Source organism: Heptranchias perlo, chromosome 4, assembly GCF_035084215.1.
Source record: "Heptranchias perlo isolate sHepPer1 chromosome 4, sHepPer1.hap1, whole genome shotgun sequence".
Classification (NCBI taxonomy): Eukaryota; Metazoa; Chordata; class Chondrichthyes; order Hexanchiformes; family Hexanchidae; genus Heptranchias; species Heptranchias perlo.
This window is the reverse complement of record NC_090328.1, coordinates 93,461,884-93,750,241: the sequence shown is the minus strand read 5'-3', so window position 1 is coordinate 93,750,241 and position 288,358 is coordinate 93,461,884. Positions and strand designations below refer to the sequence as shown.

Genomic DNA, 288,358 nt, shown 5'->3' with positions numbered 1-288,358 from the left:
ATATATGATGGAGTCTCTTGTCGAATGGACGGACGAGTCTCAGTTGTTGTGGGATCGTTGATGGGAGCAGAGCCCAATCCTGGACGCACATCTACGGCCACGTCTACAATCAAAGCCAGTTGAGGCGGATAGTTGAGCAGTCTTGTGTGCCAGATGCTCATCAGCCAGATCTCGCAACCTCGCATCCTCAAATTCATTAAACTGACCCGGCAGACACGCTGCCATCGTGGTCTGTCGACACTGTGTTTTCCGAGGTGGTCGGGTTAATATTGCAAGACTTCAAGGTGAACTTTAGCCCATCTCTGTTGCAATATTCAGACTGCAGCTTGAGGTAGAAGACGGTTTTGGGAATTTTATAATCAGGCATGTAAATGACATGTCCAGACCAACTGGATCTTATCAATTCCAGTTATGTTGCCGCACTTGATGACATCAGTGTTAGGCACCCTGTCCTGTCACTTGATGACAGTGCAAGTGGAAATGGTCAAGTCGCTTGAGGTGATGGCAGTAGCAGACCCTTCAAAAAGATTGGAGAGGCGTACATGGGGGGTGAGTGTAAAAGACACAAATATCCATTTCAGATCATATTGTTACATGCCTGGGGTGTGCTATCATATATTGGATATTGGACAGTATGAAACACCCCTAAACGCAAGACACTCAGATCATTTACAGGAGTGACCAATAGCACAGTACCCCAAAAGGCAGACCTGAAACTTGTAACTGCAGGCTTCAGTTTGCATCAGCAGGTATCAGAAGGATATAGAATGAGGTGAACATTCAGATGTCATGACACAGGACCAGTTTTCTAACTTAGTCTTCGTCATGTTGTGGCGCTCTGGTTGCTGCTCGCATCACATCGCACTACTGAGTGAAGCAAGCTGTTTGCTGGCAAGGCAACATTGACTTGATTGCAAGCCAGAGTCAATGCACATCAGCAGCCTATACAATGTATTAAAAACCTTAAAACTACATGAACTACCTGTCAACTTTTTCCATTATAAATTCCTACGTCCACAATTGTAATGGAAACTGCCTATGTAAAACATGTCAGGCTACAATCAAAGCCTCCTCCAGTGGCTACTGTAGCTACCTTCTTGGACCCAATTGTGTCAGTCACTTCCATAAGTGGTCTCAGTGCCTTACCTTTGTGGGAATTGGCTTATATTGTCCTAGATCTTCTTGTATGATAGCACAACTCGGGAGTGTAACAATGGTACCCGTTGTGAACTGAATCATGTATTTGTGTCTTTCGCACCTGGTGAGACACGGCCTGATATGAATCGATAAACTTTATTTCACAAAAAGGTGAACGTACAATACAGCCAATGTGACCAGACTAAGTTAATTCAACCCATACTATTTAACTTTGTGTAATAATACAAAATAAAGAACATGCCACACTTCCCCATATAAATTAGTTTCTTACTTGACTTAAACAAGATGGCTTCTCACTATCTTTCTGAATTTCTAACCTCATTGCTTCAGCAGAAGTGCTCAGATTTCCCTTTAACAAAATCTGACTGGCCTTGCAGTTTTCCAGTTTCAAAAAATCATTTCCCCCAGTGTACCTGTCCCTCTTTTTATCTTCCATCCGTTCACAGAAACAGGGAACAAAGGACTTTCCAACACAATGGGTGTGAGGTGTACTTTTGATTACCTAAACAAGCTAACAAAGTGCTTATTGTTTAGTCTATGGGGAAAATTATTTCCATTTAGCATATTAGCAGGTTTCATCTAAATGTATTTTTTTAAACATGTGAGAATATACTTTTCTTAAAAACCCAACATTAACAGTATTTATTTTCCAAATACTTTCTGTGGGAAAAATCCTGAAACATGACATCCATATTTACAGAGAAATGTCCTTTTTTAAAAAATGGCAATGTACCTTTAAGAGCTTCCTGACATGCAATAATATTGCTCACCTTCAATGCCCGCTTTCAATGGGCAAACTTAGTGCAGGACATTTGCCTAATTCTCAGAAGATGGAGGCCTGTATAGCAAAGTTTGCATTTACATAGATTATGTATAAGTGATGAAGCTTTCAAACATTTTGTATGAGAACTATTTACCACCAGCAGAATAAATGGGGTGAGAACTGGTGCAGTGTGCATTATGTCATAATTTTCCAGTCTCCCATTTGTTACCATTGGCAGAACCATTTCTGCAGAGTGGGATTTCTATCCTGTGATCACAGTATTCTCTTTTAAGCTCGATCGAGGTCAGTCAGGTCCAATGTCGGTTACTGGCCAACTACAAGACTGAGTAATATTGAGTCAGGATAGCAAATTGTGCAACTTTCTTCTGTCTGTACAATTCCTGTTGTGGGGATTGACGATTATGGATACAAATTCATTCGTAACAGTCTTGCAGTTTCAGATTCCTTTTACTAAAATGTTAACGGGACCTGCATATCCATGTTTTCTACAAGAGAAATTTCACACATAGTAATAGCCATTAATGCATGGGGGGACATGGAAATCTTTCAAAACTGGCAACAGAAAAGTTACACCTGAATAACCACAAATCCTTTTTTAGAAAATGGAGCATACATAGCACTGCCCTCTTATGTTGACCAGTTTTGGGGGGGTAAGGGTAGTTAAGTCTTTTCATTTTGACTAATTACAAAAATTATTACTAACATGCATTTAAGGGGAAGCTAGATAAACACATGAGGGAGAAAGGAAAAGAGGGTTATGGTGGTAGGGTTAGATAAAGAGAGGAGGGAGGAGGCTCGTGCGGAGCATAAACACCGACATGGACCAGTTGGGCCTAATGGCCTGTTTCTGTGCTGTATATTCTTTGTAATTCTATGTAAGCCAGCAGCCCACGTACCATCACAATCAACCAGTCTCTAATTACATTCCGTCGCTCCAAAACACGAATGTAGAAATAATAATATATTCCAAGAGAACCGATTGGTTTTGCCTTATTGTATCCCGTCCTAACAACTAAAAGTGATATCCAAGTACTGTCAATTTATGCCCTGTACTGGAGGCAGAATGTGTTAGATATGCATTGTAGTATTAGACATAGATTTATGACTGAGGGCATTCTACTTGAGTGTTTTGCTTGTTCATTCTCTCAGCTTCCCCCCCAGTGCACTTGACCTCAATCATAAACTCCAACATGGTGCTATAAACTATATTGGTCTATAGTACCTGTTGACCATTTGACATTTATCTTGTAGATTGAAACCAGTCTTAAAGACCCACCTCTATGTAGTAAGAATCTAACATCAGTCATAGAAACATAGTAAAGCATTTCAGGCAGGACAAGACCTTCGGTCCTTCTAGGACTTCTTAATAACCATGAACCCTTTCAGATGCTTGGAACTTATTTATTTCCTTTCTGAAATTGTGAGATAAAAAGGAGAACTATAAGTGCTTGAAATCTGAAATCAAAACAGAATGTATTGAAAATGCAAGTCAAAGGAAAGAAAGGCTAATGTTTCAGTTGTAACTTTTTTGTTGCCAGTTCTCATGAAATTTCAAGGCCAATACGGCCTTTTTCTTTCTGGTTAGCTTGCTGTTCATTTTCATTGTTTTCTATTTTTATTTATTCATTAATAATCCTGGGTTGAACCCACATTTTGGGAATATATGCACAAACATCAGGATTATTTTTGAGCTACTGAAATTATTGTTATGCTTCCACAAGATCCAGTCCTTGATATGCGCTAGACCATCACATAAACCTCATCCTAGTTTTAAGTTATTAAGCACATTTATTAAACAGTGAATAAGCAAATATGTAATAATATAACATACACATGTATATATGTATTTATAGTTGGAAATCTATCTATCTCCTCAAATTGGAACAATAAAAAAAGGTTTTGAATTTAAATGTTAACCTGTATCTCTATAATGACTGGTAGATGCAGAGATACCCACCCTGTTTCCTTATTAGCTGTGGGAGCTAGCTAAAATCTACCTGCCTCTTTATGAAGATCACAGTTTCATTCAACGATACTCAAAGGACTCTCTACAGTTCATTCCTTTTATAGCTCTTGACTTGTTGCCAAAGCTCATTGGAAATTCATAACTGCCAGTCTCATTTAAAAAAATAATAGGCTGGCCATGTTCATAACTGAACAAATCACAAAGTCTGAATCATTTTGAAAATTATGTGTTACAGTTCCACTCAAGCCTGTTACTAAGGAAACTATTACAACAACCTTCAAAAGATGGAGGTTGCACAGGTGGCTTTTTAAAATTTCATGTATTGTGCCTGATTTAAAGGGACGGCTACCAGATCAAAACAAAACAGAACTGCTTCATATTTGTCACAGATGGAACCTAACCAATCTTGAAATAGATCAAATACATAAGCTTCAGTACTGGCGAGGGGCATGCTCTATTTGGATCTTACAACAAATGGACTCCAAGGCTCTATGGAGGATCCATTAAAATATGAATTTACAACTGACCATATTATGATAAAATTAAAACTGCAAATCCTGGAAATCTAAAATAAAGACAGGAACTAAACAGCAGATTAGCCAGCATCTGTTAAGAGAAAAGACAGATTATGGCATTCAGGTGTGTAACCCTTCATCAGAACTGAATTCTGAAAGGAGAACAAAAAATGTTAGTACAGTTGGAAAAAAAATGATTATTAACATTGAAAAGTAATAATGAAACGGCTGCATTGGAACATAGTTGGAGTTAAGTATTTCATATTGAATGTATTTACCATCAGTTTCTTTCCCTTTTAACTGCACTCAGTATTTGTATATGGTCAGATATTTTGGTAGAGTTTACATTTCAGGCTTAGCTTAGCTGCTGTATTAAGAGAATCCAATTTTCAAATTAGCATACCAGCAGAAATAAACTTTACATAACTCCACGTGTCCAACAGGCATTGCATTAAGCTAGCTGTCCCATCTGGGCTGACCCTTTTTATGGGGAAGGTCGTTGTTAATTTTTACATTCATTTTTACATATTAATTAACAGTAGAAGCTGCAAAGAATCAGAATGTCAAATTAAAAACCCTACAGTTGTCTACGGTATCGCTCAATGACAGATGGCTGTGTTTCTGTTGTCATCAATTTGTTCACTCAAACTGCTTCTCAAGTGACCCTGAACATTTCCCCGTGACATGACAGGGCAGTTCACTGAATATCTAGCAGCTTGTCTTACAACATTAAACTCGAACTCTTGCTATTAATAGGTCAAAGGAGAAGAACAGCCAAGGATGAGTAAATTCTTCAGGTTTCATTTGAGGACTGGGCTACTTAATATCATCCTTTGGATTTTTAAAATTAATTTGTTCATTCAATTGTGAGACTGGATCTCATTGGACTAAAATAAGGAAGTTATCTTTGATGCTCTTTTTTGAAAAACAACAAATAATTTTCACGGAGGTATTTTTTCATTTGGTAATAAATGTGACATAGACCAGAGGTATCCAAACTAGGTTCCCCAAGTCCTGGTTATCCAACCCTCAAGCCTAGGCAATGCAGCCCTATTTGTTCTTACTGTTCTTTTCTGCTGATTTGCCCAGTTTGAATTTTATATGCCTTGTGGATTGAAAAGGACTGTTTTAGCATTGTTGCTCATTGGTGGATAAACCCTAAATCAGAACGGCAAAGTCTATTAGTATTGGCAACTTGAGATAAATGCAAATCAATTAGAACCTGGATTTAAACTTCACATGGGCCCTGGAGCAGATGCAAGCATTGGATAGCCATGGCAATAAAGTGGGGGGGGGGGGGGTGGGGGGAGCTTAATGGAGCCTTCTGCCTGATTTTCCTCCAGGTTTGCCAACCGACCACCTATTTGGAGGGGTGTGCAAAGAAATGGTTGGTATCCCTTGTTCCTGGCCCCCCCTCAGAACAGAGGATCTGAGCAGGCTAAGTAGCAATGGCAGGGAGACTTTAAAGGGCAAGTCAAACTTTTACATACAAGTATCCAATGTATCCTCAGAGCTTGAGACCATCTGACTACTGCCTTTGGGCAGCAGCCAGAAGGCCCCACAGCCGGCATTGGTTACCACGAGAGGCCTGCAGCACAAGCTGGATTTCTGCCTCAAATTTAGGGTACTGGTCCCTGCAAAGGGGTAGGGCCTTTGCCCAGACCATAATCTGAATCAGGAAATTCAGGCACAATGCGGGGGAGGGAGCAAATGTGCTCCTAGGTTACTCTCATATAAATTCAGGCAAATAAAAACCACAAAGTAACATGTTTAAACAAAACAGGAGAAGACAAATCTAATGGTTTACAAATCTATGCTAGTCACTTTTTCTTAATGAAAGGATGATCTCTGCTGATATCAGACAGATGAATTCTTATGGACTGTGCCCAGCAGTGAAATTTCTTTTTACAGACTGATCAAGATGTGTCCTTTTTTTGAGACAAGTCCCTGTTGAGCTATCGGACATACTGGTCTAATGATTCATACCTCTCTATAGTCTAACATCTACAGAATGTGTTCACTTCACTTCTGCTTGAATACAATGGCAGTTGTCCGGATGATAGAAGATAAGGGAAGAACCTTTCAACTAAGCATTACCCTTTGAAGAAACACTTTTAAAAGTTAACAGTGTGGAATACATAAGAGGCAAATCCTTTCCTCCTATCATTACCTTTCACTTTAATGGTACCAAGAGATGATCATTACACCACAAGCAATCCAAAATTACTGTGTTTGTGAATGTAGATTATCACTAGCCGATGTGATTGACTATGATAAGTGATTTATTATCACTTAAATCTGCTCAGAGACTGGTATTCACTATTTCTGGGACTTTTGATACAAATTACAGCAAGTTGTGCTATACATGGCAAGTATAGAGACTCGTGGGATTTGTTGCAGGGTGTCATACTGCACCGGATCATTTGACAGCATTATGACAGACACTGGCTCTCGCAGGGATTTTTATTTTCACATGCCAGAAGGCAAAAAAACTCTATGGAAAATTGATCACATTAAGCATGGGTTTTGTACAAAACAAAAAAAGATTCCTTTAAAAATTATTGATCAAACCAAGCAGTGATTGCACTAACAGCATTCTTAGCAATCATGTTACCTATGGGTCATTTACATTAAAAAGAAGCAGCTCATTTGAAAATGACCCACCAACCAGCAACTGCTTTAACCAGTGATCACAAAGGTTCAGCAGCAGTTGTTTATTTTCATGAATTTATTACTGATTGTTGCTCTACTATACAATGTGGTGAGACAGCATTCACAAGGCACCGTTAAATGTTGAATGGCACCATGCCTTTAACAGACTGTGTCTTCTGTGCATATATACAGTAATTTTTTTTATGGCCTCTGACCAGTGGAGAATATAAGGCTGTGTCCTGCATGCTGTGCAGTTAGTGCTTATTTGTGCTAATCTCATTATCCGTAACAGCTATGGAATAAATGTTCTTATGTGAATTGTACCATTTACTGTCATTTCCTGCCCAACAACAGCTGTGTTAATGAATACATATGGAGTGCCTTGGGGTCATTAGTTGATTAATAAAAAACAGACATACATTTCTCTTTGCTGGTATGAAATCTTTACTGGATCTTTGCATTATCTCTCTCTCCTATTCACACTAGGAGATGACATTAGGGTTCTCTTTATGGTTATTGTCCTGTGGACGCTAGCAGCTAACAGCACTTTTGGACAGAAGGTTAATAATATGCTAATAGCTTTACTATTTCCCCCAGTATAATATAGAGTGGTATAAAATGTGGCATTGTAAAACAGTACCACTTTCTTCAGAGAGAATGGTAGGAATTTTGCCTAAAATCGTACCATAAATCGATAGTTTGTCCTCGAAAACAAAATCAACGAGTATATCAAGGATCAAAATTAATTGATCTTGATTTGTAGCAACTAATTTGCTTAGAGTTAACAAAAGACATGTTAGCGGGGAATGTTACTGTGAAACTATTAGCTGGTGTCACCGCTAGAGGGCTCCATTAGTGTGTGTTAGCTTTCTAATCACAAGGTCTACTATGTATTTTTGTCTGACCAGACTCGACACTGTAAAAAAAATCTCCTGCAATCAGAAGAAGAGTGATTTTATTGGAAAAATGCTCCATGATGATTTTTAAAAGATTTTAGTACATGATTGAATAAAATTTTGTATTCTTATTGTTAATGAAATGGACAAACAATTTCAAAGCTCTTAAAGAGCCACGGGAAAAGAATAAAACAAATACCTACATGCCTTCTTTAAAAGATAATTCATTATGGTGAATATGGTTTTGTTACTCCAGTTAAGGTGAGTGATGCTGCTTCTGGGGAATGAATAATTTGCTTTTTTAGGCATCTAGTGCCAGTATCAAACATTGCTAAATCATGATGTGGAGGTGCCGGTGATGGACTGGGGTAGACAAATGTAAGGAGTCGCACAACACCAGGATAGTCCAACAGCTTTATTTGAAATCACAAGCTTTCGGAGCTTTGCTCCTGGCGATTTCAAATAAAGCTGTTGGACTATAACCTGGTGTTGTGCGACTCCTGACAATTGCTAAATCAGGCTTAGCCTGAGGTAGACATGGACTAAAGCTCTTTCTACTCTTCCTCAACAATGTGCCTCAACCACAACCTTGGAAGAATAACCCTCTTCCCATTGTTCCAGTGTGATATTTTTCCACACCAGATTGACATTTTTCCCATTTCATACACCAGACATTGATATGTTTCCTCTGAATGAGATTGCCAATTGATTATTATGGATTAAAAAGAGAATGAGAAAAATAACACTCATTCAATCAAGTACATTCCTTCCACAGGCGATCACTTGTACAATCTACCCCATCATGGGCTCTATTCAACTGACCTGGTCACATAGTCACAATCTCCTGAGAGAAAATTCTACAAAAGTTCTTCTTGGCTCACCAAGCAAAACTCCAAGGAAAAATATTCGGCCTTCACTGCTCAGCCCGATGTGGTCGCTTTCCATGTTCTGCAAATAATCTTGTGCATTGACTCTTTTCACTCTTCATCCCAGCAGCACAGGAACAATTGTGTTCTATAGAGTATTAGTGACAAATTATGGGTATTTTGTGCTGTACTTCTGTGCCCATTAGGAACTACATTGAGAATGCTAAGCATAATTTTGAGTAGGAACCCAGCAGCAAACAGAAAGTGGAGATCTTCATTCTATCAGTTTAGGCTTAACTTGAGCGAGGAAGTCAGGTGTGTAAGTACAGTGTGCTAACCTACTGCTCTGCCCAATTCTCTTTCAGGTATATTCTCAAAATTTTTACAAATAGATTTGTTCCTGCTTACAAGGAATATGTTGAAGTAAAGAAGAACCTGCAATAAGTACTGTGATAATAATCAGGTAATTTGAGAGCCCAGAACTAAGTGTGTTTGACGTTTTATTTACATTGGACTTAAGCTTGCTCTCTTTGCAGCAGGCCCCACTTTAACAGGCAAATCGACACATGTGTGCAGTTCTTTGAAAAAATGTGTAACAAACACTGGGTGTAACGTCTAACTGGCTTGCAGGGTTATTTCACACGCCAAACAAAAATTCATAATTAAAGGAAATATGACCACGGGGAAAATGTTTTCAGTATAAGGTACCTACTACCATGTGTGTTCCACATCGTTAACTTTAATAACCTCCTTTCTTTGAACCCAAAGAGCCCACGAGACTGCCATTTCATTCAAGCGGAAGTGAAACAGACCCACTCTGTTGATGTGAGGCTGGTGGATTCTTTGAGAACATTGCCCACCAGCCAGGGCTCCCAGATACCATAGAGATGCATCTAAAGCAAAACCCTCCTCACAGTTGTCTCTGCAGATGGACAACTCCTCCCTTCCATTGCCAGTCTGGCAGATGTGAGCTACTCATGGTCTAGAAGGGTGGTGTTTTTCAGTATAAATTATTGTGAATAATAATAGCTATGAAACAGAGCATTTATTTTAGCATCACATTTGAAATATTTCCTTACATATTTAGGCTGTGTTTAGTTTTTGGTAGTACACAAGTATGGTACATGGTAAAATATTTAAAGCTTAGTTGGAATATATGGGCATATCTTAGGAAAAGGCTGACCAGAGACTGGGGCTTTGAACTGAGCGCAGTTAGTCTTTTTACACATTGATTAGGTGTTGTGTTTGTCTCTTTCTGCGAGCTTTTTGGTGTGTTCAAAATAATAGTCTGTGTTGATCTATGGTATAGGTGCACTGAAGGCAAGCGGATGATATTATTTCCAAGAGATTCCTGCTGCCAAACCAAGTGATACATATAAAATATACAAGATCCATATAGAAACAGCCCATCGGCTGATTGTTTAAAAAAGCAGAAGACTCAATGTGCCAGAGCCATGCATCGATCCAGTGCATTGATGTACGTGTGCATTGTGCCAGGGAGTGGCAGGATATTGATTTGTGCTTCCGATTTCTCCACACAGTGAAGCCTAATCATGGCCTAGCTATCAGCACAGGCCAGGCACTTCAGCACAGTAATAGAATGAGGAAAAATCTGGAAAAAGCAAGAGGCTAAAGAGGAAACCAAAAGAGATTGAGGTAAAGGTGGGGAGCAAGAGGTAAAGGAGGAGAGTGAAAGAAAGCAAAAAGAAAAGGAGAGTAAAGAAAGGGTGAAATAAAAAAGAGGAGAGCGAAAAAACAAAAGCAAAGGTAATGCTAAACCTAGACAAATAATCGGTTAAGACATTGAGGGTATTGTGTTCAGATTTTAGCGCCTTGATTAAGGAAAGATGTCAAGGCCATGGAGAGGCTTTAGTTATAAAGACAGACTAGAGAACCTGGAGCTCTTTTCATTAGAACTAAGAAGGTTAAGAGGAGCTCTGATGGAGGACTTCAAAATTATGAGGGGTTTTGAAAAGGTAAATTTATTTCCACTGGTTGATGGGTAGCCTTGAAATCAATAGAATAAAAATCAGGCATTTCTATAACAGGCAGGTAATCCATTTTGGCAGCCTCCCATCCAGGCAGTTAAGTTAAAAATATACTCCAATGAGTTGGTGAATAGTGACATAAATTTAAGATTATTACCAAAAGTAGAGGTTGGAAGGTTTATGCTGAGTCAGGATATGCAATGCCCCATCAGAAATAGTGGTGGAAGCAGAATCAATAATAAATTTGAAAAGGGAAGTGGATAAATGTTTGAAATAGAAACATTGTAAAGGATTTGGGGAAAGGGCAAGGGAACAAAACTAAGTGGACAGCTCATTTAGAGAGCTAGAAAAGGCACAAAACTAAGTGGACAGCTCTTTTAGAGAGCTAGAATGGCCTCCTCATGCTGTAAGATTCTATGTAAGGGTATGGTATTCATCTTTTTATATTTTTTTATATAAGTGTTTAGGTATAAAGCACACAATTAGTGTGTGGTTTTAAGATGCATGCGCCATTGGTTATTTGTTAATGATATGTGACTAATACTGTTATAGACTTTGGGGTCTAAATTCCACATCATTGTGCCCATTTTTCAAGCACGATATGGGCGCAACGCGGACGAATTTAGCAGCGCCACAGCTCTGCGCTCGATTTGTGTGTGCGCCCAAGCCATTATCAATTGGTCCTGAAATATTTTTAGACGGGTCCTGGAGGCCGCCTATGAAGAGCACAGCATTGATTTAAATATTAAAATGAGGGTCCTGCACTGGAATAAGGACCCGTTTCCTAAATTCGTAATTTCTCCTCCAGCCTCTCCAGAAGAAAGACTTACATTTATATAGCGCCTTTCATGACCTCAGGACGTCCCAGAGCACTTTACAACCAATGAAGTACTTTTGAAGTGTCGTCACTGTTGTAATGTAGGAAACGCGGCAGCCAATTTGCGCACAGCAAGGTCCCACAAACAAACAATGTGATAATGACCAGATAATCTATTTTTTTAGTGATGTTGGTTGAGGGATAAATATTGACCAGGACACCGGGATAATTCCCCTGCTCTTCTTTGAAAGCCATGCTCCTGACACGCCTGCTACCCGCAATGTCCATGACAGTCTCTTCCAGAGAGGACAGGATGTGTATGGATGCTGGGTCTCCTCCTATGGCTGCCTGAACCTTGCTATTGATCCAGCCACTTCTGCAAGAAAGAAGGGAGTGCGTTAGCGTTGATAGCCTAGTGAGATGTTCCGAGGATGTGCTTGTCAGGGTAGAATAGTGTTGCTGGCGTGTGAAAGATGGCACAGGTGTGAGGAGGTGAGGGAAGTGATAATGAGGATAGTAACAGGTGTGAGGAGGCGAGGGAAGTGATAATGAGGACAGTAACAGGTGTGAGGAGGTGAGGGAAGTGATAATGAGGATAGTAACAGGTGTGAGGAGGCGAGGGAAGTGATAATGAGGACAGTAACAGGTGTGAGGAGGTGAGGGAAGTGATAATGAGGACAGTAACAGGTGTGAGGAGGTGAGGGAAGTGATAATGAGGACAGTAACAGGTGTGAGGAGGCGAGGGAAGTGATAATGAGGATAGTAACAGGTGTGAGGAGGTGAGGGAAGTGATAATGAGGACAGTAACAGGTGTGAGGAGGTGAGGGAAGTGATAATGAGGACAGTAACAGGTGTGAGGAGGTGAGGGAAGTGATAATGAGGACAGTAACAGGTGTGAGGAGGCGAGGGAAGTGATAATGAGGATAGTAACAGGTGTGAGGAGGTGAGGGAAGTGATAATGAGGACAGTAACAGGTGTGAGGAGGTGAGGGAAGTGATAATGAGGACAGTAACAGGTGCAGAATACTGCACTAGCAGCAGAAGGAGGTGGAGGTATGCTTCAGTGATTGGAGAAGAGTGGTAGGAAGCAGGGGTAGGAAGAGTTGGAAGTGCTGAGGCTACAGGTAGTGCAGGCTTAAGCGGACAGTAATGAGAGATATGAGTTAGGAGTCTTACCTTAGTAGCTCTTTATAAGTCATTGAACTTTTCTCTGCATTGCAGCCGGGTCTTGGAGCAATGCTTCTGGCACTGACCTCCTCTGCCACTTCTGCCCTCGCTGTTGTCGCAAAGCTAGCCGGGATACCTTCTTGTCGCTGGGTGGTAAGGGGAGATCTCTCCTCTTGCCGACCTCCTCCACCAGTACCTTCAAAGTTGCATCAGAAAAACGGCGAGCCCTTCCAGCATCTCTTCTGCTTGCTACTTCAGTGCTGTTCAGGATGAAGCCAATTGCAGCCACAGTGCACTTCCCCTTTAAAAGGCGCTGGCTGCCTTTAAATGATGCCAGTGATGTTGATTTCCTGCCTCCCAGTTAAGCGAGCTGCCAATGAAGAGCACAAGTAGCGCAGGCTGCTGGTTTATTTCATGGTAAGCAGGCACATGGTCCCCGCGGTCTCCAAGGCCATGTGGAGAGGCGCACAATCGGAGCACGCCGACCATTCTCATCCACATTCTTTGGTGACAACGAACTTAGGCCCTTTCACACATTATTCATTCTTTTTTGTTTAAAAAAAAGAATAAAAGTTATTCATTGCATACCTATCCTATCCATTTCACCACAACATAATTAACATTCAGTCTCAGCGATTACTAGCAGTGGTCTCAGCTGTGTTGCTTCATATTCTGAACTATTAACTTGAAAGAAAAATACAAGGAATGCGCCAGTGGAGTTCAAAAAGATTCATAAAAAATGTAGAATGCTTTGTTGGGTTCCATAATTCAGTGTTTTGTGTGATAACTGGTTTCAGTTCTTAACAGCAGTGACAGTCTTTCTGTGCACTGTGATTGGAGCATTTGCTATATACTAGTTCAAAGTAAAGCTAACTGCGGTTGTTTAAAGGGGCGTAAACCCCTCAGTGTGCGTTCTTTTAACCCAGTTCCTGGAAAACCAGCTTCAAAAACTCCTGAACTCCCATGTTGGTTGCCATGGCAAATTTGCTTTGCGGGAGAAACTTTAAAAGCTGCAGCGTAAAACTTCAACTGTGTTTTTGTTTTACAACTTTTTTTAAAAATCAGAAAATCAGATATGGTTGATGATCAAAGAAATCATTGTGCTCTTCTATTTGCCGAGCAAATTCTCTCATAATATAATTTGTCAGAAGTATAATCACTTAAATTAGTGGGATACTTGTTAAGATAGAGAAAATAGAATCCATCCACTTGGGTGATCAAGATGATGACTGATAAATATGTACTTTCATATGTTTTGAATAGATATCTTTTGAGCTGTTTTAGAATGGGGGAGGGAGAGGGAGGCTTACACGTCTCTCCCTTCTCAAATACAAGCTCTAGCCCTAGTGCCAAAAATGGCCATAGCCTGTAACCTATATTTATAAACAAAGTTCCTTTTAATGGCTCTTACACAAAAGTGTAACTAGTCAAATTAATGTTTAATTTGCTTTGACATAAAGTCCTGCAGCTCTGTGTGAACACATAGCTGCCTCACTGCTCTAGCTTCTCTTTCTAAACTCTTTGATCTTTCTACTCCAGCTTTATCATGTTAAATACAAAACACATTCCAGAATGTACAGTTGAAAAAATAAATATTCATAAAATTGAAGCCTGTATTCATAGAACCATACAGCACAGAAGGAGGCCATTCGGCCCATCGTGCCTGGCCATATTCTTCCCCATGATGTGGTGTTCACTCCAGGATAAATTGACTAAGTTAACAGAGTGTCAGTTTGGCTCAGTTTTGAGAAGCTTTACAGGAAACCTGGGTCGTAGTTTTTGACTAATCCACTTAATATTGCACCTGAATGTTTCTTCAAAAGTGCATTTATAGCTAAACGCCGCCCCGTCTATTCATTCCTGCCTATGGTAGACTGTTCTTTTAACTCCTGTAGAATTGAGTATTTTTCACAGTAAACTTGAACATTATCCATACAAGGGACGTGTGGCCAAATGTTCATTTACCATGAAAAGTTGATTTTGACATATATAAACATTTCATAATATTAGTTTGAACAGTACTTCACCCCAAAAAATTCAATTTGAGATGCTAAGAAAAACCTAAGGACACAAAAATTTCCGATTGTGCGGTATTTAACATTTTATGTTCTTTGTATACAGATTTGCAGTTTACACCCACATTGTATGTTCAGACATTTTACTGTCCATCAGTTTTATTACTTCACCAATATATCTAATATGGCATTGCTCATGGGGTGTCATGGGCTATTCAACAATAAGGTTGTTTATGCCATCGACAGGATAACATCCAGACCACTGATTTACAGTGACTCAAGAAGTCAAATTCCATTTTTTATTAAATAGCATTCTCGGATTTTTACTCTGTCCATTATTTTGAGAAAACTGTAAATGAGTGTCCTTTATATTATATATGTTCCTTTATCCACATGTATTTAATTTTTATCCTTTACCATTTTTCTAGTTGAGAATACACAGCAAGATGATCTAGAAGATGCACCAACTGGAGGTTGATATCTGGTATTTAGCAATATTGATATGTGTTAATGTGTTTTACATGCACTTTAGAGCAGTCATGGGCTTTGGTAGCATGGGGGAATGATTCTGGGCTGGGGTTCCTAGAGTTTGATAATACTGCTAGAGTTTGACAACACTGGGGAGGGGAGGCTTTGATCCCGCATCACTGTAACCAGGGTTAATCTGAGGTTTGTCAGAACTCTGGAAGGCAAACCTGAAGTTTGGCACAACTGGGTTTGAAATGTAAGATTTAGCTCTCTGGTGGATTCCAGGTATCTGGCAGCAGTGTAGGAGCAGAGGGTGGGGCATGAACCTGACAGCATGATTGAGGGAGGAAATTCCATGTCTGGCAATACTAATATGTGATTTTCTAAGGGGTCTCTAAACATTGAATTTGGTGTTTTGTGAATGGTTCTTGGATATGTGTCTCTGGCTGGAGTTTTCTGTTTCTACACTAAGCAGCCTGCAATTTTCTACCTTTTCACTTTAATGGTGGGGGAGATCACAGAAGCACAGAAGTGGAAAACCCTGCCCTCTGTGTCTCTGTCTGTGTCTCTCTGTCTGTGTCTCTGTCTCTGTCTCTCTGTTTCATAGCTGTAAGAAAATGTAAACATTCTAATGACAAATATTACCAAAACACAATTTTTTTTTAAATTGAAGAATAACTCCATTTAAGATAAGGTTTCTGACAGCTGTTGGTAATTAGAATATTTACAACAAAAAACAGGTGATTTTAAGAATAATTAGAGGTTGTTCGCTTCGACTAATTTTTATTTTTTTGAAAAATGAACTCAACATAAGGAAGAAAGAGACGAGAGTAAATTTTCATCTTCACAACCTGGGTGGTAATCTGACATAATGATAATACAGCAGCTCTCAGAGGCTAGGTCGTACATTTAAAGGCTGACAAGTTTACATAGGAAGTTTCCATTATAAATTAGGACGTAAGAATTTTTAATGGAAAAATTTACCACAAAAGTCTGATGAAAAGAGTGAAGTTAGATTTTGTAGACAAGCCATGCACACAGATGTAAGTCTTTCAATAATATATAGATACAAATGGATTGTTCAGATCGATAAAGATGAAGAAGACCATCTGAGCTATCACAGATTATCCATACAATCCCATCTGCAGCAACTATTTAGAGGGCAGCATTCTTGGATGCAACAGATGCATGTGATTGCAGCTAGATGTTATATTACAACATAGTGTTCCAAAGCCCTCACTCCTACATTCCCTGATTCAGACCTTGAGGTGTTGTTTCATGAAGTACAGTAAAGGAGGCCTGCCCTGGTTGGTGCTCCAAGGCAGCCTCCCCAGAGAAGTCGGCCTAGATATTGGACTGTGTCCAAATCAGGTCATGATCCAGGGACACCTCTACAGCAGTCGAACCAATATGGTGTCAATTTTGCTTCCGACGCTGTTCGGGCGCGGGAGGTTGGCCCCCCCCCCTAAATTTCATCCCCAACTTGTCCAAATTGATGATAGAAAATAGCCAACAAGATGAATGAAGTTGTGTTAGCTGCTTGAAAATATGTACAAATCTTGAACATTGCACAGAAACATGTATCTAGTACTCTGGAACCTGTGTAGAACTCAGGTTAAGTGTGCCCTTCCTAAGCTGCCAATTCATTATAAATATAAAATAACATTTTCCCAAACAAATCTTATATTACTGCAAACTCTATAAACATTGCTCTCAATTCTAATAACATTAGAGAAGATCAGCTATTCACTTAAGGAACTTGGCTCCCTACGGAGTATCAACTATTTTTTTCTTTCGTTCCACATTAGTTTAATCCAGATGAACGATTTAACATGACACATCTGATTAATTGAATGGAAAAGTTGGCAGATAAAACAGCAGACCAGCAGTGGGAAATATTTAAGTACAACACTTGGGTGAATAAGATTAGTTCAAAATTAAGTCTAAAAAACAAGGCATACAATAAAATTAATGCTAATAATACAGAACAAACCCAGGAGAAATACCAAAAGCATAAAAGAGAAGCAGAAAGGGAGATTGTGAAAAAAAGGACTGATGGTCAACATAAAGGGTAAAATCAAAGGATTTTATAAGCACATCAAAGGCAAGAGGATAGTCAGAGAGGGATGAGGCCACTAAGAGACAAAGAAGGCAGGCTTTATAGTCGAGAATGGAAGACTGCTGGAGATGCTTAGCAAATATTCCACCTTTGCATTTCCTAAGGAGGATGAAGGAGGGACTGCAGGGCTACCAGAAAAGAACTAACAAATATAAATATTAAAAAGGAAGCTTCACTAAAACGGTTAATAAGATTATACTGGAAATTTCCTAGGCGGTTCTCCTGATCAGTCGCTGCAAATAGGGTTTCCACCAAAGCTATGATGGCCAGTCAGGGAAACACCCATCCTTAAAATTCATAAGTTGCCACACCTAGATAGTCCACACTGCAGAATACCGAGCAAGGTTAGTGATAGGAAGCAGTGGTACAAACCTCAACTTTCCAAAATCCTTTGGAATCGAGATTTGTACCAAATACTGGAGGGTGAAAAATGTCACAGCCCCATACCAAAAAGGAGGAAGGGACAAATCAGGTAACTACAGACCAGTTAGCCTCCCATCAGTAGTAGGAAAACACTTCTAATCCATCTGACTCCACAAAAACAAACTTTTCACAGTTTTGGGGCCATTTTCAGCGGCCTCCAGTAAGTACCACTGGCAAGGCCATTTAAGACCCAGTACTAATGGGCAGGGCTTGCATGGTGCAACCTCCGTTCATTTGTACTCCAATTTTGCAATGAGGGTCTACAGTCCTTGTTACCTGTTAGCGTTGCAAGTTCATTACGTGATGAGTCTGGCACAGGGGCAGACCAATTGCACAAAAGGATATACTTGGGTAGAATCCTTATTTGAGTATTTTAATGAGCATTCTAAATACTTCCGGCGTGTGCCCTAGATGCCTACGGAGGATTCCGATCCAATGAAGGGGCGGTGCACCTCCGGCGCAAATGAGCACATGTGTGCTGCACGCCATATTGAACGCTTGGGCACCCATCTTATGTCTGTAAAACAACACAACTCCGAAGGATTTCAAAGCCTATTTTTGGAAGAAGAGAGGAAGGAAATGTATCCCATAACGATTCTCAGTGGAGTGGAGGAAGAAAGAGATCTAAAAGTGCAAGATCTTTAAAAGGAAGATTGCAGGTCGAAAAAGCCAAAAGAGGGTAAATAAGATTTGGGTTTATATACAGGTACATTGAGCACAAGAAAGATGGTGATTATGAATCTGTCCAACACATTGGTTAGGCCATGGGTGAATTTTGTGCCATTTTGGGCACCCATTATAGAAAATATATTACAGCCATTGGAAGGTGCAATTAAATGTATGCATGGTACCAAGAATCAAAGATAGAGGCTTGTTCAGAGACTTGGAAAACTAGGATGGTATTCATTCAGAAGATATATGAATGTATTACCACCAGCGTTACTCTCAACATCCCGTCAATCATTCTGGTTGCTCTCTCTGTATCCTTTCAATAGCTGCAATATCCTTTCTTTACTGTGGCGACCAGAACTGTACATGGTATTCTAAGTGTGTTTAGTATTGGTGTGAGGCCGAAATCACTTCCTACCAATGCTAACTTGTATGGGTAAACTTTGCAAAGCCCACGCCACTGGCAAGGCCTCACCTGCAGCCATTCCATATCCGAAAATTGCAAGTGTGTTGCCGGTGGCATGAGGCCTTTCAGAATTCACCCTGTAGTGTGAATGTACCACGTATCAACATGCAATCGTTTAATTAATCTCTGGCGGCAAGGCATCATAAGAAATCATACACGATGACATATCAAATACATGAAATGCAATTGTCTCCAATATCACACCATTGTTAGTAAAGTTCACTGCTGTTTAATCTGGATTCAGGCATGCTTCTCATTCAAGAGGAAAAGTGGCAACATGAATGGAAAGTTGGATGATGGACATGAAACAAAGAGTTAGAAGTTAGGATAAATAGACGTCGCTCTGACTGGAGAAAGGTTGGAAATATTGTACCCCAGTGGTCGGTGCTGGTTCCACTTTTGTTTTTAGTATATATAGATGATTTGGACTTGAGCATAGGGAACACAAAAGTAAGAGGTTTGGCAAACAATGAGGAAGACTGTAAAAGACTTCAGGAAGACATAGATAGGTTAGTGGATTGGGTAGACAGGTGGCAGGTGCAATTTAATGTAGATAAGTGTGAGGTAATGCATTTTGGGAGGAAAAACAAATAGAAATACACACTCAACTGTGAGATACTGATGAGTGCGGATGAATAGAAACACGGAGGGGTTCAAATGCCTAATTCCCTGGAAGTGCGAGTACAAGTAGATAAAGCCATCAGCATTTACCCAAAAGAGACATAGGATAGTGCATAGTGCAAGAGTAAAATAGTAGCAATAAATTTGTGAAAAACATTGGTTGGGCCACAATTAGAATACTGTGTGCAGTTTTGGGCACCATATTATGGGAAGAACATTAAAGCCATAGAGAACCTATGGCGTAGATTCACCAGAATTATGTCAGGGATGGGAAGTGTTGGCCAGGGGCTGTACTAACCTGAGATTCCCAGCTGCTGACACACAGGCAAGAGCAACTTTTGAACTGAAGTAACCTGAGTTCAGTCGCTGGCCTGAGCTGGCTGGAACTGGTTTGAATTAGCTAAGTTTTGTGAAAGACAAAGAAGATGTAATAAGACACAAGTCCTTATTTAGAAAAGGAGTAATGAGGTAATGCTACCTAAGTCCTTGGGACAGAGCCAATTAGGAGAAGACACAGACTAGGCGAGCAAGCCTAAACCAAAGGGAGAGAGACAGCACAGCTTGAAGAGATAAGATTCGGAATAAGAATGAAGAATCTGGGGCGTGGAGCCAGAGCGAAGACTCTGGAGACCAACCATCGCGGAAGTGGAAGAACCTACATCAGGGAAGTAGAGACGACGTCGAGAGAGAGAGAATGGAATGCCTGGCCAGCGTCAGCTCTCCTTTTCGGGTATTATCCTTTATATTCTGTGACTACTCAGGGAGTGTCAGAGAAACCTAGTGGGTGTGCGTTTAGATCCTAGTTTGGGTATAAAACTGTATAACCTGATGCAAACTGCATGTCTATATCTAACCAGACGTATAAGCTATATGTATATGATCTAACGGCGTGAATAAAGCGAATTGAGAGTTAAGAGAGAATTGACTCTTCTCCTCTTTATACTAAGCCAATAACCGTAACCGGTGACCTCTAGTCAACAGAAGCTATAGTTACGAGGAGAGACATGAGATACTGGGACCACTTTCAATGGAGCAGAGAAGGTTAAGAGGAGATATATTGGAGGTTTTTAAAATTATGAAGGATTTTGATAGTGAATAAAGAAAGACCATTTCCTCTGATGGGGAGTCAATGACTAAAGGTCATCAATGTAAAATTATTACTTAGAGAATGAGGAGAAATTTCTTTATGCAGAGGATTGTTGGAGCATGGAATGCATGTGCACAGGGAGGGACCATTGCATCTTAAGGAAAATTGGATAAATATTTGAAGCAGAGGGATTTGTTTTGGATTGCTCGAACAAAGAGCAGACATGAAGCCAATAAGCCAAATGGCCTCCATCTGTCATGTAAATTTCTATAGTTCTCTGCAATGACTGTACAAAATGTTGGTGGTCAGACAGCAACCTTTTTCTCAAACTCAGGCCCATATGGTCGAAGTCCCAGGACTCTGCGGGTGAAGTTAGACATGAGCTGGCCCTCTGGCTGGCAAGTTTCTGCTCCTCTTCTGCCTCCACCACCTGCCCTTCCTCACACAATAAACCTAACACACTCTGGCCACCTAAATCTACCAAGGTGGATGTACCTGTAATGCTGCTGGTACAGGTATAGCGGGTGACACAGACTCCTGTGAGATGTTGGCTTCAGGGCTGCCAACCGGGCCTGCAGCTTCTTTTTCAGGGATACCTATAGAAACAGGAAAGCCTTGTGTGACAATGGTGGCTGGGAAGCGGCCCATGAAATAGAATTTACATTGTCAATATTGTATGTTTGGTAGTTTGTCGCAATACATGTGCGAGATGGTTTGTAGAGGTACGAAAAGCAACAAGGAAAGAATGATATCAGCCCTGGTCTTAGAATCATACATCATAGAAAGAGGCCATTTGGCCCATTGCGCCCGTGCAGTTCTCTGAAAGAGCTAGCAATTGGTCCCACTCCCCAGCTCTTTCCCCATAGCCCTGCAAATTTTTCCTTTTTAAGGAGAGATCCAATTCCATTATGAAAGTCACTATTGAATCTGCTTCCACCACCCTTTCAGGCAGTGCATTCCAGATCATAACAACTCGCTCAGTAAAAAAAAGTCTCCTCATCTCTCCCTGGCTTTTTTGCCAATTATGTTAAATCTGTGTCCTCTGGTTACCGACCCTCCTGCCAGCGGAAACAATTTCTTCCTATCTACTCTATCAAAACCCCTCATAATTTTGAACTCCTCTATTAAATCGGCCCTTAATCTTCTCTGCTCTAAGGAGAACAATCCCAGCTCCTAGGAACTCTCTGGTCACCCCAAGCACCACACCCTCAATTTTCCCTGGCACAAGCAAGTCTGGGGGTGGGGGTGGGGGGGGGGGCTGGCGCCTGCTCGTATTGTGTGCGAGATCCAAACTGTGTGTAGGCTCTTCTCAGGTTTGGCTCTGCTGTCTCCTGCTATGGCCTGTTTTGTCCCACAGAAAAATAGCAAGATGCTGGAATCTGCTAGTGAGAGCAGGTGGACATCCTGGATCATATGTTATACAGGTTAATGGTGTGTTAAGTTTTCTTTGTAGAGTCACTTTTCCAAATGATCAGGCGACGATTGCAGTTTTAAGTTGCAGTAATAAAGTGTGCCCATGCAACAGGCGGGCATGCATGTAAAGCTTAGGAAGAGCTGCTTTCTGAGGACTCAGCATGTAGCCTCAGTCAGGGTACAACAGAGCGAAAAGAAACAGTTAATGAGTTGGATGATTCATCCATCTCCTTGATTTTGTGGAATTCTGGTTGTCATTGCCTTGGCAGACTTCCTGGGGGGTCATTTAAAAAAAAACACATTTGCTTCTAGGTCTCGATGGTGGCTCTATCTGCTACCTCCTGCCTCGCTGCTTGGACATTTTTAATAGAAGGGTGTTCTGGCATTCAAAAGAGGACAACCCTCCTTTGCTGCACTTTCTGCAAGAAGGCTCTACAAAGAAGCATCAGGAAATGGAGCAGACCTGGGTTTTTTTCTCCAGCCTGCTCTTCCGCGGTGCACAGCAACAAGTCACGTGGACCCTTTCAATAGAGCTACAGCTGCACATTATTTCCCACCTTACACCATCAGCAGGATCCTAGCACCAGGCCAGCAGTTCACGGTGCACAATGGGCCATAACATCCTGTGAGGTAGGCTAGCGCACTTCCAACATACAATCCATTCGCTTCTCGGAGGTCCTGCTGCTTCAGCACTAAGACTGAAAAAATTCCTACCTACAAGTGTTGGATTACTCTGAAATACCACAGCTGTAAGGAAGTTTTACAACAAATTTTGTGTTGTATAACTGTGGTGTAATTCAAATCTGGAGCCATCTGAATTGAACTTGAGCAAGTGGTGAGACCATCTGAAGGAGGTAATCAGACACCACTGTGACTTGCTATCTCCCTCCTCTGCTTCAAAGCTTCTTCAAAACCTACATCCTTGATCTTCCTTTCAGTCACCACCCCGAATCCTTCTCCTTCCTATTCTTGGTTCCAGTTATTTTCACCTCTGTGAAGCTGTGGGACATTGTATTACATTAAAAGAAGTTATATAAGTGCAAGTTATTATTTTTATTGGCGATGCAAAACTAAAGTATAAGAAGTTCCCAGGATGTCTATTAGACCAACTGAAAAGTTTTTAATCTCATTTATTTAACCTTCTTTAATGTTAGCAAAGAGCTGGTTGTCTCATCAGATCTTTGTTAACATTAAAATTCAAATGGCATTTATTTCCATGATCATAGAGCAATGCAAAGACAACAGTATAACTTGGGTCTGTCAGTCCCAAGTCAAGCTAAAGATGCACTGAATTCAACCTAGTATCTTTATCTTTAGAGGTAAATTGTAGTGATAATACCTCAGTAGTGGTGTAAGTAAAACCCTTCACGACAAAGTTTACTGAACTTAATAGTGGCAGTTTGCAGCCCAAACAGAAAATTGATGCCAGCAACAGAATATATGAATTCTGATTGAGAACTCAATAAAAAAAAGCACACAAATATTTATCAAAACCAAATAATAAAGCTAGCTGGAAGTGTGTTCAAGGTTGCAACACGCTCCCAGCCATTTGTCATTCTCTACATAAATATCTTTAAATACTTTGCTTCTTTGTTATTGATATAATATCTGTGTGGGAACTAATTGGATCTCAAGCTACTTAAGAGGAGTGCACTACTCCTAGAGTGTGGGTGAGTCCATGTATTGTTATACATTAGCCAGCTGGCTATGCTTTGAGGTTTTAACTGTTTGAGACCGGACTCTTTTTTTTGCAACTTTCGAAATATGCACACAGGGTCCTATTTTGCAAACAGGAGATCCTAAGCATGCTGCAAATATTTTGGGCAGGGCTGCCATTTTTATTTTTAAGAAGTTAGGAATAAATCCATGTATGCAGTTTCAGCACTGTGCAAAATGAAGTAGTATGACATAATTTGATAATGATGTATATTCCATATTAGGTTGCTGTTCCTATTGAGGATTGTGGAAAGGCCCCAGAAAAGAGAACATAGTATTGCTCCCATCCTTGTGGAGTCTGACAAAAAATAGGTTATACAGGAAAGGAACAAAATAATAACAAATTTGAGCCTGGTGTTCTCCCCTGCCCCCCTACCGCCCAATATGGCTCCCAATTGCCCCTTCAACACAATTTGCCTAAATCCCGTCCCTTCCAGCCCTACCCCCAATCTTCCTTCATCTTCTTCTCTTGCCAGATCCATCTGTAAGTCCTGCTACTTCTCAGTCTGTATCACACAGTGGAGGTAATTCTAACTTTTGGTTGTAATGTAAAATAGGCGATATCGGATCGGCCGCCTGTTATACAATTCTCCCGATTTTCCTTTCCAATGACTTCAATGGATGTATAATGAGCAGACGATTCAACGTTGCCCGTTTTACAATATTGCTAAAAGTTAAAATTACCACCATGGAAAGTCAAAAAACACTTGTGGGAGGCAAAACTATCCCAGCCTACCCTACAATGATAAATTAGCATTGGTATTCTCAGTGAACAGTGCAGAGAATAATGGGATAGTCTCACCTTATAGTAATGCTCTTTGGCTCTTAATGTAAGAGCAACATTCATGGAGGCAGATCCAATGAGAGCAAGAAGATCATGCAGTAGAGAAGAAAGTGTCAAGTGACACAGGGAAGGGAAGTATAAGGAGCCAAGAAGAGAGGTATGTGGGGCATCATTAAAAAGTAAGAGGATTGACCATCAGAGAGGCATGGTAGGAAAGTTAGAAAGTTGGGGAATAAACTTCAGCTAAGTTTTAACTAGCTCTGGCTGATGAAGTAGGGACTGAGGAATGGGAGAAAGTAAAGAACAGAAGGGAGAAAGGATTGAAAGAAGCAATGCAGGGAGTGGCAGAACAACAAAGAAGCAGAGAGAGAGATAGAAGAGAACAATAGACAAAGAGCATATGAGAAAGAAAAGAAACACAAACAGCTGAGCAACAATCCTAGAGAACACATAGTTCTAAATATTATCAGTTCTATACTGTATAATTCTGGATATCTACAGTATAAGAATTGTACACTGTTCTATTGTAAAAAGATCCAATGTGCAAATGAGTAAAAACACAAATGTAATATCTTGATGAAGAAAATAATTAGAAAGACGACACAAATTTCAGAAAAGATGATTCTGCTTGACAAACTGAGGTGGGTGACAGATATAATGCATGGGGGAAATGCAGTGGGTGTGATGTACCTCAACTTTCAGAAAGCATTTGACAAGGTACCACACGGTAGACTATTGGAGAAGATTAAGAAGTATGGAATTAGGAAAAGGGTAGCAAATTGTATTGAAAACCTGGTTAGAAGGGAGAGAGTGGATGGAAGTTAGTATGGGTGGCCCACAGCGTTCTATTCTGGAACCACTTCAGTTTGTGCACCTCAGTGATTTGACATAGAGCTAAAGGAAGTGGTTTCCACATTTGCAGAAAATATTAAAATAGGAGAGATAATAAATAATTCTGAGTACCAAAAGAAGCTGCAAGGGGATACTGGTAAGATGGTGAAAATGGGCAAAATACTGGCAGGTGGAATTCAACGTCAGTAAGTATGAGGTGGTACAGTTTGGCTAAAAAAAAATTATTATAATTATACTTTGAAGGGGGAAGGCTGGGAGATGTGAAGGAGAAGAGGGATTTAGCTGAGATGTAATGGTGAATCTATATAAACCTTAGTAAGATTACAGTTGGAGTACAGTGTGCAGTTTTGGGATCCACATTAATGGAAGGATGTTGAGACAATCGAGGTGCTACACAACAGATTTATTAGGATGCTTCCTGGTATGAGGAAATACAAACACCAAGAAACACTCGAAAATTTGTGGCTGTTGTGTGAACAGAGAAATTAAGAGGTGATTTGACAGGTACATAAATTATGAAAGGATGGGACAGATTGTTTCCAGTGGTTGAAGGGTCCAGAACGAGGGTACATTGATATAAGATTAAATGTAAAAGATTTAGGACAGAGAGCAGGAGAAACATTTTTTAGACAGAGTTAGTGATTGAAGCAGTGACCTCGTCTACTCATCTAGCATTAGAGTAAGAAATAGTACGGTATTAGATGGGATCAGACTAAGAGACAATACAAGAAGGTCCAAGATAGGTTTACAGTGCATGTATGTAAATGCACGAATCGTAGTGAACAAGGTTGGTGAGCTGTATGGGAATATGATGTTGTGGCGATAATGGAGACCTGGTTCAAAAAAGGGCAGGATTGGGTATTAAATATTCCTGGATACAAAGTGTTCAGGAAAGATAGGGAAGGAAAGAAAGGAGGGGAGGAGGCAGTATTGATTAAGGAGAATATTGCAGTGCTGGAGACAGAGGATGTCCTGGAAGGGTCAAGGACAGAATCTATTTGGTTAGAGTTAAGAAACATTAGAGGTGCCATTACACTACTGGGGGCAGTCTATAGGCCACTAATTAGTGGGAAGGATACAGAATCATAGAAAGGTTACAGCACAGAAGGAGGCCATTCGGCCCATCGAGTCCACGCCAGCTCTATGCAAGAGCAATCCAGCGAGTCCCACTCCCCCGCCCGATCCCTGTAGCCCTGCAAATTTTTTCCTTTCAAGTACTTATGCAGTTCCCTTTTGAAGGCCATGATAGAATTTGCCTCGGCCAGAACATTCCAGATCCTAACCACTTGCTGTGTAAAAAAAATTTCCTCATGTCACCTTTGGTTCTTTTGCCAATCACCTTAAATCTATGTCCTCTGGTTCTTGACCCTTCCGCAAATGGGAACAGTTTCTCTCTATCTGCGCTGTCTAGACCCTTCATGATTTTGAATACCTTTATCAAATCTCCTCACAACCATCTCTGTTCCAAGGAGAACAACCCCAGCTTCTCCAGTCTATCCATGTAACTAAAGCCCCTCATCCCTGGAATCATTCTAGGAAATCTCTTCTGCACCCTCTCTAAGGCCTTCACATCTTTCCTAAAGTGCGGTGCCCAGAACTGGACACAATACTCCAGCTGTGGCCGAACCAGTGTTTTATAAAGGTTCATCATGACTTCCATACTTTTGTACTCTATGCCTCTATTTATAAAGCCCAGGATCCCACATGCCTTTTTAACTGCTTTCTCAACCTGCCCTGCCAACTTCAAGGATTTGTGCACATGTACCCCAGAACTCTCTGTTCCTGTACAGCTAGCCTTTCAAAAACCTCTTCTTTATCAATTTTTAGCCCATCCAGTATCTCAACCATATTTCCTTTACTGAGATTTTGGCAGCATCTTCTTCCTTGGTAAAGATAGATGCAAAGTATTCATTTAGTACCTCGGCCATCCCCTCTGCCTCCATGAGTGGATCTCCTTTATGGTCTCTAATTGGCCCCACCCCTCCTCTTACTACCCGTTTACTGTTTACATGCCTGTAGAAGACTTTTGGATTCCCTTTTGTGTTGGCCGCCAATCTATTCTCATACTCTCTCTTTGCCCCTCTTATTTCTATTTTCACTTCCCCTCTGAACTTACTATATTCTGCCTGGATCTCACTTGTGTCATCAATCTGACATCTGTCATACACCCCTTTTTTCCATTTCATCTTACTCACTATATCTTTTGTTATCCAGGGAGCTCTGACTTTAGTTGCCCTACCTTTCTGCCTTGTGGGAAGGTGCCTAGACTGTATCTGAACCATCTCCTCCTTAAAGGCCGCCCATTATTCGATTACAGTTTTGCCTGCCAATCTTTGATTCCAATTTACCCGGGCCAGATCTGTTCCCATCCTATTGAAATTGGCCCTCCTCCAATTGCGTATTTTTACTTTAGAGTGGTCCGTGTCCTTTTCTATAGCTATTCTAAACCTTATGATACTATGATCGCTGCTCCCTAAATGCTCCCCCACTGACACTTGCTCCACTTGGCCCGCCTTATTCCCTAGAACCAAGTCCAACAATGCCTCCTTTCTCGTTGGGTCGGAAACGTACTGGTTAAGAAAGTTATCCTGAACACATTTCAAAAAGTCCTCCCCCTCTTTGCCCCTTATATTATTGTTATCCCAGTCTATATTAGGATAGTTGAAGTCCCCCATTATCACTACTCTATGGTTCTTGCACATCTCTGTAATTTCCCTGCAAATTTGCTCCTCTATATCCTTCCTACTAGCTGGTGGCCTATAGAATACACCCAGTACTGTAATGGCACCTCTTTTATTTCTTAATTCCAACCAAATAGATTCTGTCCTTGACCCCTCCAGGACATCCTCTCTCTCCAGTACTGCAATATTCTCCCTATTCAATACTGCCAATCCCCCCTCCTTTCTTTCCTCCCCTATTTTTCCTGAACACCTTGTATCCAAGAATATTTAGTACCCAATCCTGCCCTTTTTAGAGCCAGGTCTCCGTTAGCGCCACGACATCGTATTCCCATGTGGCTATTTGGGCCTGCAGCTCACCAACCTTGTTTACCACGCTTTGTGAGTTTACACACATGCACTTCAAACCAGTCTTAGACTTTCTTGGTCTGATCCCATCTAATCCTGCCCTATTACTTGCTCTAGTGCTATCTTTCTCTCCCAATCCTTTGTGCACCTTGTGAACCTCCCCATGAGGACATTGGTCCCAGCTTCGTTGAGGTGCAACCCGTCCAGTCTGTACCGGTCCCACCTTCCCCAGAACTGGTCCCAATGCCCCAGGAATCTAAAACCCTCCCTCCTGCACCATTTCTCCAGCCACGCATTCACCTGGTCTTTCCTCCTATTTCTAAAGCCAGAGATTACTACCTTTGAGGTCTGCTTCTTAATCTCTTTCCTAACTCCTTAAAATCTGCCTGCAGGGTCTCATCCCTCTTTCAACCTATATAGTTGGTACCGATATGGACCACAACCTCTGGCTATTCACCCTCCCACCACCACCCCCCCACCCCCCCCCCCAGAATGTTCAGCAGCCGCTCATTGGCATCCTTGACCCTGGCACCAGGGAGGCAACATACCATCCTGGAATCACGTCTACGGCTGCAGAAACTCCTGTCTGCTCCTCTGACTATAGAATCCTCTATCGCGATTGCTCTCCTGACCTTTCTCTTCCCCCCCCCACAGAGGAGCAAATTTGCAGGGTAATTACAGAGATGTGCAAGAACCATAGCGTAGTGATAATGGGGGACTTCAACTATCCTAATATAGACTGGGATAGTAATAGTGTAAGGAGCAAAGAGGGGGAGGAATTTTTGAAGTGTGTTCAGGCGAACTTTCTTGACCTGTACGTTTCTGGCCCAACGAGGAAGGAGGCATTGCTTCATTTGGTCCTGGGGAATGAGATGGGCTAAGTGGAGCAAGTGTCAGTGGGGGAACATTTAGGTGACAGCGATCATAGTATCATAAGGTTTAGATTAGTTATGGAAAAAGCAAGGACCACTCTAAAGTAAAAATACTCAATTGGAGGAGGGCCAATTTCAAAGGGATGAGAACAGATCTGGCCCGGGTAAATTGAAATCAAAGATTGGCAGGCAAAACTGTAATTGAACAATGGGCGGCCTTTAAAGAGGAGTTGGTTCAGGTACAGTCTAGGTACATTCCCATGAGGGGGAAAGGTAGGGCAACTAAAGCCAGAGCTCCCTGGATGATAAAAGAGATAGAGAGTAAGATGAAGCAGAAAAAAGGGGCATATGACAGATGTCAGGTTGATAATACAATTGAGAACCAGGCTAAATATAGAAAGTTCTGAGAGGAGGCAATAAAGTAAATAAGAGGGGCAAAGAGAGAATATGAGAATAGACTGGTAGCCTACATAAAAGGGAATGCAAAAGTCTTCTATTGGCATGTAAACAGTAAACAGGTAGAAGAGGAGGGGTGGAATTGCAGTTGCAATTCAGTGGAAAAGGAAATAAAAGTGTTGGCTCTGCTGAACAATACATCAATTACTTGTTTGACACATTTGTGAGCATTGGCTGACACTGCAGATGCTCCCTACGCTAGCTTAAAAGGAAGCAGAAGCAGAATAGTTGACTGTCACTGGCAATGCCAATCTTATGGTAGAAGTTGGCAGCAAGTCTTCGTTCAGCAGATCACACAGAGGTGCAACTGTCTGCACGCTAACCTGGAACCTGTAGAAACAGTTGCACGTGGTCATTTCTAGGTAGGTGTCCCAGGGCCTGCAGATACAGATAGTGGTATAATGGCATGTGGGAACAATCTGGCACCTGCTGATCTTCTGGGCATGTCTACTTTCATCTTGCACCATCGCAACCATTGTACAGTGATTGGGAAACTTTAAGAGCAAAACACATTCATTTTAAGATGACAAATGGCACCAAACTCTGTGGCCTGCAGTTAGATGCCTTGTCATTCACTGAACTGGAATGAAATTCAGTGTACCAGGAGCTACTTTACAGATCCCCTCTTCTTTAAGGATCTTCCTGTACTGCTGAACATTTAGTGAATGCTTTATTGACAGTTAGCTTTCCAACAGCCCCGATTTTAACTTAACCCGCCTGGCGGGAATGAGATCGGTTTGGGTTAGACACCTGATTTACATCCCGATTTACAAACGATTTGAGCTGAAAATCGAGCGGGGTGTAAATCAGTCATCCAACCTGAACCCGTCCTGTTCTCACTGGGAGGTGGGAAGGTTGGGGTAAAATCGGAGCTAATAATCAGCTGCTTTTCCATTTACATTAACGTGTTGTACATGTTCTGCTTTTAAAAATACTCCACTCCTACAAGCCAGCAAATAATCCAAGAAAAACTGTCACCTTTAAGAACTCTCTTCCACATACCTTTAATGCCCATTGAAATTGTCAGAACCCCCCAATCCTGGGCAGGACATCTGTCCACAGATTGGGAACTGCTCCCATTCTGCCCCATGTCCTCATTTGCATGTATGTTTAATGATGAAACTTTGACACTTTGACACATGTAAGCCCGATAGGAAAATTGCACATAACAGGGAGCTTTCAGCGATAAGCAGGTGGGATTGGCAGGCATCCATTTTCTCAGTTTCCACACACCCGTATCATACTGGCAGGAATGTTCCTGAAGGTTAGCAATTTGATCTACTTATATTCAACAACCTGCATTTTTATAGTGCCTTTAAAATGAGGAGGTATTTTTAAAACCTTCAAAAATATAAATGGTTTCATGCAGTTATCTCTTATTTTTATGGACCCTGTTAGATAATCAGAACAATAGAAGTCATGAGATATGACAGAAGGCTGTAATTTGGACTGTAAATGTGAAAATATAGATTCACAATTGTTAGCAACTAAATGACTTGGTTAACAGAATTAAATGCAGCAAGTGTGGATTAAATTTCTCTTCTCTTACCACAAACATTCCCTTATCTGGTACTCACTTGCCTGAAGCTGACTACTTGACATAAAGAAGATGGGTCAGTCAGGCACATTTTTCATCTCAGCTTAAGCCTTAAGAAGCAATTGTGAAGTCCACCTGTGGAACCGCCTGTCCAATCAATCACACAGTTGACAATTCCACAGAAAATTATCCCCTTCAATAGCATGGCTCTTATAGGATGGTTCTGTGCGAACTAAGCTAGATCCCTTTTGATGACTGCTTTTGTTAAAGTCAGTGTACATTTTCCTCAATTTTATTCTCCTCAAGGCACTGATTCAGGCTGAAATATGGTTCCTTAAGTGCCAGTATCTAAGTGACTGTTCTCCATGTGTGCGCCTAGTATCACCTGTATCAGTGAGTAATGTCAGCAGGCTATTTTTTCCATTGAAGGTATCACAACCAAGTCAAGCTTGATCCTGTTGTCCCTTGATGTCCACAGATCACACTCTGTAAACTGACCAGACTGCCATCGGATGCTCATAGACAGCTCCATCTTTATTTTCATTTTCGGGATGTGGGTATCACTGGCAAGGCCGGCATTTATTGCCCATCCCTTGTTGCCCTGACTGAATGGCTTGTTAGGCCACTTCAGAGGGCAGTTAAGAGTCGACCACATTGGTGTGTCACATATAGGCCAGACCGGGTAATGATGACAGATTTCTTTCCCGAAAGAACATTTGTGAACCAGTTGGGGTTTTACAACAATCCAACAGCTTCATGGTCACTTTTACTGACACCAGCTTTTTTTTAATTTCCAAATTTTTAAAACTGAATTCAAATTCTCAAACTGCCATGGTGGGATTTGAGCTTATGTTATCTGGATTATTGGTCCAGGCTTGCTGGATTACTAGTCCAGTAACATAACCACTACACTACCATGTCTGGACCAAAGAGAGATACAGTATTACAAACAAGGCATAAACCAGGGAAACCCCCGGAGAACACATTACAACCACAAGTGCAGAACAAAATTGTGGCGTTAATTAATAACGAAGAGGATCAGCTAACCTCAGACCTAAGTGAGATCAAGATGGAGTTTGCAGACTTCTATGCATCATTGCACACTTCGGAGTTGCAGGCATTTCCTGAGGCAACATCCCACTACTCTGCCAAATCTGCCTTCTCCTGATTCTTCCAAAAGGCTTTCTTAGGAGGAAGCACAATCACTGGACTGCCCAATATCAGACAAGGAGATTCATGCAGCAATACTAGTGGGACAGATGCCAGTCAGAATGGGCAATGTATGATGGTATCTGGAGCCCTCATAGCACCAGGCAGTCGGAGCCCTTTTTAGGAAACCTACTCATTGGCACTTTGGAGTATCTTGAGGATGTAAAAGGTCCAATATAAAATGCAAGTTCTTTTTTTCCTTTCTTTACACTACCCAAATATACCCATCACAGACCCAAACTGCCCAACAGGACAGTGACAATAGGTTAACTGGGAACATGGTGACAAGCTAGGAAAGATTCTTTTCTGTTCAACTAGACTGTGAAAACCCCACACAGAGCCTGTGAGATCCCTGTGCAGACATGACCCTGGAAATCTCTCCAGCTAGGCTGAATCTGAAGGATGCCACCAAATCAACCTGACCCCCAAAGCATGCAGTTCCCAGCTTACTCTTAACTGTACCAACAATCTCAATGTGTCATTGTCCTTTCCTGAAAGTACAGTGTAACTAAACTGTACAGCAACTTCACAAAACATAAGGACATATTTTTTGAATTAGAAAGAAAATCAGCTAATGCAGCACAGGCTATCGGTTTAACCTGGTACCTTCTGGTCTGTATATCTTAGTATTGTACTGGGCAGGATCTTGATATAATAAACCATTAGGGGAGCCAGTAAATATCTGCATGTACAGCTGATAAATGAAGATAAAAGCATGTGTTTCCATATCGGTGCTGTGTACTTTGCCTCTCACTGTTACAACTCTTCAGATGTGCCACCTCACCATTATAACCAGCAAAAGCACCACAAATAAAAAAAACATTTTATTTCCACCTTCTTTCCCCATTTGTGCCAAATCAAAAAAAAGTACTGAACGGCTTAGTTATGTTAAAGAAGTAGTTCAATATTTGCCCTTCGTTGGGAGGTGGTGACGGGGGGCGAGGGGGAGTTACATCCCAAATACCATTGTCCAAAACAAAGGGGAAACTTCAGCTTAAAAAGCATTCTTCAATGTCTTTCACTGTTTATTCTCAAACTTCAGGACCCAGTCTGTTTGCTGTCCATGTGAAGTGAGAATGGAATGTCCAGTGTGCAGATTCGCTACCTTTCTGAGTCCAGCAGGCCAGTTCTGCATGAGTAAAATGATGAAGTGAAAGATTTACACCTCATGCACCATGTCCTTTGAACTCCTTAGCTTTGAACATGATTTATCCTTGGCATGTCAGTTTATCAAATGAGTGGGCAGACAACTGCTAGTCTTCTGTCTCTCACTTGTTTAGCATGAAAGACTTGACAGTAAATGATCCAACACAAAAAAGGTACTGAAAAACTGGACTGTTCTAGTCTTATGATAAAACTCAATTGGAATAAGCAGACTGCAAACAAAGAAAACAAAAGATTTAATCATTTGTTTATCAGTGTGGTACAGACTGATTTTTTCACCTTAAAATACTGACCAGGAATTTCCTCGGATCTAGGGGGAGATTTTGAGGCTTCCCGCCTGGCAGAAATGGGGTGGTAGCGCCCTGAAAATGGTGGGGTATGACTTACTACCCCATTCCTGCTGACATTATCTTCCCAAGGGTTGACAGCTGATTGGCAGGAATGTCCACCTGAGTCAGGTGGTAGGCTTTTCAAGATGAAAATCAGGGTCCGATGACGTATATTGCCATTTTAGGACTCAGCTGGCTAGAGTGTGCGCGATGCACATTCCGCACAGGTTCAGCTGGTGGTCCAGCCAAAGAGAAGCCCAGAAGGTAAGTTTTTATTTATTTTTATGGAGCCAGGAGGACCAGGAGTGCTCCTCCAGGAGCCACAAAAACAACCGGGGCCACTGATGCACCAGCCCCCCCACTGGACCTACCTTTTCCTGGTCCCAGAGGTTGGTCACCCTGCCAAATATTAAAGTGGCCCAGAGCCAGCAGGCTGCCCCAAGGCGCTCCTTTTCCATCCTAGCTTGCAGACTATATTTTAATGAGGCCCAACCCTCAAAATGGACCAGGCCTTCCGGGCGGCCAGTTGGTGCGCTCTGCCAGCCACCTGAACACCACTGGGGGAGAAATATATCCATCATCATCCCCCTCCAATGTCTTCCTGTTGTCCAGATCCTTGAGATTGCCCTAGCTTCATTCCACTATCCGATTGCTCTCTGAGCATCTCCAGCAATGGCTTCTCTTCCCATTCTTGCATCATCACCTCCAGAGTCCGCCATGCATCATCCTTGGTGTCCTCCTCTCCCCTTGGCAACAACATCTGCAGACATAGGGTCACCTCCCACATGTACACCCAGCTTTACCTCTCCACCATTTCTCTCGCTCCTTCCATTACCTTTGTGCTATCAGATTGCTTGTCTGACATCCAGTCTTGGATGAGTCTTAACTTCCTTTAGCTCAGCATTGGGAAAACCAGTTATAATCTTCAGCCACCATAGAATCATATCATAGAAGTTACAACATGGAAACAGGCCCTTCGGCCCAACATGTCCATGTAGCCCAGTTTATACCACTAAGCTAGTCCCAAATTGCCTGCACTTGGCCTCCACTACGAACTCTGCTCCCTTGCCACTTGTCCTATCTTGAAAATCACCCTGCCTGAGATCATCTAACTCAGAACAAATCAGGAATTAAACCCAAAACCTTCCCGGTTTATACAGATCACGAATTGTGTAAACTCACTGGGCCATCAGGAAATTACTATCTAATGCTAAATAAGTGGTATGAAACCACAAAACCATCCAGTTGTTGATATTCTGAAGTATGTGAAAATCTCCAATTTTGCTCTCACTCTTTAAAATGTCATCCGAACTGTGAAATCAGATCTCAGTCATGTAGTCACTCTTAGGTATCTGTTATTCTTTAAATAAACTTCCTCCTGAACAGCAGGCGTAGTGAGAACAACATTTACATGAGGGATCAGAGGGCATGCACCATGGCAAGAGACATGGGGCACGATTTTAACTTTGAAGTTCTGGTGCTTTGGGGGCGGGGAGGAGGGGCAAACAAAATCAGGCATTTCCGGAGCGGAAATTCATTCTGCGGGAATCCAAAATCCCGGCCCTCTTCCACGCATCAAACAGCCTGGGCAATTGAAGCTGGCGGGACGATATTTAAACCAGGAATTAAAGTACTTAAAGCTGTTGGAATCTTCATTAATGTCATTAATCATGCTGGGAAGCGATTTCAACGCTGCCTCAACGTGCTTCCCGTGCTGTGTGAAGCACGCCATGGGAAACTAGACGGGTTGCAGCCGGCAGCCACTTGGCCGTTTAAATCCCTGTTTGACAGATGGGGATAAAAGGTGAGTTATTGCAGCAGGGCACTCAGTTCTCTCAGACAAACTTTTGACTGGGAGATCTTTGTGTTTAGAGTGAAAATTCTTGGTTCACACTCAGAATTGTTCTGTTTACACATATTTACCCACTTTTTGGACCCCCTCAAACTGACACCATCAGGATGGAGGGGGCGCGATGGCTACATTCACCACTACATACAAGGACGAGGAACATCACCATCCTCACCAGGCATGGTGTGCACTTCCGCCTCTTGCAGCTCCACCACACAGAGGTGCGCCACAGGGACCTGCACAAGAGCAGAGAGTGGACCAACAGATGTCGCAGAAGGCACTACACCCTCGCAGAGGGTCTACAAACCGAGGCTGAGCTTCTTGGACCTCTCTGAGGAGCAGTGCCTACAAAGGGTGAGAGTGAGTCGCCAGGTGGTCGTAGACATCTGCAGCCTCCTTCATGCCGAGCTGCTCCCAGCTGGGCCTGGTGGCATCGCATTGCCCGTGGCAATTAAAGTGACCACTGCCCTCAACTTCTTGGCCTCCAGATCATTCCAGGGTGCCACCAGTGACATCGCTGGGGTCTCTCAGTCGCCTGCCCACAAGTGCATAAGGCAGGTCATCAACAGTTTGTTTTGCAGGGCGCCGCAATACGTCAACTTCCCCATGGACGACCTCAGCCAGACAGAGAGGGCAGTGGGATTCCACTCTCTGGCTGGCTTCCCACGGGTGCAGGGTGCAATTGATTGCTTATAGCATTCCGAGCACCTCCACACGAACCAGGACTGTTCATCAACAGAAAGGGATATCACTCCATCAACACTCAGCTCATTTGTGATCACTGCAAAAGATTTCTTCACGTGTGTGCAAGATTCCCTGACAGCTGCCATGATTCATTCATTCTGCGGGAATCCAACATCCCGCCCTCTTCCACGCATTGAACAGTCTTAAGAGCTGGCTCCTCGGGGACAAGGAATACTTCCTGACACCTGTGAGTAACTCCATCAGCGAAGCACGGCGTTGATACAATGACAGACACATTGCTACCAGGTCTGTCATTGAACATGCGATAGGACTGCTGAAGTGCGATTTCGGTGCTTGGATCGGTCTGGGGGAGGGTTTCAATACGCACCAGCGACAGTGGGTAGAATTATAGTCCTCTATTGTGTCCTGCATAACATGGCACAACAAAGACGGTTACTGGTTGATGAGGCCCCATGCCCTCATCCAGTATCCACATCTGCCTTCAACATTAAGGAGGAGGACGAGGATGAGGAGGAGGAGGAGGAGGACACGGAGGAGGAGGAACCTATCGGCAGAACAGTGGCTCATCTGGCTGCTCGTGAGGCCAGGGAGTCACTAATATTTGAACAATTCTCAAAAGGACATCTGCAAAGTGAGGATAGTCCAGTCCTCAGACCACCTGGAAAGAGCAGCACCAACACCAGCATCTCCACCCCCCTTCACAAAACAGTCCTACAACTGCACATACTCCCACTGAAAAGTCACCCACTGGGTGGCATCAAGTCTCGCCATTCAAGATGAAGCACATGAAAGGGCGCCATCACAAAAAGCAGTCAAGAATGGGCAAGACATGGCGGTAGTGGTGAGAATGATAACATTTGATGTGAATTTAACAAAAAACAAATATAAATGAAAAACAGGACAGTATGTCAAAAACCCTTGTGCATACCCTTTGTGATCACCAAACCTTAGCTTTTCCCTTCCTACTATTTCCACATGGTGCATCCCCTGTGGCTGTAGCACAGGTAGTGACAGGTTGCTCATGTTCATGCCCTGACTGTTGTGATGCTTTGGCCTACGTCCTCTGGGTTTTGGAGCCCATGAGGGCCCCGCCAAAGTCTGCTTGGCGGGGGCAGACACAGCCACCTGGAGAGGAAGCAGCATCGTGGGTACTAGTTGGGGGAGGGGGGGCAACGGGTGAGACGTGGGAGCGCTTTGAGTGGCGACCCCACTTCCATGTCCCCTTTCGCCATCATCTCTCTCTTGGGCCAGGGCCACATCACTCCTGCCACCCTGCTGGACAACAGTTTGGAGGACATGTCTCATGCCTTGTAAGCTCAGTTGTAAAGTTTCTGTCTGCCTGTTTAAGGCAACAGAATGTTGTTCACCCTGAATCCACACAGCCGTTGTCAGGACATGAATGAACTAATTTGTAAGCCATTCTGGGGTTCTGCAACTGTGTCCAGCTGAGCAGAGCCTGGAGAGGAGTGCGGCCACCGATGCGGACTCTTCACAGCTGCCCCTGGCACCAGTGTCTGCTCGTGCTCACTTTTATGCGGTGACTCACCAGGTGCCAACCCAACCAACTGACTACTAGGACCCACCGAGGTGTGAGTATCTACGCTGGTGGATGGTTCACTAAGATGTGACAGTGCACTCTCAGAGGACGGGAGCTCCTCTGAGGAATCGCCCTCTCCCAACACTGAAGGGCTTGGAAGAGAACAGAAGGCATTAGTAAGCATCATCACATATGAGTAATGTTGCGATGAGCACACTGAGGTGTTCAACATGTCAATCATTCTTAATATCAATTCATTTTGTGTGTGATGAATATTAAAGTTATGTCACCAGGCGTTTATGGGATGCCAGTCTCGGCATCCCCGACGGACAGGCGCTCGAGAATGCGGCTGACCTGCAGGGCCTCCTCCTCCGTCGCTGTGAGGACCACTCTTTGTTGTGGCCCCCCTCCAGTCCTCGCCCTTTGCCTTGCATTTTGCGCTCTTTTCTCCGACAAGGGGAGAAAGTACGGACATGTGAGTGAGTGATGGTGAAGTGGTCAGCCGATGAATGCATTGCTTTGGGTGAGGCTGACCATGAAAGAGATGCTTCAGAGGATGAGTATCAGACACAGACATCACATTGGATGAGGATTGGGGTGTGTGGTAGTGGTGGGGTCACAAATGGGGAGGTGAGTAAGTGCTCAGGATGTGAAGGCAAGGTGACGATGAGCCTTAACTGGGTGTGAGGTGCAACGTGATGGAGTAGTCTTGGCAGTGCAGAATGATTTTGGGTGTCAGTGAACTAATTAGGTCGTTGAAGCGCTTTCTACACTGCACCCAAGTGCGGGAGATGTTGCTCCTGCTGGTGACCTCCTCTGCCACCTCAAGGCAGGCCTTCTTGGTGGCAGAGGCAGGGCGCTTCCACCTGTCCATCGGGTAAAATATTTCCCTCCTCTTCCTCATCCTAGCCAGCAGCACCTCAAGTGAGGCATCACTGAATCTTGAAGCTGGCTTGCCCCTCTGCTGTTCTATTCTGCGTGGTTGGTCCTTGGTGCAGCAAAAGCCATTGATGCAATGGCCCTTTAAATCCAGACACTGCAGCTGACACCAGGTCATGCGGGTGCGCAGTCCACCCGCTGCACAGTTTTCAGACGCCAAACCCAGAAACAACATTAAGGGCCATCAATTAAATCACGATTGCGTGGGGAACGGTAAGGTTTTATTTTTCGAGTTACCCACGCGCCCATTGACCACCCTGCTGCCAGCCTGCTGGTATTTTAAAATCGTGCCCATGATGTGACCTTTTCTTTTCCTTGTGCCAAGTCATCACATTCCTGTATAGAATGAAAGGAAGGGTGAAAAAAACACCCAGGAGTAGGTTGACGTGTTATTGTTCTATGTCAAAGACGTGTACTGAACATGCCTAGATTGGCATACGTTTGTTTTTCCTTTGAGTTACAAATTGTACAATCTCTACACTAGCACAGTTGCTATATATATATAAAATATCTTCTATTATAAATTTACAGATCAGATGGATGTGTACAATACCTTCTCAAGGATTGCCTGCAATGCAGGATTGCAATGTAATAAATTATTTTTCTCTTCTTTTTCACAAAAGTGAATGAATATCCCAGGTTTGATACATGGCCCTTGCTGAGTTGGTATTGCTGGACGTGTATGCTTATATGCGTATATAAGTGAATGTGTATATGTGTGTGTATGTGCATGTATGCGTGCGTGGCAGGGGAGCAAAGCAGACAAGAACAGGATTAGGCCTTACTGTGGTCACATATCCTATTGATGCTCAGTTTCTATGCTCAATGGGGGATGGTGCCATAGGTACTGGGCTGGCATTCATGGAACCATACCCCAACAAGGATACAACAACTTCAGGATAAGAAGGAAGAAAATTGGCAGAAAAAAAAGAGGGAAAATTACAAAAAGAAAACAAAAGAGGATGAATGTCTAATTTTGTTTTTATCTGTGTAAAATAACTTTTAAATTTATTAAAGTGAACTGTTGCAAAACATGTTGTCCCTTTCGAGCAAATAACAGTGTAGTCCCATTGTATCCATTATAAAATAGTGCAAGATTCTTCTTATGCAAAGCCATGGATGGTGTTCATTTGTCAGGAGTGGTGTGATATTTTAGAACAAAATGGGGGAGGATTGGGTGGAATAGTGAATTAGATTAATGTTCTTTCACCTCTGTGACCTGGATTCAAATCCAGTCAAGACTGATGAGGAAAATTTTCCTCACTGCCAGCTGTGAAACTCTTACACAAAATTAATTTGGGCAGTCTCAGCCAAATATCTGATGGGTCTGAGTCTACACTGGAAAAGTTGCCCATAACTGAGCACTAAATTCACCATAAGCTTGGCTGGTGTGGGAAATGGAAAATGGTCACATTAGTAATAACTCTTCTGAATTAGGAGTTGAATAATATGATTGAGGCAAATTAGTGGGAGCTTTACTCTGCTTCTAACAATGCTGCACTTGGGAGTGCTTGATGCTGACAGTGAAAAAAAAGTTCAGTTCTCCATCGCTGCTAACTCGTAGAATCACATACAGCACAGGAGGCCATTCGGCCCATCGTGCCTGTGCCGGCTCTTTTGAAAAATCTATTCAATTAGTCCCACACCTCTGCTCTTTCTCCATAGTCCTGCAATTTTTTTCCTTTTCAAGTATATATCCAATTCCCTTTTGAAAGTTACTATTGAATCTGATTCCACCACCCTTTCAGGCAGCGCATTCCAGGTCACAATAACTCACTGCATAGAAAGATTTCTCCTCATCTCCCCTCTGATTCTTTTGCCAATTATGCCAACAACTCTCGCCTTTTTATTCTCCCATTAGTCTCCTAATAACATGCATCACTCCTAGCTGGGAGAAGGCTCGCCCCAAGCATGGACTTGACGAGAATGGCCCAGATATGACTTTCCCTCCAATTTTCCAACTCTTCTCAGTCACGGTCGCATTATTGAAAATGGGAGTGCAGAGTGTAGGGAAATCAACTCATCAAAAAAGTTTACATTTTTAAAAAAACACAACCATTTCCTTTGATATCACATCCATTTAGGCTTTTAACCCCCACACCATGGTTGCATTGTTTCAGGAGATGGACATCATCTTGTTGAATGTATATGCCATTTGAAGCAGTCTAAGTGCAGATAGTGATGTGGGCTTGAAAAAGAAAGCCTTACTCTTTTTTTCATTTTTCTCTCCTATTTTTCTGAAGGTGTAGGTTCTTGCTGGGGTATGGTTCCACAGCAGCCCACTGACTCTTCACTTAAAGTGCCCATCTATTTTACTGTAGGAGACATCGCAGCTAAGCCCAATCCTATCCTCACCCAACTTTCCCACATGCTCACCTTTCAGCGAGAGTCATTGGATGGTAAAATCGGGAGAGGAACTCCCGACTAATTCATCATCCCCCCCAAGCCAAGGGGCGCTGGTGCCAATTGTAGAGCTCCTACCACTGTCCCAGCTGAGATCAGCTAACTCAGTGCAGACACTAGACCCAGGCCTAGTTTGAAACTGGACAGTGAATTTGACAACTGAGCCGAACATAATTATTTTTAATATATACACACCAATCAATTCAACATTTTAACCTCTTTTGTATCACACTCACCGTCATCTATTATCTTCAATGACATTCTGCTTGTGACATCTCTATTTGTCACTATTCCACCAGTGTTTTAGTTCTATCACAGTCTCAGAGATGAAAGGCAGCCATTCTGTCACTGGATGATATAGTGTGCATATTACGCAACTGCAGAACTTTTAAGATAAATCAGTGTGCATCAGCAACTGATTGATGATTCTTTACTTGCATCATGAATTTTTATTATCTACCCACAGTTATTAAATCTTTCCTCACCTACTGTTGGATGCCTCTGCCTTTCTTGTTACCAGACACCCTGACAGATTTCTGGGATTAGGTTTCTCTTTCTGCAGATGCTCTGGGATGGTGGTGCGAGGGTGAAAAAGAGAAGGCAATCCCTCACTCACAAGGAATTAAGTAATAAGGAGTGCATTATCCTCTCCTAGCTCATTTCAGCAAAAAAAGGTAGCAGTGTGTATAAAATAGAGGCTTCCATTTCACATGTAGATCTCCTTTTTTGCTAAAGTTATCAGAGGAAAATATATTAAGGCAGCAAAAGATGTATCAAACAAACATACAATGGCACAGTATGGTAGAAGTTCTCCATGTGGCGAGTTACCAATCACCGCTATACCATGGAGATTTGGTACTTCTGCACAGAGCGAGAACAGAGGGTGAGCCACATTGGGATACCTTCACACATTTCCCAGTTTCCACCTAAACAATAGCTTCGGTGAAGACCTAGGAGCAGATCATATTCTCTTTTTTCTTACCTTCATGTAGCTATTAGACTCCTTACGTTTCACATCATCCTCAGCTATGAAGGAAGATGCAATTCAGTTGTGCAACTTTAACATACATTAGTGATTTTATATATATGCATAACCTTTAAAAGATGCTCGAACAAGTGTACTTGCATTATTAAAGAACTAGAAACAAGCACAAAATAGGCAAGGTTCAAGCACAAAAGCACCTCACTAATGTCTTTTAAAAATTGCACAACTGCAGAACTTCATTTTGAAACAGGTGCATTCTTATTTGTTATAAGCACAGAAGTGAGGCTTTAGGAAAAGAATAACTTGAGTGCAAGTGATTAAATTTATGTGGTCAAATGGAACCTTTGAACCTAGAAGGAGACAGCGTTAATAACATATCATTCTAAATTGGTTGTAATTGACTTGTGCCTCTGGGTCTCCAGTGTGCCATTTTTCCTTTGGTGCAAAGAATTTGACACAGAAATTACTTCATTTGTTCTTTGATTGTAGAAAATACATCATAATAATGACCTTGCCTGATGTTCAGGCACAAACTTGTGATCGTCTTAAATTCGTGCAGGGCTGCTGAAAATAGCTGGTTTACACAATAGTGCTAAATTAAGTATTACAAAATGGATTGACTGTCTACAACACATTGATGTATCAGTTTGAAATAAGAGCTTATAGGGCTGTGAAGTGCACCAGATGTTGCTGGTAATCCATAAAATGTAAAGTCTGCATTAATCCTTACCTAAAGAGCTTCAAATGAGGTACAACAGAGAAATGTAGCTAAAGGCCACAGTCCATTTTCATTATGTTAAAGGGGCACTTCCTTCATGTTTGACACATTTTTTTTTGTTTGAGAAAGGAAAAGCCTCATAACCCTCTGTATAAAAAAGCTTTCTCCTGTTCTCTGACCCAAATCTCTAACATTCAATCTCATATCTATGTCCCCTAGTTGTCGACCTCACAACACTGGAAACAGGCGTTTTTTTTACTCTGTCCCATCCCTATATTATTTTAAGCACCTCTATCAAATCATCCAGTAATCTCCTCTAGTCTAATGAAAACCGCCCCATTGTTCCAATTTTTAAAAACATTTAAAAAACATACCAGGAGGCACCCTAGTGAATCTGTGATATGTCCTCTCTAATGCTTCAACATCCTTCCTACAGTGTGGAGCCCACAACTGCCCACAGTGTGATCTTTCAGGTTTTATGTAGATTCACCATTACATCTCAACTAAATATGCCTCCTCTTCCACATCACACAGCCTTCCTCCATTCCAAGTATAATTCTTATTTTGCTAATGTAAGGAATCTTACAACACCAGGTTATAGTCCAACAGTTTTATTTGAAAATCACAAGCTTTCGGAGGCTTTCTCCTTCGTCATCTGACGAAGGAGAAAGCCTCCGAAAGCTTGTGATTTTCAAATAAAACTGTTGGACTATAACCTGGTGTTGTAAGATTCCTTACATTTGTCAACCCCAGTCCATCACCGGCTCCACATCATGGCTCTTATTTTGCTGTTTAACCAAACTGTACCATCTCAGACTTACTGATATTGAATTCCATCTGCCAGTTTTTTGCCATTCTACCATCTTATCAATTTCTCATTGGCCCTCAGAATGATTTAATGTGTCTCCTATTTTTGTATCATCTGCAAATGTGGTCATCACTCCCTCTAGCTCTATCCAAATCAATAATGTACACAATGAAGAGAAATAGAAATATTTCCAGAACAGAACCCTGTGGGACACCAATAGTAACTTCAATCCATTGTGATAAACTGCCCTTAGTTCCTACTCTCTGTTTCCTCCCTTACCAGTTTTTAATTTGCTATCCCTTCCCTATCTCCAATAGTCTCCTGTGTGGTACTTTGTTAAAGGCTTTCTGAAAGTCCATGTACACCACATCCACTGCATTTACCCCATGCATCATATCTGTCACCTCCTGAAAGAACACCATCAGGTTTGATCATGCACTGTCTTCCTCTCTGAAATCTATGTTGTCTGTTTCTAATTATTTTCGCTTCATCTGGATACTTAATAATTTCATGTTTAATTAAAAATTCCAAAATTTTCCCTACCACAGATGTTAAACTAACTGTCCTGTAAATTACCTGGGTTAGCTCCTTCTCCCTTTTGTAAATGGGTATTGCATTGGCCACTCTCCAATCCTGTGGCACACACCCATTCTCAATAGAACCCTGAAATATAATGTCTATAACCTATTTCATTCAGGATCCTCCCCTCTCAGGGGTCCTACCTCATATTTAAAAATTCTATTTTTACTGATACATTTGTAGAATACTTTGCTGTTCTTTTTGAAGTTTTTTGAGATTCTCTCCTCATATTTCTTCTTTGGTTTCCTTATCCCTTTCTTAACCTTTTTCCTTATTTTCTCATTCTCTCTTATTTTTATCACCTTTATCACATGCCCTCTTTTAATTTGTTTCTAACTTCCATTTATCCATGGTATCTTGAAATTTGAAGTAGTCTCCTTTTTAATGGTATATATTTATTTTGCACCTTTGCAATCTACCTTTTAAAAATATCCCATTGTTGATCTATTGTCCTGTCTGCCAATTTCACTATCTATCTCACTTCAGCTAGTTCACTGCTCATCTTTCTAAGATCTGCCCCATTCCAATCTGGTGCCTTTGTTTTTGTACTAACTTTTCCCCTTTCGATTTGGATCTTAAACCTTATCATATTATGGTCACTACTCCAGAGATGCTTGCCAATGTTTATCTCATGCACTTGATATATTTAATTACTCATAACTGGATCTAGCAATGTCTACAAACATACTGCTTGAGGAAGGAGACCTGCACACATTTTATGAATTCCATTCCCTTTTTTCCATTTACTCTCTCTGTCCCAATCATTGAATGAATAATTAATAGCTCCTAAAATAATATTTTTGTTATTCCAACTCATCTCCCTGCTCCGTCTACAAATGTTCCATTCCATTTCCCTCCCACAATACAACTCCACTAATGTAACAATCCCTTTTTTTACTTTTGATTTCTAACCACATTGACTGTTCGAACCTCTTCTGTATACAGCAATCATTTCTACAACATGTATTCCCTCCTTCACTCGGATTGCCACACTTCCTCCTCTATTTCCTGTTCTATCCTTCCTAAAAATATTCTAACCCAATATTATTATTTTCCACTCCTGAACAATTTGCAGCCAAGTTTCTGTTAGTGCTATTAGATTTATATCTTCCTATGACATAAGTGCTTCTAATTCCCTCAGCTTATTTCGCACAATCTGATCATTGTAATACATGTTCTTTTTTGCTCATATTTAATGCTGTTTCTTTTCCTTTGATTTTTTTTCCAAGGTAACACCTCATTCTTTTATCAGTCCTTTCCCTGCCTCCAACTGGTTGATTTGATTTTCCTCCTCTATTCATTTTATTCCTTCTGCATGCTATCCCTTCTGCTAAATTCTTTTTTATTTGTATATTAACGTTATCTATTTTTATCTTCTCTACTTGGCTCCTTAGCTTGTAATGCAGAAAAACTTCCATGCCCCAATCAACTTTACATCCCTGTTTCCCAAATTGCAATATGCTTTGCTATTCAACTATTAATAATAACATTATCTCAAAAGTATTATTTAAATATAAGGCCAGAAGTATGACTATTCCAATGTTCTCCTGGCTGGCCTCCCACCTTGAACCCTCCATAAACTTGAGCTCATCCAAAACACAGCTGCCCGTATCCTAACTTGCACCAAGTCCCATTCACCCATCACCCCTGTGCTCACTGACCTACATTGACTCCAGGTCCAGCAACGCCTCAGTTTTAAAATTCTCATTCTTGTTTTCAAATCCCTCACCCCTCCCTGTCTCTGTAACCTCCTCCAGCCTTACAACTCTCCGAGATCTCTGCGTTCCTCCAATTCTGGCCTCTTGCCCATTTCCGATTTTCATCGCTCACCATTGGCGGCTGTGCCTTCAGCTACCTAGGCCCAAGGCTCTGGAATTCCCTTCCTCTCTGCCTTTCTACCTCTCTCTCCTCCTTTAATACGCTCCTTAAAACTTACCTTTTTGACCAAGCATTAGATCACCTGTCCTAATATCTCCTTATGTGGCTCGGTGTCAAATTTTGTTTGATAAGGCTCCTGTTAAGATCCTTGATTCATTTACTATGTTAAAGGCGCTATACAAATGCAAGTTGTTGTTAAAATGGAGACTGAATTATATCGGCAATCGGTCTTGACTTTCCGTGTACAACATCACAGGAGATCAACTGGTTTATATATTAAAATTCTTGACTTGGTAATGCTATCATACCCCAATACACTGAAATCAATGGATGACAGTGCAACACTAACAGTAACATCTACTATTCTTACTTGCCCCAGAGGTGATCCGGACGTAGTAGTTAAAGAAGTGAGGTGTGAAATATTGGATAAGGTAAACATAACGAGAGAGGAAATACTAGAGGGACTGGAATCCTTGAAAGTTGATAAGTCACCAGGGCCGGATGGATTGTTTCCTTGGCTATTGAAAGAAAACAAAGCAAATGATAAAACTTTACTTATCTGTATTTCCATAAACCTTGTAAACACTCAAATACATGGGATGAAAATCAGGCTAGTTACTGATGTGAATTGAACCTCAGAATTGATAGAGAAAATCATGAACTAAAGAGAATACTGATCTATGTAAACAGTAATGTACAGGCAGCTGTGTACAGCATTAGACTTTGTGCCACACGTCACCTGCGCATGTTTAATGCTGTTGTTGGGCAATGCTCGAGTCTGTCTGCATTGTTTGTTTCCTTGAATTTAATGTTCAAATGATGTCTTTAATCTGATTCTACATCAGGCCAGTTTATTGATTTAATTAACAGATGCTCCCTGTGACTAAAAAGATTTTGTTTGTTCCAAGTAGTGACTTGTATATTTGACATGTACATGAAAATTAATTTTGTAACTTATTAGGCAGACCTGCAAATTTTAACAATCTGTATACTGTCTTTAATTAAATTTATAGATGAATTATTATTGGACGTGTTGACACAATCTCCTGTGCTACTCAGAAGATTGCGGAAAATATTATTTGATTTGACCTGAGAAAGAGATAATTCGGTATTTCCAAGAAGTATCGGTTTTGACACATACGGAGTTAAAACAGGTCTTATTGAAAAGGTCACGAGTTCTTTTGCAAACTATTGTCTGAACTGATTGGGGAATGTAGTAATCAGAGCAGCATACGGATCATAGGGAGCAAAGGTCCACCAAAGGGAATCGGTGCTCGACTGTTAGGGGAGAGTACCTAAATCCCCGAAACTTTAACAGTCACAAAAACGAATAAGGTTCCATCTCCCCTCCACAAGTACAATCACCTTTCACCTTGATATGTACTAAAATCCGCCAAGTAAGGAAAATATCACTAGGAAACAACAACAACTTACATTTATATAACGCCTTTAACGTAGTAAAACATCCCAAGGAGCTTCACAGGAGCATAATCAAATGAAATTTGACACAGAGCCACATAAGGATCTATTAGGACAGGCTTGGTCAAAGAGGTAGGTTTTAAGGAGCGTCTTAAAGGAGGAGAGAGAGACAGCGAGGCGGAGTGGTTTAGGGACAGGTCCATTTTCATTACATTAGAGAAATACAAAATGGATTTCTTGCAGCACCGGTTCTTCCTCATAACCCTGTGGAATAGGAACACCGGATCTACTTGTCTTTCGAGCTCCATTGATCATTTTCACACACATACACACATGCATTGTCCAAATTCAGCCCTTCACATATATTACCTTTGGAAGTGGCAGCTTTTTTTTTGTGCCTTTCAGTTCTGAGTAATTCAATCGTACGTTTCAGAAGATGTCAACTTATTTGTAAAGCTCGGCTTTCAATGGGGCTCTATTGTCTGTAATGAATTGAGCTTGTTCCAAAAACATTACAGTAAAGATATACTGCCTCAAGTCTTCATTCGAAACACATTGCACAGCTCAGCTGGAGGCTAGTGTAACGTATTTGTTTTGGATTAAAGAGATAGTATCGCTTTTGTTGGCTTGTGTAGTCTGAACTTCACAGGTATCAGCAATCAAGGTTACATCATGCTTTTGTGTTACTTGGATTTGTCACGATCTGAGAAAGACAGCCAGGCACAGTAAGGCTCATTGGTTTGTGCACTGTTTTATATCAGGCTGTTCGCATGATCTGCTGCCCATCTCCTAACTCGCACCAAGTCCCGTTCACCCATCACCCCTGAGCTCTCTGACCTACATTGGCTCCTGGTCCAGGAATGCCTCGATTTTAAAATTCTTATCCTTGTTTTCAAATCCCTTCATTGCTTCGCTCCTCCCTATCTCTGTAACCTCCTCCAGCCCTACAACCCTCCGAGATCTCTGTGCTCCTCCAATTCTTGCCTCTTGCGCATCCCTGATTTTAAGCGCTCCACCATTGGCGGCCATGCCTTCAGCTGCCTAGGCCCTAAGCTCTGGAACTCCCTCCCTGAATGAGATGAGATGAAGAAAAATTTCTTCACTCAGAGGGCTGTGAATCTTTGGAATTCTCTACCCCAAAGGGCTGTGGATGCTGAGTCATTGAGTATATTCAAGACCAAGATCGATGGATATTTGGACACTAAGGGAATCAAGGGATATGGCCATCGAGTGGGAAAGTGGAGTTGAGGTAGAAGATCAGCCATGATCTTATTGAACGGTGGAACAGGCTTGAGGGGCCGTATGGCCTACTCCTGCTCCTATTTCTTATGTTCTTATGTTCTTATGCGAACCTCTCTGCCTCTCTTCCTCTCTCTCCTCCTTTAAGACGCTCCTCAAAACCTACCTCTTTGACCAAGCTTTTGGTCAACTGTCCTAATATCCCCTTATGTGGCTCAGCATCAAATTTTGTTTGATAATTTCTCCTGTGAAGCGCCTTAGGACATTTACTATGTTAAAGGTGCTATATAAATGCAATTTGTTGTTGTTGGATTTGTCACGATCTTAGGAAGACAGCCAGGCATAGTAAGGCTCCCTGGTTTGTGCACTGTTTTGTCTCGGGCTGTTCACATGATCTTATTGCAACTATTAAGAATCTCATTGATTTCTTCATAACATTACATCGTGTTTTTCCCTTCTATGTGGATTTGTCTATTAAAACTGCATAGCTTGTACATGGCCAGCACCATCACGTGATAAATGGGTGTTATCTAACATGTCTGTTAAACTATGGCTTTCACATCTAACCCACTGAATAAAATCCCACAAGACAAATCTTCCCGCCAGACTGTAATAACCAATCACACAAACATCTTCCACAATCACCCACCGGGTACCAGCTACTGAGACCCGTGCTTGGTAATGAATACTGTCAAGTACTTTGGACCATTACTTGCAGTCTGAGCAAGAGAAGAGGACCAAAACTGTACTTTTTGTAAAGAGGGAAGTTTGTTTTAATTTGTTTTAACAAGGTAATGTTAAATAACAACAACAACAACTTGCATTTATATATCGCCTTTAATATAGTAAAACGTCCCAAGGCGCTTCACAGGAGCGTTATCAAACAAAATTTGACACTGAGCCACATAAGGAGATATTAGAACAGGTGACCAAAAGCTTGGTCAAAGAGGTGGGTTTTAAGGAGCGTCTTAAAGGTGGAGGGAGAGGTAGAGAGGCAGAAAAGCTTAGGGAGAGTTCCAGACCTTAGGGCCTAGGCAGCTGAAGGCATGGCCGCCAATGGTGGAGCAATTATAACCAGGGATGGGCAAGAGGCCAGAATTGGAGGAGCGCAGAGATCTCGGAGGGTTGTAGGGCTGGAGGAGGTCATAGAGATAGGGAGGAACATATCAAATAGAAGATTGCATAGAAAGCCATTGGATATTATTCTACTTGTGAAGGAGACCTGTATAACTCACTAGTTCTGTATATCTCACTAATTCTTACACTACCAATGGAGTCAACATCATATTCAATAACTTCCACTATAGTATCCACAATATTTTTGACATTACACACATATTACATATAAAAATAACCAGTTTCACAAAGAATGGAAACAGCGGGGTTGCCACCATTCGAGCAATTAATTATGGGAAGGGATTGAGAAAGAAACTTTGAGGATTTGCTTCTCCTACCCAATAATCTCAATCTATTCCTCGATTTTTGCATTCCTGGATGGTGGCTCTGATCCACCTGTACAGTTCTGAAGACAATAATAAATGAGATGTGGGATAGTAGGAAAGTGATGGTTGAATGGAGCAAAAGGAAAACATGATTGTTGTGCATTTGGATTACGTTAAATCAGATAAAAGGAAATGTATGTTATTTGAGTCAAAGTCAATTGCCAACCAGGAATTAATCACTCACAAACACAAAAAAATCACATCAGTATCTAAGCTTAATTTATTTGAAATCAAAGCTTGCAAGGTAGATTTATGTTCTGCCAGTTTTGATGTGCAGTTTAAGTAGGTTAAATTAACAAGGATGCAACAAAGGGATACTTGGATTTACTCTGCCTCTTTAAACCATATTCTTGTTTAAGGCTCATCTCACAAATTGGCTGGTGTGCTTGCATTGCAACTTTCTTTCTGAAATTATTATGCACAGCAGCCACAGGTCAGATCAGATATGTGGTGGGTAACTTGACATTGATGCTCTATGATGATGCCATCAGGTGGGGTGTTTTCAAACACTCAAATAGTTGTTTTCAGGCTAGCACGTTCATCTCTAATTGACAAGTGATGGAGTGGTTTACTCTTACTTAAATTTGGCAATCACATATTCTCTTTTTTTTTGAAGAATTTAACAAATTTTGATCTTACCTATCACAATAGAGAAAATAACTTAATTCAGTCCATTGGCACGTGTTTCACACTGTGCGAAAATATCTTTAATTAATTCTTTTAATCTATTCAGTAACTGGTGATTGTATTTTCAGAATTTTTTTAAAAAAGCTTATGAAATGTATTCAAAATCCCCACAGTGCACTCAGTAGAAATGTGGATTGAAGTTTCCCCAACTTCTGCTCATGTATAAGACGATGGTTCTGCAGTCTAATTAAGCTGCAATGAATGAGAAGGTGTGCATACATTATAGCTTTGTTTGTGCCCAGCTTGGTTGGAGCCCGAACTAAAAGAGGAGGCCCAAACTAGTATTGAAGTGCATTAAACACCAGTTAATCCACACACACTGGTCACTGCTGCATGATTAATGCTGTAGAAAATCTGACTGCAGCTAAAGATGAATAATTGTGACATGTATATAGTTCTCAAACAGAATCACTTCACAATCATTCATAATCTCTGTATTGTTATCTGCATTATAACCTAGGTGTTAAAGGTTCCATCATAGAGTATAATACCTTGCATTTTGTTACATAACTACTTTGTAACATGGTTAACACAATGGCAGAGCAGGGGGATAGGGTGAATGGCTTTCTTCTATTCCAATATTTCTAATGCCCCGTATGTTTGCATCTAGATCTGAACTTTCTGTGATTTACGCTGTAACCCCAATGATTGCTATGTAATGCATGGTTTTTCAAAACCATAAACATTTTGTGTGATTAAATTGATCTAAAGGCCTAAATGTAAATGTAGTCTATAAATGATGGTGAACCATGGAATGTGAAGGTAAATTTTTACAAATTAGAACTCCCAACACAGAGCTTTGCACAACAGGAGTGCATATTGGGAATACGAGTGTGGAGGTCACAACTGACTTCTTCACCCAAATTCCCAATGAGCTCCCGTTGCACAAAACTCTGCACCAGGAGTGCCAATTTGTCAAATTTATCCCATGATTTATAATGCACAAATTGGCTAATCCGATGCTATGTTACTCTCAAGTCATAGCCTGTGCCACGAGTGAGATATAATTCATATCCATGCTACTGCTCCTCACTGCATACTTTGTTTATACAACACATTAGATCGGTGAGTAACATTTAAACTTTAATTTCAAATAAAATGATATCGATGCACACACTGCAGTCACTTTAATGTTGAAACCTTTGATCATTAAACTTTTTGCAGATTTCTGTAGTGTGCCAGTATTTTGAAATCATATTCACCTTCCATGTGACTTCATCTAGGCTTCCTACTAACCCTAAAGTTACAGGGCATCAGCCTACTGCTTAAAAATCTGAGTACTTCAAAGACCATTATCTTAACCTCCTGTGTTTTGCAAAGTGTGGTTTACATTTAAGTGAAGGATGCAATTATCTGATTGGCTCTACCATTGGTTATTACTACTTAATTAGTTTATACAGGACCAGGACTTTATTTTTGGCTTGTTCAGATGCTTCACTGTGACTGGTCTGTGATGATGGAATCGCTTTTCCACTTGCAGTGTAACATAATCCAGCGGAGCCAAAGATGAGATGTAATTGGTTTGGTGGTAAGTGAACAGAGTCAATGCTGCAAAATGAACTAAAGTGCCTCTTGTCTGACAATTTTAGATTCTTTCATTGTGTCTTAAACCCACCTTCAGTAGAACACTTCCTGCTAAAGCAGAGGGGATTTTTCCATTGCCCACAGTGGCCTCTGAACGAGACTATGAATTTCTGCTGAACCAATACCCAAGTTGAAATTGCCCAGACTCATTTCATTTTGGACCATTATAGGCAGCAGAAAGAGGAGGCTTCAATCCGGCCTGGAATCTAACACAGGTCACGGAACTATATATTAAAAAAAATTAGATATGAAATCCCCCCATTTTCTCACAAGTGGCTTAGACTATATGGGCACTAAATTGGGCCGTGTAGCGCCTGTTGTTTCGGTGCTATACGGCCTCTCCAACAATCAAGATGGCGACTTGGCTGCGCATGCATGTTTCCAGCGTGACGTGCACCGGATGCCATCTTGGTGTGGAGTTAGCACATGCACAAATACTGAACGCCGGAAGCATGTAAGGAAGTAAGGAAAAATGGATAAAATCAGTGTGCAATGCTGATTTAAAGTGATAGACACCACTTTGGGACTTAACGCTCAACTCAATGCACAATCTTAACCCCTTCCATCTGAACATGTCTTAGAGTGCCTGGAGGACCCCCACCAGCGCTATTTAAAGGCACCATGCAGGATTCACAGGCTTGTGGCTGGATTATTGCTTCTAGCTGCTGAGACATTTGTAATTGTTTTTGGAGGTCTCCTAGACTTGAATACTAGGATGCGGGGACATAGCCTAACATTTAGAGCCAGGACGTGCAGGAGTGAAGTTAGGAAATGCTTCTACACGCAAAGGGTGGGAGAAGTTTGGAACGCTCTTCTGCAAACGGCAGTTGATGCCAGCTCAATTGTGAGATTGATAGATTTGAGATTGATAGATTTCTGTGAACCAAGGGTATTGAGGGATATGGGGCTAAGGCAGGTATATGGAGTGAGGTCACAGGTCCACCATGATCTTATTGAATGACGGAACAGGCTCGAGGGGCTAAATGCCACTGCCACTTACTGCCTCCTGATATGCGCCACCTTCTCCTGCAAGAAAGCAGGGCGTGTGCCTGTCATGGTTGAAGAGCTGCCAGTGTGTGTGGCCTGTGAGTTGTGGGTGGGCGGCTTGCAACAGTGGTAATGTGTAAGGGTAAGAGGAAGCATCTGATTGGAAGAGTTGAGTACAGATGGAAAAAGTTTGTTGGTAGGCGGGTGATGGGGGTGCAGTGCGTGGAGCAGTGGATGTGGCTAGTGGTGCAGCTGGTAGAAGATGCCACTTGACAGTTGACTTCACTCATCTTGATCACTCATGTCAAAGCATTGAACTTCTTCCTGCACTGCATCCATGTTCATGATGCCGTGCGCCTGGCATTGACTTCGTCTCCCGCTGCCTCCTACTGCCTTTTGGGTGTATGTCTGGAGGGCCTCTTATCCACACCCCCCCAGATATAGCATGTCCTCCCTTCTATCCACCTCTTGCACCGAGACCCCTAGTGCATCAGCAGAGAACCTTAGTGCACGCACTCTCGCAGGCCTGGTACAAAATCAGATCGGCAGATTGGTGATGTCTGACATGCAGATTGGAGGATGTGGGATTTAATAGTGCGCAACCTTTATTCAATGTTTTAACATAACTCATCAGTTTGTAAACATACGGACGGGAGCTGCATCTGTGTTTTGCATGTGCGATGTCTGATCTCCGTTTAGAATCCGTGCAGACAGCAGACTGTTAGTTTCGGCAAATAACAGGTACCAGCTACCTTTAAGAGATTTTTAAGAGACAACCTGCCTTTAAGAGATTGGTGGAAAGTGCAAATTGCATTGAATCCTCACTCAACGCTGATTTGGAACGCTGCTTGCAGATAAGTCCTCAGGCCTCATGAAAGTCTCATCCTGCCTGCGCAGGAGTCATTGGACCTGGGGTAATAGCGGATCGCACTACCTCCGCCCAATAATAGGCCCTATCCAATTTTTTTTCCCCCTTTATGTCACGTTCTGATTGCAGTTGAATGGATGGGCAGCTTTCCTAACCCATAACAAAGGTACTTCAAGTCAGCCACTAGGGAAGCATAAGAATGACCTGAAGATGCTCCAATTTCCTCACCCTCTGTGGGGTGGTTTTGAGCAGAAACTAAGCACCTCTCCACAGCAGGAACACGACTTGCGTGTCATATAAGTACAGTACTTTAACTCACTGTGACACCCAGGCCCCTTTTCCTTCATTCTTAATTAGGCAGAAGAAATCACATAACATATTACACTACAGGTAACTAATCAACATATCAGCTCGATATAAAGCTGCAATAATTCATTCCGTTCTGTACACCATACCTCGTCCCTCAATTTCCTGTAGGGGGCAGGGGTAGAGGTTCAATTAATTAGAATATCACATTTTTGCTTATACATGAAATCTGGTGTTAAATCGTCCCCAATAGCCTCTGTCGTCCTCAAACTTTACTAGTCAACAAAGCTGGTATATAATTAATTCCTTAGGTAGTTTCGTCTGAGACACTCACTCAGCAGGACTAATTGTTCCCATAGCACTTCAGTGGAGAGCAGGACTGTGTCACCCACAGCTTTAGTTTGCTTGGTCAAATTCCAAGGTGATTGTTTCCACAGCCAGCACAGAGTCTGCCACACCTGTTGCCCTTTAGTTAATGTGCTAACTAGAAGCTTACTGCTTTATGCCATTGGTTCTTGTATCAGCTTTTTCACATGTTATAACTGAGTCCACCTAAATGTGGCAGACCATTGTACAGTACCTTTTATAATAAAATTTTAAATATGCTCTTTTAATTTCACAATAAAAGGAGATGTTAAAGTAAATGCAGGTTATAAGATATTGCTGCACAAAATAATGGGTATTGTCGAATAAACTAATGAGATGTAGTCCGTATCGAGCACCAGCACTCTCTAATTCCCTGGAATCCCGATCATAAGTACCGACAAGAAACACCAACTTCAATTGCTTAACCTCTGACCCCTTGCCCTGAGTCTCTGGGTGAGGGTATCAATTAATACTAATAATATGCCAAGAACATGCCAAAGAATAAAAAAACTAAAAATGAATTATTCAAGCTTTAACACCCAAAAACAAGAACTTTAACCTGCAAATGTCTGGGTGATGAAAATAAGACGGATATCGTAAATGTTCTGCTTGGCCCACCGACAGGAAAAACAAACAAAGACTCTTCGTACAAGAATGCTGTCTAAGTGACTGTGACTGAACCCTCTACACAGTCTGAAACCTAATCCTTCTGCCTATCTGTTCTGAGACTTTGTTTATTTTGGATTTTTTTTTGAAGAATCTATAAACTGTCAGTTCTTATTATCTGCCTCCCTGTATTTAAGAAAAGATCTGAATCACCAAAGTTGATGAAGTACCCAATACTTGCTTAAATGTATCAGGTGTGTTATTTCTAGAGAATTGAAAACTACAAAGATCAGCTAAGAGTATTTTTAAATTGTCTGTGTATGACAATACTTTATTATGGTGGTGATCCTTCAGTGAAAATTGATAGCAGTGAGGGAACAATATTTCTCCATTTTACTGTAATGTATGCTGAATTTGGTGGTCTTCCCTGGATTAGCTCTGCTTCATGATCCAAGACAATGAATTCCCCAACAGGGATTTTATTACATCCAAAGGAACAGCGGAAATCCCTGTGCTTCCGGATAAAGGGATAAGTCACGATGAACATGTATCCATTGCATAGTTATCTGCTGCTGTAAGTCCGTAACCTTGTGATCCATTACCTAGTTTATTGTGACCGGCATCTGTTGCCTGATCCCTCAATATCTTCCATCTGCTGTTTCCCCACCATTGTCTGAGTGTCACTACCAATTTAGCTACATGAATTGTACCTCAGGACCAGTGAGGCAAGTCCATTATGGGTTTTCACAGTGCTTGTAGAAGACTCAGTTCCATCAACACCGTCAAGACTTGAATTTTTATCACCCCTTGTGCATAAAAATCAGAAGGAGCAAATAATTACACTGGGGTAACGGAGCTGCTGAGAAAAATGTGTGACAAATAAGACGTGCAGAATAGGAGTGACAGATTTGGACTGAAGTTATACCTGATCATTTTCATCAGCCCAATGAAAAGCTTCAACCAATTTTCAGTATCCAACAAAATAAAGCTCTGTTTGTTGGATTATGTCAGCTTCATGACTGGAGCTCATGTCATAAGGTAGTAGCATCATTACACTCATTCTCCTACCTGGTCTAACAAGATTTTTAACTAATTCAAAGTCAGTTGGAAAAACTAAGTTAATACTCCAGAGTGTTGATGAAAGCATTCCTGAATAAGTTCAATGTTTCAAATGAAGGTATAGTATTTAAGTTTCAGAATTTAAAATTGTTCCTATTTTGGCAACTTTTTGAACCATAAAGGTTGGACAGGTGTTTTCTCTCACACCAGTTACATTACATTTGATTCTAATCACAAGTACTCAAAGATAGGATCGAACTAGTGAAAGTTTATTTCTGAAATGAATTTGTTTGGCGACAGTAGTTTTAAAGGTAATTTCGTAGCCTTATTTAAGGTTATCTTAACCTTAATTTTAATTGTTTATTGATTGAAAGGTCATTTAACATTTTAGTTCCTGTTTTGTTTGTGTTTAGCCGAGCAGAGCTGCTCTGCCAGAACAGGTTGCCCATAGCTCACCTGGGCTTTTGAAGATCAGGAAGACACTGCTCTGCCTTTCACATTAACAATGGAGTCCAGGAAGTCTCGCTGCATTACTTTCTGTGAGAGAAATAAGTTTAACATGAATTAATGTGTGCAAAATAAAATTAATAATGAGCGTTATTTATGTAATTCTGTAGTAATACAAGGCCAAAAAGAAGCAAAATATCAAACATTCCAAACTGCTGTATATTTAAATATATTTTATACCTCCTTCATTCAAAGTAACACGGGATAGGTTGAGAGGTCTGCAGAGTCAGTTATCAAATCAGAACTTCAGATAAGTACTGGCAAGTAGAAAAAGACTTATAAAAGAGTGCACCATGCCTCAGCCAATGCCCACCTGTATCTGACCCAGAAGAAATTAATTTAAAAAGTGTGATTGTCTACTTATGGTCGGATCTGCATCGAGGTAGTTAGTACTTTTGAACACCTTCTTTCAAGGCAGTGCCATTCTGTCGTGAAGTGATTCACTTTATTTCAAAAATCTACTGCATGTTCACATCCCTTCAGTGTTTTACACTCCTCTCCACAAGAGCTCTAATTATCATTGACCTAGTGGTGGCACAAGGTTACGTTCCAGAGTTGGGAAAATCAGCTCACAACCTTCAAGCTTTGGAGAGAGATGTCATTTATAAATGATTCTCACTGCATTTTCAAGGCAGCCAGAACAAACCATTTTATTAAGTGATACAATTTTCCATTCCGACCCACCTTGGCAGCATCAGAGGCGTGCAGTCTAGTTACTTGCACCTCCTCCAGTATTGAGTCCTACCCCTCCTATCCTGCCATACAGCAGAACGCGTACTTATCCCTTATATTCAGAAAGGATGTCTTATTCCCCATAGAAATTGATTCCACGCATTCCATAACTTCAGTCCACCTCGTCTGTTCTCTTTCCTTTTCTGTCCATTTTCTTCTAGATTCTTTGGCGTTCGAAGATGGATTTATATATTCTATATCATTTTTTCCCTTAGATGTTGCACAGTATGAAATTAAAATTCATAATTCCTATGTTCACATCTACACCGATGACTCATCTACATTCCAACCAACAACTGAACCTTCAGATTAAGAACCCATCTTGTTCAAGGAAGAGGAGGAAAATGAACCCAAGATAAAAAGGGATAAAATCTGTCAATATTGGAGATCTAAGGGAATAACACAGCCAGTATTAGATATCCAAGAGAATAACACCGCCTGAAAAAAAAACTCACGGGAGAATGTTAGCTCCAATCCAAGATCCTCTGCAGAGCCAGTATACAAACTGATTTTTTCTTAAATTGAAAAACTAAAATGAAGGGACAAAGGTCTGTAGAGCACCACCAAAAAAATTAGGTGACTTGAGATTATTATGTCACTTGAGCTGTAACTTTGATAAAGAAAAAAAGTCCTGGAATCCAGACCTTTAATTGAATTGATGCATTCAGATATTAAAAGCAATGATTGTAATTATTAACTTCTGAACACATTTTAAAAAAGTATGACTTCTGCCATTTCCCCCCACAACTGCTTTGTTCACTTATTTGCTATTATCATAGTCGATACTTTGCATGTATGCATTGAAGCAAGAACTTGCATTTATAGTGCACCTTTCACATCCTCAGGACTTCTCAAAGCACTTCACAGCCAATTAATTACTTTTGCAGCATAGTCACTGTTGTTTTGTGAGAAAATGCTCAGCAAGGTCCCACAAACAGCTAATGGCCAGATCGTCTGTTTTGCTGATGGTAGTTGAGGGACAAACATTAGTCAGGAGATGGGATGCTCTATGTTCACCTGAACAAACAGAAAGGACCTCAGTTTAAAGTCTCATCTGAAAGATGGCACCTTCAACAATGCAGTTCTCTCTCAGTGTTGTACTGCAGTATCAGCCTAGTGCTCAACTCACGGACTGGGACTTGAACCCACAACCTTCTGAGTAAGAGGTAAGAGTGCTACCATTGGGCCAAGCTGACATATATATTTACACAAAAACAAAAAAGTATTATTACATTATAGTTTACAATAATGCATTTCTACATTTTAAAGTCCCAAAGTACATTCATAATAAGTATTATACAAAATCAATGTTAAATCTAAGAGTATTAGAGAAACATATTGGAAAGCATCAAAACATACTTCAAGATGGACCTATAGTGACAATGTTACACCCCTAAAAAGGTATCCCATAAAAATTGATTTCATTCCTGTTTTAATTAATGTGCAATAATACATGTCACTGTGTTTAATGCTACATGAAAAATGTAGTTCACTAATAATCATACCGAAACTAGCACTGCGGACAGAATTCTCAAACCACTTCCCAGTAAATGAACGGTAACAGTAATGTACACCAAAAAATGGATCCCCCCATTTTATAAAAAGATCAATTGTCAAAGGTATTATCTAATTATAGTCTCAACAATATATTAGACTTGAACCTGGATTAGGAGACCAGCAACCTTGTAAGTAAATAAGTGAAGATTGTTATGTCACTTGAACTGTGACTTTGATAAAGAAAAAAATGTCCTTGAACCCAGACCTTTAATTGAATTGATACATTCAAAGGTTAAAAGCAGTAAGTACAATTATTGGTGGTTCAGTAACACCAATTCATCCGCAATGCATTCTGTGGTTGGAAGCAGTTTTACCCCCCTACAACTCCCTACACAGTTTCCCAGTCTCTGCTGGGCCATCTGTAGAGTCACTAAGAGGAGATAAGGTATTTCCCAACAGAGAGGAAGGGAAAACTAGACAGCAGATCATAACACAATGCTCTTGTGTGCCTCCTAGGTTTGGTGTATATATGATGTAGTGATACCAGCTAACTGGATCCCCTGTGAGTGTATTCCCTCCCAAACGCTGATTTATGCAACTTGTCTATTTTCAGAGTGATCACAAGTCGTCCCTCTTTTCCATGCCCTCGGCTGATTTTTTGGATAACATTAGCTCTACTGTTTAACTCAACAAAAGGAGACTACTGAGGGTCCATAGTGGAGCCTTCAAAATGTAATTATTTTAACTCTGGCATTTTGTAAAAACTACACGGGATAGATGTACAGTAACGACTTAACTTTCATTGCACTTACCGTGAGAGTTCCCTTTTTAAAAATTTTGGATCAGAATCTGCTTGGCCAGCAGCATCTTTAACTATAACCTATTTCTGGAAAAGTATGAATTTGCTTGGAAACATTGGAGGTTTCTCAAATTGTTAACTGGAACCTGAATCCACAAACTATTCCATGATTTTCAACACTAAGTTCACAAAACCCTGAATTCCTAGATGTAAGTTGATTAATTTCACCATTAAAGAGTGTGCATTAGGGCATAAAGACACTAATAGCAAAGTTGACAAATACTTTCAGGCCAGTGGGGTGCTGGTTTTAATAGGACATTGTGCTTTGACATGATTAATTACGTGTCTTTTTTTAACCTTCTTGTTTTAGAATAAAGGAGGCTTTATTTTTTTATTATTTGGTTTTGTTTAACGTGTTTGGGGAGGGCACAAGTTCTGTGTGACTTAAAAGTATTTTGTGATCTTATCTGTCTTAACTAAATAAAGTTGGCTTTGAATGGTGAGGTGGCCGCACTTCAAATTAGCATTCATCAATTTGCTTTGCTGTCAGTGTAAACAGCAGGTTTTACTCTGATTATTTATTTATGTTATGTGGCCTCCTATGCCTTCTATGTAACTTGTGAACTTTGAAGTCATTTCCAAAACCAAGGTTGTTGATGATGCCATGAGTACCTGCTTGAGAGCACAATTGTGCAAGTGTTTGCAGGGTGTGTGAGGAGAAAAGCAAACCAAAGCTCCATTGTGTGCACACAATTAGATCATTCTGATTCAGTCTCTAACAGATTCCTTTCTATAGTACTGCAGTGCTTTAAGAGATGGCTATTTAGCATTAAGTATATTGCCATAAAACATATATTCCACCAGTGCACAAAATGTATAACTGATACTTGCACATGATTCCATGGGAGATGGATGTTTTTCACAAGTGATGTTCACCTTACCTATGGGATAGGCGACATATATCTTGGATATGGCTGTTAGTATCTGAGATATTAGACAAATGAATACCAAATCTACCATCACCATCAAAGAATTTCCCATTTTTAAATATCAGCTGCTCTGCCAATATGGGTACCCAGTTTACCCAGTGTACAGCATACACATACAGGAATTGACAACGAGATGCTCAAGCCATACAAGGTCAGGTATGAGTGAGTTATCAACGTTTACGTAGCATACACTGAAAATTCACTTCAGTTAAACAGTCAGCAGATAAAACACTACATTTGTGGAATGGGGATTGCAAGGGTGTAAACCAATCAAAGGATTGAGTTAATGTCATAAGCCACAGAACAAAGCTTAGGTGGTTTCTGAACACCGATTGAATCACAAAATCGTTGACACAGAAGTATATTATAGCTGATCATGACATTATATCTGAAGGATAACAGCCTCCTGTCACAGGCACAGTCATTTTCCAGCAACTTGTCAGTTTATTATTCGTTCTTACCAGTTACAAATGAGGAGCATTAAATTAAAAACTGATTTCTCAAACAAGTTAAACAACAAAATTAGAAACCTTTGCAACATTCACCATTAGTTGTATGAGTGGATAACCTTACTTTGATGGCCCTCCTACAAAGTTCATACAGTCATTTTGCTTTATGGTATCAACAATTTGTTGATCACCAGTAAGACTTCAGTCACACCACTATATCCATCGCAAAAGCAATACCCATCATATCATATTGCATGGACAGCTCCCAAACTGGTCACCATGTAGAGATGTACAGCCTTTTACAATAACTCATTGCATATAGTTTCACAGATCCATTGCTGAGCACATCTTCCACATTCATCTATGGAACCTGTGATTTCAGATTGTTATCAATGCGCAATAACTTCTCCTTTATTTGGTTGCCAATCATCATGTTGAGGAAGAAGAGAGGATGAACAAATAGCAATAGAACTAAACTGGCAAATTGACCCCTACGTACACTGACATAGATGGTACCCCTAATTTCCCATGCAGTGTGTTACCAATCTCAATCAGGCCAAAAGAAACAATTGCAGAATATAGACTAGTCACTTCCCTAAAGCCAGGGAGAAAAAGGCAACTCCCGCCACTCTCACACTCACAGAGTGGTATTAACATTGATTTGGGAGCAGGTCTCTTGTTCACCCTCTTAGTTGGGGAGGAGCAGCATGAAGAGCCTGAAGAAAAGCAAAATACCAAAAAATGGGGGACAATACAGGCTGTTTTGCACCATGTAGGTTTTGGCCTATTGGCCAAGCACTAAACAACTGAAAATTCACTTACGGATCAATGTATACTCTAAGCAATATCTAGCAGCTTCAAATTTGGATGTTATTATTTTCCATAGTTTAAAAAAAAGTACCCCAATACTTTACATTGCTCCTCAGCTGAAAATACAAGACGACAACTTGGTCGCAGACTTTGTAACAGGCCAGTAGAAAATGTGCAAAAGTGGCATTAGCTGACTGGTCCTTGATTTTCCATCTGTTCCTGGCGGAAAATACCTAAAAATATATTTTCTAGTCACTAAGGCTGGTGCCACAGGAGCAGAACAGATACTGGGGGACTGGAAAATGTGGCTCAGATCAATATAAGCGAATCTGCACAAACTCAGTGCTGACCAGAATTTTCCAGCATATCTTTTAGATCAGCCCAAAGTGGTGATGCTTCAATGTAATTTAGGTCATTGCATCATGTGTTTACAAACCAACAAAGAAAGCCAAACAACTTTTCATGACGAGAGTATTCCTTTAAAAACACTGCTTACCAGATTTGTTCTAACCTTTAGCAATGGCAGTTCCAAAAGCTATTTATTTTACTACATATAAAACACTAAACATACTATGATCGGACTTGTATTGTTTTTATAGATCCGGTAGAATAACATTTTGGTTCCATTGCTGGAGGATATTTCACATATTTAGCTCTTCTGTGTGTGATGTTGTGAGTTCCATCGTAAGTCTGTTTATAGTCCAGTAACCCCGTTCGGTTGCGATCAATGGGGTTTTCATTACAGACCTAGTTGATAAATCAACTAAATGAAACCCACCCAAATGTGGGAATGGTCAAACAGGTGTTACTCATTAGTCAGCCCAATATACAACATGTTGCTGTTATAATGCTCTGCACTGTGGAATGGTAGGATGGAAGTTCACAATGCCCTGTGTGTTAAGCTTCCCATCTCACTTAAGTCATGTGGGAGATTTGCTTCCCCACCACCCCCCCCCCCCCCCCGCTAAAGAGGAAAAATTCTAGGGAGGGAAAATAAGTCTTGGATAATATTGCATACTTTCTAGCTATAGCAGGAGATTGACAAGGGTTAGGAACAACTGACTAGCTTTTCACATCCTAGACTAGGTGTGTGTGATGCAAATCGATCTAAACAAGGAGAAAAACTCTAAAATGGGTTTCGGAGATGAAGAAAAAGGGGTTTCTGGCACTCCGAGAGCAAGTTTAGCTTTGAACTAAACTTTCCTGCGCACACATTTTGAAACTCACAGCAGGACACAGACTATAAGTGGCTTTTACACATATGAAAGACCACAATAATTCACTCCTATTTGTTGTTATGAGACAAGGATCTTCCACATAACACACTCAGTGCCCAATGATGGGTTATTGAGTAATTTTGATGGCTCATCATTGATTGTTCATTATCGTAACATTAAAATGATGGCTATGTATGCTGAATTTTTATTTAATAATTCGTAAACCATGTTCTATAGCATTTTTTAAAAATGAAAAATAAGACCCAGAATTTAATAAAGTCTTATTTTATTTGATTGAATTTTAATGATGCTGCACAGATCATAGGAAGATGAATATGGAAGGGGCAGACTGCGAGATCAGGGCTCAATTCTGCCAATCAAGCACAGTCAATCTGTTCCATTACCATATCTGTCTTTTCATGGGTCTGTGGAATTTATAATTATCTCAGGGGCTTTACAACAGGAAAAGGGTTGTGGCTATAAACAAACTAAATGTTGAGAAGTTCCACATTCAGCAGCGATGGGAATGGGAAACGATTTTGTAGTATTTTCTGCTTTTTTTTCGTTTCAATAGAAAATGTTGCATACATAGACCACACCAAAATCCTTTCTTCCCTTTTTCCTTTCTTTTTTAAATCTTTTGCTGAACACTGTCTGTCTGAAAGGAGGACAAGCATGTAAATTATGCCAGACATTTTGTGAACTCACATTTTCAGTACTGGAGGTACACACATCACTGACTGACTAAAAAGGAACGAAGGAAAAAAAAGAAGGAAACCTAGCAAGGTCAGTAATCTTTCTGAAGAGAGCCAGATTGCTTCAAAGCCGACTGGTGCAGATTTGCTGGCTGCGATTTTTGTTTTTTGTCTGTTAGCTGGGCCAGACGTGGTGGGCAGGGAATGCTCACACATCAGTGAGTAGCTGAGAAATATTGAAGAGAACAAAGTGCTTCTAACAGCAGTCGTCATGAAAATGAAATTAAAGAACATGTTTTGATCATGATCTGTTCTAAAATGTTTTTTAATTTACCAAAGAAAAGGCCTGGTATCTACAAATCCCATTACCTCTATGTAGTATTTGACCAATGGCAAAATAGCCAATTTGCATAATTTGCGTAAAATTTAGTTGGTATTATTGCTGAAATAATGCCTACTCAGTCATATCACTATTACTATTACCATTGTCAAAAATAAAGTCTTTTTAATGCTTCATTTGATGCTTTGTTTTACTCTTCCTTTTCACTATAAATGTTTACATTACATGATTGTAAAGCAATTATAAATATACTTGTTAAACATCAAAAGATGTACTTATAACAAAGTATGTGCTAAAATGCATTGAGCTGTACAGTCACTGATGCTGACCTGAGTCCTCTAGTGACCTGTGGTTTGGGGTCAACATGCATGGTTCTCAGCCTCTTTCATTTTTCTTTATTGATCACTGTAATTTTTAATCTCTTCTTTTTCCCTTTGGTGCCACAGTTTCATTTTCATCTGTTCAAAATTAATTTTACTGTAACTATCATTAGAGCACCAGAACCACTGCCAGCATTAACTTCTAATTATTACCTGTTAACACTGGAGTAACAGTCTTAGGAAAATTTCAGTAAAACTTTGTAAAATTACACTTCCATCTTATGTTAACACACATTGACATCAATAAAAAGTGACAACAGAGAGCTTCAGTAGTAATGAATGTTTCTACACTGTTTGCACTTTGACATTTTCCTTGCCTTTTTCCATTAGTTGCAGTTTTGAAGCAAGCTGTTCACTTCTTTCTTTTTTGTCAAACTCCTTTCCCCCTCCTGTATCTGTACACTCAGTTAACATTTGCAGAATATAAAATATATATATATGTTAAAGTGAACTATTAATTTGAACTGACAGCTCAAAGCCCTTTAGAGTAAGAAAGTACATGTAGAAACAGTTTCACCCATCATAAAAACATCATAACATAATCATTTATGAGCTACCCCATGATGTTATGCCAAACATTCAGAACTTCTGCCAAAACCAGCACTGTGAGATTATTTTACTTCAAATGAAATGCTTCTTCATTGTATAATTATTTGTATTGCTTCCTTAATAGCCTAGAGGATGCTTTTGCGGGGCAAACTATCATAAAATGAGAACTAAATAAATGAGATTTTTAATGACTTCCTTAGGTGCTGTTTGACTGCTTTCCAGTAGCTCCACAGGACCTCTTTCTACAGTGCTGGACCTTTGCCAGTATGACAATCAACAACTGAACAGACTCTTCTGTTGGAGATTATTTCTAGAGTTTCTTTTTTATTAGGGAACGGGGTTATTTCTAAACTGAAACAGGATGTCCTGCTGATGTCTCTGGCTGTGAAAGGCTCAATTTTTTTTTCAGCTGTGCAGGCTCTGTAGAATGGCTTAGCTTAATCCTGGGTACGAGCACATCGCGGCCGCAGATTTCTTTTATAACAGAGATGAATGCAGCCTGGCATTATGGATGAGCTTTTGTACCATAACTCAAGCAACTTACAGCTATAACTTCAAGCTCCTTCAAAAAGAATACCTCACTGGCTCAAAGCGGCAACTGATACTCCGAGAAACATTTCCTCAGTTTTGATAAATGTTTATTATGTCTCTTAACACAGTTACAAAATAATCTTATGTGAATAAGAGTGAAAATAAGTAGACAAAGTTAAATTGCTGCTAGACTTCTCCAGAGTTAGTGGTAATGAATAGAGGGGAGGGGTGTACAACATCAGAAGCCTAACATCTCATTAGTCATTGCATTGTGGAGTCCCCCAAATACACTATTTTGGCCACTTCTAACCCCACAAGGCCTTTGTGCCCCTGTAGTTGCTTTCAGCAATGAAGGAAGGACCCATGCAGCCTATAGACCTCTCAGTGACTGCTGCCAAACATCACTTCTGCCTTGTGACTAGCTGTCGGGAGGTGTACTTGCAGCAGGATGTGCCTGACGTGCATTTTATTTTTTGCACGGTGCTTTGGGTTGGTAGCCTAGCTAAGAACTGATAGAACTCATTCCAGTTAGCAAACAATGGGGTGGATGTGAGTGACAAGCAGCCCCAGGACCCGATTCTGTCAGTGTCTGGGTTTGAAGGCAGTACTGTAGTGGCTGACTCATACAGAATCACATCATAATTGGATAGGGCTTTAAACTAATAAGAGGGGGAGGGGGGAGGTTCAGGTAAGGGTAAATTTATAAGTCTAAAGAAAAAAGTCAAGGCTGTAGAGCAGAGTAGCGATGTGGGGAAAAACAAGCAGAGTGTGTCAGGAAGGGACAGAGAGTTTAACAAAGGTAATAGGGCATTAGTGACTAAGGTCACATCAGGAAAAATAGTAAAAAGTTAAAATTAAAGGCGCTACATCTGAATGCTCGAAGCACTCGTAACAAGATAGATGAATTAATGGCACAAATAGAGATAAATGGGTTTGATCTAGAAGCCATTACTGAGACGTAGTTGCAGGGTGAGCAAGGTTGGGAACTAAATATTCCAGGGTACTTGACTTTTAGAAAAAATAGACAAAATGGAAAAGGAGTGGGTGTAACCCTGATAATAAAGGATGAGATAAAGGCAGTAATGAGAAAGGATCTTAGCTCAGAAAATCAGGATGTAGAATCAATATGGGTGGAGCTAAGAAATAACAAGGGGCAGAAAATACTGGTGGGAGTAGTTTATAGGCCCCCTATCAGTAGTTATAGTGTTGGACAGAGTATAAATCAGGAAATTAGAGGAGCATGTAACAAGGGTAATGCAATAATCGTGGTAGACTTTAATCTTCATATAGGCTGGGCAAATCAAATTGGCAAAAGTAGTTTGGTGGACGAGTACATGGAATGCATTTGAGACCGTTTTCTAGAACAATATGTCGAGGAACCAACTCGGGAACCGGCTATTTTAGATCTAGTATTGTGTAATGAGACTGGGTTAATTAGTAATCTTACAGTTAAGGATCCTCTGAGTTAGCGTGATTATAATATGATAGAATTTCATATTGAGTTTGAGGGTGATGTAAAGTCCGAAACTAGGGTCTTAAATTTAAACAAAGCCTATTATGTAGGTATGAGGGACGAGTTGGCTAAGGTTGATTGGGAAATTAGATTAAAAGATATGATGGTAGATAAGCAATGGTGAACATTTAAAGAAATATTTCATAATTCTCAACAAATATACATTCCCTTGAGGAATAAAAACTCCATGGGAAAAGTGATCCAACCGTGGCTAACTAGAGAAGTTAAGGATTGTAGTAGTTTAAAAGAAAAGGCTTATAATGTTGCTAAGAAGAGTAGTAAGTCTGAGGATTTGGAGGATTTTAGAAATCAGCAAAGGACAACCATAAAATTGATAAAGAGGGAGAAAATAGAATATGAGAGTAAACCAGCAATAAATATAAAAACAGATTGTAAGAACTTCTACAAGTACGTAAAAAGGAAGAGAGTAGCAAAAGTAAATGTGGGTCCCTTAGATGCTGAGACAGAAGAAATTATAATGGGGAATAAGGAAATGGCAGGGATGTTCAACAAATATTTTGTATCTTTCTTCACAGTAGAAGGCTCAAAAAACATATTGGAAATAGTGGAGAACCAAGGGTCTAACGAGAGTGAGGAACTTAAAGTAATTAACATTAGTAAAGAAAAAGTACTTGGGAAATTAATGGGACTAAAAGCCAACAAATCCCCTAGACCTGATGGCCTACATCCTAGGGTTTTAAAAGAGGTGGCTGCAGAGATAGTAGATGCATTGGTGCATTGGTTTTGATCTTCCAGAATTTCCTAGATTCTAAAACGGTCCCCATGGATTGGAAGGTAGCAAGTGAAACACCGCTATTCAAGAAAGGAGGGAGAGAGAAATCGGGGAACTATAGGCCAGTTAGCCTGACATCAGTAGTAGGGAAAATGCTAGAATCTATTATTAAGGACGTAGTAACAGGGCACTTAGAAAATCATAATATGATTAGGCAGAGTCAACACAGTTTTATGAAACGGAAATCGTGTTTGACAAATCTATTAGAGTTTTTTTGAGGGTGTAACTAGCAGGGTAGATAAGTGGATGTGGTCTATTTGGATTTCCAAAAGGCATTCGATAAGGTGCCACACAAGAGGTTGTTACACAAGGTTAGGGCTCATAGGATTGGGGTAATATATTAACATGGATTGAGGATTGGTTAACGGACAGAAAACAAAGAGTAGAAATAAACCCGGTCATTTTCGGGTTGGCAGGTTGTAACTAGTCTGATGCCTCAAGGATCGGTGCTTGGGCCTCAGCTGTTTACAATATATATCAATGACTTAGATGAAGGGACCGAGTGTAATATATCCAAGATTGCTGATGATACAAAGCTTGGTGGGAAAGTAAGCTGTGAGGAGGATGCAAAGAGGCTGCAAAGGGATATAGACAGGTTAAGTGAGTGGGTGAGAAGGTGGCAGATGGAGTACAATGTGGGGAAATGTGAAATTATCCACTTTGGTAGGAAGAACAGAAAAGCAGAATATTTTTTAAAAGGTGAGAGACTAAGAAATGTTGATATTCAGAGGGATTTCAGAGTCCTTGTACATGAATCACAGAAAGTTAACATGCAAGTACAGCAAGCAATTAGGAAGGCAAATGGTATGTTAACCTTTATTGCAAGGAGGTTGGAGTATAAGAGTAAGGAGGTCTTGCTGCAATTATATAGGGCTCTGATGAGACCACATCTGGAGTACTGCGTACAGTTTTGGTCTCCTTACCTAAGGAAGGATATACTTGCCTTAGAGGGGGTGCAACGAAGGTTAACTAGATTGATTCCTGGGATGAGAGGGTTGTCCTATGAGGAGAGATCGAGTAGAATGGGCTGATATTCTCTGGAGTTTAGAAGAATGAGAGGTGATCTCATTGAAATTTATAAAATTCTCAGAGGGCTTGACAGAATAGATGCTGAGAGGTTATTTCCTCTGACTAGAGAGTCTAGAACTAGGGGTCATAGTCTTAAGATAAGGGGTCGGCCATTTAGGAACGAGATGAGGAAAAATGTCTTCACTCAGAAGGTTGTGAATCTTTGGAATTCTCTACCCCAGAGTCGTTGAGTATATTCAAGACTGAGATCAAGGAATATTTGGACGCTAAGGGAGTCAAGGGATATGGGTTTAGGGCGGGAAAGTGGAGTTGAGATAAAAGATCAGCCATGATCTTACTGAATGGCAGAGCAGGCTCCTAGTTCTTATGTTCTCATGTTCTAATGGAGCCCAAATTCAGTGCAGCTCCGTCAGCGAGCAGCTATTTCATGATTTCATTGAACCAAGAATGGGAACACTAGCACTGGAAGTCTGGAAAGTTTGTCTTAGCACAGTTTGAGTTAATATGTGCGCACAACAGGAGTGGCTCTGTATAAATTATCTGAATACTAGGGGATGCCTTATTGTTTGTGAATCTCTCCCCACCTGTCCTCCCCCAAGGGAATATCTGTTTTTGTTCTGAATGTGCAGATTAACAAAATATAACAGGGATATCATTATCAGTTTACGACTGTGTACAATAAAATCAAAATCCTAATATCCTGCAAATGTTATTTTCTATATTTGTCTTCCTCTGCTGTCGTGACCTGAGTATTTTTCTCACACGTGCTGTATTGGTATTGTGTTATACGATACAATCAGCAAACCAACTTCCAAAGAAACATCCCAACATCCAATTAAAGTGTGTGTAATGACTTTTATAAATGCAAAAGTGAATGGTATTACAAGAGAAAGTGTTAGGAGGAGGTGGGTAATACATTAGCAGCCTAATGTCTCATTAGTCATCATTCTAAAGCAGCACAGTAACACATTCCAACTCACACACACAGTGAAAGTCTCCACACACAAGGATATAGAAGGCAGCTCTATAAGAACTTTGTGTAAAAAGTTGTGCACATAAAACCAATAATTAGGAACACATTATCTGGTGATAAGAAAATCGCAGGGTTCTGGTGAATGTACAAATCACTTATACATCACTCCAGAATTGCAGTATCATAAGAATTTCAAGGCAAAAGGGACAGCATTTGGCCCATTGTATCAGTGACAGTGCTAACTCCACATCGGAGCAATTTACTCTAGTCCCATTTATTGCTCTTTTTCTGTATATAAAAATGAAAAATATGTTTTGCTATAATTCGGAACTGTCCTGAGATTGTTGTGATTACAACACAGAACATTAGCCACTATATGATCACAGTGACACCCTACTCATGGGGAGCATTGCCTGATGACCACGTATGTTATAAAATCATGGTCAGCACACTCGTAATTTCCCGAGATGCGTGGCCGGTAGGTGAGCCTCCCCTCTTCTAGCATGCACTTGGAAAATTGGCCTTTATGTGTAAAACACAGCATTTTCTTTTATTTATGTGGATGCAGAGGGTATGGCTGAGGTATTAAATGAGTACTTTGCTCTGTCTTCACTAAAGAAGAGGATGCTGCCAATGACACAGTAAAGGAGGAAGTAGTAGAGAAATTAAATCGATAAAAATAAAGAGGAGGTACTAAAAAGGTTAGCAGCGCTCAAAGTAGAAAAGTCACCTGGTCCGGATGGGATGCGTCTTAGGTTGCTGAGGGAAGTAAGCATGGAGATAACGGAGACTCTGACCACAATCTTCCAATTCTCCTTAGATATGGGAGTGGTGCCAGAGAAGTGGAGGATTGCAAATGTTGCACCCCTGCTCAAAAAAGGGGAGAGGGTAAACCCAGCAATTACAGGTCAGTCAGCCTAACATCGGTGGAGGGGAAACTTTTAGAGACAATAATCCGGGACAAAATTAATTGGCACTTTGAAAAATATAGGCTAATAAATGACAGCCAGTGGATTTGTTAAAGGCAAACCATGTTTGACTAACTTGATTGAGATCTTTAATGAAATAATGGAGAAGTGGATGTTGTGTATATGGACTTTCAAAAGGCGTTTGATAAAGTACCACATAATAAACTTGTTAGCAAAATTGAAGCCTATGGGATTAAAGGGGCAGTGACAACGTGGATAAGAAACTGGCAAAAGGACAGAAAGCAGAGAGTAGTGGTGAACAGTTGTTTAACAGTCTGGAGGAAAGTATACAGTGGTGTTCCCCAGGGGTCAGTATTAGGACTACTGCTCATTTTGATATATATTAATGACCTGAACTTGGATATATAGGGCATAATTTCAAAGACTGCAGATGACACGAAACTCGGAAATGTAGTAAACAGTGAGAAGGATAGTAACAGACTTCAGGAGGACATAGACCAGACTGGTGAAATGGGCAGACACATGGCAGATGAAATTTAATGCATTAAAGTGTAAAGTGAGGCATTTTGGTAGGAAGAATGAGGAGAGGCAATATAAACTAAATGGTACAATTTTAAAGGGAGTGCAGGAACAGTGGGACCTGGGGGTGTACGTACACAAATCTGTGAAGGTGGCAGGACAAGTTGAGAAGGCTGTTAAAAAAGCATACGGGATCCTTGGCTTTATAAACAGAGGCATAGAGTACATGCTGAACCTTTAGGTTTTCCCCAACTGGAGTACTGCATCCAATTCTGGGCACCACATTTTAGGAAGGATGTCAGTGCCTTAGAGAGGGTACAGGGAAGATTTACTAGAATGCTTCCAGGGATGAGGGACTTCAGTTACGTGGAGAGACTTGAGAAACTGGGGTTGTTCTTCTTAGAGCAGAGAAGGTTATGGGGAGATTTAATAGAAGTGTTCAAAATCATGAAGGGTTTTGATAGAGTAAATAAAGAGAAACTGTTTCCAGTGGCAGAAGGGTCAGTAAACAGAGGACATAAATTTAAGGCAATTGGCAAAAGAACCAGAGGCAAGATGAGGAGAATTTTTTTACGCAGCGAGTTGTTATGATCTGGAATGCACTGCCTGAAAGGGTGGTGGAAGCAGATTCAATGATGACTTTCAAAAGGGAATTGGATAAATACTTGAAGGGGAAAAATTTGCAAGGCTATGGGGAAAGAGCAAGGGAGTGGGACTAATTGGATAGCTCTTTCAAAGAGCTAGCACAGGCACGACGGACCGAGTAGCCTCCTTCTGTGCTGTATCATTCTATAATTCTATTATTCTATGATATGAGAGAAAACTCAAAAACAACCAAGAGAAAATAATGATTAATAGAAAAATGGCAAATTCTGGAAGGTCTGAACCACTGTTCAAGTTTGCAGGGAGGTGGTGAAAAAAAACCTGAATTTAAGCATGCTTATTTAAACAGAGCCTTTTAGTAACACTAATGACTGTTACCGAATTATTTGGTAAAGAAACAAAGATACAAATTAGTTTAATCTTTCCTTCAGTTTTATATTTCTACTTTCTCACTGTAAAAACCTGGAACCTAAACATGAGAAATCATTAGTGTATTGTGACAAGAAGCAAAGTACAATAAATATCATGGGCTCAATTTTCAAATGTCCGTGCGTTGGTTTGGGGAGGGGGGGGGGCTCCAAAAATCACGGAAGTGAGGAGTGGGAAAAGAACCCGATTTCAACACGCCGACTTCTGCGTCCGACAAAGACACATCTGTGTGCACGCGCCATTCACAAACCCGGCAATTATAGCCGGGGGGATGATAGTTAAAGAACCAAATCTACCTCATTGAGGTACTTAAGGTACTTTATTTCTGTAGTAAGTAAGTAGTTAAACCGATTTTGCACTTACCTGGGTGGCTTTCCCACGGCTTCCGATTCACGGGCGTGAAGGGCCGGATCAGGCAAAAATAAAGTTAAGAAATTAAATTTTAAAAATTCACAAGTTAAAAAACTAAATAAACCTACCTTTCAAACGATGTCACCTGCACCCCTTCCCCTGCTCCGATGTCCGATATCTCCTCTCTGATGTCTTAGCCCCCGATGCTCTCTCAGCCCCCGATGTATCAGGTCCGATGTCTCCCCCTCCAACGATGTCGGTGTCCCCCCACCCGATCTTTGACCCTCCCCCCGATCTTTGACCCTCCCCCCGATCTTTGACCCTCCCCCCGATCTTTGACCCTCCCCCCGATCTTTGACCCTCCCCCCGATCTTTGACCCTCCCCCCGATCTTTGACCCTCCCCCCATCTTTGACCCTCCCCCCATCTTTGACCCTCCCCCCAATCTTTGACCCTACCCCCAATCTTTGACCCTCCCCCAATCTTTGACCCTCCCCCAATCTTTGACCCTCCCCCAATCTTTGATCCCCCCCACTCTCTGTTCCACCACCCGATGACATCTCTCTATCTCTTTCTCCCATCCACCTCGGCGTTGCAGCTCCTGTCGGCAGCCAGCCTATCGATCATGCTGGCTGCGGGGCCCAAAACCCGGAAAAAACATTAATTATCATCAATTACCCCGCGATCATGCCAGAAAAGGTAAGTTTTTTTTTTATTCGGGTTACCTGTGCGCCCATTGATTCCCCCCCCCAACCCCGCTGCCATCCCGCCACCATTTGAAAATCGAGCCCCATATCTCACTGGTTTCAATAGGTCACACTATTTGGACAAAAAGTACTGAGATATATGGGGCCAGAAATTGCTCACAAAATAACAGTGAGCCTAACAGCGCTCACCGTTATTAATGGACAAATGGAAGAGCAAGTTCCGGAGACTGCACATGCGCAGTCAAACATGGAAATCTGGAACTTGCTCTTCCTGATTCACTGGTGATCTGAAAGCTTTGTGTTAAAGGGACCTCGCTGGCTGCAATCAATGGACCAGTGCAAACTTGCTCTCCTGCCAGCTGGAAACTAACTAATCTCACCACAAAAAAGGTACGCTGAGTTTTTTAGGTCTAAACTAAGTTTTAATGGCGTGGTAAGTATTAATGGCTGCCAAACAACTTCTCTGGCACTGAAAATTAATTTTTAAAAATGTGGAGTCTCATTACTCCTAATTGTAGTAGTTCATAGAATCATAGAAAATTTACAGCACAGAAAGAGGCTATTCGGCCCATTGTGTCCATGCTGGCTGAGAAACGAGCCACCCTGCCTAATCCCACTTTCCCGCATTTGGTCCATAGCCCTGCAGGTCACGGCTCTTCAGGTGCACATCCAGGTACTTTTTTAAATGAGTTGAGGGTTTGTGCCTCTACCACCCTCTCAGGCAGTGAGTTCCAGACCACCACCACCCTCTGGGTGAAAAATTCTTTCCTAATTTCCACTCTAATCCTTCTACCAATCACTTTAAATCTATGCCTCCTGGTTATTGACCCCTCCACTAAGGGAAATAGGTCCTTCCTATCCACTCTATCTAGGCCCCTCATAATTTTGTACGCCTCAATCAAATCACCCCTCAGCCTCCTCTCTTCCAAGGAAAACAACCCCAGCCTATCTAATCTCTCGTCATAGCTAAAATTCTCCAGTCCTGGCAACATCCTCGTAAATCTCCTCTGCACCCTCTCCAGTGCAATTACATCCTTCCTGTAATGTGGTGACCAGAACTGTACGCAGTACTCAAGCTGTGGTCTAACTAGAGTTTTATACAGTTCCAGAGTAACATCCCTGCTTTTATATTCTATGCCTCGGCTAATAAAGGAAAGCATTCCATATGCCTTCTTAACCACCTTATCTACCTGTCCTGCTACCTTCAGGGTCTGTGGACATGCACTCCAAGGTCCCTCATTTCCTCTACACCTCTCAGTATCCTCCCATTTATTGTGTATTCCTTTGCCTTGTTTGCCCTCCCCAAATGCAATACCTCACACTTCTCCGGATTGAACTCCATTTGCCACTTTTCTGCCATCTGACCAGTCCATTGATATCTTCCTGCAGTCTACAGCTTTCCTCCTCACTATCAATCACACGGCCTATCTTTGTGTCATCTGCAAATTTCTTAATCATGCCCCCTACGTTTAAGTCCAAATTGTTAGTGTATACCACAAAAAGCAAAGGACCTGGTACCGAGCCCTGCGGCACCCCACTGGAAACAACCTTCCAGTCGCAAAAACACCCGTCGACCATTACCCTTTGCTTCCTGCCACTGAGCCAATTTTGGATCCAATTTGCCACATTCCCTCGGATCCCATGGGCCTTTATTCTTTTGACCAATCTGCCATGTAGGACCTTGTCAAAAGCCTTGCTAAAATCCATATAGACAATTACGCTACCCTCATCGATCCTCCTTGTCACCTCCTCGAAAAATTCAATCAAGTTAGTCAGACACGACCTCCCCTTAACAAATCCGTGCTGACTGTCCTTGATTAGTCCGTGCCTTTCTAAGTGACAGTTTATCCTGTCCCTCAGAATTGATTCCGATAATTTGCCCACCACCGAGGTTAGGCTGACTGGCCTGTAATTACTCGGTCTATCCTTCGCTCCCTTTTTAAATAACGGTACAAAGTTAGCAGTCCTCCAATCCTCCGGCACTATGCCTGTATCCAGTGTAGTTTTTGGACATTTTAAAAAAAAGCATTTTTAAATAAAAAATTTAAAACTTTTTTTTACTTTTTATTTCTGTCTCTTTTATCTTAGTCTTTAAATCTTACCCTCTCTTTATTTTACTTTCACCATCTCATTTTATAGTACATTTACTAATCTTATAGGCACGTCCTGGTTTTTAGTCTGCACTGTTTGTGAATTGAGTTTCACTTCCTGGTTCTTGCAGTGTGGCTTGCTTCAAGCTGATTAGTTGAGGGGACACAGAGATCCTTTCCCCACACACAAAGCCCGGGAAAGAACGCTGCTGTTTTTTGAACTCGGATTTCAAGGAAGTTGCCACCAAAAAGAACGCGGTAACTTAGTGGGTGAATTGAAATCTCATGAGCGGCGAGCCCTGTTGGTTTGCCACTCAGGGCAATTTACAGGCCATGATTTCCTTCTCAACACATACATTTTGAAATTAATAATGTAGCGAGGGCAGTAATTTCTGAGGTTAAGCTGCACCTAATGTAGTCCAGTAACACAGTTCATGCTGCTTTGGTGCATTCCTAAGTCTCATTCCCTGTGGCACATGATATCATGCCTGATTTAGAGCCATTCGTTGTTTAATACAGTGTGATTTTGTCTATAAATAGAGCATTACAACTTTTTAAAGCAGTAAGTAATAATTTACAAAAACACTTAAAAACGTCTAACCCACATTTTTTTAAGAAACACAAATCATTCCTACCAGATGTTTGGTCTACCTTAAAGTTGATGCAAATAAAAAAGTTTCAATATTTGATTCTTATTTGAAGAATTGGAAAGAAATGAGTGACAATCTCCATCCTTTATACATCGTCAAGATAATAGCTAGCTCTTCTTCTTAAGGCATATGGACACTGCTCTATATAATATATTCCACGATAAGATTTGGTTTACCCTTAGGACGAGCAGGAGACATTAAGAAGAGAGGTTAACAGTGGTTGTTTCCCACTGATCTCTTGATCGAAGGCAGAAAGAAGAAAATTTAAAAGGGATTAACTTTAAGAGAGTTAATATATAAATCCACACAGAAGTTTAATGCTGTGCATGAATTCATACATTACATTATGACACAGTTTCAAATTTGGAATGTTGGACAGGCGTGGTAAACCCGATTATAACCGCATGTCATTTTCTGCACATCCATCTGCTGCCCCCTAGTCAACAGGACAGCTGTTACCTTTCTCCATTTCAAACTGTTTGGAAAAACTTCAATCCCAAGATGAAAGTCCACTGAATTTGTGGATTGCATTCTAGGAGCACCACACATGACAATTCTCTATTATTTATTAATAAAACAATTGATGTATTAGATAACAGACAACTGCATGCAATGATTCGCATTGGTCGAGTACTGCACCCTAATTCAACAGAAGTGTTCTGTTTAGCTTAGCCTTCTGCTGTGTGACAAATAAATTCCAGTGATCTAATCATGGCTCAAATTAAAAGTGTACATTTTGGTTTATAATAAACTCAAATCTGCTCACCATCAACCTTTCCTGACCTGTTAAAAACAGCAGAACAATGTCTATAATTGCTTCAGTCTTCAATGACCATTCTGATTAATTTCAAAATGATAGCCACTTGTTTGATCAGTTATTGAAATCAAAGTTACTTTACAGATATGACAGCTGTCACAGTACCTATTAGAATGGAAATGTGCAGCAAATAATTTGCTTTCTCATATGCTGATCAAAATGTTCAGCACTTTTGTTCTACAATTTAGTCACACAGTTTCAATGTAGTTGGAAAGATATTGCTGAGCATTTTCCAACATATACCTTCAGTCTTAGTGGTTGGAAAATGTCCCGAACTATGTCCAGGCACCACCCCCTAGCCACCGTACTCCGGGGTAACAGGGTGGAATATGGCTTGTGCAGGGAATTAGGATTGGAGAAGGCATCTGCCGTAGGTGTCTAAATCATCATAAACAGTGCATAACTAAAGGGACGATCAATGTGTGGTGCACCAAGTTTTCGTTCCACATATGGTGTCTCCACAACACTGCCAGGGTGTGTCTTATATATGACATTGTAAATATCTGCAGCCTTCAGCCACCTTGGAGTGAGTGGCAGTATATCAACACCAGGCATAACAAGGGCATGCACAATTTAGTTGAAATTCTCATTTTGCTGCATCAGAAAATGATCTCCTCAGAGTGTTGAAAGCTGTAACTACAATTTTAATGCTGCAGTTGATTTCCTTCTAAACATTATTCTGGTCTCAAGGAAGAATGCCCATCTGGTTAAACTATGGGGGTGAAATTGGATAAGGCTAATTATCGGGCGCGGGAGGGCAATCCGCTACTAACCCGCACCCGGTCGCCCCTGCGCAGGCAGTATGTGAATTTCCTGCTGCCTGCTAATTAGCATGATAGCTTCACGCAGCCAGCACTACCCACGCTGCTGAGAGGCTGCATGGAGAATCAGGAAGCCTGAAATGGGGCGTGGCTAGCGCACGTCATTGGCAGCCTGCGCCTCTTAAAGGTGCAGGTGCACATTTTAAATGGCACATGCACAGTCAGCTGGGAGGAGGGAAAGATGGCTGGAAGGATGGCGGGATCAGTACGAGAGCGGGCCCCATGATGAGCCCTGGTGGAGGAGGTGGACGAAAGGAAGGCCAACACGTACCCGCAGGGTGACAAGAGACCATACAGACGCCAGCTCCGCAGGCATTGGCAGGCTGTGGCCCAGGAAGTGAACGCCAGGAGCATGGCACCAAGCACGTGGGTGCAATGCTGAACGAAGTTCAACACTTTGAAATGAGCGGTCAAGGTGAGCGAATGCAAGTGTCAAGTGGTACAACCTACCAACTGCACCACTGCTCCACGCATCACACTCCCCTGTCACCCACCCACCAACAAACACTGCCCATTCATAGGCAACGTTGCACTCGGCAGGCTGCATCTCACCCGCACATAGTACCACACTTGCAGGCCACACAACCACCACTCACAGGTCACACACACTAGCAGCTTTTCAACCATGAAAGACACATCACCCAGACACCTTGCAGGACACTCACTGACACACTGTCCTCTGTAATGCAGGAGAAGGTGGCGCATAACAGCCGGTAGCAGGAGGGACCTGAGGGTGGTCGGGGCCGCTTACACGTCCTCACCCCCCGAGAGGAGACAGTGCTTCGGATCATTGGGCGGGCCATCGCTGCACCCGTGACCACATGCCGCGCTGGAAGTCCCGAGGAAGGGGGTCTCTGCATATCTAATGTTCTTTCTTCTTTCCCACATCTCCCTCCTCCCATTATCTTTTCTGACTCACGTGCTTCACATGCTGTCAGCACGCACGTCTTACTTGCTCCTCTTCCCGCTCCACAACTCAACCTGTTTCCTTTTGTCATTGCAGTTACCCAAGAACACGTGGCAGCACCGTCGGAGGAGGAGGAGGAGGGGGACACTGAAGCCACACCGTCACTCGATCTGACACTTGCTTGCAGCAGCTCAGAGACTGACACTGTGCGTCCTTTAGAGGTTAGATTAGAGGAGGGATCTGCACGTGGTGAGACACCGAGCACAAGTGCACAGGAGCCGGGACGGGGGGAACGGATACCACAGGTACCAGCTCACCGGAGGACGAGGTCGCTCACTAGTTCTGTCGCAGAGGAGTCAGATGAGGACTGCAGTTGGCAGATCTCTGTCGCGGCCTCCTTGGTGAACCTCAGCCATCGGATGCATGCTCCTCACTCATGATGGGCGTACACCACCAAATGCTTGGTGCACTGGAAAGCCTGCCAGTAAGCCTGAGCACAATGAGAAGGGGCAAGGGGCATGGAGGAGTCCACCTCAAACTTGGCACAGGGCTTTGTGCAGAGCTTGGAGCCCATCATTTCCCACATGGAACAGGTGGTCATCTCCATCAGCACATCTGTGGAACCCACCATGATGCAGGGTCTGATGGCCGATGTTGCAGCTTCCGTTGCAGCACAAACCGATGTGATCAAAGGTCTGCAAGCTATGATTGAAGATCAGACTGCTGCAATGGAAGCTCAGACTGCTGCTATTGTAGCTCTGGGGACCACTGTGGAACAGGGCTTCCAGGGCATCACAGCACTCCAGCAATCCGTTCCCCAGCTGATCACCAGGATTGCTGAGGTGCCGTCCCGGGAGAATGGCAGTGGCACCATAGCAGTCAGACCTGTTGTCCTCTCTCAGGACGACAGCATTGCCATTCCCATTCCCATTCCCACCCTTGCCACTCTGCCAGTGCCCCTGCTGTTTCCTATCAGCCAGCCAGGCCAGACTGCTGCAGCCCATGCTGAGATGGTGCAGTCTGAAGCCGGGTCCTCCCAACCCAGAGCTGCTCGAGGTCGTCCTCCAAGGCCATCTGCACGCTGCTCAGTTGAAGGCCAGCAGCCTTCCACCACCCATGCTCCAGCCACTGGGGATGCACCTTGTAGGAGCAATAGGATAGGTAAAAGCACATGAACAACAGGCACTAAGGCAATGCACAAGGGTGAATAGTCCTGTTGTGTTTGCATAATTTAATTTGTTAATTGATAAGTGTGACTTTGAATTTTCATTTGGTGGTTTTTATTTGTGCGATGAGCTGAGGGGGAAACCAATGTGTAATCAGATGGAGGGCGATTTGATGGTCATGTGGGAGTGGACAGGTGGGGAGTGAGTTGGGGGATGTAGCTCACATCATTGATAGCGGGCACGGATCAGGCGAGCATGCAGAGCCCTTGCAGATAGGCGTGTGTTCCTTGTTGGACCCATGCGTCTTCCTCCACTTCCTCCTCCCCCTCTTCATCAGCCTCTTCCTCATTCTCCTCCTTAGCCTCTTCCTCCTCAGCCTCTTCCTCCTCCTCGCCACCTCTGGCTCAGGGTCTTCCCCGATCATTGGTGGCAAGGGCTGGTCCCTCATGATGGCGAGGTTGTGCAGCATGCAGCATACCACCACGAATCTGCCCACCCACTCAGCAGAGTATTGCAGGGCTCCTTCAGACCAGTCCAAGCAGCGGAAGTGTTGTTTGAGGAGGCCTATGGTGTGCGCCATGATGTTGCATGTGGCAGCATAGCCTCATTGTGCCACTGCGTGAGGGGATAGCTGGCATGTTGGACTACCGCATAACGAAGGCGTCGTGACAGCTCCCAAGGTAGCGGGCATCGACCTCCATGATTCGATGTGTGTGGTCGCACACCAACTGCATGTTCAAGGAATGGAAGCCCTATCTGTTGACGAAGACGGATGAGTTGATATGCGGGGCACGCAGGGCATTGTGCGTGCAGTCAATGGCACCCTGCACCATGGGGAAGCCAGCAATGTGAGCAAACCCCCGTGCTCACTCGTTCTGCTTGTCCCTGTCAAGAGGGAATGTGATGAACCTGTTCTTTATCTCATACAGTGTGTGTCTGTGACCTCCCTTATGCAGCAGTGCACTGCAGACTGCGAGATGTTGCACATGTCGCCAGCAGAGGCCTGAAATGATCCTGAGCCGTAGAAATTCAGCGCCACAGTGACCTTCACAACCACAGGCAATGCTGTCCTTGCCCTATTCTGAGGCTGCAGTTGTGGCCGCAGCAGTTGGCAGATCTCTGTCGCGGCCTCCTTGGTGAACCTCAGCCATCGGATGCATGCTCCTCTCTCATGTTGAGGTACGAGAATTGGTCCTTAGCAGACCGCCCATGGTTGCCAGGAATGTTGTTTAACCACGGTTGTAACTTTCCGAACTGTGAGGCAGTACCTGCCAAACCACTCTCAATTGTACTCTAGCAACTCTCAGTAAGTATAGGGAGCTTCAAAAAACATTTCCTATTCCTCCAGCAGCCAGAAGCAATAATTCAGCAACTAACCTGCAACTCCTGCATGGTCCCTTTAAATAGTGCTGGTGGGAGGTCCTCCAGGCACTCTAAGCCATGTTCAGGTGTGCTTGGTTAAGACTGTGCTTTGAGTTGAGCGTTAAGTTTCAAAATGGTGTCTATCAGTTTAAATCAGCGTTGCACACTGATTGTACGCATTTTCTCCCTACTTTACATGCTGCCAGCGTTCAGCCTCTGCGCACGTGCTAATACCTATACCAAGATGGCGTCCGGCACATGTCACGCTGGAACGTGCGTGCGCAGCCAAGGCACCATCTTGGCACTTCGAGAGGCCGTGTAGCGCCGAAACAACGGGCGCTACATGGCCCAATTTCTAGCCATATGTCTTTTAAATTCTGGGTTATGAAAACTATTTTTCCATTACTGCTCAATAATTTTTAAGGGGAAGCACTTAATACCATTTAAGCAATTTTCCAATTTCTCATACATTTTACAAAGGTTCTTTCAAGATGTTCTCTATATAGTGGGGGAATAGTTGAAATGTGCATAGATATGAAATAATCTGAATCAAATCTGTCTTTACTTGTTTAGTGAAAATTAATGACCATCTCAGTGACAATATTGTAACATTAGTTGCTGCCAATATCAAAACTATTATGCAGAAAACTTTCAAGTTATGCTTCAAAATGATAAATCTGTTGCTTAACTGAATAGAATTTTACCTCTCTCTGAACTTTTTTTATTGTTTGTTTTGCAATAACATTTTGTGATATATTAAATATAGAGGCAAAATAGATGTGAAATTTGACTAGAAGACTAAAAGTGTATGAAGTGCTCCACACTGCACATAAGCTGCAACCAATTTCTGTGGGTCTAATGTTTCATATAATCCCGCTATTTGTGGAGAATTTAGTTGAACAATTAGTGTCTCAGTTTTAACGAACAATATTCAGCCATGCATTAAAACCTGAAGAGCAGATGCTCTTGGCAAGGTGCATGTTATGGGAGGGAACAGAAAGAACACAATCAATTGGCACTTTCAGATCTTTGCAACGTTGATTTTTGCAAAAGTGAACTGCTGCAATTTTTAAATAAATAGTAATTCATTATTCTCAACCTTCTCAAGGGCAATTAGGGATGGGCAATAAATGCCGGCCTCGCCAGCGACGCCCACATCCCATGAACGAATAAACAAAAAGTAACAAATAACTAACATTTTCCATGAGTTATTTTTTTAACATAAATTGTATTCCAGACAAATTAAGAGATATATTATTAGAATTCTTGTGATATTTTCTATTGACAGTGAATAATGCTACTGGAACCCAGGAAAGCATAACGTCCCATCCCTGTATCATTTTTTATGTTGACTGCTTACGCTTTACTTTCAGGTTGAGAGACCCTGTAAATACTTCGATGGACACCACAGTTTTGAAATAGATTCATAAAACTTTTATTACCAATTTTGTAAGCTCATACACATTCCTTCATTATGCCTCCTGTGCTCCTGGTTGTAACCAATATCCCCTTAGGATAGCTTAATAGATACAGTGCATGATTCAAAACCTCCTGTCAGAAACTATTTGTGTTGAATCAACTCTCAATTCTTTCGGAAGTCAAGCCAAATTAAGCAGACGGTTTGTTTTGATTTTAAGATTGTGGGGCCAGGTTGCTGATATCGGAGGCATAATTTTAGCTCGGAGCCGGGAACCCAGCGCATGGGTAGGTATTCACGCTGGGAACCTGGTAGTCAAGTGAGTGCGTCGCCATCTGCGATCGCAACTCAATTGAAGGTAAGTATTTGTGCTTCTGGGTTTCCCACCCGTCAGGCAGTCAGATTGACCGACTGGCTGCCTGTTGGGAGCGAAAGGAGACACAAATCTGGGAGGGGGGAGGGCGGGAGAGGGAAATCATGGGGCATGGAAGAAATCGGAGCCGGGGGGGGGGTGGGGGGGGGGGGACGTGGATGATATCGGGTGGGCCTTGGAAAAGATCGGGGGTCCACCTTTGGGGGAGTCCAGCAGGGGGTGGTCCACCATTGGTGGGGTGTCGGCTGATCACGGGGGTGCGTTCATGCCAGGTGAGCTTGTTGGGCCTGGATGAAGCATTCCTGCTCCTCCTGACCCACAAGCAGTGCAATAAAGGCACTCACCTCATGGATCCGGCCCTTCTCACCAGCGTTCACCTTACGTGAATCAGAAGCGATGGGAAACCCGAATAGGTAAGGTAAAGTTCATTTGACATTTCTAATACACAAAAATTTAGCATCAACTATCGCATTGAGGTACATTGCCCCTTTAAATATTGGCCCGCTGGCTTTAAGTAGGGACAGGACTTCCGGGTATCAATTGCGCACGAGCATCCTAACGTGCCTGGGTTAAACCTGGAAGTGGGCACGTTGGAGCCGGGATGTGGTCCCGCTCCAAAAACAAACTACTTTTACTGCCCACTCAACCCCAACCCACCCATTCTTAGGGGTTAAAATTACCCCCAAGTCTCTCAAATAAGTTGCCTTAACCTTCTTGGCGTTACTTGCGTTAGTCAATCCGTTAAACCAAGACTGGTAACTCCTTAAGAAACTGTCCTTGGAAAAGAAATCTCTCAGAATCCAGCACTTTAGTACTGACAATCCTTGCATCTCCTCTAAGCTTGTTCCCATCTGATTGACCTTACAAATCTTTAAAGGAACAGACTGAAAACCAGTCCCGGCTCTAATACCACAGACTGACTACAGCATAAACTATATCAGAGTTAGGGAATATTTGTAAGATGTTTTGCTCCAGAGTTAAGTTCACATTTACTCTGAAACATGTGAGTGGAAATCTTCCATTTCACATAGCCAGTGGAGCCTCACAGAATGGGCATGTGGGAGTTGTGAAATATTGCTGAGATCCAAATCACTACATGCCTGCCCATTTTGCGCAGTGTGTGATCTGCTGGCTGATCTTTTAGATTGGCCTAATGTGCTCTTGCATAAAGTGTGTGAGAGCCTCATTTAAATATTAAACTGCAGTTTAATAAGTGCAAGCACAATTCCTCAATTTGTTCAGTTCGCCCACGTGAAATGGATGCTGGGGGTCAGGCTAGGTCAGGCCAGACAAGAAACAAACAGTTTAAAAGAGGACCAGTTGGATTTGTCCCAAATCGCTTCCAAAATTGGACTTTGGCAGTGGACTTCTGAGAGTTACATTTCAAAGTGTTCGGTTTCTCAGACAGTGGGGATGAAATTGTTTTTTTGGCAGTAGTGTAAAATGGTGATAGTGAATTGGCATCCCGTTTTACAACCTGCCCGATTGACTTCGATGGGAAAGAAAACCGGGCGATTCGCTATCACCCATTTTGCGCTACAGCCAAAGACCAACTTCACCCTCAGTGCTTTTGTTTTACATTTTTCATTTTTATGGCCCAAATTTTTGGTAGCAATATTTTTGATAGCTCCAAACAATTTAGAATTTAAAATTTTATGTGGGTATTCCACTCTTTCTGTGTTTTTTAACGGAGGAAGAAGAACCTTGAAGAAAGAATGAAAGGCAGGTTTGCTTGCAGCAGAGGTAGACTGTGCACTCAGCTTTCTCTTGTAGTTATGTCCACAGAACCAAGCACCCTACCTGGGAAGGCTTGAGGAAAACTGTCTTCTCAGACTCCACATGAGGGAGAATGTAATGGAATTCCACCGTCTGTTGGAAGCTAACCTGCAGACAATCTCCACCTTGGTAAGACCGTGACAATGAGCCAGAAGAGACCCCTAATGAAACACCTTCACACGCAGCAAGACTCATTACCAGGGTCTTATAGATGAGACCTTCAGCTATGTGCCACATCTGCCCAATGCATTAACAGTACTTTCCACATCTGTATCCACCCAATAGAATAGCCCAACACATCTTCACCTCTGGCCTCTGCACTAACTCAACTACCATGGATGTCAATCCTTCGATCTGCTAAAACTTTACTTTGTAATATCAGAAGAAATCTCTCTCGATGAAGTTGAAATAAAGTGCAAAAAATGTAATTCCCTAAGTGTCCAGTGCCTTTTGCCCTGGTGCTTGGCCTTGTTGACAGTGTAAGTTCTGAGTGTTATAGTACCCAACCTTGTGCACCTTCGAGGTATTCTAATGCCAGGAATAAGTGAGGTAGCTGGCTCTTGGACATTGGTGGGACTCTCTTGGGAATGAGGTTGCCCTCTATCTTCTTGTGCTGGGACATAAGATGGCTCTGCAACTGGCCCCGATACATCCACTGATGTGGTTTCTAGTTGGCCCTTGCCCATTTATGGCATATATACTGTCTTTTGAGCAGGGGATTGGATGGGCTGGATGTGGCATCGCCCTGAGAGACTGCTATAGCTATGCCCTGCTACTGGGCACTGCTAACAATGAGGGCAGTGCAGTCCCGAAAATGGCTTTCTCCATCCAATCCCCCAGCATGTTGAAACAAGACAGCCTCTTGGAGATTGGAGCCCAAAACCTCCAGAGCAGCAGTGTGATCATTCATGAGAGATTCACCCACTGTGCAAAGGGTCTCTGTCATTGGGGCTCCAATGTTGGTGCCCTGAAATTGCCACAAACCCCATAGCAGATTGCATTTGAATTAAGCAGTCATGCACAACTGCACAGATGTGGGTAGTGGACTGCTCCTCAGTCACTGCCACACCCTTTTAAGATGTTTGGCACAGTCCCTAATGACAACAAAAAGTGTTGGTGCTCAAATAGCATCCTTCTTTTAAATGAGGTCTGAATCCCAGGGCTCTGCAACTCAAGAAAGAAGCAAGTTGGCCCTCTGGCCAGAAGGTTCTTGCTCCTCCCCTGTTACCACCACATGCTTCTGCTCACTGTTTCACCCTGTGCACTTTCCTTAAACTAACGACCTAAATATCCAGGATTAATATAGCAGTGTTGGTACTTGCTGTGGGTGAAGTACTTGACATAGGGTACTGTGAACTACTGGGCCAGATTGTGCTGGTTCTTGACACCATTTCAAACAGTGGTTATTCAGCTAGAGTGCGTCACGCTGTTGTGCTGGAATGCATGCACGTGAGTAAATCACGTACGATTGAATGAGCGAATGAATAAATGGAGAAAGAATAAAGGTCAGCTTCACGTAGCTTCACCCTGGCCCACTCCCTTACTGTTTTTTAGTCCCAGGTTGTCCAGCTTTGCCTTTTCAAAGGAACTTTTGTCTTTAAAATTAAGGGACTCCTCCAGATGGGTTTGTTTGTGTCTGTTTTGTACTGCCTTGTCCTGCATGCAGAGTAGTGTTGAGGTGTTGGAAGTTTGAAGACCACATAGAATGAGATCCAAGTGGACACCCTATGTAAATAAACATGCATCAGCAGCTAGAGTTTGCTGTAGGTTTGCTTTGTGGATTCACCTTTCAAAATGGAAATGTAACAATGGTCGGAACTTTGAACTTTGGTGGGGGTGTAAAACAGCTGGTCGCGGATCGGCCACTCATTATTCACCCCGTCCGATTTCTCTTTCCATTGAAGTCAATCAAGAGGAAAATTAGGCCGGGTGTATAATGGGCGGCCAATCCGCTCCTGCCTGTTTTACATCCCCGCCAAAGTTCAAAGTTCCACCCAATAGTTCTAGTTTTAAGGAGCAGTGTTAATGCGCAATATGGACCTGAATGTGAAGCTTTAAGAGAGCTGTGTTTTTTGAAGGCTTAGGATGCAGCCCTAGTTATAAGGAAAATGTTTGAAGTTTGCCCAGATATGTGGTATAGGGAAAGATTGACTAGCCTCACCTTGGCAGAGTTTCTGAGGCTATTAAACTTTTTGCTCATCTGCTCCCTTGTCGTTCGGGTGTTGGACACAGCATTAGCTCAGGCTTCCTCTCCCAAGCTAAGTGCACACTTTTCCTGTGGGGATGGTGTCCTGGAGACCTGCAGAAGCAACTCCAATGCAGCATCTGCAAAGAGACCTGTTCTGCAATGGTCTTCAGGCATTTGACTTTTGTGCAGCAAAATTTTCTGGCCAGCGATTTCCTCACTGGCCGACAAGAAATAGACAATCTCTTTACAAGGAAGCTGCAGGCCTTTAGGATCTGCAGCTCTGCACAGTTTCCCCACCTCTGGGAACAACAAACTCCCAATGGCAGCTCACTGTGGACATGTAATTATACTAACTTTGGTAAATTGCGTGAGGTCGGCTGTACGTGATTTTGGTGAGTGCTGTACTGTGGTCTTGCCACTTCGGTGCCAGGATCAGAAAATATACCCTGTGGTGTAAATGACACTTGAAGGTGCATTGGCATCATTAATCCAGATATTTCTGTATACAAATAACAGACAGCTTGGGCACTATGGTACTAAATGGACTAATGCTTTATAATAACACCTTTTATTTGTTTTCAAAGGAACATCTCTCATTTTAAAGTATGCTGTCTTACCCTCTTTTCAGCTGCTGCCCCAACAACACCCAGCTCAAGAGGGCAGGCAGGCATCCATTGGTCCTCTCATCTCCTGACTAAGGTCGGGAACTCAGTATGTGGGGAATGGCAGAAACAACCCTACATTGTAATATTTGGTGGTACAGCAGGTTGAACTGTCTACACATGGGTAGATTTTTCGATGGGTGATCTTTTGGTGTGAGCACTTTACAATAACACTGGCAGGAATTTGGTATGAGCGCCTCCACTAAAATACTGTATCAGAAACATTTCCCTACTGTGCCACAATGGTGCACAGGGGAAAAAAGATTTTCTATAAAGATGGCACCTTTGAAACTTTCTTTAAATGTTGTAAAACTTACAGTGGACTCACATGCCTGCAGCTGTGGCAAGCATCAGCCAAACTGACAGCTGGCTGGGTACTGACATTTAATGCTTACAAGTTAACAACATTGTACTTTTATGATGCAAGAAAATTCCATTGCAATTTCACATTGGTTGATTTATTAATATTTACACTACATATATATTTTTTAAGATTATCGTTACCCTCTTTTTCTACCCAGTTTTCTGCCCATATTGTCCCTCTATTACCTTTTACCCCCATTCTATTAGCAATTCTGGCTGCCAGAACAGTATGGGGAAAACCTTCCAGCAGATTTCACTCTTTCCACACTGGAGGGAGAGCAATGGTGCCTGCTCAATGCCACTATCCTCTGCGGCTGTGTGGCTGAGACAGGAACTCAGCAGAGTGGGGGATCAACTCTCTATCCCACCAGTCTGTCGCACTGTGTGCTGATGCATAGCACGTTGTATCATTTGCCCTCTCATTGCTCCTCCATTTTTAAAAATCATATGCTCTTTTGAGGAACATTGCATGCCACAATTAACTTGTGATGTTTTAGTTTTGTAATCATCACTTTGGATGAAATAACTACAGGAAAATGTTCAAACTTATAGAAAGTAACCCATTCCAATATCAAAATATAGACTTAATTCCTGAGATAATATTGAGAGAAAGGATTGTCTTCCCAGGCCAGATGGTTTTGTAAGTTTTCAGCTCGTGGGCTGAAACAAATACTAATATTGTTATCGTAATAAAACTATGCAAGTGTTAAGAGTAGTCACTACTAACCCTATGAATTACTAAAATAAACACTAAAAATACAAATTTTCCCTTAGTCTCTCCTTACCAATCTCTCACTGTGCTGTTTAAGACTTCCTTTTACTCTTTCTCCATCTGATCTATTTTTTTTTTCTATACGTTTACACCGCTCATCATCATGATTGGGGCCTTCTAGTTGCTGCTTCTAAATATTATCCTAAGGGGGAAATGACTTACTTAACTAGACTGTCCTTCTGCCATCACAAATTTTCAGGCTGCTGCTAAGCTCCCTGCAAGCCTTCTGGTCTGCAAAGGGTCCTGGCACAAGCCCTACTTATAGCTTTTTAGGGCCCCATGGGTTAACAAAGAAAAGTGAGGCAGGAGGCCAGGAACAGCTCCTGCTACCTTATTCACACATTAACACTGGGCCTGCACCTACAGCAGTTACAATGATGTGGGGATCCCCAGAAATCCTGTGGCAGTGTTGTGGGGTTGGAGACCTCTCATCTCTTACGGCAATCTGTTGTCTTTTAATTGAATGTGTAACTCTTATTTTGAGTGTGGTGTTTTTAACATAATCTAAACTAAGAAACACAGTCATAACAAAAATTAAACATATTTGTCTAACATTTAGTAATTCTGTCATGCTACACATGGGATTAAAAACCATCTTCACTCACAGAAATCCTATCCCAGCTTAGCTTAATATAACTGTTGCACATTTTAATTGGTTTGTCTATGACTAGTGATGGTGCCAAGTCAATCAATTCAACTACAAACATCTTATGGGATTTGTTCAAACATATGTTTGATTGACAGCTTTTATGAATTTAACAGACAATTATTTAAAGCTTAGTCATGGTAACTTTTTGAAAGTATTTATCAACCTATCTTGTTTAAATACTCGATTCTGAATGGAGTCTTCAAACAGAGATAACCACGCTAAAGAAACAGAAAGGAAAGGAAAATAACTGCAATGTAAGAATACAACTTATACCACGGCAGTTGTGAACTATGAATTATTTTCTGCTACATGGGGAAATTGATATAGCTAAGTTTATCAACTACTATTACTGGTTAATAAATTTGTTTGGCTGTTAAAGTCTAAATCAAAGTCTAGTATAGTGCTAATTTGCTGTCTTCTGAAGACAAGCAGGATTGCATGAAAGCATGGGATAAAATCACTGGTTGAAGCAAATTGAAGAGAGTTCCCTGTTAATTCTCTGGGCATACCACAAACTTACCATGATATCTGAGCAAATGAAAACATTCTCTCTGGGACACAGTGGGCTAACACGCCTGCAAAAGTAGTCTGAAATACAGAAACCAAACATATATGCAGTAAAAAAAGAGTAAAGAAACCCCCAAAATGTAAGAACAGTAAAGAAAATGAAACCAAGGGCAAAGTTCTCCATTTCTTTGTCACAGTGGATTCTGAGCGGTTGAAAAATAGCTCCAGATTTCTTTTGTTGATTGATGTACTTACTTTATATGTGTAACCAGCTCAAAGTCTACCAGCTTTAGCTCAGTGGTAGCACTGTTGTCTCTGAGGCAGAGAATCATTAATTAAAGCCCCACTCCAGGATTTACACATATAATCAAGGCTGACACTTCATGCAATACTGAGGGAGTGACAAGTTTATATAGGCAGTTTCCATTATAAATGTGGACATTGAAATTTACAATGCAACTATAAAAATAAGGAGAGAATGTATGACATCAAAATGGGACTGAATTAAATCTGCACACTCCGGTCCAAATAATCCCTGGCCTCTAACCCTGCTTCACCTGAAAACTACACTTGGCCCTGACTCCCCATGTGCAACACCAAGGGAGATTGACTAGTATAATTTATATTACTTATAAGTACACAATGGATAGTTCCATTGACCACATCATGGGTTCAATCTTAGGCATGTGTTATATGGTCATATAAAGGCTTCTGGTGGGGTGGATATGGAGAAATTTAGGAAGAAAATACTTTGCATTTAGGGTGCAATTATACTGCCATTTCTATGCCAAAAATAAAGTGGTCTTTGGTGATCCAAGAGATACAGTATCATATCATTTCAAGTTTACAGTGGTTGCCATTTAGGTCCAGTCTGGTGTGAAGCTGCATTTCAAAGAGAGCTAAGGCAGTCTATTGGAGTTCCTGAGAACCTTTAAAATTTTGAACAATTTTTTTTAATGCTAAAAGGAAACAGATGCTGCTGCCCTTCTTTCCTAACATTAAAAATTAGCCACAGAGGGAGATGTCAAACAACGGATGTGCAGAGCTCTTCTTTAACTGTCAGTAAGACTCAGATCATACTGTGATATAACAGTATAACTGCAGCCTTAAAGCTGGTAAGTTAGGCACAACCTTTTAGTACAGTAAATGTAGACTTGATTGAAACATTTAAAAAGTGAACAGATTCCTGATTCAACAGTGAATAAAGGGAAATAAAGCAAGAGAAAAAATAATGAGGTCCTGTATGAAAATTGTCCATTAAATTCTATACATAAACCAAATGACATGGGAAGCTGGATACATTGTACGTGCTTTTCCTGTCCTACATTCTTATATTTTCATATAACTCTTGACATTCACTGGAACAATCCATTGGAAAAGAGAATACAATTTTGAAATATGTAACTTTCAATGAAAGATTATTAACTTTTGAACACTGGGTTTTAATAAAGGACCATGAGCTCTCAGCATTCCAAAAGGTCAGGGACTTTAAGGATAAAAAACAAAAGCATTAATTATATGATTGCTCTCAGAGCAAAGAGAGAAACACTAACCCTGTCAAAGTAAGTGAGCCTGTGCAGTAATGGTATTTTTATGATTTAAAGGATTAGCACAACTTAAAATAAAAGCTTTTGCACAAAGAGTAGAAACAAGAATCTGTTTTATGCATTTTAGGATTCAGTAACACTGTTAAAAGTCTGCTAATAGCATCTTCCTCCAATTCTCCAAGACTAAGCCATCTTGCGGCACTTAGCACTCTGAGACCACCCACACTGATGTACATACAAAAACCACATGTGTGAGGAATGTCTGCTGTTAATGGAAATCAATATCAGTATTACGACCCTATTATACGCACAGGCTGACTCTCAGACAAGATCACTTGTTTCATCTTTTGGGTACCTTTGGCTAGTTTTATGTGGTTGCATGTAAACACAATTTACTGTGCTGGTTTCCTTATCAGATGTAGCTCGACTCTAACAGAGAATAATGTTTGTTTAATACCATATCGTGTATTCCACTATATCTGATATGCTAGAAGGTAAAGACAACATGAACACAATGATAATAGGATGAAAAGGGTCTCTTTCTCGTGCTTTCCTCAGTTAGGTTAATGTAAAGGTTGCTTTCCCTCCTTATAAAGTGAAGCCAACAATCTGCTGCCACAATAATGTGCTCTTACTTCAGGGAACAAACCAAAAGCTAAAAGACATTTTTTCTGGATTTACCTCAGAATTTAAGTTTCATATATTAAATAATCAAGGGCATCTACTTCCTTCAGAGAAGCTAAACGTTTGTTTTTATAATTAAACTTAAAGGCATCTATTATGTACCTCGCTGCCATCCAGCTTACATTGGGACTTTTGAGTGACCAGAACTATGTTCAGTCTGGGTACCAGACAGAACTTTGTGGTGTTTCTAGTACTGCCAGCCAACTCGCATCTTTCAATCCCAATCATGCAGGCTAGGGGCAAGAATAGCAGATTGATGATTCTCTCTCCCTGCCACCCTCACTGTTACCGGGAGATAAGTGGAAGAAATCAAAAACTCATGTCAGCATTTATATTTCCATGACACAGGTAAGAAAGCCAAGTCCAGAGGTGTGATTTACCTTGGTGATGGCGGGTTGGGGGGGTGGGGGAAGGTTTACAATGCTAAATTGATTCCAGAGTAAAGTCCATACCAGATTTATTCTGGTGTAAATGTGTACATCAAATATTTCCATTGTGGCAGCTTTCAGGGGTGTGAATCTAATGCCATGGTAATGTTTAGAGATCGGATTGAACCCAAAAATTACCCAAAGTCCACTCACTGAAACATATAGCATATCGGGCTGATTTATACTTTTTAAATGTAAACAGGGCCACCCTCAGGAGTTGGTTTTGTGCCAAGCCTACTATAATTTACCAGTGGAACTTTACTAAATCCCCTCTCTAAACATTAAACGCTTGCCTCGTATTCAATCCATTCTCCTTGCTATCCATTATTGCCGCTGGTCTTCTTAATAGCCCAATTATTATTTCAATAATAAATAATTGTTTTGCTATATGGACATATAAAGCATTTGTACATATGTGTGGACATGGATTAGAAATAATAATTCTGGACTGTGACACTGATTCATCATACAATTAAGAATTTTTTTTATACATCCAGTTTTGCTGTGGTAGTATTCTCAGTTTGAAAACAAGTGCAAATTTAAAATAATTTTCCTTCCCTTTGGGGTTAATTTTGTTCTCTCTTCTTTTCCCTTTTGTAATACATCAGGGTTCGTACTGTAGATTTGGAGCACACTAGCGACTGAAAACATCTCGGGGACTGCTGCCAATGCCACACTGTACCACGACAGAAGAGGGTGCTCAAGTGCAACTCCTAAGGAACCCTACTGATTTTCCTTTTGCTCGGTGCTGTGTCTGACAATTCAATGTGAGCAGCTTTGCCATCTGGTGGGTGTAAAACTAGAGCCTGCCGGTTCATGGCACCGGGCATTAATGCATCAGACTATCATGCCACTCAGCTGCCCAAAGTTGCAAACATTTTCAAAAACAAGTTGTAAAATACGTAAATTCATTCGCAAGTGATGGCTATTGCCACCTTTCATTCAGTTCAACAAACTGTGGAATTTCTGTTTAAGCTTATGTACAATAGTTAAACCATTTCTTTGTGTTTTTGAGTCACAGTTGAATGTGTTTAACTCAAAGTATTCCCGACTAATAACGTTAGGAACAAATTTTGGTTTTGCTGTTTAGCACATTCACATGGGCAATAAAATATATTTGTGTGGTTTAGGGAACATAAGGATGAATTTCCATGGGAGTTATCCTGATCGTCTGCCGTAACTTCAGCAGATGAACCATGGCAAACCCTGCCAAACCCTGCACATTGCCACAAAGGGAAACATTTGACATACATATTTATACCACTAAATTTACATCAGAATGAATCTGGTATGGACTTTACTCTGGAATCAATTTATCATTGTAAACCCTTCTCCCATTAACATCATAATTCACACCTCTGGACATGGGTTTCACACCTGTATCACATCAGTTTTCACTGGTTATTATAGCTCTTCCACCAAAGTTATGGTAGCTGAGCAGGAAAATCCATGTGGAAACTCACCCCTATGGTCTAACTTCTGGAACCTGGTTTTAAATCCAGTCCAAACTGCCGAATGCAAGGGTCCTACTTGAAAGCAGTTGGGATACTTTCAACCCAGTTCCCAGTAAGCATGGGCCCACAGCATGAATTCACCATTTGATTGGCATTAAATTGGGAATCTTACTCAGAGAGGCCACAGGATGGCTAATGTGAGAAGTGGAAAACATAATACATTGGTGCAGTAAGGAATGCTGAGGCTGAGGAAAGGGAGCCTCATTCTCCTTCCAACTGTTATAAATGACTTGGAAGTGCTTGACGCTGATACTGGGTCCCTAAGGTTGAAAGTGTTCCACTGTCCATCACTAACGCCTTGCTGAGCACAAAATTTCACAAGAATTTTTTTTATGGTTAAGCAGATTTCTGCACAAGGTGGAAGATGCTGATGGGATAACTATTTGCCGTTTTTTGACAATTGGGAATCTACCAGCTGCTTTTTAATTGACAAGATGGGAATTGCCAGTTGTTTTGCCTTATTGGAGAAATAAATTGCACCTTAAGTTCCTAGCTGACTGACAGAGCTAGTACAAGGGATTGGTACTGTCACCTTGTTTAACATTATTGGCTTTGGTGGTGATGTAGGCAATTTATTTCCCCTATCTGATTTTTTTTCTTCATTAGGCAGGTCAAGTGTTGTATTAATACTCGGGAGGGACTGTTTCTTCTGTGCATTATTTCTAGTGAAATCTTAAGTGTGTTTGAAAAGTATGTGTTTATAATTTGTCTGCAAATAGCAAGCAGAGGAAGTCTCTTTCCCTCCCCCCATCCTTTGCTTCTTTATTGCTTGTTCTGTTTACATTATCCTTTATATTGCAAATTACTGGTACATTCTGCTGTGAGATCTGGTACATTTCTTACATTATATTAACTCTAAGCAAGCTTTTTTTTTTAAATGCAGCATGTTCTATTACTTTCTACCTATTGGTATCCTGTTGCTTTGTAAGCACAAATGTAGTTTACCAATTTTCCCTTGCACTAGCATATTGCCCTTGATGGGATAACTATCAAATCCTGGACAGCAGTAGAATTGATTTTACCCACAAGTGCACATAAAGGAATGTTCCTTGTAACAACAACTCTAATTTCTCCAAATGGTATCCAAAAAAAAAATCACATTTCTATAGCTGACCTTGGCTCAGTTGGTAGTGCGATTGCTTACAAGCTCTTTTCACATCCTCAGGATGTCCCAAAACACTTTCCAGCCAATGATTCACTTCTGCAATGTAATCACTTATTATGTAGGCAAATACAACAAGTCAATTTGTGTACAGCAAAGTCCCGTACACAGCAAATGAGACCAATGACCAATTAATAAGTTTTTAAGTGTAGAGGGCTGAATGTTGTTCAGGACGTAAGGGAGAACTCCCTGTTCTTCTTTGAATAGTGCCATGGGATCGTTTACATCCAGCTGAACAGGCAGCAGCACATTAGTTTAACGTTTCATCTGGAAGATGACACTTCCAACAATGCAGCACTCCATCATTACTCCGGTGAAGTGTCAACTCCTGGAATGGGAGCTTGAACCTACAACCTTTTGATGCAGAGGTAACCATCCTACCAACAGTGCCAAGCTGACGTAACAATAACGTGCACTTACTTAGCATCATTAAAGTAGAACATATCCCAAGGTACTGATGGGAGTACGCACATTGTAGCAATTACACGCCAAGATCTCTCGTGTGTTGTTTTTGTTATTCTTTGACGGGAATGCTCTGGAGGGTCTGGAAATAAAAACAGTTCATTTTTACCCTACCAATACGAACGATTATTCTGACATAACAGAAAAATGAATGGATGCTGAGCTGTGGAGGAGAGAATGAGGGGTTTCCAAAAAACTGGTTAATAAATGGATGTTTAGAATGTTTTTAAATGTGGCGAGAGAAATGGAGAAGTGGGGGGCTTTAGGGAGGGAGTTCCAAAGAATAGAGCTGAGGCAGCTGAATGGTTGGCCACCAGTGGTGGGGCAAATGGAGGGCAGAATGCACAAAAGGCTGGAATTGAAGGATTGAAGGAATGTAAGGCTGGAAGAAGTCTTGAGCACATTGGGGTGATGGTGCCAATTACCAATGCTCCTTAGGTGCTATGTGTGTCTTTAACCTACTGGGTATTCGAGGCACTTATTCCATAAATTGCTAAGAACCTGGAAGGGGGGGCGGGGGGGATAAAAAAAGAGGTGCAATGGCCCAGAATTTGCTGGCAAAATAACGGCAAGTTTAATGCGCTTGCTGTTATTAGTATATAAATAACCCAGCAATTTGTGGTGAGGAAGATATACACTGTGAATTGCGAATCGCCAGAAATTGCTGGCCGATTTGCACCACTCCGCCGTTAGTCTCGTGATAACAGGAGGTCGCCGTCAACCTCTCGATGGGTGTCAAGAAATTGCTGCTTTTGCGCTAAAACAAACTAAACTCACCACAGAAAGTTAGGGCTGGTACTTAACAACGTAAGGGCCCTTTTAATGACGAGATTTATATTCCTGCAATGCCACTCAACCTCTCCGGTCCAGAAAGGGAACAATTGAAACTGCGGAGTCTCACTCCTGCAGGTAGTAAATTGTTCCTAGAGGTTTTTAAAATTTGTAATGTTTTAATTTTTTTTTCTTACTTTTACTTTCTGTCTCCTTTTTCTCTCTCAATCCAATCTTTCTTTCCTTCTCTATTTCTTGTTCTGTATCTAATTTGACTCGAATTCACCTTATATCCTTCTCAATCATTCCTCCGTTTCTTTCTCTATCCTTAAATCTCATTGGTTAAAGAGATGGACTGTTGACCCTGTCGTTCACAAAGTCCTAGATACCCCGCTGACCTCACTGCGCCGATATCAGTTCGCTCTTCCAGCAATTTGCGGCACAAAACCTTTTCGAGCTAAAGGGTGAGCAAAAAAAAACAAACGGGGATGCTCCGCTCCAGCAAATTCTGGACTATTATCACATGCCTGCCGTTATTCAAGGGCTGTTGGTGCCTTTCAAGCACCACCATGTTCTTTTTTGGAAATGTTATTGCCTCGAGGCACAAAGACCCATCTCAAGAATTGGCCAGCAAACACAGAACAACTGGTCATTCATCTATTTGTGGGATGTAAGCACAAAATGGCTGCCGCATTTACATTTTAACAACAAAGTGATTCATTGTATGTGATGTGCTTTGGGACATTTCTGAGATTAGTGAAAAGATTTTGTATAGATGTACATTTCTTTCTTAAGACTGAAAACTCACAGAAGTCACCTTGTATAGCTTATATATGACCTGTCCATATTGACATCATCAATAAAAACCACTGAGCTGAAACAAGACCAAAAGGGAGGAAACATGTACATCCTTATTCAAAGAAACAGGAGTTGCTATGGTAACATTCCCTTATTCTTTAGGTTGGGTCTTCCACACACAGATAATTCCCAAAGCATTGTTAATTTAGGAGTCATACTAAATGTCAGCTTAGCTCCGTGGTAGCACTCTTGCCTCTGAAGCAGAAAATCATGGTTTCAATCCATAATACAGGATGTGAGTACCTAACCTAGGCTCATACCTCAGTACACTACTGAGGGAGTGCTCCCTTGTTGTAAGTGTCACCTTTTGGACGAGATGTTGAACTCAGTTTCCATCCGCCTGCTCCAATGGATGTAAAAAGATCCTGTGGCACTATACAAAAAAGAGCAGGGGAGCTCTTTGATTATCCTGGGTAATATTTATCCCTCAACCAACACCACAAAAGAGAGATTATCGGGTTATTTATCTCAGTGCTCTTTGTCGGACCTTGCTGTGTGCAAATTGGCTGTCACATTTGCCTACATAACAGTGACTACTCTTGAAAAGTAATTAATGGGATGTTCTGAGGACATGAAAGGCACTATGTATATATATATTCTTTAAATATTTGCAAATTCTTGACTGCTCCAAAAGCAAGAAATGGAAAGGGTTCTATGGTGTGAAAAAAAACAAATTATTTACAGGTGGCTGAAGCAAGTTCTGAGATGGCTTTCCCAGAATACCCTTTAGTGTGGGGAACACGTACACATGATTGAAAAGAATGCCAGATTATGCAGCTGCCCTAATTACTTCTTTCAGTGTAATTATTCTGCCCAGAGACCTACATTTACTAACCAAAGCCCTACTTCCACAGCCTTGATATACTGATGGATCAATTTGAATTCGTTCAAAACAAGGAAATCTTTTCGAAGGAGATAACTTTGAAATATGAAGACAAATTTTAAGAATTGGTGCTATCCCACTGAGCTTTGCATATCCCAAATTCATGAGAGAAACGTAGTTACTAATAATCATGTGGATTTTAAATTCCTCTTAATGCCAGGCTAAATGTTTTCTCCATTCATAGTCAATGGTCAGAAAACAGTACCATCAAGAGAATTTTATCCCAAAGCAGTAAACAACATTCCAAAATAAGACAAAGGTCTGCCTAGAAATGATGACAAGTGCACCTGAAGGGAGTAATTTTTCCCCAACAGTCAGCCTCACCCAGCCATATGACGAGATGAAATCTGTCATATCTAAAAGATGTCTGGCAGAGTCTCCTACTTGCAAACCTGCCAGTACTGGTAAGGTAGCAACACAGTAGCCCAGGCAGAGAGGCAACTTCTTTAGCAATTTTATATTTTTTGAGCTGGCTGAAGAACTGTCCCAGGTAGCATCTGGGGATGGAGAAACTACAGTTCTGATATGTGCCAGTCATTGTTGCTTTATTGCTGTTGGACTACCCAAAATACATCCTCTTGTTTGTCTCCACGGTATCCCCTGCAAGGCCACTTTGTATGAAGTCTTCTTCGTGTTCGCTGTCTCCATATGCGATGTCCTGTCATTAGGTGTCAAGAACCAATTAAGTTGGAAAGATATGAATACCATCCAGGAGCAGCAGAACAATCTTTAGGCCATTAACACATTGCTTATGTGGGGAATAGTATATGATGCTTCTCATATACTATTTCTTAAAGACAGACTTCAAAGAGATTTCTAATTCAACAGAAAAAGATACCCTCATAATCCAGAGACCCTCCTGTGGTCTTTAGTTTCTTATTAGCCGTACCTCTATTTGTAAAAGAGGAAGAAAGGAGCTCCTTAAGAAAATAGTGTTAAGTATTTACTATTAGTTTCATCAAGAACATGCTGAGATATGCTTTATTTTAAAGTCAATGCGTTTTGTTTAAAATGCAAGTTTGATTATTGTACTGTTAGCATATTGCTAATCGTTCTGCTCATGTATTATTTTTATCTGTAAATAAATCCAGATAAATAGTTTTACCCTGCACTCAGTGACCTGTTGTTTTTCTGCCTTTTGAGGTGATGGCAGAATTTGGTAGGCATCCAGATTTTCCAGTAAACAATTCACTAGTTAATCATTAGACCTGGATTATGCTAACCCATATACCTCAGAGAATAAAAACACAAGTTTCGATTTGTAAGAGATTCAATCTACTTACAGAAACTACAGTCTAGCCGTGAACTTGAGAAATAGCCGGAACAATCACAGTAACATCAATCTCATTATTTTAATCTTCTAAAGAGTCCTGAATAACATTATTGTCTGACTGTTACACTCACTCCATATCAGAAACCTGTTTGGTAAGTAACCACTGAGGATACCAATAGGCTTTCTTGGTTAAGTAGAGACATTGGGCTCGAATTTAGCAGGCCTGCGGGTTCCCAGCGGGTGGTCCTCCGGGAGCATGGAAAACGCGGACGGCTAATCGTGTGCGTCCCCCACGCGATCGCGGGATAATTGAACTGATTAAGCCCTGCTTCCGGGTTCTGCGCTCCCCAGCTGCGTGCCGGCCGGCTGCGCATGCGCAGTACCGTCGACGCGATGTAGGAGCTCCAGTTAAAGGGGCAGTCTCCCAAAGCCCCTCCTGCAACAAGCAAGCGGTTTGAGACGATGGCTCAGCAAAGGGGAAAGGCTGCGCCCCGTTTTTCAGACCTGGCACTGCAGCTGATGCTGAAGAGCGTGAGGAGGAGGAGGGAAACGCTCTTCCCAGAAGATGGACGCAAGTTTCCTGCCGCCGCAACCAGGAAGGCATGGGCAGAGGTGGCGGCGGAGGTGAGCAGCAGGGGCAACACCCCAAGGACTTGGGAGCAGTGCCGCAAGCGCTTCAATGACCTGACTAGGTCTGGCAAGGTGAGTACACCAACGCACCCTCCCACATCCCGTCCCCACCATCACGCCAAACAGATCACAACCCCTCCTGCACAGCCACCACTGCGCTCCATCAGCAATCCTCACAGCCACTCATTCACCATCCTCGCCGTGCACGCAAGTACCCACCGTCCCTGACCCCACCCGAACACTACCACACACCCCAATCCCCATGCAATGGGATGGGCACGTGGCCCACGCATCCTCCCATCCATCCGCGCCACGCTCAACCCAACCACACCGATGCTCGATGCGTCTCACGATGCAATACGCACCCACTCACACATCTGTGCTTTGCCTTCACAGGAGAAGAGAAGCAAGAACAATAGGGAAAGGGCACGCACCGGAGGTGCGCCGCAAGTGGTGGAGGTCACCGACGCCGAGGTGGAGGCGCTCGACCTCGCCCGCACGCGACATTGCCTGTCGGTGGCCGATGGCGAGTGTGTCGCTGCCGAAACGGCCGGTAAGGGAAAGCTGACACTCAACACCCATGATCGCGAGTTACCGTATCATCACCTGCCATCAGGCGCACTGTCAAGTTGGTCCACATGCCTCAAAGTGCCCTCTGTTCTCTTGCAGGTCCGTCTTTGTGTGAAGCGATCGTGGAGGGCGATTCCTCAGAGGACATGGCGGTCTCTGAGGGTGCATCGTCACATCAGAGCCAACCATCCACCAGCGCAGAGACACGCACCTCGGTGGGTCCCCCTCGCCAACTCGTTGGGGTAGCACTTGGTGAGTCACCGCGCACGAGTGAGCATGAGCAGACCCTGGTGGCAGGGGCAGCCGCGGAGGGTCCGCGACGGAGGGAGCACTCATCTCCAGGCTCTGCTCAGCCGGACCCAGATGCTGAACCCAGGGGGCCACCAGTGAAAAGGAGAGTCGTCGAGGGGCACCAGCTAATTGCTGAGGTACTGGCAGAGGTGCCGCGCGCATTGTCCACAATAGCGCAGGCAATGGAGGAGTCCAACTCCTGCATGTGGGCATTGGTGGTGCAGGCACAGGAGGGTACCGGCGACACAGTGTCGCGGGTAGGTGCGGGACTGTCTGCGGTGGAGGACAGGCTGGCCTCCCTCGAGCGTCATGCACAGCTCCAGATCGAGTCCATGCAGGCCCTGACAACGTCTGTACGGATTCAGGGTGAGCAACATTCCGACGCCATCAAGAGGCTGAGGGATACACTAGGGGTGGCCTTGCAAGGCCTCACATATGCCATCCAAACTGCCGTCCAGCAGGGTGGAAGGGGTGATGTGGGCCGAGGCCAAGAGAGGGATGATGGTGACCGGGGACATGGAAGCGGGGACGCTTCTCAAGGCGCCCCCACGTCCCACCCGTCGCCCACCTCTCAACCAGTACCCGCAATGGTGCCTCCTCTCCAGGTGGCCGAGTCTGCCCCTGCCCCGGTGCAGGAGGAGCAGTCTGTGGAGGTGCCATCACGGGCACCGAAACCCAGGGGCCGTCCGCCAAAAGCATCTACCCGGTCAAGGCAAGAACACGAGCAACCTGCCACTACCTCTGCTGGAGCCACAGGGGTAGCACCACGTAGGGGTTCCCGGAAAAGAATTGCAAAGGCCTTATAATCACAAAGGGAATACACCAGGGTGTTTATTAATTTGTACTTTTTTTTCATATAATGTCACATTCGAGATATTAAATACTCTATTCTCACCACTCCTGCCACCTCTCGTCCATTCTTCCGCGGCTTGTGCAATAGGTGCGTTCCGTGGAGGCCATCATGACGGCGAACACCTGCTGCCACCCATTGGGCACACTGCTGTGGGTGCAGGATTACTGGCAGCACTCTTCAGTGGAGGGGGCTGGTATGGCCGCTCGCATGTGCAGGTGAGGAGATGCGAGCGCCTCGCAGTGTCTGACTCTAGGAGAACAGTTGACGTATGAGTGCCTCCCTGGCCCGGCGACCATCCCGGTGAGTCGCGGCTCGGCGCATGGGTCGTCCAACATCCTCTGGCGCGTCCTCCTCCTCCGCCTCCTCCTCCTCCGCCTCCTCCTCCTCGCCCTCGCCTTCCTCAATGTGGGTGGCGGGTGTGGATGGGGCCTCCTCCAGCGGCACCCCCCTCTGTTGGGCCATGTTGTGCAGGGCACAGCAGACAACTATGATTCGTCCCACTCTGAATGGTGTGTATTGGAGCGCTCCCCCAGAATGATCAAGGCACCTGAAGCGCATCTTGAGAAGCCCTATGGTCTGCTCAATTGTAGACCTGGTAGCAGTGTGGCTGTCATTGTACCGACACTCCGGCTCGGTGATGGGGTTCCTCAGAGGTGTCATGAGCCACGTGTGGAGGGGATACCCCTTGTCGCCGAGGAGCCAGCCGTTGCCGGCGTTGGGTGCCTGCAGGATGGGCGGGACGGCGGACTCCCTGAGGACGAAGGCATCGTGGCAGCTGCCGGGGTATCTGGCGCACACGTGTAGGAATCTCTGGCGGTGGTCACAGATGAGCTGGGCGTTCATGGAGTGATACCCCTTCCTGTTGATGAACAGCCCTGGCTCATGCGGAGGTGCCCGTATTGCGATGTGGGTGCAGTCGATTACACCCTGCACCCGTGGGAAGCCGGCCATGGCATGGAATCCAACCGCCCTCTCCATCTGGCTGCGCTCGTCCATGGCGAAGTTGATGTAGTGCGAGGCCCTGCGGAACAACCCATCGGTGACCTGCCTTATGCACTTATGTGCAGAGGACTGACAGACCCCGGTGATGTCCCCGGTGGCACCCTGGAAGGAACCGGATGCGAAGAAGTTGAGGGCAGTGGTGACTTTGACGGCGACAGGTAGGAAGATGCTGCTTGGTCCATCAGGGAGCAGCTCGTCGTTAAGGAGGCTGCAGATGTCGGCGACTACCTGGCAATTGACTCTGAGCCTCCGTATGCACTGCTCCTCGGAGAGGTCCATGAAGCTGAGCCTCGCTCTGTACACCCTGTGCGGAGGGTAGTGCCTCCTGCGACGCATCTCTCTCTGCGGTTGCCCTCCCTCCTGCTGTGCAGGTGGGTGTGCCGCAGCACCGTGTTGGGGGGCCCCACGTCTCCGAGGCGGACGGCGTGGACTGCGAGGCTGCTGGGGCTGGTCATCCTGTTCGTCCTCCGACGATGTCAACGCACCACCCATCTGGCAGGTGTTGGTCTGAGGGGTTGTGCAGGGTAGGTGGGTGGGTCCTCGGACTGGGGCTGCGGTTTCGTGTCGGTCTGTCCTCTGGCTTGGCGGGGGGTGGTGGAGGGCAGGGGTTGCCCTATGTGACGTGGTGGCCTCCTGCGTGGGTGAGGGCTCTCCCCCGTGGAGCGCACCTTGGCACCTGCCACAGGCTGCTGGCTGCAACACGCCTGGTTGGAAAGGGACTGTTTCCCCCAGTGTGTGAAACTCACTGCCTTGAACCTAAAATCCCACACTTCCTCTTTTGACAGCTGCTTCAGCTCATTAACTGACCACAACGAGCAAGGTAAGTACTCTCAAGTGGAACCCCGCTGGCTTTAATTGCCTGCGGGATTCCCACCAGCGGGGCTTGCGCGCGCAGCCCCGCACGTCAGCGCGGTACCCGGAAGTGGCCGGGATTTCGTCGCAATCCGGTCACGTGACCGGATATCGGGATTTTCGGGGCCACCCCGCTGGGAACCCGCCCGAAACGCGATCGCAAAATCGAGCCCATTAAATCTGCTTGTTCTATAATATAAACACGAATAGCCCCAATGTCCAGCTCTTGTTGGCTAAAGGAGGAGTTGATGTCAGATTCTTACAATTAAATTAAGAAAGTGATTCATCAGCAAGTAGGAAGGGTGGCTCAGTACCCAGGTCAAAGCTCAATACCCAGATCCAAGGAAAAGGCTTATGATTTCAAGATGGACTGCAAGTTAGGCAAGGAAGAGGGTTCCTGAGGCAAAGGAAGTTAGTATGGAGACAATGCAAAAGGCGCTATTTCTGGTCATTGACACCAAAAGCACTTCTGTCCTCTTACTGAGTTAGCAAGAACAGATCTGAAGACCAGTGTTCAAATCTCAACTCAATGACATCTGCAACAGTCACCAAAATGGGGTAATTTCCCCCATACACATGGATTTGGAATCACCTATCAGAACCCAACTATGCCAAAATATCAGTGCCAGGTGGCACTGAGGCAAAAAAAAAACTGGAAAACAAAACCTATCAAGGTTTCTAAGAAAAGCAGGACTTCAGATTTTGTGGCTACTGACATGTGTGTCTTTTAGGGCCTTTGTCAGAATATACTCCTTGGTGTGGGCATTTGACTCCAAGAACAACCACCTATGCTGGTAGGTAATGCACTAGATCTTTATTTGGTGCATTCCCAGAACTAAAAGTCACCTCTAAAGATGTCCCAACATGTGAGAAGGAATACTATGGACAGAATCTGGATGGTTGAGCCCTTGAGTTTACTTTGAGACTCCCTGGACTTATCTTGACGTATCCATACCATTTTAAGGTGGTTTCATACTTATGAGATTGTCTATTCAAACTCAAGAATAAGGGCAAGGCAGGCACTTGCTTTTACACACACTAGCATTTCGCTCCCCAGATTCCCTCTAAACTTTCCAACTTCTGGGGGTAGAAACTGGTAGGCATTGCACCCGTTTTTAGCCGTAAAATAGGCACAAAGCTTACCAATTTAGCAGTGGAAGTGCCTGTGCCCAATTTGCACAGGCGTTGGGCACATACACACTATGACTTACGGTAAATATTTTTGCACCAGTGCAAATGGTTAACAAGGAGGGAGTTCCAGGAAAGGCCAGGGTATCACCAATATTGTCAGCTAAGTGGGAAAACTAGCTTTCCATATAGTAAAACCCTGGGTATTTTGCATGATCACTTGTGAAAATAATAGTCTCAGATTCTTGTGGATAGTCCCCAAATCGATGGTTTGGAGTTTGAGGTATGGTTGCCAATTAGAAAGGAAACGATAGGTGGTCATTCCTTGTGATCAAGGAAAATCAGGTGCGCAGTACTTAACTAATGTTGAGCTGCAAAAGGGTGGTATGTAGAAATCTAAATGGGTTATGAAAGGTTTGCTTTTGATGTCACATAAAAAGTTACAAATGTAACAATCTTTCTGGCTGTGAACATTCCATAATGGGGGTGGGGGGAAAAGTCCAGCAATGTCAAAAGTGCACTGTTCACTTGTGTGTATGAGCAGCCCATCTGCAGATAAAATCTAAATGGTCAATCAAATGCAAGTGCTCAAATAGGTTACCATTTTTACTTTTGCTGTTGGTCTCTGGAGCCACAGAGTTAAACTATTTTACAACAAGGGTTTCAGTGTCTGACAGGATGGCCTTCACGTCATGGGGCTTTGACGGCATACCCATTTCAGAAAATGTAAATTAAATACTTTTTCATCTGTTGGATTAATTGGCTGGAATGGATAGGTAGTTCCGGTGTTTCTTTCTAGGGCCACAGTCCAGAACAGTGACTTATTGAAAGGCCGTTCTTGCAGAGGTACCTTAAAGCAACTACTTGTGCATTCTTTTTAAAAAAAATACTTTTACATTATTTCTGTAAAATTGTTTGACATCTCTTCCTCTGTATACAAATATCTATCTCATCGAGAGTAATATTCCAGAGCTGGCAGGGTATGAATTGATATCCAGAAATCAATAGAATACTGGTTCTGCTGAGGGTCACAACTGAGATAGGTCACTCGTAAGCGGCCTCTTAACCACAGTATCACTATCACCGATTAAGCCCAGCAGTAGCGCCATCTTTCACTCAATCACAGAACCTAAACTGAAAGAAATTACAAAGGGATTTCCTAATTCACCATATTAAGGGCACTGTATTATGAATGTATATAATGAATAAGTGTTAGATACTGCATATTAAGAAATTCAGTTTTAATTTAATATTCTCTGATACAGAGTAAAATGCATGTAGCTATTTTAAGGGGAAAAAAGTCACAATCTAATAGCTACAGACATGACCGGCATGTAGCCTAAAGAAACTAGATGCCTCAGAAGAAACTATAAGAGTATTAGGAAATATGTACACAAGTGTCAATTATTTGAAAAAAAATTTATTTTGTACTCTGGATACAAAAATTAGATGGAAAAGCTAATGCAAAAAAATTGTTTCAGGAGTGTAACACACTTGTTCTAATTAAATATTGTGGCAAACTCAACATTGCAGCAAATATTTCTTGGGGTTGAAGCCTGAAATTTGGGTAAATTCATACTTACTTTACATGTTTTTTTGCAAAGAATTTTAATTTAGACTGTGGTGTCCCACATTTGCACAGTACAGTAGACAGTTAATATATTGGTTCATTTCTATCTTGATTTGCTTACAAAATAATATGTTGGCTGATTTAAACCATAAATGTTCTATTACCGTGTATTTTTCCTTTGAGGCAACCAATCTGAAGCCAATCCCTTTTTCCTAAGCCACTCTGTGTAGAGTCCTGCTAAAAAGGCAACAGCTTTCACTGAATTGCCTTTTTGAACATCTTGACATATGGAATATATGTAACTAAAGAATAGGACTGGATGGAATTGCAGGACAGATTCTCATTCAAATCTGGTAAAATAGCTTTGAAAATTTAAAATGAGTTGTACCACAAAATTTAGCCACAACAATTAAGATGGACCAAGCAACTACATTAAATTAAAGGGACTCACAAAGTACCAAGTTAAACTTCTGAAGACTGCTAGAAATTCTTTTACCTAGAACGAACATTCTTGGGTTTTACCACTGACACGACAAAATCAAAGAATAATGGCAATTGAAAACACACACTGAACATCACATACATGAAAATGAAACAAATTTTCCCCTCTTTTTTAAAAAAAGCAGTCTGGTTCTTCTGATATGAATTGCACATTAAAAGTATACTAACAAGGTAACATTTCAAGTAACGGACACAATGACTTCTGAACCTCGTTATCATTGGAAAGTACACTTGTTCTGTTGGAAGCGGTTTCAGAATCTTCAGTAATAAAAAAAGTACTAAAAAATTCATCCCGTCTTTGGACTGAAAGTAACAGTTAAGGTCTCCTCAAAAAGACTCCATTGAAACATGGTTTTACTGCAACGTACTTGCTAAAGAAATATTTATTTTTAAGAAATATAATTTTAATATCCAAAGGATGGACAAATAAGCACGCACATTTTACCAGAATGGTAAAGATGGCAAAAACAGATTTGGCAGTGAAGGGAGCATTTCAAATAAATAATTAATCCCAAATTAAGAATTTTCTACAACAAACTTACAGAAAATTGGGAACAGAATATTTTAGACAATCCCACATAGAGCCTTCTTTTTTAAAAAAAAACATAATTTAAATACATCTGATATGCCAAAAGCTTTAAACTAGTGATCAACCAGCCTGGTTTAGACCAGTTTTCCTCCGTACTTCATCGGTTAGCTCTGTGAGCCTTCAGATGTATTTACATTTCACCTAGTCTGTGGAGCTGAGCAACAGGAGGGTGTGCACATGGACCAAAAAACTGAACAAGAATTTTAAGAATATGAAGAAGGGCCACTGTGAGTAAAACATTACCATGATGCAACTGTACTTATGGGTGACTAACATTGCGTATTTTTAAAGGAAAAAGCTGCAGAATACTTTAAAAGGGCAGGGAAAATGACACTACAAAATCCTTTGCTGTTTCCCGTAAAAGGTTTGAATCAAATCTGGAAGAAATAAAAAAAATCGTGATTGTGCAGACAATATCCCTCCCAGTATCAGTACAGATCTGAAATTTGTATTGGTCGATCACTAATTAAAACATATCAATGCTGGTAACATTTCTGAGAACAGTGCACAGTAATAGATTTTAAAGCACTACAGTTCAATTACTAAGGCTAGAACATTTTGTGTAGTCACATAGTGTCCCTATGATCGCAGTTAGTTTACAAAGAAAACAAAAAAAAATTGTTGGAGATAAAATTCACCAGACTTCTGGCGACCGATTCCTACTGCATTCGTAAGCCTTGGTCATAAATGTGACCTGAGTGCTCAATGTCTGGTAGTGTTGTTCCAAAGATCCAAGATATTTTTCATGAATGTACTTTTTCAATAAATAGATAGATCAGTTACATACTAAGGCAGTGTTGCACATGCATCATTCGCCATGTGGACTTGAACACCACGCAGATACACACTACCGCAGAGATCCACGAAGAGCAAGTATCCAGGGGGTGGGAGGTAAAGGAGGAGATGGACCTCAAAGTCCAACACTTCCAGAACATTCCTCAGGCTGATAAGGATCTGTTGAATCTCTCGGCATTTTCCCCACAGCAACACGTTCAGGGGTGAGAAGCATGACTGGCTGGAAAAAAGCTGCAGTAAGTAGCACAATAGAGCTAGTCGTATGGGTTGCATCACTAAAAGTTCGAGTCTCCAGCTTGTAAGAGATGCAGCCGGGGATCGGTGTCCTCATGACGTTCCAGAGGTCTCCAGGTAACTCTGTAGTTTTCGGACTGTGGTTTTATCCAGTGAGCAAAGGTCAAAGTCAAATGTTGTGTTTGTGATGTGAAAATGTCCAGTTTCTTCTATAAGGTTAACAATCTAAAGACAGATTAGCAGAAAATTAGCTGACTTTCTATGCCATGTATTACTTACAACAGAGCTGCAAATGTGGATTTCAATCATGGAATCTTTAGTCCCAATCATACATCAGCATATAGATGGAATAATGTTAAATTTTAACTATAGCGAGAAGACAAATAATTAAAGTAGTATAGATACGGAGAGAATTTGGTGGATAATTTAATTTCATATTTGTGCCAATTTAGCCAGTGGGCAAAGTGGAATGATTAATCAAATTACCTTCAAATCTTTTGCTCCATCCTTATTCTGTCCTAGCCTGCACCTTTCATTCCTGAGACTCTGGGTAACTGCTTGTTCTTTGCTCCCCTCTAATCTGCCACCAAGAGCCAATCTTTTATCCAATATACACTGAAATTCTCTTCTAAAATTTTTTTTTTTTTTTTTTCTTCTCTTCTAAAAAATTACTTTACCTCCTTTGCTCCCTTCCTGTTTTTAAGTGACCTTTTTCTTCAGTTGTGCTTTTGGTCTCTACTGCACCCCCCCCCCCCCTCCCCACACAACCAATTCCTGTTCAGTGCAGATATTCATCTACGTGAGCAGTGCTACATCATGCAAGCTATCATGAGGGGATACTTAGTTTTCCCCTTTCTGGCCTATTGTTGCCAACTTATTTTTTATTCAGATGTGAACAGAAAGTGCACATAGCTAGCAAATCAAAGAAAAAAAAAATCCAGAGAATCACTACTTTTCTTTGAGAAGCAGTTTTTTTTCCCCCCGAGGACGTCCTGGGTTTCCAGTACTAGGCAATCTAGCCTATTTATATGGTGGGGCAGACGTCATAGCATCAGGTGCAACAATGTAGATTTGTGCAGTTTGTAAGTCGCCAACTGCAACTTCATTTCTCCATGCTAGACCTTCCTAGAAATCCAGGCAGGAAATTGGACATGAATTTAGATTTGAGGTTAGGATGAGATCAGCCACGATCTTATTGAATGGCGGAGCAGGCTCGAGGGGCCGATTGGCCTACTCCTGCTCCTATTTCTTATGTTCTTATGTAAATAGAATCCTTTTTAGAAGACTATTTGAAAAACAAAATCCTTGACTTTGATTTCCAATTCAATCAGATGGACAATTTTTTTGTACAAGTACCAGATTCTGTTGTTTCAGAGCATATTATTAACACATCGGGATAATTATTCAAGGGATTGGAATAGGTCCAGGGATTTAAAAATCTGAAACGGTATATTATGCTGCACAGTACTGAATATATTAAAGTGGAGGGGGGAAAAATGTTTGTGTTATAACAAATCAAATAGTTACTGGATAGAATCCCTTTAAATCCGATCTAGCCTCTAGTAGAGTGTAAAATCAAATCCAGGCAAAATGATTTTAAATACAATCATTCAGCCCATTCTGAGGCAGGAGTTAATGACTCAAGTTGAAAGCAGCTAGCTGTACAATGACTACAGACTAGAATTACATAGAATTTACAGCAGAGGCAGGCCATTCGGCCCAACGGTGTATGCTCCACACGAGCTATCTCCCACTATATTTACTTCACTTCACCCTATCAACATATCCTTCTATTCCTTTCTGCCGTATGTACTTATCTAGCTTTCCCTTAAATGCATCTGTTATTCACCTCAACCACTCCATGTGGTACCGAGTTCCACATTCTCACCACTCCAGGCGAGAATTCAATCAGTTTTTTTTTTGGACCTTCTCTACAATTTTGAAGTTGATTCATCTGATGATATAACGGCTAACTTTATAAATGCACACTACCAGTAGTGAGCCTAGTCTGTTAGCATATCAGGAAATCACAGGCATGACTGTCCATAATTTTTCCATTCTTCATCATTTTAAAATCAGCCCTGTAAAATAAATTGTAGCAAACAGCAGTGTAACCTGGAAGGTACCTTCAATTACATGCTGTATCTTCTGATACATATCCAGGGGAAATAGGTTTCTGATATCTTCTGTTGAGTTACAAGACTGTATAATCAATGTCCCTAATCATCCAGTGAGTAAATGACCATGTGTACTGGGTGTTAGAACTAAAAGGTTCCAGGTTTCATTCCAACAAGGGCTGTAATGAGGATACTATACAATTCGCCTCAAGTGACCTGAACACTTCATTTTAAAAACATCTACACAATTGGAGAATGTACTAGGCTATTTACTCACTAAACAAAGTTGTGGTGCTCAGAATTTATATCTTCAACATTCTGGAAGGAAAAAAAAAATCTACCACAACTTTCTCCAACCAGTAAGATATCCCAGGTTTAGAATACTGTTCGAGATTTGAGTTTTTCGAGGTTACCTTCTCAGCTTCAATGGGTTAAATGTCAGTCACTCACATTTGCACTATGAGTGCTTTACTTTTATGAGAATTGACTCACAGTATCTTGTATCTATTTATATGAGAGTGTAACTCAAAAACAGAACAACATCCCCTTGTGATGGTGAACATACAAAGCAACAGTTATGATCAGATTCACGTAGTTCAAATTAGTAAAACTAATCTTCACGTAATGATACAAAATAAAGAACATGCCAAGCAACCCCACATCAGCGGGTGTCTTACTTGACTTACAGAAGGGGTTTTATAACTGATCCTCCAGCATTTCTGGCTTTGTGCCTGCCTCAGCTTCTTCTTTAACAAAACCTGACTTCTGACCTCTTGCCTGTCCCCACAGAAAGTTGGGACTTGGTTCCTCTTGCACCCTCTACCATGGAAATTAGTTTTAGGCAAAGCTCAACAAGAAGGGACAACACCCCCCGCCACCAATGGTGTGAATGTTTGATGGCAGCCCCTGAGATGGGATACCATCTTCTCTATTATATGCAATCGTCCTGGTCAACACTGTGTGTGGCTTTAATACATATTCGGCAAAAGCGTGCAGCCTTCATTTTTAAACACGTGAATATCTACTTTGTTTTAAAGCCCAACACTTGAGTAATTTTTTTCTTAAATCCTTTGTGGAAAAATGGTCAAAAAATCCTGAAATGTGACATTTTCTTTAAATGGTACATAATTGAAGAGTATTGCAATTTTGTCTCAAAGCCTAGACTTAACAGTTTTTTAAAAAATTACTTGTACATAGTGATTCATGGTTAACTCTTCTTTATTGGTAAATAGGAACCAGAGTAGATGGGAGTGGAACCCCCCCCACATATTTCAAAAACCTTAGATGGCAATAATGACAATTGTGTAGACTTTTCTTGAAATGTGCCAATCTGGTCCAATGATAGGTCGTTGAAGAATTCTGCAGTAGATTGTGTGCTACTTCCATGTAAAAAAAATATTACCTTCCTTCTTGATCACTGACAAAATATGCAATGGAGCGAGAGCGCGGGAGCTGAGGGACGAGAGCGAGAGCTAGAGAGCGAGAGAGCTAGAGAGAGAGAGAGCACGAGCGCAACAGAGAGAGCGAGTGAGCACGAGAGCGAGAGCGAGAGCGAGAGAGAAAAATAGGAGATGGATGTGATGTTGGCCCTAAAATTATTTCTGTGTATTAAAAGTTTGCCCACGGCTCCCTCTATCTCAGAGATGCTGAGTGTTAAAGTCCATTCCCGAGCAGCACTCTCTCAGCATGATTGAATCTTCATGCCCTGCAACGACCTCTGCTTTTGTTGCTGATTATTAATCCCATAACCTGGATCAATGATGGGTTATTTCCCAAAAGTTAGAACTTTTACATAAGGGATGAGATATTTGATACAGACTTAGAATCCAAGACAGATAGATTTTAGGCAAAAAGTCAAACCCAATGACTCTCTCCTGATGTTTCTTGGCTGCTTTTCCCTGATGGGACTGAGAATGACGACTTATGGGCCAATAAACCATGATTTCTTGGACTCAGCTACAAAGGGAGTCACTGCTTCAAACAACTTAGACGCAACCAACTTTTCACTGTTATGAAGCCTCCTATTGTTTAACCTTTACCACAATGTTTGCATGTCCATGGTCGTGATACAGTGGAAAGCATCAATCAGAAAAGCCTCAATTCAGTTGGTACAGATTTTGGTACCAAAACCTGGCATGCTATCAATAACATATCATGTCAAAACTCAATGTTGCTAGAATAAAAAGATTAGTAAATCTCAGCTTGAAAATGAGATGCAGCATTTTATTAAAGGAAATGCTTCCCCTCCTACCCCTTTTAGAGAAGCAATCCAAAAAGAAAATGGCTATTTTAATAGGAGAAAATGAACAGAAAACAACCACACAGGACCGGAAGCCAGGTAGTGGAAAACAAGTTTTCTGAGACACAGGTGTCCCATGTAATTTTCCTCACTAAACTCCCAGGTGCAACTACAGGAGCACAACAGGTGAAGTAGTTTTAGGATCAACAATGTTGAAATGTGGCACAAAACAAGTTGTGTACATTAGTCAAAAACTTGATTTAAAAATGTTGTTCTTACCTGTTGTAGTATGTGCCGTTCACGAAGTGTCATTAGCCTTCTATGAAGTTCAACCAACTCATCTAGATATGCCTAAAGACAGATAGCCAAACACAGAATTATTATTTTGACACCTTTTTAAACTTTATAAAAAACACTGTACTGAAATTGCACATAATTGCATAGAATGTGTGAACAGGGCATATCAGATGTATAACCCTAACCTAAATATAAAAAGTTGCTCAGTATATGGAATACATTTTGTCTCAAGCACCAGTTACACTTTTGGAGATTAACACCTCATAAAAGATCATATTTGGTATACGAAAGTGTTTTAAATTCAGCTGCAGATTTACTGATAGTCATAAATTTATGAGCTGTGTATATAAAACCTGATCCAAAGATATGTTTTTTTTCTAGAAGTTATACACTTTTTGTCAAGATTCAATTAGAGCTATTTCACTTGCTTTTTTATGCCAAATAAAACCAAAAATCTTTTTTTAAATGTTTGCTTTATTTGCACATTTTCACGTGATTCAGAATCCTGAAAACATCTGCACAAAAAAATCTAACATTCCCAAACTAACAATGAAGCTGGTGTTATACAAGTTATCTTACAATAATGGATTAATTGAAATTGGGACCACGTGTCCCCTTTGCACTGGTCATTTTGGTTAAGGCACATTTTAATCCTAGTGATCTGAAATTTTGCAGAAAAACAAATTGGAAGTCAATAGATTAAATCAAAATTGGAAACGTCAGCACCTGTATGAAAGTTGATCTTTTGAGCCAAAGAATTCTTTAAAATACAGATTGTATTCCTTAAAATACACACCTAGACATTACAAACTTAGAGTAAATATAATTAATACTTTGTTTGCAAGATTTACAATAAGGAATGCAGTAGGTTTTCCTAAAAGAAAACTAAGATTGGTGCAATGTGGAATGTGTACAATAACTCATTCAGAAGTTGTCTAAAAATAACCATGGACTCGTAAAAACTGCAGTTTTGTAGATATTTATTCCCATAAATAAATCAATTTCTGTCAATATAGTTTAGCCTGCACAAGTTTTAAGATTGACCCATGATCCACCAAGGAAAAAATCAGTGTCAAGCAGGAGTCACATGATTTTAAAGAACCACCTTCACACATCAGTCCTCATTCTTTCCCTCTTAGGCACCCTACAGTGCAAATTACACTTAAACAGTGGGGAATTTGACAAATAATCTCCCAACTACCCCATATCAGAGGTTGCAAAAGAACAAACTTGTGGAAGATAAATAAGGATTCGAGAAGGTTTTTATTCACTTTCCCCCACAAATTCATAGAATTTTTCATATTGGTGGAACAAAAAAAAGTCTCCCAATTTCTTTTCTAAAAATCCTCCATTTCTTTGTGCCAAAATCCAGCGATGCGTATGAATCACATTCGTGACATCACCACAAGTCACTGATGCAATTCATATCATTCGCTAGATCCAATTTTAAGCGCAAAAAATCCGAGAGAATTCATATTCTGTTTCTGATCATTTTAACATCTGGCCCAAGTTGTGCAGTATTTGGTTTTACAAAGGGAGCTGGATGAAATGCAGTTGTTTGATTCAGCTTCACTGTACATCACACAACGGGTGCAGAATCTCAATAATTGTGTTCATCAATAAAGCAATTTTTAAAAGTCACTGGCTTGTTGTCTCGAGTTACAGCAATATTCCATATAAATGATTTTTAACGATCAACTTCTTTGAGAAATTGATAATCCAAGTGGACTGTGGAAAGCTCCATGACGTAATGTACTTGACTTCCAAGTTCCACATGAAAGGCTATTATTTAAACTCAAAGCTGTTACTATTCAGGATAATCCCTGGGAATGGATAAGAAACTGGCTTAAGGGTAGAAAATGAATAGAGTGGGGTGCCTCAGGGCTCAGTGCTGGGACCACTACTGTTTCTAATTTACATCAATGACTTGGATTCAGAAACTCAATGTAAAGTAGTCAAAGGATTCAAAACTAGAAGTGAAGTGGAATCGGAAGAGGCAACTCAAATTACAGAATGGTTTGGACAAGTGAGCAGAACAAGGCAGACAAAGCTTAGTGCGTACAAGTGTAAAGTGCTCTACATAGGAAGGAAAAATAAATGGATGAGAACTCTGTTGAAAAAGCTAAGAATGAAGCTGAAAATGGCCTGGGAGTTTTAATAGATTCAACACTAAATATGTCCAACGAATGCAGAGCAGCATTCAGTCATCAATGCTAATAGAATTTTAAACTACATGGCCAAGACTATAAGTCATATAAGTCGGAGAGGGTTGATGAGGGTAGTGCAGTTGACGTTGCGTATATGGACTTTCAAAAGGCATTTGATAAAGTACCACATCGTAGACTTGCTAGCAAAATTAAAGCCCATTGGATTAAAGGGACAGTGGCAGCGCGGATATAAAATTGGCTAAGGGAGAGAAAGCAGAGAGTAGTGAACAGTTGCTTTTCAGACTGGAGTGAAGTATACAGTGGTAGTCCCCAGGGGTCAGTATTAGGACCACTGCTCATTTTGATATATATTAATGACCTGGACTTGGGTATACAGGGTACAATTTCAAAGTTTGCAGAGGACACGAAACTCAGAAATGTAGTAAACAATATGGAGGATAATAACAGACTTCAGGAGGACAGAGACAGACTGGTGAAATGGGCAGACACATGGCAGATGAAATTTAACGCAGAGGAGTATGAAGTGATACATTTTGGTAGGAAGAATGAGGAGGCAATATAAACTAAATGGTACAATTTTAAACGGGGTGCAGGAACAAAGAGACCTGGGGGTGCACATACACAAATCTTTGAAGGTGACAGGACAAGTTGAGAAGGCTGTTAAAAAAAAATATGCGATGCTGGGCTTTATTAATGTAGAGGCATAGAGTACAAAAGCAAGGAAGTTGTGATAAACCTTTATAGAACACTGGTTAGGTCTCAGCTGGAGTACTGTGTTCAATTCTGGGCAACACACTTTAGGAAGGATGTCAAGGCCTTAGGAAGGGTGCAGAAGAGATTTACTAGAATGGTACCAGGGTTGAGGGACTTCAGTTACGTGGGGAGATTTGATAGTGGTGTTCAAAATCATGAACGGTTTTGATGGAGCAAATAAGGAGAAACTGTTTCCAGTGGTAGAATGCTTGGTACCCAGAGGACACAGATTTAAGGTGATCGGCAAAAGAGCCCGAGGAAACTTTTTTTTTTAACGCAGCGAGTTGTAATGATCTGGAATGCACTGCCTGAAAGGATGATGGAAGCAGATTCAATAGTAACTTTCAGAAGGGAATTTGCTAAATACTTGAAGGGAAAAATTTATAGGGCTATGGGGAAGGAGCAGGGGGATGGGACTAATTGGATAGCTCTTTTGAACAGCCGGCACAGGTACGATGGGCCAAATGGCCTCCTCTTCTGCTTTACCTACTATGATAAAGAGGTAGTGATCAAACTGTATAGTGCTCTGTTTAGACTACATCTTGAAAACTACAAATAGTTCTGATCACCAAGAAAAAAAAGAGTGACGTTCAAATGCTGGAGGAAGTGCAGAGAAGAGCCACCAGGTTGATCCCTAGTGTCCTGAGATATGAGGAAAAACTGGAGAAACGAGCTTTATAGCCTGGAAAGGAGGTATCAGAGAGTTGATCTTATAGAGGTATAGAAGATTGTTATGAGTATAGAAAATGTTAAACTGGAATATTACTTCAAATTAACTGAAGTGGTAGAAGAAGACAACATAAAAAGGGAATTTTAGAACTGAGATCAGATAATAATTCTTCTTCACACGAAGAATGATGAACATGCGAAATAGACTTCCGAATAGAGTCGAGGAGTCAAAAATCCTGGAATCATTTAAGAAACAAACTGGATGCTATAATGGGGAGGTGTGTTCGGATCTCTCTGGATGGATCAATTAAGATGGGCCAAATGGCCTTCCGTATCCATAAATACCTTATAACCTTCTCTGAATTTATCCGTGTTTTTTGCGATCAAGTTTCCTCATTATTTCCTTTGTTTTTTAATGCTAAAACTAGAACCTGAAATACCATAGGTTTTTAAAAACCAGCAATTAATAAAACAACTTTAAAATAAATACTTAAAATAAGCAACACTACACTGAAGTTAGATCTTACTCGCATCCATATTTGTTTACCCATCAAACATCTTAGGAGGGGTGCCACAGTAATGGGAACAAACCGGATAGGTCAACTGTGACTGGATATGAAGGCCCATCTCAAGAACCACCACCAACTTACATTTATATAGTACCTTTAATACAGAAAAATTCTCAAAGTGCGTCACAGTTGGGACTCAAAATGGACCAGGTATAGGAAGGTAATTAGAGCAGTTGGTGAAATGCTGTGAAGGAGGTGGTTTAAGGAGGCTTTTGAAGCTGAGAAGTGATGTAGTAAGGTGAGAGATTTGGGGAGGCAGGTCCGGAGTGTGTGTGAGCAAGATAGTTTAAGGCCCTGCTATTGATGGTACAGCTGAAGGGGGGGCGTGAGGTGAGGAGAGGGGATACACAATAGACCACAGCTGGAAGAATGGACAGCGTGGGCAGGGATGTAGGACTGGAGGAGGCTTGAGGTGAGGAAGATGGATTTGAGGATGAGAATTTTGAATTCAGTGCACTGAGGATGGGCACCCAAAAGAAAAAACATGTGCCTAAAGAAAATCTTCTAAAATATTTATACAAAAGTGTTTTTAGTAGGCAGATGAGAACTGCTCACATATGTAGTATTCAGCAACTATTGATATTGGGTCAATATACTTTATGGACCTTACACTTTATCTGATGGTCATCAACCTCCTAGTTCATAACAAATATATATATTCTCCACTCAGTCCAGCAATACATTTGCTTGATGATATGGTTACCTCAAGTTTGATTATCAACTGGAACAACCAACCATCTAGATAGTTGTAAACCTTCAATGTAGATATTTGACCTCCAAAATTGTGACAGAGGGAAGAATTTGCATACTGTATCTTGAGGAAAATGTAACTCAAATGGCTGGGGTGTACAGTGGACCAAACACACGGTCCTTTCAGACATGGAACCGAGGTTCAAATAAAACCCCAGACATTTACAACAAGGGTAAGAAAGTAGGTTTCCTCAGTTGCTACCAGTGGCACACCAACATTCAATAATTGGGGAAGAAAAACTAAAAAGGGTAAGATCAGAATGGTCAGGAAATGACCTACTTTTGAAGATTAAGCAGCACAACTTTCTGCTCATGCAGATTGAATCTCAGCTGACAACAGTGGGTGGAATGGGTATGAATGTGCACTCATACCCATTCTTGAAGAACTCTTTTGCCAGATCAATGAAAATGTCAAAACATGAGGCCAAGATTCCCTGCCAATGTTCAGCCATCTTCTCATGGTTGCTAGCCTGCAAATATATTCTGAAGCCCCGTTCCACGGAATCACGAGTCATCCTGGTCCTTAAAAATCCCACATAAAAAACAATCCCACTTAAAGTTGCATTGTCTAAAACTAATTTTCCTATTAAGGTTGTTGATTGCTATTTTATTGCAGCTTTTGAAGTAGATAGATGCCTTGGCAGTTGTTCAGCAGTCTTTAATTAAGATGTGTTTGATTTGGCTAAAAATGTCAAAAAATTGAATATGCTGTATCTATAGTGCAGTTTACATTATTGAATAATTAAACTGAATTTATATAGCATCACAAAATATTAGAAATTAAGGGGAAAGTCAATAGATGTTGTATTGTTTGTGTGAGCTAAATTTGAATACAAAAAACTGCATTGCTCCACATATGTGTGCGCTATACTATGCCAGTTCCCGAGCCCTTTTCCCCAAATAAAGTAATTGCGCAGTATCCAAAGGCTTATATACTGGGCAGTTTGTAAAAGTGAATGTTTTCACTTTAAACCAAAAAAATCCAGTTTCATACATTCTGCTTGTATACAGTAAAAACAATTAGACAAGCTTCTATCCCAAGTATCACTGTCAGTGGTTGTACCAGTGGTAGCCGCTGCAGCTCTCAAGTTGGCTACCATGGAAAAACAAAATGTCTGAGCTTTTGAAATCAAACTTACAATGGATCACAGAGAAGATGTAAAAAGGAAATAAAGGAAAATCCCAACTCCAAAAATTCCCATAAGTGAGCCACAGTGTGAAATATCAAGGACAGTACATATAGGTAGACCTATGACTGATATTATTTGGCTACTGACCTCAAGGAATGGAGAGAGAGAAAGCAACACACACACACACACTATTTAGGATGTCAACCAGATCAAAGCCATTCTGGAACCAAAATCAGAGCATAGGTTAACTCAACACAGCTATGTGGATATGAAATTCTTAACAGCTGATACCACAGGCAAATCCTCGTTGAAGGATTCAATGGGAAAGTCACTGTGGACTTTTCAGAGCCAATACCTACTTTGTGCAGTCAAACACGATACAACCCAAAGCTCCCAGTCAAGAGGCTCCCCCGTGTCCATATCAACACCGTGACTGATGCTTTTAGTCCACGTACAGTTGGCACCTTTGTTTTATCTGAAAGCCCAATACCACTTTTAAACCATCAGTGCCAGTCACCCGCAACTCGAGAAAACACATTTCTGTGCCAGCAGATACTCCTTTGACCATGCTGTCAGTCAGACCCACGTTAGAAGAGGTATGTCTCCTTACCCTGGCAAACATATATACTCTTCCAACACTACACAAGAGCCTTCTTAATGCCAGCATGAGCACAGAGGTCGTGGGGCAAGAGCTTGCCTTGACCAGAGCTATTAAAACAGATTCATCCATGATCAACTGTCCATGTCCTTCTGTGTTGGATGAATCACTTGTAACCTACAGCTTTTGAACTGCAAACTTGGTGCTGAAGAATGACTCTTAGTGAGTGACATTGAAATTGATGGCTTCATGCAACACAATCAAATTTTGCTACAAGATTACTTTTTTAAAGAAGAAACTGCAATAAGAGTTGACAGTGAAACTGCAGAAAAGTCAAAACAAGGATGACTTCACAAGTTTTAATTGTCTCATTGTGAAGCAGAGCAGTTTGTTCAAGAATTTTCTACTGGCAGATCAACAGTGAGGCACTGCTGTTGGCAATGGAAAGAAAGAACAGAGGGCTGTCTACACTACAGATGGAACTTGCGAGCTGGGAAAAATCATGTGATACAAGAAACTTCAGAAAGTTTTAAACTCCTGGAAGGGTTCTGCCTCAATGACTTTTCCCCATTGGACCTATTGTAAGGTACATGGATGATGAACAAATAAGGAAGAACAATTGTACCAGCAAGCAGAACATAAAAAGGAGAAACATGTCAATGTTCTGTGGCTTTACTTTGAGTGATACACAAAAAAATACCATGTGTACACATATGCTATGCCAACAGAACTTCAGTACTGTATGTGTTGCTGTATGAAAGAACTTCAAGAATGCAAGAAACACAGCTTACCTTGTCATATTCACCATTCTTTATTGTTTTCTCAGGTTTGCTTTGCTTTAATGGGCTTTTGACTTCTAACACCTGTTATAACAGAGGCGTAAAGACTTCAGCTACAAATATCCTCAGTGCTCCTCACTTTTGGCTGTACTCAGGTTTAGTAAAAATGGCTACATTTTATTAAAAAGCACTGGCCTTAGTAAGTTTTTCTCCCCCCACCATTTGTGTAACTTTCACAATTTTCCCATCCCAAGCCTACACTTTCTACTTTAGTTGATGGGGGTAAATCATCTAGGCTATGGATTTTTCCACATCCACCATCTGTACCGTCAACAAGACCCTTTTTCTCCCTCTTCCAGAAATGAGGCACTGCATCAATGTGCAGCGTTCCTTTCAGTAGCTTGGCTACAAACCAACAAATTTGCGCAAGGAAGATTGGTGAGTTTGAATGCCGATTTAAGACAGTGATCTGATTGGGATCACTGTCTTGGTCTCTTGTTAGGAGGACAATTATTTAATTGTCACAGCTCCTGCAGCAAGTTATCAGTTTACTTTTTTTAATATCTAGAAATACATATATTTGAGTCAAGATTTCTGACAGAAACCTTAATTTATTTAGGAGCATTTTTGGGGGATTTCTTGACAAACTTGTATTTCATGAAATATGTTGTCAGATGCAATGCTGTATGTACGTTTTACATCAGTATTTGGTCTTCTCAAATGAACAATTACCAAATGCACCGTGAAGACTCAGTCCAGTCAAAAATGACATCTATTATGAAAAGATCAGAAATTAATTCTTAAAACCTTGCTGGTTTTCATTTTGTAATTGGAGCATCAGCAAATAGAGAACTGTAATTTTTATCAAAACGTCTTTTAGCATTTACTTTATGCTTATTCATGGTGCAAATATCTGTATAAGTAAATGGTATTTATGCCCAAAGAAAAAAAGCACTGAGAAAAAAAGAAAAAAGGCTATAAAGCACTTCTGACATATAAATGCAGATAAGACCAAACAATAGCTAATCTTATCTGAGCATTACTATCAACTTTCAGAAGTCAAAGATCATTCAGTTACAGAAGTCCATCAGCCTAGCATTTTTTCCCTTGGATTTCATTTTAAGTTTCTGGAAAGCAGCAATACTGGGCTGTTACTCTTGGATATACCTCCTGCGTGCAATAAAAAAATGGACATCATTTACAAGAAGTATATCCTCCACTAATTACCAACTCAGTTAAATAGGGTTACGTCGTCCATCAGAAATCTTTCATTTTTTTCTGTTTTAAAATGGCTTTTTGTGCAGACACACGTCAACTGGAGCAGCTTGTAACAGATGGGGGAGGAAAGGGAGGACAGGAAATTGAAGCCCAAACATTTGTTTATTGCAGAAGATACTAAAAAGAGTTGGAATATTGCTCTTAAAAATGCGACCTAGGCCTAAAAGGTATTTAATACAATTCAGAACATCTATCCAAAGTCATAAAAGATGGATTGCATAGTCTCTTCACTGTGTTAAGAGTACACAGTAGTGGCTATAACTGAAAGCACTTATCTTTAATGCTACCTTTGCAAATAAACACCTTCACAAGGCACTACATTGAATCTAAACAGCTGATGAGAGCAAAAGGTGACTAAACACAGTCATTGAAGCTAGGGATTATCTGTAATCTCCAATGTAGATATCTTCATGGGATTCCTAATTTAGCTTATTTGGGCAAATTAATATGAGGAACTCAATTTAGTTTTTTTTGAAAGTGCATTTGATCAGCTTTTTAAAATCATAAAGTTACCTTAAAATAAACTTGAAAAGTTGACCAAGCCAGTTTATGCTACAGGCTTGAAAATAATTTCTAATGCAAGAACAGCTTGTTCTTTTCTGCAATTAGCTTTGCAGTAAGGCAACTCATTTTTGTAAACGCAAAGTCCAGCTTTGAAGTCCTACATTTAATTTTAAAAGATGCAACAAAATAATTACACTTTAGTATACCAAAGTTAAACATTTCCCTCGGATTTCACAAATTGTATAGTCTGGATTTTTATACTTCCTTATGTGGATTAGAATGAAATAGAATACTGTACCTCATCTCAAAATGAAGTACAGAACATATTTTAACCACGAGGAGACAACTTTTGAATGATCAAAAGCAAAAAAATCTCAGATAAAGACTCCACAACTAATTGTCTCACACCTGCCAAGACATTCACAGCAACACAGAACTATGGAAATCATGTTTTTTTTTAAAAAGTAGCTTCCCAACTGAATTATTTTTTAAACCAAAATCAATAAGGCATATGGATACAAATGGCAAGTCACCACACTGCAATTTCAAAACAGAGGTACAGGTTAAATGAACATGCTTGCACTGATATACGAAGAATATATTTGGAGGTGGCACCCTGGTGATCCAATGAGGTAGGACAGAGGTATTTGCTCACTCCTGTTCACAAGACGACTTCTGATCTCAGTCATTTCATTATGACCAAGGGCCAAGAGGACAACAGATACTTCCTCGCAAGGAGGAAGAAGAAAAATAACTGCAGGGTGAGTCATCACCACCTCCTAGAAGCCCATTGTAGAGGAGTATTCGGCAGCAATCTGGGAACAGGTTTGTTTTCAGATCATATCTACAACTACTTGAATTTATAAAGCACCTTCAAAATAGAAAAACACCTCAAGGTGCTTCACAGAGGCGTACGCGGACAAACATAACCTGAGCCAAAGGAGGAGATTTCAGGTGGTGACCAAAAGCTTGGCCATAGAGGTAGGTTTTATGGAAGTTCTTAAAGGAAGAGAAGGAGGAGAGGGAGGTGTCGGGGTTTAGGGAGGGAAATCCAGTGTGTGGCCTTGATGGCTAAAGACACAGCCGCCAATGGTGGGGTGAAGGAAGAGGAAATGTGCAAAAGGCAGAGTCAGGGGAATGGAGAGTTGTGGGGAGAATTTTGTTGCAAGGCTGGAGGAAGTTCCAGAGATAGGAAAAAGCATAGCTACAAAGGAATTTAAGCATGTGGATGAGAATTTTAAATTAGCGCGTTGGGGGACCAGGAGCCAATGTAAGTCAGTGAGCACAGGGGTGATGGGTGAGTGGGACTAGGATATGGTCAGCAGAGTTTTCGATGAGCTTGAAGTTTATAGAACATGGGGAATCGGGAGCCATCCAGGACAGCATTGTCAAGTATGGAGATGAAAAAGGTACAGGTGAGAGTTTCAGTAAATGGGCTGAGGTAGGGGTGGATGTAGGCGGCAGTTGTCATGGAGAGGATATGGGGTCAGAAGCTCAGCTCAGGGATCAATAGGAAGCCAAGGAATGAGAACAGTCTGGTTCAATCTGAGACAGTGGCTAGGGAGGGGAATGGAATTAGAAACAAATGTAAGGAGTTGGTGCCAGAGGCCAAAGAGACAACTGCTTTGGTCTTTCCAATGTTTACTTGGTGGAAAATACACCTTCTCCGAAACTAGATGTTGGACAAGCAGTTTGACAGCACAGAGGCAGTGGCGGGGTCGAGGGAGGTGGCGGAGAGGTATGTAATTGTGGAAGAAGTTCCCATGTCTTTGGATAAAGTTGCCAAGGGGCAACATATAGATGAGGAAGAGTAGGGGGCCAAGGACAGATTCTTGGAGGACTCCAGAGGTAACAGTGCAGTGACAGGAAGAGAAGCCATTGCTAGAGATGCTCTGGCTACAATTGGATAATTGTAAACAATTTTACAACACCAAGTTATAGTCCAGCAATTTTATTTTAAATTCACAAGCTTTCGGAGGCTACCTCCTTCGTCAGGAGAACGGTGTGAAAATGAAATCCTCGAAATGAAATCGCATTTATAATTCATAGAACAATGCTTGGTGATTACAGACAGTTTTTTCAACTGCCCGTTGCCAAGGCAATCAGTGTGCAGACAGACAGGTGTTACCTGCCAGGTCTCAGAATATACAAATCACCAAAAAAAACAACAAAAAAAAGAGATAGAGAGGTAGAAACATAGAAAAGACAGCAACTGACCCGTTATATTAAAAACAGATAACATTTGTTCGCTAGTGGGGTAACGTGTAGCGTGACATGAACCCAAGATCCCGGTTGAGGCCGTCCTCATGGGTGCGGAACTTGGCTATCAATTTCTGCTCGACGATTTTGCGTTGTCGTGTGTCTCGAAGGCCGCCTTGGAGTACGCTTACCCGAAGGTCGGTGGATGAATGTCCATGACTGCTGAACGGGCAGTTGAAAAAACTGTCTGTACTCACCAAGCATTGTTCTGTGAATTATAAATGCGATTTCATTTCGAGGATTTCATTTTCACATCGTTCACCTGACGAAGGAGGAAGCCTCCGAAAGCTTGTGAATTTAAAATAAAATTGCTGGACTATAACTTGGTGTTGTAAAATTGTTTACAATTGTCAACCTCAGTCCATCACCGGCATGAGAGGTGTGGTGATTGCTGATCCAATGAAAGTGTTTGATTGGGGGGGGGGGGGGGGGGTAGGGAAAAGAGTGGTGGGATTAGCCTGCAGCATGCATGATGGGCAAGAAAGTTGGGGAAGGGGGAGAATGGGGCAGTTGAGGTTGCTGCTTGTAAGGAGGCAGTGAGGGGTGCCTCAATGAGTCCATCAGAGAATGTAAATCTCAACTGTGTTTAATATAATGTTGCACTAATGAAAGTGCATTACAAATATTATTTTACTCTCAGAATGACCAACAGTACTGAATAATATAACTTTCATAGTCACAAAAGAATTCGTGCAATATAAACGAATACATTAAGATCTTAGTGCAATATCCTAGATTTAGAGCATGTGAAAGGGAATACAATTGAAAAATAAGGTTTTTAATAGATTCTGATTTTGAACAAAACAAGATTTTAGGTTCAATTTTCTTAGAATCATTTGTGGACAAATGTTTCCAGTTTATTGCATGGCTTCTTCCCATACCTGGTTATTGCTATTGTTGGCTTTTAGTATTGGAGGTGCTTCATTTCTGGGTGGGGTAGAACTGCCACTGTTCTCACTGTCGCTCCCATCACTCAAGCTCATTCTGTAATAAAAATAAAGCACATAGTTTAGGCACAAATAGCCAGGGATAGTAAAATGGGGGTAGGGGAATTCTATTCCTAACAATGCATTTCTATATAGACATGGATTTTTGCTAGACAGACTTTTCAACTTAAATGTGTTACTGTAAAGGGATGTTCGTCTTCCCTGATTCAATATTATTTCTCTCTTCTCCCCACTGAACATCATATCATTTCCTGATCAAGAGGGTGAATCTGTTTTTAGCCTCCTTTTGTTCATAATCACCTCTTCAAATCAACATGGTTCGAGCTTGACCTTTTGTGATAACGCTTAGGGAAAGCCACTGATCAAATGAGTGGAGTCAAACTCTTTAGCATTTGCTACTCTTGAATGAAACTACTTAGGGGCGTGTGAGCATCATGTCAGCAGACTCACTCTTCAACTTTCCTTCCATGAAGAAAACAAATTGATTTTGTTCTTCTTCTGTAGCGGCGATTGCCATCTAAGTTCCATAACTTACATCCATATCGTCTATGTTTCATTACTTTAAATACCTAGATCATTTCCCCCTCAGTCTTGTTATCTTCAATTGATTATGCAAGTAGCATTAAAATCATGTATACAAGTGAGATGAGGGAACTATGAAGAGAGTCATACTATGGGCCGACTTTCTGATTAAATTGGATCTAATCTAATTGGGAGGGAGGCAGCAAGTAGTAAATTAATAAGCAGATAAACTAAAAATAAATTACATTAAAGCTCACTGCTATGCATTAGTAACATATATCCAAACGCAGCATCATGAAACATTCGGATTTTACACCAAAACTAGCAATATAGGGGTTGTCTGATAGAGACGCATCTGCATGGGAAAGCACAGCCACCATAATGCTTCATTGATTAAAGCAACAGAAGATTAGTAACTTATACACAAACTAAAAGTCCACAGTAGGTGGAGAAAAGTTGGCATTCAGCAATGTGACCAAGAATCCTAATGTTCAACACCAGTCAGTTTTTATTTGTACCAATTTGAACTATTAACAAACCTATCAAGACACACTACATTTCCCCCTTTGAGATTCTCCACTTTTCCACTCTTTTGCACCTCAATTTATCTCTTATGGAATCATCCACTTTGGCATTTCCTCCGAAAACAAAAGTAGAGTCAACAGGGTTTGCTATCTGAGTGCTGTAGTTATCCCATAATTTTTGAAAAGCCAAAAACAGTGGTATACCAATGGCCATCTTACAAAAGACAAGTTCCAAGTTTAGCTTTCAGAGTAATTATTGGAAATTGTGGCAAAGTCTGCAGTTGACATTTAGTAATGTAGATACCACAGTACAAGGACAAAATAATTTAGGTATTATTGCATCACTCTACTTGGTGGTGAGAAGTTTTTGTTTCTTATTTTAAGACTTGAATTCAAGTCACCTCTCAAACTACAATGTGGGAAAAAAACATTACAGCAAACATCAATCTGGAGACTCAAATAGTGTCCTTTACTCCAACAGAACTTAATTCTAATATTCTACTGTATAACTAGTGCAGCAGGGTAACTGAGGGTATGGCCCTTTTAAAAGTCCTCATCTTTAAGAAGCAATGGAGACTGGAAGGGGTGGACACCTTTCCCAGTCAGGTGAGAGTAAAAGGGCATGGCACAAGAGAAACTGGGCTGAAGCACAGCCCCCCGAAGAGGAAGCTGGAACGCAGCTGGGGACAGCTGAAAGAGCCTCGGACTGGGAAAGTGTACTCTGTGTTGCCAAAGGTACAGTGGACTGGGAAAGTGCACTAGGCGTTGCCAAAGTTAGTGTGACTGTGTGTGGAGTGAATTAAAAATAACATGTTCTGAAGTATGAACAGGTCAAGGACTATCGTTTGTCGTACGAAGGAGGTGACGAGATGGTAGAACTCTGACATATGGGGCCCGATATTAGGAGGGCGGCGGGTTCGCAGCAGGGGGTCGACTGGGCGGACAGCTGTCAGCTGGAGGAGCCCTATTTAAAGGGGCAGTCCTTCACTGACTGATGCTGCAGGAAATAGGAAAAATTACAGCATGGAGCAGCCCAGGGGGAAGGCTGCTCCCAGGTTTAATGATGCCTCACTTCAGGTATTATTGGAGGAGGAGGAGGACAGAGATCTTCCCCCCGGTGGGCGGGAGGAAGCGGCCTGCCTCTGCCACCAAGGACTGGCTCGAGGTGGCAGAGGAGGTCACCAGCACCACCAACATATCGCGCACCTGCATACAGTGCAGGAGGCGCTTCAATGACTTCAGTAGGTCAGCCAAAGTGAGTACACTTACTCTTTCCCCTACACTCCGTCTGCCACATCACATCTCCTTCTGCACTGTCAACACTACTCTGTCACATCACTCCTCACACCCACTCAAAGCTCATCCTCATCTTACCTGCACTTACTCACCTCGCCAGTACTCATCCCACCACTACCACTCAACCCAATCCTCATACAATCTCATGGCTCTATCGCATACTCACCCGCTCATGCATCTCTTTCATGGTCAGCCTCACTCAACCTGCCACTACCTGTGCTGCAGCCACAGGGCATGCATCACATATGTGCAGTTGGAAGCGTAAGGCAAACGTGTCGTGAGCATGAAGGGGATGCACAAGGGTGTTTGAGGGTTTGTCATGGTTTTTACCTATATTTAATCTCTGATCAACTCACATAACATATTATACGGTCACCACTACTGCCACGTCTTTGCGAATCTTGTCTGGTTTGTGCAATAATGCCCTTTCCTGAGGATCACAATGAAGACCCACAACTGATGCCACCCATTGTGTCACTGCAGAGTGGGTGTAGGTGTATTTGCAGGGCTCTTTTGTGCAGACGACTGAGAGACGTCGGCGATGTCCTCGGTGGCACCCTGGAAGGATGCGGAGGAGAAGTTGTTGAGGGCAGTGGTGACTTTGACAGCGACAGGTAAGAAGATGGTGCTCGGGCCAGCCGGGAGCAGCTGGGCATGAAGGAGGCTGCAGATGTCCACGACTACATGTCGAGTGACTCTGAGCCTCCGTGTGCACTGCTGCTCAGAGAGATCCAGGAAGCTGAGCCTCGGTCTGTGGACCCTGTGGCGAGGGTAGTGCCCTCTGCAACGCATCTCTCTCTGCCGTTGCCCTCCCTCCTGCTGTGCAGGTGGATGTGTCATAGCACTGTGTTGTGGGGCTCCACGTGTCAGAGGTGGACGGCGTGGCCGGTGAGGCTGTTCGCCCTCCGAGGAGGTCATGACTGCAGCTATGGCGGCCCCCATCCGGAAGATGTACATTTGAGGGGGTCTGCAAGGTAGGTACATGTGTCTGGACACCGGGGTAAGTGTGCAAGTTTGTGAATTTTATTGTTAGGAGGAGGGTGGTGGAGGCCAAACTTTGTCCAAAGTGACAGAGTGGCCTCCTGCAATGAGTGAGGGTCTCCCCCACCAACCCTTCAAATGGACCTTTGCAGCTGCCACAGGCTGATGGCTGCAACACGTCCATTTGAACTGGGAGTGTTTCCCCCAGTACGGGAAACAGTCCCAGTTAATTTCAAAATCCCTGCCCTCCTAAAATATCAGGTCAATCAGGTCTGTAAACGACCTGAAGTACCTGTTTAATTGCTTCAAGTGGCACCCCGCCGGCTTTAAGTACCGGCAGGAGTCCCACTTGCGGGGGCTGCGTGCGCATGTCAGCGCGTCACTGGGGAACCCGGAAGTGGGCGGGTTAGAGCCGGACTCCGGACCCGCCCCAAGAATCCCCGATTTTCGCAGCCCCCCCCCGCCACAAACGCACCGGCTCGGGGGTTCGAAAATCGAGCCCATGGTGTCAGAAGTAGGATCATGTCTCTAAGAGAGAAAATAAAGAGACCAACCCAATATGGTGGAAATATTTCAAGCTGACAAAAGGGAAGCTTAGTCCCTGATCCTTGATGCCCGGCATGAGCAATTTGGGGGCTAAATGTATGCTTAGATGAATGATGGGGAGCAACGGGCAGCTTATGATGAGATGAGAAAGGAGCTTGCTGGAATTTTTCAGGAAACCTCTGCCCATTCTGGAGAGGTGCGGAAGTCCACAAAGGGTCACAGAGGTAGGTCTAGGAAGTCCATTTGTAACCAAAACAGTCTTGTAGAAGGCTTTGCCCCAGGATGAGGAAGAGAGCAGTGACATGTGGTTATTTGCTAACAGGAGGAAAATGGCATTGATCGGGTCCTCAAATTGCAGGCCGAGCTGGAATACATCGCCAGAGCTCTGAAGAGGACCAAGTCCAAAGCCAACATGCTGGCCAAAAAGGTGTCAAGTTTGGAGTCTCACCTAAAAGGACACCCAGGAGCTGCTCCAGGAAGAGAAGAAAAAGAGGCTGAAGCTGGGGCAGCAGGCAGTCCACGAGCTAGAGTGGTTTTTTTTATTTGTTCATGAGATGTGGGCTTCGCTGGCAAGGCCGGCATTTATTGCCCATCCCTAATTGCCCTTGAGAAGGTGGTGGTGAGCCGCCTTCTTGAATCGCTCCAGTCCGTGTGGTGAAGGTTCTCCCACAGTGCTGTTCGGAAGGGAGTTCCAGGATTTTGACCCAGCGACGATGAAGGAACGGCGATATATTTCCAAGTCGGGACGGTGTGTGACTTAGAGGGGAACATGCAGGTGGTGGTGTTCCCATGTGCCTGTTGCCCTTGTCCTTCTAGGTGGTAGAGGTCGCGGGTTTGGGAGATGCTGTCGAAGAAGCCTTGGTGAGTTGCTGCAGTGCATCCTGTGGATGGCACATGCTGCAGCCACTGTGCGCCGGTGGTGAAGGGAGTGAATGTTTAGGGTGGTGGATGGGGTGCCAATCAAGCGGGCTGCTTTATCCTGGATGGTGTCGAGCTTCGTGAGCGTTGTTGGAGCTGCACTCATCCAGGCAAGTGGAGAGTATTCCATCACACTCCTGACTTGTGCCTTGTAGATGGTGGAAAGGCTTTGGGGAGTCAAGGGGTGAGTCACTCACCACAGAATACCCAGCCTCTGACTTGCTCTTGTAGCCACAGTATTTATATGGCTGGTCCAGTTAAGTTTCTGGTCAATGGTGACCCCCAGGATGTTGATGGTGGGGGATTTGGTGATGGTAATGCCGTTGAATGTCAAGTGGTTAGACTCTCTCTTGTTGGAGATGGTCATTGCCTGGCACTTGTCTGGCGCGAATGTTACTTGCCACTTATTGGCCCAAGCTTGGATGTTGTCCAGGTCTTGCTGCACACGGGCATGGACTGCTTCATTATCTGAGGGAGTGCGAATGGAACTGAACACTGTGCAATCATCAGCGAACATCCCCATTTCTGACGTCATTGATGGAGGGAAGGTCATTGATGAAGCAGCTGAAGATGGTTGGGCCTAGGACACTGCCCTGAGGAACTCCTGCAGCAATGTCCTGGGGCTGAGATGATTGGCCTCCAACAACCACTAGCATCTTCCTTTGTGCTAGGTATGACTCCAGCCACTGGAGAGTTACAAGCAGCACCAGGCCGAGATGGAGGACCTGATGAGCTCCAAGGACGATGTGGGCAAGAGCATGCACGAGCTGGAGAAGGCAAAGCGAGCGCGGAGAAGCGGGTGAAGGAGATGAGGACCCAGCTGGAGGAGCGGGCCAAGAAGCTGCAGGGCGTCGAGGACGCCAAGCTCTGCCTGGAGACCAACACATAGGCCACAAGGGCACTTCACAAGGAAGAGAAAAGCCAGCTAACTGCGACCGTCGCCAGCCTCCAGCAGTCAGTCAACAAGATGGTTGCGCAGAAGGAGCTACTCGAGCAAGCTACGTGGGTTCAGGAGGAAAGGCTGACCGGACAGCTCGATGTGCTGAACATAGAGATCATGAAGCTCCACAGCTCCTTAATGCAAAAGGACTTGGAGCTGGAGGAAGAGAAGAAACTGAGGCACCAGCTGGTGGAAGACTCGCAAAGTAAAAAGCGGGCAGTTCCGCAAGTTGTCCTCTATCTCCGCTGGAAGTGGGAGACCCTTGAGGAAGCACACAGGGCTAAAGAGGATGCGATGCTCAGTTTTGAGAGAGAATTGGAAGCTGAGAGAGCAAGTTGCAACAAGTGGCTGCACTGAAGGAGGAGGCAGAAAGGATGTACACTGAGAAGGCTTCTATTGTCATACAGTACGAGACATTGAAGGAAGCTGATCTGGAGATGCTCACTCAACAAATTCAGACTTTGGAAACTCATCAGATGGGCCTCGAAGACCTCGAGAGAGAGAGAGAGAGGGGAACGAGCTGGCACAGAAGGTGCAAGAGTTGGACACTGAGGATGCGGAGCTGACCTCAAAACCAGAACGTATGAAACTCAGGTTGAAGAGTTTGTGGCTCTTCAAAGGAAGCAAGAGGCTACTGAAGGTCAATGGAAGCAATCCAACAACGAACAGGTGAAAAGAACCGCAAAACTGCAGAGTGATCTTTCCTATGCACTGACGATGGTCAAGGAGATTAAAGGCAACTTTAAAGAGTACAGGAACAAGTTGGCCGGTCTCGAGGGGAGTCCTCGGAATAACGAGATTCTCCGAGAGCAACTTGCTTCCCGGCAGGGGACTATTCAAAGGCTGGGAAACGAGGTAGCGGTTGAAAGAGGTGAAGAGCCTTAGTGAGGAAATTGTATTTTGGAAGGAAAAGTTTAAGGTTGCACGGCAAAAGAGGTTCAGAGGGAAAGGACCCTGATGGTGGATCTTTCTGAAATTGAGTTCAGAGTCCCACGAACCGGGGTCCCTTGTGCCTGCAGTGGCCGTAGAAGAGCAAGTTATCACAGAGACTGTAGCCTCTGTGTAGTGACAGAGATTCCAGAGTTAAGTGCTGTCGATCAGGTTCTACAACCCACTGAGCCTGATGCAGGGGTTGTGCAAGGACCGATGACAAAAACTGCAGCTGCCATTACAGAGGCTGCAATAGAAGTGATGGCTAGCAGCTTGTCAGACACTTAGTGTGATCCGTAAAAACGGCTCTACTCTTGACATGCAAGAGTTGCACAGCTCCAGAGCGGAACAGCTGAATGCAAAATAAAGAAGGTGGTTGCAAACGGTTGGGACTATTTGGGATGACAAACAGAATGTCCTGCAAATCAGCACAGCTGGAAGGAATCAGAGCGGAAACCCAAACGGATCTCAGACAAGGAACAGATATGGCGATACTTCAACCGTGTAAAGACACTGAAAAGGCACCAAACGAGGATAAAATGGAGGTAGCCGGTGGAGCGACTGACAAACCTTTAATCAGGTTGGGGTCTCCTGGAGATTAGGCCTGCACTAATTCTTTAATTGAAGGGTGCAAAGAAAAATCATCAACCCGGAAGTCAAATAAGGACCAGAGGAAGAAAGGTTCCTCGGCAGGGGGGGGGGGGGGCGGGGAGAAAGAAGAGGAACAAAGTGCATGGGGAAAACCTGCAGGCAGGTCAGATGGACCAAATTAACAGGCAGGCGCAAACCACAGGAATCAAGTGGAATGAGGAATGGTTGCTTCAAAATGGAGGATGAAGCCAACCGCTCACAATCGGAAAAGGCGACGCAGTTGCTCATCATCATGCGAAGTGTGGCCGAGGAGCAGCGGCTGGGGCAATTAAGGAGAAACCCCAAGAAACAAGTTCCAATCTCTGAGAAACCCAAGGACTCTTGGACACCACCAGGGTTTGTTCACGATCTTATGAGGTGCAGGCAGTGGAGAGTTCCATGTGTACAGACCCCGATGTCGAAGGGAGTATGTGGGGACAGGATTGGAGAAAAAACATAAGGAGAAAAGGTCCAAAGATGTAACAGCAAGACAGGTTGTTAAGCAGTGGAAAGAGAATGAAGAAAAGTCCTTTACTGAGAAGGTGGTTGAAAACGTGAAGCTAAATCGGCAGGTCCAATTGTGTCCTTTAGCAAAAAAAGTTGTTGCACCAGAAATGCAAGGCGACAGACACGAGTGGGAAATTTCCAGAGAAAATCCGGCGTGAGGACTCCTGTGAAAGGGAGATGCTGGAGTCCACAGGAAAAGGAAAAGCTGAAAACTTGGATGCATTGTCAATGGCCTTTGAAATAGCCGAAGGGACTGTCCATGCAGCAAGTGAACATGGGCGGCAAGAACTTGGTGAAATGATTGTGAAGGCAATTATTGAGCATGGGTCAGCTTAGGGGAATACTGTATGCCCCCTCCAGAGCATATTGCCTCGTGGCGCAGACCGCTACAGCCGATGGCTCTATGCTGGGGGTGAGGGGCATGTGTAGCAAGGTAGCGGAAGGCCCGAATAAGGGTACGGCCCTTTTAAGAAACCTCCCCATTTAAGAGGAAGGTATGGCCCTTTAAGAAGTAATTGGGACTGGAAGGAGTGGACGCCTTCCCCAGTCAGGAGAGTAAAAGGGCAAGGCACAGGAGAAACAGATGCCAAAAGTACCGTAGTGTGACTTTGTGTGGAGTGAATTAAAAGAAACGTGTTCTAAAGTATGAATTGGTCAAGGACTATTGTTTGTCGTATGAAGAAGGTTACGAGATGGTAGGACTCTGACACTAGCAATAACACGTCAGATCACACCTAAAATCTAGCTTCTAATTACTGTTCTTGTACAGGAAATTCTATACAATGAATCTGCCTTTGTTTCAAAGTATTTGCATACAGTAGAATGCAGGCACACCTACCTGTAACACTGGCTTACCATTTCATCAAACATACAAAAAAAAACCTTGTTCGAGCACACTCATGGCATGTGATGTAGCAAGCATATACTTACCTATTTAGCAAAACAAGTTACAAATACAACCCATGGAGCATCACTGCTAATGAGCAGCAGTATAATAATGTGCAGCTCCACTCAAAGCAGATATGCAGCTTTGTGCATGATCCTCAATTACACATTCTGGGTCATGTTTTCATTAATCCAAAACATGACCGTGGATATTCCCTTAGACAGCGATATACAATCACTATAATTACCAGAAGTAACCAACTTTTAAGCAAGATTTAAGGTTTCATAGGATTAATTTGGGACCAAAAAAAAAATCCACATTCTATAATAGCAGGCTTGAAATTTAAATTTATCTCAATATTTCATACACAGTGCAGGTACCAGCACAAATGAATATGAGCATAGCTGATAGAAGATGCCAAAAAAAAATGGATACTTATTTACATCCTTCCTTTAATTAGCTCATTGCAATACTAACCTATGTCCTCTGTTTGCACAATGAGTATTTAACGATCTCTCTACATCAGAGAGGTTTCCATTCTCATCTTCATCTGACTCATTGTCTTCTGAATGGAGGTCCTCCATTATAGATCTCAGCGGACCTGTTTAAGAAGAAAAGAACTTCACAACTGTTCCAAGTTTGATTGGGATGCTGGCAGATGGATTACAATTTAGATATTTCCACTTTCTATCCTGAAATCAAAGATGCTTACTGGAGCACAGTCCATGAGTAATGGGCAACCTTCTAAAGAGGCCATATTGCTAAACTAGGTGTAACCAAAAGGCTATTTTACCATGGAAGAGATCACAGTCCAATCAGGTCCAGTGCTCACACATCTTCAAATATGCATTTGAGGCAGAGGTCAACGTTTAGAAATTAGGAGCTGGGACCCTGGCCGATTTAAATTCCCTCCACCCTAGCTCACCAAGCCAAGAGGCACCGTGACAAATTGCAGCAATCCCAAATGAGACCAGCTATCTCAACACAGTGTGTGAATTGAACATGGTCATTATGACTTTGCGCTGCATTTGGCAATGATGTTACCCATTAGGCCATCAGGGAAGTTGGAAAGTTGAAAAAAAATGGAAATATGAATATAAGTCTCATGTTTTCTGAACTACATATTATACAATTAATCACTTGGGTACACACCATGAATTTCTGCTTCATGCCAGTTGTTCCTTTTAGATTGAATTTAAAAGTCAACCCGATCACGATTAACCTAGAGGCAAATACGTGAAAGTTTGGGATTCATGAAATAATAAATCATTTTATGTACATTCACTGTACTTCAAGTAACAAGAATCTATTAGTAATTTTAGTGCCAAAGGGTAAACTGTTTTGCATCTTTTCTCATCTTCTCACAGCAATGGCTGCAGATTGGGAAGGCGTGATCAAATGACAGGATTGATTGGTTATGCACAGGCCCATCGCACGTACACAAGAAAAACTGAATTTGGTTATCAGAACTGAATCCAAATATGAGCCTAAATAAAGATTTGTTGTTTTACATCTGGATTCAGTTCTGGACTACATTTATCGCACTGGTAGCACTCTCACCCAAGGCAAAAGGTGTGGATTCAACCTATACTAAGGACTTGAGCACACAATTTAGGCTGGCACTCAGAAGTGTTCCACTGAAAGAGTGCTGTATGCCATCCTTCAGATAAGGCACTAGGCATAAGTTCCAGTGGACATCATAGATCCCTTGGCACTATTCAAAGATCACAGAGTTCTCTCTCTGTCCTGGCCAACGTCACCAAAAATAATTAATCATCATATTCCTACATGTGGGATCTTGCAATGTATAAAATGGCTGCTGTGTTTGCATAAACAGCAATCACAAAAATAATTAATTGTATGTGAAGCATTTTAAGGCATTTGAAACATAAAGTGCCATATAAATGCAAGTTTTTAAAAAACAAAATCTTCCAACGGCTGATAATACAGAAACTCATAATAACCGACATTCTAGTGTATATAAAAATCAAATTGGGAAGGGCTGGTTCACACTTGCAACTCAAACCCAGTGAAATATACGAGTCCTACTGCTTCCCTCACAATTCCTCTTCCCCTCTCCCTCCATATTCTGTGCCTCATTTACTCTCTCTACTATATGCCATTACTTCTGCTGCTCACCTACTGTTAAGTATTGCCACAAGTTAAATTTTAAAAAGTTGAAGTTTGCAATAAACAATGCAATGTAGTGATGTCCTGCTAAGAGCATGCCATTTGTTAATTTTACGCTGAGCCTGGGTTATGGCACCTGGTTTCAGCATAATCATGGCATTCATGTAGTTTAAGTATGAATGAACCTAGTTTACTCACTTCATTTCTGTCACATTTCCTTTGTACACCCCTTTCTGCCATGCACTGCTCTCAATCATCTAGTTAGCTGTAAGCATCCTTGCAACAGCAACCCAAGTTGATTTACCATTCCACTTTCCCCTTACTCCCTCCTTAAAAAGTATCTGGTTACCATGGGCCACACACTCAAATAATCTACCTGCATGAATATGTATGCTATACTTCTGTATGTGGCAAAGGAGAGTTCATCAAAAAAAAAACTGAGGATTTAAATGAGTGGCAGGAAAACAAAAATGAAAAATGGTGCCACTTTCAGAAGTAAAGTGTGAATTCAACTCAGTGGTCGCACACTTGCCTCAGTCAGAAGAATGTGGGTTTAAGTCCCACTTCAGGACTTCAACAAATAATGTAGAATGACATTCCAGTTAGTACCAAGGGAGGACAACATGTCGGAGCTACCAGTTTTCAGAGGAGACATGCGTGGATGTAAAAAAAATTGAAGAGCAGGAAGTTCTGACCTGGCCAGTATTCATCTCTCAACCAATACCACCAAAATAGGTCAACTGGTCATTTATCTCATTTGCTGTTTGTTGGACCCTGGTGTGTGCAAATTGGCTGCCGCATTTGACTACATCTCAAAAAATTGTTTGTTAGCTGTGAAGCATTTTGGGATATCCTGAGGATGTAAAAGACACTTTATAAATAAAAATTCTTTAACTAGGAATATCAGGACAAAAAAGACCAATAAAGGAATTATTGGCTGTATCTAAACAAAGCATGAATTTGTAAGGAACACTGAGGCAGCGGTTAATAATGATCTAAACTAGATGGGTTGGTGGGGGAATGGAGAGAGAGAGGGGAAGCTGAATCCCAGAACAGACAAATCAAAAAAAAGAGTGGAAGATATCCCACAGGCAGGTATGAATACAATAACTCAAAAGACGTACACAGTAACATGATACTAGAAATGTATAGACTACAACAGGAAAATCCAGAATAAGATGTGAAGCACTTTGGGACATACAGAGGACATGAAAGGCACTAGAGGCATTAGAAATAAGATGCCTGAAATGGAGACTGTTGTGGTAATGGGAATAACAAATTCGTGCTAAAATATGGCTGACCCCAGAGGATGGTAATGAATATAACATATAAGAATACAGTGCTCAGGAACGATAACAGTACACAATGAAAGAGGTGCTATAGCCCCAGTTTTCAGGAATACCAGAGAGATTAAAAGAGTGATCCTGGGAGAGGTGGAATGTTACACGATGAATTACTCTGTCCTTTTCAGATTAAAGATGTCCAGCCAAAGCTGACATTAGGACCACGTCTCAATGTCCAAAAAGCATTCAGTTCTGCATGAAATTCTAATAGTTCGATTTAAAGCAATGAGCATTTGGGGTAAAACAGTGTGGGGGAAGGGGATTAATGTGCAACATGCCCCAGGGGTGTGTTGGGAACCCTATTGTTCCTAAATTTCATTGCAAGGTTGGATAGCAAAAAGTGGCAGTTGAATCAGAGAAGACAGATCGGGAAAATACAAAATGAGTTAAACAAAATATGAAAGTGGTAGAATGACGACATGTGAAATATAATACTGACACGTGTTTAGTACTACACAGGAAGAAAAAGTTGGTGATAAAGCATCCTCGAATGTTGCTGAAATAACTAAGGATAAAAGAGAAAGAGATCTAAGAGTTTTAGTAGGCTCAACAAATCCAATTACTGCAGAACAATCAGCAATGCAAACAGAACGCTGAACTATATAACCAAAACATAGGATACAAGATGGAGAAAGTCATGCTCAAAGTCTATAATGCTCTGATCAGATCACATCTTGAGTGCAGTGTTCAATTCTATTGACACATTGAAGCCCTGGAGGCAGTTAACAGTGGAGGCAGTTAACAGAAGAACCACAAGACTGGCTTCGAGTATTAGAGGACTCAATTATGAGGGGAAACCTGGAGAAAGTTAGACTTTTATCTTTGTAAAGAGGTAACAGAGGTGACATCAGGAAGGATGGAAGATAGAAAACAATAAATGGTATAGAAAAGATATAAATGGATAATACTTCAAATCTTTACCTTGTCTGTTGTTTTGAGATGGAGTAAAACTTGAACTGGTGTTTGAACTGGAACTGGAGCCAGCAGGACTTGGCTGTTGAGACTTGAACAAAATAAAAACACAAGGCAAAAACAGTTATTATTGTTGCAGTATCTAGCCAAATATTTAACCAAAATAATTACCAATAAAAACTATTTGAAAAGCATCTTTGCCTGCTGGTAATATTGGCTTGCACAATATTTTCTTCAGTTTCCTTATTTGGAAATGTATGCAAAACAGAATTAAAAGCAAAATCTGTTCAGATTTCTCTCCCTCAACTTAAAACATCTAGCAAACAAAGAGTTACTTTTCAGGGCGGAGAAATTATAACAATTGATATACAGAGTTTAAATAAACTCAAAAATTATGACTTGATAAGAGATTAACTTTTTATATCCAGGAGTAATTACAGGGCAATAGTCTCATCAAGAGTAAAGATTGATTAATATTCCAGGTAGAGACCTTAGTCAGCTGTCTCTACTTGAAAAGTTAACCAGTCTGTTCATTTTTCAGATACTGACATCTGCTCTGCACTCTCAGCATTTCTCATTTTTATTTCAGATTTTCATAATATTTTTTCCCCCTTTTGGTTTCACTGAAGAGTTTGCTCCTGCAGTTATTATTACCAGAACCCCCAAAAAATTACAGCCCTTAAACCACTTGGGTCACTCATGATTGATATATCTTTGTGTTACTGGGGGCAGTTACATAGTTTATATAGTATTGCATAGTAGCATTGTATTTACACCATATAAACATGCCATTCGGCCCAACAGGTCTATGCCGATATTTACACTCCACTCAAGCCTCCTCTCACCTTATTTCAGCCGGTTCTAACCTATCCTAAGTCTTTTGCTTGACCAATAGCAGGTATCACAATCGAAATCCGTGACCATGCGCTGCATGTACTTGATTCAAGATAACATCCACAATGAAGTTCATTTAATAAAGATAAAATCCCAGAGGCTCTTTCTGGATTCCTCTGCTATTGAGATTTACTGTGAAATGGTACGATTTAGGTGAAATTGATATCAGCCTCAAAAATATAAAAAGTAACCCATTTAGAAATAACTGGTTATAATAAAACTGAATACATAGACAACCTTAAACAAAACACCTTCTGAAAAAGAAATTCAAGAATTCTCCGACTTAGTGCATTACATCCTGGGCCAACACTTTTGTTCCTCTGACTTTCAGTGAAAGCAGCTTCCTGACCTTGGTCTCTGTACCAGTCAACTCTGTCCCACACGCATTTCGTTATTGTACGAAGCACCAGTTGATTCCCACTAGTTTTCTGTTACTGTGTCAGTACAGCAATTGATTATTAGATTTTAATTTTACTTCTATGTGCCCAAACTAAAGCAAAATACCACCTCGCAAATTGGATTTAAATAATCTCTGTTCCATGATGTAGCAAATCATTTTGCATGGATAACTGAACCATGTTAAAAGTATGACTTTTGTGACATTTAAAACAAGCCATGAACTAAAACCACTTACACGCAGACATCTTTGATGATCTTAACAGTTGTTTCTGATCATAAATCAAGCAATTGTACCATCCTAATGAGTAGAGTGATTTACAACCTGTAATTGCACCCCACAAACCCATGAACAATCCAGCTAAGTCTACGAGAGGAATAAGGCTTTTTGGGAGGCAGGCGGAAGAAAGGAGAATCATTTTTTTTAAACAAAAATAAAAAAAACATTAGCTCCCTTCAAATCAGTATTTTTAAGTGCTCATTTAAGTGAAGGAACCATAAAAATGATGGCAACCTATCAATTGCACACAATTGCCAGTAACTCAAATCATTTTCAATATGGCATTCAGATTGAATGAGGCCACAATTTGCTGATCAGTGAATTTTTGGAAATACTTTTGTTTGGAAGGAAAGTTGTATGAACTAGAACTGGCCACCTAACCACTGGGACCAGATGTGTGTTTTTTTTTTAAATGAGCAAAATTTGGACTGAAAGGTCATTTATTTAATAGTTTCAACTGGCCATAGCAAAGGAAAATATGGCACAAATAAAAAAAAACTACTTGCTGTCGGCCATTGAGATCTTGAAAACTGGCAAATCCTTTTTTTACTTGGCCTGCAAGTTACTCAAATAGTCACCACAGGCATAGCAGCTTAAAGAAAGCACAATATGAAATAAAATGCCCCTGCAAAATGTATCCAATGTTTGAAAAATTAGGACTAAAATTAGCAAGTTGGAATGTAAACACTCCCATGGCATTGCCCACGTTGAGTGCTCTGCTCACCTGATGTTTGTGCCTTAATTATATTGCTGTGAGCTGTGTGTCTATTCTGTCCAAGAAATGTACTTACCCTTCGGAATCTTGTCTTTTTGCAATGTGTGAATCTCCCTGATTTTTGCATGTTTGTTAGTCAGTGCGCCCCTGTGTTTCGGTCTATGTTAATCTTTGTCACACTGTCCACAGATTTTGGTCTCCTTGTAGCCTCATTTCTCTTGATGTGTGCATCTCCATATTTTCCAGATTCTTGGCCGTTTTCTCTGCTTCCTCCATCTGTCTCCTGATTGCACAGTACTCCTAGACTGTTTGTCTGTGTCCTTTCAGTCTGTGCCCTGATTTTTCTCTGTTGGTCGATCTGTTTATCTTTCGTCACAATCTCACAGTCTTTATCCCTCGAACATTTCTTTTTCTCTGTGCTGCCAACTCTCCTGCTTTTGCCACGACCCTTGTCCACCTAATTTCTTTCTGTCCCTCAACTTCTTTCTGTCCCCGCAATTTCTCTCAACAACTTGCATTTTTATAGCATCTTTAATGCAGGAAAATGTCCCAGAGCACTTCACAGAAGTAGAATTTTAAAAAAACTGGATGCAGAGCCTAAGGAGGAGTGACCGAAAGCTTGGCCAATGGTCAGTTTCAAACGAAGGAGAGGGTGGTGGGGAGGCAGAGAGGTTTAGGGAGGAAATTCTAGAGCATGGGGCCAAGACGGCTGTAGGCATGGCCATCAATGGAAAGGGAGGGGAGGGGTGGGGGGGAAAGAGAGGGAGGGGGCGGCAGATGCACAAGAGGCCAGAGTCAGAGGAGTGGAGAGTTTGGGGGGGGGGTTGTAGGGCTGGAGGAGGTTACAAAGAGAGTGAGGGATGAGGCCATGAAGGGTTTAAAGACAAGAAAAATAATTTTAAATAGGAGCTGTTGGAGGACCAGGAGTCAATGTAGGCCAGTGGGAACAAGGGTGATGGGTAAGTGAGATTTGGTGTAGAACACAATGCAGACAGTTTTGGATGAGCTTACAGAGGGTGGAGGATGGGAGGCTGACCAGAAGGGCATTGGCACAGTTGAGTCTGGAGGTGACAAATGCACGGATGAGGGATTTAGCGAAGATGGGCTGAGGTAGGGGCAGAGGCAGCCAATGCTAGAAGTGGAAGTATGCATTCTTTGTGATGGAGAAGATGTGGGTTCAGAAGCTCAGCTTTGGATTGAATAGGGCACTAAGTCTGAAACAGCCTGTTTCAGCCTGAGACAGTGGCTGGGGAGGAAGGTGGAATTGGTTGCAAGGGTAAAGAGTTTGTGGCAGAAGCCAAGAACAATATCTCTGGTCTTCCCAATGCTCACCTGAAGGAAATTGCAGCTCATCAAAGACTGGGTATTGGACAAGTAGATTAACAGTACAGAGGTAGTGAAGGGGTCAAGAAAAATGCTGGATAGGTAAAGCTGGGTGTCATCAGCGTACAGATGGAAGCTGACCCCATGTCTGTGGAGAATGTCATCAAGGAGCAGCACGTAGAAGAGGAGGGGGCCACTGACAAGGTAATGGTGTGGGGGCAGGAGAAGAACCCATTGCTGGAGATACTCTGGCAACAATCAGACAGGTAAGAATGGAATCATACGAGGGCAGTCCCACTGAACTGAACAATAGAGAAGAGGCATTGGAGGAATATGGTGTGGTTGGCTACATCGAAGGATACAGGAGTCAAATGCACACAAATGATCAGTCTCAGAATTGTCTGACTTTGATTAGGGCTATTTTGGTGCAGTGGGAGGAGCAGGGGCTTGAAAGGAAAGGGAGGTTGGAAATGAGCAGAAGTTTGTAAGGACTGAGAAGTAGAAGATGTTTTTTTTTAAAAGGAGGGTGATGATGGCAGTTTCGAAACGGAGAGGGGGCAGTGTATGGGGAAAGGGAACCATTTACAATGTCGGCTAGTATTGGGGCCGAAAGGGAAGTTGGGCGGTAAGCAGTTTAGTGGGAATGGGGGTCAAGGGAGCAGGTACTGAGTTTCCTGAACAAAATGGGCTCAGAGGGGAAAGGGAGAGAAACTAGAGCGATGGGGATTCAAGGCTACAGCAGGAGGAGGCCTGGCTTGGTGGCCAGGGGGATGTGCGGAAGGAGGCGAAAGCCGTAGAGGCAGCTGAATGAATGGTCCATATTTTGTCAACAAAGAAGTCCATTAGTTCCATGAAGGTGGAAGGGGCAGGGAGAGGGCCTTAAGGAGACAGTTGGTTATGAAAAAAGCCACAAGTTACCTTGGCTTTCCAGGATGATTGAGTGTAGTGGGCAGTTTACTCAGGAGGACAGCAAAGCTCAGCACAGCTTGATGTATTCAAGCCAGATACAATGATAGGTGGCTAAGCCAGTTGCGCACCAAATACGCTCAAGTCTGTGCTTGGATCTGGAGTGACGATGGGGTTATATTAGTGGGAATGACCAGGACGTTAGACAACTGAAGGTTTTGCTGAACCGTAACCTAGAAACTCGATGATTTTGACTCATCATAGATAACTTCAAAAATACGAATGATGGGCATGAACAAAAAATCTGATGTTTTGGATTACATAGAAGACTCAATGAATAGGATTACAAAGCAGTAATCCAATTAGGGGCTCATAATAAAAAGCCATGAAAACCGGAACCTCAGGATTGAAGGGCTCTCTAATCCTCTACAATCCAAATGGAATAACTGTTCTTTTGGATTGTATATTACAAAGAAATTCATAACTTAACGCATCAAAGTGTGGTGCTTGGAAGTTGGGAATTGTGCATGGTATAACTATCTGCATTCTACAGCATATGTGGTAAATTACATTAAAACTGAGGATAGGTATGTAAAGTGGAATACAGGTTTTGAGAAGCTGAGCCATCAAGTTAATGTAAATCAATGAAACAAATGCACTTCATCTTAAAATCATCCAGTAACTACAACCTAAGTCACCCTCAAAATAAAAAAATTTAAGACTTCAATGCCAACCTTTTGGAATGATACTACCTCAAGTTGGGTTGACAGTAACAAAATAGAGTGCAGATTACCAGAAAAAAAACACTTATTTGATAGTTATGGGTTTAAATTGGGATAATGGTGGCATTAAAATCAACTTTATGTAGAAAATAAATAACCAATTTGGATTCAATAAGATAAGCCCAGAGTAAGCTTGTTGGGGAGGGGATAAACAAAGCAAGCAACTACATTTTCAGTGGCAGTTAGCAAATCATTGTCTAAACTTCCAAGGTGGAGTCTTTTTGGACAATTCACTTTAATAAAATGGGAATGAAACACACAGATGGAAAGGATCACAGCTCTCATTTATATTTATTATTTCCTTCAATGAAATTAAATACCCTTTATATATCAATTACTGTTAAAAATGTAATCACTTTATTCTCAATGCATAGAATACATTTTTTTGGATAGGTGAAAGCAACTTAAAAGTGCCGACCTTGTAGCAAGAATAATAAATATTAGTAGCACTGACAGTAAGATTTTGCCCGATATGAATTCAGCAAGCATTCTGTTTAGTACAAAGCTGTCGTGCTGGTTCTATATATGAAAAAGGATTACCATCCTGCTGGCTTTGACACCTCTAGAAAGCAGAGGCAATCTTTGGCACTAAATGTGTTTCTTGACAGTTTTACAAGCTGTTATCCCAAAGACTGTGGTATTTATGGCATCATTCACTTGGGGCATTTGACCACTTACCCTGTGGTTACTAATCGCTGAATAGATAGTTCATGGACCAGAATTAGCGTGAAGGCGTCCTGCAACAAAGGAGGACTCATTTCCCTCCCCCCACCCCCCCCCCGCCCCCAAAAATAAATAAATGTTAGATTCCGCTGTCAAGGGACCATCCTATGTCTTCTTCCTGTTTTACTCATTTTCTGGTCCCACAGACAAGCTAATGAGACTCGGATCGAAATGCTCATTTAGGCACTGGCCCATTGGAAGATTTATAGCATTCCAAGGCGCTCTCTTTTCCTAGTACCCTCCTGCTGATCCAAAGGAAACCATGGTATCATCTTCATCATGTTCACTTTATAAAGTCTTTTGTGTGCGAGGACCTCAACAGATTACTGCTGCCATCTCAGTTTCCACAGTTTCAATGATAAAGAAAATATAGAAGTAATTTCAGCAACATTTTATGTAATATCAAGCTCAACAATATGTACACAAGAGAATCTTGGCCAGATATATTAAGATTTTTTTTTTAATTACTTAAATCAGTGCAGATGCCTTCCTCTGAAGACCCCAATTATTGCTTCAGTGCTGACCAATGCTCAGGGGACTTCTATGCATTAGGCTGTGATCAGCAGCCTACAAAATGTTTTCTTTTTGAATAAGTTTCTAGCAATCAGAGGTGGGTGGAAGGGGAAAGGGAAACAAACTAATTTATGCCACACCTGTAAAAACTAATGTGCTCTCTCTAAATCGGTTGAAAGATCCTCCATTTTATAATTACAGCTTTTGACATGAAGGATGGATTATGCAATTGAGGTGATCAAAAGCTACGACAAAGCACAATGGTGATAAAAGTGGACCATTACCAGGATCTGACCATTGTGAAAGGATGAGGATACTACTAAAAGCATAGAAGACCAACTAGGGTGGTAAACCATAGTTAAGTCTATAGGTTTCTGGGGAGAATGAGATGTACTTTGATGTTTTTTTTTGATGCAATTTACAGCCTGTTTGTCTGTCTGGGTGTCTAGCTGACAGTAAACACATGGTCAAGAGTCTTCAATAAATCACAATCCTCTAACACATGCTCTGGCTAGCCAGACACCACTAAGGAATACATAAAAACAGAACCCAACACTTACCTTTCTTCCTGGGTCTCATTTCTTAAAAAACACCCGAGAATAGTTTTGTCTTTTTTTAAATATTTTTCATTTAAATACAAATAGATCCCGACAGCCATAGGAGCTGTTTCATTTAGTTATATTAAGGATACATTTATAAAAAGTAGGCATTTTCAAGCAATACAAGTACTTGTAAACATTATACTGGAAAGAATGATAGTTCAGAAAGAATCAATATGAATCCAATGTAGTTATGTACTAGGTTGTATCTCAAGCAAACGTGCTATGTTCACGTTGAAACCAGTTACTGTAAACTTGAATAGATAACTCATGGGGCTATATCTGGAATATATAGTGCGTAATATTTCCTGCCTACTTTAAGAAATTCCTCGGTGCATTGGAAAGAGTTCAGAGGGGTACGACAAGAATGATTCTGGGGCTTTGGGCTCCGCGTTAAAATACAACGGCCAGAACAGGGGCATAATTCTGGTCAGTAATTCTGTCTTCACTGCCCTAGTGGAATAGCTTCCTTACACCTATGCATTTTACAGGATACAAGTCAAAATTAACAAACCTCCAGAGTGATGTGAGTAGGAAGAATCTTACCCCTCCTTCCCCCATCATAAAATAGTAGATATGAGGAAAAGACACCCAGTGAAAGCTGTTCAGGCCAAATCAATTAACTCCTTTTAGGAACAAAAGCTGGATAAATGAACGGTTATGAATAGGAGGCAATAGGGACGCAATGGTTCCCTATGCTGCTGGTACTTGTGGAAGTGGGGTGGGGGGAGGGAAGGAAAACAACAGGAAGAAATGTTGTCTATTATTGGTGGTAGGCCAGGGTAGAATTGTGGAAACATGGAGATAAATGAATATTTGAGTTTTGTTCAATAATAATTGGGACAATTGGAAGTTGTTTATGTAGAACATTACTTCAAGAGATTAGTGAGACAGAACTCATGATAGAGTAGATCGTACATACTCTGGGGAAGCAGGAGGCTTGGTGAGCCAAACTGCTTCTACATATTCCATGTCTTTTCTTCTTTCATGTCTCAACTAGATTTTAACACCGTTAAAATGTACATAAATAATCTTGGGTGTTTTAAAGCTCAAATATCTCTGGTAAGATTTTGCAAATAATTAGATTTCACTTTAAATATGAAAAGCAGCTTTATCTACAATGTAACCCCTGAAAAATATTTTTTTTTAACTTCTACTTTACAAAAGTGAAAACACTAGGTAATACTCAAAACTTACCATCTAAAATGTCACATATCAGTTCATTAAGGCAAATGCAATGGAACATTATCAATTTAATTTAGAGGAATAAGCAAAAACATATTTTCCAATGTAGGAGTTTCAACGCGACTGCGAGTAGGCTATTTAATCACAGAGGCTGATCTGGTCCTCACGCAACACATCAACACAAGTGCACGAATGATTCCAGCAGAATAAACTGGGTACATAACGTTTCTGGGAGGATGACACAAATACTGCATTTTTTGCCTAGATTGGGATGAATTTGGATTTTTGGCAACTTCAGTTTCAAGCCCTGCTTTTTAAACTCATCTCTTGAAATTTATCTACAACAAAAAGATCAGGAGGAACTATCTACGGATCTAACTAGTGTCGATAGAAAGGTAAATTGAACTAAGTAATTGTTTTGGAAGTTATTCATTCAAGGGAAATATTCCAGAAAACTCTCCCAACATTATGTGGATGGCTACACATACAGCTGTTGAACATGTAATTGCAGTGTTCCCAGTACCCTGTACGTTAAGTCCTTCTTTCCATATTAGATCAATATTCTCTACCTACAGCATACGACTGTAATAAATCATGGCTGGCGATCAAACACAATGTTTTCTTTCGCTGTTAAACGTTTTACTTCTACTCTGTGTTAAGTGTTTTTTAAAATGCAAATTGGTGAAACACTACTCTCTGAAATCAGTTTCATTCACCATGGGTGAGTGAATGTACAAATAACTCTTTCCCCCATACTGATCTCAGTTGCCTAAATCTGTTGTTTTAATCTTGTACAGATACATGGTTGAGTATATTTTCTAATGGACTTATTTTATATTTTGTAACCCAAAGCAGATTTTTATGGAGTCAACTAATTTTGCCAACTTTTATCTGGGGAAACAGGCACTTACTAAAAAATACACAGTTGAAAAGAGTCTCATGTTGTAAAAGTAAATTACTTAAATAAGCTCCTAATAATATTTTCCTTACAAAAAAAAAATCAAGCAAATCTGGACAGCAAATTCCCACTGAAAATAGAAATTCCTGAATTTTTTTTTGAGGAGCTCATAAAAAAATATTTTCAGTGTACAATAATCTAACAACTCAGTGTAACTTTACAAATTAGTTTGGAGGGGAAAAATGGCCTAAGACATGCAGAAAAACCCATCAAAAAGTGACTGGCTTTTGTAACATACTTTTCAGGGGTCAGGAGAAGTGGGATAAGATTTTCAAATGTACTAATGGAAAAGGAGCACAGAGTTTTCCCGGTGTCCTGGCCAACATTTCCCCCCTCAACTAACACAACCAAAACTGTGCTCAAAATGACTGCCACATTTCCCAAATAATAATTTACTGCATTTCAAAAAGTAATTTATTCTACGAGAAATACCTGAGACATAGGCACTATATAAATGCAATACTTTAAGAACTATTGGGAAAGTTAAGTTGTAGAATCAGAAAGGTAAAACAATGCATCAGAAAATAGTAAAATTCTCAACAGTGAAGCATCAGAAAAATCTTAGATTGCCAATATATAGATTTTTTAAAAGGTGGGAGCGCAGGTAGAAAACGTCATAAAAAGGCAAATAGGATTCTGGGTTTCCTACACGGGGACATTCAATATAATAACAAGGAAGTGATATTAAACTTGTACAAGACATTGGTTAGGTCACAGTTCGAGTATTGCATGCAGTGCTGGGCACCCCGTTATAGCAAGGATATTAGAGCCATGGAAAGGGTAGAGCTAAGAATCACTAGAACAACACCAGGAATGAACATTTTTTAAGCCTTCAGAGCAATCTGAGATGTTTCATTGGAATAGTGAAATTTAAGGTTTTAAGCAGGTTCATAATGAAATATCATTTCTACTGATTGATGAATTGGTGGTAAAGATTCAGGATTATTAATAGAAGAATGAAGGGGGAAATTAGAAGGACTTTTTCAGAAGGTTATTAGATCATGAACTGCTTTAAAACAATTGAGCTATAGAGGCAGAGACTGTACGAGGTGAAAGGGATCGGACCAGTATTTGAAAAAGTATGAAATAATATGGGGAAAGGGTGAGAAAAATGGATACGAGTAGATAGTTCCAGTTAAAGAGCTAGCACAGGCACAGACACGATAGTCAAATGGCCAGCTCTGTGCTGTAAGTTCTATGGGCGGAACTTTCAACTTCAGCGGGGACATAAAACAAGCAGTAGCAGATCGGCGGCCCATTATATACCTTGCCCTATTTTCCTTTACATTGACTTTGATCCGCTACCGCCCATTTCACACCTGAACCGCCCATTTCACACCCGAACCAAAGTCCAACATTCCTCCCCATGATGCTATAATGAAAATTAAATAAATCCTGAAAGTCACAAAGTATCAGCTCAATAAATGAAACAAAAACAGTGACCACACTTGCAATCCTGCACATACACTCTTACAAATTGCGGTTGTGTGACAACCAGTGTAACAATTACACATCAGTACGTAAAAAGCAATAAAATTAAGGTTCTAAATATAGTATATCTTACCTGCGTATAAACATTAACCCTTAAATTAATTAAACTTGCTGAATCTTGCAACTTACAACATCTGATACTCATCCACTTTTATACAAGGGTTTGAATCTCTCCTTGCCACACAGTGACTGAGGAAAAGGTGGGAAACCCATTCCCAGGCCTTGGCTAATGCTTCTCCAAACCAAATCACACCATAGCAACATACACAGAAAACAGACATGGATTGCCTCCTGCCATGTGGAATTGTGTGTGTTCCAAGACTAATGGGAAAGAAATCTGAGTTCCATTTTTTCTGCATTTAATCTAATACAATAAAACGAATGAACCAACACAACTAAAATATTTAAAAAGAAGTGTAAATATTTTAAGCGTATTTCATCCAACAGATCTCAGCACTATGGAATTAAACTGCACGACCATCACTACAATAAGTGTTCTCTTACCCAGCTGCATTAACCTCAAGGGCTGTACTTCCTTCACAGCTTCACAGTGCACGCACACACCGTTAGAAATTGTTAGTCAACTAAAATATTGTCTGCTGAATTTTGTAATGCTACATTAAAATGTAGGATAGAAGTAAGGAAGAGGACTTCATTCATATTATCTGTTGAGATGAATTAACTTTATTGTGCCCAAATTTTTTAAAAATGTATCAAAAAAAGACCAAGCCAGTTTCTGCAACCTAAGGGGCTGGGTTTTTGAGGGAGGGAGGGAGTGGAGAAAAGAAAGGAGGAGAAAAAAGCAGATGAAAGCAGAGACTTTGGTTTTCACACAGACTACACTATTATTCTACTCGCACCATAAAACTATAAATCTGCAACAACTTCTCCTACCAATAAAACTGTCACTGTCCTGTGTGAAGGTTCTTCTTGTTTAACTTCGTAATGTGTGCACATGACTTAAGAAATCCAGATTTTTTTAAATTGAATTCATTCTTGAATCGAGTCAGACTTCACCTACAGTTAAATGTTAATGGAGTTTGACTGACTGTAAGCTTGGAGCAGGCATTTTGGGCCAAGTAGACTTTAAAATTACCACCCCCACCTTGGTACATAGATTGTTCATGTCAGCAGGAACATAAACAGGAAATAATCAGAACCCTGCAATTATCAATTTCCTGAAACAAACAAAAGGAAAACAAAAGGGGCGCAATAAACATGACACTCTTTGGTGACCATGCGAGTTTCCTGCCGACAAAAGGCACATTAATCGCTAACCAGATCATAAAAGCTTGCACCTGCAGGACACTGTTTGATGTCAGTAAGAATGCAAGCTTCATTCATCATTACAAAAAGTTACTTTTTGAAAAAAAAACCTTGTAAGAAGCAATACGGCTGCCCAATCAATACATTTTAGAAACCTGTTTTTAAAAAGAACTTAACAACACAACTCAAAACAGCACTATTTTAAACACTTGAATTCATACCTAACTTTGAAGCATTACGTACAGGGAATTATTCTCCACGTATGGTTCTAATACAAAAAGGTATCAGTCCCATTACATACCACAGATTGAGTGAGTGAGGAATACTAAAAAAAAATCACATAACCAACCACTCCAGTTTTTACAGCCCAGTTATGGGTACAGAAGCAAAATATCTCTTTAGAGGGATGCAGAGCTTGCAGACCCAGGCTAAATTGCCAGCTCTGCATCACTGACTATGCAAAACAGTTATCACCATGTGTGCATGATTGTGCACAATCAGCTCACCTGTGTCCTAATATCAGTTGCGTATTTAATATCAGCAAAGAGTCAATGGGACATTGATTTTTAAACCGCATGTTTACTGGGTAAATCAATTAACCGTGTGCCGTTTTTGTGAAGATTAATATACAGAAGTAGAAACAAAAGAAGTAATTCAACTATATAAAAAAATCAGCATAAATCATATTTGTTTACAAATGCCAACATATCTCCACAAAAACAGATATTAAAGACCATCGACAGAGAAGGCACGAGAATGTTGGGATAAACATTCCTCAATTTTCTTAGAGGGCACCTAAAAAAAAGACAAAAAACAATTCAGCCACACAAATCTTACAACATAGCCACAATGAGTGGAAAATTTCTGCTTGGGGCTTTTTCTTTTAGGATGTACAGAGCTTGGTTAACTATGCAGCTAGAGTCCTATAATTCGTTAGCAAATAGGCTACATAATTTTGAGTTGATGACTACACAGGCTTTACGGCAATTAAGGAAGTAATTTTTATTTTGTCTTCCACAATCAAAAAAACAACTGCTGTATTAAAACATCAAAATGAAAAACAAGTCTTGAAAGTTTCACAATGCCATTTTCCTTCACTTTATTTTGATACCTTGCTACAGAAGATTATGGAACTTAGTAGTGAATAAAGCACTTAAGAAGTCAAAGAGTATTGGAAAATAATCCAAGTAGAAATTGAAGTTAAAGTATATTAAATGGCTCAATTATTTAGTATATTAAATGGTTTCACACGAGCTTGCATTAAGATCACCTCAGGTGCACATGGTTCATGAATCAGAAGATGCTCATTCCTGACCAGACTACCACTTTGCAATTTCCCAATTGTGTAAAATTTTAAACTATGTAATAATTTTCTCACTGGTGAAGTGGAATTGTGAGCAGAGTGCTCTTGCCAAAGGGAAGTTGATTTAATAATACTCTGATTGCAGTACCATTCATTATCTCAAAACAGGACAGTGTTAATTTTAAATTGGAATGAAGTCAACGTACATGTGTATACACAAGACATCAAGGCAGGGAATTTAAATGGTTTATGAATTAGCTAAAACTTGACATTTTTTTGCATCTCAAACAAATGAAAATTTGATTCTTCTTTCCAACACATTCTAATTTGAAAGATATCATTTATAATATTGTGAGTTCTGCAGTACAAAACTGGAAAATATTGCACGAGATATTTCAGAAACAAACCAAATATTATGACTCGTCTTCTTCGATCTTTTCCTGGTCCAAATGACTGTTCACGTTCAATCAAATATTACCAGAAATCACAATAATTTACACTGCAAGCATTATTTTTGAAATGCAACCAGTTTACATCTGAGTATTGCTTTTTGTGAAACATTTAAAATTCTATGGTATGAGTTAACATTTTACCTTATCAATTGATCCTACCAGAACATATAAATGTCGATATTTTTAAGGGTTCACTTCTGTGAGATGTTTACTGCATTAAAGTATATGCCTCCTTCAAAACTTGAAAATTCATAGTGTGCAATTTACCTTGAGACTTTTAAAAATTTTACATTTTAAGATTGTCCACTTGAACTGTAATGCAGTTATTTAAATATATTTTACCCATTAAAACTGATCTTAAAACTTTTTAATGTTTCTATTAAGCTATGAAAACCACTTTGGTTCTCTATGGTCCACAGCTCTCTCTCTAAATTAGGAAGGATCTGAAAACAGTCAGTCAGTCACTTAGATCAGAATTAGTAGGAGTTTTAAACTCAAAAGAAATTACAAGCTATAAAATTAAACCAGATTTAGATGCGTAGTTTTTAAGAAGAATTTTAAATGCCATCACAAATGTCATCTGTACATGTTTAATTTACAAAATTAAGTCCTTTGCAATATTAAATATAGTATTAGGGTAAACCTACGAAGTCAATCAGTAACTTTTTGCCGAAAAATGAGAAGAAATATTAGAACACACCTCTAAGTTTCTCTGGTAACTGGCTTCAGAAAATTATTTAAAGAATTGAAAATGTTGCAGTTATTCCTAATGCTCGAAGCCCAACCACAACCCTAAAATGCTGCTGCTGTAATTAAACACTTTGTACATTTCAATAACAACCAAAATTCTTCTTTCTTTTTATGCAGCCGATGATGTAAAGATGGAACACACTACAGTCTACTTCTCTCAATTCAAATTATTGGAATTATTTTTAAGTGCCAAATTCCCACTTTGCTGTTATGCATGTTGCTCTGCAATTCAAATTTTTTGCATGAAAAATGACTGAATTACCAGTAGACTATTACAATAAAGTTTACCTTAAAAGATAATGCAAGAAAAACAGGCAACACTCAAATTCTGCTGTTACAACAAAAAGTAGAGAGAAAGCTATAGAACTCTTTCCCCTCAAGAGCTCTCTAAGAGGGGACAGGGGCTGTTTCTTGTTGCTGTTTAACAGCTGCGACATTGGAGATGGTCAATAAAACTGGTAGAATACTGGAAGATTAGCTGAAATCACTAGTTTTCTTTCCTACACTACACCCCATTTTCTGTCCCACTCCCTGCTTTCCAACCTCCCCCTCCATAGAAATGGGGAATGAAATTTGTAACTGAAAAATGTACTGATGCTTGTAGGAGCCCCATTTAGGAGCATTCAAAAGAAAGATGCAGCAGCTTCTTTTCCTGGAGGAAAAATAATCAGGCAGGAATGAGCTCGCTCGCCAAGTTTGAGCAAAAAAAGCAACGAAGGAGCAGCTAAACTCTGACACAGTATCTGTTTACCATGGATTTAGCTGCAATTGTTACATTAATTGGCTGCCAGAATTTGTGGGCAAGAATCATCTAGGAGCACAGGCGCCACGAAAGACTAAGCACCCCCAACTCCCCCAAAAGCAATGACCATCGCAGCTTTTTAAACAAGTTTATTGTGCTGGGCTCACTGGCACTTAGCAGCACTGTACTCACAGGCTTTTTAAACAAAGGAGCAGTAAACTGCTGTGTCATCCAATTCCTTCCCCCTCATGGGAAATTAAAAATCGAGCTTAGATCTTTATGTAGATTGTTACAAGTACAAAAGAAATATATTTAAATATGTAGTTTATCAATGCAGAATTTGCTCAATTTGTGGTTGCATCTTGGTTTCTGATTCCAAAACTCACACACAAGTACTTTGGTTCCAATGCCACAAATCTATAAACAAATCTTTCAAATCCTAGAAATGGCCATATGAATTGTATTGTACAAACTCACTGCTATGCTTAATTTCCTATAGTTTTCCACTATCCCAAGCTGGATTAATGTCCTTGGCCATTGCTTGACAAGTTGAAGTGACTGTTAATGCATAAGAGACATGAATCTTGCATTATTATGGGCAAGTTTTAATTGATCAGATTTCCACCAGGAAGGCTAACAAAATCCTACTGAATTAAAATCAAGCAGCGGATAACTGAAATAATTAGCATTAACTATCTGCTGACTTTAAAGTAAAAACAGCTTTATCCCACCCCCTGGTTTCTAAAAGTGGGAAACAAACCCAAGAAAGCGCAAGTTCCATTGAACACTTAAATATTGCTCCCAAGTATGGGGAAGTTCCTCTAACGCCTCTCTTCCATTCCTGGAAAGAATAAAGAAAAGGCTAGTCACCAACAGAGACAATCACTTCCTCGCCTCTAATCTCACACACTAAGTCTCCATTGTAACCTTTCCTGCTTTTCAATGTTTTGTCACTACTATGTACAGTGATCACTGGAACTTTCCTCTCTTTCTCCTTTAAGCTTCAAAGACAGTCACTGTCCTTGCACTGTTCTTTCCTATCATCAATATGTTGAAATAAAGAGTCATTGCCGTTTCTTCCTTCAACTGATTTGTTCTCGGGACCTCAAAACTATGGAACCCCTTAACCCCTTCAAGCCTTTCCTTCCTCCTGTAATCTTCATTCCTTCAAGTCCAAAGCTTGCAATCAAATTACAATTTCCTGATTTCCCATGATCTTCTGTATATTTTCAACCTTGGTGGTATCCTGCACTCGTCTTGGCCCCTCACCTTGGTTTCTCAATTTAAAAAAAATCATAACATTTGTATTGCATTATTTGCTGGTGAACATTTGTATGTTGAGACCATCATTTAACATTTCATATTTTATCTGCATTTTGTACAAACCACAACTCCAGGCATATTTAGTCTAGTGCAGGTTTAGGGATTCATATGCACTGGATACAACAAAGGCTATGGGCCCCAACAACATCCCAGTTGTAGTGCTGAAGACTTGTGCTCCAGAACTAGCAGCACCTCTAGCCAAACTGTTCCAGTACAGCTACAACACTGGCATCTACCCAACAATGTGGAAAATTGCCCAGGTATGTCCTGTCCACAAAAAGCAGGACAAATCCAATCCGGCCAATTACCGCCCCATCAGTCTACTCTCAATCATCAGCAAAGTGATGGAAGGTGTCGTCGACAGTGCTATCAAGCGGCACTTACTCACCAATAACCTGCTCACCGATGCTCAGTTTGGGTTCCGCCAGGACCGCTCGGCTCCAGACCTCATTACAGTCTTGGTCCAAACATGGACAAAAGAGCTGAATTCCAGAGGTGAGGCGAGAGTGACTGCCCTTGACATCAAGGCAGCATTTGACCGAGTGTGGCACCAAGGAGCCCGAGTAAAACTGAAGTCAATGAGAATTGGGGGAAAACTCTCCAGTGGCTGGAGTCATACCTGGCACAAAGGAAGATGGTGGTGGTTGTTGGAGGCCAATCATCTAAGCCCCAGGACATTGCTTCAGGAGTTCCTCAGGGCAGTGTCCGAGGCCCAACCATCTTCAGCTGCTTCATCAATGACATTCCCTCCATCATAAAGGTCAGAAATGGGGATGTTCGCTGATGATTGAACAGTGTTCAGTTCCATTCACAACCCCTCAGATAATGAAGTAGTCCATGCCCACATGCAGCAAGGCCTGGACAACATCCAAGCTTGGGCTAATAAGTAGCAAGTTACATCCGCACCAGACAAGTGCCAGGCAATGACCATCTCCAACAAGAGAGAGAGTCTAACCACCTCCCCTTGACATTCAATGGCATTACCATTGCCGAATCCCCCACCATCAACATCCTGGGGGTCATCACTGATGACCAGCCACATAAATACTGTGGCTAAAAGAGGAGGTCAGAGGCTGGGTATTCTGCAGCAAGTGACTCACCTCCTGACTCCCCAAAGCCTTTCCACCATCTACAAGGCACAAGTCAGGAGTGAGATGGAATACTCTCCACTTACGTGAATGAGTGCAGCTCCAACAACACTCAAGAAGCTCGACACCATCCAGGACGAAGCAGCCTGCTTGATTGGCACCCCATCCACCACCCTAAACATTCACTCCCTTCACCACCTGGCTGCAGTGTCTACCATCTATAGGATCCACTGCAGCAACTCGCCAAAGCTTCTGCGACAGCACCTCCCAAACCCGCGACTTCTACCACCTAGAAGGACAAGGGCAGCAGGCACATGGGAACAACACCACCTGCATGTGCCCCAAGTCACACACCATCCCGACTTGGAAATATATCGCCGTTCCTTCATCGTCACTGGGTCAAAATCCTGGAACTCCCTTCCTAACAGCACTGTGGGAGAACCTTCACCACACGAACAGCAGCGGTTCAAGAAGGCAGCTCACCACCACCTTCTCAAGGGCAATTAGGGATGGGCAATAAATGCTGGCCTTGCCAGCGACGCTCACATCCCATGAATGAATAAAAAAAAGTAGAGAAAGTTTAAAAAAAAACTAAATCCCATGTACTGAAAACAAGTCACATAAGTGTGGTTAAAATCCAATTTACTGATGTGACAAAAATTGATGCTCATTAAGCAAACAGATGTGGAAATCATTTTCAGTTCATCGAATATCAAAAGGCACTATCCATATCTAATGAAACAAACATTCTGAGGAGAGAAATTGCCTCATGTCTGGTGTTCTTTATCCACATTATTAAGGTGACAAATTAATGCGCCAAGTACGGACTGTTCATAAACCTGTGGTCCAAAACACAGTCCTAACAATCCTGTTTTTGAACAGAGATGAAATCATTCGTCCAGTTTGGTGCTAACACAAAAGTGAAGTAATACATCACTGCTTAGAGAGGTCCAAATGGCATACGTGGATAGATCTCTGTGTACCAAGTTTTGGAAAGGAACAGAATGTTTAGTGAGAGAACACTTAAACATCTGGAAAAAAATCTTCTTTTAAAAAATGTGTTTTATTTCTCCATTTGAGGTGGAACCTAAACTGGGGGATGGGGAAGAAATGCAAATAAAATTATGTACAGTTAATGAAGTAAAAAAGCAGACCAAGTTCCTAGTAGGAGCATACTGCTAGATTTACCTTCATTTATTCCATCACACTTTGAATTACAAACTACAGCATTAACCCATTAGGGAATTCAGGGAAACTGCAATTCACCATTGTGTTAGTTATTTATGGATAAAGTGTACTTTTAACTTTGAGAACAATTCTTAGAAACTTGACTTATAAAATACTGTTCCCTTCAAGATGTTTCTGTTCCTGCCCAACCACGCAAGGTGCTACGAGAATTCAAATACTTCAGAGGAAATATTGACACATCTGACCTTGAACATCTGAGCTGTAACCATGTACAAATTCATACTGTAAAGATGATGGCAGAGTGAATAAAAGTTGATAACACAGCTATTAACTTATAGTTCAAAGTATTTTCAATTTTAAAAAATTCTGCGTTTATGGTCTTCTGCTGCACATCACATTTAAAAAGCTTTGTGTTTGTAATATGGTGTTCAATTGTGCTACCAGAGTATTACATTAATATCAATCATGATCCTGTGAAGCTACACCTGTGTCTTTCACTTAATAGTTCTAAACGTCTCTCCCAATCCTCAACCCCCCCAAAAAAAACTGCGCGTACACACGTACTCAAAACTGAAATAAACTTCAATAAAATACAACCAGCCACGACAAAAGAAAGGGCTGGTAGACATAGCAACAGAAAATCAAGGTTTAGATATTAAAAAAACATGGTCACCATTTATGAAATCAAAACTGAAATTAGAACTGATACGCAGCACAAAGATTAAAAAAAAACCAAACTACCACACTGGTCTGCAACTGATATTTAAATAATCAGATTCAGATTCACTATTCACATACACAAATGTCACTGTACTCTAATAATTCATTATAATGTGAAGGACAAAAAGATCCACTAAGGCATTACATAAAACACAGATCTCTCGTTCAAAAAATTCTGTTCAAAAGTCAGTGAAATATACAGTATAAGTTTTATAAAATGCAAATTAAGCACCAGTTCAATTTGCTCATGGGAATACAATGCCGTTCTCAGATTGAAATGGCCTTGTTGCAAAAAAGTAAAACTGTTTAATTCTAAAAAATCAATTTAAACTCCTCTAGTTAGCTTGGACTAACTTAACTTTGGATCGCCTGAATTACAGTGCCAACTGAAACAAAATGTACTCACAGCATTTTGTTCCTGCTTCTACACAATCCCATTAATAGAGGACACATAGTGGCTCAACAAATCCACAGCAATTTTGAAGTTTACAACTCTGGTTGCAGGAAGTATACAGCATTTCCAGAACCCTCCTACAAGTGACTCGAATACTTGGCCTTCTGTTACACAAAATGCTATTCTAATTGTGGGGAAAGTCAGCTGATTGTGCGCTGGTAAGATATTACAAACCATTTATTGACTGATGTAACCTATTATAAACACTAAATGTAAAAACAATAAAAATCAGCCCTAAGATCCCGAAATGTATTCATTCAAATGCAAGGTACCAAGCATGTCCCACTAAATCAACATGAGTGCCCAAGGTCTTTCCAAAGCCTTAGGTGTGGGGTGGCGTGGTGAAATTATTGACCAGGGTTCCTGTTCCTGATGGTTATCCAGAAACCTTTACTACTCTCTGTCGACACAACCATGAGAAATCATTGCTACTTTCTGTAGATGCTGAGTGGGAACAGAAGCAAGCTCAGCTGTGATAGTTTCTACAGTTGAACAACCTACTGATATTTACTCTCCATGAACGACCGGGCCGTATGTAGGAGTCACCAGAGGGTAGAACTGGTGACTAGTCAAGATTCACACCGACAATGCCCTGGTGGCATGGTCTAAGAGAACCCAGTAAGGATAAAGGATAACAGGTCAACAGCAGAAGAAATTGAAAAAAAGAAAGTTAATTTAGAATTTTACATTAAAATAGAAAGACAACAGTGGTGTTGTTGAAAAATCTTTATATCACGTATGGAACCTGCTGCCCCTAAATCTCATACCCAAGCGCTTGTTCAAGTTTTTTTTTTGCAGACAAGATTTGAAGTTAATGGAACAATTTATGCTTAGGCTGAATTTTTAGACCATCTGTCAATGTGGTCTGAGGAGACAAATGCTGTCAAGAGAAATACAAGAACAGTAAAGTCTTTTCTCATGGCACTGAATCACACATCACTCATTCACAACTTAACTATTGCACGGTATTACCAGTTGTTCAACCTCAGGCCAATTTGACACATGTTCTCACCTTCCACCACTGCTTTTTAAAAACTATATTCCCTTCCTGGCTTTTAAAAGCTGCACATCTGGTCTGTACTACAACATCTGTTAAAATGATTTCTAACATATTACTAATATATTGCATTACCAAATATCATTAAGCAATTAACCACAAAAATCTTCTTCATTTGCCACAAACTGAAACTAGAAGGTTTTTTTGGTTAAAATGTCTTCAAAAAGGTTGCGAAATCTTTTTGCTTTACATCTCTTATTTATGTTTTCCTTGTCCTTTTTAGGCTCCCCTTGCCACACTTCCAACCACAGGCAGGCAAGGCACTCACTCAACAGGCTTCATTGGTGTCAGATGTGCAAAAGTAGTCCAGTTTGATTTTCTTTCCATTTAGAAAACAATTCAACGGCTCCCTAGTGGCTCAGCCAATAGCAGGAATTCACCATGGCAAGGAGGGGTGGGGGTGGTGAAGTGTAAACAGTAGATGGACCTTACAAATCCATGGAGCTGTGCAACACCTACAAGGTGCTTTCCTTGGCACAATTGTTTTGGATGACCAGAAAAATATGCATATACATTACTGATATCTCATATCATCTCCGCTTCAATTAATTATAAGTGGCAGAACTTGATGGTTGCATCAAGAAAGAATGAAATTCTGAATACAATGCAGCCAGCCTTTCTGAGAGAAGCTGCAGAAAATGAATAATATTTATGCAAATCAATAAATTACTGAGTTTCTCGACAAAAAGGCACTTTTAGTAGTACTGGATTTCAGCCTCCTTGCTCTTGTAAATTTATAGCTGATATTTATGCACTATGCAAGTCTCAAGAAACACACATTTCAGAGTTAACAATGTTAGGTAATCATCTTTCAAAATCAAAATTATGCTGTTATATTTTTACAGAAAACATCAAAAGATTTTTAGTACTTTGCAAACATTCAACTATATTCCTACTCATATGCCACTGCTGCCTCCCCAAAGAGCTTAGATTTTTTTTCTTCCCTTTTATAATTGCGTATCTATTTTTATTCTCACAGCAGATAAGAAAACATCAATTTGTGGTATACGGTTTACCCATGAATTGTCAAATGGGAAATTTCAGTGCTGTGGGGAGTGAAATGACTGGTCATGCCCATGGCACAAAGTAGTTGAACACCTTGTTTCTGAATCTAAAGTTAGATAAAAATCATTGAGAAAAAGCCCATTTCATAAGACTGCTCCTAGACAGATCACTTTAATTCCTTCATTCACTGCACTGAAAGGTAAACACTGTGCTTCAGTTTCAGGTTTGCACTCCAATACAATTTCCCAATGAGTTTCACTCAAATGAGCTCAAAGCATGTAGGACTACGTTTGATTAAATACCGCACTTTGATGACCACTGCTTAATATCAACGAACATTAAATGAAAACAATGCAAACCTCCAAAAGGCAAAGAACGCCGAGTCAAGACAAAGTTTTGGAATTAAAGTGATCTGTCTAGGAGCAGTCTTATGAAATGGGCTTTTTTTCAATGATTTTTATCTAACTTTAGATTTAGAAACAAGGTGTTCAACTACTTTGTGCCATGGGCATGACCAGTCATTTCACTCCCCACAGCACTGAAATTTCCCATTTGACAATTCATTATAATACTTTGGTCAACAAAAGAACACAATGTTCCAGAATTTATTTAATGGGAATGCGCAGTCATTGCGTAGATAAAACCGCCTCACCCACTGACTTATATCCAGACATTGTTTCACTTTGGTGAATGACTATAATAATAGAAAAAAGAGTCGCAAGGACTTAAGTTGTCGGGTCCGTCACACTCGAGAAAAGATACTGGAATTTGTCTATCAGTAAGATATCTGTATCCAATTTTACATTCAGAAACACCGTCAAATCTTGCGCACAATACTACTTTAAAGCAGTTAATACTTTCTGGCTTTAGCCCAGGCCACTTGCAGAAAATGCAACTCTATTGACAATGCACCAAACTAGTACAACTCCCTTTATGCGAATGAAAACATGATAGCCCAGAAGTTGCTTTTAAAATAACGGTGAACCTAACAGCGCTCACTGGTATTAGTGGCGAAATTGAAGAGCAACTTCCGGTGACTGCACATGCGCACTTAAACACAGAGATCCGGAACTTGCTCTTCCTGGTTCACCGGCGATGTGACAGCTTCGCCTTAAAGGGGATATCGCCAGCTGCAATCAACGGAATGGCACCAAGTTGCTCTCCTGCCCAGCTGGAAATGAACTAATCGCGCCACAAAACGGGTACTCTCAGTTTTTTTTTTAAGGTCTAAACTAAGTTTTAATGGCGTGATAAGTCTTAATGACTGCCAAACAACCTCTCCGGCACTAAAAATTAACTTTTAAAAATATGGAGTCTCATTACTCCTGATTTTAACAGTTTTTGGACATTTTTATTTTACTTTTTCCTCATATCTCTTATCTCAGTCTTTTAACCTTATCCTCTCTTTATTTCGCTTTCTCTGTGTCATTTTACAATACCTTATCAGGCACATCCGGGTTTTTAAGTCCAAGCTGTTTGTCTCTGAACTGCACTTCCTGGTTCTCGCAGTGTGGCTTGCTAAAAGCTGATTAGTTGAGGGGCCTTAGAGATCCTTTTACCACTCACGCAGCCCGGGTAGGAATGCTGATGTTATTTGAAGTCGTAGTCAAGGAAGTTGCCGCCAAAAAGAACGCGGTAACTTAGTCGGTGAATTTAAATCTAATGAGCGGCGACCACTGCTGGTGCCCCACTCGGAGCAATTTATGGGCCGATATGTCGGCTGAGATTTTCAGAGCAGAAGACAGAACATTTTTAGATCCTTCTCAAACATCAAAGTGTAAACTCACATCATCATGGTTCGTAACTACCTCCATCTGGAATATGCCTTCTAATATCAGCGCTTGCTCTTTCCCTCCTACCTTCCCTACATTTCTAGGCGTCCAGTCACTTCAGATATATGGCTGAATAACTTGACGTAGCAAACCAGTCCCAGGGCAACCAGACCTATAAAGTACTTAAAAACTTAGCAATTTACTATAGAATAATGCATTACAGGAGTGGTAGAGGTATTCCTCAGGCTACTTTGCCTTAAAACTTAACCAAATCCAACAGATTTTTTTTTAAAACTGAAGGATGATGCTGGCAATTTTCTTACAAAGCATTGGAAATATTTAAAAGTGACCTGGATTAAATTTTTTGTGTCTTCTATATTTGTAGACCTGAAGTTACCTGAAAGATAACCCAAACTGTTTTTGGGGGCAGGGGAGGGGAAGAAGCAGCAGAGAAGCGATTAATTCTTTAGTGACCAGAAAGGGTGAAAAAAGAAAAATACACAAGGGAGGTTATTCTCAAAACGTACAGCATTATCAAACATCTTTCTAAACACAGAGAGATACAAGTATCGTAAATGAAATTAAATGAGATTAAGGATGCAGTTCCAATGTTACTTTTATAACCAGATAGTCACAGTACACCTCTGGACAGTCCCAACGTGACTCCAGGACACAGTGGTGTGAAATTCTTCAGGACACAAGAGCTTTATTGTGCTCAAGATTGATACTAGTTAGATGATAACTCCAGTGCTCAGGCAGTCCATGGTACTTGCTAAACTGAAGCAGGAGTTTTAAAAAAATATATTTTGAGAACCACTGGAGAACACAGCTCTGCAAAGTGCACTCCATAGCTACAGACTGTTAGCTCATTACAGCCACAACCTAAAGGAAGAGTACGAGAAGAAACCACCAGTTTAACATCTTTACTACTGTTCACGTGCAACTGTAAGTAGGGAGTGTGGAACTGTATCTTCTGAGGAAAGCATTGGGAGATTCTGTAAGCTTTGAGAGTGCTCGTTATTACTTATATTAAAAGTTGTTGTGAATCAACAAAGTGCATTTAGAAATTGGAATCAGCCATCCTCAGTTGAAACACGATACAGGGTAGAGAAAAGGTCAAATTAGTATCTGAAAATAGATTAAAAAGTTAACATTTTGGGTGGGGCCTACCTTTCGCTCACAAATGCTGAAGGGGTGGAAAAGATGACATTGGTTGCTATGTTGTGACTAAACACATTTACAATATCGCTAGAAATAGCAACTAGACCAATTTTTCACGCTTTTGGGAATTAAAGATTTGCCAACTAACCTTTCAGCATTTTGCTGACATAAATTAGCTAAATTTAATGATAATACATACAACATTAAATTGAATTTAGTTAAATCCTTCAAAGAAGGCAAGGCAGATGCTGCAAACTTTTCCACTGTGTAGAATCAAGGAAGAAAAAGACTGCAATTGAAAACCTTCTTTGTGATAGGACCATCCATATGAACTTCAGTTTTCCTCCCCTCCCATAAAACTTTGAAGAAGTTGCATTAACAAAGATTATGGGATGGCCAGATTTTATTGATATATCAATTTGTAGATCTTATCTTTAACATAATAATTGCAGAGCCTTTTGAAGCTTATCATCACTGAATCTCAAACAGCTTTAAAACAGTCTAAAATTTCCGAGTTCACCATTTTAAGGGACATGAACTCTACATTGCAATGCACATTTAGGAAAAGGTCCCACGCCCCCCACCATCACCACTGAAATCACATTTTAGTACTTCTACTTACCTCAGATTTAGAGGACATATCATCATCTAATGCAGAGTCATTTGGATCTACAATGTCTTCAAATGATGGTAAATTAGGCTTCTTTTTCTCTGTCACTTCACTTTCCATTTTGACCTTTGTTGCCTTAACCTGTGATCTGTCCTTCATTTGTTTCTTTTCAGAAGAAAGTGGTTGTGGAGAAGCACTGGAAAAGCTTTTAAACAAAAATTCAGAGCTGCTTTTCTTTTTTTTCTTAGCTACAAGTTCATCAGAGTCTGTATTAGGAGGCCTCTTAGTTGGAGCCTTAACATCCTGTTGAATACCTCCAGCCCCACTTACTACGTTGTTTTCCAATGATTTTGGCTCTTTTGACATTGGTTTAGGTTCCTTAAATGCTGTCTTAGGAACAGTTTTCTCATCTTTTAGTGGTTTGTTTTCTTTGGGTTTCTTTGAGGACTCTTTGGAAGTTTTACTGTGTTCCCTGGAAGGTTCTTTGAAGGCACTTTTGTGCTCTTTTGAGTCTTTAGATGGTTTGTCCTTGTGCTCTTTCATGGATTTGTGGGGCTTGGGGAAGCTGTTACTGCTGTTAGTGCTGCTGCTCTTATTTGGATCCTAGAATATAAAAAGGGAAAAAAAACAGTTTTATAAACCCAAAAGATTAGTAAATGTGAAACTGTGCTTCAATACGACAGTCTCTGCCGAATTATGAGGCTGCAGCAGGAGAACTACAAATGGATCTTAATGCCCTGGCACTCGTGAGGAAAATCTCACCGTATTCCTGCTCCTCCTGGAATGTATGCATGCATATGTGGATATTAGGAGAGGACAAGATCATACACCACTGAAGTACCCACAAGATGGCAAATTGTTTGCTCACACTTACTGTCAGGAGTTACACATAAATAATGGCCACTTGGCATAGGTACTGGAGGGTGCGTGGTACCCATGGAACTGTGTCCCATCACGTGCGTCTTCAGGAGGGGGGGGTAGAGAGAAATTTCACAAAAGAAAAGTCCCCACTGATTAGAATAAAATGCCTGGAAAGTCCATTTTTCAGCACTAGTTAACAATTCCCATTCAGATACATTCTTCTTCGCACTTTTAACCAATATTAGTGGGATTGTGATAGATGGCACTGCTGAAGGGCACTCGCTGGCATGTGATCTTGTCTAATGGTTGATCGTATCTACCAAGAGAGGACATGGGGGAAAGCAGGAAGAGAATGGGAAATGATTGCTGCTTCAATTTAAAGTTTGCTGCTTCCTTTCATACCTGCTGTATGAAAAACAGTTTAAAGTTAAAATAGTTTAACACATACTTGCATTGCAATATGTGTTAAAAACACGTTTAAAAAAATATATATTTTGCTGCTGCAACTGATTAGATGTTAGACCTTTCATCACTCTTCCCAAAGAATAGTGCAAGCAAAATGCGCATCTGTTCAAAAATAAGCAGAAAAATTCTGACTTCCCAGGACCACCCCCCAAATCCTAAAGCTTCTAAGTCTTGGTGACACCACTGAATAGTATCCGCCTTGTAATAAACCACCAGACTTCAGACCACACACATGGAATGCAGTTGTTGTGCAGTACTAGCATTTCCAATAAAAATCGAAGACTATAATAATAATGTCACGATAATGGACTTTTAAAAGTTATTTTGAAAAGAGAGAACTAAAATGTATTAAAAAGTGATTTTTAAAAAAAAACTTTATAGAAAAACCAAATTTTAAAAATAGAGATGCAGCCACTTTAAACTGAAAATCTGAAAAGGCTTGATGGTTTTTGAAGAGGGAAAACAGTTTTTCCATTATACTGGTTTTGTGCAATGATATTATAACATTAATGCTAAATAGAAGGGAGCAAAACATGAGCAAATTACAAACACATTTAATTATAAGATAGCGACATTTAAATGGAAAAAAATATTCTAACAATTTTGGAGCAGATACAGAAACAATCTAGCAGCCTTCACAGTCAAGTCTTATTCAATTTCCTTGAATTCTGTACAAAGAAGTTAAGTTTCTCTTCCATCCACTCCCATTCCTTTTCTACAGAAGAAAAATATAAACTAAAACTAATGGCAAATCTCTCCATGCAGTAACAAATATCCACAATGGCAGTCTCAGCATCCACAACGATATTTGGATTTTAAGAATTCATCAGATAGATAGGACTACAGTTGGCAGATACTTCATCCGAGGTTCTGCATGTCCATTTCTGGGCAATTTCATCAAGTTGAACAATTCACCAGAATCAAAATGACACTAAAGTTAATGAGGGCAATCGTATACACAGACCTTTTGCTTGAAAAAAGAATTCTACCAATTCTTGGCTATATTTGAATTGAACTGGTTTCCGTGCCTATTTGGCATAGATCACAAGGGCTTTAAATTCTTAAGAGGAAATCTGTATGGCCCTTAAAGCTTGCTACTATATAATTTAGTCAACTTTAGTAAAAACAAATAGTCATCTGTAATACTCCTACACACATTTCTGTGACAGGAATAACAGGTCTCATTAAAGGACTAATGAAGATACTGAATCAGAAATTTAAGTCGTTACCAAACTGCTAACAAGCCTTTCATCTTGCAATGTATTGCACTGCATTGGAGAAAAATAGCATTATTGGAATTTAAAAAGGTTGTCCAACTAGATAACATTTGCACAGAAACTATTGACATTGTCTCAGTGTATTCAACGAAGCAGCTAAAAAAGGAAAATGTTAAACACTGCAAATCTCGAGGTTTATATCCTAATTACTGAAAGAAAAAGTTGAATGACAACAAACGGCAACAGTTTGTTTACTGTTTCTAACAACAACTTGCATTTATATAGCACCTTTAATGTAGTAAAACGTCCCAAGGCGCTTCACAGGAGTGTTATCAAACAAAATTGATACCAAGCCACTTAAGGAGATATTAGGACAGGTGACCAAAGGCTTGGTCAAAGAGGTAGGTTTTAAGGAGCATCTTAGAGGTGAGAGAGGTAGACAGGCAGAGAAGTTTAAGAAGGGAATTCCAGACCTTGTAGCCTAAGCAGCTGAAGGTACGGCCGCCAATGGTGGTGCGATTAAAATCGGGGATGCGCAAGAGGCAAGAACTGGAGGAGCACAGAGATCTCGGAGGGGTTGTGGGGCTGGAGGAGGTTACAGAGATAGGGAGGTGCGAAGCCATGGAGGAATTTGAAAACAAGGGTGAGAATTTTAAAAATCGAGGCGTTGCCGGACCAGGAGCCACGTAGGTCAGCAAGTACAGCAATGGGTGAACGGGACTTGGCACGTGTTAGGATACGGGCAGAGTCTTAGATGAGCTCAAGTTTCTGGAGGGTGGAAGTTAGGAGGCCAGCCACGAGAGCATTGGAATAGTTACGTCAAGAGGTAGCAAAGGCACGGATGAGGGTTTCAGCAACAGATGAGCTGAGGCAGGGGCGGAGATGGATGATGTTATAGAGATGGAAACAGGCAGTCGTAGTGATGGAGTGGATATGTGATCGGAAGCTCATCTCAGGGTCAAATAGGACGCCACGGGTGCAAACAGTCTGGTTCAGCCTCAGACAGCAGCCAAGGAGAGGGATGGAGTCGGTGGCTAGGGAACGGAGTGTGTGGCGGGGACCGATGGCAATAGCTTCGGTCCTCCCAATATTTAGTTGGAGGAAATGTTTGCTCATCCAGTGCTGGATGTCGCACAAGCAATGTGACAAATCAGAGACAGTGGATGGTTCAAGGGTGGTGAGGTGGAACCTGACATTGTGTTTTCGGATGATGTTGCCAAGGGGCAGCATGTAGATGAGAAATAGGAGGGGGCCAAGGATAGATCCTTGGGGGACTCCAGAGCGGGAGCGGGAAGAGAAGCCATTGCAGGTGATTCTCTGGCTACGACTGGATAGATAAGAATGGAACCAGGCGAGCGCAGTCCCACCCAGCTGGACGACGGAGGAGAGGCATTGGAAAAGGATGGTGTGGTCAACCGTGTTAAAGGCTGCAGTCAGGTCGAGAAGGATGAGGAGGGATAGTTTACCATGGTCAGTCACATAGGATGTCATTTATGACTTTAATAAGGGCCGTTTCAGTACTGTGGCAGGTGCAGAAACCTGATTGGAGGGATTCAAATATGGAGTTGCAGGAAAGATGGGCACAGATTTGGGAGGCGACAACACGTTCAAGGACTTTGGAGAGGAAAGGAAGGTTGGAAGTGGCGCGGTAGTTTGCAAGAACAGAGGGGTTAAGGTGGGTTTTTTTGAGGAAAGGGGTGACCTGGCAGATTTGAAGTGGAGGGGGACGCTACCTGAGGAGAGGGAACCATTACCAATATCAGCAAACATAGGGGCCAGGGAGGGAACTCGGGTGGTCAGCAGCTTGGTGGGAATAGGGTCGAGTGAGCAGGAGGTGGGTCTCACAGTCAAGATGAGCTCAGAGGGGGCATGAGGGGAGATAGGAGAGAAACTAGAGAAAGATGCGAGTTCAAGGCTAGGGCAGGAGGGAACCTTAGGAGAAGTTTGGCTTGGTGGGCTAGGGGAAGGAAGGGAAACGACAGAGGCAGCTGAACAGATGGTCTCATTCTTAATGACAAAGAAGTCCATGAGCTCCTCGCACTCGTTGGAGGTGAGGGTGGAGAAGGCATGGGGAAGGAGTTTAAGCAGACAGTTTATAATGGAGATGAGAAGCCGGGGGTTATCTCTGCACCTCAGAATGATCCTGGAATAGTGAGCAGTTTTGGCAGAGGAGAGCAGGACCAGATAGTGTTTTATGTGGTCCAACCAGATCTGGTGATGAATGGCTAAACCAGTCGTCTGCCCTTAACGTTCAAGTCTGCGTCTCTTGGATTTAAGGGAGTGGAGATAAGGGCCGTACCAGGGGGAACGACGAGGGTGAGAGAGAGTAATGCTTTTAATGGGGACAACTGCATCAAAGGTGGAGCTGAGGGTGTAATTGAGCAGATTGGTAGCTGCAGAAATGTTGTAGTGAATGGAGGATCAAAGGCTAGATAGTTGGGAATTTGAAAGTGCTGTTGTAAGTGACTTGGGGAGGAAGAGTTTTTTCCAGGGGCAGACATAGAAGGAAGTAAGGTTGGGAGAGGTAAAGGGGATGTGGGTGGAGAGGGATACAAGGAAGTGATCAGAGATAGCCTTATCCGTGATTGAAACAATTGGAGTAGAGAGGCCACGTGAGATGGCAAGGCCGAGGGGGTGGTCATGAATATGTTGCCTCCTGCTTTAGTCAGGTGACTAGGGCAGTCTGTTATATTGACTTACTCCTGGCTACCATCAACAGTACTTCAAACGGCCAATACAAGATTAGTTTTTTCAAACTTGGACAGGTAGTGAATTTTTCTTCTCTTTCCTCTCCATTCTCCCTCCCCCAAAACACGCATGTGCTGCTGTGCAATGCAATGCCACGCCACATCTAGTAGCCTACACCAGAACTGTCTTCAGATGAGGGAATGAGAGTTCAGAGTAGAGTTGAGGCTGGAATTCAAACTGATGACCCACTGATTGGGAGGGGCCAGCACTCTGCTACTGAAGCTACTGGTACAAAGTACAGGGTACTGCTTGGTTTCCCGTTTAATACTAACTGAGGTGCTTTGGTTTCAGAGACTTCTGACATCACACATGAATGTAAGTGCATTAAAGCAATAAACCTTTAGCTCAAGTCTGCCAGCTCACGTCTGTTATCTAACCATTTATAGTTGTAGCTAATTAATTAATCCTGATGTTCTGAACCAGACTTTTTACATATTTAGACTTCAGTTACAAACTGACCTTTGACCCATGTGAGGGCTTGCTTTTCTTCACATCAGAAAAAGTCAAGGGGTTACTAAGAAGGGCGGGGGGCGGTGGGGGTGGAGATGAAGATTCAATCCAGATGGGGCTGGTGTTCCATCTGGCATCACCATAATCTGTCACAAAAATTACACAAACCATAGCAAATTCAGGGTAGTTGGCATTGGCCACTGTTTCAGAATAAAGCAAACAGCTGAATGCCACTGAACTTGTGAATTCTGTTTAAGGGAGAACCCGAGCACATTTTCTGTTGCCTTTTCAAGAACTATGGGTGACCATTCTTTAGTTTGAAGGAAACTATTTTGTTTTAATAGTGGGGGTAGGAGAAGAACAGAAAACCAAGCACCAGATTATTAAACTTCCAAATAAATGAGAAAATCTCAAGTTTTTTTTGGTGAAGAAAATAAAAGCTTCTTAAAAAAAAACAGAACAATAAAACTAGAAAATTTCTAGTTTGTATAGTCTACATTTAAATCAGCAATTTAAAGCTTTAGCCATTGAAATGCCATGGACAGTCAAATGAACTGTGGTTCAAGTCTTAAAGAGAAAAGAGCAATCACAGGATACAGAACTCAATCGTTCCTACAATTTTATAAAGCCCTACAGGAAAAGAAAATTGAGATGATCCGGGTTCAGAAAAAACAAACTAGGAATAGTAACAGAATTCAATCAAGCAAATGATTCTACACATTGTAAGTCAAACTGCCATGAAGAGTGTCCCCAATGGAATGCCTTGCCACAGCATAGTGCTCCATCTCAGCGTCGAGTTGTAACTTGTATAATTAGCTAATACAAACACGCTGTTTGAAAAAGGACTTCAGGATTTCAATGTTCACGCGAGATCTAAAAATAATTTTGTTGGTTCCACCCAACTATTATAGTGAACGAACATGAATTTCATTTTACCCACTATATATCATGGGTGTCCATAAAATTACAATGTGCAAAACTGACCATACATCAGATTTTCCCCCTACAGTTTAGAAAAGAAACCAGGATAAATATGATTCAAAAGCACCAGAGCAAAGTCAGTCACCTGAAGATTACATTTCCAGGAAGGGGGTGTGGGTTGGAAAGAGGGGCGAGAGCAATAATCAAGTAATCCTTTTTATACAGCTACATTCTTTGCCCAGTTAAAAAAAAAGACAACAAACCATTATCACCTCAATCTTTTGTTAACATTTTAAACGTGTATTGACAAATCGCTAAATCGTTTCAGAATTTGTTTCAAGATCGCTGAAAATCACAGCTTTAGCTTGGCTGATGCATTCCATTCCCCATTTACTCATCTAAAAGATAATTTGAATGAGAGGCGGGGGGAGAAAGGAGGGAAAACAGTGTTTCTATCATTGTTAAACCACTCAGTTACCAATCCATTCACACTAAAGTCTCAAAAGTATAAACGTTTGAGAAACTGCATTTTGAACAAAAAGTTTAAGCAAAGACTTGTATTACTTTTTCTCTAGATGCACAAACAGTTGGTTTTTTAATACTCATCCATAAGGATGAATTCAAGACATTTCAGTCATAAATTTCCTTCACCCATTTGAAAAATTGCTAACCCTCTAAGTTCTGCTGGGCACAAAGCATTTCTGTTCTACGGCGAGGCCTCCAGCAATCTTGCTGTTTGCGAAAAGTTCAACGGGCTGACTTAGCTCCCTGTGGGGAAGCACCTTATCTTTACTCGCTGCCTTTCACTGATGACCAGGCCAAGATTGGAAGCTCAGCTGTCATTGGAACAACATTTTACATCCCTGCTCATGCCATGCTGCTTTTTCAGCTTTTGCAAAACTTTACTAGAAAATTCAGAAAAGAGAACCAAGAACATTGAAAAAATTAAAAAGGTTGATTCCGAGGCTGTAATAATGAAGCACTACCAAGTATCAGAAAATATGAACATAATAAAGAGTTAGGATACAATAATGCACTGCAATGTGAACTCTTAGAATCATAGAATCATGCATCACAGAAGGTCATTCGGCCCATTGTGCCTGTGCAGACTCTTTGAGAGAACTATCCAATTAGTCCCACTCCCTGCTCTTTCCCCATAGCCCTGCAATTTTCTCCCCTTCAAGTATCTTCTCATTTATGCCTAGCTATTCCCTTCTTTTTTAAAAAAATACATGGTAATGACACTTCAAGGGGTGGGGGGAAGTTACTATGTAATCTTTATTTTTCCTTTATAATACAAATTCCCCAACCACAATCCAGCTCTATCCACTACTTCCAGGCCTCTGTCAATGCAACTCTCGATCTATCCACTAATTGCCCCTCTCCAAAGTGGCCATGAGTGAGCCTTGATAGAGTGCTGGCTGGCTATTCAACTGCATGGGCATCACAAGTCAAACCACAGCCCGTCATCACTTAGGCTCCAAACACAACTCATTTTACTGCTTTTATTAAAAATCTATGAGGAGGAGGAGGAATCCTGATTAACTTTCCTCTGCCTTATCCAGGGTGCTGAGATTCTCAGCTACTGCTGCCCAATGAGACCAGCAGGGACTGGGATCAATTTTTTTAAAAATTATGGTTCAGGTACTCAGTGGATAAACTCATTAACCATCAGATGTTATTTAGGAATATATTTAATGATCTCACGAAAAACATTCCTTAAATACTGCAGTTTGAGAGGGTGGACGTAGAGAAGATGTTTCCGCTTGAGGGGGAGACCAGAACTAGGGGCCATAAATAAAAGATAGTCACTAATAAATCCAATAGGGAATTCAGGAGGAACATCTTTACCCAGAGAGTGGAACACGCTACCACGAGTAGTTGAGGCAACCAGCATGGATGCATTTCAGGGGAAGCTAGATAAACACGAGGAAGAAAGGAATAGAAGGATATGCAGATAGGGTTAGATGAAGTAGGGAGGGAGGAGGCTCCTGTGGAGCATAAACACTGGCATGGACCTGTTGGGCCAAATGGCCTGTTTCTGTGCTGTACATTCTACGTAACACTATGTAATTTCATATTTAATGGCTATTGTTAGCAATACTAAGTGAGAAACCTAAACCACAGCCTCAAGCCCTGAAGCCCACCATTATCTTGGTATTAGGAAAAACAGGTTCGCCATTACAATTTTGAGTAAAACTAATAAAAATACAGACAAGGAACTTTGAAGTTTAAAATTTTAAAGAAACTAATAAAACCATTATTTTCTTATGACCATGCTCTGGGCGGAACAAAAGAGTACAAATTGTTCCCACTTTCTTCTTTGGCTGTCTAAGTAGAAGTATTATCACAAAAGCAGCAACATTTCTGTGTCACTGCCTTAATGTTGCCATCAAATTTTAAAATCAGTTGCTTCAATATCTACATTTTTACAACACCTTACATTTATATAGCACCTTTAATAAAGAAAAGCATCCCAAAGTGCTTCAGAGGGGCATAAAGTATGGGGGGGGGGGTAGGGAAATGGATGGACACCAAACCAAAGAGGAAAAGATTTTTTTTTTTAGGAGGGATGATCAAAAACTTCAAAAAGAGATAAGTTTTAAGAATAGTCTTACCCTTCACCTCCCCACCTCTCCTTTTAAAAAGGAGTCAATACCAGAATATGGAGCCAAGGCAGCCGAATGCATGGCCAACAGGGACGAGCAGGGTGCAGGGGACGCACAAACGGCTATTGTCAGGAACAAAGAGCTTGGAGGTGGGGTGTCGTGCTGAAGGAGATTACATACCTAGAGAGATACAAGGCTATGGACGGATATAAACACAAGATCAGAATTTTAAACGAGGCACTGGGGGACCAGAAGTCAACATAGGTCATCGAGGATAGAGGTGACTGGCGAGCGGGACTAGGTGCAGGATAGGATCAGGTGAAGTTTATGGTGTGTGGAGGATGGGAGGCCAGCCTGAAGTGTAGTGGAATGCATGGGGCACAATTTTTAAAAGGGCAGCGGTGGGTTGAACGTGCACGCGAGTAACCCGAATAATAATTTAACATTCCCTACGCGATCACAACTTAATTGGTGGCCATTAATCTTGTTTACGGGTTTGCCGTCCGAAAGCTGCGCAGTGGGCGGACTGCGCACCCGCGTCACAGGCTGTCAGCTGAGAGGAGGAGAAGGGAACTATTTTACCCGGCCGACGGGAGGAAGCGCTCTGCCTTTGCCACCAAGGCTGCCTTCCTCGAGGGGACAGAGGAGGTCACGAGCAGGAGCAACATATCCCGAACTTGGGTCCAGTGCAGGAAGCATTTCAAAGACCTAACTAGGTCAGTAAAAGTGAGTACAATTACTGATTCTCCTGCATTCCGTATCGCACATCACCCCCCCCCCTCACATCATTCTGCACTGCCAAGAATACACCATCACATCACTCCTCACACCCACTTAAGGCTCATCCTCAACTTACCTTCACTTCCTGAGTAATTCCCCACCTCCCCATTTGTGACCCCACCACTACCACTCAACCCAATCCTTATCCAACGTGATGGCTGTGTCTGATACACACCCTCTGATGCACCTCTTTCATGGTCAGCCTCACCCAAAGCAATGCATTCATCGGCTGACCACTTCACCATCATTCACTCACACGTCTGTACTTTCTCCCCTTCTAGGAGAAGAGAGCGCAAAATGCACGTGAGGGTGAGAACTGGAGGGGGCCACAACCAATAGCGGTCCTCACTGAAGTGGAGGAGGCCCTGGAGATCAACCGCACCCTCAAGTGCCTGTCCGTCGCAGACACCGAAACTGGCACCCCACAAACGTCTGGTGACAGAACTTTAACATTCATCACACAACATGAATTGATGTTAACAATGATTGGCATGTTGAACACCTCAGTATGCTCATCGCAACATGACCCATCTGTGATGATGCTTAATATTGCCTTCTGTTCTCTTACAGGCCCTCCAACGATCGCAGTGACGGGAGAGGGCAATTCCTCAGAGGAGCTCCCGGCTACTGAGGGTGCACTGTCACATCTTAAGCGGGCCATCCACCAGCACAGATAGTCACACCTTGGTGGGTCCTAGTAGTCAGTTAGTTGGGTTGGCACCTGTTGAGTCACCACACACAAGTGAGCACGAGCAGACACTAGTGGCAGCTATGGAGCGTCTGCATCGGTGGGAGCACTCCTCTCCGGGCTCTGCTCAGCTGGGAGCAGATGCTGACCCCGGGGGCCATCCTTTAAAAGGAGAATGATCGAGGGACAGCAGCATACTTGTGAGGTACTGGAACACGCACACTCTCCACAACAGCGCAGAGGATGGAGGAGTTCAACTCCAGCATTAGTGGAATGGTGGCACAGGTACTGGAGTGAATCTCCGAGATAGTGTCACAGGGACGTAAGGGAACCTCAGACAGTGTCGCACATAACTGCTGAAATGTCTGAGATAGTGTCACAGGTAAGTGCGGGAATGTCTGTGATGGAGAGAAGACGAGTCTCCATTGAGCTTCAACCACAGGTCACAAATGAGACCATTCGGGCCGACAACGGCCGTTCGAACTAAGGGTGAACAACATTCTGCCGCCTTAAACAGGCGGACAGAAACTTTACAACTGGGCTTACAAGGCATCACACATGTCCTCCAAACTGTTCTCTAGCAGGGTGGTAGGAGTGATGGTCCAGGAGAGGGATGATGGTGAAAGGGGACATGGAAGTGGGGCGCCACTCAAAGCGCTCCCACGTCTCACCCATTGCCCCCCTCTCAACCAGTGGCCGATTCTGCTCCTGCACAGGTGCAGGTGGAGTAGTCTATGGCGGGGCCCTCATGGGCTCCAAAACCCAGAGGCATAGGCCGAAAGCACTTAAGCAGTCCGGGCATGGACATGAGCAACCTGCCACGACCTCTGCTGTAGCCACAGGGGATGCACCACGTAGAAGTAGTAGGAAGAGAAAGGCTAAGGTTTAGTGATCACGAAGGGTATGCACAAGGGTGTCTGACAGACTGTCATGTTTCTCATTTATATTTAGTTTTTGATAGTCACATTAAATGTTATCATTCTCAACACTATTGCCACGTCTTGCCCATTTTTGACTGGCTTTTGTGATTGCGCCCTTTCATGTGATTCATCATAAAAGACGAGACTTGATGCCACCCAGTGGGTGAATGTGTAGTTGCAGGACTGTTTTGTGCAGTTGGGGGGTTGGGGGGCGCTGCTCTTTCCGGGTGGTGTGAGGACTGGACCATTCTCACTTTGTGATCTTATGAGAACTGTTCACGAGTGACTCTGGCCTCACGAGCAGCCAGGTGAGCCGCTGCTCTGCCAATGGGTTCGTCGTCGTCCTCCTCCTCCTCCTTCTTCTGCTCCTGCTCCTCCTCATTGTTCATTGCAGATGTGGATGTTCGATGAGGGCATGGGCCCTCACCAACCGGTTGTGCAGGTCACAACACACTACAATAATACGACCCACTGTCGCTGGTGCATATTGAAGCGCTCCCCCAGAACGATCAAGGCATCGAAATCGCAACTTCAGCAGTCCTAACGCATGTTCAATGACCGATCTGGTGGCGATGTGGCAGTCGTTGTATCGACGCTGTTGCTCATTGATGGGGTTCCTCAGAGGTGTCAACAGCCACGTGTGCGGGGAGTATCCCTTGTACCCTAGGAGCTAGCCCTCAACGCTGTTTGGTGTGTGGAAGAGGTCCGGGATGTTGGATTCCCTCAGAATGAATGACCCATGGCTGGCGCCAGGGAATCTTGCACACGTGAAGAAATCATTTGCGGTGGTCACAAACGAGCTGAGCGTTGATGGAGTGATAAACATTTCTGTTGATGAACAGGCCTGGCTCATGTGGAGGTGCTCGGATTGCTATATGCGTGCAATCGATTGCACCCTGTACACGTGGGAAGCCAGCGACTGAGTGGCAACCCACTGCCCTCTTCGTCTGGCTGAGTTTGTCACTGGGGAAGGTGACGTATTGCGAGGCCCTGCAAAACAAACAAACAGTCGGTGACCTGTCTTATGCACTTGTGGGCAGACAATTGAGACACCCCGGCGATGTCACTGGTGGCACCCTGGAATGATCTGGAGGCGAAGAAGTTGAGGGCAGTGGTCACTAACAGCGACGGGTAACGAGGTGCGCCAGGCCCAGCTCTGCGACCACCTGGCGACTTATTCTCAGCCTTCGTATGCACTGCTCCTCAGAGAGGTCCAGGAAGCTCAGCTTCTGTCTGTAGATCCTCTGACGAGGGTAGTGCCTCCTGCGATGTCGCTCCCTCTGTTGTTCCCCTCTCTGCTCTTGTGCAAGTCCCTGTGGTGCAGCACTGTGTTGTGGAGCTACAAGTGGCAGAAGTGCATGGCGTGCCTGGCAAGGATGGTGATGTTCCTCATCCTCGGATGTACTGGTGAATGCAGCCATCGCGTCCCCCAATCTGATGGTGTCAGTTTGAGGGGGTCCGAAAAGTTGGTAAATGTGTAATCTGAACAATTCTGAGTGTGAACCAAGAATTTTCAGTCTAATCACAAAGATCTCCCAACCAAAAGTTTGTCTGAGAGAAGTGAGTGCCCTGCTGCAATAACTCACCTTTTATCCCCATCTGTCAAACAGAGATTTAAAATGTCCAAATGGCTGCCGGCTGAAACCCAACTACTTTCCCATGGCATGCATCACACAGCACGGGAAACACGCTGAGACAGGGTTGAAATCGCTCACCTTCATTCTTAATTAGATTTATATACATTTCAATTACTGCTTAAATATCATCCTGCTGGCTTTAATTGCCGGCGGGACTTCTGGATTCTCTGGGTCGTGTGCATTCTTCGGCGTGTTGGAGCCGGGATTTCTGCCTGCTCCTCAAAAACCCAATTTTCTTGCACTTTTCTTTTAAAATTATGCCCATGAGTCTGGATGTGACAACGGCATGGATGAGGTTTCACTGGCAGATGGGCTGAGGTAGGGTTGGAAGCAGATGAGGTGGAATGAGGCAACCTTTCTGATAGAGTGTAATGTCAGACCCTCTCTTATTCCCTCTTCTCCCTTTCCAATGCATAACATATGCATCTCTTTTTGCATTTCTAGTTGCAATGTACATAAACTTGGGATTTATGAGGTGAGCAATAGACAATTTACTTATTTTAAAAGTGACATTTCCACATTACTTGGGGCGAAATCAAAATACAAACTGCACCTAGGCAATAGAAAAGATCATTTTTTAAACTGCAAAATTCGGCTGCATAATTTTTTCTATGGTCAGAAAATGGCAGTCGGCATTTTGTAAACGCATTTTATTTCCACTGAGGAAAAAGCAGCACTCTTGCAGTGTGAGTTGGTAGATTCCAGCTTAAGCAATGAGATGGATCATAAACTTATTTAGATGTTTAGCCACGTGCAAAAGAAATAGGAATGAACCATCCACTCCATGAACTGTGTGCCACCTCAGCCAGTAAATTAACATTCAACTAAAAATAGTGCAAATACCTGTTAAATCACCTAATGCTGTGTATACCACAAAGTCTTTAATGCCATGTTATATTGCTTCCACTATGGACTGTGAAAATGTTAACAAAGCAGACTTCAAGTTTCATGAAAAATAGCGCTAGGAATTGCAATTCAATTTCAGGGTTCCTGTTGCCATTTGTAACACGGGCAATGCTGTTCTGTAATTTTGAGAGTGTATTTTAATCTTGGCTCGAGTATCAGCTCAGCTCGGGGTTGGACTCTCACCTATCAGACGGTTGTGAGTTTAAGCCCCACTCCAGGGACTAGAACACATAAATTTAGGCCGACACTTCACTGTCAGAGGTGCCACCTTTTGGATGACATATTAAACCGAAATCCATCTGCTTGTTCAAATGGAGATTAAAAATCCCATGGTACTTTTTTTTGTAGGAGAGCAGAGAGTTTTTCTAATGCCCTGGCTAACATTCATGCCTCAACCAACACCACCAAAAACAAATTAACAGGTCATTCATCTCATTCCTGTTTGTGGGACATTGCTGGGCACAAAGTGACTGCCACGTCTGCCTACAAAATAACAGCAACTTCGAAAGTAATTCATTGGCTGTGAAGTTCTTTGGGATGCATTTAGGACATGAAAGGGGTTATATAAATGCAAGCTCATCCACTCGTTATTTTGAGTATTAGTAAAAAAATAGACACTAACTTCAGCGTGAGCTAAAAAACATTCAACTGAAGCCCGAGTTAACTGAAACTAAAAGCACAAGTATAGAATGAGCAATGGCCATTCAACCCTCCTCTACAGACTAAATACAAATCATCTCCACCAACGTGGTACTCCACTGAGCAGCATTATAGCATTTCCTAAACTGCCAACAGACCAACTAATATCAACATTAGCCTAAATTGCATTGCAAATTTAATTTTTTTTTACAACTTTAACGTAACTCCAGTGGTCATGGTGGTGTAATGAACAGCCAATTATTCCGGTATTCTGTAATCTCACTTGTTTTGAAAATTCTTGAGGATAGTGAGAAAAACAAATGATATGCATGTGCACTGTTACTATTTCAATTAACAAAGCCAGTGGCTGGGGTTGAAACCACCATTAAGAATTCAAAGCAATGCATTGGATGTACACCACCAATTTTTTAAGGTTTTTTTTTAAAACAAGTGGTGCTTCATCTTTTCAAGTGATTTAACTGTTTTCCACAAATAATACAGCTGTGTGCAATTACCAGGCTACCAGAACAGTCAACTTATCCACCTGCACATCTTCAAACAATGATCCCTCACAAACACACACCCACTTTATTGGGTTGTAACTTATCCATTCATTAACTTTCAGTGAAAGACAAATGTACATTTCCATTTATTATCACTAGCTTCCTAGCCCCCAACATTGTAAAGAAAACAAGAACATACCCCTCCTGCTTTCAGCAATTTTCGACGGAATTCCTCAGTTGGATTGTTGAATGTAAGTTTCTCACAACGGAGATGATTTACAGGCGGATGTCCCTCAAGGTGCAGGAATAAGTCATAATCAAAGCGTACCTTCTTGGGCTCTTCCTAAGGAAAAAGATGCAAAACTCAATACCCAAATCCAGTCTCAGCAGACATCAACAATTTTTGACTTCAAGAGAATCTGGATTTTCCCAGACTTGTAAAAAAAACCTTAACTGGCCAAAATGGTCACTAAACTGGATCAAACTATAAAACACTATTTAAAAATCAAAACTTTAAAGTCAGTACATTTATGCTACTCGCCACCGTGAAGTAGAGCACTGCATCTCAAGTATTCAAGGCATTACAAAGAGAAAAAGGTACTGAAAAATTAGTCAACACAGTGGCACATTAACACAACAATCTCCTGGACAGGCATTAATCACTGGACAGTGGGACATGAGCTTATGCCCATAATCTTCTACATGCCAAATCCCAATCTTTTTAAAGGTAGTATTTAAAAATACATCAATTTTATAATTACCCTAAAGGAACAGAATTGGAAAATAAAAAAGGGAGAAAACAGGGGAACATCTGCTGACTTAATCAAAATAGCTCACCCTGGCAAGGCAAAGCTTGACATGTAGGTAGGCATCCTGTGGCTGAAGAGTATCTCCTAAAAAGTTAGGAGTTTTTAAAAAAATAATTCATTGCCACCTTTTGGGGGTGGTGGTTAGGAAAGAAAAGGAAATGCTTTGCAATAAAAAATATGGCCTACTCCAACCCCTTTCACAGGCTTTTACCTCCTTTAAAAGCGGCAGTTTTCATATTTAGACCAGTCATTTATATTTGTATAGTCTTATTAAAAATTTAGACTGGCTCCAGGTGTCACAATTGAAAAATCCACTGCTCTTGTCTCCAATCCTTTTGTTAGTGCTTGCAGACGTTCTGGTCTGCTAACCAAATCCTGAGCTAAAAACCACAGCAACAAGACTACTGGCTATTAGAAACTGAATGTAATTAATTCACAAGTGTAACCAACTACAACAATTAAATAAAATCCAGTGATTAATTATTTCAGTCATATTTCAACAAAATCAGCTACAAGTGGTTTGATCATTCTGATTTTATTTTTTCTACATAAATATTGCCTTGAATTTTGTTACAACTAATTGATAGAAATAGCCACAGTAAGATATAGAAAGGTGGTAAATGCTGAATTTTGGTGTCACAAGTGTTCCATTGCTAAAAGGAGCACCGTTAACGTCTCATCAGTTTGTAAACATGGTGCAATGGCAATTTTTCCAGACATTTCATTGTGTTAAATAGCTATTTAGATGTCTTCTCCCCCTCCCCCAACCATAGTGGGGACATTCCCCTTTTAAAACCATTTTGCTAAGCATCAGACTGAATGTGTTCAACCAATTCCAGTGGGGGTGGATGAAATTTAAATTCAGTTAACTGTTAAAAGCTTAAATGTTATGCTAATCTTATTTGGGGCAACGTTGCATTGCAAACTTGAACTGTCGACCCATTTCAACATGCAGCCAACTTCACAACCACTGCTGTAGTGCACACTTAAAAAAGCAGTTGTGAACTTTATCCTGCATTCGTTCTAGCATCAGGGTAAATTAGAGTATATACTAAAATGTCACATGTTAGCCACTTTACCTTGTTTTTGAAATACACTTCAATCGGCATTATAAAACCAGCGTATCCTGACTCCTCCACTTTGTACGGTGGATCCTTGCACACTGCACTCAAAAAAGAAAGAGACTTATGAAATAGTTCAGTAATAGAAAATACTAACCCGGGGTATAGGTAATAAACTGCAACATATACATGTATTCTCTTTATAAAAGAGAGAGTGGAATTTTAAGTGAAATATTCTTCTGATGAGATACCAAAATGTTGCAAATATCTGTTCCCATAACACTAGTCATCCCCATACCAAAAAAAGTGGGACTCTAACAAAACGTACATAGAAAATATAAATGCAACAATTGAACCCAAAATTGTTTTCCGACATTCTGGACATCATCAAGCTCTATCCAAATGGAAAGTCCAAATGCCATATTTGCCCGGCAATGAAGAGCTACTATAATGCCTGTACAGCATTTGGGATGGAGAGGATAAACTCTGAACTTTCATGTGGAATCTTTTGCAATTCTGCATCAATCCTCAGATATAAAATATTCCTTTATAAAACATTTCTTCTTTGATATACGTTGAGAAGAGAAGCAAATTCATAAATAAATGGATACAAATTTAGAATACTAATGTACCCAACAAGTTCCCCTTCATTCACCAAGTGTAAAATTCTCAATAAATATGATTATTTGGTTATCTCAAATTTATTTTTAAAGAATAATGTACTGTTCAACTACTGCCAAATTGTACCTAAAGACAGCAGTATAATAGAGACTTGAGTTATAGGCTTGTTACATTTGTTTTGGTTTACATTGAAAAGCTGAATGAATAATTGGTTGGGCTTGGGTACATAGATTTACAGATTGGAAACAAAACCTAACCCAAGCATAAAATTCCTTGGCAAACTCGTTATGTGTTTCAGAATTAAACTGTACTGCCTTTGTCTCACACTGTGCATCTTTTTCAATGCAAAATTGCAGAAAACATTAGGAATAAAACTAAAACATAAAATGCTGGAAATACACAGCACGTCAGTAACATCTGTAAAGAGTTAACATTTCAGGTATAACACTGATGAAGGTTTCCTATTTTTATTTTGGATTTCCAGCATTTGCAGATTTTTTGTTTTAAAAAGAGCCAACCGTACAAATGTGCACCAATGGCAGGAAGCCTCACCCACCTGGTGCGCATATTGGGACAACTTGAGCACGTATTTGTATTATTGGCCCCAATGTTTTTCTTTGCTTTTTTTGTTTCCTATATTACATCAGTGACTACACTTCAAAAAGTACTTCAGTGGCTGTAAAGTGCTTTGGGACATCCTGAGGTCGTGAAAGGCGCGATATGAATGCAAGTTCTTTCTTTTCAGCAGTGGAACAGGAAGAGTTACAGCTGCCTCCACCTCCCCTTCCCCCTCCATTAATCATTATTCAGACATATTGTTACACGTATATCTTAAGTAGTTTCTGCCTTTCCAGGAAGCAGTTCGACATAGCATACTGCTGGAAACCTTTATTTATTAAAATGGAAACAAAAACTTATTGCAGGTTTTCTGAAATTGCACAGTCGCATCAAGTTGCCATACTCAAGTAATGCCCAGCATCACCTCTTCTTTGAAATACACATTTATTTGGCACCTGTCTCCGCTACTTTGATTGTCTTTTTTACTCTCCCAATTAATCTCCTCTACCTTTTGCCTCTTTCCACCATAGGGCTGGATCATTTCAGTCTATCAATACTTTTTACATCAGTTTCTTGTCACGACTGCAGGATCAAATGTATGAAAATGCAAAAGAAAATTGAATAGAGACTAAGAAAACAAAAAAAATTAAGAAAGTAATGACAATGAAGCTAATAGGCAGGACTGTTAAAATCGAGGGGTGAAAGATTGAGTCATGGTATTAGCCTTCTATATTGGACTCCAATAGATTTATAGACTAGGTTTAATATGCTGTATTCAATTTTAATGCTGCAAATTGACAGACAAAGGAATACAGAAAGTGAAGGAATTATGTATTGCAATATTACCGGTTTCCTAACTTCCCAAAACTGGGAGCGCCAGTTAACTAAACTGCAGTTATGACCATGCAAAGTGATTTGGAGAATGTAAATTGGGTGTTAAAGCCCAAACTGACTCCAAAGCCAAGTAGAATAAAATACCAGGGATCGATGTTGGGACCAACAATGTTTCTAGTTTACATCAATGACTTGGACTCAAAACAGGAGGGTCAGTGGAATTAGAAGAGACAGCTCAGAAATTACAGAATGAGCTGGACAAGATAAATGTAAGTGGGCAGAACAATGGTAGATGCAAGTTTATACAGACAGCTGTAAAGTACTACATATTGTAAGGAAAATAGACAACACATGTACCCCATGAAGAGTGTTGAAGTAGCTACGGCTGAAGTTCAAAAAGACCTTGGCGTTTTAGTAGATTCAGTGCTCAAAATATCCAAACAATCCTGAGCAGCAATCAAAAAGCCATTAGAATATTGAACTATGGAGCCAAAACAGTAGAATGCAAGTCAAAGGAAGTCAATAAAATTGAACAGTACTTGGTTAGACCACACTGGAGTACTGTGTCCAGTTCTGGTCACCAAGGCACAAGGGAGATATACAAGCACTGGAGCCAGTGCAGAGAAGAGCCACGAGGCTGATCCCCAGTCTTTGAAATCCGTTATCATCAGGAAAGACTGGAGAAACTTGAACGAAGACATCAAGGGGGAATTCTTATAGACGTATACAAGGTTGTAAATGGTATGGAAAAGTTAAATCTGGAATATTACTTTAAAATCACACCAAGATATACACAAGTATAAACTAGTAAAAGACAAATTTAGGACTATTATCTGTAAGTTCTTCACATAGACAATAATCAATACATGGAACACACTTCCAGATGGAGTAATGGAGGCAAAAAAACACTAGAATCATTTAAGAACCAATTGGATACTGGAATGAAGAGACTTTAGGGTCCATCACATTTTAGGATTTTTTGGCCATTTCTCCACAGAAAGGATTTTGGGGGGGGGGGGGTGCAGGGGAGTTATTTTTAAATGTTGGGTTTTTAAAACGCGGTGTATTCAGACAAGATTTTTTTTTTAAAAGCTGAGATAATAGGTAGTTAAGATGCTAATAAGCTAGCTTTGATGTTTTCTCGGAAACAATACGCACTTCTTTTGAAACACGAAACTGAGAGGGCAGTTTGGTTTTTAAAGGAGAAAGCTACGAGGGCTTTCGCCGAGATGTTAGAAATGTCGAACGAAAAGTCACAAGTCATCTTGTTTAAGCCACGTAAAATGACCCACTGATGTAGCGAAGTGTGGCGATTCTTTATTTTGTATTATACAAAGATAAATTGTACGGATTGAATTAAGTGAGTCCGACCATAATCATGCAAATAAATGTCGGTCAAAGTGAGTCAACTCCCATAAAAATAGGATGCTTGGACCGCTCACGAGAACGATCGATATCACTAAACCCAAAAAGGCACCTACGGTAGAATTTGTAACAGGGTCTTTCTCAGTGGATGAACTGAAATTAGGTCGAATGGCCTTCCTCATCTCTAAATATCTTGTGAATTCAAAACCAGTGCAGCATAAATCAATCTGGATATTTAAAATCAAAACACTACTTTGTATTTGTACTCGGGGTACTCGAACACAGAAGAGAACATTTTATTTTGGTGTACTTTAGAGTAGTATAGTTATGCTACCTTGAAAGAAATCCAAGATTTCAAGATTTATGCACTGAAAAGATATGCATCAGTAACATATTGCAGGAGCAGCGCCTAGTTTGATAGCACACAAGTGCACCTATGACAATGTCATGATGTTGGAGGGGCACTGCTGCATGTAGTCTCCACTCTTGCATTGTGTAAAGCCTCTGGAGCTGTGCTATTTCACCAGTTCATTTTGACCTAAAACTAAATTGAAACCAGCAAACCAGTAAACCAGTTAACACCGGCTCTCCAAAACTATACCGCTGCAGGAATGGATGGGTGAGACGGTGGTGTGTTTGGATCAAAGCTACAAAAATAAAGTGCAGTAAACCCACTATATAATATTGTCTTTAGAAATCATACCAAAAAGTGCATACATAAATGTGGGAATTGTTACAACAGGCATTTATATACATTCAACAGTGTTCATCAGAACTTTAAATAGTTCCGTAAAACTACAATAGTTTGAAGGTTGCATCCTTATTTGAAAGCTTATTTACCCTCGATGACTAGTTTTCTCAGTTTTGATGCCTGCTATAGTTGATGTAACTTTAATGGATTACAAACTGTGATAATAAAAAATCCCTGTCCTCTATCCGCCCCCTTAATCAGAATAAATTATTAAATTATCAACCAATATTTTCATGAGGAGTAATTGCATTTCTACAACTAGTATTCCTGTTGTTCAGGATGTGACAAGATGTTGGTTAACACAAGAACCTTTGGATTTTAGAAAAAATATTCAAATAATTGATTTTTTTTTTTAAAAAGGAGTTCATTGCTGGGTAGTGAGAGAGAAATCACAACATCACTTGTTTAAACCATTTGCAAAACAAACACACAACCACAAGTTCTACTTACTCATGGTGTTCCTCCAAACCTCCAAAAAAATTACTAAAAACTCAAATCTCTTTATGGAGCAGATTCCCCCATTTCTCTTGCACCCCCCCACCAAATCACCGAGAATGGGGGGTTGAGGATGTCAGTCTCAGGAGGCTAGTTGAACAACTCTTCTCAAGTATGGATGAGGAAGGACATTTCACCCATCTTTGCTCGCCCTATTGTTTAGCCATCACATCATGCATTTCTTAATTGATCCCAACGTTTTCACCTCCACTACTTCATCCAAATGTCCATTCTCTGTGTAACAGGGTCTTTCTGGGTGCATGAACTGAAATTGGGTCCACTTGAAGAACTTCTTCAGAGCAATCCCAAATTTGCCTTTTACTATTTTAAAACTGGTATCACCTTGCTTCAGATCTACCATTTCTATATTACTTACTATTTTGTATGCCTCAAGGTCACTTTTCAGTTTTCTCAGCCTTGAAAAGCATTAAGTTTTTTTTCCAGTCTTTCCTCATAATTCAGTCCCCTGGATGCTTGGATCCTCTAGGGCTTGAATGACTCGTGACCAGAAATAAACAAAATGCTATACAATTTGAACATAACTTTATGACTTTGGCATTCAATTTGTTTTGTTGATTACTGCTCTGCAGTGGATGGACATGTTGAGTGCCAAGTCAACTCTAGATCTCTAACCTATTGTATTCAGCAATCTCAAGTTATGTTGCCATTTTTTTTTATTCCTACATGCAGCACTTTGCAATTGTCAGATCATTTCATCTGCCACTTCCATCCACTTAATTATTTTGTTCAGCTTATTTTGTCGTTCAAGTTGCCTCCTCAGATTCAATTGCCCTTCCTAGTTTGGCATCATCCACTAATTCCTATTTAAATTTTCCTCCCCCACCCACCCCACATAATTATCAGTTTTAAAATAACTTTGTTGATGGGGAGAAAGATGTAAGGCAGGTCTCCATTATGGGTTCCATCCACAATGCCTGAAGAATTACAGGATTCCAGATAACAATAACAACTTGCATTTATATAGCGCTTTTAACGTGGTGAAACGTCCCAAGGTGCTTCACAGGAGCGTTATCAAACAAAATTTGACACCGAGCCACATAAGATGTTAGGACAGGTGACCAAAAGCTTGGTTAAAGAGGCAAGTTTTAAGGAGCGTCTTAAAAGGGGCAGAGAGAGGTAGAGAGGCGGAGAGGTTTAGGGAGGGAATTCCAGAGCTTCGGGACTAGGCAGCTGAAGGCACAGCCGCCAATGGTGGAGTGATTAAAATCAGGGATGAGCAAGAGGTATGAATCGGAGGAGCTCAAGTCCTGCAAATTAAATGATTACCAAACTAAAAAAAAATGCAAATATTATTGGAGACCAGGGAGAAACTATGGGCAAATGCTCACAGATGGGATATAGCCAAATGACTTTCCCATCGATCAAGATAAACTCTACTACAACTCAACCAGAGCTCTTACACAATACAGTAGTTATAAAATAACAGTTTTTAATAATTGTGGCCAGGTGTAGTACCTCACAATAATCATCAAAACCAAAAACAAAATCATAGCTACATAATGCCTATTGTTTTGAATTTTGCATAACTGGAATGTTAAAACAAAATCAATCTTTTTCCCTTTCCTTCCCCACCGCCCCCCCCACCTACTCCCAACAAGGAAAGAAATACAATCCCCACCACTTAAAACGTCCACGTTTAAAATGGGCAGTCGCTTATAATCGGCCGAAACGTGATCTTCAAACACGAATAACTTTAACTTTAAAAAGATGATTGGCTGAACTGGCTTTTTCTACATTCCATTCATCAACACTGGAGAACTGAGGGAGAATTAACACTAAAACAGCATTTTTATGAAGAACCTGTATCAGATACAGTAAACGAGCAGTTTCAAGAACATAGTTATGAAAGAGTTACAGCTGCTCATTTAAACACTTGCATTTTTTTTAAAAAAGGACATATACATTGGAGTAGTAGGGCAAGAAGAGATAAACCATAACTAATTTAAATTCAGGAGATTTCATATCTGCTTCCTGCAATGGTAACTACCATTATGGTTGCTGAAAAAGTCCCACACAGCTCTGCAATATCTAGGAAAAGAATTTTAAGAAAATAACTTCACAATGATATACCAATGTACAATAGGTCAAGTGACAGAACTGGTTTGACAAATTTAAAAATCAGCCTGTACCATTATTTTTGAATGTACATCTAGCTGCAAAATGGCTGACTTTTCAGGTAGTGGGGTAAACTTAATTAAATTTAACAAGTGTTTGAGTCAATTTGGACACACAATCCTCCAGTTACAAGTATACTGATATTTAAAAACAAAAATCCAGAGTCCATCTCTCCAGTCATTTACAAGTTCAATTACAATGGCTTTAACAGTATTTATGTGCTGTTGACAAACAGTAAGTAGACAGACTGACAAAACTCCCCTAGCTCTGATTTACAACAACGTTTTAAATAGTTTGCAGAAATGATTTGGTTGAACTGTAGGACAACTGTAAATTTGGTTTCAAAATTTGGAAAGGACATGGTGTACTATTGCTGCAAGTCGCGTTTGGCTTTAGAAGATAGTCAAACCAAATATTACAGAATTTTCTTAGAGAATGCCACAATCAGCACAAATGTGCCACAAATTTAAAGACCCTGAAGCACTGCGCAGATATTTATTTCCCCAGTACAAGTTTTACAAAAATCAACAGTGATAAATGCTGAAGTGCTTCCGTAAAGTACTTGTAAGCATTATTCTTTTCACAATTTTGCAAAACTTTTAAAACTACGTTTTTAGATTTTTTAAAAATTCAAACTAACTTTAAAAACTTTAAAAACTTGCCTGTTGATAATTGTAAATTAAAAAATTATAGGAATAAGTGCTGACATTTGGATTTATGCATATTCAACAAACCAAGTCAGACCATCACTTCCCCAAAAACTACCTGAGGTCACTCTCCTGTCCATTAAGTCATTCTTCCCTCTCCAGCGCACACAAAGACATTCTCCCCCCTTTTGTATTTGTTCTGTGATGTCTCAAACCTGGGCATCTGGTAAGCAACATACCATTCAGGACTCTGGATCACACCTAGAAAATATATTAACCGACCCCCTGATTATAGATCCACCTCACAGTCACCACTGGCCTGCTCTTACTACCCGTACTGTTCACCCTATGGGTAACCATTTGCTCCTCAGTGCCTCTGAGTCACTCAAGGTGACCTTCCTCTGTCACCTTTTTCGTCCACAACATTGGTGCCTAAGCAGGCATGCCAATGAGACAAATCCAGCTCCACAGATGACCCCCTTTCTACCCTCATGCTGTTGCTTCCTACTCTGTCTGCCAATGGTCATCCAGCCTCCTTTACCAGCTTCACTATTAATTCCAATTTACAGCCCAATCATGTAACCATGACAAGGTGCACCTTAAGGAGCCTTTCTCCTGTAAGCTTTACAATTGCAGTATCAGCGAGTTCACAAATTTCAGTATGATGGAAAGCTTAATATTACTATATACATCTAGACAATTAGCAATTACCTATTAATTGCAGTTGGCAGATTAGGGATTATTCTGGATAAACAAGTCAAATTTACACAAATGGCATGGAATATATTGCAAAAATTGGCATGCAATTGCAAGCAAGCCACAATTAGACTAACCTTCTTCCATGAATTTACCTTCACAGCATATATAATTTTATATATATTAATATAACAATGAAGACATAAAAGTGCATTCAGTGACCTGTGACGAGAACTTGGTTCTACAAAAATTAGCCTGCCAAGGTGCAATAAATGAGCGGTGAAGTTTTCTGGCAATATAACGCATTACTTTTTCAATAAACGACTTAGTCAATTCACCAGATTGGCAGGAAACAAATGATTAGATTCAGGCACTTACAGAAGAAGTTACACTGCATTTGACACACAAGACTATGTGGAAACTTTGGAAGCAAGCAATGAAGACTGTTGCAATGTTAAACATAAAACACTATAGACAGAGTGATTGGGCAATGGGGCCAAAATCAACATTCTGGTCAGAATTTGATTATGGTTATTAGTGACACCATTTAAAAGTGCGTATGTTTTATTTGGTGGCAAAATAGTGGCAACAGATAAATATGCATGTAGTTAGTATCTGTCAAGATGAAAAGCACAATTAGTTTTGGGTTTGAAGGTACAACTTGGGTCCAAGAACACAAGAATTTTAAGAGCATTATGCCCAATTTTTTGATTGACCTCAAACCTCACTCAATCTCTTCCCTCTTCAGAAATGGATTTTGTTGCCTCTTGAACTTCATTTTCACCAATTTGATTACCTAAGTTTATTATTCTGTCAACTCTGCTTTCCTTTCCTTGTTATTCCTAATTTTAAAGAATTTATTCAATCCTTTACCATGGTTAGCACTTGGCCTGGATCAATTTTCTTATTTTCCTCTCCATCTTGAAAGGTTCAATTAGATCATTTCATTGTTCTTTTCCAAAGAGAATGACAGTGAGCTACTTATAAAAGTGGCAAAAGCAGAGGAATGATTGTCACAAGTTAATTTTGGTATAATTTCAGTTTAGCATCTGTACAACCATATACAACTGGTAATATCATAGAATGATACAGCACAGAAAGAAGCAATTAAGCCCATCATGCCTGTACCGGCTCTTTAAAAAAAGAGCTATCCAATCAGTCCAACTCCCCTGTTCTTTCCCCACCGCCCTGCAAATTTTTTCCCCTTCAAATATTTATCCAATTCTCTTGAAATTTATTCTTGAATCTGCTCCCACCATCCTTTCAGGCAGTGCATTCCAGATCACGACAATTCGCTGCGTAAAAAATGTTTTCCTCACATTGCCTCTGGTTTTTTTGCTAATTACTTTAAATCGGTGTCCTCTGGTTACCGACCCTTCTGCCACTGGAAACAGTTTCTCCTTATTTACTCTATCAAAATCTTTCATGATTTTGGACACCTCTATGAAATTTCTCCTTCACTTTCTCTGCTCAAAAAGGAACACAACCCCAGTTTCTCTAGTCTCTCCAAATAACTGAAGTCTTTCATCCCTGGTACCATTCTAGTAAATCTCCTTTGCACTGTCTCTAAGGCATTGACATCCTTCATAAAGTGTGGTGCACAGAACTGGACACAATACTCCAGCTGAGACCTAACCAATGTAACCTGGAAAGCAAAGATAACCCACAGCTTCTCTTCTCCACAACAAACCATCTTCTTAAACCCCTCTCCTCTGCCTCCTCCACTCTCACCTCCAACAAGTGCAAGGAACTCAGGGACTCCTTTGTCACTAACACTGAGACCATCTGTTCCAGGTTTATCCCTCTCCTCTTTTTTGAGCAAGTGACCAAAAGCTTGGTCAGATTTGCAATCCTCCAGTCCGCTGGCACCTCTCCCGTGTCCAAGGAGGATTGGAAGTCTGTGGCCAGAGTCTCTAATTTCCATCCCGACTTCTCTCAACAACCTAGGATGCATCCCATCCGGACTGGGTGACTTTTCTACTTTGAGCACTATCAACCTTTTAAGTACTTCCTCTTCATCTATTTTGATCCGATCCAATTTCTCTACTACTTCATCCTTTACTGTGACATTGGCAGCATCCTCTTCTTTAGTGAAGACAGATGCAAAGTACTCATTTAATACCTCAGCCATGCCCTCTGCCTCCACAAGATGATTTTTGTTGATCCCTAATCAGCCCCACACTTCCTTTGACTATTTATATGTTTATAAAAGATTTTTGGGTTCCCTTTTATGTTACCCGCTAATCTATTCTCATACTCTCTTTGCCTCCCCCTTATATCCTTTTTTAGGTCTCCCCTTTACTTTCTGTATTCAGCATGGTTCTCTGCCAAATTATAGATCTGACATTTATCATAAGCCTCCTTTTTCTGTTTCATTTTAATCTCCATATCTTTAATTTTGGATGTCCTTCCTTTCACCCTCATAGGAATGAGTCTAGTCTGTACCCAAACTATCTCCTCTTTGAAGGCCTCCCATTACTCATTTGCTGTTTCACCTGCCAATCTTTGATTCCAATCCACCTTTTTTTAAAAATTCGTTCATGGGATGTGGGTGTCGCTGGCAAGGCCAGCATTTATTGCCCATTCCTAATTGCCCTTGAGAAGGTGGTAGTGAGCAGCCTTCTTGAACCGCTGCAGTCTGTGTGGTGAAGGTTCTCCCACAGTGCTGTTAGGTAGGGAGTTCCAGGATTTTGACCCAGCGACGATATATTTCCAAGTCAGGGCGGTGTGAGACTTGGAGGGGAACGTGCAGGTGGTGTTGTTCCCATTTGCCTGCTGCCCTTCTCCTAGGTGGTAGAGGTCGCGGGTTTGGGAAATGCTGTCGAAGAAGCCTTGGCAAGTTGCTGCAGTGCATCCTGTAGATGGTACACACTGCAACCACGGTGCGCCGGTGGTGAAGGGAGTGAATGCTTAGGGTGGTGAGGGCCAGATCTCTTTTCAACTTATTGAAATTAGTCCTCCTCCAGTTAAGTATTTTCACATTTGATTTTTCCTTCTCCTTTTCCATAATACTCTAAAACTAATGATATTGTGATCACTGTTTCCTAAATGCTCCCTCACTGAAACATGCTCCACTTGCCCCACTTCATTCCCCAGAACCAGATCCAACACTGCTTCCTTCCTCGTTGGTCGAGAAACTTACTGATCAAGAAAGTTCTCATGTGCCATTTCAGGAATTCTTCCCCCTCTTTGCTTTTTACACTGTTATTTTCCCAATCTATATTAAGATAATTGACGTCCCCTATTTTCACTACTCTAAAGTTCTTGCATCTTTCTACAAGTCACCTGCAAATTTTTTCCTCTATCTCCTTCCCACTATTTGGTGGCCTATAGTATAGACCCAGCAGCGTAATAGCTCCTTTACTGTTCCTTAATTCTTACCAAATAGATTCTTTGAACCCTCAAATACATCATCCATTTCTAGTGTTGTAACAGTATCTTTGATCAATACTGCCACACCCCCTCCTTTTTTTCCTTCCCTATCTTTCCTGAATACACTGTAGCCAGGAATATTAAGTGCCCATTCCTCCCCTTGTTTGAGCCAGGTCTCCGTTATCATATATCATAATCCCATGTGGCTACGTGTGTCTGCAGCTCACTAACCTTATTTATCACGCTCCATACATTTACGAACATACACTCCAAACCCATCTTTGTCTGCCTTACATTTCCACCCGGTATTATCCCTCCTATTTCTGAACTATCCTTTATTCTAACGCTGTTTGTCTCTCCCAGTCCTCTGTGCACCTTGTCTCTCCTTTCTAATGCTTCATCCCGATGCCCCTCCCCCTGACAAATTAGTTTAAACCTTCCCCCACAGCACTAGTTAACCTCCCTGTGAAGATACTGGTCTCAACCCTGTTGAGATGTAACCCAGCCATCTTGTACAGGTCCCTCCTTCCCCAGAACTGGTCCCAATGCCCCAGGAATCTGAAGCCCTCCCTCCTGCACCATTTCTCCAGCAATACATTAACCTACCTGATCTCTACGTTGCAATACAATCGGCAAGTTGCATGGAAATTGAGACCACTCTTGAGGATACACAATGAATTATCCAAGTTTTACTACAGGTGGCATCTCCTACCAAACACACTCAAAATGCAAGCGTAACTACTACGACATCATCAACTTACACTTAAATAGTACCTTTAACATTCTAAAACGTCCCAAGGCACTTCACAGGAACGTTAGCAAACAAAATTTGACACCGAGCCACATAAGGAGATATCAGAATAGGTGACGGCAAAGAGGTAGGTTTTAAGGAGTGTCTTAAAGGAGGAGAGAGGGGTGGAGCGGCTGAGTGGTATAGGGAGTGAATTCCAGAGCTAAGGGCCTAGACACTTCACTGACGTCGATTCCATTTACATAACAGAGGTATCAACCAAATCACTGAACATGAGAAGGTTGTTATCTAGGAAACTGCAGACATTCACTGTATCTTAGTGTAACAATAGATCAATCCTTAATATAGAGAGCATACATAAACACTTTTTTTTAAAAAAAGGTTCAGACAAGAAACAACGTCCTATAATATTCCCAAGCTAAGTGCAAATACTACCTAGTTAGGAACATAGGAACAGCAGTAGCCATTCAGCCCCTCAAGCCTGTTCCGCCATTCAATGAGATCATGTCTCAACTGTAACCTAACCTGCCAAGTCTCCATATCCCTTAATATCCTTGGCTAGCAAACATCCATCGATCTCAGATTTAAAATTAATTGAGCTAGCATCTACTGCTTTTTGTGGGAGAGTGTTCCAAATTTCTACCACCCTTTGCGTGAAGACGTGTTTCCTAACTTCTCTCCTGAATGGCCTGGCTCTGATTTTAAAGATTATGTTCCCTTGTCTGAGACTGCCCCACTAGCAGAAAAAGTTTTGTTTTATCTCGGCCAGTCAGTTTAACCTCGGTGATGGGGAAATTTTTGGAAACGATAATCCAGGACAGAATTAACAGTCACTTGGACAAGTGTGGATTGATTAGGGAAAGCCAGTATGGATTTGTTGAAGGCAAATCGTATTTAACCAACTCAATAGAGTTTTTTGATGAGGTAACAGAGGGTAGATGAGGGCAATGCAGTTGATGTGGTGTATATGGACTTCCAAAAAGTGCCACACGGTAGGCTTGCTATTAAGATTGAGACCCATGGAATAAAGGCAGCAATAGCACTATGGACACAGAATTGGCTAAATGACAGGAAACAGAGTAGTGGTGAACGGTTGTTTTTCGGACTGGAGGGAGGTTTGCAGTGGTGTTCCCCAGGGGTTGGTGCTGAAACCACTACTTTTCTTGATATATATTAATGACTTGGACTTGGGAGTACAGGGCACAATTTCAAAATTTGCAGATGACACAAAACTTGTAAGGGTAGTGAACAGTGAGGAGGTTAGTGATAGACTTCAAGAGGATACAGACAAGCTGGTGGCATGGGTGGACATGCGGCAGATGAAGTTTAACGCGGAAAAATGTGAGGTGATGCATTTCAGTAGGAAAAATGAGGAGAAGCAATATAAACTAGAGGGCACAATTCTAAAAGGGATACAGGAACAGAGAGACCTGGGAGTATATGTGCATAAATCATTGAAGGTGGCAGGGCAGGTTGAGAAAGCATACGGGATCCTGGGCTTCATAAATAGAGGCATAGAGTACAAAAGTATGGAAGTCCTGATGAACCTTTATAAAACACTGCTTCGGCCACAACTGGAGTATTGTGTCCAGTTCTGGGCACCGCATTTTAGGAAGGTTGTGAAGGCCTTAGAAAGGGTGCAGAGGAGATTTAGTGGAATGATTCCAGGGATGAGGGACTTAAATTACATGGATAGACTGGAGAAGCTGGGACTGTTCTCCATGGAACAGAGAAGGTTGAGAGGAGATTTGATAGAGATATTCGAATCATGAAGGGTCTCGACAGAATAGATAGAGAGAAACCGCTCCCATTGCCGGAAGGGTCAAGAACCAGAGGGCATAGATTTAAGGTGATTGGCAAAAGAGCCAATGGTGATATGAGGAAAAACTTTTTTTTAAAAACACAGCGAGTGGTTAGGATCTGGAATGCACTGCCCGAGGGGGTGGCGGAGGCAGATTCAAATCATGGCCTTCAAAAGGGAACTGGATAAGTACTTGAAAGGAGAAAATGTGCAGGGCTACGGGGATAGGGAGGGGCAGTCGAACTAGCTGGATTGCTCATGCATAGAGCCAGTGTGGACTCAGTGGACCAAATGGCCTCCTTCCTTGCTGTGACCTTCTATGATTCTATACCCCATCAATTCCTTTCAAAATTCTAAAAACCTCAATCAAATCATCTCTTCACCTTCGATATTCCAGGGAATACATGCCTAATTTATGTAATCTCTCCTCATAACCTAACCCTTGGAGCCCTGGTAGCATTCTGGTAAATCTGCACTGCCCTCCTTCCAGGGCCAATATATCCTTTCAAAAGATGTGGCACCCAGAGCTGTACACAGTACTCCAGATGTGGTCTAACCAGGACTTTGTATAGCTTCAGCAAAACCTCCTCCCCCTGTCTTCTAGCCCTCTAGTTATAAAGGCTAACATTCTAACCTCTGATCTATCCTTTTTTGGTCCAAAATGAATGACCTCACACTTAACTGCGTTGAAATTCATTTGCCACAGTTTTGCCCACTCACTTAATCTATCAATATCTCTTCGTAATTTTATGCTCCCATCTACTCTACTTTCTATGCCACCAATCTCTGCAATTGGCAAAATTGGTTACATGGCTTTCTATTGTGTTATCCAAGTCATTAATAAATATAGTGAATAGTTGAGGCCCTAGCACAGATCCTTCTGGGACACTACTGGTCACTTCCTTCCAATTCAAGTACATACCCATTATCCCCAATCTCTGTCTTCTGCCACCTAAGCAATCTCCTAACCTGGTCAATAATTTGCCTTCAATTCCATAAGCTTTAATTTTAGCCAACAGCCTCTTATGTAGAACCTTATCAAATGCCTTCTGGAAGTCCATATAAAACTACATCCACAGACATTTTCCTGTCTACTACTTTAGTTACTTCCTCAATTCAATTAAGATCATTTGACATGACCTACCCTTTACAAATCCATGTCTGCTCTCTCGAATCAGCTCAAATTTCTCTAACTGCTCAGTCACTCTTTCCTTAATTATAGATTCCAATAACTTCCCCACAACAGATGTTAGACTAACAGGTCTATAATTTCCTGGTTTCTCTCTCTCACCTTTCTTAAACAATGGAGTTACATTTACAATTTTCCAATCGAAAAGGGATAATTCCTGAATCGAGAGCGCTTTGGAAGATTATGGCTAAAGCATCTGCAATTTCCTCACCTACTTTCTTTAAAACCCTGTGGTGGAAATCATCAGGTCCTGGGGATTTGTCAGTCTTTAGTGCCATTATTTTTACTAAGACTGTTTTCTTGCTTACATTAACTTTAGTGAGTTCCAGTCCTTAATTCATTATTACTTTCCTTGGAATGTCAGGTATATTATCCTCTTCCTCTACAGTTATTGCTGAGAGTACAACAGTTGAATAGTGTGTCCAATCTGAAGGTGTTCTGCCATGTCAGACAGCTAGATGCAAAATTGAACAAAGCCCATGGATATTCTTAACTGTATTGGTATTTATTCTCCAGATATGATTATAGGCAATGCTGACAAGACTGCATTGCAATTGGTTGCACAATCAAGTGGCTTGCTAGGTTACTTCAGGAGGGTTTTTAAGAACAAACCATGTAATGTGGTCAAGTCACATGTAGGCCAGACCAGAAGTGGGCAGGTTTCTTTACGATGCTTCAAGGAAAGGATCAGTTGACTTTTTGTAACAATCCAGAAGCTTTCATGGTAATTTTTTCTTGCCATGATGAGATTTGAACTCGCGATCTGGGTTGTTACTCCAACAGCATAACCAGTGCATTACCGTGTTACATAATGCCTAGAGTTCAGACCGGGCCAAAAAAAGAGGCTCTTGTTGCCTCAGCACTGGGAATCCAAATGGCTGAAGAGGTGATGATCGATCTACACCCTCGTGATCTTGTAAGCCATAGCCAAATTGAACATGTTGATTCTTGGAGACTTGGCTGTCAGCCAGTTAAGATCAGCCTGGTGTGAACAAATGGAAGTAGCAATGAAAGTGGTGGCACCAGGTCCCACCTTCGGACGAACCAGAGAAGCTTAAAATCAGTAGTGAAGGAGTCAATTTGTTTCAAAAGACACCATGTTTGTTCTAATAGTTTTAGCAGCACTTAACTTACTACTTACAAATTGGACCATGAATGGCCCTGATTACCTGTTCCGTTTTCATAAACTGGGCAAGAGATGCCTCAATTTCTGCTGCAAAAATACACCTGCCAAAGGGTATATCTGCTACCAGATATTGGTCGCCTTAAGGGACCTCCAGTTTTTTTTGTAGATATTACTTTCCCTGGAACGTCAGATAGATTATCCTCTTCCTCTACAGTTATTGCTGAGAGTATAATAGTCGAATATTGCGTCCAACCTGAAGGTGTTCTGCCCTGTCAGACAGCTAGATGCAAAATTGAACAAAGCCCATGGACATTCCTAACTGTATTGGTATCTACAAAAAAACATCGACTGAAGTCGACATCAATTGCTTAGAGCTGAAGGTGGACGATGGGTCAAAACAGGTGATGCATCAGTAGCTGAGGTTTGCAATTTTTTGATCACAAGAACCAAATCACCAATCTTATAATATTATATTTCTTTAATATACAGACCAATACACATAGTTCGAGACTTAACAGTTCTAGTCAGGCTCAAACACTTTAAAAAAGGAACCTGCCGAAATACATAATACCCTCAGTGAAGCTTCGTACACACGGTGTATATGGTGTTATCCCAGACTATGTTCTTGCTTAGTACTCAAGTTCTTTGAATGCAGAAATTCAAATGGATCTCTTGTTGAACCATGATTGTTGAAATGAAAATGCTGGAAGTACACAGCATTTGAAAAAAAGACAGGTCAAAGTTTCTATAGGCCCTTGCTCAGACTGAAATGCAATTTCCAGTCATTTTCATTTCTAACGAAGGCGCTACACTCAGTATGTTAACTATTCTCTTCTCAGATGTTGACAGTTCTGCTTGTATTTCCAATATTTGCCATTTTCCGTTTCAGATTTCTATCTCTACACGAGTACGAGAAAAGGCATTAGTCTTTAAGAATATCTCTGACACAAGTGGTGCCCAAATAGATTTTCTTCCCTACTGTACTTTTAAGCCTCATCCAATGCTACGTTTTTCCTTGTGTTGGCCCCAAAATGCACAGCCTGATCTCAACTTTAGTGAAACCACTTCCACGACATGGCCCTTTATTAATATTTCTTCAAAATGTCCACAGTAGAACTGAAAACAGCACAATGTGCCTACTTTCACATTCCTCTTGCACCTTCTAGATGCGCAAAAAATTGACCATCACAGCAACTCTTTTTAAAATCAGCAGTCACCTGCAATATAGGCCAGTAAGTTGCACTCCGTACGTGTTTAAACGTGTACATCCTAATACCCACTGTACAGAGGTGTAAGCTGCCAATTTAACTCAGCATAGCAAATCATGAGATACAAATAAAGACAAATTTGTACCAGCACTTTCCCATAAAATAGGGCTCTTCGATCAATCTGGAGAACTGAGGGGCAAGCTTTCCGATTTATATTTAACAATTTTACAGCTGATAGTAACAAAAATATTTGATCATGCACAAACAGAACTAGTCACAGAATACAACCAACTCTCAGCAGATGTTTCCTCTTGTTTGTACGCCAGAGTCCAAGAGAAGTTCTCTGTATGGCTGCTTAGAATATGATTTGACTCCCAAGCGTACACAACTTCTGCCCTTTTTCTTTTCACCAAGTATTTAGTATAATGAAGTTCCATGACTTTTTTTTTAAATAGAACACTTTGTTTGGCCTTTCCAACTGGAAACACAACTATCATCTTGAATTTCTTGTGTTCAGAGTTTAATTGAAAGATTTTGATGCACAATTTTTTCTTCCCGTTATTCAAGATGAATAACATTGCAATTGGGGATCGGAACACTTCCAATTTTTTTTACCATTCAGGACCAATGTCAAGCAGTTTCACAACAGGCCAAATGCAAGCAGGGGGAGCTTCCTCCATTTTACCCCAGTGTGCCTCAATCACAACTTTGGAAAAGAGCCTTCTACTGCTCTACTGAGAAACAAAACTGGCTAAGGTTCGATTCCACAAAGGATAGCTGATGTGCAACAGACTGCAAGAGGAGTTGCGTTACAATGTCAATTTGTGTGCACAAGGAGTTGGACAGACTGCTGCAAACTGATTTCATTAACGACCCTCATGGTCAGGGAGAAACTCTCTTGGTCTCAGTATGGGCTGGATAAAAACACAAAAGACAAAAAAGGTGCAGATAGTTGTAACCCCCCTTTACCAGCCAGTCTCTAAACTCTAAAAGGGAGACACAGACAGACAAACAAGGACACAAGCAAGCCAGCTAGAATTAATCTTAAACTCCCTTCATTAAGGGTATGGATTGATGGTGGCTTTGGGATCATTTAAAAACATGCCAAACACCAAGCAGAACCTGCATATTTTTTAAAAAGTATCCACATTCAGAAATTTGTTCGTAAATATATATTATGTATTTACTTGAAACGCCAGTGTTTAAAATTAATATTTAATAATGAAGACAAATATCATTAGCTCCTCGATCAATAAAATGAATTTTGGGACTTCAACAGCCAACACTTGAGGGAGCTTTTTTGGGGGAAACTCAATTCCTAAAACAGCACAATTGCAAAATCCCGTCTGTAACGGTCACTGGTCACCAGGAAAGTCTGCATTTCTGAAGCACAAATTTGTCAGATTCGATCTTTGCCATGAAGTATTTAATTTGAATTATTTTTGTTTTAAAAAGGGTAGGCAACATCGTGTAACTTGTGTTCACAAATATTTGGCAAAACTACTTTTTAAAACCAGGCAACATCAACTTCCATCTTTTATCCAAGCCCTCCCAGCAACAGCGTTTTTTCCCCAAAAAATGAGTGCTCCCAAGATTTTCAAGGATTTGAATTCTCATTTTTTCTTAATTTTCACCACAAAGAACTCTGAGGCTGTACAGGTTGTTTTTTTAAATATTGTTTTAAAAACAAAACCAGCCATTTAAAAATTCTGAAGACATGTGTAAAACTGTTTATTGAGTTTGTTCTGCTGAATTCTCTGTTCCAATTTTCACTCAAAATGTAATTTTCCCCCCCTTTTAAATTTCATCTAAAAAAACAAAATTTGCCCAGGATAATTAAAAATTGAAACTGAAAAGAACCCCATCATTATTAAACTATAGGTTATTGCTTTATGCCATTGTGAATTTGATCTTCACAACTCACTTGCAATTTCCCCTTACAATGTACATGGCCTTACTCACTCACACAAATAGAAATGGCATTCTATAGATTTCCATCAATTCCACTTGCTGGCTTTCAAATGCCAGTTAAAATTTGATATGAGAGTGTTGATCAGAGCGCAGGCTAACATTAAAACATTTTTTAAAAAAACAAGTCACACTGCAGCCAGCATGAAACGTGATGCAAGACAATCTCCTGGAGCGGTCTCACATTTATTGCCTTAAGTGCCATCTAATTACAGTTTCAACCCAACTCCCTAAGTTACACTACTAGTTTTGCGTTGACCCGTATCAAAAAACTACTTCACATTTGACACAAATGGCCCGTTACATTTTTGGCCTGAAATCTCAACTAAAAGCCTGATTGGACAAGTTTAACTAATGTTGCATCACAGTGGCTGTACTGGATTTGGTCATGTTATCAGTAGTACTTTCCTGAAGTGTATTCTGCAATATGGAATCAGACTTAATTCAAATTTAGACACAAGGTCTGGTGACACTTTCTCCTGTAATGGCATACACCAATTAAAAGTTTCAATCAAGCTCAGTTCATTTAGAAATTGCTACTTCTCAATTTAGGGCTCCTTCCCTCCACAACCATTCCAGTGACGCAAGTTAACCGGGAGCAATCGCCTGCAGGTCTCCATCTATTTCAAGGGGAGTGGGGACGGGACAATAGTTTGACTGACTTGGGAGCCAATCCAAAGCCATTGACCCCAGGAAGCTCTCTAGTTGCTGAATATTTAGCAGTGCACAGATGTTTCCAAGTAAAAGCATTTTATCAACAGTGAAGCAGTAATGTCCAGTACTGATACAATGCCAAAATAATTTAGAATTTTTTTTTACAATGAGATTTTTTTTTAAATGGAACCATCTCTCTCTCTATGGATTAACAGTAGTTAACATAAGAAAACCTAGTCCCTTACGATCTGAAAGCTATAACGTTTCTACACTTTGCTCTTTGCTACCTTCTTGGGTTCCTCCTCTGCCTATACAATGCACCATTACATAGAATTTACAGCAGAGAAACGGGCCCAACTGGTATACGTCAGTGTTTATGCTCCACACGAGCCTCCTCCCATCCTACTTCATCTAACCCTTTCAGCATATAGCAATTTCAGTCTAAACCCTGCCTTACGTTTTGCTATTGTGGGGGGGAATCCCCCCAACAATTCTCCTTCCAACTTCCACCGCCACTCCCCCAACATGCTTTATTTCATTTTGATTATATTCGATTTATCACTTGATCACTGTTTCGAATGAACATTCCTTTCACAATAACTCTTATCTAACACAGAACTCTACATTATTCCCAAGACTCAGATCGTATTCAGCCATGGGTGCAATCGCTATCACAAATTAGAAACGCTGATCGCATCATCATTCAATTTGATTCCCAGGGCGACTTTCTTTTCACAAGTTCTTCATCTGCAACAACCCACATCATCGGTCCATCAGTATTAACATTCTATATTAATCTAAAAAGGTCCCAATACCAGGAATCACGTTCCTGCCCGTGCAATTGTCTCACTTCATTCTAAAAGCAGTTAGCAGTGTAGCATTAGGGTTTGGAAAACTTGTATTTTACCCATTTAGATTACAATCTCTAACTTTTCCACATCTGTCTGTGCTCATCAGCTATCAGTGTCAGATCAATCTGTGTCAGAGAGACTGACCGTTTGCAGCGTGAATGGCCTACCTATGACAATTGCCCAAAAAAAACAGGATGTGGGAAGTCTTCACTTAGAATCATTGAATCTTACAGCACAGAAGGAGGGCATTCGGCCTGTCGTGCCTGTGCCAGTGCCGGCTCTTTGAAGGAGCTATCCAATTAGTCCCACACCCCAGCTTTTCCCCCATAACCCTACAAATTAGTCCTCTTCAAGGACATGTCCAATTGCTTTTTGAAAGTTCCTATGGAATCTGCTTCCATTAGCCTGTCAGTTAGTGCTTTCCGGGTCTTAACAACCCTGTGAGAAAAAAATTCTCATTTCCCCTCTAGTTCTTTTGCCAATTATTTTAAATCTATGTCCTCTGGTTACTGACCCACTTACCAGAGGAAACAGTTTCTCCCTACTTGCTCTATCAAAACCCCTCATTATTTTGAATACCTCGATTAAGCCTCCCCTTAACCTCTCTGCTCCAAGGTGAACAATCCCAGCTTCTCCAATCTCTCCACATAACTGAAGTCTCTCATCCCTGGTATACCTCCTCTGCACCCTCTCCAAGGCCTTGACATCCTTCCTAAAGTGTGGTGCCCAGAACTGTACACAGTACTCCAGCTGAGGCCTAGCTAGTGATTTGTAAAGTGTTAGCATGACTTCCTTGTTTTTGTATTCAATGCCCCTATTTACAAAGCCAAGTATCCCATACACATTCTTATCCGCCTTACCAACATGTGCTGCCACCTTCAAAGATTTATGAAAAAGTATCCCAAAATCCCTCTGCTCTTGCACCCCGCTCAAGATAGCACCATTTAGATTATACTGCCTCTCCATGTTGTTCCTCCGAAAATGCATCACTTCACACTTATCCGCACCTTCCATGTGTCTGTCCATTTCACCGGTCTATGTCCTTCTGAAGTCTGCTACTATCCTCCTCACTGTTTACTACGTTGCCAAGTTTTGTATTATTCACAAACTTCAAAATTGTACTTCCTATACCGAAGTCCAGGTCATTTACATACAACAAGGAAAGCATTGATCCCAATATTGATTCCTGGGAGATCCCATTGCATACTTCTATTTACATTAGAGAAATTCATATCTAGTTTTTTTTTAAGAATCAAAATGTCAAAGACAATTGGGAATACAAACTGAAAGCAGAATACTAATCTGTCCTGAGACAAGTTGGATCCTTATAAATAATTGAGAGACTGGTGAAAATAACCACAACAGTTTTAAAATTTGTATTATTTTGCAATGCTTCCTTCCCCCACTAGTAATTTTATGAGGTGATAATCCTGCAAAATTGGTTGCAGTTTGGTAACTTCAGAGTGTGAAGCGCAGCCAGCATGACTCAAGTTATGTTCACTGACGACAAAATGCATCGGTCCGCAGGAGAGCATACGACACGTGCCTTTACATGCACGCACAGACCTTCGGTCCCGAGCCAGTGAAAATTTTAATGTTCTGAGCATGTTGGCAAAAGCAACCTCTTTTCTCAAAAACTGCCTTGAAGAAACAGAGAGGGCCAATGGACTGCTCTGCCTCAGCACTTTTTAAATCCAACTTAACACCACAGCGGAGTTTTATTCCACACCTGGTCAAGAAGGAATGGTTTAAAACAGCCCTCCCAATTAGGTCTCACAAAACTGAAATTGAGAATCAGATCAGGGTCAAATTGGAGCTATATTACTACATTCCCACTAATGCGCTGCTGAAATTTCTGCATATCAATATGAGACAGTACAACTGCACCCTTTATTATTGTTCCGACCATAAGACCACAGTTTACTAGTTCTGCTCTCATCACTAATAACCTGCTCACCGATGCTCAGTTTGGATTCCGCCAGGGCCACTCGGCTCCAGACCTCATTACAGCCTTGGTCCAAACATGGACAAAAGAGCTGAATTCCAGAGGTGAGGTGAGAGTGACTGCCCTTGACATCAAGGCAGCATTTGACCGAGTGTGGCACCAAGGAGCCCTCGTAAAATTGAAGTCAATGGGAATCAGGGGGAAAACTCTCCAGTGGCTGGAGTCATACCTAGCACAAAGGAAGATGGTAGTGGTTGTTGGAGGCCAATCATCTCGGCCCTAGGACATTGCTGCAGGTGTTCCTCAGGGCAGTGTCCTAGGCCCAACCATCTTCAGCTGCTTCATCAATGACCTTCCCTCCATCATAAGGTCAGAAATGGGGATGTTCGCTGATGACTGCACAGTGTTCAGTTCCATTCGCAACCCCTCAGATAATGAAGCAGTCCAAGCCCGTATGCAGCAAGACCTGGACAACATCCAGGCTTGGGCTGATAAGTGGCAAGTAACATTCGCGCCAGATAAGTGCCAGGCAATGACCATCTCCAACAAGAGAGAGTCTAACCACCTCCCCTTAACATTCAACGGCATTACCATCACCGAATCCCCCACCATCAACATCCTGGGGGTCACCATTGACCAGAAACTTAACTGGACCAGCCATATAAATACTGTGGCTACGAGAGCAGGTCAGAGGCTGGGTATTCTGCGGCGAGTGACTCACCTCCTGACTCCCCAAAGCCTTTCCACCATCTACAAGGCACAAGTCAGGAGTGTGATGGAATACTCTCCACTTGCCTGGATGAGTGCAGCTCCAACAACACTCAAGAAGCTCGACACCATCCAAGATAAAGCAGCCCGCTTGACTGGAACCCCATCCACCACCCTAAACATTCACTCCCTTCACCACCGGCGCACTGTGGCTGCAGTGTGCACCATCCACAGGATGCACTGCAGCAACTCGCCAAGGCTTCTTCGACAGCACCTCCCAAATCCGCGACCTCTACCACCTAGAAGGACAAGAGCAGCAGGCGCATGGGAACAACACCACCTGCACGTTCCCCTCCAAGTCACACACCATCCCGACTTGGAAATATATCGCCGTTCCTTCATTGTCGCTGGGTCAAAATCCTGGAACTCCCTTCCTAACAGCACTGTGGGAGAACCGTCACCACACGGACTGCAGCGGTTCAAGAAGGCGGCTCACCACCACCTTCTCGAGGGCAATTAGGGATGGGCAATAAATGCCGGCCTCGCCAGCGACGCCCACATCCCGTGAACGAATAAAAAAAAAACAAAAGTGGATTGAAATTGGAAATGGAGCCCTGTGATATACAAATCCTCAAGGAATTAATGTTATTCTGCAAAAAAAATGATCTATTTTCTGGAATTGGCAACAGTCTACTAAAGCATAAAAAGGTGTCTGGCCTTCAAATAACTCAAGGTTCCCTTGTTTCTCTCTCCTCCGTTGTCCAGCCGAGTGGGGCTGCACTTGCTTGATTCCACTCTTATCCCATCAAAGCCCGAGAATCTCCAGTAATGGTTTCTCTTCCCGCCTTTGCACCGTTATCTCTGGAATCCCCCCAGGATCTATTCTTGGCGTCCTCCTATTCCTTCATCTACCTGCTGCTCCTCAGTGGCATCATCCAAAGACATAGCGTCAGGTTCCACATGTACTCTGAGGACACTCCGCTCGACCTCATCATCACCTCTCGCGACCCCTCCATTGCCTATGTTACCAGACAGACAGTTTGTCTGACATCCGGTCCTAGACGAGCTGCAATTTCCTCCAGTTAAACATCGGGAAGCCATCATCTTCAGCCCTGCCACAAACTCCACACCCTCGCCACCACTTCCATTCCATTCCCCAGCCACTGTCTTGACCCAGAGTATTTGCAACTTTGAGCTTCTAACCTCAAATCCTCTCCATCACAAAGACCCCCTACTTCCATCTCCAAAACATAACCTGTCCTGTCCCTGCCTCAGCCCATCAGCTGCTGAAACCCTCACCCATGCTTTTGTTACCTCCTGGACTTGACTGTTCAAATGCTCTCCTGGCTGGTCTCCCATGTTCCACCCTCCATAAACGTCAGCTCATTTAAAACTCTGATGCCCATATCCTAAGCCACACCAAGTCCTGCTCACCCATCACCCCTGGGCTCGCTGACCTACAATGGCTCCTGGTCTCCCAATGCTTCCAATTTAAAATTCTCATCCTCATGTTAAAATTCTCCCCCATCCCTGTAACCTCCTCCAACTGTAAAATCCTCCGAGAGCTCTGGATTCCTTCAACTCTGGTCATTTGTGCATCCCCCGCTTACTTTGTCCCACCATTAGCAGCCTTGCCTTCAGCCGTCTAGACCTCAAACTCTGGAATTCCCTCCATAAACACCTCTGCCTCTCTAATCTCTCTACCTTTAAGGCCCTCCTTAAAGCCACTTTTGACCATGCTTTTCGTCACCCTTACTTATGTCTCCTTTGGCCCAGTGTCAATTTTTAACTGATTATGCCTTTGAAGTGTCTTGGGACTTCTTTCTATGTTAAACCTTTCTATATAAATGCAAGTTGCTGTTTCATCACAATAGTCACTGGATCATTTATTACAGTCATTAATAAGTACAACAGCTACAGAAATAGATAGTACATTTCAAAAATGTATTTTTTTTAAAAAACTTACTAGCATGTTTTTTCTTTATAGTTACACCTACAATGGTTTAGGTTTTCCAACAAATATAATCAAAATCTCATTTCACACAACAAATCAAAGTGTAAAACTCTTGCCAATCACCATCCCTTGGACATTTCACTAAAAATCATTTTGCATGGCTTGAGAAAAAGATTAGTATATGACGTCATCCCAAGCACACGTTTCCTTCGAGAGCCTCAAACTATATGCCTTTAGTGGGAAGATTCACAAGTATCATACAGTAGTAGCTATACGTAGGATTATTAAGACTACTGTATATAATAATATGTACAAGCTTTCAAAGTCATTTTTAGAACTTTAGCCATCACATCACTGGATATCTTAATGGCCAGATGAATACAAATCAGTAAAAACACCCCCGAAGTTTTAAGGATACAAATATTTAATGCATCGAGTTACATTGAAACTACAGCACAGAACAGGCCACTCGGCCCAACTGGTCGATGCCAGCGTTTGTGCTCCACACGAGCCACCTCCCTCCCCACTTCATCCAACTCTCAGGATACCCTTCTATTCCTTTCTCCCTCATGTACTTATCCAGCTTTCCCTTAAATGCATTTATATTATTTGCCTCAACTACTCCTTGTGGTAGCGCATTCCACATTCTTACCACTCTTCGGGTAAAGAGGTTTCTCCTGAATTCCCTATTTGATTTATTAGCGATTATTTTATATTTATGACCTCTAGTTATGGACTCCCACAAGTGCATACATTTTCTCTACGTCTACCCTATTATCTTAAAGGCCTCTATCAGGTCAACCCTCAAACCCTTCTCTTTTCTAGAGAGGAAAAAAAAAAGAGTCCCAGCCTGTTTAGCCTTTCCTGATAAGCATTTCCACACCATTCACCTGAGGAAGGAGGAAGCCTCCGAAAGCTTGTGGAATTTAAAATAAATTTGTTGGTCTATAACTTTGTGTTGTAAAATTGTTTACAATTGTCAACCCCAGTCCATCACCGGCATCTCCACATCATGGCTTTCCTGATAAGGATATCCTCAGTTCTGGTATGATCCTTGTAAATCTTTTTTGCATCCTCTCCAATGTCTCTATAACCTTTTTTTAAAAAATATGAAACCAAAACTGTGCACAATACTCCAAGTGTGGTCTGATACATGCTGCTTATTCATTCTAATTTTCAGTGAAGTTACAACATAGTACATTCAAGTTCTTACTATATCTGTAAAAATAAAATGACATTTAAGCTATGCGCTATGTACATTTTAGTGCAACAGTATCCCCAATGCCGCCTGCTAAATCTTTATGTACTTAATTCTACTTTTTAAATTCATTCTCGGGATATGGGCATCGCTACCGTTTAATGCCCATCCCCAGTAGCCCTGAGAAGGTGGTGGTGGGCCGCCTTCTTGAACCACTGCAATCCATGTGGTGAAGGTCTTATTATTCTTTTTACTGGTTTAATGCAACCGAGTGGCTTGCTAGGCCACTTTGGAGGAGAGTTAAGAATCAACCAAGTTGGTGGGGGACTGGGGTCACATATCAGCCAGATCAGGCAAGGATGGCAGGTCATTAATGAGCCAGTTGGCTTTTCATGAAAATCAGATAGCTTCGTGGTCACTTTTATGGATGCCAGCTTTTTTTATTTCCAGATTTTTTTTTTAAAACTGCATTCAAATTTTCAAACGGTCATGGTAGGATTTCAACTCCAGGCCTCCAGATTACTAGTCCAGTAACATCGTCCCTATGCCATCATACCTCCAATAACAGATTTAGCATTGATTAAAGTACCGCTGCAAAAATCACAATGAACAATTTTAACATTTAACAGTAGTCTTGTGAAAATAATGTTATCCCTTAAGGAAGCAGATGTCCAATCATCCATGCTCAGATAATTTCAGTATTTTTAAATAATGTAATAATCTTTTAGATATGTCATTAACCTTAATTTTTTTAAGTATGTAGCTAACTGTTGACAAGATATACAATTTAAAAAAAAACTTGAATAAAGCTAATTAAATAAATGTATTCATGGAGAGACAACATTAGACTGATGGGGTAATGCAGGAAATAATGCAAGAGCAGTGCTGTTTTTTTTTAAAGTTGTTATTTATTGTAAAAGTGCACCACAGTTACAGAAGAGAACACACACACACACACACACACACACACACACACACCTCTCCTCTGTGGCAAGTCAGTTGATTTCAGGTGAGCAATTGCAGTTCTATAGCACTGATGATTTATATAGCGCCTTTCACGACCTCAGGACGTCCCAATGTGCTTTACAGCCAAAGAAGTACTTTTGAAGTGTAGTCACTGTTGTAATGTTGGAAACGCAGCAGCCAATTTGCACACAGCAAGGTCCCACAAACAGCAATTAGATAATGACCAGATAATCTGCTTTACTTTAAAAGAGATGTTGGTTGAGGGATAAATATTGGCCAGGACACCGCAGAGAACTCCCCTGTTCTTCTTCAAAACAGTGCCACGGGATCTTTTACAAGGGGCAGAAAACATTGGTGGGAGTAGTTTATAGGCCCCCTAATAGTAGCTATGCCATTGGACAGAGTATTAATGGTGAAATAATAGGAATTTGTAACAACGGTAATGCAGTAAACATGGGAGACATTAATCTTCATATAGACTGGGCAAATCAAATTGGTAAAGGTAGTTTGGAGGACGAGTTCATGGAATGCATTCGAGACGGTTTCCCAGGGCAATACGTCATGGAACAGGCTATTTTAGATCTTGTGTTGTGTAATGAGACAGGGTTAATTAGTAATCTCACAGTAATGGATCCTCTGGGGAAGAGTGATCATAATATGATGAATTTCACATTGAGTTTGAGAGTGACGTACTTAAGTCCGAAACTAGAGTCCTAAACTTAAAGCCAATTACGTAGGTATGAGGGGAGAGTTGGCTGAGGTAGATTGGGAAATTAAATTAAACGGTATGATGGTTGAAAAGCAATGGCAAACATTTAAAGAAATATTTCAATATGCTCAACAAATATACATTCCATTGAGAAATTAAAACTCAATGAGAAAAGTGATTCATCCATGGCTAATTAAAGAAGTTAAGGATAGTATTAGATTAAAAGAAGAGGCCTAAAATGCTGCCAAGAAGAGTAGTAAGCCTGAGGATTGGGAGAGTTTTAGAAACCAGCAAAGGACAACCATAAAATTGATAGAGGGAGAAAATAGAATATGAAAGTAAACTAGCAAGAAATATAAAAACGGATTGTAAGAGCTTCTACCAGGTATATAAAAAAAAAGGGAGTAGCAAAAGTAAATGCTGGTCCCCTAGAGGCTGAGACAGGAGAAATTATAATGGGGAATCAGGAAATAGCAGATACGTTAAACAAATATTTTGTATCTGTCTTCACAGTAGAAGATGCAAAAAGCATACCAGAAATAGTGGGGAACTAAGAGGCTAATGAGAGTGAGGAACTTAAAGTAATTAAAATCAGTAAAGAAAAAGTATTTGAGAAATGAATGGGACTAAAAGCCGATAAATCCCAGACCTGATGGCCTACATCCTCGGGTTCTAAAAGAGGTGGCTGCAGAGATAGTGGAAGCATTGGTTATGATCTTCCAAAATTCCCTTGGTTCTAGAACAGTCCCAGCGGATTGGAAAGTAGCAAATGTAACCCCACTATTCAAGAAAGGAGGAAGAGAGGATATAGGGAACTACAGGCCAGTTAGCCTGACAGTAGTCATCGGGAAAATGCCGTAATCCATAATTAAGGAAGTAGTAACAGGGCACATAGAACATCATAATATAATTAGGCAGAATCAACATGGTTTTATGAAAGGGAAATTGTGTTTGACAAATTTCTGAGAGTTTTTTGAGGATGTAACTAGCAGGGTAGATAAAGGGGAACCAGTGGATGTAGTATATTTGGATTTTCAAAAGGCATTTCAAAAGTGCCACATAAAAGGTTGTTCCCCAAATAAGGGTTCATGGCGTTGGGGGTAACTTATTTGCATGGATAGAGGATTGGTTAACAGACAGAAAATAGAGAGTAGGGGTAAACGGGTCATTTTCAGGTTGGCAGGCTGTAACTAGTGGGGTACCGCAAGGATCGGTGCTTCGGCCTCAGCTATTTACAATCTATATTAATGACTTGGATGAAGGGACCGAGTGTAATGTATCCAAATTTGCTGATGATACAAAGCTAGGTGGGAAAGTAAGCTGTGAGGAGGACACAGAGTCTGCAAAGGGATATAGACAGGTTAAGTGAGTTGGCAAGAAGGTGGCAGATGGAGTATCATGTGGGGTTATTCACTTTGGTCGGAAGAATAGAAAAGCAGAATATTTTTTAAATGGTGAGAAACTATTAAATGTTGGTGTCCAGAGAGACTTGGGGTCCTCGTACAAGAAACACAAAAAGTTAGCATGCAGGTACAACAAGCAATTAGGAAAACAAATGGCATGTTGGCCTTTATTGCAAGGGGGTTGGAGTACAAGAGTAAGGAAGTCTTACTATAACCGTACAGGGCTTTGGTAAGACCTCACCTGGAATACTGCACACAGTTTTGGTCTCCTTACCTAAGGAAAGATGTACTTGCCTTAGAGGCGGTGCAACTAAGGTTCACTAGATTGATTCCTGGGATGAGAGGGTTGTCCTATGAGGAGGTTGAGCTATAGTCTCTAGAATTTAGAAGAATGAGAGGTGATCTCATTGAAACATAAGACTCTGAGGGGGCTTGACAGGGTAGATGCTGAGGTTGTTTCCCCCGGCTGGAGAGTCTAGAACCAGGGGGCATAGTCGCAAGATAAAGGGTCAGCCATTTTTAAGTCTGAGATGAGGAAGAATTTCTTCACTCAGAGGGTTTTGAATCTTTAGAATTCTCTACCCCAGAGGGCTGTGGATGCTGAGTCGTTAAGTATATTCAAGGCTGAGGTCGATAGAATTTTGGACACTAAGGGAATGAAGGGATATGGGGATCGGGCAGGAAAGTGGCATCGAGGTTGAAGATCAGCCATGATCAGCCACTGAATAGCAGTGCAGGCTCGAGGGGCCACATGGCCTACTCCTGCTCCTATTTCTTATGTGCTTATGTCCGCCGAACAGGGCAGATGCGGCCTTGCTTTAACATCTTATCTGAAAGACGGCACCTCCAACAGTGCAGCACTCCCTCAGCACTACACTGAAGTGTTACCGTAGATTTTATGTTCAAGTCTCTAGAGTGAAAATTTAACCTTCTGACTGAGGTGAGAGTGCTACCACTGAGCCACAGCTGACAGCAAAGGGTACGTGGAACTAAACTAGTATTAGTCTGGCTCAGTTGGTGGCACTTCTGCCTCTTGGGTCAGAAGGTTAGGGGTTCAAGCCCCAATACTGCCATGAGCACATGATCACAGCAGACACATGCGATGCAGTTCTGAGGCATGCTGCATTGTCCGAGCTGTTGTCTTTCAGAGCAGATGTTAAACAGGGGCCCTCCTCTGCCTGCACAGGTGGATATAAAATGTCCACCTGGCATTATTCAAAGGGCAGGAAGTTCTGTGTCCTGGCCAACATTCCAACCAACACCACCATTTGGTCAGTCATTCATTTGCTGTTTGTGGGACCTTGTGGAATTGGCTACCACAGTTCAAAGGCAATCCATTGATTGTAAAGTGCTTCAGTATGACCGGAGGACATAAGGTGCTGTGTAAGTGCAAATTCCTTTTCTTTTACAAGAGTTAGTACCTTCGGATGCTGGGGGAGGGGGGGGGGGGGCAGAGCGGAATCAGGTGGTGGATGGGGGAGGAGATGGAACAAATCATTCCTTTTAGGTTTGAAAACATAGTGGCATTATAGGTAAGTTTAAATAGATACTGCACACACTCAAAACAGGTGCTGTATAATTTTTACAGCCTTTATAGCATATTATTTAGTCACCTTTTCCAGTTTAACTATTATACCTGAACAATGCCTTCTAGGCAGACAGAATCAGAGCACCTTGTGCTTATGGACATAGTGGTAGCACATGGACAAAAGCAATTAATGTGGCTCCCCTACTCTCTCAGCTTTCCTGAAGCTTCAATACCTCCCCCAAAAGAAAGCTCAAGAAAAGTTCTGAAGATTCAATTCACAAATCAACCAAACTAATACCCATTTTCCCAATATATGTCCTTTGCAAAAAAAAAATTACAAAAATTACTAACTTAATTGAGTCAGAGCAGCTCAAGATCATCCTTCTGCATGAATGCTGTGCAGTCTTCCTAAACTGCTGCCATTAAATCCTCACTGCTAGTGTAATTTGCCAGATTAAGAACGGCCTTTTCATTATCATATTCATACATGGGATCAGGACTACTGCCAATAATATAATTCAGCCCAGGCCACAAAATGGAAAAAAAAAATCTAAACCGGAGAAATATAAAAAGGTACATAGTAGCATCTCATTACGTTCTACATTATACGGATGCGAAAGTTGTCGTATAAATCTAGAGTCAGGGTCTGAACTTTGGAGCAGTGTGGACTGAGACTACGGGGGGTGGGTGGGGGGGGGGGGGGTGGAAGGAAGGAAGGAGGAGGAAAAAAAGGGGGGGGGGGGTTGTGGCAGTCTCACACCATTTCATTTGACATGGCATTGTGTGTAAATCTAGTGCATAATGGTCTCTTGGACCTCCAGGGCATTTTAAATCTACTGCAAACTAACTTTTTAAAGTAGCACAGACACTGCTGGACACAATGTTTAAACAAGCCTTTCAAATCTCAATATAGTGTGCAAGCCTGTGTGTGGTATTTTTTCCCCTCCCCCTCCAAGAAAACCTCTTGAACTTGGACATTTACTCAGCATTTGGATGCCATATATTTAGGACGTTCCCTAAAAACATTATGCCTGAATTTTAAAACTGCTGTGCAAAGATACTTTGCTTTCCCATACATGAGGTATCAGACCATCTGATACTGATGTGAATTCAGCACCAAATTCGTAGTGTATCAATATAAATTTGGCTTTTTGCACTATACCAAATACATCAAATCTAAAGTTATCACATCTAAACAACCTCTAGCAAAATCTATCTACACAGTTGCTCTACTGTAACTGCTGTAACCAGCATTGCACCCCAGAAACCAATGCATTCCATCTCATCTACTGAACAGCACAGATACCCACTCTTCCCTTTCAGAGGAGATTTGGCTAAATGTATACAAGCACCTCATGCACACTGGGCACTTGTCTCCTGCAAAAAATAGCCAATCATTATATAGGTCCACCTCGGTCGCCAAAAATCGCCACTAAGAATGGGATCAGAGTTACAACAACTTACATTTATATTGCACCTTTAACATAGTAAAACGTCCCAAGGCGCAAAAGCGTTACCAAACAAAATTTGACACCGAGCCACATATGAAGGCAAAGTTACAGCAGGTGACCAAAAGCTTGGCCAAAGAGGTAGGTTTTAAGGAGCATCTTAAAAAAAGAGGAGGGAGGGAATTCCTGACCTTAGGGCCTAGGCAGCTGAACGCACTGCCACCAACGATGCAGCGATTAAAATCGGGAATGTGCAAGAGACCAGAATTGGTGAAGCACACAGAGATCTGAGGGTTGCAGGAGGCTACAGAGATGGGGAGGGGAGAGGCCATAGAGGGAATTGAAAATAAGGACGAGAATTTGAAAATTGAGGCGTTGCTGAACTGAGAGCCAATCTAGGGCAGTGAGCACAGGGGTGATGGACTTGGTGCGAATTAGGATTTGGGCAGCAGAGTTTTGGATGAGCTCAAGTTTACAGAGGGTGCAAGGTGAGAGGCTGGCCAGGAAAGCATTGGAATAATCGAGTCTGGAGGTAACAAAGGCATGAGTGATGGTTTCAGCAGCCGATGAGCTGAGGCAGGGGCGGAGACGGGTGATATTACAGAGGTACCCTTAGCTGCAATGTGGTTTGTGGCCAGCTCCCAGTCATTATATTGGGACAAAGATATCAATTGTCTGTAGCTAAAGTCACAATCACTTTCATGTATAAAAAAGGTAAAACCACTTGCATTTCCCTCAATGACTTAAATGAGTAAATGCACCACCCAGTGATACAGAGCCATAGATACCAAGAAAGTCTGAGCTTCAATCCCTGGTCCATACTAAGTCAGCTGATCTCAACCAGGCTGGCAGCAGAATAGATATAATTGGCCTCAGTGTCTCCATACTTGCAGAGAAAACTATTCAGGGGACCCACTTATCTATGCTGGAAAATGTATATGTTGCGACAATGGAGAGCAGACACACACCCAATCAACAGTGGGAGGAATGTGAATGAATTGCCTGATAAGATCCTCAAGGAGACCAAAGTCCAGAAGGAAGCTGCAATCTCAACAATGACTTGGAATTAAATAGTCTCTTAGATGAACAGTCGACACTTTAATTTTATAGCTACCGTGCTAGCTCTATTTTCAATGGTACATTTAAGTTTTAAATGTGTTCCCTCTCAAAACATCTTTTGGTGTGTATTTTAGCCATTTTTTGGCTGCACTAAATTCAGGTTTCATCAGTGCTTTGTTCTCTTTTTTTTAAAAAGGTAAAATTGGGTGCAAATGAATTACAGCCTTGTTATTTAACTGGGCTGTTTGTGTTATTTGATCAACTGGATAAATGCTTTGTGTTGTTATTAAGGTAAGTTGAAAGCTTTATCACAAATTAACATAGGTATGTCAGACAAATACGTTAAGTATTTTTTTTAGAAGCTCACCTCCACCTCCACCCCCACCCCTCCTCTTATTGATGTTATTAGGATGAAGTAAATTAGTATAAACTTAAACTGCAATCCCAACATATACTTGAAATTTCAGTCCTTAAAGCAAATTATTACTAGAAGCTGCTGAAAAGCAGTTCAGCAAAAAGTTGTAATTGTTCACATTAAACAAAAATCAGCATTCCAAAATGATAACATCTTTTTTCCTCAAATCCTCAAAACACTACAGAAACATTCCAGCTGTCTGAAAGGATATCTTCTCCAAATTTTGCTTGAGGGCACAAACCTCGTTTGCTTAAAGTTTAGTTTAGAGAAGGGAATTTTAACATATTCATGTGTGAATGCTTCTTTGCGAAAAACTAAAACACACAAATTGTTCAAATGATCTGCCTATTTCACTCAAGTGATGATACTTATAGCCTGTCTACAGGTCAAAGCGAACAACCAGGGTTTTTTTTTCTATTTCGGCCTCAATACGTTCACTCTATGGGGGAGGTCAGTCCAATGTTGTTGGGAGATCTACTGAAATTCCTCTAAATATGCTTACTGGAAGGGAGAGGGTGGCAAAAATCAGCCAGCCAATTCGCTTTAAAGGCTAGAGTTTACTTCAGATTGTATCAACCAGAACTGTGTCTCTCGCGAGAAGGCAGATTATATTAATTTTAAATGGAGAATCTGCTCTGTTTAATGGTGTTTTTAAGTGCATATCAGATTCAAAAAGATGTGTAAAGTGGCTATAATCCAAAAAGTGAATTAAAAACACTGGTAGAAAATTCTAGACTTTGCTACTGGACACATGAAAGAGGAAGATTCAAAAAATATGTTCTACAGAAATTAAGGCTAGTTTTGAAGGACAGAACCTAAAATTTTAGACATCGTAATCACTGTCATGATAATCACCATCGCCTGCCATTAGAGTGGAGCACATTCATAGGTTTGTGTAAACACTGATCTAATTAGTGACAACATTTCAAAAGTACTTAATTGGCTGTGAAGTGCTTTGGAACATCCTGAAAGGCGATATATAAATGTAAGTCTGTCTTTATTTATTTATTTATTTGCTGTACCTGTTTTGTACCCGGACAACACCAATTACTTGCTGTTAGAATAGATTTCCATTTTTTCATCCCAAGAGATCTTTTATGTCCACCTGAGAACAGAGACAGGGCCTTGGTTTAACACTTCATCTGAAAGATGCCACCTCACACAGCGCGCCCTCAATACTGCCATGAAGTGTCAGCCTAGATTGTGTGTTAAGTCTCTGGAGTGGGACTTGAACCCACAACCTTCTGACTCAGAGGCAAGAATGCTGCCACTGAGCCATGGCTAACACCTGTTACTGATAAACTGATGATTCCCCCAGACAATAACCAACTTAATGTCACTGCAAACCTGTTGTGCTTCAATCCAGATTCGATGCCCTTAAACCAGCTGAGTCAGTTTCTTTGTGTTAATTACAAGGCACTGCAACACAGGGTGAAACTGACCCAAGCTGATGCTTGAGTGAAGTTTGTTGAGAGGGTGCGAGGTGGAGGCTTGAGCACCCATCGGTTGAGGGTGATCATTGATTTCCTGGCAAGCTGCAATGATCCTCGTCTTCACACTGCTGTCATCCATATATTCCTCTTGTCTTCAAAGCATAACTGGAAAGTTGGGATTAATTAATATAATTTCCTGGCACTGGGAGGCTGAGCCAGGTTCCTCACCAATTTTTCCCTGGCGCTCAAGAGAGCCACGCACGCATGGTTTCCTGCTCGTCTCGCCAACCGTTCTTCCAGATTGCCCTGATCTGCGAGATAGGAAACGTGGCTTGTACAAGTTGCAAAACTCACAACTTTCCCTCTTCCCCAAGGGCATGGAGAGGAGCTAATTCGACAGGAAATCTGGAATTGCGACAAATACACACTCAAGGGGGGGTGGGGGGGGACATCTTCCAACTGCAGATCTAGTACTTTTTAAAATTTGAAAGAGAAATGAATTGCAAAAAGCAAGCTGCAATGATCCTCATCTTCACACTGCTGTCATCAACATATTCCTCTTGTCTTCAAAGCAGAACTGGAAAGTTGGGATTAATTAATATAATTATAAGTGGCAATATATTCTACATGGCTGCTGTTTCAACTGTAGCTTTAACATATGCTAGTGGGAAAGGGAGCTCAGATTTAGGGTTAACAGAAGTACTAATGTTTTAGGGTTAGGATAAGATGAACAGGATAAAGACTTTCATTTATCAGCTATATACAGCTTTATACAGCGTTTTTAACACATCTCAAAGCGCTTCACAAACTGTTAGAGGCAAGGTTCATGTAAGCAGCATTTTAATTCCCAGAAACAGTATGACTCTGGAGTATATTCCTGGACCGGTAGGAAGCCGATTGTTAATATGGGGTAGATTTTACCAATTAGCTGTCACTAGGGACACATATCAAGAACTCAGGTGTGGCAGTCAGGGCACTGCATAATTTTGTATCTATTAATTCTAATTTTAGTGATTGGAAAATCACATTGGGAAAGTTTAAATTCCATCCCCAAATTCTCAAAATGTACATCCATAGTGTGTGAAGTTCTACAGCAGGAGCACTAATTTATAAAACCTACTCCTATCTGCTTCAAGCTCGCTGTGCCAGTGGACAGTGACGTTCTGAAAGTTGACAGATATATTGCTAAATATTCTTTCATGCAAAATATTTGTTATTGCATTGTACTTAAACTGGTAGTTAACTTGATTTGTAACATATTACATTTTATCTGTAATGACTCATGCCCCTGGACAGCACTGCGGCACTCGGGTAGGCTCCTGACCCCGACAAGTTTTAGAGAGGCTCTCTGACCAACTTCAACACTTAAAAAGGTTGACATCTGATACACACCTACACTTACTACTGACCTGGTGCAAGACGAGTACCACTCTAGGTACTAATTTGATCTAGTTATCAACTAGGTTGCTCATGTTATGTTATATGAGCAGGGCATTCTCATTATTTCCTTGCCAATTTTCTCCTCTCCTGAAAGGATCAACTCTTTGATCGGGTAGAGTTCGATATGCACTGGACTCCCAGTGGCACCTTGACCAATTATACTATTCATGCATGAACCTTCACAGTGTGCATATTCAAGCTATCCAACCATGGGAGCTTTGCTCTCAAGCCTGATTATGTCCACATTTCCAGCAGAGGTCATTAGATTAAGAACCCTGGTCAATTTTCTCTTAACCCAGAGGCTGCCATGGCCAACTGTCGCACTTCTACTGTCACCTGGTTGAGATCAACTAACTAAGCAAGGATCAAGAATCAAATGTAAGGCTTTTAACCAGATAAAAAGTCATTGAGCCTTTGGGGAAGCCCAGCAGATCACTTCTAAACCATAAAGAAACCAATATGAAAACCAGGGCTGATTTTGAAATCTTTTTGGAACCAATGTAACCATTCAGATTTACTCTTCAATTCAAAACTGGGCATCTAGCTGCAGTGCAACTCAAAGATGGTTCACTTCCTGAATGGCTCACCCTAGAATCCATTGGTCAATGATAAGATCATTTAATTACACAAATGGATGTAGCATTAAATATGAAAGTATGTATTTTAGCAAACCCAGTATATGTCTATGCTTGCGAAGTTTACCCTTGCTGCAACTGGAACAATTACCAATTCTAAAGCAACAGAAACCAGCATACCTAGGATATTAATTCTAGGAAAGTTTACACTATCAACTTGTAGCTGGCCACCATTTTAATACATGTATTACAATGTTGAAGTTGGCTGCCCAAGACAGGACTATAAATCCAGGTGAGCAAAGACAGATCTGATTTTTTTTTTAAAAACACAGAAAAAAACCCGACAATATTGCACTGCACAACATCTCATATGTTTGCCATTAATGGAAAAATTCTTTTCTGAATTACCAGAGGAAAAAACAAATTAATTCTGCCATATATTTCCAGCTTTCAAAGCATCTTTAGCTGCAACTGTTAGCTGTTTGTTTGGAATTCCAAATTCACGTTGCATAATTGGCACCACACTAGGGAAATCTCTGTTGCCGGGTAACATTCCATTATACAACCCTCATTGAAACAGCATTAATGACTGCAATCAACCCAATTCTACTTCCTTACTGAATGATTCAATTTCATGTACAGTATTGTTGATTCTATTAAAAGCCTGTTTTGAAATTTTCTTCACTTGTAAACCTCAAGGCTTTCGTCTTCATTCTATTACAAATCAATTTTTACTCTACGATTAACACTTCAGGCAGAAGACTAATTCATGACTTTGACGTTTGTTCAAATTATAAAAAGCAATCTTACTATCCAGTTCACAATGGGTTAAATTCAAACACACCAACACTAGAATTTAGGGGCCTGAATGAACATCATCAACTTCCCAATTATTTCTTGGAGGTAATGTAACTAGATGATGCACAATTGAAACAATGGACTCTGGACTTCAAGACACTAAAGTGATGTTACAGTCAGTCATTAGTTAATAGCTTTTGCACCAAAGTCCTTTATTTTAGGAAATGGTCTGATGAACATGAGTCTTGTGCTCACCATTTTATATTTTTTTTAAAAAACAAGCTTTAAGACATCAATACACCTTTTTAGGTCAGAGTCCAGGCTGACAGTCAGCATTTGTACAGCCTCGGAGACTACTTTACTGATCACTTAACTGGCTCACGATCCAAGGGGTCCATGTAAACCTGTCACCAGTTTTATGCAACACTCCCGAGTCAAGGGCATTTGATTTGGTTTCAGCCTGCATGCAATTAAAGGCGATGGGCTGCAGGTTTGAAGTGTACCGAAGGTTCAGCTTTTTAAAAAGTATTGGAGGTCTTTCAAATCATACCCATATGGAAAGCTTTCTTCTTACAAAGAAAAAAGCTTTGCCTCTCCATAAGACTTTTCTGTGTGTGGCCCACTGCAAAGTAGGCATCATCTCTCTCTCTCTCTCTCTGCAACATTCACATTCAATAGAATTTCCACAAGCAGCAGTAAATTTGTGCTATGTTGTTCAATGTTTAAGAGGGGTAAACATCTGGGCCTCTTGGAAACTTGACAAGTCTTAAAATTTGTGACTTTCAAACTAGGCCTTCAACTGAAATCATGACAGGACAAAATTGCTCTCACAACATCATCACCTCATAATTGGAACTAAAAGTTGCAAACACTAACTGAAATTGTAGGGTAACCACACACATCCTGCTCTGTGCAGGACTGGCCTGTCAACTATTTGCAAAGTAGAACAAGCACACACAAAGAATATTCACACACCTGTAAAAGTGAAAAGAAACCCATCTCCCCTCTCTCCCAGTCACATGTACAGTATTCTTTGTGGGGTTAAGTTATTGAGGCTGCTAATCTAAATATTTAGACGATTAAAATCTAATCTGAAACTAAATTGCACAGAAAGAGCATTGCTTTAGTTGGAAACAAAAAGCTTTTGTAAAATAGAAATAAAAGTTGTAACAAACCAAAAATCTGATTTGAAAATCAGAAATTGGAGCCTCCTACTCATTGCAAATAAAATGCAAAATTACAAAAAAAATGTTCTCAGCAGTCATGAGGAAATTTTGAAATTAAATTTTTTGTAACAACTATTGCTCAATTACATGGGCCCATTCCTGGAGTCGCTCATATTATGTCGTTATGTATACATTCACATCTTATAAAGAATATAAAAACTAAACTGCACGTTTGTTTTGATGCCCACAATATGACTGCACAACTTTGAAAAAAAACATTGAGGGTCATTTTCAACTGCCAGCCACCTGTTTCTCGCTGAAAAAAATGGGCGGCTGGGGAGGGCTCCTCCACCACCCTCGTGAATCCCAAGGCCTGCCTGGTGCAGTTTGCAGGCAGACCCGTAAATGGGCAAGCAGCAGGCTCACTTGTTTTGGGTGGGACGCTGCTTAAATATGCAAATCACAGTCCTATGCTAGTTGTAGGACCCCGTTTGCAACTTTCAGGTACAAATGGGCAGAGTATTCCCATGCTAAGGCTCCGCCCTCTTGTACCCGGCAGTGAGCATCCTAATCAGCGATCCCTAAAAAAAGCCATTTAAGGCCCAGATATTTTGGGCGAGCATATCTGTGGAGCCAGAAATGCTCCTCCTGGCTCCACAAAAATACTGTGGCCTGTTGCTGGCTAGTGCTTGACCAGACATCTGCTCCCGCTCCCCCTCCCCCAGTCCAAACTGCCGGCCAGTTCAGTGAGAGAGTTGGCCAATTTCCCACCTTCTTACAACCAACGAGCTACAGTGGGATGCTTGTTTAGCGCCCACAACTCACTGGCAGCATTCAAATGTCGCCCCCACCCGAAAACGGCTGGGGCCTCCTCTACCAGCTTAGAGAAGGTTGCGTGGCCACTCTGCCAAATTTACACCTGTTTTGGGTGGAAGTCGAATCCCTCCCCTCTCCCATTGTTCGGAGTTAGTATACCGCTTCTCTTATTGAACTCCTTAAAATTTACAAAGGAAAAATATCACCTACCTTGTAGGAGCTTCTTTGTTCTTTGAATGATAGGCATCCTTGCCACATCACAGCAGCATAGCCTTGTTTAAGTTCTGGGGAACCATGTACTGAGCATGTATATAAATGCCATGATATTGCATACAAGTAGTGTCACACGTGGTCTCCTGCATCATATAAATATAAATGTGCACTTCAGTTTCAACACTATTAAAAAGATGCCAAAATTGATACTATATAGGATCTGCACCACTGGGTTTTTGCCTGAAGCTAGACAAAAACTAATTAAACACAAACTCCATCACAAAACTACGCCCCTGCTGTGCTTCCAAATAGATAGGTTGAGGCAGTGTCTGAAGAATGCACACTATTTGAAGAATGAAGTCAACCATGTGAGGTAAAATCTAAGTTGTTTCATCATTTTGCATCATTCACACACTGTAGAAGTGCTGTACTTTGGAGGAGAGAGAGAAAAACACCAGCTGTTGGGACCAATGTAACAAAGGCAGGTCAGAGACCACACAAATCTAGACAGTAATGTTTAGTAAATGATTGAAAATTGCTCCATGTAGCAGCATTGTGTACATCAACTGGAACCCAATTGAGAGGTTCCCAAGGAGGAGCCATAAAATGGCTGTTGTGACCCTTAAATTGTCCCTGGGTTTCCTCCTGCAAGATGGTTGAGTGTAGATTGCACAACTATCCATTTGGCTACCCGTTGATTTGTTACTGGCTTGCCGTAGGTCCTTGCACCACAGGAAACCAATAACTGCAGAGACTGCTTAAAACCTTTCTGGGGAAGACACACAGCTCAAGCATCCACATAGTGGAAGGGATGTTCTAGTTCTGACATGTGTGGGAGTGGGATAAACAACCTGTCCCATTGTACCAGTTCCTTCCATCTCTGGTGAAAAATATTTCCCACAAAACAATAAGCAGAACATGACAGATTTGTTTGTATTCACAAAATTAGTGAAGTGGATACATGTGTACAGTATTGCAAAGCAGTTCTCTGAAAGATTTCTTCACCCAAAATGAGACTGAAAAGCCATTGTAGATAAAAATTCAAGCAATATCAAATATTTGATCTGCAATTCACTAATTGAGATCCAAAATACTAAAAAAGTTTTCCCATACAAGAAATATTAACTCATGTTTGTAGAGCTTGAACACTAATAAGAACCAACAAGGGGTTAAATTAAGAGTAACAATTTTCAACCAGTTTGCATGAAATGGATCAATCGCTGCTCCTCCAAATCTGAGTCACAAACTGTAGAAATACAGGGGCCTGTCAGTACGACAGCACGGTGCGCGGACAACACAGCGTGAACTGCTGAGAGTTTGATAAGTGTGGGAGTTCGGTGAAGTGGGAGAAGGAGGTGCTGCTTTGCCTTGCTTTTCCTAACTTTTTCCACAGAGTGGCAGTGGACCTGAGCGTAGTAGACTGAGATTGGGGAATAAAAGCAGCAGCAGACCTGCAACAAGAGAAAACTACTGTGCGACGTCACAGGTGAGGCAGGAGAGTCCGAGAGGTGAGCACAGTATAAAAGGAGACACCTAGAGCGGGAGGAGAGTGAGAGTCTAAGGCAAGTCATGGCAGCACAGCTCGCACCCATGATATGCTCCTCCTGCACTATGTGGGAAGTCATGGACACTACCAGTGTCCCTGGCGACCATGTGTGCAGGAAGTGTGTCCAGCTGCAGCTACTGGCTAACCGTATTTCGGAGCTGGAGCTGCGGGTGGATTCACTGTGGAACATCCGCGATGCTGAGACTATCGTGGATAGCACGTTCAGTGATGTGGTCACACCGTAGGTAAAGATTACGCAGGCAGAAAGGAAATGGGTGACCGCCAGGCAGAGTAAAAGGACTAGGCAGGTAGAGCAGGAGTCCCCTGGGGCCATCTCCCTCTCAAACAGATATTCTGCTTTGGATGCTGTTGGGGGAGATGGCTTATCAGGGGAAAGCAGCAAGAGCCAAGTTCAGGGCACCACGGGTGGCTCTGCTGCACAGGAGGGGAGGAAGAAGAGTGGCAGGGCTATAGTGATAGGGGATTCAATTGTAAGGGGAACAGATAGGCGTTTCTGCGGCCGCAAACGTGACTCCAGGATGGTATGTTGCCTCCCTGGTGCTAGGGTCAAGGATGTCATGGAGCGGCTGCAGGGCATTCTGGAGGGGGAGGGTGAACAGCCAGCAGTCGTGGTCCATATTGGTACCAACGACATAGGTAAAAAAAAAAGGGATGAGGTCCTGTAAGGTGAATTTAAGGAGTTAGGAGATAAATTAAAAAGCAGGACCTCAAAGGTAGTGATCTCAGGATTACTACCAGTGCCACGTGCTAGTGAGTATAGGAACAGGAGAATAGACAGGATGAATGTGTGGCTGCAGGGATGGTGTAGGAGGGAGGGATTTAGATTCCTGGGACATTGGGACCGGTTCTGGGGAAGGTGGAACCTGTACAAGCGGGACAGGTTACACCCGAGCAGGACCGGGACCAATGTCCTCGCAGGGGTGTTTGTTAGTGCTGTTGGGGAAGGTTTAAACTAGAGTGGCAGGGGGATGGGAACCTGAGCGGGGAGTCAGAAGGGAATAAAGTTGAGAGCAGCAAGAGAGGGGAAGACCCAGGGGAAGTCTACAATACAAATAGTACAAACAGTTGTTCAAGAACAAGTGAAAGGGAAAAGCGTAAAGCAGCAGAAAGTGTACTTTAGGCACGACAGATAAAATAAAAACTAGAAGGCGTAAGGCGATTAAACCAGCATCAAAGTTGAAGGTCAGGCTAGGGTGTGTGTCCCAACTAAGAGTTCTATATACAAATGCATGGAGTATAAGGAATAAATTAAATGAACTACAGGTTCAAATTCAAATTGGAGGGTATGACATGATAGCTATTACTGAGGCTTGGCTGCAGGATGGTCAGGATTGGGAACTAATTATACCGGGTTATTAGGTCCACAGGAGAGATAGGGAAAATGGAAGAGGGGGAGGAGTAGCCTTAGTGATTAGAGATGAAATCACTTCAATGATAAAGGGAGATATAACGAGAGGTAAGCAGCCAACAGAGACCTTATGGGTTGAATTGAGAAATAGGAAAGGATCTAAGACTATAGTGGGAGTTGTATATAGGACCCCTGGCAGCAGCTCTGAAGTGCTAGATTGTATAAATGCAGAGATTAGACAAGCGTGTAAGAAAGGCATAGTGGTCTTAATGGAGGACTTTAACCTTCACATAGATTGGGAAAAGCAGACGAGCAACTGTCAGAAAGGTAGTGAATTTCTTGAGTGTGTCCGGGATAGTTTTCTGCAGCAGTATGTCCTAGAGGCAACAAGGGGGCAAGCCATACTAGGTTTAGTAATGAGTAATGAACCAGATTTAGTTAACGGCTTAACTGTGCGTGAACATCTATCCAATAGTGATCATAACATGATCGAGTTCAACGTAGTGTTTGAAAGGGAAAATAGTGAATCAGCTGCTAAGATTCTAGACTTGGGCAAGGCCGACATCAATGGAATGAGACAGAGACTGTCCACAGTAAACTGGGCAAATCTGTTAATGGGTAAAACGATTGATGATCAGTGGGAAATGTTTAAAGAAACATTTAACGTGATACAGAATCGGTTTATACCCCTGAGGGGCAAGAACTATACTTGCCAAAAAAAAAGCCATGGACAACTAAAGAGGGAAGGGACAGTATAAGACACAAGGAAAGGGCATACAAAAAGGCAAAAAATGGCACAGATCCTGGCGAATGGGAAAGATACAAAGATCAACAAAGGGACACAAAACAGATAGTAAGGGCTACAAAAAGAGAGTATGAAAAGAAACTTGCAAGGGATATCAAAACCAATACGAAGAACTTTTATAGTTATATCAGGAAAAAGAGTGTGGTCAGGAGCAGTGTTGGCCCCTTAAAAACTGAAAGTGGGGATATTGTCATTGACAATGAGGAAATGGCGGACATGTTGAACAATTACTTTGCGTCAGTATTTACAGTTGAAAAAGAGGATAGCATGCCGGAAATCCCAAGAAAACTTATGTTGAATCGGGGACAGGGACTCGATAAAATAAACATAGGTCAAGCAACATTAATTAAGAAAATAATAGCACTGAAGAGTGACAAATCCCCAGGACCAGATGGTTTCCATCCCAGGGTTTTAAAGGAAGTAGGTGAGCACATTGCGGATGCCCTAACTATAATCTTTCAAAGTTCTCTGGATTCAGAAATTGTCCCTCTAGATTGGAAAATTGCACATGTCACTCCGCTTTTTAAGAAAGGAGAGAGAAGGAAACCGGGGAATTATAGACCAGTTAGCCTAACATCTGTTGTGGGGAAAATGCTGGAGTCTATAATTAAGGATAGGGTGACTGAACACCGAGAATTTTCAGTTAATCAGAGAGAGCCAGCATGGATTTGTGAAAGGTAGGTCGTGCCTGACAAACCTAATTGAATTTTTTGAAGAGGTGACTAAAGTAGTGGACAGGAGAATGTCAATGGATGTTATTTATATGGACTTCCAGAAGGCATTTGATAAGGTCCCACATAAGAGACTGTTAGCTAAGATAGAAGCCCATGGAATAGAGGGAAAAGTACGGACTTGGTTAGGAAGTTGGCTGAGCGAAAGGCGACAGAGAATAGGGACAATGGGAAGGTACTCACATTGGCAGGATGTGACTAGTGGAGTCCCGCAGGAATCTGTCTTGGGGCCTCAATTATTCACAATATTTATTAATGACTTAGATGAAGGCATAGAAAGTCTCATATCTAAGTTTGCCGTTGACACAAAGATTGGTGGCATTGTAAGCAGTGTGGATGAAAACATCAAATTACAAAGCGATATTGATAGATTAGGTGAATGGGCAAAATTGTGGCAAATGGAATTCAATGTCGACAAATGTGAGGTCATCCACTTTGGATCAAAAAAGGATAGAACAGAGTACTTTCTAAATGGTAAAAAGTTAAAAACAGTGGATGTCCAAAGGAACTTCGGGGTTCAGGTACATAGATCATTGAAGTGTCATGAACAGGTGCAGAAAATAATCAAGAAGGCAAATGGAATGTTGGCCTTTATATCTAGAGGACTGGAGTACAAGGGGGCAGAAGTTATGCTGCATCTATACAAAACCCTGGTTAGACCGCACCTGGAGTACTGTGAGCAGTTCTGGGCACCGCACCTTCGGAAGGACATATTGGCCTTGGAGGGAGTGCAGCGTAGGTTTACTAGAATGATACCTGGACTTCAAAGGTTAAGTTACGAGGAGAGATTACACAAATTGGGGTTGTATTCTCTCGAGTTTAGAAGGTTAAGGGGTGATCTGATTGAAGTTTATAAGATATTAAGGGAAACAGATAGGGTGGATAGAGAGAAACTATTTCCGCTGGTTAGGGATTTTAGGAGTAGGGGGCATAGTCTAAAAAATTAGAGCCAGACCTTTCAGGAGCGAGATTAGAAAACATTTCTACGCACAAAGGGTTGTCGAAGTTTGGAACTCTCTTCCGCAAACGGCAACTGATACTAGCTCAATTGCTAAATTTAAATCTGAGATATTAGCTTTTTGGCAACCAAAGGTATTAAGGGATATGGGCCAAAGGCAGGTATATGGAGTTAGATCACAGATCAGCCATGATCTTATCAAATGGCGGAGCAGGCACGAGGGGCTGAATGGCCTACTCCTGTTCCTATGTTCCTATAAAAACTTGAAATAGCTGCAAACCCAATGTCTAACAATTTTGAAGATGTCCTGAAATACAAGTCATCATGTGAGATGGCTTAGAAGATCACTGCACAATTTTTCCTTCCGTCTCTTGTATAAGCTCTATTAGTAGTTGCCCTGCAAGACGCTACCCTAGGGGATGGGTGACACCAATTCGAGTATGATTTTTCAATAAACAAATTGGAATCTCTTCAAATCCACTTGTAATATTTGATTCCCCCCCCCGACCCCACCACCGCCCCTCCCCGCCAACGACTGTGCCTGTTCGTATCTTTGAATCTACCAGTGGGATCAGAAAAAAGAATGGAAGCACATATCTTTGTATCCAGGAAAATACAACCTCTATCCTTCAGCAGAAATCCAGAAGCAGTCTAAAGAGGAAAACAGGTCTACCTTTGGGTACACCAACTCTTGAAAATGTCCCTAATTATGTGGAGATCTTTCACTTGGGGTGAACTAGTACCAACTAATGTTCAGTGCCATCTGACTGGATTTCACATATTTTACTCAGCAGACTGTTGTGGAACAATGTGGCAAAAACAGTTCAGCCATTCATTATAGGTGCATTTTGTGAATCCAAGGCAAACTTGGCAAGTTACAGTATCATGTCTAAGAGAGGACATTTTATTCAACACTCAAAAGCTGCAGCAATTGTGAATGGATTATTGCATTTTCCACAGTATTTAAAGCCTTTGGCAGATGTTGATGCAGACTTGTTGATCCAGTTATGGAGGCACTTATTTTGTTTATGATGTATTACATGGGTCAATGCCATACAGTAAAACACATGCCAGCTGTGGCAAACTCGGATAAAATTCAGCTTTGTGCCTTGTATTCAACTGCTCGTTTGTTTTTGCCCATTTCATTTGCTCTTTCTACACCATCTTGGGAGCACTGGATTAGTCGCTGGTATTACCGCATAACCAAAAAAAAAGCACAACTTCTACATGCTTTTTCTGAAAAGGACAGCCTCTTATGTCATTATTTTACTAGAGATTCATTGGTATTAGTCTCCCAAGAAACCTGAAAGAACCATTTGATACTATATCAGTCTAATCTAACCTAAAAGACTGGAGATTTTGTCACAGTCTGACACAAGCAGCTCGAAAATAAACCAGTGTCATCACAGGTCTTAGGGGTATTGAGAGACAGGAGTAGGAGACCAAAAATGTAATACAAAGTATCTGCATTTTCAACACATTGGGCTGGAACTCAACAGCATAAGTACCTTTTTAACAAAGTGATAATTGTTAACACAATGCCAATCAAACTCAGTGGCCCAGAAAGGAAACAATTTAAACTGTTCCTGCATGTAATAAATTGGATATTTTAAAGAGGTCAAATTTTTTAAAATTTTCTTGCTTCTCCTTTCAGTCTTTTTTTGCCCTCTCTCTCCCTTAATCCAATCTTTCTTTCTCTCTCCATATTTCTGTTTCTGTACCTGATCTTACTCTAATTCACCCTCCTTCTCTGTCGTTCCTGTTTTCTCAATCCGTAAATCTCACTGGTTAAGGAGATAGACTGTTGGTCTGGCCGTTCACTGAGGTCCCAGTTGCCCTCGTCACAGCGTTATCAGCTTGCACTCACAGAGCAAAAAAAATCAAGCTGAAGGGTGCAGGAAAAAGTCTAACTGATGGCATAAGCCGTGAGATGCCCACTCCAACAAGATCCAGCCCATTGTTTCTCTAGCACCTGTGAAGCTAGACTATACTCTCATGATGTGTGCTGGATGCAGAATGATAAAGAAAAGGAATATTCACTCCATCCCAGTTATTTTCACCTATTTTTCAACTGAGGCCCCCAAGCCAATCATTGTTGACAGGGCAGGAACCTACTCTAATGTCACCCCAATGCTAATTCTGAATGCTTGGTGCTCCCCATAAAGTGATAGAGTTAAGATTGGGCATTCATTGCTGTGGAAAATTGTGATCACTCCTTGAGATCATGCACTGGTAGGTGTTGCAATAGGCTGCACCACCATTCCTCCCTTCTGCTCACTATATTTACCTACATAACAGCCACTCCTTCTAAAAGCAATTGTGTGTGAGACACAGAAATAAATACTAGTTTTTAAAAACTTAATTTTAACTAACCAAAAAAAAGGTTCAACTAGAAGAGTAAAAAAGTTATTCCAGAAAAAAAATTGTGACCTCTATAAACATTTATTCGAAATATGATTAGTCGTATCTGACTAACTTGATTGAATTTTTTGAGGAGGTAACAAGGAAGGTCGATGAGGGTAGTGCATTTGATGTAGTCTACATGGATTTTAGCAAGGCTTTTTACAAGGTCCCCCATGGCAGACTGATCAGAAAAGTAAAAGCCCATGGGATCCAAGGGAAAGTGGCAAGTTGGATCCAAAATTAGGTCAAGGTCGACAGGTGTTTGTGTGACTGTTTCCAGTGGGGTTCCATAGGGTTCAGTACAAAGTCCCTTGCTTTTTGTGGTATATATTAATGATTTCGACCTAAATGTAAGGGGCATGATTAAGAAGTTTGCAGATGATACAAAAATTGGTCGTGTGGTTGATAGTTAGGAGAAAAGCTGTAGTCTGCGGGAAGGTATCAATGGACTGGTCAGGTGGGCAGAAAAGTGTCAAATGGAACTGAATCCAGAGAAGTGTGAGATAATGTATTTGAGGAGTGCAAACAAGGCAAAGGAATACACAATAAATGGGAGGATACTGAGAGGTGTAGAGGAAGTGAGGGACCTTGGAGCTTCTGTCCACAGATCCCTGAAGGTAGCAGGACAAGTAGATAAGGTGGTTAAGACGACATAAGAGATACTTTCCTTTATTCGCCGAGGCACAGAATATAAACAGCAGGGAGGTTACGCTAGAACTGTATAAAACACTAGTTGAGCCACAGCTTGAGTACTGCATACGGTTCTGGTCACATTACAGGAAAGAAGTGATTGCACTAGAGAGGGTACAGAGGAGATTTACGAGGATGTTGTCAGGACTGGAGAATTTAAGCTGTGAGGAAAGATTGGATAGGCTGGGGTTGTTTTCATTGGAACAAAGGAGGCTGAGAAGAGATTTAATTGAGGTATATAAAGTTATGAGGTGCCTAGATAGAGTGGATAGGGAGGATCTATTTCCCTTAGCAGAGGGCTCAATGACCAGGGGGCATAGAATTTAACTAATTGGTAGAATCATTAGCGGTGAGCAGAGGAGAAACTTTTTCACCCAGAGGGTGGTGGGGGTCTGGTACTCACTGCCTGAAAGGGTGGTAGAGGCAGAAACCCTCAACTCATCTAAAAAGTACTTGGATGTGCACTTAAAAGTGCCGTAACCTACAGGGCTATGGACCAAGTGCTGGAAAGTGGGATTAAGCTGGATAGCTCTTTTTCGGCTGGCACGGACACGATTGGCCGAATGGCCTCCTTCTGTGCCGTAACTTTCTATGATCAGCAAGATTAGAGAACAGACTTATACAGGCATCTTTCAGAACACTGCTCTGCAATGCTGAAGTCATGTATCTACCATTCGCAGAACCAGTGATATGGTTACAGCATCAATGTGCTTCTTGCTCCATTGGAAACATTCTTGTCTGGTATAAGGAAAGTTCTATAGATAAGATTCCAAAATTAACTCATCAAAAATGGAGCTTTGCCATTCAAAATGCCATTCGCTAAACTTGTTGAAAAACAGTAATGCGCATTACAATCTCAAAGTCATAGACTTATATACAAGGCATTTGGATTGTTTTCTTTTATTGCACTTGAATTCTGGTACCACCATTTAAACTTAAACACTTCCTATGTCTTGTGACAGTTGCTAATTCTGCACTGCTTCCTGCAGTCAAAATATCACTTAAGGTTTTCATTAACAAAGTAATAAATGACATTAAATATTCCCATTCACTTGCCAACTACACAAGATGCAGATTTTTAAACTCTTACTTTATTCACTTCCAGTCCACAAACTACATAATAAACGTGCATTCACATCAAAGTGCCCAAGAATAACCGCAGTTAAGGAAAAATTAGTTACAGCCATTTTAAAAAAAATCCTGCCTTATCCAGTACAAAAAAAACACGATTGCTCGGCGATCAATTGCACTAGCCAAAGTGACCCTTTTTAAACTTGACATCCTCCCCCAGCATGGATACAAAATTGGTTAAATAACAGGAAGCAGAGAGTAGTGTGAACAGTTGTTTTGTTTTTCAGACTGGAGGGAGGTGTACAGTGGTGTTTCCCAGGAATCAGTACTAGGACCACTGCTTTTCTTGATACACATTAATGACTTGGACTGGGGGTGAACAGGGCACAATTTCCAAATTTGCAGATAACAAAACTTGGAAGTGTAGTGAACAGTGAGAAGGATAGCGATAGACTTCAAGAGGGTAGCGGCAGGCTGGTGAAATGGACAGATACATGGCAGATGAAATTTAACGCAGGCAAATGCAAAGTAATATATTTCGGTAGGAAGAACGAGGAGAGGCAATATAAATTGGAGGGCACAATTCTCAAAGGGTTACAGGAACAGAGAGATCTGGGGGTATATCGTTGAAGGTGGCAAAGCAGGTTGAGAAAGCGGTTAAAAAAAAAGCGAGAGAGATCCTGGGCTTTATAAATAGAGGCAGAGAGTACAAAAGCAAGGAAGTCATGATGAATCTTTATAAAAACACTGGTTCGACCACAACTGGAATATTGTGTCCAGTTCTGGGCACCGCACATCTAGAAAGATGTGAAGGCCTTAGAGAGGGTGCAGAAAAGATTTACTAGATTGGTTCCAGGTATAAGGGATTTCAGTTACGTGGATAGACTGGAGAAGCTGGGGTTGTTCTCCTTGGAACAGAGAAGATTGAGAGGAGATTTGATAGACTTATTTAAAATCATGAGGAGTCTTGGCAGAATAGATAGAGAAACTGTTCCCATTGGTGGAAGGGTCAAGAACCAGAGGACATAGATTTAAGGTGATTGGCAAAAGAACCAAAAAAGTTGACATGAGGAAAAACATTTTTTTTCTCACAGCGAGTGGTTATGATCTGGAATGCACTGCCCGAGGGGGTGGTGGAGGCAGATTCAATCATGGCTTTCAAAAGGGAACTGGATAAGTACTTGAAAGGAAAAAATTTGGAAGACTATGGGGATAGGGCGGGGGACTAGCTGGATTGCTCTTGCATAGAGCCGGTATGGACTCGATGGGCCGAATGGCCTCCTTCCGTGCTGTAATCTTTCTATGATTCTATTGTCTTAGGAGGCAGCAGGATGCAAGACCAAATATGGACAGGAAATCCTATAAATGGTGATTGATGTCGGGGAACTAGAAAAGCTCTCCAACTCATTTACTGCCTTCCTCATCACTGTCTGAAACCTGTAACAGGTCAGACAGTCCATGCCAGGTTATCATGAAGCGGTGTATTCAATGACGACTGGGGAGAATCCAGTTTTATGTGAAAGCTCTGCGGTAGGAAGGGATAGTGAAAAGGCAGAATTAGCCCTAGTTTATCCTTGCTTTGGTGCTCAGAAAGCCGAATATGTAGTTCTAAGCAAGTCTACTAACGGCAATTTAAAAAATGGAAAGCTGTATTGTACAGACACAGGTTACCAGGTAAATGCATTGCACAGTGCATCCCATCATCAGGTGATGCAATATGCAGAGCCTAATCCAAGGTGCAGATACGTGATAGAAGAATCTCTTTCGCCTCACCCCAAAAATAACTTCTTTGAACAAACCAAACTTACAACACGAGGTTATAGTCCAACAGTTTTATTTGAAAATCACAAGCTTTCGGAGCTTACCTCCTTCGTCAGGTGAGTGAGGTTCTAAAATCACATAGCATATATTAGGCTGGAAGACGGTCACAGCAATCAACGGTGTCGTTGGTGTTCAGACAGGCTCACCTGTCTGAACACCAACGACACCTTTGATTGCTGTGACCGTCTTCCAGCCTAATATGTGCTATGCGATTTTAGAACCTCACTCACCTGACGAAGGAGGTAAGCTCCGAAAGCTTGTGATTTTCAAATAAAACTGTTGGACTATAACCTCGTGTTGTAAGATTGCTAACATTTGTCCACCCCAGTCCATCACCGGCATCTCCACATCTTGAACAAACCACACTGTGCTCATCTCTCTTCAGCAGTTAAGCAGCACACATTGTGGTTGGATCACACTTCCTTTGACTTTTGTCCAAAGTCAAACTAATCCAGTTCTAAAAATGTAGTACGAGTATAGAGAGAAAAGGATCACATTGGTTACTGACCCTCAGAAATTATTTAACTTCCAATAACTCAAGTAATCTGAATTTGCTCGAGGACTTGCAAAATTAACGTTTGCTTGACCAGTTTGCACTGCAGTCTCTTCTCTCCAGTCAAATGAACACAATAGGTAGACTTTGAAGTTGCATGATTTTTCTATTTTTGACCTATAGTAGCATATTCTAAATCCCAGAATCATTTTCTTTATGATTTATTTTACAGAGAGCACTTGTGCATAATTTAACACCTGGAAAAGATCGGCATTATAAAACAAACATTTATTCGGACGAGTTTGGTCTGTATCTTAGTGAATTTGCTCAATTGAGATCATCTGGCCTATTGTGGGATAGGAAATCAATAAGAAGCATTTGCTGATTAAGGTTCCCTTATTGTCATGTAGTTGGGTTAGTTGACAATCGCTGGTTGCTTGATTTTTAAAATCTGAAAATGATTGAGGTGTGCAGAGGTGGCATAAGCAGTTTTAATTTTAAACACTACAACACAATAAAACGAGAGTCTGGCATTCTAAATATGGATAAGTCAATCCTGCATTTTGAGGCTTCGAAACTTTTCCATGCATCTTTAACCAAAGTTTCAAACCTTTAGCTGACTGTTTAATCACAGCCAAGGGGAGCAAGAAACTTTATAAGCAAGCATTAAAACTGTACTAAAAAAGTGAAGCCTTCACTAGCACAAATGAATACATTACTTAAAATTTTCCACAAAATGAAATCTGGATACCATTAACCAAAGCAGGTTTGAAAGATGCCATTCATATAAAGTATCAGCACTAAATATGTACCATTCTAATGGCACTGGCAGGAACTCAGACTAGCAAGTTGAAGTGAACTGGTTTTGATTAGGGCTGACATCTAAATCCAAACTTAAATGGTTTCAATCTGCCGACAGGATGTGGGCATTTTTTAAGATGGACTCATGGGGGGGGAAAAATTCGATGAGGGCCATTTTCAGGCGCAGGTAGCATGATGCGCTATTACCCCGCACCCGATGGCCCCTACACAGGCAGCACGTGAATTTCGAGCTGCCTGCTACTTACCATGATATCTCCGTGCAGCCGGCGCTACCCACGCTGCTGAGAGGATGCACAGAGAATGAGGAAGTCGGAAATGGGGCTTGCTCAGCGCACGTCGGCACGTGTGGGAGTTTGGTGAAGTGGGGGAAGGAGGTGCTGCTTTGCCTTGCTTTGCCTGCAGAGCGGTAGTGGACCTGAGAGCGGTGAGCGGCGGGAGAGAGCGAGACCAGAGCGGGGATAAAAACAGCGCGGAGAGAGCGAGACCAGAGCTTACTCTGAGAGCGAGACTCGGAGACCAGCGGCAGTTCGGGGTGACGTCACGAGTCAGAAAGTGACGCGGCACAGGGGAGGCAGCTGAGTGGTGAGTAGGTTCAGGTGAGTATTTCTACCATTTTACTGTAAGTAAAGTAATAAGAAAGGGAAGATCTGCAGGTTTTATAGCAGATAGTGTTTTTTTTTTAGTGAACCTAGGTCCCTAGTATAGTTAGCATTTTCTAATTTCAACGTAATTTAAAAGGGGTAACTCAGCTAAGGCAAGTCATGGCAGCAGACCTCGCACCCGTGATATGCTCCTCCTGCAAGATGTGGGAAGTCATGGACACTACCAGTGTCCCTGCCGACCATGTGTGCGGGAAGTGTGTCCACCTGCAGCTACTGACCGATCGTATCTCGGAGCTGGAGCTGCGGGTGGACTCACTGTGGAGCATCCGCGATGCAGAGAAACTCGTGGATAGCACGTTTAGCGAGTTGGTCACACCACAGGTAAAGGGTATACAGGCAGGAAGTGAATGGGTGACCACCAGGAAGAGTAAGAGATGCAGGCAGGTAGTGCAGGGGTCCCCTGTGTCCATCCCCCTCTCAAACAGATATGCCACTTTGGATGCTGTTGGGGGGGATGACTTATCAGGGGAAGGCAGCAGCAGCCAACTTCCTGGCACCACGGGTAGCTCTGCTGCACAGGCTGGGAGGAAAAAGAGTGGCAAAGCTATAGTGATAGGGGACTCAATTGTAAGGGGAATAGACAGGCGTTTCTGCGGCCGCAACCGAGACTCCAGGATGGTGTGTTGCCTCCCTGGTGCAAGGATCAAGGATGTCTCGGAGCGGCTACAGAACATTTTGGAGGGGGAGGGCGAACAGCCAGCTGTCGTGGTGCACATAGGCACCAACGATATAGGTAAAAAAGGGGATGAGGTCCTAAAAGCAGAATATAGGGAGTTAGGAGGTAAATTAAAAAATAGGACCTCAAAGGTAGTAATCTCAGGATTGCTGCCAGTGCCACGTGCTAGTCAGAGTAGAAATAGGAGGATATTTCAAATGAATACGTGGCTAGAGGAATGGTGCAAGGGGGAGGGATTCAAATTCCTGGGACACTGGAAACGGTTCTGGGGGAGGTGGGACCAGTACAAACCGGATGGTCTGCACCTGGGCAGGGCCGGGACCGCTGTCCTAGGAGGAGTGTTTGCTAGTGCTGTTGGGGAGGGTTTAAACTAAAGTGGCAGGGGGTTGGGAACCTGAGCAGGGAGAGAGAGGAAAGCGTAACAGGAAGGGACAGAAGGTATGGAGTAATAGGTAAAGTGTTAAAAAAGGAAAAAGCAGGAACTAAGCGTCACAAAACAGATTTGAAAGTTCTTTATCTGAATGCACGTAGCATTCGTAATAAAATGGACGAGTTAACGGCACAAATAACTACGTATGGGTATGATCTTGTGGCCATTACAGAAACATGGCTGCAGGGTGACAATGACTGGGAATTAAATATGCCAGGGTATTTAACAATCAGGAAGGACAGGCAGGAAGGAAGGGGAGGTGGGGTGGCTATGTTAATAAAGGAAGGAATCACTGTAATACAGAGAAATGATATTGGGACAAAGCATCAAGATAATGAAACAGTTTGGGTGGAGATAAGGAATAATAAGGGAAAAAAAACATTAGTGGGCGTAGTATATAGGCCTCCTAATAGTTGCAACTCTGCTGGAAGAAGTATTAATCAGGAGATAGTCGGGGCATGTAATAAGGGAACAGCCATAATTATGGGGGATTTTAATTATCATATTAACTGGACAAATCAAATTGGGCAGAGCAGCCTTGAGGACGAGTTCATTGAGTGCATCAGGGATGGATTTCTTGAGCAGTATGTAACTGATCCTACAAGGGGGCAGGCAACCTTGGACCTGGTCCTGTGTAATGAGTCAGGATTAATTAATAATGTCCTAGTTAAGGATCCCCTTGGAACGAGCGACCACAACATGGTTGAATTCCATATCCAATTAGAGGGTGAGAAGGTTGATTCTCAAACAAGCGTACTGAGCTTGAATAAAGGAGACTATGATGGTATGAGAGCGGAATTGATTAAAGTGGACTGGGAAAATAGATTAAAGGGTAAGACGGTACATGAGCAGTGGTGTTCATTTAGGGAGTTATTTTACAACTTTCAAAATAAATATATTCCACTGAGGAAAAAAGGGTGTAAAAGAAATGACAGCCACCCGTGGCTAAGTAAAGAAATCAAGGATAGTATCCGACTAAAAACAAGGACATATAAGGTAGCCAAACTTAGTGGGAGGATAGAAGATTGGGAATTCTTCAAAAGACAGCAAAAAGTAACTAAAGGATTGATTAAGAAAGGGAAGTTAGATTATGAAAAGAAATTAGCAAAAAATATAAAAACAGATAGCAAGAGTTTCTATAGTTATATAAAAAGAAAAAGGGTGGCTAAGGCAAACATAGGTCCCTTAGAGGATGAGACCGGGAAATTAATGGTGGGAAACATGGAGATGGCAAAAATGCTGAACAAATATTTTGTTTCAGTCTTTACAGTAGAGGACACTAAGAATATCCCAACACTGGACAAACAGGGGACTCTCGGGGGGGAGGAGCTAAATACGATTAAAATCACTCAGGAGATGGTACTCAGTAAAATAATGGGACTCAAGGCGGATAAATCCCCTGGACCTGATGGCTTCCATCCTAGGGTCTTGAGGGAAGTGGCAGTAGGGATTGTGGATGCTTTGGTGATAGTTTTCCAAAATTCCCTGGACTCAGGAGAGGTCCCGGCAGATTGGAAAACTGCTAATGTAACACCGTTATTTAAAAAGGGTAGTAGGCAGAAGGCTGGAAATTATAGGCCAGTTAGCTTAACATCTGTGGTGGGTAAAATTTTGGAGTCTATTATTAAGGAGACAGTAACGGAACATTTAGATAAGCATAATTTAATAGGACAAAGTCAGCATGGCTTTATGAAGGGGAAGTCATGTCTGACAAATTTGCTTGAGTTCTTCGAGGATATAATGTATAGGGTGGATAAAGGGGAACCAGTGGACGTAGTGTATTTAGACTTCCAGAAGGCATTCGACAAGGTGCCACATAAAAGATTATTACTTAAGATAAAAAATCACGGGATTGGGGGTAATATTCTGGCATGGGTGGAGGATTGGTTATCAAACAGGAAGCAGAGAGTTGGGATAAATAGTTCATTTTCGGACTGGCAACCAGTAACCAGTGGTGTTCCACAGGGGTCGGTGCTGGGTCCCCAACTCTTTACAATCTATATTAACGATTTGGAGGAGGGGACCGAGTGCAACATATCAAAATTTGCAGATGATACAAAGATGGGAGGGAAAGTAGAGAGTGAGGAGGACATAAAAAACCTGCAAGGGGATATAGACAGGCTGGGTGAGTGGGCGGAGATTTGGCAGATGCAATATAATATTGGAAAATGTGAGGTTATGCACTTTGGCAGGAAAAATCAGAGAGCAAGTTATTTTCTTAATGGCGAGAGACTGGAAAGTACTGCAGTACAAAGGGATCTGGGGGTCCTTGTGCAAGAAAATCAAAAAGTTGGTATGCAGGTGCAGCAGGTGATCAAGAAAGCCAACGGAATGTTGGCTTTTATTGCTAGGGGGATAGAATATAAAAACAAGGAGGTATTGCTGCAGTTATATAAGGTATTGGTGAGACCGCACCTGGAATACTGCATACAGTTTTGGTCTCCATACTTAAGAAAAGACATACTTGCTCTCGAGGCAGTACAAAGAAGGTTCACTCGGTTAATCCCGGGGATGAGGGGGCGGACATATGAGGAGAGGTTGAGTAGATTGGGACTCTACTCATTGGAGTTCAGAAGAATGAGAGGCGATCTTATTGAAACATATAAGATTGTGAAGGGTCTTGATCGGGTGGATGCAGTAAGGATGTTCCCAAAGATGGGTGAAACTAGAACTAGGGGGCATAATCTTAGAATAAGGGGCTGCTCTTTCAAAACTGAGATGAGGAGAAACTTCTTCACTCAGAGGGTGGTAGGTCTGTGGAATTTGCTGCCCCAGGAAGCTATGGAAGCTACATCATTAGATAAATTTAAAACAGAAATAGACAGTTTCCTAGAAGTAAAGGGAATTAGGGGTTACGGGGAGCGGGCAGGAAATTGGACATGAAGCTGAGTTCGGATCGGTCAATGCCCTGTGGGTGGCGGAGAGGGCCCAGGGGCTATGTGGCCGGGTCCTGCTCCGACTTCTTGTGTTCTTTAGATTTGTGGTTGGGATCAGATCAGCCATGATCTTATTGAATGGCGGAGCAGGCTCGAGGGGCCGATTGGCCTACTCCTGCTCCAATTTCTTATGTTCTTATGTTCTTATGTCATCAGCAGCCTGCACCTCTTAAAGGTGCAGGTGCAGATTTTAAATGCGACATACGCAGTTCACTCGGAGGAGGAAAAGATGGCCGCATGGATGGCAGGACCAGCACGAGAGAGGGCCCCACGCTTCTCCGATCATGCACTGGAGGAAGGGGTGGACGAAAGGAGGGCCAACATGTACCCTCCAGACTGCAGCTCTGTAGGCACTGACAGGCTGTGGTGCAGGAAGTGAACGCCAGGCGTATGGCACCACACAAGTGGGTCCAGTGCCAAAAGAAGTTCAATGATTTAACATGAGCGGTCAAGGTGAGTGAATGCAAGTGTCAAGTGGCACATCCTACCAACTGCACCACTGCTCCACGCATCACACTCCCCTGTCACCCACCCACTAACAAACACTGCCCATTCATAGGCAACGTTGCACTCGGCATGCTGCATCTCACCCGCACATAGTACCCACACAACCACCACTCACAGGTCACACACACTGGCAGCTATTTGACCACGACAGGCACATCACCCACACACCTTGCAGGATACTCACTGACACAATATCAGTCTTGCAGGAGAAGGTGGCGCATAACAGCCGGAGAGACTTGAGGGTGGTCGGGGCCGCTTACACGTCCTCACCTCCCTAGAGGAGTCAGTGCTTCGGATCATTGGGCGGGCCATTGCTGCAACCGTGACAACATGCCACACTGGAGATCCCGAAGGTGGTGGGGGGGGGTCTCTGCATATCTAATGCTCCTTCTCCTTTGCACATCTCCCTCCTCCCACAATCTTTTCTGACTCACGTGCTGCAGGTGCTGTGGCACACACGACTTACTTGCTCCTCTCCCCACTCCACAACTCAACCTGTTTCCCTTTGTCATTGCAGACACCCAAGAACACATGATAGCACCATCGGAGGAGGACACTGAAGCCACATCATCACTCGCATCCATCAGCTCAGAGACTGACACTGTCCTTTAAAGGCTAGGTTAGAGGAGGGATCTGCACGTGGTGAGACACCGAGCACAAGTGCCAGCTCGCCGGAGGGAGAGGTTGCCCACTAGTTCTGCTGCAGAGTCGTCATATGAGGACTTCGATGGGCCAGGCTACAGAAGACGGCTGATGGGCATACACCAAATGCTTGGGGCACTGGAAAACCTGCACACAATGAGAAGGGGCATGGAGGAGTCCAGCTCCAACTTGGCACAGGGCTTTGCGCAGAGCTTGGAGCCCACCTGTGGAACCCACCATGATGCAGCATCTGATGGCCGAGGTTGCAGATTCCATTGCAGCACAAGCCGATGTCAAAGGTCTGCAAGCTCTGGCTGCTACTCAGACTGCTGCTAACGTGGCTCTGGGGGCCAGTGTGGACCGGGGCTTCCAGGGCGTCACAGCACTCCAGCCATCCATTCTCCAGCCGATCACCAGGATTGCTGAGGCGCCAGCCTGGGAGAGTAGCAGTGCCGCTATGGCAGTCGGACCTGCTGTCCTCTCAGGACGAGAGCATTCCTGCTCCCACCCCTGCCACTACTCCAGTGGCCTTGTTGTTGCCTATCGGCCAGCCAGGCCAGACTGCTGCAGCCCATGCAGAGATGGTGCAACTTGAAGCTGGGCCCTCCGGCCCAGAGCTGCTCAAGGTCGTCTGCACGCTCCTCCATTGAAGGCCAGCAGCCTCCCACCACCCATGCTCCAGCCACTGGGGAAGCACCTCATAGGAGCACTAGGATAGGTAAAGGCACACAAACAACAGGCACTGAGGCAATGCACAAGGGTGAATAGTTCTGTTCTATTTCCATAATTTCATTTATTCATTGATAAATGTGACTTTGAATTTGCATTTGATGGTGCTTTTTATTTGTCCGTTGAGCTGAGAGGGAAACCAAAGTGCACTCAGATGGAGAGCAGTTTGATTGTCTTGATGAAGCGGAAAGGTGGGGAGTGTAGGACTGTTGGTGAGTTGGGGGATGTAGTTCACATTATTAATGGCGAGCACGCAGAGCCTTTGCAGACAAGGTGTGTGGTCCCTGTTACACCCTTGCATCTTCCTCCACTTCCTCTTCTGGCTCTTCCCCCTCCACCTCTAGCTCAGGGTCTTCTCCAATCATTGGTGGCAAAGGATATCCCTCATGATGGCGAGGTTGTGCAGCATACCACCACGAATCTGCCTACCCGCTCAGGCGAGTACTGCAGGGCTCCTCCAGACCGGTTCAGGCAGCGGAAGCGTTGTTTGAGGAGGCCTATGGTGTGCTCCACATAGGCAGCATGGGTCTCATTATAGGCCTGGAGTGCACGTGTGTGTGTGGGTTCCTGCCCGGAGTAATGAGCCATGGCGTGAGGGGCTAGCCCTCGTCACCCAGTAGACACCCTTTGACTTGCCGAGCCCGGGTGAAAGATAGCTGGCACAATGGACTGCTGCATGACGAAGGTATCGTGACTGCTCCTAGGATGGAGAGCATCGACCTCCACGATTCGATGTGCGTCGTCGCACACGAGCTGCATGTTGAGAGAGTGGGAGCCCTTTTGGTTGACGAAGACGGCCGAGTTGATATGCGGGACATGGAGGGCAATGTGGTGAAGTCAATGCCATCCTGCACCATGGGGAAGCCAGCAATGCGAGTGAACCCCCGTGCTCACTCATTCTGCTCGTCTCTGTCAAGAGGGAAGGTGATGAACCTGTTCTTCATCTAGTACAGTGTGTCTGTGACCTCCTTTATGCTGCGAGATGTTGCACAAGTTGCCAGCAAAGGCCTGAAATGATCCTGAGCCGTAGAAATTCAGCGCCACAGTGACCTTCACAGCCACAGGCAATGCTGTCCTTGCCCTGCTCTGAGGCTGCAGTTGTGGCCGCACCAGCTGACAGATCTCGGTCATGACTTCCTTGGTGAACCTCAGGCATCGGATGCAATCCTCCTCGGTCATGTTGAGGTAAGAGAATTGGTCCCGGAAGGCCCTCATTGGATCGAGCCTCCTGCTCAGTGCCCTGCGCCTCCTTGTCCTCGCAGCTTGACCTGCTATGCGTGACCTCTCTGCATGCTCCCAGTCATGCTCGATGCCCAGCGGAAGCCCTAGCAGACCACCCATGGTTGCCAGGAATGGTGTTCAACCACGGTTGTAACTTTCCGAACCATAAGGCAGTACCTGCCAAACCACTCTCAAATGTACTGTAGCAACTCTCAGTAAGTATAGGGAGCTTCAAAAAAACACTTCCTATTCCACCAGCAGCCAGAAGCAATAATCCAGCAACTAACCTGCATGGTCCCTTTAAATAGCGCTAGTGGAGGGTCCTCTAAGACACGTTCAGGTGGTCGGGGTTAAGATTGTGTGTTGAGTTGAGCGTAAAGTGCCAAAATGGTGTCTATCATTTTAAATCAGCGTTGCACACTGATTGCATGCATTTTCTCCCTACTTTACATGCTGCCAGCGTTCGGTATTTGCGCATGTGCTTACTCCTATACCAAGATGGCGCCCGGCGCACGTCACAATGGAAACGTGCATGTGCAGCCAAGACGCCATCTTGGATGTTGTAGAGGCCTCATCGCACCGAAAGAATGGGCACTACACAGCCCAATTTAGAGCCCACTGTATCTGAATCAAGGGTTTTTGAACCATTTATACTTCAATTCAGTTTCTCTTTCATTTAAATCATTGGTTTTCAAACTGAAGTCACCACACTAAGGGGTCCTCAAGGTCATATTTCTGTCTGCTTGATAACAAACTTCTTTTCTGTAATTATTTATTGCACTTTTTTAAAAATTATATACTGACAGAAACAAACAAACATTGTTTAATTTGAGTATCAGTCATATCTTTAGGAAGTTAGGACTTCCTAAAGATATGTCCCCTACACAGAAAAGTTTAAAAATCATGATTAAATTTGAATTCAGTGAGCCGAAAGAAACAAAAAGTCATTATTTCTTTTGACGCAAAGCATCAGAGCATATATTATGGTTACAATCAGATTTCTCAAGCTCGTGAACACATGAGACTACTACAAGATGGTTTTACAGTAATTTAATCCTACAGCTAAATTTGGAGGATTCAATTCTCTGTAAAGTACAAAAGGGGTTAGTTTCTGACTTTGCATTCCCATTGGGAAACCTCGCTCACCGGGAGCACATATCTGAAATGCAGCACGTGGTGTGCATGACTTGTTGACCACCATGGTCGGAAAATCATGCACAGCTTGTGCCCGCAATCCCAGCAGGCAAAGTTCCCTGCCAGGAGTGCAAAGTCAGAAAATTACACCTAATATGTTCATTATATTCCCGTTTCATTAAGTATTCAAGTCATATCAACATTTGTTGGCTGTTTGCGGTGCAATATTGTTGGCTATTACAAAACAGTACAGACTTCATACAAAGCCTGCACTAAGCATGGTTTAAGCTTTTCTCGTAGAAATATAAATTTGGGCATCTATGTTAGTATTCCATTAACATTTTTGGAAAAAAAAACAGGAAAATTACAGCTCAAAGTTGCTCGTTGGGGTGTGCATTTTCCAGCGTGAAACAGCTAAACAGGCCAATAAGGACCCAATCGCCATTCTGCGCTCAGATACCTGATCTCAGCTGGGAAACTTGGCCTCGGCATTTCTGCAATAGGGGTAAAAAAAGTGTTTTCTTTTTAAAATGCATTAGTCAGGGTTCTTGCTCCTGATCACTATTCAACAATTCCAATTGGAAAATCTGAATGTGTGGATAGGAACAGGATCTGTTGTGACACTTCCACAAGTTAAATAGTTTGGTGGCAGTCATCGTCTAGGCTCACACATGTAGAATGGTCACTGGGATAAGGTACTGGAAGGCAGCTGGCATCTGTGGAACCAAAGCTCAAAACGAGCAAGCTCTTTCAAGGGATGCTGGAAAATGAAAGAGGAGGAAAGAGAAAAAAACAGAAACAGAAAAGTATCAAGAGTTACAATGAGGAATAAAACTCTTTCAGCCAGGGGCTTTAATCCTAGCACAAACAGCTAACAGGTTTTCTGGAAACTTCTGATTTCCATTGTGTATGATCATTTGCTGAAGTTGTGTGAATGTTCAATAACTTATTTAAATAAGTTATTCAGCACAAATGCTTCATCTTTTAGAATGATGGAAATGATGCAGTCTTGCAACTGAGTTGATTCACAGTACAACAAATAACAAAAAGATTTGATTCAGCTGACAAGGGCATTAAAATACATTAGAAAAAAAAAAATCAGATTTGAAGATGAAACATAATACCAAATTCATTCTTAAAAAAAGACATGCTTACTTCTCCCTTTCAACAACTGCTTTTATTAATGGTTAAAATTGAGTCCCAGTACATTTAAACACCATAAGCAGCAAAAATGTGACTTGTGCTTGAAATTTACTTTCTGTACAAAACATTTTTTTTGTCTTTTTGCAATAAATACAGGTTAACCCTGTAACCTTAACAGCTCAGATTCCACTCACTTCAAAAAATATCATTGGCATTTTTCGTGATACGTCCAGCAATATGCTGTTTTATAACCAGACGCAGTGAAGCCCTAATTGCACCCGCCACTCCTGCTCCCACAACAGCACAGAGAGAACTAAGAGGTATTAATAAAAAAGGTTTCTGAAAAAAAGACATGCATCTGAACCACAGACTACCTATTCTCTCAATTGATGCTGATCGACTTACTGCATGTTTCCAGCTTTTTCTGTTTTGCTATTAATGAAAAGATTTTAGTTATCAAAATAGATGAAATAGAACTCCCACTTTTAACTAATCGAGGGCTTTAGGTTAAATTATTTCAGTGAAAGAATTATAAATGAAGACTTTTTCTCCAATTAAATGTCTACTTACATGGGCTAATTTCCCTCCTCAGTTTCTCCTCTTCTCAAGGCATTGACTTATGTGAGGGTACAGTTCCACTAGTGCTACTAGCTCTCCAGCATGTAAACCAAGTATCCATTTGTCACAAGTAAATTTGAGACTTCTCATGTCCACACAATGCACTCTACAATGGAGTGCAAAGAGAAGCAGGAACTGGCTGGCTGATAAGTATCTCAGGGCTAAGGAGGGGAAGAAATTATTCTAGCTATACGAATGTTAGTCATATATTACTACACCAAAATCAGATAATTCAGTACAGATCAGTGATCAAATCAGGAACCTTTATGGCTCAGTACCACATCACATTACATTACCAGAGCCATAGGGGAAAACGCATTAATTTTAGAAGTCAGTCACTGAATCCATTGCACACCTTCTCTGTCGTGGTGTTAAATCCACGGGTTGTGTGGGGAAAGATCCAAAATACGTCAAGTGGGCAATTTTAGCAACAAAGCTGAAATCTTTGAGTGACTTTATTTAAAAACATACACAAGTCAGAACATCAGTGACAACCTAATTTCATGCAACTTATAAATATATCAGGCCTTGACAGCCAAGTTTAGCGGTGGTGCAAATCCAAACCTGCTTCACGCTGACGCTAAATGCGTAGTGTGAATGCACTGCAAGAATATGGATAGTTTCAATCGACAGTGAAATCTATATAACATAGGAACACGAGTAGGCCATTTAGCCCCTCGAGCCTGTTCTGTCATTCAATGAGATGATTGGCTGATTCATGACCTAACTCCATATACCCACCTTAACCAAAGATATTAAGGGATATGGGGCTAATAAAAATCCATCAATCTCAGATTTAAAATTAACAATTGAGCTGGCATCAACTTCCGTTTGCAGAAAAGTTCCAAACTTCTATCATCCTTTGCGTGTACAAGAGTTTCCTTACTTCACTCCTGAAAGTCCTGGCTCTAATTTTTAGGCTATGTCCCCTCGTCCTAGACTCCTCAACCAGCAAAAATAGTTTCTCTCTATTTACCCTATCAGTTCTCCTTAATATCTTAAGCTTCAATCAAATCACCCCTTAATCTTTTAAATTCCAGGGAATACAACCCTAGTTTGTGTAATCTCTTCACGTAATTTAACCCTTGGAGTCCAGGTATCATTCAAGTAAATCGACGCTGCACTCCCTCCAAGGCCAATAAATCCTTCCTATGTTGCAGTGCCCACAACTGAACACAATACTCCAGGTGTGGTCTAACCAGGGTTTTGTATAGCTGTAGCATAAGTTCTACCCCCTTGTATTCTAGTCCTCTAAATATAAAGGCCAGCATTCGATTCCATTATAAACGGACACTCCCAAAAAATGGACACTTGCAAAAAAATTGACAGTCGCAAATAACTTGCATTGTAACAGATACAAGAGGCACTCTGAAACAACGGACTCTTGCAAATTACGAACCACGGACAGCCTTCAATGCACCGAGCCCTTTTACATCTTAAAACACGGGACACAGCTGGATGTCACACTTCTAATTGTGCAATAAATTGTATTGATGAACAAAATATCTTTACTATCTTGTATCAAAGGTAAGTCACAGATCGTCAAAGTTGGAAAGGACCATTTTCAGAATTAGTTTGCCCCTCAGTGAACATCAATACAAATTTGAAAATATTGCAATTTTAAAGACAAATCTGTTTTAACCTTGCCAATCTTTTTTTTAATTTAGCTTTCTCATCAAGAGAAAGCATCTACATTGAGGATAGACATGACATAAGTATGGCCTAGTGGGTAAAAGCTGGGTTTAGCAACAATCCATGCAGATTAGCAAGTCTCTGGTTTGTGCAGAGTTGAACAGCAGTTGAGGCTCGAGAACTGGACTCAATGTCCTTGGGGTAATGAGGAAAGCGGAAGAAAGATACAAGACTTGCTGTTCGGTTGCTATCCATACCCCACTGAAAAGAATGAAAATGCAGACGAAGCATAGAGTATCAAAGTCACAACGCATTATAAGTCTTAACAGTGAGCATAATCCAAAAGTAGTTTATGATTATATGAAAACAAAAAAAAAATAGAATCTTACAGCACAGGACCTATGGTTTCCTCGAAGTTGTTTCATTCAAAATGCATGTCCAGGAGAGTAAAACATCTGTGCCCAGTAATGTATATAGACAGGCATATGATTATGACAAGATTGTTGTGTAAGGACAGGATCAGGATTGGCTGTGATGGTCTTCACAGTTGAATATCATGCCGATGCTCACCATTTAGGCTCATATGTGATGAGTTCTTGGGTGAAGTACTAGAAGTTGCTGGCATCCTTGGAACATGTCCCTCCCAAAAAAAAAAAATCATCTTCAAGAGAGTAGAAATTGAGGGAGAAATAAAATCATATTCCCATAAGGGGGAAAAAAAATGACAAAAGTAATCAGGCAGTACTAGATCTAGCACCATTCTTCTAAGGTCACTTCTACACAGGTAGTCTCTCTTAAAACAAGAACACCTGTCTAAATTGAGTCTGTTCACTGCTTTAACGAGGTTTCAGTGTATTCATCTGCTTATGTGTAAAAACAAACAGGACCACCACCCCCAATTGGAGTTGTAAAGATCATAGAGTTTAAGGAGAGAAAAAAAACTGCAGGTCCTTTGTAGTTGACAATTTGTTACTTCCCATTTGGTTTGAAAAAGTATGCCAGCAAGATCGGTATTTTGAATAATCAGACGTGTCTAAAGACTAGCTGAAAATCAGACCACTGGGGTCGAAGCAAAACAATAACTTAAAAGTGCTAAAAGAAAAATTGTTAAAAGTTGCACATTAACAAGTTGCACTGTTTGCACTTATGTTCAACAACTTAAAAAAAACATTCCCCCTTCTGTCTGACAAATGCCATTTAAAAATAGACTTCCATTTGTTGTACTTTGGTGCGCAAAGCAGTAAACACAAACAAACAAGTGTGGGAACCAACAGCAAAGGAAATCATACAATCGTAACAGTAGGTACAATATTCCTTTCATTTGAACCCAACTGGTAAAAGTGTATTTAAAACTATTTTTGAACTCAAAATGAACAATAGTGTTACGTTGAAATAGTTGCTCATGGATATGAAACATTACCTAGAAGCAGTTATAGGTTGACCTTTTGTGTTATTTACTCGGGAAACTTTTTTTTAAAGTTGGGATTGTTCTTGGTTAGAGCACATTGGGGTAAGAGTACATTCATATTATACAGTGAAATGGGATAATGAACATCCCACATTGTGATAGTGAGTGAAATTTACTGTGCAGCTTAGGATGTGGATGAGGCAATGGTTGACCAAAAATAGGTAACCTAAGACTGCATATTTTGCAATGATATAAAAGTAGTTTTTTAAAAATAAAACACAAAAGTAGCAGTGTAACTCGGAATTCAGATTGCAATCTGATTCTCGAGAGCACTAAAGCCAAGCATTGCAGGTTTCTCTACCCCCCACCCTCTTCCAAGAGGCAATCTCACACCAATTGGGCTGCTCACGTGGTGGAGAGAAACTTCATTCTTGTTTGAATTAGAGTTTTTTTTTAAAATACAAGTGCTCAGGCTCTCGAGGCACTTAATAAACTTAGCAATGTAATTTTCATGTTATGAGAATGCATGCACTGGCACTCAGGCTCATCAAGATTAAAAAATAACCTCTGGGGATAGGGCAGTGCATGCACATGCAGGGTTTTCTGCTGACAGAATGAGCCTCAGCCCACAGGACAATTCAGGTCCTGAAACTACCACTGTAGAAACACAACTGACAACCGCAACCAGACAGTTATTTGGGAAATTGGGGTTGATCTAACAATGGATCAACTACAACTCCATATTTCTTCAGCGTTTTATGACCTTAAACAAGACAAAAACACCTTAAAAAGGTTAGCTTGCAAGCCAAAAAGTCTTGAAGGACAATGGTACAAATAGCTAACAGACAGTTATCTGGATTACATCCAACAACGAGGTTGCAAGAAACGTATTTCTGCAGTTATAACATGCCACAAATGTTCCAGTTCCCACCACAGCATTCAGCTATTTAAAATGCAAATCAAGGAAAATGATACTTCAAGCTCACTGCAGCTTCCAAATATCAGTATTCATATACAACCAGAAACCATTTTGGATTATTTTGTCACTGTTAAATCTTAAGTCAATGAGTTATGACTTTTGTACTCCAGATGTTCACTGTCCTACAAGCAGGATAGAAATGGTAAAAGAATAAGTAATCTGCAACAGCTCACAATTTAAGGAGGAAGTGACCCAGCAGCAGACGGGCTTATTAACTATGCTTCAATAAACTACTTCCTGAGAAGTCCTTTCATTGAGAAAACCATATAAGAATTTGCATTTATGGTGCAGTTCCTGTTTACACATTCTCTCCAGCTCCCTTGGCTCTCCCATTTCTTCTTTTTTGTTTCTTACTAGCAGCACCAACCTGTCACTTCAAAGCCATCCTTTGTGCTCTACCTATAGAAGTTAGGTATGATTTCTAGCAAGTCATAAAACAATTACTGCCAAATTCTTGGATTCTCTTTGATTTCTAGGCTTGCCTTGAGGTTCAAAGCAATTGGTGAGCTCTTTCCTCAACATGTTACCCTGGGCATACCAATTCTTTTGACATGTTTTTGTGAGATTCAAAGATAAATGCTTCCTCAAATGAGTATACTTTAGGATTCAAGGATAGGCATAAATCTACTAGAAGATTTGAAGGATTAGCACTTATGTCTAGTGTACAATTGTGCATTGCACAAGTGCCAAAATATAAATAAATACTCATTCCTAATTCATAAAGCAATTTAAAACTAACAGCAAAAGTCACCCCACTCAAAATATACAAAAAACAAACTTTGAGATAAACCAAATTATACTGGAGAATCTTTTCTAAAAAAGCTTTTTGAGGCCCTTTCACCCTCTGCCGAGGAGAGATAACGTGACTATTTGAAGCTAATCACAATATTACTAACTTTGTGGAAGCTGCCAACTAATTCTGCTCGAGTAATGAAAAATGAAAATCATAAAAGGAAATTTGCATTCCATAACAAAATTACAGCTCATACACAAACTGTACACTAAATAATGAAATACCTTGGCCAGAAATCTCAAGTTTAAAACAAACAAATTTAGGTCACAAGCTATTTAAAAAAAAACTGGTGTCAGCGAGATGTGGACAAGTTTAAAGATTTGCATTACAAAATGCTCAGTACAACAAAACTATTAGTATTTTGCATTATTTCAACCATTTAGGTGAGCTTGTCCCCATGTAATTTCAAGTAAACCAGTATGTGTTTATAGTCTTATCTAAACTGGTTATTGTTGGTGGGGGGGGGGGGGGGGGGGAGGGAAGAGGGGGAATTAAAATGAGGCTGCACAAATGCTGACCAATACAAATCCCATTTGCTTTTTGAAGCTGCATCACCAAGAAGAAAACTGGAAAGCCTGTACATTTGGGTATGCACATAGCAACTTAAATTGCAGGGGGTGGGGGGGGGAAAACACTTCAGAAATCCAATTTATACACAGAATTTACAGTGTTTACCATTCATGTAGTTATGGACCAATGTTGCAAGCACTTGATCAGATTTCCATTTTTCATAATCTTAAAATTAAACTGATAATAGGATTATGTTGCAGTAATTTGGAGCACCAGAAAATACTTTCAGGATGGGAAGCTAATACTGTAGAGGACATTTGGCATTCTAATGGTTAAAATTCTTTGTGCAACTATATCCTGTCATTGTGTCAGAGAATTTTTTTTAAAGAGTAGAAACGGTGACAGGCAGAATATAGTAGGTCAAAAGAAATTTTTAACCCTTGCAGTGCCAAACGTGCTCTTGCAGTTTTTGTTCAATCGTGACTATTTACTGAAATAACAATTAAGACATTCTACAGAAAAAAAATCCTAAAAATGCAAACTTGTTTGTTGCAGAAAAAACAAAATTAAAATCAATTCTTACAAGCAAATTTTGTTCTTAGTCTTTTAAAGACTTAAATTTGTCCAAAAGCAAAACTACATCTGAAGTAGGATGTGCAAAGATTAAAGCACCCTGAAGTGGACTAACTGGGGATCCAATGTATGCACAGAGTCTTTAAACATTATTAACAGGTCAAAAGACTTTCATTCTGTGGTTTCATACACAGACTCCATTGTGGACTTTTTGCAGCTCATGCCAAAAAGTTAAGATTTCATTTAAGGCAACCATACATCCCTTGTTAACCAAATACTGTAATGACTAAAAAATTCCCTTCTTCCTCTGAAGTGTACAATCCAATTTCTGTAGAATTCATAATTTATATCTAAAATGATTTATATCACTGGTTTAAGAGACTGAAAATTACTAACAACATTGATGTAAAAAGAAAAAGACTTATTAAAGTGTATTCAAACATATTTCACAGGAGATCAAAAGCAAAATATTGCAGCTGCTGGAAATCTGAAATAAAAACGGAAAATGCTGGAGAAGCTCAGCAAGTCAGGCAGCACCTGTGGAGAAAGAAACAGAGTTAACGTTTCAGGTTGAAGATGCTGCCTGACTTGCTGAGCTTCTCCAGCATTTTCTGTTGATATTTCTCAGGGGACTAGTTTTAAGCAAATCTTGTTTGACAGCCAGTAATTACTTTCCATCACGATATTAATACTCCATTTTAACACTAACAGAAGAAGAATCTTTCATTTTAATTCAAACTTTTCCTGTCGAATTGTAGAGAATTACAATTATTGCTTCACCTAAGAATTAGTCTATCAGATGTTATTTCAAGTGCCATTCAAAAGTTCCAGTCAAATATGGACTACTGGAATGAGTATGCACAGTATTTTAATAGGACAATCTTTTTTTCTGCTGCCCAAGTCAATTAGTTTTCAACTCAACATGTAGATTTTTTTTTGGGGGGGGGGGGGGGGGGGGGGGGTGGGGGAAGACAAGAAAAAGGATGAGAAACGAGCAGTCATACACATTTCCTGCCCAGGCTAACAGATAGTTGCATTTTACACTCCCAACAAATCAATTCAAATTGCTATTCTTATGGTATTTTTGCTTTGGAACAACTGTTTTGTTTACACATCAAATAAACCATTTTATTTGGAGTTCAAATGAAATGAGATCTACATTGAATTACCAGAGTTTTTTAACAAAATACAAACCAACGTCGCTTGAAATCAGTTTGTGCTCTATGTAATTGAAAGGAATGCTCCAGGATAAACTCTTACAATGAACTTTGGTACCGTTTTTCACTTTTAAAAAAAATTAAACTTGGCATTCAGTGGCTAGTCTCCCTATTTATGGTGCCATCTTTGGTGCACACACTTAAAATTTCTTCCCTTCCCCCTGGCATCAGCACTCAACAGTCCACCACCTTGAGTGGAGAATTGTGTGGTGTTGACACACAATTGTGAGGAGAGACACACAAGGAGAAGAAGTGATGGCATGAGAGCAAGTACAATGCTCAAAAGCAGAGAAAAGGGAGCAGCAATAATGAGTACAATGGTGGGGGTAGGGGGGGGGGGGGAAAGAGAGAAAAAGAATTAAAGGGGCCAGCTGAGAAAAAAAAATGCATTTTTAATAGCACCTTTCATTACCTTAGAATATCCTTCAGTGCTTCACAGCCAATGGATTACTTTTGAGGTGTAGTCACTATTGTTATATAGGCAAACACAGCAGCCAATTTACACACAGCACAATTCCACAACTATGAGATGAATAACCAGTTAGTCTGTTTTGATGGTATTGCTGAGGAAGAAATGTTGGCCTGGACACCAGAAGAACTCCTCATTCTTCAAATAGTGCCACAGGACCTTTTACATCAATTTGCACAGGCAGATAAGACCTCAATTTCACATCCCATCCAAAAGATGGTAGCTATGACAATACAGTGCTCCCTCAGTCTGCACTTCAGTATCAGTCTAGGTTACGTACAGGTCTTAGAGTTGGATTCGAACCCACAACCTTCTAATTCAGAAGCGAGGGTCCCATCAAGTAATACAAGGTTATCCTTCATGCCCATCTTTGGAACGGTCAAAGACTGACAATTTCATGCAGTAAAGCACTATTATAATTGAAAGCTTTGTTGCCAGGATAACAGCGTGATGACTAACAAGGAGTCATAAAATATTTTTCCCACAAATGAGGACAAGGCCATTGTACGGCATTACTCTGGAGTATATTCCCTTAAATACAGTGAGGTATTTTGTTCACTTTTCATTTTATCGAATCATATACAATTCTTCATGAAATCTCTTGTACATACATTACTGTTAGATTTTGCATAACTCCACTCAGCTTCATTACATGTTTTGACGAATTACAGAATTCGAGGGAAAAAATACTCAAACCTTGTTTGACAAGTAAACGCATCGTCCAGAAAGAAATTACCTTTTCCCCCCACTCACATTACAGCTTCAGTTTCTTAAAGATTCCAGAGTTTTTAAACCTCCACTACCCTCCCTGGAAGTTCATTCAGTGGAAGATCAGTGTAAAAAAGATCCCGACAGTCTTAAATTTGCCTTTCACTAACTTGAACTTGGGCCCCTTTGTCCTAGTTTAATTTCAAATAGCGTTCTAGATTTGCCTTTACTATACCGTTTACTAAGTTATTAACATCCTACATAGGAAGACAAATAATGGCCTTGAATTTTCCAAACCAGGAATCCTAAAATCTTCATAAGCACAGTCTATTTTTTTGTGGGACCATGTCAGATAAGATTAGAAGGTATCAGATGTCCCAAAGCTGCAGATTCTGAAGGATTATCTTTCCAGTTTTCTTCCTCCTTCTGAAGGTGTTGATTCTTGTTGGGTATGATTGCACAATAGTGGCAACCCTCTAATACTTCACCATAGTTACTATTCTCCATCTGTGAGCCAACAACAACTTGCATTTATACAGCACCTTTAACTTAGTAAAACGTCCCAAGGCACTTCACAGGAGCGTTATCAAACAAAATTTGACACCAAACTACATAAGGAGATATTAGGCCAGGTGACCAAAAACTTGGTCAATGAGGTAGGTTTTAAGGAGCATCTTATAAAAAGGAGGAGAGGTAGAGAAGTTTCGGGAGGGAATTCCAGAGGTCAGGGCCGAGGCAGCTGGAGCTGCCAATAGTGACACGATTAAAATTGGGGATGAGCAATATGCAAGAATTAAAGGAGCACAGAGATCTCGGAGGGTTGTAGGGCTACAGGAGGTTGCTAAGAAGGAGAGGGGCGAGGCCATGGAGGGATTTGCAAACAAGATTGAGAATTTTAAAAGCGAGGCGTTCCCGGACCGGGAGCTAATGTAGGTCAGCGAACACAGAGGTGTTGGGGGAATAGGATTTGGTACGAGTTAGGATAAGAGCAGCAAAGTTTTGGATGAGCTCAAGTTTACGGAGGGTAGAAGACGGAAGGCCAGCCAGCAGAGCATTGAAAGAGTCAAATCTAGAGGTAACAAATGCATGGACCTCCCAAACCCGCAATTTCTACCACTTCGAAGGACAAGAGCAGCGGGTACATGGGAACACCACCACCTGCACGTTCCCCTCCAAGTCACACACCATCCCGACTTGGAAACATATCGCCGTTCCTTCATCATCACTGGGTCAAAATCCTGGAACTCCCTTCCTAACAGCACTGTGGGAGAACCTTCACCACACGGACTGCAGCGGTTCAAGAAGGCGGCTCACCACCACCTTCTCGAGGGCAATTAGGGATGGGCAATAAACGCCGGCCTCGCCAACGACGCCCACATCCCATGAACGAATAAAAAAAACGGATGACAGTTTCAGCAGATAAGTTGAGGCAGGGCCGGAGACAGGCGATGTTACAGAGTGGAAGTAGGCAGTCTTGGTGATGGAGCGGATATGTGGTCGGAATCTCATCTCAGGGTCAAATAGAAAGCCACAGTTGCAAACGGTCTGGTTCAGCCTCAGACAGTGGCCAGGGAGAGGGAGTCGTTGGCTCGGGAACGGAGTTTGTGGTCTTCTCAAATTGAGTTGGAGGAAACTTTTGCTCATCCAGTCCTGGATGTCAGACATGCAGTGTGACAAATCAGAGGCAGAGGAGGTGGGGGGGGGGTCGAGAGAGGTGGTGGTGAGTTAGAGCTAGGGTAGAGCTGGGTGTCGTCGGCATACATGCGGAACCTGATGTCACATTTTCGGATGTTGTCGCCGAGGGACAGCATGTAGATGAGAAATAAGAGGGGGCTTAAGATAGATTCTTGAGGGACCCTAGAGGTAACAGTGCAGGAACAGGAAGAGAAGTCATTGCAGGTGATTCTCTGGCTACGACTGGATAGATAAGAATGGAACCAGGCGAGTGCAGTCCCACCCAGCTGGACGATGGAGGCCAAGGCAAAGATTCTTAATCTGTGAGCCAAGGCAAAGAATGTCAACAGGAGATTTAACTTGGGAGGTATTCCAGCCAAGCCTAAACCTGTTGTCAACTTCATCTCAGCACTCGACACCCTCATTCCCTCTAAAATCACTGACCACTTTCCTTCCACCCCCACCCAGGACAGTTCCCATCTTCAATCCATCAAATCAGATAGCCATAAACTTCGGCATAACTAGCACACTTCCGAAGTCTGGTCATCGCCAGATCAGGCTCAACAATGTCACGTTAGTACCAGGCTTTCACCTGCACCCCTAATGCAAAGTGTAAAAGGCAGCGTTCTTAGTCTAAGATTGACACTATCCACAGAAACAGTCTCCACCGCCATCATGCCTTCCATTCCTCACCCACCCAACTACTCTAGCCCCAATCCACACATTTCAGTTTCTCCCCCTCCACATGCCCTTTCCTCACGAATCTCCCTCATGAGACCTACCTCCTTGCCTTGTGATCCCTTCCAAACTCAACTTCAACTCCTGGCTCCCCTGCTAGCTTACAATGTTAGTGATTTTCCTTCTGCAGGCACCATCCTACTTCCCTTTTAAAACCTGGTCATCACCCACCTGCCTCATAAAAACCGAAAACCCAGCCTCGACTAATCTGTCCTCTCCAACTACCACCCCAACACTAACATTGCTTTCCTCTCCAAGGTTCTCAAACGTATCATCTCCCACTTCTGTGCCCATCTCTCAAAACTCTGAATCTCTCCAGTTCTACCTTTTCCACACCCACAGCACCGAGATGGCCCTAACCAATGTCACAAACAAAATCCTCATGATTATGGTGCACTATTCCTCCTTGTACTGCTCAACGTCTCTGCAGTGTTTGATATGATGGACTAGTCCATCCTTCTCCACTGACAAGCTCAAAAGGGACTATCATTGTGCGTTTCCACTCTATCCATACTCAAGGTCAGTACATCTTCAGCCATGGCTTCTCTTCCCACTTCTACATGGTCACCTATAGAGTCCCCAAAGGATCTACCCTGCGCCCCCTTTACTTTCTCTTTATCGACATACTGCTCCTTGGTATCATCTGCCAGCACGGGGTCAATTTTCATATTCCGACCGATAACATCCAACTACCTCTGCACCCCATGACCACCTCTACATTGTCAGACTGCCTCTCCCAACATCAAATCATGGATTAGGCAAGACTTCCTCCATCTTAATATCAGAAGAACTACAGCATCGCTTTTGGCCCTCACCAGAATATTTGCCCGCTTGAAACAGATTTCATTTCCCTCCCTGGGCAGTATCTCAGGCTGAACCGGACCATCTAAGACCTTAACAAACCATTTGACAGACCTGAGCTTCAAACTCCACATCCTATCAGAAAGAGTGCCTGCTGGCTAACTTTCACCCCCAAAACCTTTGTCATCTCTAGACTGGATTATTCCAATGCCCTCTTTTTTGGCCTCCCATCCTCCACGAATTCCAATTTATCTGAAATAGAGCCCCCATAACCTGTCCTTCACCATATCTTACTTACCCATCACCTCCATCCTCACCAACATACACGGGAATAAATTTAAACTTCTCATCCTCGTCTTAAAAACCTCTCACAGTCTATTACTACTACAACAACTTACTCCAGCCTTGTATCTCTCCCATATCCTTTGGGTGCTGCATCTTTAAAGGCAACACATTTAAATAAGAATGTTGCACATACAAATGCCTTGGATTATATCCCAAGCCTCCAAAACTTCACCTTTTCATTGAAATACAGAAACTCTACAAAGTCAACTTCCCTTAAAATAGAAATAATTGTAGCATAGAAGGATTCCAGTGGAGAGTCTTCCCTCACGATAAATGCAAAATAAGTCATCATTTATGCATGTTCCCGAAGTTCTTTTCGGAGACCCGGGTCCCTCACCAGAAGACTTACAGATGGCTCTGTCCCCTGCCAGGCCATCAAAGCAAGGGATCTGTACAGTTCCTGCTCCTGGGTGCCAATTATTGCTTACATGAATGGCAGCTAGTCGGCAGCAGATCCATGGAGACTACTATTTACTGGGACAAATAGCACTCCCTTGCAGAGAGCAGACATTAATAGGTTAATAAATATTCATCTTTTAACATGAAACACCAAAATGAAAACAAAGTATGCACCTTCCTCCCTTCCAGCAAAAAATAGCAGAAACACCCGAGAAAAACATGTAAATTCCTTCATAAGTGAAATTCTCAATTTAAAAATGTGTTGGGGGGGGGGGGGCGGGGAAAGAGAAGACATGGTGGAGAGGTAATATTTAAAGCTTCTTTTGAAAACAAATACACACCGTCTTCTTTTTCCACCCCACAATTGCACTTCTAAGTGATTTGAAGATTTGCCATAAAATTGTATCCACTAGAACTTTGTTGCTCCAGTTTTTGGAATGTTTAATTTAAATTAATTTAATCATTTTAAAATTAAAGTTTGACTGATTCAGGAATCACCTAATGATGTAAATAAAGATAAATATCACATCTAGGCAAAACATTTAATGTAAATTAATATGCAAAGCCTTCAACTGTGGAATAGACTGCCATCTAGTGCAGTGAACCTCAACTCTTGATGCAAGCTTTCAAGAAATGAGGCAAAATCCTGAATTAAATCAGAGCAGAAGGTTTGGCAGGAAGAAAGAACAGAGTGTTCTCTAGTTTGTTCATTTTTAGGCTATGGGGAGGGAGGTAAAGATTACATTTTATTAACACTAGCCATCATTTTTCTTTTCAATATAATAAGCATTTAGGAAAATATTTTGACAACTTTACAGGAGGAATGGCATACATAGCTTCCTCAACCCCCACACAGTACACTATAGGACTGGCTATCAAATTTATCAAAATGCCCAATCACTTGCCTAGCCAGGTTTGCTTGGGCACATATTAGTCTGAGGGTAGTCTGTTGCTTGTTGGTACCCCATTTAAGATATTACTTCGAGTCTCAGTGTGAACATGCCAATTATCAAGCCCAATTTGCAAGGTATCCAATATCCTTCTCAGCTGACTGCACTGCTTTATGCGACCTAAATATAAAAAAAAGTTTCATCAGGGGGCTACTGTAAATGCCTCGTTTACAAATCAAAGCCATTTAATTAAACTCAAACAACATATACAAAAGACATCTCGTAAGTCTCCATCTGAGTTTTAGAAACAAGACAAAGGGACAGTTCTGAACAGGATCATTTGTGAAAGGAACTTGGGGATATTTTTCTGTGTGTGTAAAGTCAGATTATTTTACTAAATTGCCATTATAAATCAATGAAAAATTTTAAAAATGTATAACTTCATTCAAAAACACACAGTAATATATACCCCAATCTCTGCTGATCAGATGCTGCTGCTTAGAGCGAATTGGGTAGCAGGGCACCATCACAAATCCTTGCACCTCTAGCATCTTTGCTTAACTAGAGAAAGGTTGGTTGCAACAGGCCTCTACCAAGTTTCAGCAGTCTCAAATTGATATAGCATGGCTGGTGTGGGAAGCTGAAGAATCTCAGTGCTGCACAGAGAATTATTTACTCTGCATTTAGGAAAATATGTTTAATCTGAGTAGACTTGATGCCAACATGGAGTGCCCAAAAAGAGAAAATGTTCCATCTACAACACTGGCATTCCTCATTACAATTAGCACAAACATACATTGCTTATGGAGTCTGGTGAAATCTAAGTTTTCTTGGCATTTATAGAAGAGCTCCTTAATCTGCACATAAAAAAGGGTCATCCTTCTCTTGCCAATTCAAAAATGTGTTTGTTGTTGTAAACATTAATACATTGTGCACCTCCAGCCTTGCTTCAAACCCAACTAAATACTCTTATTAAACAAAAAAGGCAAAACTGCAGACGCCGAATATCTAGAACAAAAACAGAAAATGCTGGAAGCACTCAGCAAATCGGTCAGCATCTTTGGTTAACATTTTAACTGTCGACCCTTCATCAGAACACTGACAAAGTTTCTGCACCTGAAACATTAACTCATTTGTTCTCTCCACAAATATAGACTGACCTGCTGTGTGTTTCTGGCATTTTTCAATTTGTGTTTTAAATATTCTTAAGCCTGCCAAAACTACCACCTCTACACAATCATCAATATAAAATCGCATTTTAAAAGACCCTCCTGATTCAGATCTAAAAATTGATAATTTTACTCAATTATTCAAGGATCAAGAACACAGAAACACACACAAAAAAAAAACTCAGATCTCCAGAGAGCACTGTTAGCAGGCACTACAGAAAACCTACAGCTTTTACTTGGTTGCAAATACTTTTAAGAACCAAAGTCTGCAATACCACATAAATAATCCATTACAGGAATGGAGTTAGAATGTTAGTCAATGCCTGCCCAAGAACATAAAAACTAGGAGGAGTAGGCCGTACGGCCCTCCATTTCCCTCTTCATAATTCTGTTAAAATTAAGAAAATCAGGAGTTTCTTCAATTACAACAGAAACTTGTTCACATATTGTGGTCATTTATATGAAAAAGAAGCAGGTTTCCTTGTACAAATATTGGAGCCCCAACTATGTGATTGTCAGGATTGAGTCAGAAACAGACTTTTGTCTGCCCGATTTGTTTAGTTTGGACTTTCAGAGTTGCAGATGACTAAGTATGGAGAGTTGGGGGGGGGGGGGGGGGGTCAGACGAAAGAGAAGGGAGGTGTCCAGACTCAGTCACATAAAAATTGTTGAAGCCAAAATGTGGGGTGGGGTTTGTTACATATATTTTTTTAACACAAGGTATATAGTAGGATGCTAGCTGTGTTGATTTTTTTTTTGCCGGAATGTGATTGAGGAGAAAATGACTGGTGAAGTAACAAATTAATCTGTTAGAGGGAGAGAAAATACTTAAGCCAGCTAGGAAGGAAAAATGCTTTAAAAAGAAAATTGGCATGACAGTGACAGACAGCACATATACAATTGATGTAACGAAGATTTACAATGCATATGATAATTTTGATAGCACAAGAGATTACACATTTTGAAAGATCTTAAAAGTTCTTGTGCCACATTGATGTCATAACAGCTCAATTGTTGTCACTCAGGTAGCAGGGTCAAAATCTGTTTTAGTTTTGCACCAGTCAATAAAACTAAGTATTTTAAATTCTCCTTGTACTAACTTTCAAACTGATTTTCTGAATAGCAAAGGCTCCAAGGGGAAGAAAAAAGAATGGACTAAATCATATTCTACTCACCCATAAAGAATTATATTTTTCTAAACAAAATCCCATATTTCCACCTCTGCTCCTACTCACCCCCACCAATGAAATCCATATGTATGCTTTTGTTACCTGAAGACTCAACTACTCAAACACCTTCCCGACACAAACTTGAACTGGTGCAAAACTCAACCATCCTTGTTAAGTCCTGCGCACCCATCACTCCCATGTTTGTCAAACTTCATTCACTCTTCATCTCGTAATTCACTAGATTCAAAAATCCTTATCCTCCTCTACAAATCCCTTCAGGACTGTACCCCACCCTACCTCTGCAACTTATGTCCCTACCATACCCTAACCCGTCCAGCCATGTATTCCTATGTTTTCCCCACTCCAGCTGCCTTGGAGCTCCCTCCCCAAACCCATTTGTCTTACCACTTCCTACCTCACCTTACCTTTAAAAACCTTCTCAAAACCTACCTTTTTCACCATGTTTTCAGCCAACTCTCCTACTACTGCATGATTTAGTCTCTGATATGTGAAGTGCTTTGGGCCTATTAAAAGTATTATACAAATGCAAGTTGTTGTAAAGCCAGCCACCTACAGATGTTTATTTCTGAAAACCTACTATAACAAATTGCATTTGTAATTAGCTAACTTACAAATTGTTTTTGTCACTTTCAATTTTATAGGTCCATATCAGCAGCTCGGCTGACATTACATGACAAAATTATATCAGGTGTTATTTATCAAGGTATACAATACAGGAACAAACACCAACAGAGGTCCTTTGACACAAGTTCAAAAGTAAGGAGTTAAGTTACCATAACAAACAAGAGTGAGTATAGACCTATCCGTCTCAGATTTACTGTGCTATTGTATTCCTCCAAGGGCTTCAGAATCAATTGATAATTAATAAAGCATGGCTACAATCTAATTTAACTAACATGGGATCTTGAGTACCACATTTCATAAATGGATGGGTGAATGAATGAATGAATATCACAGGCCCTCTGATCTTTCTATGATGCCTTGAACCTGTACAATTCTTCTTTCCATTATAAAAGTGTGTATGTATGAATTGAGAAGCATGTGATTCTGCCTAAACAATGAGTCAAGTGGTTATCAGAATCGAGAGCATGCTATTGTCGACTTACAATAATGATTCGACCGAGCTCCAACAGTTTATATACCCATCCCCTTTCAATGCAAAAATCTTAATAAGCACGAAACTTCAGGTTAAAGTTAAAATTCTTGAAATGTCATTTTCCTCGTCATACACTGAAATCAAGTTAAACCAACAAGTAAACAAGTTACTTTAATAAAGTACGGGATTTTAAAGGGAAGGCATGACACTTTCATTTTCTTAAGATTGATATGAACTTATACAAAAAAAACTGTAAAACGGTAATATTTCTCTTTTCGACGATCACGTTGTGGGGTCACCAAAAATAGCGTACTAGCCAACGGTTGCGAAAGTGGGCTTTAAATGGCAATTGTAAAATAAAATTAACAGGATCAGCCTGGATTCAGAAGGAGATACTGCAGGATTTGAATAGGAAGATACTCTCGTGCTCTTTCACCGCCCAAAAGGTGCACGGACTTCTGATGGCTGATCTGAGGGAGCGTGTTAAAATGCTGCTTTGTGGCATTTTTAAAAACGATGATGTGATGATGATGGTTCCTATTCCTGATGGGCGGCTCCGCCCGCCGCCCTACCTACTCCCAGTAAACCCAGTCCCCGTCCCATTCTAACACAGCGGCACCGGGCGCTTCTTGACAAAACCAAACGCCGGGAAAAAGAGGAAATGCGCCAGTTTGAAAACAGTTCTCGGACACTCTCCGGCAGACTGTCTCTCACACAGGCAATTGCACGAATTAAACCAGCTCGGGATCGGTTATACGCTGCTATTAACCTTAATGCACACCGTTATATCAACCTATGTCTGAGCTGCTCACCTAGCAACCTCAGCTCAGAGTACTTTACATAACAGGGACCAGCCCAGCCCAGTCATCATTGCAGTGGTGCAAAGGTGCATCGTAAGCCTTGAAATTATAAATAAATGGTAAAGTCTACCAAGCTCTGGATGCATTCCGGAACTTTCCTGTCATCGCCCATCACCAGCAAGCTTGATGCGTAAACTGACACTTTACGATGCGAACAGTTCGAGTCTGACAAGGGGCTATATTCAAAAACTTTAACCTGCCTTTTCAGATACTGAGGGACCTGCTGGGTATTTCCAGTATTTTACATCCACATCAATAACCTTTGATTGGAGAAGTTAGGTTTTGCAGACAAGTGAAGTGCATTAAAATGCAATGCTTCCTTTCGCGCTTGTATTTGTTTGCCATTACCGCACTTCGTACGATTTTAACTAAAGTTTCCAACCGCAAGTGGGTGTTTCTGATAGTATAAAGCTGACAAACCAAATGCAAACTATACATGTGCCATTGTCTGCAATTATTTTAAAAATACGTAACTAAAATAATTCGCTCAGATTTACAGAAAATGCCCAGTTATAGTCCCAGGTTGTCTAATAAAAGCAGATTCACAGAACAAACCGACAGCAAACGCGTAAAGTAACAGACACTTTCTGCCACCACCTCAAAACACATGCAATCTTCCGAATAAAATACAATAACCAATGTACTCTCAACTCAGTGCAACCAACAAATCAGTACTTGTAAACTCCGAACAAGTTTGTTTTAAATATTGCTGCCAGTTCAGTGTGAGGGTGCTCTAGGTACCCGAGATTTGACGCTCAATGCATTGAATAACGCACCAGCAATACAAAATAGCAATATTTAAAACTTACTGCAAATGCAATTGCCTTGCTGCTAATTTGTAACCTCCCCATTCCCCACGGACTGTTTCAAGACACCTGAGCTTAAAATGAATACAAAAAGGTTACGACCCGCAAGGTAAAACTAAACAGAAAACACAACCTTTTTTTAAAAAAAAAATTCCATGTTTTGTTCCTGCACTCTTCCCTTACCTCGCTTGGGTCTGGGGAAGCTGTCGTGTAAGTGAAAGACGACTTTCTCCACAAAGTGCTGAATATTGCTGTGCTCCGGACCCCTGACAAAGACCATCCAGTCATGGGTGAAACCTTCAACCGTGGGTTTTTTCCGAACCTGGGCCCGATGGCCTAGCTCCAGTTTAACCTGAACAGCGGCACACTGAAACAGAGAGAGAGAGAGAGAAAAGAGCGCATTAAAATAAAAGGAGAAACAAGCCTCGGCGACAGGAGCGGCGAAAGGCGCCAGGCTCCGAGCACCCGCAGCCGCACAGCCCCCCTCTCCTCTCCTCTCCCTCTCCTCTCCTCTCCCCCTGTACTGTACATATGGAAATATGGCTGGTTATTGCAATCCTCAGGCATGTGCCAACAAAACTCCGGGAAAAAATACTGTCAGCTTTCGGCCACTCAACGCGAGAGAGAAGCACGGGGCTGTCGAGCTGCTGGTTTACTTACCGAGGCGGCCATCCTCGGAGGGAGGGAGAGGGTGAGGGGGGGTAGAGAGAGAGAGAGAGAGACAGGCCTCAGTGCGAGTTCATGGAAAGTGGAGAATTGCTGTGGGTGTTTGGTGTGAGAGTGCAGACGGAGCCCCCGCCGATGGCGGACATTGTACACTCTCTCACTCCCTCTCCCTCTCTCTCTCTATATATATATATATATATATATTGGTGTGTGTGTGTCTCTGTCTCTTATTACTGACTGAGAGGGAGTCCGGCCGCCCCCGAGCATGCGCTCTCTCTCTCTCTCTCTCACACACACAGACAGACAGACAGACACGCTGACAGCACTGCCCAGACTGCCAGCAGCCAGCACTATCGGCACCTTCTCTACCACATCACATCACCCGACAGAGAGGGAGAGAGACGACGCACAAATGCACCGAGACCAAAAAAAAAAACCACATTATACATACACACCAATTCGGGCAATGCACATATACAATACAGACACACATGCTCCAACACACACGCTTTTTTTTTGTACAGACGGTGAGAAGCACCGTACAAGTATATACTTTTTTTTATTGCTTGTGAAGGATAGAGCTGCAAAGTGTAGAGATAGGGAAAGCGAGAAGGGGAAATAAAGTTTCACTGACAATAGAAAGGACTTGTAAACTATTTTTGGCAGGGATAAGAAAAAAAATCCTCAGTGAAGGGAATGTATGATTATTTTATAGAGAATGATACAATACACAGCAAACCCATATGAAGAGAAACGTGTGTATGGTATCTGTGATAAAGTCATGCCATGTGGTCGGTTATATTTGTCGAACAGTGACACAATAAGTGTATATAGCTGGTGAAAATCGAGATTGGATTTATGAGGACAAAACTCCAGAAGTAAACGAATTCCTTTATTCCTTTTCTTTTTCTTTCCATTTATTCGTTTTAGTGCATCATACAGTACACGACAGAGGAAGTGTGCGCTGCAATTTACACATCGTTAGCGCTACATGGCCAACAGGGGACGTCATGTGGACGATGTAGGAGGATACACGTCGCACAAGAAAGTTGATTTCAGTGCACCAGAGATTAAGCAAAACAATGTGCTTTTTCGGTGGATGGGAGTAATTTTACGTCTTGAACCTGTCACTAGATGAATAATTTAAATGCAATTTTCTACATGAATTATTATAGTGCATATCGCATTGAACGATTGTAGTACTGGAGATAAATCTGACTGATGAAATGCTCTTCACAAAATAGGAGCAATGGAACATCCAAATACTATTCATACCGTCTGAGTTTAAACAGAAACCTTATGGAAATGTTAAAAAAAGAGTTTCAGAAAATTAAAAGCAGCGTTTTCAAGTTTTTTATGTATTTATTAGGTTGGCAAATAGACACAGGAACAACACTCAATGATATGACTTATCAAATCATAATTTAGAAACATAGAATAGAATCATAGAATGGCTACAGCACAGAAAGAAGCCATTCAGCCTGTCGAGCCCATGCTGGCTAGCTGCAAGAGCAATCCAGCTAGTCCCCCTCCCCGCCCTTTCCCTGTAGCCCTGCAAATTTTTCCCTTCAAGTAATTATCCAATTCCCTTTTGAAAGTCACGATTGAATCTGTCTCCACCACGCTTTCAGGCAGTGCATTCCAGATCATAACCACACGCAGCGTAAACATATTTTTCCTCATGTCGCTTTTGGTTCGTTTTGCCAATCACCTTAAATCTGTGTCCTCTGGTTCTTGACCCTTCCGTCAATGGGAACAGTTTCAACAGTTTCTCTCTATCAACTCTGTTCAGACCCCTCATGACTTTGAACACCTCTATCAAATCTCTACTCAACCATCTCTGCTCTAAGGACAACAACCCCAGCTTCTCCAGTCTATCCACGTAACTGAAGTCCCTCATCCCTGGAACCATTCTAGTAAATCTCTTCTGCACCCTCTCTAAGGCCTTCACATCCTTCCTAAAGTGCAGTGCCCAGAATTGGACACAATACTCCAGTTGTGGCTGAACCAGTAGTTTTATAAAGGTTCAACATAACTTCCTTGCTTTTGTACTCTATGCTTCTATTTATAAAGCCCAGGAATTCGTATGCTTTTTTAACTGCTTTCTCAACCTGCCCTGCCACCTTCAACAACCTTTTTTTTATTTGTTCATGGGATGTGGGCATCACTGGCAAGGCCAGCATTTATTGCCCATCTCTAATTGCCCTTGAGAAGATGGTGGTGAGCCACCTTCTTGAACAACTGAGTGGCTTGCTATGCCATTTCAGAGGGCAATTAAGAATCAACCACATTGCTGTGGGTCTGGAGCAGGTTTCCTTCCCTAAAGGACACTAATGAACCAAATGGGTTTTTACAACAACCCGGTAGTTTCATGGCCACAATTACTGATACTAGTTTTTTTAAATTCTAGATTTTATTTAATTAATTGAATTTAAATTCCCCAGCTGCTATGGTAGGATTTGAATTTATGACTCCAGAATATTAGTCTAGGCCTCTGGATTACTAGTCCAGTAACATAACCACTATGCTACCATATCCAGTGCACATAGACCTCCAGGTCTCTCTGTTCCTGCACCCCCTTTAGAATTGTAACTTTTAGTTTATATTGCCTCTCCTCATTCTTCCTACCAAAATGTATCACTTCACATTTCTCTGCGTTAAATTTCATCTGCCATGTGTCTGCCCATTCCACCAGCCAGTCTATGTCCTCTTGAAGTCTATCACTATCTCCTCACTGTTTACTACACTTCCAAGTTTTGTGTCATCTGCAAATTTTGAAATTATGCCCTATACACCCAAGTCCAAATCATTAATATATACCAAGAAAAGCAGTGGTCCTAGTACCGACCCCTGGGGAACCCCACTGAATACCTTCCTCCAGTCCGATAAACAACCGTTCATCACTACTCTCTGCTTCCTGTCACTTAGCCAATTTCGTATCCATGCTGCCACTGCCCCTTTTATTCCATGGGCTTCAACTTTGCTGATAAGCCTATTACATGGCGCTTTATCAAATGCTTATCAAATGCTTTTTGGAAGTCCATATAAACCACATCAACCGCATTGCCCTTATCAACCCTGTCTGTTACCTCATGAAAAAACTCAATCAAGTTAGCTGAACACGATTTGCCTTTAACAAATCCGTGCTGTCTTTCCTTAATTAATCCACACTTGTCCCAGTGACTGTTAATTTTGTCCCTGATTATCGTTTGGAAAAGCTTCCCCACCACAGAGGTTAAAATGACTGGCCTGTAATTTGATTGTGTAATTGTGTATCAAGAGATTAAAGCAGATCTGTTCAGATCAACAGGTTAAATTTCAGAGTTTGTAGAATAGCAAAAGTGATGAAATGCTCAGGATCATCTTTTAAATATAATGTGTAACATGTGTTTATTCTCCTTATCCATCAGTTACCTCATCCATCTGTTGGTACATGAAAGTAGTTTATTTATTTCGATCCACATTGTAGGTACGGGTGTTTATTTACTGAAATACGTAACAGTCTCACCGTCCGGGCCCTTTTAACACCATATGTAAATACTACGCAAATCCTGACGCCTGCTTGTTATACGCCTGAAATGAGATTTATGAACACCGCCTGCTACTAACTGCACAATCCAAATATTGATCACGCTACATCCTTTAGCACCATTTCCCCCTTCGTCACTTAGTTTCCACGCCCTAGGTATATGAACTGCTGTGTTGCGCATAATACAACACCTCAGGTTTTTATATTTATAAATATTCCTTGGACGCGTTAATAAATCAATCGATAACTGTCGAATACAATCTATTTTAAGTAACAGTTCTTCAACATAACATTCTGCATTTTCAGTTGTTATTCTTGGTTTAGCCACAGTGTACTCTTTGTTATCTTTTATGTCAAGCTTTTATTACCATGTGCATCAACGCGCAACAACCTCAAATGATACGGGAAAAACGCATCATCCAAACCTATCACAAGTTGAAAAGGTAAAGCAAAGAACTAGCATTTATATTGTGCCTTTCAAGTCCTCGTGATCTCCCAAAGGGCTTTACAGCCAATTAACTACTTTTGAGGTGTAGTCGCTGTTACTTTGTGGGCAAAGGGGCCAGCCAATTTGAGCCCAGCAAGTTTCCACAAACAGCAATGATCCATTAATCTGTTGTGATCATGTGATCATGTTGGTTGAGGGGTAAATGTTGGCCAGGACATTGGGGGAATCCCCTGCTCTTCTCAGAATAGTGCCATGGGATCTTTTACTTCCACTTGGGTCCTTGGTTTAATGTCCCATCCAAAGGATGGCATCTCCAGCAATGCAGCACTTCCTCAGTACTGCATTGGTGTGTCAGCCTAGATTATGTGCTCAAATCCTGGAGGGGGGCTTGAACCCAGGATCGTCTGACTCAGAGGTGAGGGTGATACCACTGAGGCAAAGCTAACACTATAGATAACAATAGAAAATGCTGGAAATAATTAGCAAGTCTGGCAGCATCTGTGGAGAAAGAAACAGAATTAATGTTTCAGGCCGATGACCTTTCATGAGTTGGAAGATGTTTAAGATTTAACAGTTTTTAAGCCAGGCAAAGGGCGGGAGGAAGGGGAGGGGAGGCAAGAACAAAAGGGAAGGTCTGTGATAGGTGGAGGGCAGGAGTGATTAAACGACAGGAGGGATGATGGTGCAAGACAAGGAGGATGGTAATGGGATAAGTAAAGAAACAAAAGATGTTTACAGAGGAGCTGTAAATGGCAAGAGCAGAACCATTACCAGCACCTCCTGTCCAAAAAAATGGGACCAGTGGTTATGATCTGAAGTTATTGAAATCACTGTTGAGTCCGGAAGGTTGTAAAGTGCCTAATTGAAAGATGAGGTGCTGTTCCTAGAGCTTCCGTTGAGCTTCATTGGAACAGTGTAGGAGGCCGAGGTCAGAGTGGGAGTGGGATGGAGAATTAAAATGGCAAGCGACCGGCAGGTCAGGGTCACGCTTGCGGACTGAACGGGGGTGTTCAGCAAAGTGATCACCCAATCTGCGTTTGGTCTCCCCAATGTAGAGGAGACGGCATTGTGAGCAGCGAATACAATATACTAAATTGAAAGAAGTACACGTAAATCGCTGTTTCACCTGGAAGGTCCTGGACAGTGAGAAGGGAAGAGGTGAAAGTGCAGGTGTTGCATCTGCTGCGCTCTCATAGGAAGGTGCCTTGGGAAGGAGAACAGGTGATGGAAGAGTGGACCAGGGGGTCGCAGAGGGAACGGTCCCTTCAGAATGCTGAAAGGGGACGAGAGGGGAAGATGTGTTTGCTGGTGGCATCGCGCTGGAGGTGGTGGAAATGGCGGAGGATGATCTGTTGAATGTGGAGATTGGTGGGGTGGAAGGTGAGGACAAGGGGGACCTTATCGTTGTTCTGGGAGGTGTGAGGGCAGAAGTGACGGAAATGGGACAGTCACGGTCGAGGGCGCAGTCAACCACAGTGGGGGGATCCTCGGTTGAGGAAAAAGGAAGACATGTCAGAAGCACTGGTGTGGAAAGTGGCTTCGTCAGAACAGATGCAACAGAGACGCAGAAACTGGGAGAACGCTCTCTGCCCTCAGCCTCTTACCCTCTTCCAATGAAGCTCAATCGAAGCTCGAGGAACAGCACCTCATCTTTTGATAAGGCACTTTACAACCTTTCAAACTCAACATTGATTTCAATAACTTCAGATCATAACAACTGCTCCCATTTTTTCAGACAGCAAGTGCTGGTTATGGTTCTGATGTTACCATTTACAGCTTCTCTAGACCCATCTTTTGTTTCTTTACTTATCCCATTACCACCCTCCTTGCCTTGCGCCATCATCCCTTCTGTCATTTAATCACTCCTGCCCTCCACCCTATCACAGACCTTCCCTTTTGTTGTTTACTCCCCTCCCCTTCCTCCCCACCCCTACCCACCCCCCTCCACCGCTCCACCTTTGCCTATCTCTGTACTTGCTTAAAAACTGTTAAATCTTTAATTTCTTCCAGTTCTGACACAAGGTCATCAACCTGAGACGTTAACTCTGTTTCTTTCTTTACAGATGCTGCCTAACTTGCTGAGTACTTCCAGCATTTTCTGTTTTTATTTCAGATTTCCAGCATCCACAGTATTTTGCTTTTGGCTGTAGATAACAAAATACACTCAGTCTACAGGTTATATGATTTGTCAGGTTTTTTTAAACCTGCAACACACACCTGCCATCAAGCCATGAAAAAATCATCACCATTAGGAGACCTCCAGATAGACCCCCCCCCCCAACATTCTTGTTAAAGCAAACCAAACACTTATCAATAATAATTTCTCGTGGTCATGTGGTATACATTTTGATACTTTTCAGCGGTACCATCTTCAAAGCATTCTAACTAGCTACATTTACATTCTTGCAACATTTGAATGATTTTTTTGTGTGATATTGGAATATCCTTTGAAACTGGAGTGTGGTACCAAGGAACCCCAGCAAAACTGAGGTCAATGGGAAAAGCCTCCAGTGGCTGAAGTCAGATAGGAAGATGGTTGCGTTGACTAAAGGCTAATCATCACAGCCCCAGGACATCACTACCAGAGTTCTTAAGAGCTGCATCCAACCATTTTCAGCGGCTTCATCAATGACCTTCTCTCTATCATAAGGTCAAATTGTTCCCTGACAATTCCACAGCTCCAGTCACAACTCCTTTGATAATGAATCAGCCTTTGCTGGCCTACAGTAGGACCTTGACAATATCCAGACTTGGCCTGATAAACGGCAGGTAACATTTGTGTCACGTAAGTGCTGGGCAGTGACCATCTCTAACAAGAGAAGGACCAACAACTCCCCCCTTACCTTCACCGGCACCTCCATCACTGAGTTCCCCACCATCAACATCCTGGAGATCACCATTGGCCAGAAGCTCAACTGGACCAGGCATATCAATACCATGGCTACAAGAGCAGTGCAGAGGCTGGGAACTCTGTGCCAAGCAGCTCAGCTCCTGACCCCTCAATGCACAGCATCTGCAAGGGTCATGTCAGGAGTGAGATGGAATGCTCACCACTCCCCTGGATGGATGCAACCATAACAACGTTCAAGAAATTTGGCACCATCCAGAGCAAAGTAGTCTGCTTGATTGGCACCCTTGCCACTGAACACAATATCTACCCCTTCACCACTGCCACACTGTGACTGTATTATCTACAGGCTGCATTGCAGTAACTCGCCATGCTTAGCTCAACAGCACCTCCCAGCTCGCCACCTCTACCTCTGAGAAGGACAAGAGCAACAACATCATGTGAATGCCATGACTTTCAAATTCCCCTCCAAGTCACACATCATCCTGATTTGGGCATATATCAGCATTTGTTAATCATTGATGTGTCAATATCCTGGAATTCTCTACCTAATACCATGGTGGGAGTACCATCAACATGAGGACTTCAGCGGTTCAAGGAGAATGCCCACCACCTTCTCAGGGCAAATAGGGATCGACAACAAACATAGCCTTTCCAGTGACACCTATATCCTGAGAACAAACTTTAAGAATACATATAAATGTCACTACATCTTCTAGGTACTGTGTCGGAATAAGAGATAAGCTTTATGGCAGAAACTTTGCTATGTTGTTATTTCACACGTTTCATTTGTGCTTACTGGTGCGCTATTTTTATTTGTAGAATTGAACTTTACAAATTAAATTGGAGCTTTTTAAGAAATTTGATTTGGATTTGTGCCCTCAGAAACATCTAATTCAGAAACAAATAACTGCCCTCAGAAACATCAACACTGGGGAAATGTTGGGAGTGACATTTACGCTCAGGGTGGCACTGTTGAAAATGTGGAATTGTGTTTAGTTTCACTTGAGATCCGTTCAAAATAGATCACATTTTCAAATTCTAATGAGTGACATTTCATATTATTCTTTTTAATATTGTTCAATTATCTTTTTAATCTTTCTCAGGGCAGATACAGAATAGTTAGATGCAGAGTTAGGTCTTTTCTATACTACATCAACAATGATTCTTAAGCTGAGCCTCAGAAGAGCAGCCCCTACTGCAAAGTGTGACACTTCTACTTCCCACGCCTGACACTCTTAAGGATGCCACTGAGAGATGCCGCTACTTTATCATCAATTACCGTGGGATTCTAGGTGATTTTGTGCCATGGGCTTGTGCCCAAACTAGAGTGAAACTGCTGAAACTCATTACACATATTATTTTTATACCTGGCAGAGACAGAGATATGAGGTTAAATTTTCGTCTTCACTGAATGGGTGGGAATCCGGCGGAGTGGATCACATAGATTTCAATGGAATGAAAATTGAACGGGTTCTACAAAAGGCGGGTGATCCGCTGCATCAGATTACCGCCCATGCAATGAAGATGAAAATTTACTCCATGAGCTTTTGTTTCATCAGTGTGGGCTTGAGTCAGATCCAAGTCCCAGAGGTGAAAGTGCAGTGGTCTTACACACTGCAGCACCTGGCCATCCCCAAACCTATAAATATTAAATATAGTTCATGAAACAGATGAAAATATCAAAATCAAGCTGTACAAAAGTCATGAAGTTGACATGTCGCTGTGCCAGTAGCATTCTGTGCTTAGTTCAGTACTGGGTGGTGGGAGCTCAGTCTGTGTTTGTGCAGCTGTGTTTACATCATAGGGATGTTCTTAAAGTAGCTGCCAGAGATACTTTTTGTATTAAGGGTCACAAGCCAGTTGAATTCATGTTGAAGTCCTGGACAAAAATGGAAGAGCAAGAGTGTGGGTGGATAGATAGAGTCCAAGTGATAAGATACTAGTGAAGCAACGTAAACCAGTGAGAAATGTGGAGAGATACAACAGAATGGAGAAAATTACACTGAAACAGAATTACAAACTTGGCATGATCATATTTGTTACTCACACTGACTTTTACCTTCTCACACTAATTCTGTCATACAAATATCTCCACAGATACAAATACACTCTGTCTCAAAAACTCATGATGTGGAGATGCCGGTGATGGACTGGGGTGGACAAATGTAAGGAATCTTACAACACCAGGTTATAGTCCAACAAATTTATTTTAAAATCACAAGCTTTCGGAGATTATCTCCTTCGTCATCTGACGAAGGAGATAATCTCCGAAAGCTTGTGATTTTAAAATAAATTTGTTGGACTATAACCTGGTGTTGTAAGATTCCTTACATTCAAAAACTCATAGCAGTGAATTAGCAGGTGTGGGGTGGGGTGAGGTTGGGGTGGGGGGGTGGGTGTTGTAGTACTTTCCTTCTGAATGGAATGAGCTAAGATGGACTGAATGGCCTTACTTATTTTATGATCTGATGGACTGATCAATATCCTGCATTGCTCAGTTCTTGAACTCAGCTATGTCACTGTAAGAAGGTGCTGAGCAGAGGTCAAATGATTCCCCAAGGGGAAAAAAAATGACAGGAATGTCATATTCAGGCTTTGTTGCACACCCCTTTTTTTCTTCCTTCAATGGTTCCCTGGTTAGGCGTCTCCTGCATCCAAGCGGGTAAGGTTGCAGCTGCCTTTAGGCCTCTGTCATTCTTGGCCAGTCATCAGAGAGCAACCAAAGTGGTGAGTCTCCATCCAATTTTCTTGCAACGATCAGGGAGACACCTGGATTCCATACATTACATTCCCAAGAAGTTGAGACTGGAAACTCATTGGAGCAGGGGAAATCAAATCTATGTCCCACACTCCAGGCTCAAGTAACACAAAACTACTTGGATACAAAAGAAAAATAAAAATCAGTGTATAATGAATCAATTTTATACCACAATCTAGGCCAAACAGCAAGTGTTATGTTACCTTGCTTCATATTCTAAATTTGTTTGTAACACATTTATGATCAGTTAATAAAATAATGGCAATCTGCCATCTATTTGGCTTCTTTTCTTTAAATCTTACCCCATGGTTTAATAAATGCCTTTTGTCAAAAAATGGAATTGAGATGTGAAGTTTATGTATGCTGGAGAATATAATCTTTTTCACTTTGGGCATCAAACCCTCCCAGAGCAGGTGTAAGAGAGATGCAGAGTAAAGACAGAACTGTCAAATACCATAGGAGTTCTTGCAAGTACAGGACAACTGTACTAAAATTTTGCTCTGCTGGCTACATCGGGACTACTTCCCATCCCCTCCCCACTGCAACTTTGGATTAATCCTCTCTCAGCAAATGCGAGCACTCTAAATAAGCAATGGGCTGTGAGTGGGGACATAGGGAATTTTAGGAGCAGAAAATTGGCATTTGGTCCTACAAACCCATAAATTTGTACAGGTGATGTTTTTTCACTGTACATTAACTGTAAAGAATTTATTATTTAGAAAACTGCATCACAGTTGCAATGTTTCCATACTTTCTAAGGCTACAAGTAATAGTGCAAAAGACAAGTACAAAGGAAGATGCATCAAGCTACACAGAAACATTTTGGAAAAGGACCAATCATGATCTGGGAGACTTGACTGATGCTCCCCTTCACTCAGTCTAAACTACAAAATCGGCCCTGTTGTTGGGGCAAAGTGTCTGCTTAGCTGCTGATGCAAAGCTAAGCAATAGCACAGGGAGCTGACTTCCCACTATTCTGTGTGGTTAGCTCATTTTCATAATTATTCATAACTGTAAAGGTCCTACCTGAAATCATTTTGAGTGACTTCAACCCAGCTTCTCGTGTTCACAGGTCCACACTACAATAATGCCGATAATTTGGCACCAATTAGCAATAAATTGGGAATCTCATTGAGAGAGGCAGCAAGGATTCTAAGTGTGCAAAATGGAAAAAATTACAGTCAGCAGTAAGATTTTGTCTCCTTTAGTCTGAGCTGACTTTAAACCCAGTCACCAGAAGTAAACGGACTACTGTAATATGTTCAAAAGCCATATGCTGCCAGTATTGTCAGAATCAGGATATAATGATCTTGAAGTGATTAGGATTGGGAATCATAATGACAAGGATAGGGCTTTGGGCCAGTGAGGATTTGCTTACCATTGAAGATCTTATTACAGAAACTGATACAAAACTATACACAATGCACTCTGGACCTTCAGCTTCCCATGCACAGCAAATAAATGTTCCTTAGTATATGGGCAGTATTGTGCTCCTGTTTGTCATGCTAACTGTGGTGCAAATATGATTTAAATATTAAGGTAACTCTTCAGCCCCAATATTCAATTTTACGAGCAGTTTACTGTAAATTATATCAGCAATAATTTGTGCTGCTCCCTCCTAATAAAGGCCTTAACAATCAATTTAACTGACCCATAAATATTTAGGGGTTGAATTTCTGTGGGGGTTTCCCAATGCTGCAACTTTGGTGGAAGACCGATAGAAATCCCAGAAAAATACTGTTTTTCTGGGAATTCCATTGCTCTTTCATCGGAGTTACGGAAGACGAATGAGAGAACTGCCACAGAAATTGACCCCTTTCTTTCTATATATATTTTTCAATTGATTTTTATCCATCTTTATTATGTTCTTTCCACATTGCACCATATCTGTTGCCATGTTGCTCCAAGGGCTCTGCAAATGTCACTCTGTAACTATCTATTAGAAGATGGACAAAATTGAGCCAAAATGACTTACTTACATTATCCATAAAGCCATTTGAGAGTGTGCAAAGGACTTTGTTTTTTAATTGAAATTGTTGTCCATGAGACGTTGCCAGATTTTCGATTGGCATCAGAAGCATGGCCCAAGGAGGTATCTCTGATCCCCCACAGATCCATCCATTTATTCCATTAAATTCCACTATTCCACTGACAAACTGCTGTTAGATAAATACACTGTGGCAGTTTCCACAGTATCTGGCATCCATCTACATGTTGCAGTGTTGATGGTCACATATACCCTGTATGTGCATACTGTGGGTGGCAATTCCAGATCTTGCAAAACTACTGCAAGAATTCCTGTCCAGAGTGTACAACAACGTTCACTTTCCTGTAGCAGTGGCAGGAGGTACGAGCAGGGTGTAGTGCTAAAGTGCTGGGCTGAGACTGATGCTGAAGGTAGAGCCAGAGCATCAGTAAAGGGAATCTGGGAGCAGCGCCGAGAGGCGGAGCAAGGTGCCATGCTGATTTTCAACCATGAATGCAGAAACTAACCTGAAGACACTGAGTGTATTGTGTATTACTCACTTCCAACCCCACTACTCTCGTTCTCCGCTCCTGGAAGAAAAAACATTCGGATCCCTCACCACTACGCTTTCTAACTCACAACTAACCTCTCCTTTGACCCTCCATCTGTCACAAGGCACCTGCTGCTGTTGGCCCGCTCAACAGCTCCCTTGATTCTGTCATTCATACACTCACCCTTACCAAGTTGCTTATGGTCTTTGGGATTCCTCTGGTACAGTTCATACAGATTTTACAATGATATTGGAAAAAAAAGTGTCGTTAGTGGTTATGTGGGCCCTTTAAAAACGGGTAATATTGCAAATAAAAATAAGGAAATGGCAGACTTGTTGAATAATTACTTTGTGTTAGTCTTCACAGTAGAGGAAGAGGATAATATATCAGATATTCCAGGGTAACTAATAATGAATCAAGGACTGGAACTCACTAAAGTTAACGTAAGCAAGAAAACAGCATCAGAAAAAATAGGAACATGAAAGACTGACAAATCCCCAGGACCTGATGGTTTCCATTTCAGGGTTTTAAAGGAAGTAGGTGACGAAATTGCAGGTGCTATAGCCATAATCTTCCAAAGTTCTCTTGATTCAGGAATTGTCCCTTTAGATTGGAAAATTGCAAATGTAACTCTGTTATTTAAGAAAGGTGAGAGAGATAAACCAGGAAATTATAGGCTTCTTAGTCTAACATCTGTTGTCGGGAAATTATTGGAATCTATAACTAAAGACAGACTGACTGAGCATTTAGAAAAAAATGAGCTGATTAGAGAGAGCCAACATGGCTTTATAAAGGGTAGGTCATTTCTAACAAATCTAATTAGCTGCCAGACTGGGCATGCAGCAGGTGGTGAGAGAACCAACATGAGGAACCAACATGACCTCGTCCTCACCAATCTACCTGTTGTAGATGCATCTGTCCATGATAGTATTGGTAGGAGTGACCACTGCACAGTCCTTGTGGAGACGAAGACCTATCTTCACACTGAGGACACCATCCATCATGTTGTGCGGCACTACCACCATGCCAAATGGGATGAATTCAGAACAGATCTAATAGCTCAAAACCGGGCATCCAGGAGGCGCTATGGGCAATCAGAAGCAGCAGAATTTTATTCCAGCACAATCTATAACCTCATGGCTTGGCATAGCCCTCATCTTACCATTACCATCAAGCCAGGGGATTAACCCTAGTTCAATGAGGAGTGTAGAAGAGCATGCCAGGAGCAGCACCAGGCGCACCTAAAAATGAGGTACCAACCTGGTGAAGCTACAACACAGGCATGCTAAACTGCGGAAGCAGTATGCTATAGATAGAACTAAGCGATCCCACAACAAACAGATCAGATCAAAGCTCTGCAGTCCTGCCACATCCAGTCGTGAATAGTAGTGGACAATGAAACAACTAACAGGAGGAGGTGGCTCCATGAACATCCCCATCCTCAATGATGGCAGAGCCCAGCACTTGAGTGCAAAAGGCAAGGTGGAAGCATTTACAGCCATCTTCAGCCAGAAGTGCCGAGTGGATGATCCATCTCAGCCTCCTCCCGAGATCCCCACCATCACAGAAACCAGTCTTCAGCCAATTCGATTCACTCCACGTGATATCAAGAAACAGCTGAGTGCACTGGATACAGCAAAGGCTAAGGAACCCACAACATCCCGGCTGTAGTGCTGAAGTCTTGTGCTCCAGAACTAGCTGCGCCTCTAGCCAAACTGTTCCAGTACAGCTACAACTCTGGCATCTACCCGACAATGTGGAGAATAGCTCAGGTATGTCCTGTCCACAAAATGCAGGACAAATCCAACTCGGCCAATCACCACCTCATCAGTCTACTCTCAATCATCAGCAAAGTGATGGAAGGTGTCATCAACAGTGCTATCAAGCGGCACATACTCACCAATAACCTGCTCACCGATGCTCAGTTTGGGTTCCGCCAGGACCACTCGGCTCCAGACCTCATTACAGCCTTGGTCCAAACATGGCCAAAAGAGCTGAATTCCAGAGGTGAGGTGAGAGTGACTGCCCTTGACATCAAGGCAGCATTTGACCGAGTGTTACACCAAGGTGTCCTAGTAAAACTGAAGTCAATGGGAATCAGGGGGAAAACTCTCCAGTGGCTGGAGTCATACCTAGCATAAAGGAAGATGGTAGTGGTTGTTGGAGGCCAATCATCTCAGCCCCAGGACATTGCTGCAGGAGTTCCTCAGGGCAGTGTCCTAGGCCCAACCATCTTCAGCTGCTTCATCAATGACCTTCCCTCCACCATAAGGTCAGAAGTGGGTAGGTTTGCTGATGATTGCACAGTGTTCAGTTCCATTCGCAACCCCTCAAATAATGAAGCAGTCCATGCCCACATAAAGCAAGACCTGGACAACATTCAGGCTTGGGCTGATAAGTGGCAAGTAGCATTTGTACCACACAAGTGCCAGGCAATGACCATCTCCAACAAGAGAGAATCTAACCACCTCCCCTTGACATTCAATGGCATTACCATTGCCGAATCCCCCACCATCAACATCCTGGGTGTTACCATTGACCAGAAATTAAACTGTACCAGCCACATAAGTAATGTGGCTACAAGCACAGGTCAGAGGCTGGGTATTCTGTGGCGAGTGACTCACCTCCCGACTCCCCAAAGCCATTGCACCATCTACAAGGCACGAGCCAGGAGTGTGATGGAATACTCTCCACTTGCCGGAATAAGTGCAGCTCCAACAACACTCAAGAAGCTCACACCATCCAGGACAAAACAGCCCACTTGATTGGCACCCCATTCACCACTTTAAACATTCACTCCCTCCACCACTGGTGTACCATGGCTGCAGTGTGTACCATCTACTAGATGCACTGCAGCAACTTGCCAAGGCTTCTTCGACAGCACCTCCCAAATCCACGACCTATACTACCTAGAAGGACAGGGCAGCAGGCATATGGGAACAATACCACCTGCACGTTCCCCTCCAAATCACACACCATCCTGATTTCGAAATATATCGATGTTCCTTCATTGTCGCTGGGTCAAAATCCTGGAACTCCCTTCCTAACAGCACTGTGGGAGAACCTTCACCACACGGACCGCAGCGGTTCAAGAAGGCGGCTCACCACCATCTTCTCAAGGGCAATTAGGGATGGCCAATAAATGCTGGCCTTGCCAGCGACGCCCACGTCCCATGAATGAATTTTTTTAAATATTGAATTTTTTGAGGAAGTAACTAAAGTAGTAGACAGGGGAATGTCTATGGATGTAGTTTATATGGACTTCCAGAAGGCATTTGATAAGAGACTATTGGCTAAAATTAAAGCTTATGGAATTGAAGGCAAATTATTGACCTGGTTAGGAGATTGCTTAGGTAGTGGAAGACAGAGAGTAGAGATAATGGGTATGTACTTGAATTGGAAGGAAGTGGCTAGTGGTGTCCCATAAAGATCTGTGCTGGGGCCTCAACTATTCACTATATTTGTTAATGACTCAGATAACACAATAGAGAGCCATATATCCAAGTTTGCCAATGATAAAAAGATTGGTGGCATAGTAAGTAGTGTAGACGGCAGCATAAAATCACAAAGAGATATTGATAGATTAAATAAATGGGTAAAACTGTGGCAGATGGATTTCAACACAAGTGTAAGGTCGTCCATTTTGGACCAAAAAAGGATAGATCCAAGTATTTTTTAAGTGGTGAAAAGTGGAGGTCCAAAGAGATTTAGGGGTCCAAGAACACAGATGACTAAAATGTAGTCGTAAGGTACAAAAAATAGTTGAAAAGGTTAATGGAAAGTTAGCCTTTATAACTAGAGGGCTGGAATATAAAAGGGGAGGAAGTTTTGCTACAGCTGTACAAAGCCCTGGTTAGACCACATCTGGAGTACTGTGTACATTTCTGGGCACCACACCTTAGAATGTCCTTGGAAGGAGTGCAGCGCAGATTCATCAGAATGTTACTAGGGCTACACGGGTTAAGCTATGAGGAGAGACTACATAAACTAGGCTTGTATTCCCTGAAATATAGAACGTTAAGGGGTGATTTGATTGAGGGTTTTAGGATTTTGAAAGGAATTGATAGGGTAGCTCAAGAGAAACTTTTTCCACTTGTGGGGGAGTCTAGGAAAAGGGGACATAACTTTAAAATCAGAGCTGGGCCATTGAAGTTAGGAACCACTTCTTCACACAAAGGGTGGTAGAAGTGTGGAGCTCTCTTCCACAAAAAGCAGTAGATGCTAACTCAGTTAATAATTTTAAATCTGAGATCGATAGATTTTTGCTAGCTAAGGGTATTAAGAGATATGGAGCCAGTGGGGCTAAATGGAGTTAGGATACAGATCAGCCATGATCTCACTGAATGACGGATCAGGCTCGAGGGCTGAATGATCTACTTCTGTTCCTATGTTCCTATACTCTCAAGTCTGAGGGCTGCGACCCAAGTGAACCTTACATAAGAACATAAGAAATAGGAGCAGGACTGGGCCAATCGGCCCCTCGAGCCTGCTCCGCCATTCAATAAGATCATGGCTGATCTGATCCTAACCTTAAATCTAAATTTGCACATGTTTGGTTTGTCATCCAGTCCCAGATCTGGTTTGACCATTTCAACCTTTACTGTGCCTCCCTCTTCACTGCTAAATCCTCCTACTAGTCCAAGACATTTCTGGAGGGCCTTGAACTCACAACCTTCTCACTCAGAGGTGTGAGTTCTACCACTGAACCAAAGTTGGCAGCTAAATAGCTGCCTTTGTTCAGTCATTATTCTAACCTGCTGTTGTCACACTATCCTGAAATTCGCACCCTGGATCCTTCCATTCTCTCCAATTATCCCCCCATTTCTAATCTCCCTTTTGTTTCTAAGGTCCTTGAACACATCTGTTATGAGTTTGGGTTTGCTATAGATACCTACTTAGGTTCAGTGACATCAGTCTTTTCCTTAAGCATCTTACTTTTATGGGAGTTGACTCACACTGTTCTATGATTACTTGTATGATAGCATAACTTGGGTGTGTGACAAAGCATCCCCTCGCAATGTGGACTGGATATTTGTGTCTTTCGTATATGTACCTCTTTGAGATCTGTGATGGCGGACTGAGGTTAATATTAGATGAGGCAAAGGTTCAAATATAAGCTGTTTTATTCCGCAGTAAGGTGAAATGTATAGAACAATAGCTATTATCAGAGTTGTTTAGTTCAGTCGTTACTATTTATATTCAAGTAATGATACAAAATAAAGAAAATGCTACGCTAGCCCCATCTCGGTGCTTTGTTTTACTTAACTTAAACAGAATCATCCTTCTGGATGCTCTTCAACAATCCAGGGCAGAACTAGTCTCCATGAAGTTTTCTGTCTTTCATAACTTTTTGCTACCTGAAATCTGTTTCCAACCTGATTACCTCTATTAGTGTCTCTGTTGTGTTCTTAAAAAAAACTTTAATTCTGTGTCATAAAGGCAGTCTCTCTCATAGACCAGCAGTGATTAAAGGGTTTTTCAACACAGTGGTGAGAGGTGTACCAAGACAAACTAATAAATTGCTTATTGCTTAGTCTCTGGCAGAAGTAACTTCTGATTTGCATATTAATCACCTTTCATCTAAATGTCTCTTTTTTAAACTCATGAGAATACATATTGTTTTTAATAACACAACATTAAAAGTAACTCTTTTTCCAACTCATTTCTGTGGAAAAATGATCAAAAAAAATCCAGAAACACGACAACATTGTTGCTTCTCAGCGAGTTGTCCACAGCTCCACGTTTGAATCTCTTCAGTCACGGAACCATAGCAATCACTGCACAGGAGATAATTTGGCCCATCATGTTCTGTTCTGGTTACCAGCTCTTCAAATGGAGCTATATACTTTTATCCCATTTCTGTACTCTGTAGGGGTTATCTGGCTTCCCCCTTGCCCACATTACTGAGATCACCCTTGCCAGTCACTACTTGACCCCTCTGCGATGTTTGACAGAGTTGACTGCCAAGCTGACTCCATGCTGTCTACAGGTTGACTTCATCCCATCACAGGACCTCAGACTTTAACTTTTGACTACTTTAGATAGTCTCTTCCCTGATCTCTTTTTATGATTACAGCAGCCTTGCCTAATTTCTGTCATGCCTATGTTGCCAGAATTCCCTTTCTTTTCCATTTGCCGGCACATTTTGGCCACTGCTCTGGACCTGAACCCATTACTTCTCTTGGTTCCTCTCAGACTCTTCTCTCCTCCCCTTCCTGTCACCTGGCCATACCAACTGTCATTTCTCCCCTCTCAGGTACCTTGGCTTCCAAATCCCTACCCTAATCCAATACTACTCGTCTGCCTTCCTACTCTCCTGCTTCCATCCCAAGCCCATGGCTACCCTCTGTGCCTCTCTCTTACCATTCTCTGAAGGGTCCATCAAGCCACCCATTGCTGCCTCCAAAGGAGCAGCAACCCCCACTGCCACATCCTCTTTTCTTGTTGATCTTCCTGCCCAGCATGCCCATTGGGGGATAACCTCACCAACATCCGCCCCATCCCGCTCACTCCAACGCTGCGCCTGTGGACTGTGATGGGCGGGCGGATCAACCATCAGCAGCTCTCTCTGCATTTCCCTCTAGAATGTCCGTTCGCCTACAAACGAGCTCTTTGCAATCCACAAGCACAAGCACATGCTAGCTTTGAGAGAAACTTGGGTCATAGAATCATAGAAAATTTACGGCACAGAAGGAGGCCATTCGGCCCATCGTATCCGCGCCAACTGAGAAACGAGCCACCCAGCCTAATCCCACTTTCCCGCATTTGGTCCGTAGCCCTGCAGGTCACGGCTCTTACAGGTGCACATCCAGCTATTTTTTAAATGAGTTGAAGGTTTCTGCCTCTATCACCCTCTCAGGCAGTGAGTTCCAGACCCCCACCACCCTCTGGGTGAAAATACTTTTCCTCATTTCCGCTCTAATCCTTCTACCAATCACTTTAAATCTATGCCCCCTGGTTATTGACCCATCCGCTATGGGAAATAGGTCCCTCCCATCCACTCTATCTAGGCCCCTCATAATTTTGTACACCTCAATCAAATCACCCCTCAGCCTCCTCTGTTCCAAGGAAAACAACTCCAATCTTTTCTCATAGATAAAATTCTCCAGCCCTGACAACATCCTCGTAAATTTCCTCTGTACCCTCTCTGGTGTAATCACATCTTTCCTGTAATGTGGTGACCAGAACTGTATGCAGTACTCAAGCTGTGGCCTAACCAATGTTTTATACAGTCCTAGCATAACCTGCTCTGATATTCTATGCCTCGGCTAATAAAGGAAAGTATCCCGTATGCCTTTTAGCACCTTATCTATCTGACCTGCTACCTTCAGAGATCTGTGGACATGCACTCCAAGGTCCCTTTGTTCCTTTACACTTCTCAGTATCCTCCCATTTATTGTGTACTCCCTTGCCTTGTTTGCCCTCCCCAAATGCATTACCTTACACTTCTCTGGATTGAATTCCATTTGCCACTTTTCTGCCCACCTGACCATTCCAATAATATCTTCCTGCAGTTTACAGCTTTCCTCCTCACTATCAACCATAAGGCCAATTTTTGTATCATCTGCAAACTTCTTGATCAAGCCCCCCACATTCAAGTCCAAATCATTAATATATACCACAAAAAGCAAGGGAGCCAGTATTGAGCCTTGCAGGACTCCACTGGAAACAGCCTTCCAGTCGCAAAAACACCCGTCAACCATGACCCTTTGCTTCCTACCACTGAGACAATTTTGGATCCAATTAGTCACTTTCCCTTGGATCCCATGGGCTTTTACTTTTTTGACCCGTCTGCCATGTGGGACCTTGTCAAAAGCCTTGCTAAAATCCATATACACGACATCAAACGCGTTACCCTCATCAACCCAATCAAGTTAGTCAGACACGACCTTCCCTTAACAAATCCATGCTGACTGTCCTTGATTAACCTGCACCTTTCTAAATGACTATTTATCCTGTCCCTCAGAATCGATTCCAATAATTTGCCCACCACCGAGGTTAGACTGACTGGCCTATAATTACTCAGTCTATCTCTTTCTCCCTTTTTAAACAACGGTCCATCTTTTAAACAAGAACCGGTCCAGCTCCCTCTTGAAGGCGTGCAGAGAGTCAGCACCCACTGCACCAGCTGGCAACATATTCCAGAGGCTCACTACTCTCTGGGAAAAGAAGAACTGCCTAACATCTGGTCTATTCCTACTCTTACATAATTTAAACTCATGTCCCCTGGTTCTCCCCAATTAGTTAAGCAGGAATAATCTATCAATAGGGGCGCTATACAATCCTTTAATTATTTTTATAAACCTCTATCAGGTCACCTCTAAGTCTACGCTGCTCTAAAGTAAATTGACCATGTCCTTGAGCCTCCCTGAGCAGCTGAGGTTCTTTAAACTAGGAATCATTTTTATAGCTCTTCTCTGGACCTTTTCCAAGGCCACTGTATCACCCAGCATGTGGCGGGGGCCAAAACTGGATGCAGTATTCCAGATGCGGTCTGTATTGCGACAAAATGGTGTCCTTTGATTTATACTATATGGTTCTAATAATATAAACCAATATCCTGTTACAGTTTCTCTACCTTGGTTATGAATCTTCAATGATCTGTGCATAATAAAACCAAGATCTTTTTCTCTCTCAACCCCTTTCTTGTTCCCTGCAAATGATATGTGTAAACGCTCTTGTTAACTCTAGAATCAACTTCTCCATTGTTGCTCTTATTGTCCTTCTGGGCTCCAGCCTTCACAAACTCCATTTTGTCCAAAACACTTTGTGACAGATTAGTAGCAGCTGAAAGTCCCGCTTATTCATTACCATTGTTCTTGCTGACCTCCATTGGCTCCCGATCTCTCACAGCATTTCCAAAATCCTCAGCCTCATTCACAAATCCCTCTGCAACCTTGCTTCCCCCTTCCACTTCAGGCTGCTCCAGCCTTACGCCCAGCTTGTGTCCTTGGTCCTCCTAATCTGGCCTCCCGTGCATCACTCTTTCCTTCTTTTCCACCATCAGTGGCAGAGCCTTAAGCTCTCGGTTCTACTCTCTTCCGCAAAGCCCTCTGCTTTGATACCTCTCTCACTACTTTTTAAAATCTCCTGTCCCTTTGGTCAACTAGACTAACCCTTTCCTCATTGCTCATTGTATGTTTCTCTTTGAAGCACTTTGGAACATTTTGTACATTAAAGGTGCAACATAAATATTGTTGTTCTTCAAAAGAAATACAAATACATAAACTATGCATATTATATACACCATTAGATGTACTATGAGTCAAGTTTAGAAAGTATTTATTTCCTACCAATCTGTGAAAACACAATAACAAGCAAAACAAATACACGTGATGCCAAAATATACACGTCCTTGTTCCAAAACACACATAGCATTTTAATCAAGTTGTGTGGTAGGATATATATATTCCTGGCTCAGATCCTCTTTTCATTCTCTGATTCACTTCCCGTACAATTGGTAGAGCTCCAGATGGCATATCAGCAGCCAATACATCCTCCAACCAGCTGGGACATATGGGGAGAAGAGTGGAGCAGATAGCATCTCAGCAAGAACCAGATCACAACAACACAAGGGGAAGCCAGATGGTATTTCTTTTCCTCCAGAGAAGAAACATTCAGAGCAAGGACAAGGAGTCCATCAAGCAGATGCATGGCCCAACATTCGTACTGAAACTCAGTCTCTGTGGAGGGATGGAATTATAACTGGAAGCAGAAAGAGAGTCTTACAGTATCAGAGTGGACAAGTGAATCCAGCCTTCCTCAAACAGCTTCAGATAATGCAAATAACTGGATATGACAGAGACACAGGTAAGACAGGGCTTTAAACTAAAAAGGGGAGGAGGTTCAGGTAAGAGTAAATTCATAAGTCTAAAGAGAAAAGTAAAGGCCATAGAGCAGTGTAGCAATTTGGGTAAAGATAAGCAGAGTGCGTCAGGAAGAGACAGAGAGTTTTACGGTAATATTGCATGAGTGAATAAGGTCAAATCAGGGAAAAATAGTAAGAAGTTAAAATTAAAGGCGTTTTATCTGAATGCATGAAGCATTCATAACAAGATAGACGAATTATTGGCACAAATGGAGATAAATGGGTTTGATCTAGTAGCCATTACTGAGACATGGTTGCAAGGTGACCAAGGTTGGGAACTAAATATTCCAGGGTACTTGACTTTTCAAAAAGACAGACAAATTGGAAAAGGGGGTGGGGGTAGCCCTGATAATAAAGGATGACAGTAATGAGAAAGGATCTTGGCTTGGAAGATCAGGAAGTAGAATCAGTATGGGTGGAGATAAGAAATAACAAGGGGCAGAAAACACTAGTGGAAGTAATTTATAGGCCCCCTAACAGTAGTTATACTGTTGGACAGAGTATTAATCAAGAAGTAAGAGGAGCTTGTAACAAAGGTAATGCAATAATCGTGGTAGACTTTAACCTTCATATAGACTGGGCAAGTCAAATTGGCAAAAGCAGTTTGGTGGATGAGTTCATGGAATGCATTCGAGACAGTTTCCTAGAACAATACGTCATGGAACCAACCAGGGAACAGGTTATTTTAGATCTTGTCTTATGTAATGACACAGGGTTAATTAGTAATCTTATAGTTAGGGATCTTCTTGGGCA

General features: G+C 41.6%; 2 protein-coding genes across 6 annotated transcripts; one reads left to right on the top strand and one right to left on the bottom strand.

The window, feature by feature from the left end:
- Window positions 1-57,367: 57,367 nt before the first annotated feature.
- mllt3 (MLLT3 super elongation complex subunit) lies at window positions 57,368-265,912 on the bottom strand. Of its 5 annotated transcripts, none has more exons than XM_067983309.1 (11): window positions 265,629-265,912; window positions 265,152-265,335; window positions 182,526-182,608; window positions 180,837-180,980; window positions 165,306-165,896; window positions 139,647-139,728; window positions 135,730-135,853; window positions 126,507-126,609; window positions 121,597-121,668; window positions 114,151-114,222; window positions 57,368-57,595 (listed from the first exon to the last, which is right to left on the bottom strand). In XM_067983309.1, exons 1-11 carry the CDS (start codon window positions 265,638-265,640, stop codon window positions 57,530-57,532), a joined length of 1,533 nt encoding a protein of 510 aa, XP_067839410.1. In that variant the 5' UTR covers window positions 265,641-265,912; the 3' UTR covers window positions 57,368-57,529. The 5 variants fall into 5 exon arrangements, with proteins under 5 accessions (XP_067839410.1, XP_067839409.1, XP_067839412.1 ...); XM_067983308.1 differs by lacking the exon at window positions 57,368-57,595 and adding an exon at window positions 107,231-109,740; XM_067983311.1 differs by lacking the exons at window positions 57,368-57,595; window positions 265,629-265,912 and adding exons at window positions 107,231-109,740; window positions 223,302-223,447 and having other exon boundaries at window positions 265,152-265,236.
- LOC137320555 (uncharacterized) lies at window positions 100,521-102,851 on the top strand. Its single transcript, XM_067982238.1, has 3 exons — window positions 100,521-100,652; window positions 101,527-101,683; window positions 101,800-102,851. Exon 3 carries the CDS (start codon window positions 101,847-101,849, stop codon window positions 102,795-102,797), a length of 951 nt encoding a protein of 316 aa, XP_067838339.1. The 5' UTR covers window positions 100,521-100,652; window positions 101,527-101,683; window positions 101,800-101,846; the 3' UTR covers window positions 102,798-102,851.
- Window positions 265,913-288,358: the final 22,446 nt, after the last annotated feature.

Bases quoted from the DNA above. Each gene is read 5' to 3' on its own strand.
- LOC137320555 (XM_067982238.1), top strand. From the start codon at position 101,847: ATGGCGGTCTCTGAGGGTGCATCGTCACATCAGAGCCAACCATCCACC.
- mllt3 (XM_067983308.1), bottom strand. The intron at 180,981-182,525 runs GTAAAGTGGCTA...CTTTTTCCTTAG, and splicing joins AAGTGTATTTCAAAAACAAG to GAAGAGCCCAAGAAGGTACG. The intron at 114,223-121,596 runs GTAAGCTGTGTT...ATCTGTCTTTAG, and splicing joins AGAATGGTGAATATGACAAG to GCATATCTAGATGAGTTGGT.